This window comes from Heptranchias perlo, chromosome 2 (genome assembly GCF_035084215.1).
Source record: "Heptranchias perlo isolate sHepPer1 chromosome 2, sHepPer1.hap1, whole genome shotgun sequence".
Classification (NCBI taxonomy): Eukaryota; Metazoa; Chordata; class Chondrichthyes; order Hexanchiformes; family Hexanchidae; genus Heptranchias; species Heptranchias perlo.
Genome location: NC_090326.1, coordinates 138,154,491 through 138,442,848, shown reverse-complemented (window position 1 = coordinate 138,442,848; position 288,358 = coordinate 138,154,491). Strand labels below are relative to the sequence as shown.

General features: G+C 43.3%; 1 protein-coding gene and 1 long non-coding RNA gene across 5 annotated transcripts; one reads left to right on the top strand and one right to left on the bottom strand.

Moving 5' to 3' along the window:
* Window positions 1-83,175: 83,175 nt before the first annotated feature.
* Window positions 83,176-122,892, bottom strand: LOC137344552 (uncharacterized). 2 transcript variants are annotated; one of them, XR_010968388.1, is made up of 3 exons: window positions 122,543-122,892; window positions 120,943-121,077; window positions 83,176-83,662 (listed from the first exon to the last, which is right to left on the bottom strand). It is a non-coding gene; the product is annotated as an uncharacterized lncRNA (long non-coding RNA). The 2 variants fall into 2 exon arrangements; XR_010968385.1 differs by having other exon boundaries at window positions 120,948-121,077.
* On the top strand, window positions 119,195-284,933 carry nrp1a (neuropilin 1a). 3 transcript variants are annotated; one of them, XM_068007591.1, is made up of 18 exons: window positions 119,195-119,709; window positions 119,943-120,311; window positions 123,212-123,386; window positions 160,226-160,407; window positions 172,053-172,280; window positions 213,168-213,323; window positions 224,079-224,245; window positions 232,414-232,569; window positions 239,261-239,405; window positions 243,240-243,571; window positions 248,514-248,658; window positions 252,585-252,656; window positions 254,862-254,912; window positions 273,158-273,328; window positions 278,487-278,758; window positions 279,404-279,500; window positions 280,549-280,602; window positions 281,939-284,933. In XM_068007591.1, the coding sequence occupies exons 2-18, from the start codon at window positions 120,239-120,241 to the stop codon at window positions 282,214-282,216; spliced, it is 2,754 nt and encodes a 917-aa protein (XP_067863692.1). In that variant the 5' UTR covers window positions 119,195-119,709; window positions 119,943-120,238; the 3' UTR covers window positions 282,217-284,933. The 3 variants fall into 3 exon arrangements, with proteins under 3 accessions (XP_067863692.1, XP_067863677.1, XP_067863686.1); XM_068007576.1 differs by having other exon boundaries at window positions 252,585-252,677; XM_068007585.1 differs by having other exon boundaries at window positions 119,940-120,311; window positions 252,585-252,677.
* Window positions 284,934-288,358: the final 3,425 nt, after the last annotated feature.

The window sequence follows — 288,358 nt, the reverse complement described above, 5'->3', positions numbered from 1 at the left end:
TGGGTTCATTCTTTTTCCCCCCACCCCCCGCTTTGTGAAGAGTTCCAGCAAGATCTGCACTGCCTTTCACCCGCCTTGTGTCCAATTCTGGGCACCCGCACTTTAGGAAGGATGTGAAGGCCTTAGAGAGGGTGCAGAAAAGATTTATTGGAATGGTTCCAGGGTTGAGGGACTTCAGTTACGTGATAGACTGGAATGCTGGGGTTGTTCTCCTTAGAGCAGAGAAGGTTAAGGAGAGATTTGATAGAGGTGTTCAAAATCATGAAGGGGTTAGATAAAGTAAATAAAGAGAAACTGTTCCCATTGGCGGAAGGGTCGAGAACCAGAGGACACAGGTTTACGGTAATTGGCAAAAGAACCAAAGGCAACATGAGGAAAATCTTTTTTATGCAGCAAGTTGTTATGATCTGGAATGCGCTGCCTGAAAGGGTGGTGGAAGCAGATTCAATCATGGCTTTCAAAAAGGAATTGGATAAATACTTGAAGGGAAAAAAATTGCAAGGCTACGGGGAAGAGTGGAAGAATGCGACTAACTGGATTGCTCTTACAAAGAGCTGGCACGGGGCTTGATGTGCCAAATGGCCCCCTGCTGTGCTGTAACCATTCTATGATTCAATGCTGCTTTAACAGCCTTCTCAACTGCCACCTTGAAAGATTTGTGTATGTGCACCCCGAGGTCTCTCTGTTCCTGCGCCCCCTTTCAAATTGTACCATTTAGTTTATATTGCTTCTCCTCATTCTTCCTACCAAAATGCATCACTTCACACTTCTCGGTGTTAAATTTCATCTGCCATGCATCTGCCCATTTCACCAGTCTGTCTATGTCCTCCTGAAGCCTGTTACTATCCTCCACATTGTTTACCACCTTTCCGAGTTTTGTGTTACCTGCAAACTTTGAAATTATACCCTCCATACACAAGTCCAGGTCATTAATATATATTTAAAAAGAGCAGTGGTCCTAATATTGACCCCTGGGGAACACCACTGTATACTTCCCTCCAGTCTGAAAAACAACCATTCACTGCTACTCTCTGCTTTCTGTCCCTTAGCCAATTTTGTATCCACGCTGCCACAGTCCCTTTAATCCCATAGGCTTTAATTCTGCATACAAGTCTATTATGTGATATTTTATCAAATGCCTTTTGAAAGTCCATATACACAACATCAACTGCACTACCCTCATCAACTCTATCCGTTACTTCATCAAAGCACTCAATCAAGTTAGTCAAACACGATATTCCTTTAACAAATCCATGCTGACTTTCATTTATTAGCCCACACTTTTCCAAGTGCCAATTAATTTTGTCCCAGTTTATTGTCTCTAAAAGTTTCCCCACCACCGACGTTAGGCTGACTAGCCTGTAATTGCCGGGTTTATCCCTCTCCTTTTTTTTGAATGGGGTGTAGCATTTGCAATCCCCCAGTCCTCCAGTACTGTCCCCATATCAAAGGAGGATTGGAAGATTGTGGCCAGAGCCTCCGCAATTTCCACCTGTACTTCCCTCAGTAACCTAGGATGCTTCCAAGTGACTTTTCTACTTTGATTACTGCCAATCTTTCAAGTGCCTCTTCTTTATCTATTTTTATCCTATCCAATATCGCTACTACCTCCTCCTTTACTGCTAAAATGGCAGCATCCTCTTCTCGAGTGAAGACGGATGTGAAGTATTCATTTTGTACCTCAGCCATGACCTCTGCCTCCACAAGAAGATCTTTTTTGACCTAATCGGTCCCACCCTTCCTTTGACTACCCTTTCATTATTTATATGTTCTAGGTCAAAATCCTGGAACTGCCTCCCGAACAGCACTGTGGGAGTACCTTAGAATCATAGAATCATAGAAAATGTAAAGCACAGAAGGAGGCCATTCAGCCCATCGTGTCCGCGTCGGCCGAAAATGAGCCACCCAGCCTAATCCCACTTTCCAGCACTTGGTCCGTAGCCTTGTAGGTCATGGCACTTCAGGTGCACATCCAGGTACTTTTTAAATGAGTTGAGGGTTTCTTCCTTTACCACCCTTTCAGGCAGTGAGTTCCAGACAATTACCACCCTCTGGGTGAAAAAAAATTTCCACAGCTCCCCTCTAATCCTTCTACAAATCACTTTAAATCTATGCCCCCTGGTTATTGACCTCTCTGCTGAGGGAAATAGGTCCTCCATATCCATTCTATCTAGGCCCCTTGTAATTTTGTACACCTCAATTGAATCACCCCTCAGCCTCCTCTGTTCCAAAGAGAACAACCCCAGCTTATCCAATCTTTGCTCATAGCTAAAATTCTCCAGTCCTGGCAACATCCTCGTAAATCTCCTCTGTACCCTCTCTAGTGCAATTACATCCTTCCTGTAATGTGGTGACCAGAACTGTACACAGTACTCAAGCTGTGGCCTAACCAATGTTTTATACATGATGTGGAGATGCCGGTGATGGACTGGGGTGGACAAATGTAAGGAATCTTACAACACCAGGTTATAGTCCAACAATTTTATTTTAAAATCACAAGCTTTCGGAGATTATCTCCTTCGTCAGGTGAGTAGTGAATGAAAGGTTCTCATTCCAGCATAACCTCCCTGCTCTTATATTCTATTCATTGGCTAATAAAGTATTCCATATGCCTTCTTAACCATCTTATCTACCTGTCCTGCCATCTTCGGGGATCTGTGGACATGCACTCCATGGTCCCTCTGTTCCTCTACACTTTTCAGTATCCTCCCATTTATTGTGTACTCCCTTGCCTTATTTTCCCTCCCCAAATGCATTACATCACACTTCTCCGGATTGAATTCCATTTGCCACTTTTCTGCCCACCTGACCAGTCCATTGATATTTTCCTGCAGTCTACAGCTTTCCTCCTCACTATCAACCACACGGCTATTTTTTTGTATCATCTGCAAACTTCTTAACCATGCACCCTATATTTACGTCCAAATCATTAATATAGATCACAAAAAGCAAAGGACCTAGTACTGAGCCCTGTGGAACCCCACTGGAAACAGCCTTCCAGTCACAAAAACACCCATCGACCATTACCCTTTGCTTCCTGCCAATTTTGGATCCAACTTGCCACTTTCCCTTGGATCTCATGGGCTTGTACTTTTTTGACCAGTGTGCCATGTGGGACCTTTTCAAAAGCCTTGCTAAAAACCAAGTAAACTACATGAAATGCACTGCTCTCATCGACCCTCAAATTATTCAGACACGACTTTCCTTTAACAAATCCATGCTGACTGTCCTTGATTACGCCGTGCCTTTCTAAGTGATGGTTTATTCTGTCCCTCAGAATTGATTCCAGTAATTTTCCCACCACCAAGGTTAGACTGACCGGCCTGTAATTACTCGGTCTATCCCTCGCTCCTTTTTTAAACAATGGTACAACGTGAGCAGTCCTCCAATCCTCTGGCACCATGCCTGTATCCAGTGAGGATTGGAAAATGATGGTTAGAGCCTTTGTTATTTCCTCCCTTGCTTCTTTTAACAGCGTGGGGTACATTTTATCCCGCCCTGGTGATTTATTTACTTTCAAAGATGCTAATCCCCTTAATACTGCTTCTCTCACTATGTTTATCCCTTCCAATATTTCACACTCCTCCTCCTTAACTACAACGTCTGCATCATCCCTCTCTTTTGTGAAGACAGACGCAAAGTATTCATTAAGAACCATACCAACATCTTCCGTCTCCACACATTTGTTACCTTTTTGGTCTCTAATAGGCCCTACTCTTTCCTTAGTTATCCTCTTGCTCTTAATGTATTTATAAAACATCTTTGGATTTTCCTTGATTTCACTTGCCAATAATTTTTTCATGCCCTCTCTTCACTTTCCTAATTTCCTTTTTAATTTCACCCCTGCACTTTTTATACTCCTCTAGGCTTTCTGTAGTATTGAGTTCTCGGTGTTTGACATAAGCTTTCCTTCTCTGCCTTACCTTACCCTGTATGCTCTAGATTTGGCAGCCCCACCCTTTTTCTTTGTGGGAACATGTTTACTCTGAACCCCTTGACTCTCCCTGTTGAATGCCTCCCACGGCGCTGACACTGATTTACCTTCAAGTAGCTGTTTCCAGTCGAATCTTGCTCAATCACATCTCAGCTTAGTAAAATTGGCCTTTCCCCAATTGAGAACTTTAACTCCTGTTCTCTCTTTGTCCTTTTCCATAACTATGCTAAAACTAACTGAATTATGATCACTACCACCAAAATGCACTCCCACTGATACTCCTTCCACCTGCCCAGCCTCATTTCCTAAAACTAAATCCAGAACTGCCCCCTCTCTTGTTGGGCTTGCTATGTACTGGCTAAAAAAAGTTCTCCTGAATGCAATTGAAGAATTTTGTGCCCTCTATACCCTTCACAATGTTTGTGTTCCAGATAATATTAGGGTAATTGAAATCCCCTATTACTGCCCTATTGTTTTTGCACTTCTCATAAATTTGCCTACATATTTGCTCTTCTATCTCCCTCTGACTGTTTAGGGGTCTATAGCACACTCCTAGTAGTGTGACTGTCCCTTTTTTTTCCTAAGCTCAACCCATTTTTTAATTTGTTCATGGGATGTGGGCGTCGCTGGCGAGGCCAGCATTTATTGCCCATCCCTAATTGCCCTCGAGAAGGTGGTGGTGAGCCGCCTTCTTGAACCGCTGCAGTCCGTGTGGTGAAGGTTCTCCCACAATGCTGTTAGGAAGGGAGTTCCAGGATTTTGACCCAGCGACGATGAAGGAACGGCGATATATTTCCAAGTCGGGATGGTGTGTGACTTGGAGGGGAACGTACAGGCGTTGGTGTTCCCATGTGTCTGCTGCTTTTGTCCTTCTAGGTGGTAGAGGTCGCGGGTTTGCGAAGTGCTGTCGAAGAAGCCTTGATGAGTTGCTGCAGTGCCTCCTGTGGATGGTACACACTGCAGCCACTGTGCGCCGGTGGTGAAGGGAGTGAATGTTTAGGATGGTTGATGGGGTGCCAATCAAGCGGGCTGCTTTGTCCTGGATGGTGTCGAGCTTCTTGAGCGTTGTTGCAGCTGCACTCATCCAGGCAAGTGGAGAGTATTCCATCACACTCCTGACTTGTGCTTTGTAGATGGTGGAAAGGCTTTTGGAAGTCAGGAGGTGAGTCACTCGCCGCAAAATACCCAGCCTCTGACCTGTTCTTGTAGCCACAATATTTATATGGCTGGTCCAGTTAAGTTTCTGGTCAATGGTAACCCCCAGGATGTTGATGGTGGTGAATTTGGCGATGGTAATGCCGTTGAATGTCAAGGAGAGGTGGTTAGACTCTCTCTTGTTGGAGATGGTCATTGCCTGGCACTTGCATGGCGCGAATGTTACTTGCCACTTATCAGCCCAAGCCTGGATGTTGTCCAGGTCTTGCTGCATGCGGGCTCGGACTGCTTCATTATTTGAGGGGTTGCGAATGGAAATGAACACCATGAAATCATCAGCGAACATCCCCATTTCTGACCTTATGATGGAGGGAAGGTCATTGATGAAGCAGCTGAAGATGGTTGGGCCTAGGACACTGCCCTGAGGAACTCCTGCAGCAATGTCCTGGGGCTGAGATGATTGGCCTCCAACAACCACTACCATCTTCCTTTGTGCTAGGTATGACTCCAGCCACTGGAGAGTTTTCCCCCTGATTCCCATTCACTTCAATTTAACTCGGGCTCCTTGGTGCCACACTCGGTCAAATGCTGCCTTGATGTCAAGGGCAGTCACTCTCACCTCACCTCTGGAATTCAGCTCTTTTGTCCATGTTTGGACCAAGGCTGTAATGAGGTCTGGTCCTGGCGGAACCCAAACTGAGCATCGGTTATTGGTGAGTAAGTGCTGCTTGATAGCACTGTCGACGACACCTTCCATCACTTTGCTGATGATTGAGAGTGGACTGATGGGGCGGTAATTGGCCGGATTGGATTTGTCCTGCTTTTTGTGGACAGGACATACCTGGGCAATTTTCCACATTGTCGGGTAGATGCCAGTGTTGTAGCTGTACTGGAACAGCTTGGCTAGAGGCGCAGCTAGTTCTGGAGCACAAGTCTTCAGCACTACAGCCAGGATGTTGTCGGGGCCCATAGCCTTTGCTGTATCCAGTGCACTCAGCCGTTTCTTGATATCACGTGGAGTGAATCCAATTGGCTGAAGACTGGCTTCTGTGATGGTGGGGATATCAGGAGGAGTCCGAGATGGATCATCTACTTGGCACTTCTGGCTGAAGATGGTTGCAAACGCTTCAGCCTTGTCTTTTGCACTCATGTGCTGGACTTTGCCATTATTGAGGATGGGGATGTTTACAGATCCTCCTCCTCCCGTTAGTTGTTTAACTGTCCACCACCATTCATGACTGCAGAGCTTTGATCTGATCCGTTGGTTGTGGAATTGCTTAGCTCTGCTATAGCATGTTGCTTCCGCTGTTTAGCATTCATGTAGCCCTGAGTTGTAGCTTCACCAGGTTGGCACCTCATTTTTAGGTACGCCTGGTGCTGCTCCCGGCATGCTCTTCTACACTCCTCATTGAACTAGGGTTGATCCCCTGGCTTGTTGGTAATGGTAGAGTGAGGAATATGCCAGGCCATGAGGTTACAGATTGTGCTGGAATACAATTTTCTGCTGCTGATGGCCCACAGCACCTCATGGATGCCCAGCTTTGAGCTGCTAGATCTGTTCTGAATCTATCCCATTTAGCACGGTGGTAGTGCCACACAACACGTTGGATGGTATCCTCAGTGCCAAGACGGGACTTCGTCTCCATGAGGACTGTGCAGTGGTCACTCCTACCAATACTGTCATGGACAGATGCATTTGCGACAGGTAGATTGGTGAGGATGAGGTCAAGTAAGTTTTTCCCTCGTGTTGGTTCGCTCACCACCTGCCACAGGCCCAGTCTGGCAGCTATGTCCTTCAGGATTCGGCCAGCTTGGTCAGTAGTGGTGCTGCTGAGCCACTCTTGGTGATGGACACTGAAGTCCCCCACCCAGAGTACATTCTGTGCCCTTGCTACCCTCAGTGCTTCCTCCAAGTGGTGTTCAACATGGAGGAGGACTGATTCATCAGCTGAGGGAGGGCAGTAGGTGGTAATCACTAAGAGGTTTCCTTGCCCATGTTTGACCTGATGCCATGAGTTTTCATGGGATCCACAATCAAGGTTGAGGACTCCCAGGGCCACTCCCTCCTGACTGTATATCACTGTACCGCCACCTCTGGTCGGTCTGTCCTGCCGGTGGGACAGGACATACCCAGGGATGGTGATGGAAGAGTCTGGGATGTTGGCTGAAAGGTAGATTCTGTGAGTATGGCTTTGTCAGGCTGTTGCTTGACTAGTCTGTGCGACAGCTCTCCCAATTTTGGCACAAGTCCCCAGATGTTAGTGAGGAGGACTTTGCAGGGTCGACTGCGCTTGGTTTGCCTTTGTCGTGTCCGGTGCCTAGTGGTCCAATGCTAGGTTGTCCGTCCGGTTTTATTCTTATGATGACTTTTTTTAGTGAGATTTTACAACTGAGTGGCTTGCTAGGCCATTTCAAGGGCAATTAAGAATCAACCACATTGCTGTGGGTCTGGAGTCACATATCGGCCAGACCGGGTAAGGATGGCAGGTTTCCTTCCCTAAAGGACATTAGTGAACCAGATGGGTTTTTACGACATATGGCCTTATTTGATGTTCCTTCTAACATAGCATCCCTCCTCACAGCTGTAATTGTTTCTTTGACCAAAACTGCCACCCCCCTTCCTTTTTTAATCCCCTTCTCTATCTCGTCTGAAAACCCTGTAACCAGGAACGTTGAGCTGCCATTCTTGCCCCTCTTTAAGGCATGTTTCTGAAATAGCTAAGATATCGTACTGCCACGTGTCTTTCTGTGCCCTCAGCTCATTTGCCTTATTCACTATACTCCTTGCATTGAGGTAAATGTCTTTAAGCACTGCCAAACTCCCTCCCTTCACCACACGGACTGCAGTGGTTCAAGAAGGTGGCTCATCACCACCTTCACAATGGCAATTAGGGATGGGCAATAAATGATGGCCTTACCAGCGACACCCATATCCCATGAGTGAATTTAAAAAAATGCAATCCTCCCGGCCCAATTCTCCTCCCTATGAACCATCCATGTGGTGCCCTTGTCCTTCTAGGTGGTAGAGGTTGCGGGTTTTGGAGGTGCTGTCGAAGAAGCCTTGGCGAGTTGCTGCAGTGCATCCTGTGGATGGTACACACTGCAGCCACTGTGCACCAATGGTGAAGGGAGTGAATGTTTAGGGTGATGGATGGGGTGCCAATCAAGCAGGCTGCTTTGTCCTGGATGGTGTCGAGCTTCTTGAATGTTGTTGGAACTGCACTCATCCAGGCAAGTGTAGAGTATTCCATCACACTCCTGACTTGTGCCTTGTAGATGGCATACCTGTCATGCCCGATTTTGCATCCATTAACTTAAAAGTATTGAAAATTGGACAAGTGTGCAATCCTCCCTACCCAATTTCCCTGTATGGGATCCACCGTGCGTTGCTTTACACCCAAGAGGTAAAGTCCTTGGTGGATGTAAATGATCCCATGGCACTATTTTGAAGAACATCAAAGTAATGTTCTTTCATGAGAACTCCGCTCGCCGGTTTCATGTTCAACATTTATCCCTCAACCAACATCACTAAAACAGATTATCTGGTCATTGTCACATTGCTGTTTGTGGGAGCTTGCTGTGTGCAAATTGGCTGCTGTGTTTCCTACATTACAACCGGAACTACACTTCAAAAGTACTTAATTGGTTATGAAAGGCGCCATAGAAATGCAAGTTCTTTTCTTCCTAAAAGAGGAAGCCTATCCCAATTAGTCAAAAATTTTAATTTATTTCGGGAATATATTCAAGTCAAAAATGCTCTATCTGAAAACTGCCGAACTATCCATCAATAAAGTCTATGCAATTTTTACCTCACGCATTTCAAGAGACTTGCTCCCACTCATAAAGAATTAAAGTTTACCATGTTCAAAGCTCACTGGAATGGATTTTTATTTCTTATTTTAACAGATAATTTTCAAGATGTATTTTTCCCCATACAAGTGCAAAAAACAAGACTCAGAATAAAGTAAATTTGTTCCTTTGATTTTGCCCATCAATATTTCTTGCACTCATACATTACTTTCTAGAAATGGAAATAGTTCAATCTGCTGCAGCATAATTACCCAGTTTGCTTCAGAATGTGACAGACGACCTTGCATGTTTCAATCATTTTTTAAAAATAAAATTTGCATTCAAATGCAATTTTGGAACCAGCTTGGAAGAGAAACAAATGTTTCTTCCATTGTTACTTATTACAGTTTCAATTGTTTCAGAGCAGAACAGTTTACAGAAGGTAGCAGTTGTTGCCAAAATGTTATTTGCCTTTAGCTTTGTAAGGCTGTGAATGCTCATTATCTCTCCCCGCCAAAAAAAATTAGATTGTTTTTGTCTGATGCATACTGATGACACAGCCTGGTACTCGGTACATATGCCATTTGTACCCCCATCAGGAAATAACAAAAAGGTGCTAACACACTTGCCACCTGCAAATGCAGCCTCTGTCATTTTAACAATTAAACATGATCCAGAGGGCTCGCTTTGCATAATTTGATTAGTTCCAGGCGAGGCCCTGATAAACTCCCTTCTGACCCACTTCCTTTTGCGTCTTGCAGCACCCACTCATGCTTCCGCTCCCCTGGTACAAGTCTGCTAATCTGCAAATTTGTAAAGTTAATTATTGTAAAAAAGGATTTTTTAAAAATGCAATGTCAATGGGTGCTTTTAACTCAGGCATTGCTGTGCTGACATTTCAGAACAAACGTTACTTATTAAAAGTTTGGTTCTTCACACTGGCAAATGTCTCCATCTCAATATTGTGCAGTATTCCAGTCCTTTAAAATATATGTTTCATTTTCTCCCTATTTGGGCCTCCCACTGATATGGTCACACTTCTCTTTTAGCATAGTGGACCAAATTATCTGCATCACAAGTTTCATTTGGCTTGTGCTGAAAGAAATACATGGGGCTCGATTTTACAATGGTGGCGGGTTGGCAGCGGTGGGAGGGGTGAAAGTGCGAGTGGCAAACCCGCATGAACAAAACTTACCGTTTCTGACGCGATCGCATGTTGATTGATGATGATTAACGTCCTCTCCGGGTTTCGCGCCCGGCAGCTATTCTAATTGACAGGCTGGCTGCTGTCAGGAGCTGCAACACGAGGCGGCGGGGGTGCGAGAAAGAGAGAGAGCGAGACACCGTCCGACACTGGAATGGAAGACCGGGGTGGGGGTGGGGGGGAGAGGGGAAGATCGGTGGGGGGGGGAAGAGGGGAAGATTGGGGGGACATCGAGGGGACATGGGGGTTGAAGAGGGGGACATGGGGGTGAAGAGGGAGACACCGGGGGGAGATTGGGGGGGTGAAGAGGGGGACATCTGCGGGAGATCTGGGGGGTGAAGAGGGGGACATCAGAGCGGGAGACATCGGACATTGGAGCAGGGTGCAAAGGTAGGTTCATTTAGTGTTTTCACTTCCTTCCATGGTTTTTTATTTAAGTTATTTAGTTTCTTGTTCCCTGATCCGGTTTCACCAGGCGTGAATCAGAAGTGGTGGGCAAGCCATCCAGGTAAGTTAAAAATCTTTCTAACTACTTAATCTGTCACAGGTAAAGCGCCTTCAGTACCTCAATGAGGTACATTTGGCTCTTTAACTGTCATCCCGCCTGCTTTAATTGCCGGCGGGACTTCCGTTTTTGTGCTGCCCGCGCACACACAGGTGGGTCCCTGGGAAATTCGGAAGTTGGCAGGTCGGAGCCGGCTTCCGATACCGAACGGGATTTCCACGATTTTTGGAGCCCCCAGCCCCCAATGCACCCGCAATTGCCTCCTAAAATCACTTCCATCGTGTTTTTGTGACTGGAAGGCTGTTTCCAGTGGAGTTCCACAGGGTTCAGTACTAGGTCCCCTGCTTTTTGTGGTATGTATTAATGATTTAGACCTAAATGTAAGGGGCATGATTTGGCCGTGTGGTTGATAGTGAGGAGGAAAGCTGCAGACTGCAGGAAGATATCAATGGACTGGTCAGGTGGGCAGAAAAGTGGCAAATGGAATTCAATCTGGAGAAGTGTGAGATAATGCATTTGGGGAGGGCAAACAAGGCAAGGGAGTACAGAATGAATGGGAGGATACTGAGAGGTGTAGAGGAAGAGAGGGACTTTGGAGTGCACGTCCACAGATCACTGAAGGTAGCAGGACGGGTGGAGAAGGTGGTTAAGACAGCATACGGGATACTTTCCTTTATTAGCCGAGGCATAGAATATAAGGGCAGGGAGGTTATGCTAGAACTGTATAAAACACTCGTTAGGCCACAGCTTGAGTACTTCGTACAATTCTGGTCACCACATTACAGGAAGGATGTGATGACTGGAGAATGTTAGCTGTGAGGAAAGATGGGATAGGCTGGGGTTGTTTTCATTGAAACAGAGGAGGATGGGGATGTTCATGAAGCCTCCTCCTCTCATTAGTTGCTTAATTGTCCATCACCATTCACGATTGGGTGTGGCAGGACTGCAGAGCTTTGACAGTGAGACAGTACATACCCAAGGATGGTGATGGAGGGGTCTGGGACATTGGCTCATATGTATGATTCTGTGAGTGTGACTATGTCAGGCTGTTGCTTGACTAGTCTGTGGGACAGCTCTCCCAACTTTGACACCTGTCCCCAGATGTTAGTGAGGAGGAACTAGCAGGGTTGGCTGGGATCATCGTGACTTTGCCGTGTCCTGATTCGTCCGTTCGATTTTGTTCTTGTTATTCTTTGTAGCATTTTGGTACCATTGAGTGGCTTGCACTATTGAGGTCATTTAAGAGACAACTACTGAGGGCAGTTAAGAGACAACCACTTTGGTGTGGGACTGGAGTCACATAGAGGTAAGTTTACATTTGTGAACCAGTTGGGTTTTAACAACAATCTGGCAGCTTCATGGTCACTTTTACTGATGCCAGGTTTTTATTTCCAGATTTTTAAATGCCATTGGGATTTAAACATATATTCTCTAGATTACTAGTTCAGGCTTCTAGATTACTAGTCCAGTAACATAACCACTGCACTATCTGTAGCCGTTGATGGAGAAGAAACAAAAAGTTATGGTAAATGGATGTTACTGGGATTGGAGAAGGGTTTGAAGTGGTGTACCCCAGGAATCAATACTGGGTCCACTTTTGTTCTAAGTATATATAGATAGTTTGGATATAGGTTTGGAGAGCACGATCTCAAAGTTTGCTGATGGCACAAATGTAGGAGGTTTGGCAAACAGTGAAAGGCTTCAGGGTAACACAAGTTAGCGGAATGGGCAGACGGGTAGCAAATGCAATTTAATGTGGGTAAGTGTGAGGTAATAGATTTTGGGAGGAAAAGTAATGAATGGGAGTATATACTTAACAGAAAGACACTGAAAGGTGTGGATGAACAGAGACCTAAAATATATAATTCCTTGAAAGTGCGAGTGCAGGCAGATAAAGCCACAAAAAAGGCCAACAGCGTTTTGATTTTTATGAATAGAGTACAAAAGTAAAGATAAATTTGTACAAAACTTTTGTTAGGCCACAATTAGAGCACTGTGTCTAGTTTTGGGTGCCTCAATATAGAAAGGACATTAAAGCCATGAAAAGTGCACAGCGTAGGTTCACTAGAATGATGTCATGGAAGGGGAGTTATATAGTTATGAAAGTCACTTGATATACTGGAACTATTTCCACTGGAGCTAAGAGGAGACTTAATAGAGATTTTAAATTAAAAAGGTTTTCAATAGAGTGACTCGGATAATTTCTTCTGGCTGAGGAATCAGTGATGAAGGGTCATCAATTTAAAATTCTCACAAAGCGAATGAGAAAGGCTCAGAGAAATTTCTTTACTCAGAGGGGTGTTGGAGCATGAATGCCTTGCCACAAGGAGTGGTTGAGGCAGAGACCATTGCATCTTTTAACGGAAAATCAGATAAATATTTGAAACAGAGAAATATACCGGGCAATGCGGAGACAGCAGGGAAGTGGGATTAGTTTTGAATCGCTCTGGCATTGATCCAACACAGACACGGTGGACTGAATGGCCTCCCTCTATGCTGTAAAGTTCTATGGTTAAATATTAAACTGTAGAAAGCAAAACAAAAGGACACAGTAGCTCAAGGGAAAGACTGTTACTTCTGTGGTGGTAAGAGTGAGTGTCCAGCTAAAGGAAAATTGTGTTACTTTTGTAGAAAAATGAAACCGGTTCCATATTACTAACAATGTATGATGCAGAATCTGGGAACTGAGGTAAAACCTCAAGCACAGAGCAGTGAAAAAAGGACAAAATTCACTGAATCTAAACTATATCAAAAGACATAGCTGTTAGAGGAGGAGAAATATTTGTTCCATGTAAAAGGCATAACCAAAGTACAGGTGAACTTGATGTCAATTAAGGACACATTAACAGTGTTACAGATTGAACACATACATGTGAAAGAAGTGGCTGACTCTGCCCTAGATATATCATTGATGTCTACAGCGTCAATAGAATTGAGCGGAATGTTCGTTCGAAGCTGAGGCTACAGAAAAGCTGAGTGCAGCTGTTTCCCACGTGGTTCTAAAACACCTCTGCCAGAGCTCACTAAGTTCAGAGCAACAATCAAAGGAGAAATGAAAGTCACAACTGGCAAGGTGTGCATTGAGAAGGGCAATGCTGGGTCTCTCCTAAGCCTACAGTTAGCAGAAGAACTTCAGCTGCTGAGTATAAATGGTGCCATAAATAAAGTGAACGAAGCAGCATTGTCAATGAAGTATGCAGGGAATTCCAAAACATCTTCACAGTCATCCATAAGGAAAAGGGCAAGCAAATCCATGCAGCTTATTGCGTAGTGGCATTGGAGATTGTGTCGAATGGATGATGCTTCTCTCAGCCTCCTCCAGAGGCCCCCACCATCACAGATGCCAGTCTTCAGCCAATTCGATTCACACTACATGACACCAAGAAATGGTTGAATGCACTGGGCACATCAAAGGCTTTAGGCCTCAACAACATCCAGGCTGTGGTGCTGAAGACCTGTGCTCCAGAACTTGCCGCACCTCTAGCCAAGCTGTTCCAGTACTGTTACAACACTGACATCTACCCGACAATGTGGAAAATTGCCCTGTCCACAAAAAAGATTAATCCAACCTGGCCAATTACTGTCCTATCAGCCTACTCTCAATCATCAGCAAAGCGATGGAAGGTGTCATCAACAATGTGATGAAGCAACACTTACTCACCAATAACCTGCTTGCCAATGCTCAATTTGGGTTACACCAGGACCACTTAGCTCCAGATTTCATTACAGCCTTGGTCCAACCACGCACACAAGAGCTGAATTCCAGAGGTGAGGTGAGAGTGATTGCCCTTGACATCAAGGCAGCATTTGACCGAGTGTGGCACCAAGGAGCCCTAGTAAAACCGAAGTCAATGGGGATCAGGGAGAAAACTCTCCAGTGGCTGGAGTTATACCAGAACAAAGGAAGATGGTAGTGGTTGTTGGAGACCAATCATCTCAGCCCCAGGACATCACTGCAGGAGTTCCTCAGGACAGTGTCCTAGGCCCAAATATATTCAGCTGCTTCATTAATGACCTTCCCTCCATCATAAGGTCAGAAGTGGGACTGTTCGCTGATGATTGTAGTGTTCAGCTCCATTCACAATCCCTTAGATAATGAAGCAGTCCATGCCCGCTTGCAGCAAGATCTGGACAACATCCAGGCTTGGGCTGATATTTGGCAAGTAACATTCGTGCTACGCAAGTGTCAGGCAATGACCATCTCCAACAAGAGAGAGTCTAACCACCTTCCCTTGACATTCAATGGCATTACCATCATGGAACCCCCACCATCAACATCCTGGGGGTTACCATTGACCAGAAACTCAACTAGACCAGCCATATAAATGCTGTGACTACTACAGCAGGTCAGAGGCTGGGTATTCTGTGGTGAATGGCTCATCTCCCGACTCCCCAAAGTCTCTTCTCCACCTACTAGGCACAAGTCAGGCGTGTGATGCAATACTCTCCACTTGCCTGGATGAGTGCAGCTGCAACAATGCTCAAGAAGCTCAATACCATCCAGATCAAAGTAGTTTACTTGATCTGCACCCCATCCACTGGCTTAAACATCCACTCCCTCCACCATCGGCGTACCATGGCTATAGTGTGTGCTATCTACAGGTTGCACTGTAGCAACTTGCCAAAGCGTCTTTAGCAGCACCTCCCCAACCCATGACCTCCACCACCTAGAAGGACCAGTGCAGCAGGTGCAATACCATCATCTCCAAGTTCCCTTCCAAGTCACACATCATTCTGACATGGACATGTATTGCAGTTCCCTTATTGTCGCTGGGTCAAAATCCTGGAACTCCCAACCTAACCGCATTGTGGGAGCACCTTCACCACACGGTCTGCAGTGGTTCAAGAAGAAGACTCACCACTGGCTTCTCAAGAACAACTAAGGATGAGCAATAAATGCTGGCTTTGCCATCGATGCCTAGATCCCAGGAATAAATAAAAAAGAGATTCATGTTCCCATTCAGAAAGAAAATCAAGAAAAACCTAAGAGCTCATAGAAATAATATAATTAAAGATGCAAATGGTGTATCTGGGGTATCGTTAATAGTAACTGCACCAAGAAGTACTGATGATGTCTGATTGAGTGTAGTGCTGTACTAATTGCATGGGTTGCAAGGAAGCTTTGAATGTCTGTAAATTAAGAGGACCTTGCAAAACTTATCAATGTTCCTAAAATCAATGAAAACATTAAAAAATTCACTGATGAACTTCACGGGTTGCCCTGACTTCTTGGACTCTGTGCAACTCATGTAGCCTGCGTAAGATGGAACCGTAATTATCTGTGAACAAGTATGCTGCAAACAAAGCAATTGAAAATGAGCAACATGACTTGCCAAAGTTTGGTGCAATTGTTGCAGCACCAAATGGATTGTGTGTATATATCAGAAATCAGGATGCCACCAAGTTGAAATGAGCCCAGAAATGTGTTGTATCACACTATTCTCCATCTACACTGGCCTTAAATGATTCAAAAATTGAAGTTTGAGATCTTGTCTGTGGCCAGAATATTCCAGAATGTTATCTAACGAGCAATAGATGGCAAATGGGGGATCTGGACCACATCTGATATCTTGGTACATGTATCTAACCATATACCCTGGAACATAATATGCGATTAAAGAGCCCAAAGAAAAAACTGGAAGAAAAGGTTCTCGCTGTTAATAGCAAAAAAAAGTAAATTCAGTGAGCAGAAACCTGCTTATTTTGACTTGATGCATGGAGAGCAGTTGAAATGAGAAACCTACGGTTCATGCTTTACGTCTCACCTCATCATTATCATGGAACCACTATAAGAACTAATGTGAAAGAAGCAAAATTGCAGTGGGAAGACAAGCATGACAAAACCTTATAGCAGATGAGAGATTCACTTTCTAGTGATCCTGTCATGTCATATTTTAATACTGAGAAAACCACAGAATTTTGGATGGATGCAAATCCTGTTAGTCTGGGCCAATGTCAATCCAGATTGATAAAGTCAGGAACAGAAGAATCGACAGTTATGCTCAAACCTGTGCGGATGGATAAGAAACTGTCTGAAGGGTAGAAAACAATACTTGATAGAGCTTAGGGTGGGAGGAAGTACTGAGTAGGATGCCCCAGGATTAGTGTTGGGACCACTACTATTTCTAATTTACATCAATGCCTTGATTTCAGAAGCTCAATGAAAATTGGTCAAATTTGCAGATGATACCAAAATAGGAAGGGCAATTAATTCCGAGGAAGCAGCTCAGGAATAGCAGAATGAGTTGGATAAGGTGTGGAAGAACAATGGCAGATAATATTTAATGCAGACAAGTGTACAGTACTGCACATAGGAAGGAACAATCTTCCCCATGCACCAAATCAAAATAAGCAGGTTTCTGCTTACTGAATTTACACTTTATGTGATTAAGTGTGAGATCTCTTTCTTCCAGTCTTTTCTTCAGGGTCCTTAATTGCATATTGTGTTCCATGGTGTATGATTAGGTGCAAGTACAGTCCCCACTATTTATAGCAGGCGCGTTGGCGCTAACGCGATTTGACTATACGTGTTGAACGATTTATCTCCTCCATCTGCAACAATCATGGACTCCCAAATAGACTAGTGGAGACAAAAGCCTTGGTATCATTAAAGAAACAATTAGATGTTGCAATTGCAAGGGGGACAGTGGGGGCGGGGGGCGCGGATGGACTTTAGATTCTTTCAGGTTGGAGGAATAAGATGGGCTGAATGGTCTTCCCCATCCATAATTATCTTGTGATTTGTGCATAAGTGGCTTTTTGAAATTGCAATCAGGCAACATGACTGTATAATGCAAGAGAATAAAATAAGGCAGGTTGAAGGTCACAACACATAGAAACATAGAAAATAGTAGCAAGAGTAAGCCATTCGGCCCTTCGGCCCTGCTCTGCCATTCAAAATGATCAGGGCTGATCGTCTAACTCAGTACCCTGTTCCCGCTTTTTCCCCATAATCCTTGATCCCTTTAGCATTAAGAAATATATCTATCTCCTTCTTGAATACATCTAATGACTTGGCCTCCACTGCCTTCTGTGGTAGAGAATTCTACAGGTTCACCACCCTTTGAGTGAAGAAATTTCTCCTCATCTCTGTTCTAAATGGCGTACCCCGTATCCTGAGACTGTGGCCCCTGGTTCTGGACTCCCCAGCCATTGGGAACATCCTCCCTGCATCTAGTCTGTCTAGTCCTGTTAGAATTTTATATGTTTCGATGAGATCACCTCTCATTCTTCTAAACTCGAGTGAATATAGGCCGAGTCGACCCAATCTCTCCTCATACATCAGTCCTGCTATCCCAGGAATCAGTCTGGTAAACCTTTGTTGCACTCCCTCCATGGCAAGGACATCCTTCCTCAGATAAGGAGACCAAAATTGCACACAATACTCCAGATGTGGTCTCACCAAGGCCCTGTATAACTGCAGTAAGACATCCCTGCTCCTGTACTCAAATCTTCTTGCAATGAATGCCAACATACCATTCGCCTTCTAACTGCTTGCTGCACCTGAATGCTCGCTTTCAGCGACTGGTGTACAAGGACACCCAGGTCTCGTTGCACCTCCCCTTTTCCCAACCTATCACCATTCAGATAATAATCTGCCTTTCTGTTTTTACAGCCAAAGTGGATAACCTCACATTTATCCACATTATACTGCATCTGCCATGTTCTTGTGGACTCACCCAACTTGTCTAAGCCACATTGGAGCCTCTTTGGATCCTCCTCACAGCTCACATTCCACCCCAACTTTGTGTCGTCTGCAAACTTGGAAATGTTACATTTAGTTCCCTCATCCAAATCATTGATATATATTGTGAATAGCTGGGGCCCAAGCACTGATCCCTGCGGTACCCCACTAGTCACTGCCTGCCACCCGGAAAAAGACCCGTTTATTCCTACCCCCTGTTTCCTGTCTGTCAAACAATTCTCAATCCATGCCAGTATATTCCCCCAATCCCATGTGCTTTAATTTTGCATACTAACCTCTTTTGTGGGACCTTATCAAAAGCCTTCTGAAAATCCAAATACACCACATCCACTGGTTCTCCCCTATCTATTCTACTAGTTACATCCTCAAAAAACTCCAGTAGATTTGTTAAGCATGATTTCCCTTTCATAAACCCATGCTGACTTTGTCCAATCCTGTTAATGCCTTCCAAGTGTTCTGTTATCACATCTTTTATAATAGACTCCAGCATTTTCCCCACTGCTGATGTTAGGTTCCCTGTTTTTTCTCTCCCTCCTTTTTTTAATAGTGGGGTTACATTTGCCACCCTCCAATTTGTAGGAACTGTTCCAGAGTCTATCGAATTTTGGAAGGTGATCACCAATGCATCCACTATTTCCAGGGTAACTTCCTTTAGTACTCTGGTATGCAGATTATCAGGCCCTGGGGATTTGTCAGCCTTTAGCCCCATTAATTTCCCAGCACTATTTTTTTACTAATACTGGCTTCCTTCAGTGCCTCCCTCTCACTAGACCCTTGGTTCCCTAACATTTCTGGCAGGTTATTTGTGTCCTCCTTTGTGAAGACAGAACCAAAGTATGTGTTTAATTGTTCTGCTATTTCTTTGTCCCCATTATAATTTCCCCCATTTCTGACTGTAAGGAACCACATTTGTCTTCAACAATCAACTCAGACTCTACTGGAAACTGTTCTTCAAAATTGTCTGAAGAGTTAAAGAAAGAAAGACCCTTATATAGCACCTCATTACAGCCTCAAGTGTATCAATAGTCATTATACACTATGTGACTGCAAAGGCTCTCGTACTTGATGAAATCAGACAAGAAACAAAGATACTGTTACAAGCTGTGATACAATATGATACAATATCACTGTACAGATAAATGGTACAAGATGAAACAGACACACAAATTACCATGGAATGAAAGTGAACATATCTAGTGACTAATGGTGAGTTGCTCTCAGAATTCTCATCCCTTAAACATTGCAAAATTGCACATTTTAGGGTATGGTGGCCACCAAAATTATGAAGACAAAAAAAATTGTAATTAACAAGAAAGCTGAGCATGCTCGGACTTCCTACTTGGCTTGCAAATAGCATGTGCTGGACTTTAATTTGGTTTGTTGTTTACAGCTACAGTCCATGTTTGGTAGTTAACTTTTATCATTTTTGTGCACTTATCTTTTCAAGGACAGGAGGGATTGCTGTGTTTGTGCCACAGACTCCATTCCCTAGCTGATTCTATTCCCCTCCACTGAGTCAGGCTGAACCACACTGTTTGCAAGCTCGGTGTAGCCATTTGACCTTGAGCTGAGCTTCCAACCCCATATCCTCTCCCTCTTCAAGACTGCCTACTTCCACCTCCATATTATCCCTGCCTCAGCCCATCTGCTGCTGAAACCCTCATTCAAGCTTTTGTTACCTCCAGACTCGACTATTCCAAAACTGTTTTGGCTGGCCCCCCATCTTCCACCCTCCATAAACTTGAGCTCATCCAAAACTCTGCTGCCTGTATTCTAACTGGCACCAAATCCCATGCACCCACCACCATGGTGTTCACTGATCTATATTGGCTCCCGGTCTACCAACGCCTCCATTTTAAAATTCTCGTGTTCTTCATGTTCAAATCCCTCCATGGCCTTGCACCTCCCTATCTCTGTAACCTCCTTCAGTTCTACAACCCTCTGAGAACTCTGCTTTCCACCAATTATGGCCTCTTTTGATCCCCGACTTCCTTCACCCCACTTTGGCGGCCGTGCCTTCAGCTGTCTAAGCCCTAAGCTGTGGAATTCCCTCCCTAAACCTCTACATCTCTCCGTCTCTCTCTCTCCTCCTTAAAAGCCACCTCTTTGACCAAGCCTGTCCTAATGCTCCTTCTTTGGCTCGGTGTCAATTTTCTTGTCTGATTACATGCCTGTAAAGCACGTTGGGATGTTTTACTAGGTAAAAGGTGCTATATAAATGCAAGTTGATGTTGTTGTAAGACTACATTATGCAATTGCATATACATCCAATAGAGGGAAATGGTCATGGAGTTAATTCTGTCATTCTTGGGTAAATCTTGGATAAGAGGTATCGGGTCAGCAAATTTGAAAATTGCTGCTGAAATGAAGATTAAAACATTGAACTTGTAAAAAGGCACGGTTTCTCTTCAAGTTTATTGAGAACCGAGTTTCATACTCAGAATTCCTAAAAGCCGAGTGACTCATGCTCCAGTCATACTTCAGTAAACAGGGCAGTATTTGGGGCCTTTCTGAGAGTGTGCAATTAGACATCAATTGTTGAACTGTTCCCTTGCACTGCTCTTGAATCATAGAGAGCAGAAGTCCATGCACACGCAGAGCTCTGCTCACCGGCCTGCAACAGTTGTTGAAATTTCTAATGTCAGAAAAGAGCCGATGGGAGAGGCTAACGTTATCATTCCTAACATTAGAAATTTAAAGGCAGTTATGGTTACTTTTTAGACCTTATGTTTTAAGGTGAAAAGTTGGCTCAGTGCTAGCTACAACACTGGCAAGCACTCAGCTCTTCAGTTGGTTTCATTACTAAGGCTTAACGACCAGTCACTGACAAATCATCTGTTTACGGTTGGTGTATTGCATGAGGTAGCTCACACCCACAGAAAGGACAAGAGGTGATTCCGTGCTCTGGCACTTTTGGTGGGGATCAGCGCTCACAGGAAGTGCATCTCAGGAAATTGCAGGTGTGTAGCCCATGGTTTTCTGCCCATTAAGGATTAATGGATGGAAAACTACTGGCTGCACACGTGTAATTTTCTGCAATGTGCTCCCTGCTAGGACTAGATTGTGGAAGCACTCCTATCTAGTATAACAAGCATTAGTTTGCTTCTGCGGGCCTGGAATCGGGTCCCTGCCTTTTTAGCTGCAGTGTGATGTGTGCATTGAGAGCTAGAAGAGGGAAAAATTAAGAAAATATGAAGATACACTTTTTAATAGAATTAATTAAGGAATTGCACAGATGCAGGCATAGATTATTTAATTGATGAATTTCTAAGAGGAATTAATGGGTGATGTATGGCAGCAATTGAGATCTTAAAGAGGATGTTTTCCTCTGCAAAGTATTGTTTTGAGGGTGTGGTGGAGGCAGTGGAGATCGGAGATACTGAAGCAGGGTGCAGGGATACTGCTTTGACCCTGCTCAACTCCCAAGGTGCTGTGGAGTCACTCCTGGGAAATGGAAGGGGAAGAGAGAGGTCGGGATATTCCTGCCAAGTTACTTCTGGGGCTCTCCCAGCAGCTGGCCAGAGGGAATTGGTAAAGCTTTGGGAGCGTAAGAGCTAAAACACAATAGGACAAAACCGAGAATCATGCAGCTCTAATAAAGGATAAACGTCCTCAACAAACAAAAAGGAAAGAAATCTTTTTATTTTGAGCTTGTGGTGAAATATTCTAACTCAGTGTATTAATACAATGAAATTAATACTTGGAAGTAATTTTAACTTTCGGTGATGGCGTAAGCTGGCGATAGTGGATCAGCCGCCCATATTTTACACCATCACCTGAATTGAAAATCAAGTGGGGTGTATAATGGGCGGGACGATCTGAAAGCGGCCATGTTATGCCATTGTCAAACGTTATAATTACTCCCCTTGTAATCAAATCTCTGTTTAACCTTGAAATGAGACAATTCTTTCCTCACCTGATGTCCTCCCTCCCACCACCTCTGCCACTCCCGCCCCCTCCCCACACACACACTTTTCAACAAGGGGTGGGAGTCACTGGATAGTGAATAGCTATAGGAACTCTGGCTGATTCCTTTTTCCTCCTCTCCAGCCTCGAATTTAAAATTCGCATCCTTGTTTTCAAATCCCTCCATGGGCTCGTCCCTCCCTATCTCTGTAACCTCCTCCAGCCCTACAACCCTCTGGGATCGCTGCACTCCTCCAATTCTGGCCTCTTGCGCATCCCCAATTTTAATCGCTCCAGCATTGGCGGCCGTGCCTTCAGCTGCCTCGGTTCTGAGCTCTGGAATTCCCTCCCTAATCCTCTCCGCCTCTCTACCACTCTCTCCTCCTTTAAGACGGTCCTTAAAACCTACCTGTTTGACCGAGCTTTTGGTCACCTGTTCTAATATCTCCTTATGTGGCTCAGTGTCAAATCTTGTTTGATAACAATCCTGTGAAGCGCCTTGGGACGTTTTACTATGTTAAAGGCGCTATATAAATGCAAGTTGTTGTAGTAGTAGTAGTAGTAGTAGTAGTAGTCGTCTCAGGTATTGATTCCCCCAGTGTCATTGTTCCCATTACCATTCCATGTGAGATTAGTTATCTGCGCGGACCTGAAATCACATCTGGGGAGCTCTGTGTGAGTGGTTTTAAAGATATAAAAAAAATCTGAATTTGCCATGAAGGAAAATGATGGAAATGTGAAGTTATCTGAATCTGATATTTGCTAAAAACACAGTTCAGTCTTGACTGGATTTTTGGATTTAGCCATGCATACTCATCTGCACTGTATTGTACGACCTTGCTGCTACTCATTAAAAAGGCTGTTTGATGTTGGCAGTGATATTAGGTTAACCTCACTATATATTCTTGCTAAACTGGGAATATCACCCAGGGAAGGTTAAAAAGACTCCTTTCATATGAGAAGCCTAAAGAGGTGTTTCACAAAAGATCTTTCTCTCTCTCTGTTCCTTTTCCTTTCAGACCATGTTTACATGAGCAGACAATTTGAGGAAAAACCTTATTTTCTAACCTCATTGAAGGATTGCTGCTCTCAGACTACTTCATAGAGTAGCTTGACAATGTGACCGACTGGAGCACAGTTTTTAAACGAGGTCCTTTAACATGAGGTTGAATGCTTTTTACCTCATGACAGTCTTTACATTCTGTTCTTGAAATGATTTTTCTTGTGCGGTGAGAGAGTCACATTTTCAGTTGTAATCCGTTTCACAGTCTCAGGGTGTATATAATTCAGTGATTCAAACAGCAGATTGCACATATTTTGATATTTTCTTTACTTTTTAAAATTTCTATTAATAGAAAATAAAAGCTTCCCTGACAACTCAGTTGATAAATGTACTCAGTGTGGGACTGAGTTATGCAGACCCCCTGGTTTACTTACTGGTCTGTGCTGAATTAGCTGATCTCAGCCTTGCATGGGTAGAGTTGCTATAATTGGCCTCAGTGCCCCAGGTTCGGGAGGGGGAGAAAAATCACCTACAATTCCTGTTGGAAAGTACATGTATCATAGTAGGTACAGCACAGGAGGAAGCCATTTGGCCCATCGTGCCTGTGCTGGCTCTTTGAAAGAGCTATCCAATTAATCCCATTCCCGTGTTTATGGATGTTGTGTGAGTATAGGGTCAGGTTCAGTTCTGATGCCCCCGTAGTTGAATAGCCTGCCAATACTCATTGCCAATGTGTACCATGAAAAATGGACGCTTGGCCAAGGTGACACAGGGCAGTTGGTGGCTTGGAGCAATGTGAGTTAGCCTTTGCAGCAAAGAAGGAATGACAATTGGAAGTGAAAAAGAAAATATATGACTGCAAATTGCCGAGAATCACACATTCCATTATTATCAGTCAGATATTCAGCAGTAGTAACGATTGGGTGCTCTCGATGATTTATCTGAATTGCTAGGCACCTGCCCCACAATTATATATGTATCCAAGATAATTTACTTTATAGCAGATAAGTCGGATCTGTGGTTATTTAGTAACCACATGTGTTAATCCCATCCCACTCTCTGAAACGAACAGATGTATTGCCACACTCGGCTAAACAAAATCAGATAAACCATATTGTGAAGAATTATGACTTGTATTTATTGACCATTAATAGCCTGTGGAAGATAAGGAAATGGATTTTAACGTTATGGATTCCACAAATCCAAATCCATGTGTGCTCATCCAGACAATAGCTATCACTGTCTAGGAGCTATGAGCTGTCAAGGATCTGCCTGGGATCTCAGCCAGCTCCTCTGTCCTGTACTCTCCAAGCTCTGCACGCTCCAAAAGACACAGCAAAAGTAAACCTTGCTGCTTGGAATGTGAACCATGTACCATTAGCCCCTTCCACGTTCAATAGAGTGGGTGCATAAAACAACTGCGCCAACAAAACCTGTGGCTTTGCACTTTAAAACATTCACCATACGCTTTCTGTTGTTTGTGCAGTATGCATTCACTGCACATACTGACAGTAACAATAGAAGGGTTTCTTAAACAAGGACTGCAGCAGACAAAACACCAAGGGGTGGCGATTCCTCTGCGTGCTATTTTTAGCGCCAAATTCCTGTATAGGCCTTCTTAAATAAAAGCGCAGATGGGAGTTCAAAGCAAAGGTGTCAGCCAGTGTACTAAACATGGCGCACAGTCCCCAGGTGCCATCTTTAGTAGTGAGTGAGTTAAAGGTTTATGGTTTCTTAAATGCCTCTTGACAGCTATTTTAAAGGGAACCAAAACCTAAGTGCTGAAGCCATCTCTTTCATCGCATGACTCACTCTTATTACTTCATTCTGATTGTTTGGCTGCTATTTCTTATTTCACTTTTGGCAACAGAACGTTATTGTGTTCATTTACGTCTTTTGGGCTTCCAGGCCATCTGCTTCCGGCTAAGAATTATGGCTAAATAATGCCACACAAAACTCATGGATCCTGCATCAAGCACATCCCCAGGACATCATTCTCGTTTAAGTAATAAAACCGATCTTGTGGGGAAGCCGAGCGCTTCAACTCATTTATGCACCACAGAGGCCTGGGAGTACGTCTTCTTAACTGGGAAGTGGTGCCTGGTGTGTAGTATAACAGGGGCTAAAGAAAGGGAGGCACACCATGCAAAAACTGGGGAACTGAAAATGAATGATGTTACAAAATGTGATTTACCAGGAACTAGAGTTTCTCAATGACATTATTTAAGTCGAATTTGTAATGGGAAAAAAGGTCTTGTGACCACCAGGAAGACTTGAATAAGTGAACACAACATGCACTGATCACAGGAATACGAAAGAACATAGTAACAATCACAGTAATTAAATGGAGGGAAAAGTGAATAATATAATGAAAGCAGTGACTTCGCCGCTGGGAATTGTCTTCCTATTAATGGGCGTACTGTTAAACGAGAGCAATTAAAAATCTTTTATTGCTTTCGCCATTACCACACACATTCAGCTGGAATACATTTTAACTCCGCCCCTGCCTAGGGCAGACTACAACACAATTGTGTGCATACGTGATACAGCCTGAGTGATCTTCAACAGAACAGGCTCAGCCTCATCCCAGTGATCAGGAACTGTTCTGTGGCTGTCATCAATCCCTGTCACTGACACTTTTAACAGTAGATGTTACATCTAATGATATCAAGAGAAAATCGGCACTGCAATTCTTATGTTCCTTGTCTGTCTACAGCTGAGACTTAAAAGAAATGAAATGAATTTATCTATAATGAGGAGATTTGGAGAAGTATAAGATCAGCAAATTGGAAATGTTCCCACTTAATTTATTGAGTCTGACAGGACATTTTTGGAATGCTTAATTAGCTTTTCTCATTTGTTCTCAGGATGTGGGTAACGCTGGCACGGCTACATGTATTGACCATCTCTACTTGCCCTGAGAAGGTGGTGATGGGCTGAGCAATTGTTTCTACTGAGTGGCTTGCTGTGCCAACTTCAGAGGGCATTAAGAGACAACCTTGTGCTGTGATACTAGAGTCAAGTGTAGGCCAGACTGAAATCAATGGGATGAAAATCAGGCAGATTCTACAACGGGCAGACGATCCGCTCCACCAGATTAACGCTAGGGTTGACAACTCTGATTGGAGGTATTCTTGGAGGCTTATTCACATGACTCTCTGTTCCAACCTCCCTGCCCAATGAAACAGCCCTTTTCCCCCCTTATCCAACATTATTATAACTAAGAAACAAAAGTGTTCCACAAAGATAAGAAAAACACAAATTTTGTTTGTGCCCCTGTGATATTTCTCCTGGGTTGCTCGCAGCAGTATCCAGGATGTAATCTTTAATTTGTGGAGATTCCAGAACGATCATGGAGGGTAGGTAACCTTAATTATCACCCAGGCAGTGAAGGTCAAAATTACCGCTCTCTCCCCCCACCCCCACCGTCTCATGTGCTCTGACATTGTATGTGAATTTGGCATATATTTCCTTGTGTATAGAAGATTGAGGGGTGACCTGATCGAGGTGTCTGAATGTTAAAAGGACTCGATAGGATAGATACAGAGAAACTATTTCCTCTTTATCAAGGACGAGGGGCCGTAATCTTAAAATTAGAGCTAGGCCATTCAAGAGTGAACTCAGCGAGCACTTTTTCACACAAAGGGTAGTAGAAATCTGGAACTCTCACCCCCAAAAGGCTGTGTTTGCCAGGACAATTAGAGCTTTCAAGACTGAGATCGACAGATTTTTGTTAGGTAAATATATCAAGGGATATGGAGCTAAGGCGGGTAAATGCAGTTGAGGTACAGATCAGCCATGATCTAATGGAATAGCGCATCAGGCTCGAGGGGCTGAATGGCCTAGTCCTGTTCCTAATTTTCATTAAATATTCTGTTTACTTTCCCTATACACTTGCTCACCACTGATGGACTAAGGAGTTGGGGGAGGAACAAATAGCTCCTCTTTGAAAAATGCTCTGCAGTCAATGGCTCTGACTCTGACAATGGGCAGCAAACCCCATCTTGCCAATCTGTATGATATTTATTAAGGAGCTCTCTAGCCCTTGATCTTCTCTGTTTACATTAGTGCAGTCCACCAGGCTCACTGGATGCTTTTCCTGCACTACCGGCTTGTGATTATTGGCAAGTTCATTTTTACTTGATATTTGAATGAGTTCAGAAATTGTATTAAATTATTAATATTAAAGCTGTATTAAATTATTTATTCAATTGCAACTGTCTGTTGTGTGTACGCTAGATTCACAAAATGGATCAGCATTAATGTGAAATATTATTGATTGCACAAAATATAAGTACAGGATGAAATGTAAGTTTATGCTGTCCATAAGGAATTCACCCAGACTTAAATCTAACTTTGTGTCAGTGAAAGAATAAATATGATATAAAGCTTAGCATAAGATTTTAATGAATTGTGATGTGTTACCTGTCCAAAATGACCAGTCTATAACCTGAAGTAATACCCGTAGGAAATAATGCAGTCAAAGCACTGAGGTACTGTTTATAGCCTCCTTTCATGAGATTGTAAGGATGCACCATGTATTGTCTACATAACTAGGGATACCACTAGTAACCTAACACATTTATATTTTGAGGTTTATTCAGCTTAAAATTTTCTAGAATATTTTTGATTCATTTTGTGCTCATTAAGGTGAGGACTGTTATTGCTGGAAAATGGAACAATTTCCCAATTCAGACACTGACTGTCAGGTACAACGTGGTTAAAGGCAGAATAACATTTCTTCCACTCTGTCCCAACCCCACGTGGCAGTACTGTGACATTTCCATTGCCCACATCAGCTGTCCTGTGGCCCCTCTGAGTAAGATTGCCAATTTAGTGTCAGTTATTGATGGGTTTGTGCCCTGGGCTTTGCCCATTACATACTGATTTGACCTTGCACAAACTCGGTTCATACGGTGAGTGTGTCCAGTCCGCTTCTCTTATCTGGACCACTGAGCTCTGCCGTTCCATCCCTTCCATCTTCCATCGGTAGTAACAGCTGATCGACTGTTTTGTTTTTATTCGTTCATGGGACGTGGGTGTCGATGGCAAGGCCGGCATTTATTGCCCATCCCTAATTGCCCTTGAGAAGGTGGTGGTGAGCCGCCTTCTTGAACTGCTGCAGTCCCTGTGGTGAAGGTTCTCCCACAGTGCTGTTAGGAAGGGAGTTCCAGGATTTTGAACCAGCGACAATGAAGGAACGGCGATATATTTCCAAGTCGGGATGGTGTGTGGCTTGGAGGGGAACGTGCAGGTGGTGTTGTTCCCATGTGCCTGCTACTCTTGTCCTTCTAGGTGGTAGAGGTCGCGGGTTTGGGAGGTGCTGTCGAAGAAGCCTTGGCGAGTTGCTGCAGTGCATCCTGTGGATGGTAGACACTGCAGCCACTGTGTGTCGGTGGTGAAGGGAGTGAATGTTTAGGGTGGTGGATGGGGTGTCAATCAAGCAGGCTGCTTTGTCCTGGATGGTGTCGAGCTTCTTGAATGTTGTTGGAGCTGCACTCATCCAGGCAAGTGGAGAGTATTCCATCACACTCCTGACTTGTGCCTTGTAGATGGTGGAAAGGCTTTGGGAGTCAGGAGGTGAGTCACTCACCGCAGAATACCCAGCCTCTGACCTGCTCTTGTTAAGTTTCTGGTCAATGGTGACCCCCAGGATGTTGACGGTGGGGGATTCGGCGATGGTAATGCCGTTGAATGTCAAGGGGAGGTGGTTAGACTCTCTCTTGTTGGATTTGGTCATTGCCTGGCACTTGTCTGGCGCAAATGTTACTTGCCACTTATGAGCCCAAGCCTGGATGTTGTCCAGGTCTTGCTGCATGCGGGCTCGGACTAATTCATTATCTGAGGGGTTGCGAATGGAACTGATCACTGTGCAATCATCAGCGAACATCCCCATTTCTGACCTTATGATGGAGGGAAGGTCATTGATGAAGCAGCAGAAGATGGTTGGGCCTAGGACACTGCCTTGAGGAACTCCTGCAGCAATGCCCTGGGGCTGAGATGATTGGCCTCCACAACCTCTATCATCTTCCATTGTGCTAGGTATGACTCCAGCCACTGGAGAGTTTTTCCCTTGATTCCCATTGACTCCAATTTTAATAGGGCTCCTTGATGCCACACTCGGTCAAATGCTGCCTTGATGTCAAGGGCAGTCACTCTCACCTCACCTCTGGAATTCAGCTCTTTTGTCCATGTTTGGACAAAGGCTGTAATGAGGTCTGGAGCCGAGTGGTCCTGGCGGAACCCAAACTGAGCATCGGTGAGCAGGTTATTGATAGCACTGTCGACGACACCTTCCATCAATTTGCTGGTGATTGAGAGTAGACTGATGGGGCGGTAATTGGCCGGATTGGATTTGTCCTGCTTTTTGTGGACAGGACATACCTGGGCAATTTTCCACATTGTCGGGTAGATGCCAGTGTTGTAGCTGTACTGGAACAGCTTGGCTAGAGTTGACGGGAATTTAAAAAACAAATCACAGACAGCACTACAGGCTTTGTCAGCAGGAATGCATTGTATTGACATGGTCCCACGCTCCGAACGTTTGGACAACCTTCACACAGGACCAATACAGCCAGCAGCGCAAGCGACCTTCACCTCCTGAAACTTGGCTGAACTTGAATAGGAAAGATTTGTGACCAACCTACAGTACTACCCAGTTCTGGTGCTTTCTTTTGCTTGTGAAGGGGCAGGGGAGGAAGGGGTGCAGTCCAATATATCTATTGGGATTAGAGTAGGCAACTACAGTTGAAGAGCTAGCACCAGCAGATAGACAATGGGCTTAATGGCCTCCTTCTGCCTGTATTTTCTATGATTCTACATCTGAGGTATATTAGGTGCAGTCTCGGCTCAGTGGTCGCAATCTCATCTCTAAATTAGAAGGTTGTGGGTTCAATCCATACTTCAGAGACTTGAGCAACTAATGATGCATTACTGAGGGAGTGGTGCACTGTCAGAGGTGCTGTCTTTTTGATGACACATTGAACTGAGGTGCCATCTGCCCTCTCAGGTGGATCCCATCGAAGACTAGTGAGGGAGTTCTCCTGTTGTCCTGGTCAACATTTATCCCTCAACCAACATCACCAAAACAGATTATCTGGTCGTTATCACAATGCTGTTAGTAGGATATTGCTGCATGCAAGTTGACTGCCATGTTTCCCACATACCATCAATGATTGCACTTCAGAAGTACTTCATTGGCTTTGGGATATCCAGTAATCATGAAAGGTGCCATATAAATGCAGGTTCTTTCTTCCGTAGTATATTTTTATTGTGGTGAAGTATATTACATACAGCAGAAACATTCATTTTACACGTTCCCTTTCCTAATTATTTTTTCTGAAGTGATTAAGATGATGTGGGAGCCAGGGACTAAATAGTTAACTGGAGAGTTGATACTTTCTTTTAAAGTTGTATTTTTTTTTATTCGTTCATGGGAGGTGGGCCTCGCTGGTGAGGCCAGCATTTATTGCCCATCCCTAATTGCCCTTGAGAAGGTGGTGGTGAACCGCTGCAGTCCCTGTGGTGAAGGTTCTCCCACAGCGCTGTTAGGAAGGGAGTTCCAGGATTTTGACCCAGCGATGATGAAGGAACGGCGATATATTTCCAAGTCGGGATGGTGTGTGACTTGGAGGTGAACGTGCAGTTGGTGTTGTTCCCATGTGCCTGCTGCTCTTGTCCTTCTAGGTGGTAGAGGTCGCGGGTTTGGGAGGTGCTGTTGAAGAAGCCTTGGCGAGTTGCTGCAGTGCATCCTGTGGATGGTACACACTGCAGCCACAGTGCGCTGGTGGTGAAAGGAGTGAATGTTTAGGGTGGTGGATGGCGTGCCAATCAAGCGGGCTGCTTTGTCCTGAATGGTGTCGAGCTTCTGAAGTGTTGTTGGAGCTGCACTCATCCAGGCAAGTGGAGAGTATTCCATCACACTCCTGACTTGTGCCTTGTAGATGGTGGAAAGGCTTTGGGAGTCAGGAGGTGAGTCACTCACTGCAGAATACCCAGCCTCTGACCTGCTCTTGTAGCCACAGTATTTATATGGCTGGTCCAGTTAAGTTTCTGGTCAATGGTGACCCCCAGGATGTTGATGGTGGGGGAGTCGGCGATGGTAATGCCGTTGAATGTCAAGGGAGCCTGACATTAATAATGACTGACTGTATTGATTTCAATTGTGTTTTGTATGATATTAGTTACTTGAAATTGGGGTAAATTAATAGTTAATATCTAATCTAATGCTGCACTTTTCTAGTTGAATGATTTTCAAACTTTTCTGTTCCCCCTTACTCCTCCCAATAAAACATAAGAAAATTCAGAATGAGAAGAGACCATTCAGCCTGTCAAACTAGTTCATCAAGAGTTCATGCATGACTATTCCATTTTGGACCTCCTTCCCACACCAACTACTTTAGGGAACAAGAACCTCCTTCCCTGATATCCCCCAAAGCAAATCTAGCAGGTGTTGTTGGACAAAACTCAATTTGCCTCTCAACAGATATCAATCAAGCTCTTTTATTTAAAAGAGCCAATTGACCCTGAATCTGTTTGTTCAAGATATCTGCTATCTTGTGTGAATAAAAGTCTTTAATCTTGCTCAAGGCTTATGAATTTTATTTAATAACACCATCCAACTGCTTCTTAAATGTCTCTGAGGTTTGTGCTTCCTCTACCCCAGCCGATAGTTCATGCCGAGTATTATTCACTCTTTGTGTGAAGAACGTCCTGACATTACTCCTTAGTTTGCCTTAAACCTTTTTGAGACTGTATGCCCCTGGTTTTACGTCATGCTATTCTCCATAGTACCCTGGATTTGTCTATTCCATATCATTTAATTATCTATTGTATCTCAAAAAAGTCCCCTCCCATTTTCCACTTTTCAAGGTTGAAGGACTCAAGTGTTAGTCTTTCCTCATCATTCAGTTCGGTGACACTAGCCTCAAGGTTCTTTGTATCATCTCCGGGGCTTCAGTATTTGTCCTGTATCTTGCTACTTAAAACTGAACATAGTACTTAAAGTACAGTTTGGCGAGAGCTCTGACTTATACTCTGCTAACTTGGCAATATAGCTCAGCATTTTATTTGCTTTTCTGATTGCCACTTCACATTGAATGGACTTGTTAAGTACTCTTTTAACTTCACCCTTGGCTAGATCAACATAATTCATAAAGCATGTATGTCACCCATTCTTTCTTCCATTGTGTTCTATGTTACACTTATTTATGTTCATTTGCCAACATTCTGCCCATCGACAGATTTTTATTTAGCTCATTTTGTAGTTCCTTGGTTGCCTCATTCCCCTCTACTCCCCATCAGTTCAGTGCTATCTGTGTCAGTGGCCAGTTGGTATTGAGTTTTCAAATCTTTCCTTCTTTCTTTCTCTTTCTTCCTACTTTCTTTCTACCTACTTTCTTTCTTTCGTTCTTTCTTTCACTTTCTCATCCATATCCAGGTTTTAGCTTGAATTCCCACTGGTTTAAGCCGATGTAACAGTCCTTTTTGTCAAAGGCTTTCTGTAAATTTAAGTACAGTACAATACAACATAAGGGTTTCCACTTGCTCAAAAATGAATTTTGACTAAAGTTGTTAGTAAAAATAACATGGAATGATTATATCTATGTTATTTTTCTCAGACTAATGACAGTGTTAAAGGCTTGTCTGCTCTCTAGCACATCTGTGGTTTTAAAAAAAACTACAATCCACGTATTCACTTATTTTCTTTTGTGCACTGACACTTCATGACAACTTTTATGGGAGCATCCTTCAGACAGTACAACTGAGACTATCATTGCTTTATAATAACAAATATACATATTAATTACAGAACTAAAGAAAAACACAGCATCTAATTTCCAGTTTTATATTTTATATACATGTTTACAATAAACCATACCTTACCTAGATCAGTTTTGATACAGTTCTGAAACATATCCAGGAGGTGTATTAAAAGGTGAGAATATTATGCAGTTGTGCATTTGACACTGAAAAACATTTTTCTTCTGCCTTCACCCTACCAGGAGGTATCAAAACCTGAATGGCTTTGGTGCTGCAAGCTACATTGCTGAAAGATCTGCACTTTAACAAAAGTTTAGTATTTGGTTCTCACATGACAACACCAAGTTGGACAGTTCTGGATTAATGACTGTATCCTTGCTAATGTCACTTTTTAGTACCTAGGAATGCTTCAGGCTCTTAAATGAAGTGCTGTGAGGTGCCCTGTGGTCTGGAATATTTTAAACCAGCAGCAGGTTTATAACTTTTAGTTTCACATAAAACACGCATCATAATATATGAATCTACAGTGATGTTTTTTTTAATATTTCATAGGTTTTCAAAATTGGGTCCTAGGGAGTGTGTAAGGAGATCCCCAATGCCATCATAATGCTGTCTATCTATTATCAGATTTCTGAATTTTTCTGTATTTTCTGACTTGCTAGAATCTTATGTTTCTTGCTGTATACTAGTAAGTGTTTTCTGCAATGATGGGGGTCACAGAGATGTTTAAAAGCCACTTTTGTAGTCAATGAAAAAAGTAAATTCATACAAGTGGAAAGCATAGCATGACTTTGAAATACAAATGCTGTCCCCGCCCGTGAGAAAATTTGGGTGACACTCACTGTCTTGTATTCGTAAAAATAATATACATTTTCCATAATAGGTAACAACTACAGTATTAGGACAACAAATACACCAGTTTTAATAACAGGCTTACTCCTACTAAATATACATTGCCAGCAAAACTGAGTATACAGGTAGAAAGGTCATCATGGAGGCGAATAGCATAGATGCCTTTAAGGAGAAGCTATGTAAGTACATGAGGGAGAAAGGAATAAAAGGATATGCTGATAGGGTTAGATGAAGTCGGGTGGGAGGAAGGGCGTGTGGAGCATAAACACCGGCATGGACCAGTGAATGGCCTATAAATGCTTTGTAATTCGATGTAATCATTAAATTAATGTTATTGTATAAACACAGTCGGGTTTGTAGAAATTGATTCTGGTGTTCCTCTGGATCACTGTTGTCTAATAGAAATCTCTGCCTAGACACAGGTATGGCTACAGCGACACAGTTTAGCCACATGCAATAATTTTAGTAGAAAACACTTTACACACAATACAGGAAAATGTACTTCACGTGTATATTTACTTAATAAACATCTACCACCATTCAGTGTAAAACTTTGAGGTCTTTGTCACCAAAATTTGGAATTCTGCCATGAATCTATCAGACAACACATCTTAGTGCAGTTTTGGGGTTTTTGTCCAGCAGTTGAGGGCATTACTTTGACTTCATCAGCGTGATTGCTGAGAATGTTGACTCACAAACACACAGCTTTAACATAGAAAGATGTCGCAAGGCACTTCACAGGATTGTAGTCAGACAAGAAAGAGGGAGATAGTAGGTTGGGTGACGAATAGCTTGGTCAAAGAGATGGGTTTGAAGGAGGTTCTTCAAGGAGGTGGAGAGTAGAGAGTTTTAGGGAGCGCATTTCACAATGTGTAGCCTAGATGGCTGAAGTCACAGCCACCTTTGCTGGAGCGAAGAGGCAATGCACAAGAGGCAAAATTGGAGGAACGCAGAGTTCTGGGAGGGTTGTAGGGCTGGAGGAGGCTACAGAGATAGGGAAGGGCGAGGCCATGAAGTGATTTAAACACAAGAATGAGAATTGTAAATTTGAGGCATTCGGGGACTGGAAGCCAATGTAGGTCAGCGAGCGCAGGGGTGATAGTTGAATGGAATAGGATATGGCAGCTTCGGTTGAGCTAAAGCTTATGGAGGGTGGTGGATGGGAGACTGATCAGGAGAGGAATAGTTGACTCTGGAGGTGACAAAAGCATAGAGTGGGTTTCTGCAGTAGGTGGGCTGAGGCAAGGGCGGAGACAGGCGATATTATGGGGGTGGAAGCAGGCGGTCTTTGTGATGGAGAGGAACTGTGTTCAGAAGCTCATTTTGGGGTCAAATAGGAGGCCGAGGGTGTAATCGGTCTGGCTTTAGCCCAACATGCTGGCCAGGGAAGGGGATGGAATCGGTGGTGAGGATATGGATTTTGTGGCAGGGGGAGGCAGAAGACGATGGCTGAAGTCTTCCCAATGTTTATTTGGATGAAATGGCAGCTCACCCAAGACTGAATGTTGGACATGCAGTCTGACAACAGAGTGGCAGTGGAGGGTTTGAGAGAATTAGTGGGGATGTAGAGCTGGGTATTGTCAGCATGGATGTGGAACCCGACCTCGGAATACTGCACAAAGTTCTGGTCTCCATACTACAAAGAGAATATTGAAGCACAGGAGAAAATGCAGAAAAGATTTACAAGGATGTTACCAGAATTGAGAGGTTGCAACTATCAGGAAAGATTAAGCAGGCTGGAGCTTTTGTCTCTGGAAAAGAGAGGACTAAAAGGTCTTTAAAATTAGGAAGGGGTTCGATAGGGTGGATATGGAGAAATTGTTTCCACTTGTGGGTGAGTCCAGAACAAGGGGGCATAAATATAAGATAGCCACTAACAGATCAAATAAAGAATTTAGGAATGATTTCTTTACGCCAAGAGTGGTGAGAATATGGAACTCGCTGCCACATGGAGTAGTTGAAACAGATAATATTGACTCATTTAAATGGAAGTTTGATACACACGAGAGAGAAGGGAATAGAGGGATATGGGGGCAGGGTGGGACGAGGTAATTAGAGTGGAAGGAGGCTCTTGTGGAGTATAAACACCGCTATAGACCAGTTGGGCCGAATGGCCTGTTTCTGTGCTATAGCTTCTTTGAAATTCTATGTAATGTAAGGTGTCACCATTCACTATTCACCATCCACCTTAGTTATTTGTCTTTCTGGTGAGGCTGAAGCTTTTAATATATTGGTCCTCCACGTTTTGCAGCTAAATGAGTCAGGATCTACAGGCCCTACTTTCTCCTCTTATGGTGAATCACCCTTTCCTCCACATTCTCCTTTTTTCACATCGTTCACCTGACGAAGGAGGAAGCCTCCGAAAGCTTGTGAATTTAAAATAAAATTGCTGGACTATAACTTGGTGTTGTAAAATTGTTTACAATTGTCAACCCCAGTCCATCACCGGCATCTCCACATCATGTCATCCTCTGATAGATACAGTTCTGCTACACTGTCCATCCACTTTCCTCCTATGGCGCTATTCCACCCTGGCCTCAGTCTTCTACATTAACCAAACATAACACGTTACTTCAGGTGATTAGCACTGCAAATGCTCTAAAACTGAGGTTAAACTTACATCAGAAAATATGATTTGGTGTGAACCATACATAGACACATTTTTACACTCAGTCTGCTATTTTCTGGATGGCTCTAAGTCACCATGAAAATTACTGACACTTGGAAAGTAGCCCTACTGTTTCCTGAGGAGACATATGTTGTATAATAAATTATGTTAAACTAGATACTTCCTTGTATTTCAACCATCCATGGAAAACTGAGCAGAGCCTAGTTTCATGTGTGAGGGGATGATCCCTTTCAGTACTGAGCTGCCCTTGCAATTTGCACAATATATGTATATTTTCAATCATGTAGCGTTGCAGAAATTATCAGTAAATTAGTAATGTTATAAGAATTAAAATATTTCCAATTTTACAGCCTGCAAATGAAATTTAAAAATCTTATCATATTTTAACTCACAGCCAGAATAATAAATAAAGATTACTACATTTCAAATTCTTCACTACATTTTAACTAAATGTCATAACTGGTTACTGTGAAGTGCTGAACAGGGAACAACTCAGCATTATTATGAAACAGAAAGAGGAAAGTTTAAAAAAAAATGACAACAGAGAGTTATTAAAACACTTAGGCCTAGAAATTTGGATGGGCCATTTTTGGATATGCGGGGGAGGGGGAAGGGCATGGGGGAGGGGGGAGGGTCAGAGCGGCCCTCAAGTATGTGGGTCTGGGGGTTTGGGTCTGGGATCAGAGCCGGGGGTGGGATTGGGGCCAGAGATTGAAGCTGGGGATCGGGACCAGGGGTCGGATCGGGTCTGGGGGTCGGAGTCTGGTGTGGGGAACGGCGACAAGCTTTAGTTTATTGTGGGGTCAGGAGGAGTACTCCTGCTCCAAATTCAGGTAAGTAAATGTGAAAAGCTTACCTTGTAGGTGATCTCAAGGTTTGGTTTTGCTAAACATGGCCAGCACTGGCTGCCTCAGGGGCAAACCAATCTTGAAGCGGGGGCCTTGTCAGGTGTTAGGCTCCTTATTTGCATATGCAAAGAGTCTAATGCCTGCCTCAGGAAAGGGTTAAAGAACACCTATTTCTTTTCCTTTCCCAATATGGTGGGCGTCGCACATCTGGACGGAAATGTGTGTGCACTTCCTGCCCACCATATTGGGGGTTTAGTAGGCCAGTTAGCGCCTGGATTTATAAGTGGTCCACAGGTTGTCATTGAGGCAGAGACCATTACATCATTTGAATCAAAATTGGATAGGTATTTGAAAAGGAGAACTATAAAGGTGTACAAAATTATGAGGGGCACAGATAGGATGGATACTAAGGAGCTTTTTCCCTTCGTTGAGGGTACTATAACAAGGGGACATAGATTCAAGGTAAAAGGCGGGAGGTTTAGAGGGGATTTGAGAAAGAACTTTTTCACCCAGAGGGTGGTTGGAGTCTAGAACTCACTGCCTGAAAGGGTTGTGGAGGCAGGAACCCTCACAACATTCAAGAAGCATTTGGATGAGCACTTGAAATGCCATAGCATACAAGGCTACGGACCAAATGCTGGAATATGGGATTAGAGTAGACAGGGCTGATGGCCGGCGCGGACACGATGGGCCGAAGGGCCTCTATCCGTGCTGTATAACTCTATGACTCTATAAAAGGATGCAGAGAAAGGACTTAGAGCCTCCTCCTGCGCTTTATTTTCTATAATTCTATTGACTAGCCCTCCAATTTTTCCTCTCCCGATTCTTTTAAGAAGGCACCTGGCCTCTGATCATCACCTCTCCCTGTTGGCCTCATAGAAAAAACAAGAGCTCATCATGTGGAGAATTGTGGGCACAGAACAGTGATCTGCTACAGTACTCCATGCCATAGTGTGTTAATAAATCATTGTACTGTGCTGCTGGACTGCTTTCAATTGCTTCTTCGTAATACTAATGTCTTGGTAACACACATTCAACAGCCACAAAATTTCAGGAGTATCAAAGGGCCTTGTGAAAAGCTCCAAGGTTTAACAGGCAGCTCTCTGATACTGCTTTCAGACAGGAATGCTAGTTTTTTCTTTGAAGAGGCTCAGAAACTGAAATTAAGGATGATTGTGTACAGCAATAGGATCTTGTTATAACTCAGAGCGGAGTTGCGATACTGTTATTCAGGAAATCTCTTGACAATTACCAACACCTCCTCATACACTGACTCAGTGGGGAGGATTAAAGGTGCCACCGTCAAGATTAATCATAACTTGATCAATGCAGAATCACCAGATCAGTTTTCTGTCAGTGTCTAGAAACTCCATGGATTACAGGCTGGGATTTTAATCTGATAATCATAGATAGAATCATAGAAACATACAACACAGAAGGAGGCCATTGGGCCCATCGTGCCTGTGCCGGCTCTCTGAAAGAGCTACCAATTAGTCACACTCCCCTGCTCTTTCCCCATAGCCTGATCTCCTTTCAAAGGAAGGAGATGAAATAGGTGAAATGAAGCACCATCTTTGGTGCACCTCTGACACAATTTCTGATACGGAGTAAATGAAGCATAATACTCTAGCTGAGGTCCAACCAGTGGTTTATAAAGATCCAGTTCATTCATTTATAATGGATCTAAATGTAGGCAGTTCAGCTAATAGTCTCGACATTAACATAAACAAATATCAACATATAAACACATCATTGTCAAAATTTGCAGAAGATGGGTTTGGCAAACAGTAGCAAATGGTAAGCATGATAGTAGCAGACTTCAGGAGGACATAGACAGACTGGTGAAATGGGCAGACAGATAGCAGAGAAGTGTAAGGTGATGCATTTTGGGAGGAAGAATGAGGAGAGGCAATATAAACTAAATGGTACAATTTTAAAGAGGGTGCAGGAATAGAGAGACCTGGATGCACATACACAAATCTTTGATGGTAGCAGTGCAAGTTGATCAAGTCTTTAAAAAGCATATGGGATCCTGGGCTTTATTAATAGAGGCATAGAGTACAAAAGCAAGGAAGTTATGCTGAACCTTTATAAATCACTGATTAGGCCTCAGCTGGAGTATTGTGTCCAATTTTGGGCACCACACTTTAGGAAGGATGGTTCAGAAGATATTTACTTGAATGATACCAGGGATGAGGGACTTCAGTTATGTGGAGAGACTAAAGAAGCTGGAATTTTTCTCCTTAGAGCAGTGAAGGTTAAGGGGAGATTTAATAGAAGTGTTCAAAATTATGATGGGGCTTTGATTGAGTAAATCAGAAGAAATTGTTTCCACTGGTGGGTGGGTCGGTAACCAGAAGACACAGATTTAAGACAATTGGCAAAAGAACAGAGGGGAGATGAAAACATTTTTTACGTTGCGAGTTGTTATGATCTGAAATGCACCGCCTGAAAGGATGGTGGAAGCAGATTAAACAGTATCTTTCAAAAGGGAATTTGATGTATACTTGAATTGGAAAATTTTTCAGGGCCATTGGGAAAGAGCAAGTGAGTGGGACTAGTTGGATAGCTCTTTCAAAGAGCTAGCATGGGCATGATGGGCCAATTGGCCTCCTTCTGTACTGTAAGATTCTATAAATCTATGATTTTATAAGTTGAACCTATTCAAAAATAATCTTCTTCCACTCACTATCACTCTTATTTGTTTTATAGTTCTAAACTATAAGTCTTGTATTGATAAAGAAGAGGTACTTGAAAGGCTAGCTGGACTTAAAGTCGATAAGTCACCCAGTCCGGATGGGATGCATCCTAGGTTGCTGAGGGAAGTAAGGGTGGAAATTGTGGAGGTACTGGCCATAATCTTCCAAACATCCGTAGATACTGGGGTGGTGCCAGAGGACTGGAGAATTGCAAATGTTACACCCTTGTTCAAAAGAGGTTGTAAGGATAAACCCAACAACTATTGGCCAGTCAGTTTAATCTCGGTGGTGGGGAAACTTTTAGAAACGATAATCCGGGATAGAATTAACAGTCACTTCGACGAGGCTGGATTGATTAGGGAAAGCCAGTACAGATTTGTTAAAGGCAAATCGTGTTTAACTAACCTGATGGAGTTTTTTGATGAGGTAACAGAAAGGGTAGATGAGGGCAATGTAGTTGATGTGGTGTGTATGGACTTTCAAAAGGCATTTGATAAAGTGCTGCACGGTAGGCTTATCATCAAGATTGCAGCCCATGGAATAAAGGGGGCAGTAGCAAAATGGATAAAGAATTGGCTAGAGGACAGGAAACAGAGAGTAGCGATGAACGATTGGTTTTCGGACTGGAGGGAGGTGTACAGTGGTGTTCCCCAGTGGTCAGTGCTGGGACCACTGCTTTTCTTGATATATATTAATGACTTGGACTTGGGTGTACAGGGCATTATTTCAAAATTTGCAGATGACACAAAACTTGGAAGGGTAGTGAACAGTGAGGAGGAGATTGATAGACTTCAAGAGGATTTAGACAGGCTGGTGGCATGGGCGGACACGTGGCAGATGAAATTTAACGCAGAGAAATGCGAAGTGATACATTTCTGTAGGAAGAACGAGGAGAGGCAATAATAACTAAAGGGCACAATTCTAAAAGGGGTACAGGAACAGAGAGATCTGGGGGTCTATGTGCACAAATCGTTGAAGGTGGCAGGGCAGGTTGAGATAGCAGTTAAAAAAGCATACGGGATCCTGGGCTTTATAAATCGAGGCATAGAGTACAAAAGTATGGAAGTCCTGATGAACTTTTATAAAACACTGGTTCAGCCACAACTGGAGTATGGTGTCCAGTTCTGGGCACCGCACTTTAGGAAAGATGTGAAGGCCTTAGAGAGGGTGCAGAAGTGATTTACAAGAATGGTTCCAGGGATGAGGGACTTAAGTTATGTGGATAGACTGGAGAAGCTGCGGTTGTTCTCCTTGGAACAGAGACGGTTGCAAGGAGATTTGATAGAGGTATTCAAAATCATGAAGGGTCTAGACAGAGTAGATAGAGAGAAACTGTTCCCATTGGCGGAAGGGTCAAGGACCAGAGGACATAGATTTAAGGTGATTGGCAAAAGAACCAAAGGTGACATGAGGAAAAACCTTTTTACACAGCGAGTGGTTAGGATCTGGAATGCACTGCCCGAGGGGGTGGTGGAGGCAGATTCAATCATGGCCTTCAAAACGGAACTGGATAAGTTTTTTTTTATTCGTTCACAGGATGTGGGCGTCGCTGGCAAGGCCGACATTTATTGCCCATCCCTAATTGCCCTCGAGAAGGTGGTGGTGAGCCGCCTTCTTGAACCGCTGCAGTCCGTGTGGTGACGGTTCTCCCACAGTGCTGTTAGGAAGGGAGTTCCAGGATTTTGACCCAGCGACAATGAAGGAACGGCGATATATTTCCAAGTCGGGATGGTGTGTGACTTGGAGGGGAACGTGCAGGTGGTATTGTTCCCATGCGCCTGCTGCCCTTGTCCTTCTAGGTGGTAGAGGTCGCGGGTTTGGGAGGTGCTGTCGAAGAAGCCTTGGCGAGTTGCTGCAGTGCATCCTGTGGATGGTGCACACTGCAGCCACAGTGCGCCGGTGGTGAAGGGAGTGAATGTTTAGGGTGGTGGATGGGGTGCCAATCAAGCGGGCTGCTTTATCTTGGATGGTGTCGAGCTTCTTGAGTGTTGTTGGAGCTGCACTCATCCAGGCAAGTGGAGAGTATTCCATCACACTCCTGGCTTGTGCCTTGTAGATGGTGGAAAGGCTTTGGGGAGTCAGGAGGTGAGTCACTCGCCGCAGAATACCCAGCCTCTGACCTGCTCTCGTAGCCACAGTATTTATATGGCTGGTCCAGTTAAGTTTCTGGTCAATGGTGACCCCCAGGATGTTGATGGTGGGGGATTCGGCGATGGTAATGCCGTTGAATGTCAAGGGGAGGTGGTCATTGCCTGGCACTTATCTGGCGCGAATGTTACTTGCCACTTATGAGCCCAAGCCTGGATGTTGTCCAGGTCTTGCTGCATGCAGGCTCGGACTGCTTCATTATCTGAGGGGTTGCAAATGGAACTGAACACTGTCATCAGCGAACATCCCCATTTCTGACCTTATGATGGAGGGAAGGTCATTGATGAAGCAGCTGAAGATGGTTGGGCCTAGGACACTGCCCTGAGGAACTCCTGCAGCAATGCCCTGGGGCTGAGATGATTGGCCTCCAACAACCACTACCATCTTCCTTTGTGCTGGATATGACTCCAGCTACTGGAGAGTTTTCCCCCTGATTCCCATTGACTTCAATTTTACTAGGGCTCCTTGGTGCCACACTCGGTCAAATGCTGCCTTGATGTCAAGGGCAGTCGCTCTCACCTCACCTCTGGAATTCAGCTCTTTTGTCCATGTTTGGACAAAGGCTGTAATGAGGTCTGGAGCCCAGTGGTCCTGGCGGAACCCAAACTGAGCATCGGTGAGCAGGTTATTGGTGAGTAAGTGCCGCTTGATAGCACTGTCGACGACACCTTCCATCACTTTGCTGATGATTGAGAGTAGACTGATGGGGCGGTAATTGGCCGGATTGGATTTGTCCTGCTTTCTGTGGACAGGACATACCTGGGCAATTTTCCACATTGTCGGGTAGATGCCAGTGTTGTAGCTGTACTGGAACAGCTTGGCTAGAGGCACAGCTAGTTCTGGAGCACAAGTCTTCAGCACTACAGCTGGGATGTTGTCGGGGCCCATAGCCTTTGCTGTATCCAGTGCACTCAGCCGTTTCTTGATATCACGTGGAGTGAATCGAATTGGCCGAAGACTGGCTTCCGTGATGGTGGGGATATCGGGAGGAGGCTGAGATGGATCATCCACTCGGCACTTCTGGCTGAAAATGGTTGCAAACGCTTCAGCCTTGTCTTTTGCACTCATGTGCTGGACTCCGCCATCATTGAGAATGGGGATGTTTGCAGAGCCTCCTCCTCCCGTTAGTTGTTTAATTATCCACCACCATTCACGACTGGATGTGGCAGGACTGCAGAGCTTTGATCTGATCTGTTGGTTGTGGAATCGCTTAGCTCTGTCTATAGCATGTTGCTTCCGCTGTTTAGCATGCATGTAGTCCTGAGTTGTAGCTTCACCAGGTTGGCACCTCATTTTTAGGTACTGCTCCTGGCATGCTCTTCTACACTCCTCATTGAACCAGGGTTGATCCCCTGGCTTGTTGGTAATGGTAGAGTGAGGAATATGCCGGGCCATGAGGTTACAGATTGTGGTGGAATACAATTCTGCTGCTGCTGATGGCCCACAGCGCCTCATGGATGCCCAGTTTTGAGCTGCGAGATCTGTTCTGAATCTATCCCATTTAGCACGGTGGTAGTGCCACACGACATGTTGGATGGTGTCCTCAGTGCGAAGACGGGACTTCATCTCCACGAGGACTGTGTGGTGGTCACTCCTACCAATACTGTCATGGACAGATGCATTTGCGACAGGTAGATTGGTGAGGACGAGGTCAAGTAGGTTTTTCCCTCGTGTTGGTTCGCTCACCACCTGCCGCAGGCCCAGTCGAGCAGCTATGTCCTTCAGGACTCGGGCCAGCTCGGTCAGTAGTGGTGCTACCGAGCCACCCTTGGTGATGGACATTGAAGTCTCCCACCCAGAGTACATTTTGTGCCCTTGCTACCCTCAGTGCTTCCTCCAAGTGGAGTTCAACATGGAGGAGGACTGATTCATCAGCTGAGGGAGGACGGTTGGTGGTAACCAGCAGGAGGTTTCCTTGCCCATGTTTGACCTGATGCCATGAGATTTCATGGGGTCCAGAGTCAATGTTGAGGACTCCCAGGGCCACTCCCTCCTGACTGTATATCACTGTACCGCCACCTCTGGTGGGTCTGTCCTGCCGGTGGGACAGGACATACCCAGGGATGGTGATGGAAGAGTCTGGGACGTTGGCTGAAAGATATGATTCTGTGAGTATGGCTATGTCAGGCTGTTGCTTGACTAGTCTGTGGGACAGCTCTCCCAATTTTGGCACAAGTCCCCAGATGTTAGTAAGGAGGACCTTGCAGGGTCGACTGGGCTTGGTGTTTTGCCGTTGTCGTGTCCGGTGCCTAGTGGTCCGATGCCGGGTGGTCCGTCCGGTTTTATTCTTATTATGACTTTTCGTAGCGAGATTTTACAACTGAGTGGCTTGCTAGGCCATTTCAGAGGGCAATTAAGAATCAACCACATTGCTGTGGGTCTTTTTTTTTCTTTTTTTATTCATTCACGGGATGTGGGCGTCGCTGGCAAGGCCGGCATTTATTGCCCATCCCTAATTGCCCTCGAGAAGGTGGTGGTGAGCCGCCTTCTTGAACCGCTGCAGTCCGTGTGGTGACGGTTCTCCCACAATGCTGTTAGGAAGGGAGTTCCAGGATTTTGACCCAGCGACAATGAAGGAACGGCGATATATTTCCAAGTCGGGATGGTGTGTGACTTGGAGGGGAACGTGCAGGTGGTGTTGTTCCCATGCGCCTGCTGCCCTTGTCCTTCTAGGTGGTAGAGGTCGCGGGTTTGGGAGGTGCTGTCGAAGAAGCCTTGGCGAGTTGCTGCAGTGCATCCTGTGGATGGTGCACACTGCAGCCACAGTGCACCGGTGGTGAAGGGAGTGAATGTTTAGGGTGGTGGATGGAGTGCCAATCAAGCGGGCTGCTTTGTCCTGAATGGTGTTGAGCTTCTTGAGTGTTGTTGGAGCTGCACTCATCCAGGCAAGTGGAGAGTATTCCATCACACTCCTGACTTGTGCCTTGTAGATGGTGGAAAGGCTTTGGGAGTCAGGAGGTGAGTCACTCGCTGCAGAATACCCAGCCTCTGACCTGCTCTTGTAGCCACAGTATTTATATGGCTGGTCCAGTTCAGTTTCTGGTCAATGGTGACCCCCAGGATGTTGATGGTGGGGGATTCGGCGATGGTAATGCCGTTGAATGTCAAGGGGAGGTGGTTAGACTCTCTCTTGTTGGAGATGGTCATTGCCTGGCACTTATCTGGCGCGAATGTTACTTGCCACTTATGAGCCCAAGCCTGGATGTTGTCCAGGTCTTGCTGCATGCAGGCTCGGACTGCTTCATTATCTGAGGGGTTGCGAATGGAACTGAACACTGTGCAGTCATCAGCGAACATCTCCATTTCTGACCTTATGATGGAGGGAAGGTCATTGATGAAGCAGCTGAAGATGGTTGGGCCAAGGACACTGCCCTGAGGAACTCCTGCAGCAATGCCCTGGGGCTGAGATGACTGGCCTCCAACAACCACTACCATCTTCCTTTGTGCCAGGTATGACTCCAGCCACTGGAGAGTTTTCCCCCTGATTCCCATTGACTTCAATTTTACTAGGGCTCCTTGGTGCCACACTCGGTCAAATGCTGCCTTGATGTCAAGGGCAGTCACTCTCACCTCACCTCTGGAATTCAGCTCTTTTGTCCATGTTTGGACCAAGGCTTTAATGAGGTTTGGAGCCGAGTGGTCCTGGCGGAACCCAAACTGAGCATCGGTGAGCAGGTTATTGGTGAGTAAGTGCCGCTTGATAGCACTGTCGACGACACCTTCCATCACTTTGCTGATGATTGAGAGTAGACTGATGGGGCGGTAATTGGCCGGATTGGATTTGTCCTGCTTTTTGTGGACAGGACATACCTGGGCAATTTTCCACATTGTCGGGTGGATGCTAGTGTTGTAGCTGTACTGGAACAGCTTGGCTAGAGGCGCAGCTAGTTCTGGAGCACAAGTCTTCAGCACTACAGCTGGGATGTTGTCGGGGCCCATAGCCTTTGCTGTATCCAGTGCACTCAGCCGTTTCTTGATATCACGTGCAGTGAATCGAATTGGCCGAAGACTGGCTTCCGTGATGGTGGGGATATCGGGAGGAGGCTGAGATGGATCATCCACTCGGCACTTCTGGCTGAAGATGGTTGCAAACGCTTCAGCCTTGTCTTTTGCACTCACGTGCTGGACTCCGCCATCATTGAGAATGGGGATGTTTGCAGAGCCTCCTCCTCCCGTTAGTTGTTTAATTGTCCACCACCATTCACGACTGGATGTGGCAGGACTGCAGAGCTTTGATCTGATCCGTTGGTTGTGGAATCGCTTAGCTCTGTCTATAGCATGTTGCTTCCGCTGTTTAGCATGCATGTAGTCCTGAGTTGTAGCTTCACCAGGTTGGCACCTCATTTTTAGGTACGCCTGGTGCTGCTCCTGGCATGCTCTTCTACACTCCTCATTGAACCAGGGTTGATCCCCTGGCTTGTTGGTAATTGTAGAGTGAGGAATATGCCGGGCCATGAGGTTACAGATTGTGGTGGAATACAATTCTGCTGCTGCTGATGGCCCACAGCGCCTCATGGATGCCCAGTTTTGAGCTGCGAGATCTGTTCTGAATCTATCCCATTTAGCACGGTGGTAGTGCCACACAACACGTTGGATGGTGTTCTCAGTGCGAAGACGGGATTTCATCTCCACGAGGACTGTGCGGTGGTCACTCCTACCAATACTGTCATGGACAGATGCATTTGCGACAGGGAGATTGGTGAGGACGAGGTCAAGTAAGTTTTTCCCTCGTGTTGGTTCGCTCACCACCTGCCGCAGGCCCAGTCGAGCAGCTATGTCCTTCAGGACTCGGCCAGCTCGGTCAGTAGTGGTGCTACCGAGCCACTCTTGGTGATGGACATTGAAGTCCCCCACCCAGAGTACATTTTGTGCCCTTGCTACCCTCAGTGCTTCCTCCAAGTGGTGTTTAACATGGAGGAGGACTGATTCATCAGCTGAGGTTAGGACGGTAGGTGGTAATCAGCAGGAAGTTTCCTTGCCCATGTTTGACCTGATGCCATGAGATTTCATGGGGTCCATAGTCAATGTTGAGGACTCCCAGGGCCACTCCCTCCTGACTGTATATCACTGTACCGCCACCTCTGGTGGGTCTGTCCTGCCGGTGGGACAGGATATACCCAGGGATGGTGATGGAAGAGTCTGGGACGTTGGCTGAAAGATATGATTCTGTGAGTATGGCTATGTCAGGCTGTTGCTTGACTCGTCTGTGGGACAGCTCTCCCAATTTTGGCACAAGTCCCCAGATGTTCGTAAGGAGGACCTTGCAGGGTCGACTGGGCTTGGTGTTTTGCCGTTGTCGTGTCCGGTGCCTCGTGGTCCGATGCCGGGTGGTCCGTCCGGTTTTATTCTTATTATGACTTTTCGTAGCGAGATTTTACAACTGAGTGGCTTGCTCGGCCATTTCAGAGGGCAATTAAGAATCAACGACATTGCTGTGGGTCTGGAGTCACATATAGGCCAGACCGGGTAAGGGCGGCAGGCTTCCTTCCCTAAAGGACATTAGTGAACCAGATGGGTTTTTACGACAATCCGGTAGTTTCATGGCCATCATTACTGATACTAATATTTTAATTCCAGATTTTTATTTAATTAATTGAATTTAATTAAAATTTGCCAGCTGCCATGGCGGGATTTGAACTCATGACTCTGGATTTTAGTCCAGGCCTCTGGATTACTAGCCAAGTAACATAACCACTGTGCTACCGTACCCGTATTTGAAAGGGGGAGTGGGACTCGCTGGATTGCTCTTGCACAGAGCCGGCGCGGACTGGGTGGGCCGAATGGCCTCCTTCTGTGCTGTAAGCATTCTATGAATCTATGATTCTATGATTCCTGCAGCCACATGAAGTGGTAAGGATATAGAAGAGTAAATTTGCAGGGAAATTACAGAGAGTTGCAATAACTATAGAGTAGTGATAATGGGGGACTTCAATTATCCTGATAGAGACTGGGATAGTAATAGTGTAAAAGGCAAAGAGGGGGAGGAATTTCTGAAATGTGTGCAGGAGAACTTTCTTGACCAGTCTGTTTCAGGCCGAACGAGGAAGGAGGCATTATTGGATCTGGTTCTGGGGAATGAGGTGGGTCAAGTGGAGCAAGTTTCAGTGGGAGATCATTTAGGGAACAGTGATCATAGTATCATAAGTTTTAGATTAGTTATGGAAAAGGACAAGGAGCAATCTAGAGTAAAAATACTTAATTGGAGGAGGGCCAATTTTAATGGGTTGAGAATGGATCTGGCTCGGGTAAATTGGAATCAAAGATTTGCAGGCAAAACTGTAATTGAATAATGGGTGCCCTTTAAATAGGAGATGGTTCAGGTACGGTCTAGGCACATTCCCACGAGGGGGAAAGGTAGGGCAACTAAAGCCAGAGCTCCCTGGATGATGAAAGAGATAGAGAATAAGATGAAGCAGAAAAAGGAGACATATGACTGATGTCAGGTTGTTAATACAAGTGAGAACCAGACTGAATATAGAAAGTACAGAGGAGAAGTGAAAAAGGAAATGAGGGGCAAAGAGAGAGTGAGAATAAATTGGCGGTTAACCAAAAAGGGAACCCAAAAGTCTTCTAATGGCATATAAATAGTAAACGGGTAGTAAGAGGAGGAGCAGGACCGATTAGGGACCATAACGGAGATCTACGCATGGAGGCAGAGGGCATGACTGAGGTACTAAATGAGTACTTTGCATCTGTCTTTACCAAGGAAGAAGATGCTGCCAATGTCACAGTAAAAGGGGAGGTAGTTGAGATACTGGATGGGCTAAAAATTGATAAAGAGGAGGCACTAGAAAGGCTGGCTGTACTTAAAGTAGATAAGTCAACCAGTCCGGATGGGATGCATCCTAGGTTGCTGAGGGAAGTAAAGGTGGAAATTGCGGAGATACTGGCCATAATCTTCCAATCCTTCTTAGATACGGGGATGGTGCCAGAGGACTGGAGAATTGCAAATGTTGCACCCTTGTCCAAAAAAGGGTGTTAGGATAAACCCGGCAACTACAGGCCAGTCGGTTTAACCTCGGTGGTGTGGAAGCTTTTAATAATGATAATCCAGGACAAAATTAATAGTCACTTGTTCAAGTGTGGATTAATAAAGGAAAGCCAGCAGGGATTTGTTAAAGGTAAATCATGTTTAATTAACTTGATTGAGTTTTTTGATGAGTAACAGAGAGGGTTGATGAGGGCAATGTGGTTGAAGTTGTGTATATGGACTTTCAAAAGGCATTTGATAAAGTGCCACATAATAGCCTTGTCAGCAAGATTGAAGCCCATGGAATAAAAGGGGCAGTGGCAGCATGGATACAAAATTGGCTAAGTGACAGGAAACAGAGAGTAGTAGTGAATGGTTGTTTTTCGGACAGGAGGGAGATATACAGTGGTGTTCCCCAGGGGTCAGTACAAGGACCACTGCTTTTTTTGTTTATATATCAATGACTTGGACTTGGGTGTACTGGGTACAATTTCAAAATTTGCAGATGACACAAAACTTGGAAGTGCAGTAAAAAATGAGGAGGATAGTGATGGACTTCAAGAGGACATAGACAGGCTGGTGGAATGGGCGGACACATGGCAGATGAAATTTAACGCAGAGAAGTGCGAAGTGATATATTTTGGCAGGAAGAACGAGGAGAAGCAATATAAACTAAATAATAAAATTCTAAAGGAGTACTGGAACGGAGAGATCTGGGAGTATGTGTACACAAATCTTTGAAGATGGCAGGACAGGCTGAGAAAGCAGTTAAAAAAGCATATGGGATCCTGGGCTTTATAAATAGAGACATAGGGCGTTACAGCGTTGGTCCAAACATGGATAAAAGAGCTGAATTCCAGAGGTGAGGTGAGAGTGACTGCCCTTGACATCGAGGCAGCATTTGACCGAGTGTAGCATCAAGGAGCCCTAGTAAAATTGAAGTCAATGGGAATCAGGGGGAAAACTCTCCAGTGGCTGGAGTCATACCTAGCACAAAGGAAGATGGTAGTGGTTGTTGGAGGCCAATCATCTCAGCCCCAGGACATTGCTGCAGGAGTTCCTCAGGGCAGTGTCCTAGGACCAACCATCTTCAGCTGCTTCATCAATGACCTTCCCTCCATCATAAGGTCAGAAATGGGGATGTTTGCTGATGACTGCACAGTGTTCAGTTCCATTCGCAACCCCTCAAATAATGAAGCAGTCCAAGCCCGCATGCAGCAAGACCTGGACAACATCCAGGCTTGGGCTCATAAGTGGCGAGTAACATTCGCGCCAGATAAGTGCCAGGCAATGACCATCTCCAACAAGAGAGAGTCTAACCACCTCCCCCTGACATTCAACGGCATTACCATCACCGAATCCCCCAACATCAACATCCTGGGGGTCACCATTGACCAGAAACTTAACTGGACCAGCCATATAAATACTGTGGCTACGAGAGCAGGTCAGAGGTTGGGTATTCTGTGGCGAGTGACTCACCTCCTGACTCCCCAAAGCCTTTCCACCATCTACAAGACACAAGTCAGGAGTGTGATGGAGTTCTCTCCACTTGCTTGGATGAGTGCAGCTCCAACAACACTCAAGAAGCTCGACACCATCCAAGATAAAGCAGCCCGCTTGATTGGCACCCCATCCACTACACTAAACATTCACTCCCTTCACCACCGGTGCACTGTGGCTGCAGTGTGTACCATCCACAGGATGCACTGCAGCAACTCGCCAAGGCTTCTTCGACAGCACCTCCTAAACCCGCGACCTCTACCACCTAGAAGGACAAGGGCAGCAGGCACATGGGAACAACACCACCTGCACGTTCCCCTCCAAGTCACACACCATCCCGACTTGGAAATATATCGCCGTTCCTTCATTGTCGCTGGGTCAAAATCCTGGAACTCCCTTCCTAACAGCACTGTGGGAGAACCGTCACTACACGGACTGCAGCGGTTCAAGAAGGCGGCTCACCACCACCTTCTCGAGGGCAATTAGGGATGGGCAATAAATGCTGGCCTCGCCAGCGACGCCCACATCCCATGAACGAATTAAAAAAAAGATGCGTCGCAGAGGGCACTACCCTCGCCACAGGGTCCACAGACCGAGGCTCAGCTTCCTGGACCTCTCTGAGCAGCAGTGAACACGGAGGCTCAGAGTCATTCGACATGTAGTCGTGGACATCTGCAGCCTCCTTCATGCTGAGCTGCTCCTGGCTGGCCCGAGCACCATCTTCTTACCTGTTGCTGTCAAAGTCACCACTGCCCTCAACAACTTCTCCTCCGCATCCTTCCAGGGTGCCACCGGGGACATCGCCGACGTCTCTCAGTCGTCTGCACAAAAGAGCCCTGCAAATACACCTACACCCACTCTGCAGTGACACAATGGATGGCATCAGTTGTGGGTCTTCATTGTGATCCTCAGGAAAGGGCATTATTGAACAAACCAGACAAGATTCGCAAAGACGTGGCAGTAGTGTTGCCAATATAATATGTAATGTGAGTTGGTCAGAAATTAAATATAAGTAAAAACCATGACAAACCCTCAAACACCCTTGTGCATCCCCTTCATGCTCACGACACGTTTGCCTTATGCTGCCTACAGCATATATGCATGCCCTGCGGCTGCAGCACAGGTAGTGGCAGGTTGAGTGAGGCTGACCATGAAACAGATGCATGAGAGGGTGAGTATGAGATGGAGCCATGAGATTGTATGAGGACTGGACTGAGTGGTAGTGGTGGGATGAGTACTGGCGAGGTGAGTAAATGCAGGTAAGATGAGGATGAGGTTTGAGTGGGTGTGAGGGGTGATGTGACAGAGTAGTGTTGGCAGTGCAGAAGGAGGTGTGGGGTGGGGGCAGTGATGTGGCAGACGGAGTGTAGGGGAATGAGTAAGTGTACTCACTTTGGCTGACCTACTTAGGTCATTGCAGCACCTCATGCACTGAATGCAGGTGGGCGATATGTTGGTGGTGCAGGTGACCTCCTCTGCCACGTCGAGCCAGGCCTTCTTGGTGGCAGAGGCAGGCTGCTTCCTGCCGCCCGCCGGGGGGAAGATCTCTGTCCTCCCCCTCCTCCTCACCCCATCCAATGATACCTGGAGTGAGGCATCATTAACCTGGGAGCAGCCTTCCCCATGGCTGCTCCATGCTGTAATTTTCCTATTTCTTGCAGCAACAGTCAGTGAAGGACTGCCCCTTTAAATAGAACTGCTCCAGCTGACAGACCTTACTGCACATGCGCAGTCCGCCCGACACGCAGCTCAGCAGCGGGGAACCCGGAAGACCAGGTAAGTGGATACAATTAGCCTGTGATCGCGCGCGGGGCAGACTGATTTCACCGGGCGTGTTACCCACGCGCCCAATCGCCGAACCCGCCGCCCTCCTAATATCGAGCCCATGGAGTACAAAAGCAAAGAGGTTATGTTGAACCTTTATAAAACACTGGTTCGGCCACAACTGGAGTATTGTGTCCAATTCTGGGCACCGCACTTTAGGAAGGATGTGAAGGTCTTAGAGAGGGTGCAGAAATTATTTACTGGAATGGTTCCAGGGATTCAGTTACTTGGATAGACTGGAGAATTTGGGGTTGTTCTCCTTCGAGCAGAGAAGATTGAGAGGGGATTTGATAGAAGTATTTAAAATCATGAAAGCTTTAGATAAAGTAAATAAAGAGAAACTTTTCCCATTGGCGGAAGGGTCGAAAACCAGAAGACACAGATTCAAGATGATTGGCAAAAGAACCAAAGGCGACGTGGGCAAAACCTTTTTTACGCAGCGAGTAGTTGCGTTGCCTGAAAGGGTGGTGGAAGCAGATTCAATTGTGGCTTTTAAAAAGGAATTGGATAAATATTTGAAGGGAAAAAATTTGCAGGGCTACGGGGAAAGAGCAGGGGGAATGGGACTAACTGGATTGCTCTTACAAAGAGCCAGCATGGGCTCGATGGGCTGAATGGCCTCCTTCTGTGCTGTAATCACTCTGTCATTCTATGATTCTATGGTAACTAATCTCTAAATCCCTAACAAAAAATGTTATAGATAACCAGATAAACTAAACTATGATAATAGAATATGCTCCATTTACTCCATATCAGAAACTGAGTCAGAGGTGCACCAAAAATGGTGCTTGAATTCACACTTTGAAAGGAGATAGAAGACTTCCTCAAACTGAACTCCATCACAGACATATTCCCTTTCTTGTTACAAGAGATTATTGAGGCTGAAGTAAATTACAGCCTTGGAAAAAGAGATTACCAGGTTGCAAGTTGAAAATAGATGGGCTCAGAACTACCTGTATATTCTGCTCATATGTTTTTAAGAGGTACTGGTTACCTCTTCATCTGATCATCTTTACACACAGGATGATCAATAGATGGAATGGATTACCAGGGTGGGTGGTTGAGGCCAATACATTGCAATCATTAAAGAAACAGCTAGATGCTGTAATGGAAAGATAGTAGAGTTAGTATTCTATAAAGATGAAATCAAATGGGCTGAAGGACCTTTTTCATTTAAAGTATTGTGATCCTTTGATCTGAATAACTTAATAACATTTTAACCAAACTTAATAAGTATTCTTTTCTCATCAGTCACTTAGAATGGCCCTGTTTCGATCTCTTCATATGGTTTATCTATCCAGTCGTAGCTAGAGAATCACCTGCAATGGCTTCTCTTTCCGCTCCCGCCCATTACCTCTGGAGTCCCCCAAGGATCTATCCGTGGCCCCCTCCTATTTCTCATCTACGTGCTGCCCCTCGGTGACATCATCTGAAAACACAGCGCCAGATTCCACAAGTAGCGGAACAGGCTCGAGGGGCCGTATGGCCTACTCCTGCTCCTATTTCTTATGTTTCTGATGACATCCTCTCCACCACCTCTCTCGACCCCTCCAATGTCTCTGATTTGTCATACTGCTTGTCCGACTGGATGAGCAAAAATTTCCTCCAACTAAATATTGGGAAGACCAGTCATTGGGCGCTAAATTAGGCTGTGTAGCGCCCATTGTTTGGGTGCTACACGGCCTCTCTGACATCCAAGATGGCACGTTTCCAGCGTGACGTGCGCCGGACGCCATCTTGGTTAGCGCATGCGCAAATACCAAAAGCTGGAAGCGTGTAAAGTAGGGAGGAAATGCGTGCAATCAGTGTGCAACGTTGATTTAAAGTGATAGACACCATTTTGGACCTTAACACTCAACTCAACGCACAGTCTTAACCCCGACCATCTGAACATGTCTTACAGTGCCTGAAGGACCCCCCCCCACCGACGCTATTTAAAGGGGACATGCAGGCGTTGCAGGTTAGTTGTTGGATTATTGTTTCTGGTTGCTGGAGGAGTAGGAAGTGTTTTTTGAAGTTCCCTGTTCTTACTGAGAGTTCCTAGACTACATTTGAGAGTGGTTTGCCAGGTACTGCCTTACAAGTTGGTAAGTTACAACTGTGGTTGAACAACATTCCTGCCAACCATGGGCGGTCTACTAGGGCTCCTGCTGGGCATTGAGCACGACTGAGAGCATGCAGAGAGGCCACGTACAGCAGGTCAAGCTGCTAGGAGATGGAGGAAGAGGAAGCGCAGGGCACTGAGCAGGAGGCCGTACCCAATTAGGGCCTTCCAGGACCAATTCTCTTACCTCAACATGACCGAGGAGGATTGCATCCGATGCCTGAGGTTCACCAAGGAAGCCGTGACCGAGATCTGTCAACTGGTGCAGCCACAACTGCAGCCTCAGAGCAGGGCGAGGACAGCATTACCTGTGGCTGTGAAGGTCACCGTGGCGCTGAATTTCTACGGCTCAGGAGCATTTCAGGGCTCTACTGGCGACGTGCAACATCTCGCAGTATGCAGTGCATTGCTGCATTAGGGAAGTCACAGACACACTGTACCAGATGAGGAACAGGTTCATCACCTTCCCTCTCCAAAGAGACAAGCAGAACAAGCGAGCATGGAGGTTCGCCCGCATTGCTGGCTTCCCCATGGTGCAGGGTGCCATGGACTGCACACATATTGCCCTGCTTGCCCCGCACATCAACTCAGCCATCTTCATCAACCGAAAGGGCGTCCACTCCCTCAACGTGCAGCTGGTGTGCGACCACACGCAGCGGATCATGGAGGTCGATGCCCGCTACCCTGGGAGCAGTCACGACATCTTCGTCATGCGGCAGTCCAACGTGCCAGCTATCTTTCACCCGACTCGGCAAGTCAAAGGCTGGCTACTGGGCGACAAGGGCTATCCCCTCACGCCGTGGCTCATGACACCAGTAAGGAATCCACGACACGAGCACAGCAGGCCTATAATGAGAGCCATGCTGCCAGAGGCAACATCATGGAGCACACCATAGTCCTCCTCAAACAAAGCTTCCGCTGCCTGGACCGGTCTGGAGGAGCCCATCAGTACTCCTCTGAGCGGGTGGACAGATTTATGGTGGTATGCTGCACAACCTCGCCATCATGAGGGACCAGCCTTTGCCACCAATGATTGCAGACGACCCTGAGACAGAGGTGGAGGAGGAGGAGGAGGAGGAAGAGGCTGAGGAGGAGCAGGAGGAGGGGGTGGAGCTGGAAGAGGAAGTGGAGGAAGACACAAGGGTGCAACAGGAACAACGCCTTACCTGCAAGGGCTCTGTGTGCTCGCCTGATCCGTGCCTGCTATCAATAATTTGAACTACATCCCCCAGCTCACCAACAGTCCTACACTCCCCACCTTTCCGCTCACACAAGACAATGAAATTTCCCTCCATCTGATTACACATTGGTGTCCCTCTCAGCTCATTCCATAAATAAAAACCACCACCAAATGCTAAATCAAAGTTTCATTTATCAATGAATAAATGAAATGATGCAAATGTAACAGAAGTATTCACCCAAGTGCATTCCCTTAGTGCCTTTTCTTCTTGTGCCTTTACCTATCCTAGTGCTCCTACGAGGTGCTTCCCCAGTGGCTGGAGCATGGGTGGTGGGAGGCTGCTGGCCTTCAATGGAGGAACGTGCAGATGGCATTGGAGGATGACCTCGAGCGGCTCTGGGCCGGGAGGGCCCGGCTTCAGACTGCACCATCGCAGCATGGGCTGCAGCAGTCTGGCCTGGCTGGCCGATAGGCAACAACAGGGGCAGTGGCGGAGTGGCAGGGGTGGGAGCCGGAAGGCTGTCGTCCTGAGAGAGGACAGCAGGTCCGACTGCCATGGCGCCACTGCCGCTCTCCCGGGGCGGTGCCCCAGCAATCTTGGTGATCAGCTGGAGAACGGATTACTGGAGTGCTGTGACTCCCTAGAAGCCCTGTTCCACAGTGGTTCCCAGAGCCACAATAGCAGCAGTCTGAGCTTCCAAGGAAGCTGTCAGTCCTTGGGTGGCGGATGTTTGTGCTGCAATGTAAGCTGTGACATCGGTCATCAGACGCTGCGTCATGGTGGGTTCCACAGGTGCGCTGATGGAGGTGACCACCCATTCCATGTTGGAAAGGATGGGCTCCAAGCTCTGCGCAAAGCCCTGTGCCAAGTTGGAGCTGGTCTCCACCATGCCCCTTCTCATTGTTCGCAGACTTTCTGGCAGGTTTTCCAATGCCTCAAGCATTTGGTGGTGTACGCCCATCAGCCGTCTTCTGTAGCCTGGCCCGTCGAAGTCCTCATCTGACTTCTCTGCAGCAGAACTAGTGAGCGACCTCGCCCTCCGGCGAGTTGGCTCCCGTGGTATCCGTTCCCCCTGCCCCGCCTCCTGCGCACTTGTGCTCGGTGTCTCACCACATGCAGATCCCTCCTCTAACCTAACCTCTAAAGGACACACAGTGTCAGTCTCTGAGCTGGTGGAAGCAAGTGTCAGATCGAGTGACGGTGTGGCTTCAGTGTCCTCCTCCTCCTCCTTGGATGGTGCCACCACCTGTTCTTGGGTATCTGCAATTACAAAGGGAAACAAGTTGACTTTTGGAGTGGGGAGAGGAGCAAGTAAGACATGCATGCTGACAGCATGTGCAGCACGTGGGTCAGAAAAGATTATAGTAGGAGGGAGATGTGGAAAAGGAGAAGGAGCATTAGATATACAGAGATCCCCTTCATCGGGACCTCCAGCACGGCATGTTGTGACAGCTGCAGCGACGGCCCGGCCAATGATCCTAAGCACTGTCTCCTCTAGGGCGGTGAGGACGTGTAAACGTGCCCGTCCACCCTCAGGTCCCTCCTGCTGCCGGCTTTTATGCGCCACCTTCTCCTGCAAGACAGAGAACTGTGTATCAGTGAGTCCCCTGCAAGGTGTGAGGGTGATATGCATGTCGTGGTCGAATAGCTGCCAGTTTGTGTGACATGTGTGTGGTGGTTGTGTGGCCTGCAAGTGTGGTACTATGTGCAGGTGAGATGCAGCACGTCGAGTGCAGCATTGTGTATGGATGGGCAGTGTTTGTTGGTGGGTGGGTGACGGGGAGTGTGATGCGTGGAGCAGTAGTGCAGTTGGAAGGATGTGCCACTTGACACTTGCATTCACTCACCTTGACCACTCGTGTCAAATCATTGAACTCCTTCCAGCACTGCACCCACGTGCGTGGTGCAATGCTCCTGGCATTTACTTGCTGCGCCACAGCCTGCCAATGCCAGCGGAGCTGCAGTCTGGAGGGTCTCCGGCCACCCTGTGGGTACATATTGGCTCTCCTTTCGTCCATGCCTTCTACCAGGGCCTCCTGTGCATCATTGGAGAAGCATGTAGCCCTCTCTCGTGCTGGCCCTGCTATTCTCGTGGCCATCTTTCCCTCCTGCAAGTAAGCTGTGTATCTGCCATTTGAAATGTGCACCTGCACCTTTAAGAGGTGCAGGCTGCTGATGATGTGCGCTGTGCACGCCCCATTTCCAACTTCCTCATTCTCCATGCAGCTTCTCAGCAGCGTGGGTTGCGCGGCTGCACTGAGATATCATGATAATTAGCAGGCCGCACGAAGTTGCCCGAAAACAACTCTTACAAATTTTTCCCCCATTGTCTTTGGTCACAGCCGCAAACTCCGTCCCCTAGCCACTGTCTGAGGCTGAACCAGACCGTTCGCAACCTTTGATCCTGAGATGAGCTTCCAACCACATATCCACTCCATCAACAAGACCGCCTACTTCCGCCTCCATAATATCGCCTATCTCCACCACTGCCTCAGCTCATCTGCTGCTGAAACCCTCATCCATGCCTTTGTTACCCCCAGACTGGACTATTCCAATGCTCTCCTGGCCGGCCTCCCATCTCTCACCCTCCATAAACTTGAGCGCATCCAAACTCTGCTGCCCGTATCCTAACTCACACCAAGTCCCGTTCACTCATCACCCCTGTGTTTGCCGACATACATTGGCTCCCGCTTTGGGAACGCCTTGATTTTAAAATTCTCATCCTTGTTTTCAAATCCGTCCATGGCCTCGCCCCTCCCCATCTCTGTAACCTCTTCCAGCCCTACAACCCTCCGAGATCGCTGCGCTCCTCCAATTCTGGCCTCTTGCACATCCTCAATTTTAATTGCTCCATCATTGATGGCCATGCCTTCAGCTGCCCAGGCCCTAAGCTCTGGAATTCCCTTCCTAAACCTTTCTGCCTCTGTACCTCTCTCCTCCATTAAGATGCTCCTAAAAACATTCCTCTTTGACTAAGCTCTTGGTCACCTGTCCTAATATCTCCTTATGTGGCTCCTGTGAAGCGCCTTGGAACGTTTTACTACGTTAAAGGGGCTATATAAATGCGAGTTTGTTGTTGTTGTCGTTGTCGTGTGCTGTACTGTGCTATTTATTGATGGGACGTGGGGTTCAATGCCCTGATAACTCTGCATGGTGAATTTACAATCTTGGCCAGCCAGTCAACAAAGGTAACAAATGGAGGCTGTATCTCTACAGAGGAAAGCTTGAAGTGTATCAACAAGAACTGCTTATGCACTCGTAGCAGCTGGTTACAAATCGGCAGAGGCAGAAACTTAATGATAGCAATTCCTGTAGGCGATATTAACAGCCAGGCTCTCAATGCATTTGCATGATCTTCCTCTGCAGTGGAGGTGTTAACCTTTTTAAAGTAAACGGTGTTAAATAGCCGACAGAGAAATGTTAAGCGAGAGCATTAAATGTAAGTGCCTTTAATGACATAGAAGGTGGGAGGAATATTTCTTTCTAAAGTTTCAATAAACTTCAACTAATTTTCATAAACATCCTCTTACCATCAGACAGCAGGCTCCTGTTGAAAAAATGGCCACACTCAGATCCTTATGTTCACATATCAAGAAGAATGAATCACCTCAATAAAAAACAGTTAGAAAATTCAACAATTCTAAAAACTGTAATAAAAAATGTGTTTCTGCTTGCAGTGATTTACTTTCATGTGTCTTCTTTTAAAGCCACAAATAAAAAGAAATCTTACATAAAGCATGGAAAAGACAAGCATGTTTGCCACTGCAAATATAGTGATCAGTAAGGTTGTGAAAGCGAGGACTTTTTTTGCTTTTCACTACCATTTTCATGTATACTTCCTTCTTGTGACGTTTTGAGTGCTTTTTCAATGATTTATACAACCTTCTCTGTCAGCACCTTTCAGGAGGGGAATTTTTATGAGCATTGCTGATGGTTTTAGTCGATGCTGGTGCAGAATTGCTTCTGCATCATCAAAGGATTAAGAAGATAAGACATGAATAAGAGCATATTAGAAATCCAATAGAATTTTTAAACTGTGCTACAAGAGTTTATTTCTAAAATAAAATCAAAACAAGGACACATGAAAAATATGGATCTCTTTAGTCCTTCACATCCTTCATTTACAACCTATGCAGCTAAGTGGTTTAATGATGACTGAGGACATCTAGGTAATGACTGGGATGGTTTGATGCACAGTGGGAGGTGGTCACCTCCCCCACACCCGTCACAGGTATAACAGGAAGCTGAGGGTTGCGGAAAATAAGCTTTGAGTGCAGTTCAATTTCTTGACAGCTCTTACACTGATATGTCCTTTCATGTACAAGAATTGAAAATCAATTTTTGGTTGCTGTGCTAATGTGGAGTAGGTGCGATTTGATTTAACTTGTATAAATAATAATTTCATTTTATATGTAACATATTATACATTAATATATTACAAAAGGGAGTTTGAAATTAATTAGCAAATTTATATATTGTATAAAGTTGTGCATATTCTGAAAGAAGTTAATGGGAACAGCACAATCTTACTGGCAGTTGCATGTACAGCCCACGCAAACTTCAGTGTAATGGATATGATCCCAACTTCTCTATTGTGTCACAGTCCTGCAATTGCTTCCCAGATATCTGCTAATCTATGAGTTTGAAAAGCACAGTAATTATTTTTTTGTCCCACTCAATGTACCGGCACAGAATATTCGATAGACAACACAAGACGCAGAAGTCTATTGAAATATGTTCTAATGAGAATTGACTGTAGAAGGAAAATCAGCACTAAAACCCAACTGAAATTATAAACATGGATTCAAAACTAATGTACGTTACTTCAGGGATGAGAAAACTCACAGAAATGTGTATTTTCCTTTTCATATCTAAAACAGATTTAAGCTCCAGTTAAATGGACGGATTTTCCAGCCAGTGGAATTAGTCCCACTGATACAGAATGGGATTATGTGAAGACCAGAAAAATTGGGTTGGGCTGCATTTCGCTAGATTCCCGCTCAATTTTCACTGTGCAAGATCTTCCAACCGGCCTTTTAGACCAGCATAAAATGTTCTTGCACATTCAATGCAAAGATACTGTAATATGGAGATTGATTTAAATTACTTTTTGTTTGATTTCATGGATTTCTCATGGGAAATGTGCTGTGCACTCAGCTTGCCCATAAAAAAATGGTTGATGAAGGCCAGTGATATTCTGGCTTTTCAGGAAATGAGTACTTAAAATTGAACTGCTTGATTCTTCATTCTTAAAATGGGCATAGGATTGAGTGTTATTCCTTGTTTGAATTTTTTTTAGAGGCAGAGAAGAACGAGCAGGGAGGGCTGGATGAACCCATTCCAGCCATGCCCCTGCTATTGGGCACTCTCTCACCTTGTCTACTGATCAAACCTCTGGGCAGCAGTGAGGTTTTGCGAAGTTTTGCTGTCTCAATCTGATCCCATAGCATGCTGAAGTTGGACAAGAAAGCCTGCTGCACACTAGAGCCTCTGTAGCAGGAGAATGAGAATTACATCAGACGCACTCCCACTTTGTGCAGAGGGCTCGGTAGCAGAAGCCCCTTAAGTGGCTGCATGCTCCACGATGGACTGCAGTATCAATGAGCAGGGCCAGTGGGATTACACAGATGTGAACAGTGAACTTTTCCATAGTCGCCCGGAAGACCCTGCAGGGGACTTTGGATGGACCCAAATGAGTGTCGATAATGATCACACTTAGCCACTAGCCTTCTTTCATGTGCAGACCCCATGAGGCCTGTTCTGACGCAAGCTTGCCCTCTGGCCAGCAAGCTCTTGGTCTTCCACTGCTGATGGCACATGCTCCTGCTTTCTGGTGCTCTGTAATTGAATTGGTGCTCCTTCCAAAAATGTTCTAAATTCCCTAGGGTGGATGTAGCTTTACTGGTACTTGTGACAGCTGGAGTAAATAATGTTGGATGTTGTGAGGTGCTGATTTCTTTTGTGCCACTGGCTGGTTCTTGAGGATTCATAGAGAAACAGAGAGGAACAAAGATTAGTATGTTGGACACAAAACACCCTTCCAAATAATATTTACAGGGCAACATACTGTGTGTCAAAGTGTTGTGCTTGAGTGTGTGCCTATGTAAGTAAGTAAGTAAGGGGAAGAAAGAATAACAGGATAAGGATAACACTGTCTCTGAGCTTGGAAGAGACCTCCAGCTTCACCCTCCATACTCCCTTTATGCTTCCTATACCCAGGATTTGGAGAGTGACCTCTTCAAAAGAATTTAAGGGCTTAATGTTTTGGGGCCTTACTCCTTTGCGGGTTTGCTCCTACATGTTATTTGCAGCCTTGTCCTGCAATTAAAGAAGTTGTGATGTTGGGAGTTTGAAGTCCACGGACATTGACAGCCAAGCACCTAAACCTGTGAGTGAGTAAATGAAAATGCTTTCTGGACATACCTTTGCAGATGTGAGCATGACAATAGTTTCAGTTTTAAGTTGCAGCTGGAAGGTGTGCCCTACTGTAGTATGGACATGTACGCAAAGCTATACGAGATCTGTAAGGTTGTCTGAGTGCTTTGCATGTGGCTTCCGTCAAGGTGTAGCAGGTTGAAAGCAAATTTGTCACATGTATATTTTGCCCATCTACTTGGTATAGCAAAAAAAGTAGCCTCACCTTGGCGGACATTCTGAGGTTGCCAACTTGTTCCTCATCTGTTCCCAGGTCCTCTGAATATTTGATGCCATATTTACCCTTTCTGCCACTTCCTCACACAAAGTCTGGATCAATCTCTGTGGAGAGGGTACCCCGCAGTTAACAACAAGGCAGTCAGCCTTTTGCCCACTTAATGAAGCCAAGGGTCTATTGCTGCATCAGTGAATAGTGGGGTTTTTGGCTGCTATTGCACCATTACTGCATTATAAAAAAATTGCCTTCTCTACGCTTCTTTCTGTTTCCAAACTCACATCTATTTAAGTTTGCATTGGTTGCAGTATAATTCCAGACCAGTGTAAAACTTCATTTTAAAAGATTAAGGAGAATGGACACTCTCACCCATGCTCTCCTAACACTAAAATTCAGTGGCCTGGGCAATGGAGCTTTGTGCATGCAACAAAGCACAGATAGAGCTCTTTTGAGGCTGGCCTTACTGCGACCTGAGTGGATGAGCAGCCACTAATACAACCCCGGTCTGCCAGCCACGTATCACAGTTTACGGACCAGTAGTTGCAATATAACTACAGCCATACTGTCATGCCAGTTTATAATATTGCAAGAGGGCTTGGATAAATACAAATAAATGACCTACTTTGTGGTACCTTTTTTGGTAGCTTTGCGACATACGTTCCTGACTGAGAGGATGGGTCGGGGAGCTGGGGGGGGCGGGAGGGTCTAATCACAAGCCTCTGCCAATGCTACTTTCTAACACCATCCTAGGAATTATATGGGAGAGGTCCATCTTAATATTTTCCCCCCTTATTTTTCCTCCTTTGCTGTAATTTAGCCTCTGCTTAGTTTCTCCTCCCTGACAATAGGCCTGAGATCAGGAATTTGTCGTATGAGGAATCAGACACCAATCTGCATCCAACCGTTGTGTGACACAGCTCATTGGAGCAGGAATGCACCAGGTCACTGCAACCAATAAGATAAAAACCGTGGCAGTATCAGCATTCTGGTTTAATTCAGATTCCAGTAAGAGGCACAGATTAAGCAGATTACTTTATTTGTCATCACTCATTTATGTTGTTTCTCCTGACATCCATAAGCTGATACACATACCATTATATTAGCAGGAAGATAAAAGAATTATACAATGCTTCAGTGTCTGCCTAGTTACCTGATAAAATTAATAAAACTGAATCAATTCATGTTTGTCTAACATATGAGACTACAGCATCCTGTTTCACATCATTCGGGAACAGTTTCGAGGGGAGAGGGCAGGAAGATGGGATTGTGGGGATAGTCCTTCAGAGTGCTGGCACAGGCGCAATGACCATCTGGCCTCCTTCTGTGCTGTAAAATTCTATGGAGCAGATTTTCCTGTTCCTAAGCCTGGGTGTATTGGACTGCCAGGGTGCAGTTTATTAAAGAACATTGGTTGCGGCAGATCGCAAGGGAACCTGCCCCATTTCCATTCACTAATTTAAATGGACAGAGAAGTGCGTGGGCTGCCTCCCTGCCTGATTTTCCCCTATTCGCTGCGCCTAGGTGATCCAATACACCCACGCTCAGGAGCAGGAAAATCTGCCCCTCTCATTCCAAGGGTCCACTTACTAGAAAACAAATAAACTAGTGAACAAAAAATGAAGGAGGGAGATGAAGCAAACAAATTGCCTGTCTAGGGATTGGTGCAAGGCATTTGCTCCTCTTCCACTGTAACGGCAGTTTTGACTTCATCAGCAACTTAGAAATAATATCTTGGTATCCATAGCAACACTATTATTATAATGATGATGGTGGAGTTGCTATAGATACTAAACATTCAGCATAGAGCTCACAAGTAAAGCCAGCTAATAACGAAATACACATAATTTCACCCAACTGTGTGCCTTTTGAAGCTCTGTATACATTCGCTACAGTTGTAAAGATTCAAAGCAGCACCAGTTTGAACTATGGCTTCCAATTATATGTTTTTCCTAATGCCACATATAGTTGCTTATGTTTATATCTTCACGCCAAGAAGTAAGGGGTTGTAGTATAACTCTACTGTGAACAACCTAGTCCTTACTCAGTCTCAATGAGCTCATTCACACTTCGACACACATCGTGTGATTCTCGATATCCATATTTTGCAGAGCCCTATGAGTTTCTAAACAAATTCGGCAGTTGTATAAAAGCTATAAAGGCTTTCCGAATATTTCAAGGTAGACAATGAAAGCATCTGGAGAGCATCTTAACTCTATTTAAGAATAATATAATAATAATAATAATAAGTAAATAGAAACATAGAAACATAGAAAATAGGAGCAAGAGTAGGCCATTCGGCCCTTCGGGCCTGCTCCGCCATTCAAAATGATCATGGTTGATCGTCTAACTCAGTATCCTGTTCCCACTTTTTCCCCATATCCCTTAATCCCTTTAGCATTAAGAAATATATCTATCTCCTTCTTGAATACATCTAATGACTTGGCCTCCATTGCCTTCTGTGGTAAAGAATTCCACAGGTTCACCACCCTCTGAGTGAAGAAATTTCTCCTCATCTCGGTTCTAAATGGCATTCCCCGTATCCTGAGACTGTGACCCCTGGTTCTGGACTCCCCAGCCATCGGGAACATCCTCCCTGCATCCAGTCTGTCTAGTCCTGTTAGAATTTTATATGTTTCGATGAGATCACCTCTCATTCTTCTAAACTCGAGTGAATATAGGCCTAGTCGACTCAATCTCTCCTCATACGTCAGTCCTGCCATCCCAGGAATCAGTCTGGTAAACCTTCGTTGCACTCCCTCCATGGCAAGGACATCCTTCCTCAGATAAGGAGACCAAAACTGCACACAATACTCCAGATGTGGTCTAACCAAAGCCCTGTATAACTGCAGTAAGACATCCCTGCTCCTGTACTCAAATCCTCTTGCAATGAAGGCCAACATACCATTCACCTTCCTAACTGCTTGCTGCACCTGAATGCTCGCTTTCAGCGACTGGTGTACAAGGACACCTAGATCTCGTTGCACCTCCCCTTTTCCCAATCTGTCACCATTCAGATAATAATCTGCCTTTATGTTTTTACAACCAAAGTGGATTACCTCACATTTATCCATGTTATACTGCATCTGCCCTGTTCTTGCCCACTCACCCAACTTGTCTAAATCACATTGAAGCCTCTTTGCATCCTCCTCACAACTCACATTCCACCCCAGCTTTGTGTCATCTGCAAACTTGGAAATGTTACATTTAGTTCCCTCATCCAAATCATTGATATATATTGTGAATAGCTGGGGCCCAAGCACTGATCCCTGTGGTATCCCACTAGTCACTGCCTGCCACCCGGAAAAAGACCCGTTTATTCCTACCCTCTGTTTCCTGTCTGTCAACCAATTCTCAATCCGTGCCAGTATATTCCCCCCAATCCCATGTGCTTTAATTTTGCACACTAACCTCTTGTGTGGGACCTTATCAAAAGCCTTCTGAAAATCCAAATACGCCACATCCACTTGACATCACTTAATGAATTAATTCTTTTGTACTGTAGCTATCCTCTATGAAATTGTATATCTTGTTAGCTAGCTCAGTTAGCTGTCTTGTATTCAAATGCAACAATAAGGTAAAACAGATTTAATCTGACAATATCCACAGTAACGATAAAGAGTGCCCAGATCTGTCTCTTTTCTTTTTGACCTGTTTGTTCTGGAGAAAGATATAATGATTAGGTACTAGGACCAGGTACTGCATATCTTAACATGTATGATCAAAATATAATCCACTGTGGTGTGATAGTCATAATAGGGATTAAAGCGCACAGTGTGTACACCAATCCCCAATCACAATAATGTATCTCTTTCACCATTGACCTTTTATGCTTGCTTGTCAATCAAACTTCCGAACAATCATTATCCATAATGCAGTGATTATTCATGGGTATCGCTATTGGAACTTGCAATGCAAGATGGAAGAGGTACTTCTATGTTATAATATAAATGTTGTATGTTACAAGTTATTTTTACATTGCATGGGACTAGTGGGGGAAATCCTGTTACCTTATATGTACAGTAACACAATTTCCCTCAGAACAATATGATCAGTTAGAGATTGGCCAACAGTTTTCCAGTATTTTGACAGGCACGATCAATCAAATGATTGCAAACAATATCAAGCTAATCTTATTGTAGATCCCTATGGAAACTAAACTAATTGACACAGTGACTGATAGCTTTGATCTGGATGTGAATATTCCTGCCTGCCAAAGGCACTCTGACCCCTTTAGCGGCATATTGTATTTTCTCAATACAACACTAAGTTCGCACTAGTGCTCAGTTATGTTTGAAGTTTCTTTATGTTATCATTTAATTGAATTCGTAACCCTTCCCTCCCCAAATGAGGCTAATCATTAATTACTATTGAAAATAATGGAGATTCCTGACTTTTCTAGTGAAAAAGGATGAAATAATTTTGTTAACACCTTTATTGAGCTACATCTGTATTAAGTGAAGTGTTTGTTCGTTAAGACAGTAATGCTCCTAACCAGAAACATATAGCTTCAATTTCTGCTGGGCTTATATTGACAGCCAGGGGTAGAAGTTGGCTTGTGTTGCGCCAATTTTTCAGCCTGTGGTCACTTGGTCCCACTGCTAAATTTATGGGGACTGTTTATTAGGGATTCTGGGCGGACCTCTAAAACAGGTGTTAGGTCCTTAAATATGTTAATGAGGGGCCTGACACCTGTTGAAGGACCCCTCGACAAAATTTGTTCCCAGTGAGCATTTAAAAAAACCATTCTGTGAAGCCAGGAGCAGCAGGAGTGCTACCTCCGACTCCACAGTCCTGGCGATCATCAGCCACCACACCCTCCCTTCCCAGCCGCCCGATCTGACTCCCCTCCCAGATCTTGTCCGTGGGCCACTGCTGGCAGTCCAAAATTGTTTATTTTCATGGGGCGAGCCGCCCATGGAGGCACGACAGGCTCGCACCGAAAAAGATGAGGCCTGAAGGCCAGTTTCAGGACATTCTCGGGCCTCTCCATTTGGGCGTGCGCTGCTCACGTGCCGAAATCGGGCCCAGACCAGCAATGGAGGTTTGGGGGGAAGGAGTGGTGGGATTGAGGAGGTTACAGAGAGAGAAAAGTGTTAGGCCATGAAAGGATTTAAATATGAGGATCAGAATTTTTTTCATCAGCCAATGCAGGTCAACAGGAACAGGGCAAGCAAGGCAGAAATTTAAAATAATCGCAAAAAGAAATCAAGGAGTGATTAGTTAACAATTCTTTACAGAGGGTGGTTAGTTATTAAATTTTCTGCCACAAGTCATGTTGAGTCCATAGATTTCTTTTAAAAGGGAATTAGATAATTACTTGACAAAGTGGAATATGAAAGTGTATGAAGAACAAGCAGGAGAGTGGGATTAAGTGGCTCATGTGGAGAAAAACACCAGTGCAGACTTAATGTGCTAAATGGCCTGTTTCTCTGCTGTAACCTTTTCTCATTCTATAATTCTCATTTCATATTTATGTTTTTATTCCTATTCTGTGCCATACATTTCTAAACTTGTTTTCACCTAGATAAGGCAATGTTTTAATCGTATGACTACAACCCTTATCTCTCTGCTACTGCACCTACAGATCAGCAAATTTCCTTGATATGAGAACGATTATCTCTCAGATCTCTTCAATGTACTACAAAGCTCAGGGAAATTGGACTTTGTCTCGTATGCCATGCCAACAATTGACCATAAGAACAGGCTCACTGATCACCATATCAATAGTGCCCCTCTTTCTGCCTATAGATGTAACAGTGATGTAAAATCTGGTGTAAAACCCATAGGTTTAAAGGATTTTTCTTGGTGGCTGTGTGCCAGAGTCTATAGAGTTCAACTGAATCATTTTGTCCATCTATCAGTCATCCACACACATCGAAAGCAAACAATCGATTTGTTATATTCACTACAAATACAATAAAACTTCCAGTAACTAAATTCAGGAAAATAGCCACACCTGTCATTTTGTGTCAAATTTACAGAAACAAATCGCCTCAAAAAATATTGAATATATGATGGAATCTCCAGCTGTTTCCAGTTATTGGTGTTCCAGTGTGTTGCTTGCATTTAGCAATTTAAGGCTGTCATTTTCATCGAGATAATAACGCTATTATTCAGCTGTTGATGCTCATTGCTATTTTTGCATCTTATAGTCATTTCAACAGCTGGCAATGCCTGCAGTAGAAATCTGTAAAGATCATCTGTGCCCTGTCAGTCTGCAATAATAATTCCATCAGAAGGAGAAATCGCTAGCAAGAGCATGAGGAAATTAGAATACTTACTTCACATCTTTATATTTCGGAGCTCAATTCCTGACATTGATTTACACTCCTGTCTACCACCCATAAATGGAATGAGTGGATGAATTTTACTCGTCCTTCGAGTCCCCCACCCCGGCCATGACCTTACGTACCATCTTGGCTCAGTTGGTAGCACTCTTGTATCTGAGTCAAAAAGTTGTGGGTTTGAGTCATCAGGACTTGAGTACCTAATCTTAACTGATACTCCATAGCAATATTGATGGAACCTGCATTGCTGAAAATGCTATCCTTCAGATGAAATATCAAGCTTTGGTCTTGGCTGCCTCTTTGAGTGGAGGCCTAGATTTTCCGATTGTAGCGATAATGGTATTCCATTTAAGATACTGTTGGCATTATGATTGGAAAATCTGTACCCCTATGTTACTATTCAAAGCAGACAATGGAGTCATTCTGCTGCCTCGGCCAACATTCGTCCCTCAAGCAACACCACCAACAAGCTGATTAGTTAGTGCTTTGTCTCATTACTGTCCGTGGGATCTTGCTAGCCCACCATGACCATCCTGTTTGCTTACCTAACTATGTAACTACACTTCAAAAATAATTAATTGTGTGACGCACTTTGAGATATTCTGATGACATGATAAAGCACAGGATAAATGCAAGTCTTTCTTCTTTTCTGGTATTTGGGGTGCTAAACTGCTGAGGAACATGCAATATTTAGGACTTGGATTAGGATCTTCATAGCATTGAGGATGTCCTTTCCGCATATCCCCCCCTACCCCATTCATGGCAGATGTTCCAAGTCATTGCTTCACATGTATCAGTGAAGATTTCAACTCTTTGGTGTTTCTAGCAAAATCATAAATATGTTCTTTCAGAATAACACAAGCAATTCTTATCCCAATATTGTTTAATGAAAATTTGGAGCAATACAGATAACTAAGTAGGAGCTGAATGACACTTAGGAAAAGATGATTGTATTTATTTAGGAATAGATGGTTGTATTTATTTAGGAATAGATGGTTGTATTTATTTAGGAATAGATGGTTGTCTTTATTTAGGAATAGATGATTGTATTTATTTAGGAATAGATGGTTGTATTTATTTAGGAATAGATGGTTGTATTTATTTAGGAATAGATGATTGTATTTATTTAGAAATAGATGGTTGTATTTATTTAGGAATAGATGATTGTATTTATTTAGGAATAGATGGTTGTATTTATTTAGGAATAGATGGTTGTATTTATTTAGGAATAGATGGTTGTATTTATTTAGGAATAGATGGTTGTCTTTATTTAGGAATAGATGGTTGTATTTATTTAGGAATAGATGGTTGTCTTTATTTAGGAATAGATGGTTGTATTTATTTAGGAATAGATGATTGTATTTATTTAGAAATAGATGGTTGTATTTATTTAGGAATAGATGGTTGTATTTATTTAGGAATAGATGGTTGTCTTTATTTAGGAATAGATGATTGTATTTATTTAGGAATAGATAGTTGTATTTATTTAGGAATAGATGGTTGTATTTATTTAGGAATAGATGATTGTATTTATTTAGGAATAGATGGTTGTATTTATTTAGGAATAGATGGTTGTCTTTATTTAGGAATAGATGGTTGTATTTATTTAGGAATAGATAGTTGCATTTATTTAGGAATAGATGGTTGTATTTATTTAGGAATAGATGATTGTATTTATTTAGGAATAGATGGTTGTATTTATTTAGGAATAGATGATTGTATTTATTTAGGAATAGATGGTTGTATTTATTTAGGAATAGATGGTTGTATTTATTTAGGAATAGATGATTGTATTTATTTAGGAATAGATGATTGTATTTATTTAGGAATAGATGGTTGTCTTTATTTAGGAATAGATGGTTGTATTTATTTAGGAATAGATGGTTGTATTTATTTAGGAATAGATGATTGTATTTATTTAGGAATAGATGATTGTATTTATTTAGGAATAGATGGTTGTCTTTATTTAGGAATAGATGGTTGTATTTATTTAGGAATAGATGGTTGTATTTATTTAGGAATAGATGGTTGTCTTTATTTAGGAATAGATGATTGTATTTATTTAGGAATAGATGGTTGTCTTTATTTAGGAATAGATGGTTGTATTTATTTAGGAATAGATGATTGTATTTATTTAGGAATAGATGGTTCTCTTTATTTAGGAATAGATGGTTGTATTTATTTAGGAATAGATGATTGTATTTATTTAGGAATAGATGGTTGTCTTTATTTAGGAATAGATGGTTGTCTTTATTTAGGAATAGATGATTGTATTTATTTAGGAATAGATGATTGTATTTATTTAGGAATAGATGGTTGTATTTATTTAGGAATAGATGGTTGTATTTATTTAGGAATAGATGGTTGTCTTTATTTAGGAATAGATGGTTGTATTTATTTAGGAATAGATGGTTGTATTTATTTAGGAATAGATGGTTACATTTTGCTTTGGCTCCACTGGTGACTCCTTTTTAAGTGTGAAATATCCTTTGTTATAATTTGTTTGGATCCTAACCTTACTTTCAGGTCCAAGGGTCTCTTCTGCCCCAAGGACAGATGCAAATAAACTTGACTGAATCAAGAAAAAGTAAAGTTTAGATGATCTTTTTTCCTTCTCACATCCACAAACCTGTTAAAACAAGATCATATGTGTGCAATCAAGGCTCCAACACCCACCTCACCTGTTGTAATGAGCAATTAAAGGAAATTTTGTGTCTGAAAGAACAGCGGCCGTCACCAGTAAGCTAATGTTCCAATCTGTTCTATGAGCTTTGGACAGTGAACTCAATCACTGAGCTGTATGCACAGGAGACTGAAGCCCCGATTTTAATGTCAGGCAGCAGGAGGCCACCGCTTGGGACCGAAGGAATGGTCACTGGCACTCAGATAACTTGCAGGGAGTGGTTCTCTGGAAGGATTCATGATTTGGGGGGGTGGGGGTGAGCCAGAGGCAGGGGAGGACTAAATGTTTTTTTTGAGGCCCGGAGGAGCACTCCTGCAAGATTGACCTGACAGGAAAGCCAGAACGGCTTCCCCGCTGAGGCCCATGGTTAAAATAGCAGTCGGGCCCCAATTACAACATCGGAGCCCACTTTGCATATTGAAAGAAAAGCAGGATGAAATCAAAGACTGGGGGAAGGGAGCAACACGTCGGCAGGTAAGCCCCTCAGGCGATTTTAACTGAGGTTTCCGCTGGGCAGGCACGGTTAAAATCGCCCCTTGACTGTCAGATATTTAGCAATCGTGATTAGCATCCCAAAGTTAATGGGAAGTTCATAGGCCAGTCACTGCTTTTTTGCAGGGAGCTGACAATGCCTAGGACTGAATCAAAGGAAACAGCCTACATGACATCAACTTCACTGAACACTTGGACAGCTCCCACGTGCAAACATTCATCCAGCCATGGCGGCCTGAATTAGTCATTCTGAAAGACAAGTATTCTGAGTTGGAAGTAGACTGAGCTCACTACCCCCTGTTGTCCAGCCCCAACCCCAACTCTGACCAAAAACCTTGGGTTACTTCCTACCAAGGTGCAAAACTGCTGCTATTTCAACATTTATCTGCAAATCTGCAAGATGGACAGGCCAATAACACAAATCAAGGAAGGTTCTTCAGCAAGATTGTTGTAAATTATGATGCGTTTCCTCCCTCAAGGTTGTTTGTCTGATCCTTGATGCCTCTGAGACTATGAAATTTGTGCAGAATTCCTGAAGTTAACAATCTAATCTATTATTTCCTCTCCAAACTTTTGCTCACTGATGCCAATCTATGCTGATTAGACATGAGCTTCACTTTAACCCATGATACTTCCATTGGACCATGCGTGTTGATAGACATGATGATATGGTCCTTTTCCCTTCTCATTCAGACACAGTTTTAAGGTCATATTTAGTAATCTTTGATAATTAATCTGTTTAGAATATCTCCTTTAACAGCTGCTTGAATACATTTGGTAATGCTAGAGTCAGAACAACAACAACTTGCATTTGTATAGTGCTTTTAACGTGCTAAAACGTCCCAAGATGCTTCACAGCAGCATTATCAGACAAAATTTAACACCGAACCATATAAGGAGATATTAGGACAGGTGACCAAAAGTTTGATCAAAGAGGTAGGTTTTAAGGAGCATCTTAAAGGAGGAGAGAGGGAGAGAGGCGGAAAGGCTTAAGGAGGGAATTTCAGAGCTTTGGCCCTAGACCGCTGAAGGCATGGTCACCAATGGAGGGGCAAATGAATTCGGAGTTGCACAAGAGGCCAGAATTGGAGGAATGCAGGGGGATAAATTAGATAGGGCCTGTTTTTGGGTGGGAGTAGCACGATCCGCTATTACCCTATGCCCAATGGTCCCTGTGCAGGCAGGACGAGATTTTTGTCAGGCCTGGGGACTTACCTGCAATCTGCGTTGGGAAACAGCGTTGAACAAGGATTCCATGCAATTCGCACTTTCCACCAGCAGGGGGAAGCTCCAATCTCTTAAAGGCAGGCTGTCTGTTAGAAATCTCTTAAAGTTAGCTGGTACCTGTTATTTGCTGAATATAACAGCCTGCTGTCTGCACTGAGTCTGAACGAAGATTCAGGTCCCATCCCTATTTTTAGATACTGATGAGTTATGTTAAAACATTGAATAAAGGTTGCGCACCACTAAATCCCACATCCTCCAATCTGCATGCCAGACCTCACCAATCTGTCGATCTGAGACTCCGTGCACCAGGGTTCTCTGCTGATGCACTAGAGGCCTTTGTGTAAGAGGTGGACAGAGGAGGGACATCCTATATTGGCGGGGGGATGGGGGGAGCAAGAGGCCCTCCAGACATACACCAAAAAGGTAGTGGGAGGCAGTAGGGAATGAAGTCAATGCCAGGCACACAGCATCATGAGCATGGATGCAGAATAGGAAGAAGTTCAATGCTTTGACATGAGTGGTCAAAATGAGTGAGGCCAACTGTCAAGTGACATGTCCTACCAACTGTACCATGCACTACACCCCCCATCACCCACATACCAACAAATTCTTTCCATCAGTGCTCAACCCTCTCACCCTTACACATTACCACCGTTGCAAGCTGCCCACCCACAACTCACAGGCCACACACACACTGGCAGCTATTCAACCATGATAGGCACATCACCCAGACACACATCCAGCTTTTTTGCAGGAGAAGCTGGCACATATCAGGAGGCAGCCCCTCGAACCTGTTCCACCATTCGATCAGACCAGGGTGGATCTGTGACCTAACTCCATATACCCGCCTTAGCCCCATAACCCTCAATACACTTGGTTCACAGAAATGTATCAATCTCAGATTTAACATTCACAATTGAGCTAGCATCAACTGCCGTTTGCAGAAGAGCGTTCCAAACTTCTCCCACCCTTTGCATGTAGAAGCATTTCCTAACCTCACTCCTGCACGTCCTGGCTCTAAATGTTAGGCTATGTCCCCGCGTCCTAGTATTCAAGTGTAGCAGACCTCCAAAAACAGTTACAAATGTGTCGGCAGCCAGAAGCAATAATCCAGCCACTAACCTGTAAATCCTGCATGGTCCCTTTAAATAGCGCTGGTGGAGGGTCCTCCAGGCACTCTAAAACACATTCAGATGGTCGGGGTTAAGACTGTGCATTGAGTTGAGCATTAAGTCCCAAAATGGTGTCTATCACTTTAAATCAGCGTTGCACACTGATTGAAGCCATTTTCTCCTTACTTTACATGATTCCAGTGTTTGTTATCTGCGCCTGCGCTAACTCCTATGCGAAAATGGCATCTGGCGCACGTCACGCAGGAAACGTGTGTGCGCGTCCAAGATGCCATCTTGGATGTCGAAGAGGCCGTGTAGTGCCGAAACAACGGGCGCTACACGGCCCAATTTAACGCCCGCAGAGTTCTCAAAGTGCTCTCAAAGAGGAGGTTACAGGGATAGGGAAGGGTGAGGCCACGGAGGGATTTGAGTTAAGGGGGAATTTTCTAACTTCACACTGCTGTTGAGTGCTTTGCCCACCAGAATCGCTGATCAGACAGTTGGGTGCGCTGTATGCGATTTTACAGTCACTAATTTAAATAGTTGGAAAATCATGTGTAATACATGCCTAAGTTATGTATTTCTGGTGGATGACACTCCCTGACAGAAGTGCTATGTCAGAAAATAACCTCTTTAAGGTTCAACGTCTTCTTTAATTCTTCATATTTCTTTGCTATGAAGTATCTTTGCTTATTAAGGTTTAACCAGGCAGTTACTTTTCCCTATTCTGTCTATCATCCTCCAGATTTTATTCTTTGCGCTATACCAGACACAACTGACAACAAGAAGAACCTTTAGGATCTCCCAGCTGAATTTTAAAGGTCTGTGGCACGTCTTGTGGCGAATACAGCTTCTGTATTAACCACTGATTTGGATTGGGGTCACACTACCTCTGCTTTCTCTTTCTGTTTCTATTTCTCTTCTCACTCTGTATCATCCGACTGCTTATCTTTTAACTTTACAATAGCTGCAGTTTAGTGCGTGTGCAGGTGTGATAGGAAACACATATAAGATTTGAAAAACTTGTACAAATTTTCCAGAAAAGAAGCCTGTACAAATTGGCCACTTGTACAGATTTCCAGTCAGGGCAACTCTTCGGGTCTCTTTTTTCTAGGTTAAATCTGAACCAACCGAATGCAGTGCAAATTGACCAGTTCTGACTGTTTCCCATTTCCATTGCTGTCATTTACTATTCTTTTCCTTTATTTAATATTCACTTTTTTTCTTGCAAAATTTCTTCACGTAAAGATGTTAAAAAGAGAACTTCTTCATAAAAACTAGGACAAATTGAATATCCAGGGACTGTGTGATAATTTATTCCATGCCTAAATGCTGTTTGGATTAAACTCTCAAAAAAATTGTTATGATTTAGATCTAAACCTGCTTTTCTGATGTACAAATATGGTACTGTTTTCCAGAAGGAAGCTTGAGGCATATTTTGGATCTAACCAAGGAATTCCTTCCTAATTGGAAGCTAAGGGCTGTATTAATGAATCTTGCTATGTGTGAAGCTGTTTTAATTCACTTACATTCAACTTCAAGCATATAAACATTTATTAATGCTGCCCTAGGAATGTGGGATATGCTCATTTATTTTATGTAGAATAAAGCCTTGAAGGACTACAGGAACATATGTAACGCCACAACAATAAATGTAGAAAAGTGAGTAATGCTTGGAAAAGTACCTCATAAACAAAATGTTAATGCAGTAAATTTTGGCAACAATGTTTTAAAAGCAGTTCAAATGTGATAAGAATAGAAAACAAGTGGAAATGTAATTTAAAATACTATATTTATAGTTTATAAATAAAGCTGATTCAGACCTCATGAATTTGTCACATGGAGTCGAGCAACATGGAGTGGAGGATCACAGATTCACCCGAGTTTGCGGTTTCAACATGGTGCTTGAAAGGAGTCTGGACATCACTGTGCAAAGGAGAAGTAAAATCAGAAAATGATTTGTCCCCAAGCTGCCCTGTTGTACACTTTTGTTACTGGCTAAAAATGCCAATGCTGGAGACCTGGGGCTCGATATTAGGAGGGAGGCAGGTTGGCAGCAGGGGGTCGGCTGGGCGCGTGGGTAACGCGCCCAGTGAATTCAGGGTGCTCTGCACAGGATCGCAACCTATTTGAAGGCACTTACCGTGGCTTCCGGGTTTCACAATGAAAAGCTGTGCAGCAGGCGGACTGCGGACCCGCATCATAGGCTGTCAGCTGGAGGAGCCCTATTTAAAGGGGCAGTCCTCCACTGACTGATGCTGCAACAAATAGCAAAAATTACAGCATGGAGCAGCCCAGGGGGAAGGCTGCTCCCAGGTTTAATGATGCTTCACTCCAGGTCTTACTGGATGGGGTGAGGAGGAGAGGGAGGACAGAGAACTTCTCCCCGGCGGACGGGAGGAAGTGGCCTGCCTCTGCCACCACGAAGGCCTGTCTTGAGGTGGCAGAGGCGGTCACCAGCACCACCAACATATCACGCACCTGCATACAGTGCTGGAGGCGCTGCAATGACCTAAGTAGGTCAGCCGAAGTGAGTACACTTACTCATTCCCCTACACTCCGTCTGCCACATCACCGCCCCCACCCCACATCTCCTTCTGCACTGCCAACACTACTCTATTACATCACTCCTCACACCCACTCAAAGCTCATCCTCATCTTACCAGCACTTACTCACCTCGCCAGTACTCATCCCACCACTACCACTCAACCCAATCCTCATACAATCTCATGTCTCTGTCTCATACTCACCCTCTGATGCATCTCTTTCACGTCAGCCTCACCCAACCTGCCACCATCTGTGCTGCAGCCACAGGGCATGCATCACATATGTGTAGTAGGAAGCGTAAGGCAAACGTGTCATGAGCATGAAGGGGATGCACAAGGGTGTTTGAGGGTTTGTCATGGTTTTTACTTATATTTGATTTCTGATCAACTCACATTACATATTATATTGGCACCACTATTGCCACGTCTTTGCAAATCTTGTCTGGTTTGTGCAATAATGCCCTTTCCTGAAGATCACCATGAAGACCCACAACTGATGCCACCCATTGTGTCACTGCAGAGTGGGTGTAGGTGTATTTGCAGGGCTCTTTTGTGCAGACGACTGAGAGATGTTGACGATATCCCCGGTGGCACCCTGGAAGGATGCGGAGGAGAAGTTGTTGAGGGCAGTGGTGACTTTGACAGCGACAGGTAAGAAGATGGTGCTCGGGCCAGCCGGGAGCAGCTCGGCATGAAGGAGGCTGCAGATGTCCACGACTACATGTCGAGTGACTCTGAGCCTCCGTGTTCACTGCTGCTCAGAGAGGTCCAGGAAGCTGAGCCTCGGTCTGTAGACCCTATGGCGAGGGTAGTGCCTTCTGCGATGCATCTCTCCCTGCGGTTGCCCTCCCTCCTGCTGTGCAGGTGGATGTGTCACAGCACTGTGTTGTGGAGCTCCACGTGTCAGAGGTGGACGGCGTGGCCGGCGCGGCTGGTGATGCTGTTCGTCTTCCAATGAGGTCATGACTATGGCGGCCCCCACCCGGAAGATGTAAGTTTGAGGGGGTCTGCAAGGTAGGTACATGTGTCTGGACACCAGGGTAAGTGTGCAAGTTGGTGAATTTTATTGTTAGGAGGAGGGTGGTGGAGGCCAAACTTTGTCCAAAATGACAGAGTGGCCTCCTGCAATGAGTGAGAGTCTCCCCCCACCCCCCCTACACCTGTCAAATGGACCTTTGCAGCTGCCACAGGCTGGTGGCTGCAACACGCCCATTTCAACTGGGAGTGTTTCCCCCAGTACAGAAAACACGCTCAGTTGAGATGAAAATCCCACCCCTCCTAAAATATCCTACAAATCAGGTCTGCAAACGACCTGAACATTAATTGCCTTAAGTGGGATCCCGCCGGCTTTAATTGCTGGCGGGAGTCCCACATGCGGGGGCTGTGCGTGCATCTAAGCGCGTCACTGGGGAACCCGGAAGTGGGCGGGTTGGAGCCGGGCTCCAAACCCGCCCCGGGAATCCCTGATTTTCGGAGCCCCCCCGCCACGAACCCACCCGCTCGGACGTCCAAAAATCGAGCCCCTGGAAGCACAATTGGTGTTTGGCCTGGTGAGACCAAAGCAAGAAAAGAGATAAATATTATGGCCCCAATTTTAACTCCCCTGCCTGGCTCAAACTGGGCAGGGTGTGCAGTTAAAATGAGGGCAGCGACATACCCCCTCTGATCCCACTGCCTTCCCGCCGCGTCCCATTGTTAACCTGCTGTTTTAAGCAGGCGAGTGGGACATCAGCAGGAAGGCAGTGTGGTCCTACTTAAATATGCAGATCGGGTCCTGATGATATAATGGAGGCCTTGGGCACGTAGGTCCCCAGCCGCGGCCTCCTGCCGCCAACTTCCTGCTAACACCTCTACCGGTCAGGTAGTGGATCTGGCTGGATTCGGGTGAGTCAACAAAAAAACTTAAGGAAAAGTGACTCAGCCATTAAAATCGGCTGGGCCTCTACATCCCCAGACTCACCTGGTGTGTCGCCCACGTCTGGGCTCGTGCGCACCATACTAACCCCTCCCCCCACCTTAAAATCAGGGCCATGAGCTTAAAGGGAGCAGATGAATCCTATCAAAATAAATAAATATACGATAAACAGTGGGACTGCTAATATACAGGTGCTTTTTGGGAGAAATATTCTCCAAAGTCATATTTGTAGAAGAAAGGAGAAATTCAGATATTTTAAGAATAAAAGGAAAGAATCAACTTAGGCATTAGAAGATGATATGTGGCTGAAGGGTTGCAAATGGAATTTTAGTTCAGGAGAAGCTCTCAGTGTCAATATCTTATCAGAAAGCAGAAGGTTTTTCTCCAGCTGATATGTGAGGTCCAGGACCGAGATGTGGGGTGCATTTGTGGAGAAAAAGGGAAAATGATTGCACGAAAGCAATACCAGCTCAAGTGCTAAATTTAAATCTGAGATAGATAGCTTTTTGGCAACCAAAGGTATTAAGGGATATGGGCCAAAGGCAGGTATATGAAGTTAGATCACAGATCAGCTATGATCTTATCAAATGGCGGAGCGTGCACGAGGGGCTGAATGGCCTACTCCTGTTCCTATGTTCCTATGTTCTGGTCTACATCAACCTGTCACCTAATACTCTGGAAGAACACCCTGGAGGGAAGTCATCCTTATGGTTGGCACTTTGCCAAAGCCCTTCATATGAGGAGCTGCATAAACAGTTGGTGATGAGTGGGCCTGATTCATGGTTTTGTACTTGAACATCTATAACATCGAGGTGGCTAGTGCACAAGATAAAGGTGCATGAGGAAGGCTATTCAGCCCATCTTAATTTGTCCACCCAGAAGGACTCTACATTCTCCTATTGCAGCAATTGTTTTCTTCTTCAATTATTTCAGGGTTTTTGCTTACGCTTCCCTAAAAGACCATTCCATGTATAGATCACTCATTGCATGAAAAGTAATTTGCTGGCATCAGTCATGAATTTGCCTTTTACCAGTTAAGCTTGTGTCCCCTTGTCCTACTCTTGCAATTTAGTTTAAAGTAATATTCAGAATGATACCGGGGCTTAAAGGGTTAAATTATGAGGGCCCAAAAAAGCTGTGGATGCTAGGACAACTGGAATATGAGGAAAGGTTGGAAAAGTTGGGCCTGTCTACACTGGAGTTTAGAAGAATGAGAGGTGATCTTATTGAAACATATAAGATCCTGAGGGGACTAGAAGGGGTAGATGCTGAGGAGATGTTTCCCCTTGTGGGAGAGACTAGAACTAGGGGCCACAGTTTAAAAATAAGGAGTGTTGATCTTGTAAAAATACATAAGAGACTAAACACTATAGAAAAAAATAAAACCAGACTAGAAAAATAGGAACAGGAGTAGGCCATTCAGCCCCTTGAGTCTGCTCTGCCATTCAATTAGACCATGGCTGATCTGTAGCTCAACTCCATTTACCTGCCTTTGCTCCATATCCTTTGAAACGCTAACCTAACAAAAATCTATCGCTCTCAGTCTTGAAAGTTCCTTGTTTCTCACACGGCTGTTGCCAACCTGCACCTAAGCCCTCTGGACTTAAGATTATAGGGTGTGTCCCTTTGGGGAGAGATTGTACACTCCATAGCAGGCAAAGAGAAACTCAATCTTTATGGATTTCTCAGTAGTTTGACTTGGAGACTCTTAGACATGGCAATCTATTTATGTTAGATACCCAGCTAATGAAAAAGAAATTAGAAGATGGAAATCAAAGCAATGCAGATGGGCTATCACCAGTCTGAGGAGCTCTAGAAAGTATCTCTGAGTTCTTTGACCAACCTTCCCCTTTGATGGTGCTCGTCAGTCCAGAGCAAAAAGTCAGCACGGACCTGTTACAGCACAGAAACCAAAAGGTGCAGACTTGTTTGGTGCTTAACGGGTTAAATTCACAGTACTGTTTCTAATTTAAATGATATAAAAGCGACTGTCAGGTGCTCAAAATCGAACTGGCCTAAAGATATTAATTGACCTCTCTTCTTTTGAAAAGTACATATTATAAAAAATTGTCATTTATTAAAGGTTATAGACAGTGAATGAATTTCTCATGCACAAAGCCTCAGGCAGCATGCATCTAGAATTAATATGAGTTCTGCAACCCTCAGTAATACAAGAGGTTTCAATGTACCATTCTTATTGATATTTCATTTGAGTTTGAATTAGGCTTGATCATTTTTACGTCATGTTAGTTAATTTAAAAACTCCACTGCAACATGTTTCTGTTGATTTTTTTGGGTTTCCATGAGACCCAGAACATTGCCATTATGCTTTGTGGGATTCAATGGAAAATTATTCCAAGTTCCAATTAATGACCATTGGTCTATTCAATAATTAGCTGTTATTACTCCCTAGTTTCATAAAGATGTATTGCTCTATAAAAGTACAGTAAATGAATTAACAATTTGAAATCTTCAAAGAAACACAGAAGTATATCAGCAGCCAATTAGTGCATAGCAAAGTCCGACAAACAGCAACAACCACCTACATTGATATAGCATCTTTAATGTAGGAAAATGTCGCCAGGCACTTCACAGAAGCATAATCAGAAAACAATGGCCACTGAGCCAAGGAAGGCGATGATTTTCCGTTCATTAAAATTAATGAAATTGGAGATTTATTACGGTACTTTATATAAGCTTTCTTTGGGTTATAACAGGATTATTTTGAGACAGTTTAGTTCTAATGTTACATTGCTCTATTTTGAGAAGTTATGTAAAAAGTTAAAGGTTGCAGATCACTGATATAAGAGTTTCCTTTTTCTTTGCAACCTCCATCGAAGAAAGAATGTGCCACTATGTAACTCTTATGGCAAGGCAGTCAGGTCTAGATAGTGTTTAAGATTCTGGCATCAACTGCAGTTGATCACAAAATCCCCCTGGCAAACCATATTGCCTGGGTCAAAGGGCATGCAGGGCCTTGTGGGTAAATTGGGATTTTCTTAATTTTTTCTCAACATCTGCACAATACACAAGCGGATTAATTCACTTTTTGACATTTATGACAGTTAGGTGGCTGGTCGGCTGCTTGAGAATTGTTAACTATTATTGTTTTAGGTGTGTCACGATCGGTTGTTATTTTTCGTCGTTCCTGTTGGATCGCATTCTCAGTGAATGCATGAATCAAGGCCGTGCTTCCCTGTGATTTTGTTCACAAGTCATTAATTGCGATGAAAAATGGGCATTACCGTTGGTTTTCACTGAAAGAACATCTTAGCCATATGAACATACGAATTAAGAGCAAGAGTAGGCCATTCGGCCCCTCGAGCCTGCTCTGCCATTTGATAAGATCATGGCTGATCTGATTGCGACCTCAACTCTACTTTCCCGCCTACCTACTATAACCTTTGACTCCCTTGTTAATCGGGAATCTATCCAACTCAGCCTTAAAAATATTCAGTGACCCTGCCTCCACCGCTCTCTGGGGAAGGGAGTTCCACAGATTCACCACCCTCTGAGAGAAAAAATTTCTCCTCACCTCCGTCTTAAATGGGTGAGCCCTTATTTTTAAACTGTGGCCCCTAGTTCTAGTCTCTCCCACAAGGGGAAACATCTCCTCAGCATCTACCCCTTCTAGTCCCCTCAGGATCTTATATGTTTCAATAAGATCACCTCTCATTCTTCTAAACTCCAGTGTAGACAGGCCCAACTTTTCCAACCTTTCCTCATAAGATAACCCCCTCATCCCAGGAATCAGTCGAGTGAACCTTATGCCAATTGTGGCCTGATGTAAGACTTGGATGACAGAGCAAGCTGGGCGATCTGAATGCCCTTGTCTCATTCCTATGGTCTTATGTTCTTAATTGAAGACCCTAATCACTTTGATGGAAGCAGCTCTGTATTTGAATGTGCGCAGCAAATCAGTTCTTGTGGAGTAGACCACTGAAGAGCAAATCAAGTTTGCATGTGGAGCATGCACACATGCTTAACAGCTGTAAATTATTATCCTCTTTACACAGCTGGTGATTCTTTGCACAGAGGGTGATCAACAGCTGGAATGGGCTGCCAGGAAGGAAGACTGAGGTCAGAACATTAGACTTATGTAATGGGAAGATGGTAGGGTTGGTATTCTGGGATGTGGTCTTTCTTCATCCAAACCTACCTGATAATGTGCTTATTGCTATGGGTGTTAGTCTGTCAGTGAAAGGTTCTTTATGTGATGAGGAGATGTGATTTTGAAAAAGTAGGAGTAAACACTAAAGGCTACATTTTGCGTTGTTTGCTCATTTTTGTGAGACCATGGTATAAAGTGGTGTACCTCCTTTTATTCTCTACATTTTTTGCTAAAATTAACAAATGGAGGAACATATCACCTGAAGTTTGTATGAAGCAGCAGAAAATAAAGAATTAATAAGAAATTCCCAGTTAGAAACAAATTCCTTTTTGGCCCTGTATATGATAATAATGCTTTACAGAAAGATATAAAAATTCCACGTTATCTTGTATCCCAGCCCACAATGATAATGCATCATTCCTCATCGGTAGGCTAATGTTAAATGATTTTATTTGTTCAAAGATAATGCGTATGAAATTCATAATAAAAGGATAGTTGCACTGAAGATGAAAAATCTAACAATGGTGTTTCACAGCCTTATAAATTGATGATCATTTAAACTGCAAGAAAGAAAAAGAAAAAAGAGAAGGGTCTTAGACTACTGTGTAGAATATGGGCACTGAAATGGCATGGAATAAAATCCATCAAATATTAATAATGTATTTCTCAGCAGGCAGTCCAGTGCTTCCTGATTTAACCATCCAGAAGTAATGTAGTCAGCAGCCAAATATCTTCTTAGCTTTTTGTTCAGTAAATTCCAGATACAATTTTACTTCACAGAATTCCGAAGGCATATAGCTTCATGTGTGAGAGTGCAGAATAACAGGAGAGGTGGTTACACAAGAGGTTCCGATATAAATGAAAATCTCAAACTCTTTACAAATTTCCACTTTGCTTTTTTTGCTTGTAGTGAAGCACCACCTATAAAAAAAAATGAAGAGCATGTTCATGGAAAGGATGATAATGTTTGCCTATAGGTGACAGTACAAATAGTTTGATTGTTTGCTAGGCATTTAACTGACATGTCCAGCAACAATCAAACACAGACTACATAACAGTCAAATCCTTCTACCTTATCCATGCTGTCTGTGGGTTCTGCTAACCATTCTTTCTTTTCTTGCCATTTAGAAAAATGGAACTATTCAATACTTATGTCTTCGAATGGTGCAGTTTTCACAGCTGTAACCCTTTGATGTGTGAACACCATAAGTTACATTTGGAAACGATTGAATTTATGGCAGCAGGTAGCACCGTAGGTGCCCAACACTGAGACTTTAGTCAGCAGCTTCCCAACACATTATGACACGCTGGAGTTCACAAATGTTGGCAAGTAGGATAGTGTGACACGCTGGAAGTGGATTTTTTGATCGATTCTGCCTTCAGTAATAAAGAGCTGATTGTGTTTTTTATTAACTGGAGTAATCATTGAACTATCAAATTAACTAGGCGTCAGCTGTGGCTCAGTTGGTAGCACTCTTGCCTTTGAGTCAGAAGATTGTGGATTGAAGTCCCGCTCAGATACTTGAGCACAAAATCTAGGCTGACACTTCAGTGCGGGGAGTGCTGCACTGTCAGAGGGGCTGTCTTTTGGTTGTGATGTTTTCCCCAGTACCCTGGCCAATATTTATCCCTCAACCAACATCACTAAAACGGATGATCTGGTCATTATCTCGTTGCTGTTTGTGGGACCTTATGTGAGCAAATTGGCTGCCGTGTTTCTCCACATTACAACAGTGACTACACTTCAAAAATACTTCATTGGCTGTAAGGTGCTTTGGGATGTCCTGAGGTCATGAAAGGCACTTCTTTTTTAGATTTGCCATCTGAGAGTGGGAGTGAGCATGTGTATGTGCGAAAAGGAACCCACTGGAGCAACAGCTTCATCCATTTCCTAACGAGTAACACCTCTGGGTCAGGGCAAGCTGAGGGACAAAGATAGGATGGATTTTAATGGCCTATCCTCAGTGCTGTTTAAAAACAGGACATAACATTGTCTTTCTAATTGAGCTATTTAATTAGAATTTTTCAAAGCATTTAACTTGCTTAAATTGGGTTCCCTAGCAGTCATATTGTGGATTTACTCTTCATTCTGATGTATGGCTTTTCCCAACGCAGTATTTATCAATAATATTTATATCTGGTTGAAATACAATATGATAAATGTCAATAAAGTTGTCATCATCAGTAGTTCTCTAAAGTAATAACTGCCCTTTATGATAAATTAGACTCCTTCTTAATACAAGGCAGTGATTTAAAAAAAAATACTAAGATAGATATAACCAACAGACACAGTCGTTTCTTTTCAACTGATATGCACTGGCTCAGTCAGAAATATCAACTAGCAAGGAAAGTGCACTCTTGTACCATCACAGTGAAGGTTTCTGCTTTGCAGGAAGGATTGGTCATTGTACAGTCTGTATTTAGACTTTATTGATAAATAATCCAAGGTTTCAGGGTTTTCACAAAACAAAGCAGCATACTTAGTACCTCAGTATAATTGAGCACTTAGCTCTGAACCAAAATGTCATGGGTTCAAGCCCTTTGACTGCCTGTCACTCAAGCTGTGTGTCTTGGTTAAGTGCATTTTATCAATTTGAAACCAGGCTGCTATGCGGCATACTGTGAGGAGAAGGAAGAACTGGCATTACTTTGTCTAAATCTAGCTTCCTTTTTGGCCTATTACCTAACAGCAGTGGCCATTAAACTGAATTTAATGGCATAGACACAACAAATCGGGAGAAAAATGTAACTTCTGCCTGTTCCGGTGGTTCAGACAGATCCCACAGCATGATTCAAAGAAGAGCCTGTCTCCCATTTTTGTTTATTCGTTCATGGCGTCGCTGGCGAGGCCAGCATTTATTGCCCATCCCTAATTGCCCTTGCGAAGGTGGTGGTGAGCCGCCTTCTTGAACCGCTGCAGTCCGTGTGGTGACGGTTCTCCCACAGTGCTGTTAGGAAGGGAGTTCCAGTATTTTGACCCAGCGACGATGAAGGAACGGGGATATATTTCCAAGTCGGGATGGTGTGTGACTTGGAGGGGAACGTGCAGGTGGTGTTGTTCCCATGTGCCTGCTGCCCTTGTCCTTCTAGGTGGTAGAGGTCGTGGTTGGGAGGTGCTGTCGAAGAAGCCTTGGCGAGTTGCTGCAGTGCATCCTGTGGATGGTACACACTGCAGCCACAGTGCGCCGATGGTGAAGGGAGTGAATGTTTAGGGTGGTGGATGGGGTGCCAATCAAGCGGACTGCTTTGTCCTGGCCACCATTCCACCCTCAATCAATAGCACCAAAAGCAGACTGATTGGTCATTCGTATCATTATTGTTTGTGGGATCTTGCTATGCTTAAATGGCTGCTGCAATTGCCTTCATAAGAACCATAACTGCACTTCAAAGTAATATATTGTAAGTAATGGACTTTGAAGTGTTTCAGAGAGATGTGATAAGGTGCTATATAAATGTGAAGCTTTCTCAAAATAAAAACAAAGCTGTGAATTTGTTGGCTTTAGTAGTGGTATCGAAGTGGTAAATGCTTGAACTCTGCAGTTAAGGTTTATTCTTAACTGATTTTTGTTATATTCTTAAAGACTTGCCCTTTTTTTGAAAAGGTAGTTCATTTTGATGCACATGGAACCTCCCAGCAATTTTTAGCCATTGGCATTTCAGAATCTAAAGATATATTATTAAAGTCTTTACACTCAACCTTCCTTGGCTCAGAAGTGGGTCAGTGGGTGAAAGACTGTACACTTCAACAAACAGGCTCCTTTATTTTTAAGACAGGGAACAGGAGAAAAGAACAGGAATGACTTTGCTTGGATGAGACTGTGCCTGAGGCACTGCTAAGTCAAAGACGCTTATGTGTGCATCCATAAATTCTGACTGCTGCTCTAATGGGACAAGTTCATTTACATGGCACGTGCCACAAAAAACCTCAGTTCACTATGGAACAGTCCTCAGAAATGCCACAACTGCTATGAAGAAGACATAGCTCCATATGCATTACAATAAATGAAAGCCTGTTCTCATTTTTATTTTCTTCCAGTTGTTCTCTTTAAGATCCCTTCACCACACACATTCCCAACCAAGAGACCAGACAAGACCCTTCTCCCAGACCACTGCTAATGATCTTCTTTGAGCAGTCACTTAGGGGTTCTATTTTCCTCATTAACAGAAAAAGGGTTAATAACCTGATTTCTGTTTATGTAGAACTTAATGCTTACCAATCAAAATGCTTGGATTTGCAAGCTTCAGCAAATTGTGGATTTGCAGGATATTAAAGGGGACATTCCACCTTCCAACGCCCGGCAGGAACGTGGCAGAGGTGGAGTTAAAATGGAGGTGGTGGACTTACAGCTACATTCCTGCTCTGCCACCATATTTCCCGGGGCCTTTGGCTGGGCAGTCGAAGCGCCTGCCTGGATCAGGCAGAGGCCTCATTATTCTAAGCAAATTGGGGACCTATGATGTCCATAGGGAGGATATCACTGCAACTCCCTTGCATCTGTGATATTCTCTACCTCGGCTATGCAAATGGCCCCATCCCTGCAATTTGGGATGGGCCCTACAGCAATTAGTGTGGGTAGATGCGGGTTCTGCTTCAATGCACTTATCCAGCAGAGTGGGACCGCAAGAATTTTTGGGACAACACGTTTTCTTATAGACCTGATGGCCTAGAAACTCTGCCATGCAACGCCCAATTTATTGGGCACTGAAGCCATATTGGTAAAGGCCAAAACATTAGTGTGCGGTGCCAATGCCTGCAAATAACGGGCCTAAAGCCTGTTTGAGGCCCCCACTGTAAGATTGGCTTGCCCTGAAGCAGTCGGTGCAGCTGCACTCAGGAAAACTAGATCTTCATGTGGCCTAACAGGCCGCCTGTTAGGCTGCAACCAACAAGGTAAGATTTTAAAATATATTTACCTGAATGTGGAGCCGGGAGGAGCAGGAGTGCTCCTCCCGACCCAGCGTTCAAAGAACACGTGCTGCTGCTGGCCACTGCTCCCACTCCCAATTGCCGCTGCTACCTCACCTCCCAATAGCCGCCACTGTCCCCCCCACCGCCACACCTACCCTGCCAACCCAATCGCCCCCCCCTCCCAATTGCCCCCCTTCCCGGTCACCCATCCTTCCCAGTCTCCTTTAAGCACTTACCTGAGGCGTTGCAGCATTCTGCTTCGCCGGCGAGCTGCCTGTTACTGCCTGCAGCTTGCCAGCTCGATGGTAATGAGCCCCAATATTGGGTGCACTTCAGGCCTCACCATTCAGACACAGGGACTGATCCCTGCCATTCCAGTGGGCGCGTCTGAATTTCTAGGCCTGTGTGGTTGACTACACAGTACCTCTTTGAAGGGTACAAATTAATTTAATATGTTAACTTTTTGATTGCAAAGTTAAGAGTCATTATACCATAAGATTAGAGATGGTTACGGGGAGATATGATAAATGTGTTCAAAATTATGAGAGGTTTTGATCTGTTAAATAGCAAAAATCTACTTTCACCTGTCAGTGACTCAGTAGCTAGTGGGCACAAATTTAAGATCATCACCAAAAGAATGAAGGGAGATATTAAGATAAATGTTTTTATACAGAGGATTATTAGGGCATGGAATGACCTACTAAAAATAGTGATGGAAACAGAATCCATAACAGCTTCTAAAAGGGAAGTAGATAAATATTTGGAAAAGAAAAACTTAATAAGGCCTGGAGAATGGCTGGAGAAATGAGACTAAGTAGATTGCTCTTTTAAAGAGACACCGAATGGCCTCCTTCTTTGCCGTTAAAATCGATGGTTCTTTAATTCTATAAGAATGCTTCCTGTTAACTATTTATGTGAGCCATCAATTGAATTTCCTAGATTGTACCTTGTTCGATTGTTCTATAAATGGTACATTCACCCTGTAATCTCATCAGGATGGGCTGTTGAGAATTACCTAAAGGGAAACTGCTATTCTCAAGATAACTGTTATTGAACTGCCAATTCTAACTTAGTTCTGTTTGTCTTGCCATGATGCATGGAATGAATTAAGCTCCGTAGTGTACGTTTATGTAATTCTTACAAAGATTATATTCTGTTTTCAATCAAGCGCAAGATTGGTTATTTCTTTCTGAGACATACTTCCTCTCAAATTCTATAAGAATAATTCAGGGGTCTTGTCTGACTTATTTGTTTGATTAACTCCTTGTTAACTTGTTCCCAGGATTAGTGCTCTATCGTACTGCTTGTATCTGTAAATAATTCTACTCATGAATAAATCTGTTAAATAGTTTAGCCTGTTACAAAAAATGTCCAGCATGAACTGCAACAGAGGATACTAAATTGGACCTGGTATGATACACATTTAAACAGTGAGTGAAACCAACTATATTGCCGTAGGGTACGGTAGCATATTGGTTATGTTACTGGACCAGTAGGCCTAGACTAATAATCCAGAATCATACGTTCAAATCCTGCCATGGCAGCTGGGGAATTTAAATTCAATTAATTAAATAAAAATTTGGAATAAAAAAAAGACTAGTATCAGTAATGGTGGCCATAAAACTACACGATTGTCATAAAAACCCATCTGGTTCATTAATGTCCTTTAGGGAAGGAAACCTGCCATCCTTACCCAGTCTGGCCAATATGTGACTCCAGACCCACAGCAATGTGGTTGATTCTTAATTGCCCTCTGAAATAGCAAGCCACTCAGTTGTAAAATCTCGCCATGAAAAGTCATAATAATAAGATTAAAACCTGACGGACCACCCGGCATCGGACCACTCGGCACCGGACACGACAACGGCAAACCAAGCCCAGTCGACCCTGCAAAGTCCTCCTCACTAACATCTGGGGACGTGTGCCAAAATTGAGAGAGCTGTCCCACAGATTAGTCAAGCAACAGCCTGACATAGCCATACTCACAGAATCACACCTGTCAGCCAACGTCCCAGACTCTTCCATCACCATCCCTGGATATGCCCTGTCCCACTGGCAGGACAGACCCACCAGAGGTGGCGGTACAGTGATATACAATCAGGAGGGAGTGGCCTTTGCAGTCCTCAGCATTGACTCCGGACTCCATGAAATCTCATGGCATCAGGTCAAACATGGGCAAGGAAACCTCCTGCTGATCACCACCTACCGCCCTCCCTCAGCTGATGAATCAGTCCTCCTCCATGTTGAACTCCACTTGGAGGAAGCACTGAGGGTAGCAAGGGCACAGAATGTACTCTGGGTGGGGGATTTCAATGTCCATCACCAAGAGTGGCTTGGTAGCACCACTACTGACCAAGCTGGCCGAGTCCTGAAGGACATAGCTGCCAGACTGGGCCTGCGGCAGGTGGTGAGCGAACCAACACGAAGGAAAAACCTACTTGACCTCATCCTCACCAATCTACCTGTCGCAAATGCATCTGTCCATGACAGTATTGGTAGGAGTGACCACTGCACAGTCCTCGTGGAGACGAAGTCCGGTCTTGGCACTGAGGATACCATCCAACGTGTTGTGTGGCACTACCACCGTGCTAAATGGGATAGATTCAGAACAGATCTAGCAGCTCAAAACTGGGCATCCATGAGATGCTGTGGGCCATCAGCAGCAGCAGAATTGTATTCCAGCACAATCTGTAACCTCATGGCCTGGCATATTCCTCACTCTACCATTACCAACAAGCCAGGGGATCAACCCTGGTTCAATGAGGAGTGTAGAAGAGCATGCTAGGAGCAGTACCTAAAAATGAGGTGCCAACCTGGTGAAGCTACAACTCAGGACTACATGCATGCTAAATAGCGGAAGCAACATGCTATAGACAGAGCTAAGCAATTCCACAAAAAACGGATCAGATCAAAGCTCTGCAGTCCTGCCACATCCAGTCGTGAATGGTGGTGGACAATTAAACAACAAACGGGAGGAGGAGGCTCTGTAAACATCCCCATCCTCAATGATGGCAGAGTCCAGCACGTGAGTGCAAAAGACAAGGCTGAAGCATTTGCAACCATCTTCAGCCAGAAGTGCCGAGTGGATGATCCATCTCGGCCTCCTCTCGATATCCCCACCATCGCAGAAGCCAGTCTTCAGCCAATTCGATTCACTCCACGTGATATCAAGAAATGGCTGAGTGCACTGGATATAGCAAAGGCTATGGGCCCCGACAACATCCCGGCTGTAGTGCTGAAGACTTGTGCTCCAGAACTAGCCACACCTCTAGCCAAGCTGTTCCAGTACAGCTACAACACTGGCATCTACCCGACAACATGGAAAATTGCCCAGGTATGTCCTGTCCACAAAAAAAAGCAGGACAAATCCAATCCGGTCAATTACCACCCCATCAGTCTACTCTCAATCATCAGCATGGAAGGTGTCGTCGACAGTGTTATCAAGCGGCACTTACCAATAACCTGCTGACCGATGCTCAGTTTGCGTTCCGCCAGGACCACTCGGCTCCAGACCTCACTACAGCCTTGGTCCAAACATGGACAAAAGAGCTGAATTCCAGAGGTGAGGTGAGGTGAGATTAACTGCCCTTGACATCAAGGCAGCATTTGACGGAGTGTGGCACCAAGGAGCCCTAGTAAAATTGAAGTCAATGGGAATCAGGGGGAAAACTCTCCAGTAGCTGGAGTCGTACCTAGCACAAAGGAAGATGGTAGTGGATGTTGGAGGCCAATCATCTCAGCCTCAGGACATTGCTGCAGGAGTTCCTCAGGGCAGTGTCCTAGGCCCAACCATCTTCTGCTGCTTCATCAATGACCTTCCCTCCATCATAAGGTCAGAAATGGGGATGTTCGCTGATGATTGCACAGTGTTCAGTTCCATTTGCAACCCCTCAGATAATGAAACTGTCCGTGCCCGCGTGCAGCAAGACCTGGACAACATCCAGGCTTGGGCTGATAAGTGGCAAGTAACATTCGCGCCAGACAAGTGCCAGGCAATGACCATCTCCAACAAGAGAGAATCTAACCACCTCCCCTTGATATTCAACGGCATTACCATTGCCGAATCCCCCACCATCAACATCCTGGGGGTCACCATTGACCAGAAACTTAACTGGACCAGCCACATAAATACTGTGGCTACAAGAGCAGGTCAGAGGCTGGGTAGTGTGCGGCGAGTGACTCACCTCCTGACTCCCCAAAGCCTTTCCACCATCTACAAGGCACAAGTCAGGTGTGTGATGGAATACTCTCCACTTGCCTGGATGAGTGCAGCTCCAACAACACTCAAGAAGCTCAACACCATCCAGGACAAAGCAGCCCGCTTGATTGGCACCCCATCCACCACCCTAAACATTCACTCCCTCCACCACCGGCGCACCCTGGCCATCCTGACTTGGAAATATATTGCCGTCCCTTCATCGTCGCTGGGTCAAAATCCTGGAACTCCCTTCCTAACAGCACTGTGGGAGAACCTTCACCACATGGACTGCAGCAGTTCAAGAAGGCGGCTCACCACCACCTTCTCAAAGGAAATTATGGATGGGCAATAAATGCTGGCCTCGCCAGTGACGCCCACATCCCATGAACGAATAAAAAAAAATAGCACCACTGTATCATATCAGGTTTTTTTTCATACGATGGCTAACTAAAGCTAGCTGTTAGCATTTGAAGGATTTTATCAAATAATTAAAATTAAGCAAATGTAGGCCTGCTTTGGGCAGCAGTTGGGTCCTACCATTGAGCTCCACTCCTCTGTTCTGGAGAGGAGAAAAATCAGCAAATTTTTATCCACTCTTGATTGCTGGCTAGTGTTTCATATTGGGAAGTCCATGCCGATGGAGGAAAGGTGAAGGCAGGATCAGGCTTCACTGACCAATGGTCATAAGTCCTGAAACGTTAACCCTACCTTTCTCTCTCCACGGATGCCGCCTGACCTACTGAGTGTTTCCCGCACTTTCTGCTTTTGTTTCAGATTTCCAGCATCCGCAGTATTTTGCTTTTTGTCTGGCTTGATTGAGATGCACTCATGGTTAAATAGCCGCTAACACTTACTGCCTAAGAGGCGAGATGCTACCACTGAGCCAAGATGGGAAGATGATCCAAACGTAAAATGAATGGTGGACCTACCTTGTATTTTTGTACCATTTGCTGATTCCTTTCTATGACACACCTTCTATACCAAAATTGGCCCTGCCCCAACAGAGACGTTTAGCCCAGGTCAAACCTGACTGTTTTCCTGGAAGACATGCCATGCCTTATTTAAAACTGATCCTTGCCTGGTTTCTTGATCTCCCATGTAAGTTCTCCCTGTTCTGCTGAAATCTTGCAAAGGCTTCAATTACAATCATACTTTTTAGTGAATTAGCAAACAATTTAGTTATTTTAAGTTGCAAGTAAACATTTTGTACTGTTAGAGGAAAGAAAATCACAAAATAAATTTTTAAAAAGTGATGAAAATTTGTTCACTAAAATGGCAATCAAAATAAATAATCAAAACAATATTTAATACAGTAAACCTAGATTTTTTTTTTAAAATGGCTAAAATGCCACTGATCCTTTAAGATACTGACCATACATAGGGCTTCCCTTACACTTGCATGCAATCTCACCCTGGGCAGACAAAGAAATCATGCTGAGCTTCAATTTAAATGCATTCATGTGTTTAGTTGAAGCTGCAACTTATTTTTGTCACAATCGCTTTAAGCCAGTCAAATGCCCTGCTGGAAAATTGCACTCAGCACTAAAGTGGTGCAGATTGAGTTATGTGGATCTGTGGATTTCCCAGTCCTCCAGCACCTGTTCAGTTCCTGCTGTAGTCACCATAGCAACCAGAAGATATCCGAATGTGCCCTGGTCAAAACTGAACCTTTCCATGACAAGCACTCCAAAGTAAATTTTAGGATTTAGCACTCCCAAAGCAGAGCTTCACACTGGGAGCACAATTGTTAAAAATCTATCCAAATATAGCAACACAAGCTAAATCACATAGGGTTTTAATACATTATTAGAAAATGATAAAACCCATGCGTTCTCGTTTAGTTCTATTAAACTGATTGGAAGTATATAAAATGGTAAACAGTATAGAATATGGGTAAAAATCTAAGCTGGCGAAATGCAAATCTAGGACTGGTGTAAGGAAGTTCCTCTTCACAAAAGAATGATCGACATGTGAATGGACCTCCGGGTAGGGTAGTAGAGGCAAAACCTGTGCAATCATTTAAGAAGCAGTTGGATGCTCGGATTAGCTGTCTTGTAATTCCATGAACTCTGTTCAGGCTGGCTTGGTCATTTTGGGTGAAGATTGGTCACGAGTACGCACCTGAGGTGATTTTGGGAAGGTCCACTCTTAGTGTGGAGCCTTGCTTGATGGGAGCGTGGTTTGGAGGTAGAGCTATAACACTATAGAGCTTAACATACAACCTGCACACTCATCTAGCACTGCTCCATGCTGAGAGTGGAGCCTCACTTAAATAACCCCATTATTGTTTAGCATTGGGTTTTATCACATTGGTTTAATCACTGATAGAGTTTATCGGGCCTGTTCTTGCTTAGTATTTAGCGGAATGATAACAAAAGTGTTTTTTCTTCCATTCCCTAACTTGATAAATATACTGGCAGCAGAGCAGGGTCGTTGCCTGTAGAATCTGAATCACTGTTACATTCCCCAAAGGAAAAATGTGGTCAGAAAAAAATCAAACTCTTGGTATACTCCTTTTATAAAAACCCCAAATAACGCACAGCTGATCCATCCCATTTTGATTCTTCATGCCCTGACCCAGAACACATGGGAAGTGTTGTATACAATTTCCTTCTTCCGAGATCTATCCATGATGCCAGTGTAAAGATACTGCTGGACCACCCCAGTGATACCACATTCCCACGCATACTAACTCCTTGATATCAGGTTATGCTTGTCTACTAGAATCCAGTAATTCAGATTGTCCAGGTAACTAATAATTGATGAAAGAATCCATATCCTCAAGTGTTATGCTCCAATGTGTCCACATTTAGGAATGATATAAAACTTGATTTAAAAAATAGTTGCAAATCAGCTTTAAATTCACCCACAATCCGTTTTGATACCGCAGACACCCTCGTGTTTATTAAGCAACTTAAAGGATAAGGTTTGATGCAGTACAAATCAAAAATTCTAGTCATGTCACCAACCCTGTAGGTACAGCAACAACTAGTTGCTCAGGAATCCTCTGCTTCCCCTGTAGCTGATCCTTTTATTTGGAGGCCCGACGGGTTTTCCACAGCAGTTCAAAAATTATTAGCTCTGTCTGTGTTTTCAGAGGTCAAGGTGACATCTGCCCATATTCAGCATTACATATTCTTCTTCTATCAAAAACATTTAAAGGCACATATTTTAGAAGGATATTTCCTCTACTGCATTTCCGGAACAGCTGGCTTATCTAGCTTAAAATTCATTTGCTATGGCAGTTGTTGCTGCTGTACCAAATTATACATTCACTTAATCATTTATTTGATGCCTGAAGGTAAATGCAGAAACGGTAAAGGATGAAGGATACTAAGTAATGATCAGGGGCGGGCATGCATTTCCTGAGTGTCCCTGTGAAAGGTTCCATAACTTTGTATTATCAGCGTCCTACTTTTTCTGTGAGAATCCCGTGCCTTTACATGGAAGCCAGTCTGCCCCGGTAATGATTCAGGATGGTCAAGCTTGACTGCAGTATTAGCTACCTATGTCATTACACTTACCATTTCAGAAAAGGCACCATGTAGAAGTGTAACAATACTGGTAGTATTCAAATGCAAATTAGATAGATTTCTTACAGAAAAATAATATTTTGAGTAATTTGAGACATCATATATGTGTAGCAGACTTGGGAGGAACAGGTGACAATGGACCATTGGTTCCCAAAGCTTTCCGTCACTGGGGGTTTTCTTCACCTCATGACTGGGTCTGTTGTCGACCAATTGATAGAGATTGATTGCTATGATGTGCCAACAACTCCATTGTCGCATTATAATGTGACTACCAGGATGGCAGATGGTGGACCTTTATCATCTAGCAATTCCTATGTTCTTATGATGTGACTTTGTATTCATAGCGAGGCACAGGAAGTTCCTTGAGTGTTGCCGCTGACCTGGAGATGTTTGTATGATTGAGAGCTACATGTAGTTATTTGAAATGACTGAGTACTAAACAGCACACATTTTGAAACTCTAACGTTTTATCTAGTTTGTAACCATCTGAACTTAATAACAACTGCTACAATAACATTTGGGAAACCCCTTAATGGGTTTCAAGAAGGAACTAAACAGGTTCTTGTCAACAAAAGAGATTCAGGGTTATTAGAAATGCACCATGGGAAGACTGTGCCTAGGTGGGCTGGAAGGACTGAAGGTCTTCTCCTGCCTGAAACTGTTACTATGTTGCTATGATAATGTTTCCAATCTCTACTCTTGGGGGTCAATTTTCGGATGGCCGAGCAGGTGCGGTCGTGGCGGGGGGGGGGGCTCCTAAAATTGGGGATTCCCGGAGCGGGTCCGGAGCCCGGCTCCAACCCACCCACTTCTGGATTCCCCAATGATCAGTCCGCGCGCAGCCCCCGCATGCAGGACTCCCACCGGCAATCAAAGCCGGCGGGATCTCACTTAAGATCATTATCTGGGTACTTGAAGTCGTTTACAGACCTCATTAGTTGGAGATTTTAGGAGGATTCAGATTTTGGATGACCCAGAGTGTGTTTCCCATGCTGGGGGAAACACTCTCTGTTTAAACAGACGTGTTGCAGCCAGCAGCCAGTGGCAGCTGCAGAGGTCCATTTAACAGGTGTGGGGTAAACCCTCATTCATTGCAGCAGGGCACTCTGTCACCTCAGACAAAGTTTTGCCTGCCACACTCCAAAATATTAAATCATATCCTAAACTCTGCTGTCCAAACATATTTACCTACTTTGTGGACCCCCTCGCACTCACACCGTCAGAATGTGGGGGGGGTCCATTGCTGCATTCATCACTCCATTGGAGGACGAGCAACATCACCAGCCTCGCCAGGCCTGCCGTCCACCTCCGCCTCATGGAGCTACACAACACAGTGCTGCGCAACAGGCACCTGCACAAAGTAGTCGTACAACTACACATACACCCACTGTAGGGTGACTCAATGGGTGGCATCAAGGCTGTTCATGGAGAACCTCATGAAAGGGCATTATTGCACAAGCCCAGTCAAGAATGGCCAAGACGTGACAGTAGTGGTGACAATATAATATGTAATGTGAGTTGATCAGAAATCAAATATAAGTAAAAACCATGACAAACCGTCAAACACCCTTGTGCATCCCCTTCATGCTCACGACACGTTTGCCTTACGCTTCCTACTACACGTAAATGATGCATGCCCTGCGGCTGCAGCACAGGTAGTGGCAGGTGGGATGAGGCTGACCGTGAAAGAGATGCATGAGAGGGTGAGTATGAGATAGAGCCATGAGATTGTATGAGGATTGGGTTGAGTGGTGGTGGTGGGATGAGTACTGGCGAGGTGAGTAAGTGCAGGTAAGATGAGGATGAGCTTTGAGTGGGTGTGAGGAGTGATGTAATAGAATAGTGTTGGCAGTGCAGATGGAGATGTGGGGTGGGGGCGGTAATGTGGCAGACGGAGTGTAGGGGAATGAGTAAGTGCACTCACTTCGGCTGACCTGCTTAGGTCATTGAAGCGCCTCCCGCACTGTATGCAGGTGCGTGATATGTTGGTGGTGCTGGTGACCACATCTGCCACCTCGAGCCAGGCCTTCAGGGAGAAGATTTCTGTCCTCCCCCTCTTCCTCACCCCATCCAGTAGGATCTGGAGTGAGGCATCATTAAACCTGGGAGCAGCCTTCCCCCTGGGCTGCTCCATGCTGTAATTTTCGCTCCTTTCTGCCGCATCAGTCAGTGGAGGACTGCCCCTTTAAATAGGGCTCCTCCAGCTGACAGCCTATGATGCAGGTGCGCAGTCCGCCCGCTGCGCAGCTTTCCAGCGCGAAACCGGGAAGCCAAGGTAAGTGGCTTCAATTTACTTATGATCGCGTGGGAAACCCACCGATTTCACTGGGCGGGTTACCCACGCACCCAGTCGACCGCCCGCTGGCAACCCGCCTCCCTCCTAATATCGTATCAGAATTTATCTTCCCCCTTTTTATTCGGAATACAATAAAATACCTATTACAAAGGTGAACAATAATGTAGAGTTTGCACCTCTGGTTTAGGGTTTCAAAGATCTTACAGTGGGCCCATTCCTGTGACAAGCTGGTGCACTATTTCTATTTTTTCTCCGATTGTCTCTCCCTTTCTTTTCTGAATGCTGGAATACAGTTTCATGACAGCCCTTAAATATCGAGCCTAAATGGCTATTCTTCTTGTGTGAGCTTAGTGAATGATGGCAGGCTATTCAACCAAGGAAGGCAAACAGCCAAACCCTATGCAGTCAGCCATAGCTCAATGGTAGCACTTCTAATCGTAATGCCAATGGTATCCCAGTCATTTTAAATGGGTTACCATTGGCGATACAATTGGAAAATTCAGGCCAGGATCTTTAACATCCACTCAAAGAGGCAGCCTGAATCTAAGTTTAATATTTCATCTGAAGGATAGCATTTTCAGCAATGCAGCTACTGCTATGGTGTCAACCGTGGCTCAGTAGTAGCACTCTTGCCTCTGAATCAAGAAGGTTGTAAGTTCAAGTCCCAATCCAGAGACTTGAACACAAAATCTAGACTTGCACTTCAGTGCAGTACTGAGGGAGCGCTGCGCTGTCAGAGGTGCTGTCTTTCAGATGAGACAATAAACTGATGACCTGTCTGCCCTCTAAGGTGGACGTAAAAGATCCCATGACATTATTTGAAGAAGAGCAGGGGAGGTGACCTGGCCAATATTTATCCCTCAACCAACATCACTAAAACAGATGATCTGGTTATTTATGGGAACTTGGTGTGCACAAATTGGCTGCTCTACAATAGTGACTACACTTCAAATGTACTTCATTGGCTGTAAAGCACTTTTGAGGTCATGAAAGGCTCTATATAAATGCAAGTTTTTTTTTGTTTTACATATATGACAGCAGTGGTCATAACTGATTGCCTCTCCCTTCTCCACCCTAGCCAAGGAGCACCATGGGCAACTCTTATCCTAACTGCTGCTTCAGTTGAGATCAGCTAACTCAAGGGGGCAAGGGATTGAACTTAAAAGTCCTCCTAGACAACACAGCCCATTGCTACATCAGTCCATGTATATGACCGCCCATTTTGCCTCCCTGCTGAAGTTGAATTTTACCCCCAGGGTGTTTGCACCACGTTATTGACAACTAGGAAGAAGTTGCCAGAAGACAATGCACACCTGGGTGGTCCAAGAAAAAGCTAGAGCTGGGTTCAAACCAATTGTCTGGCCATGTTTCAGTTGCAAGTTTAGAAATAACAAATGATAAAAACAGCTACAGTTAGACGTCCAAACTGGGCTTTTGTTTTTATTGTGCACTGTGACTGCCAAGCCCAGTGTTTTTTCCCAGGCAGTGTTAATGCTGTTAGTGTAGCCTCAGACAATGTTCACTGGCTCTCAACAAGCTTTACAGCATCCACTTATTGTTCAGTTTGGCCACTCTGTTTTGATTTTTGATTTTGAAAAACAATGTTAAAAAAAGAGCAAGAAGAAACGCGAGGGAAAACAAATGAAGGAAAAGGAAATGAAAAAGAAATGAATGCAAAAGAACAAAATACAAACAAAAATAAACAGAAAGATAGATGAGAAAGACAATAATATTAAACAAGATGTAAGATTACAAAGGAGAATGAGTGGGTACCATGGTGTGTAGTGTATTTAAGTTCCAACAAACTGTGCATGAAGTGGTCGGTTGTGAATTCACAGCATTCCCAAAACAGAGGGACTAAAGATCAGAGAAGCAGTTACTCATGCCACTTATTGCCTCTCGGACACCATTGCCAGAGACCTTGAAGCAATCTCCTGTTTCTAAACTGGAGAGAGTGTGTTACTTGAGGGGAAAATAAGGAAACTAGTCATTATCATCACCATTCTTATTGTGCCCTTGAGGTGCATAAGGCAGTAACCAATCGACGCCATCCAATTATGTCTTCAGCTGGTAGCTACAGCTGCATCTGGTGTTGTGTTGCACAGAGTTCCTCTTGGTTGGCCTCTATCTCTTTTCCCTCATGGCTTCCATTTCCATATTTGCTTAGGGATCCATGTGTCAGGCATTCTCAGAATGTGACTAATGTAGGTCCATCTTCTATAGTCAGTATAACCAGTTATAGTGAGTGTATGTATCCATCCTGTCTCAAGTACACTTTCATTCTTCACTCTGTTAAACCATCTGATGTTAAAGAGCTAATGTAGGCTTACACCGGAAGCTGTTGAGTTCTTTTGGATGGCTTTGTTGGACTGTCACATTTCTGATCCAAATAGGAGCACAGCCAGCACATTGCTCTTAAAAAGTCTCAACTTTGTTTTTATTTCCAATCACATGTCCAGATTGAGTGAAGTGTTTGAAAAGCTCCACCAGCTTTTCCAATGCGAGTTTTGACATCACACTTGCAGTCTTCATCACCTTGCACCACATTTCCTAAGTAGGCGAAGGAATGCACAGTTTGCATTCATTCACCTTCCAGGTGTATTCTTCATCAGACTCAATATTAAATTTCATAACTTGGGCTTTGAACCGTTGATGTATAACCCAACTTTTCTGGCTGAGAGATTGTTTGTCTTTCTTTGCATGTCTTCTATATTTTTATTAATGAGGCAGATGTTGTCTACAAAGTGGGGGTAATTTTAACTCTCAAGAACGGGTGGGTTGGGCGGGGTGGGCAGTAAAAGTAGTTGATTTTTTTGGAATGGGACTGCATCCTGGCTCCAACGTGCCCACTTCCAAGTTTAACCCAGGCGCGTTTGGATGTGCGCATGCAACAGGAACCCAGAAGCCCTGTCCCCACTAAAGCCAGCGAGCCGATACTTAAAGGGCAATGTACTCCATAGTGATAGTTGAGGCACTTAATTTTTTGTGTATTAGAAATGTCAAACAAATTTAACTTTATCTGTTCGGGTTTCCCATTGTTTCCGATTCATGTCAGGTGAAAGTAGACGGGAAGGGCCGGATCCCTGAGGTGAGTGGATTTATTGTACTGCTTATGGGCCTAGAGGAGCAAGAGTGCTTCATCCAGGCCCGACAAGCTCACCTGGTGCGTCAGGACTCCCGCGATCGGCCGACTCACCCCCCACCAATGCTGGACCCCCCCCCAATGCTGGCCCCCCCCCCTCCGATGCTGGGCCCCCTCCCCCAGTGCTGGGCCCCCTCTCCCAGTGCTGGACCCCCTCCCCCAATGCTGGACGCCCCCCCGATGCTGACCCCCCCCCCCCCCCAAAGCTGGACCCCCTGATGCTGGAACCCCCAATCTTCTCCAAGACCCACCCAATGTCGTCCATGTTCCCCCATCTTCCCCACCCCTCCAATTTCTTCCACGGCCCACGATCTCTCCCTCCCTCCCACCTCTCCTATTCGCAACTCCTTTCCCTTCTGACAGGCAGCCAGCCTGTCAATTTGGCTGCCTGGGGCGTGGGAAACCTGGAATCACAAATACTTACCTTCAATTGAGTTGTGATTGCAGATTGCGATGCACTCATTTGGTTTCCGGGTTCCCCATGTGAATATCTGCTGACGCACTAGGTTCCCGGCTCCAAGCTAAAATCATGTGGTCTCCAAGTTCTCCTCTGGTTTATGTGATGCCTGATTTGACACCAAAAAGCATAGGGGACAAGGTGCAGCCTTGTCTGACACCAGTTGTCTAACCAGTCGCATAGCCGATTGACTGTTCTCACTGTTCACCGTGATCTTGATGATGCTAATGACATCCCAAGGTAACCCATACACTTCGAAAATCTACCATTATGAATTTCTGTCGACACTATCAAATTACTTCTGAAAGTCAATGGAATTTACCACCTCCGGTAACTGCCATCCTTTGATATGCTCAATGATATTACGAAGAGTTAAGATCTGGGCAATGCAAGATCTGTTCTGGTGAAAGCCAGCGCGCTCTTCTCAAAGTTTCCCATCAATGCTGCCCTAGCCTTCACCACACGGACTGCAACGGTTCAAGAAGGCGGCTCACCACCACCTTCTCAAGGGCAATTAGGGATGGGCAATAAATGCTGGCCTTGCCAGCGACGTCCACACCCCATGAACGAATAAAAAAAAAGTTCTGTTGAGGATATAGGTACAGAAGAGTTTGCCAGTCACACTGAGTACTATAATACCATGCCAGTTGTTACAATCACTTTTGTTCCTCTTCTTGGGAAGCTTGAAAATGGTTCCTTTTGTCCAAACTATTGGTGTTACTTCTTTTTCCAGCATTAAACTAAAGATTTGTAGAATAGCAATCAAATTTTCACCTCCACTTTCTTTGAGTAATTGCACACAAATTTGATCCTCTCCGGCTGACTTCTTGTTCTTTAGGTTTGCTATGGCAGATCTCAGCTCTTGCATGGTAATTTCACCACAATTGACATCCAGTTCAGCCATCTTCTGCGCTCAGAATGCTGGCGGTATTTAAATGAGGCCTGGGAGTTAAAATAGTCCGAGCTTCATTTCTAGAACAGCGGGTGAGTTTCCAGCTCACCTCGCTCCCCGTCCGCCCAGAGTTAAAATCAGGGCAGTGATTCAGGTTTGTGTGCCTGATCTGCCAAGTTGACATACCATCTTATATTCTGACCTTAATCTTAGTCTTAGCCAGGCTTTCTTTGATTTTGCAAATGGTTACATTGCCTTTATCTACATCTGTGACACTTGGCAGAACACTTGTCAGACTGTGATGATCTTTCAGGTGATCTTTCTCTTTAGGCTTTATTCCAATCCAGAGATGAAGGCCTGTGTTTCAGATGATTCGCTTAACTAAACAAATGAACCAGTCCCATTGATCTCATTTCTATTTTAACAGATGTGCGCACTGGAATTTTAATAGAGTTTATACTACCATGCAGTTTTACCTTAAACTTTTGGTCATATTTTAAGTCTGAATACCGAATCTGCTATCCGTTTGTTTCTAATTATCTGGCGTTAAACTTTGTAGTCCTGGAATATAAAATGAAGAACTTTCATCACATCAAGCTAAACAGATGCTACTTAAATTTAAACTTTAGCCATCAAAAGAAGTCAAATTCATATGCATCTTGTGAACTGTGTGTGTTTTCCAGCATTCACACTCATTGGCTGCCTGGTTAAATTTCACTTACAGTTCTAAGTTTGAGTTAAAATAGTGGGAAAATGAGCTATAAGTAGGCATTTGTAAGAATTTCAAAACTCTAACAGCTACACTCATTAGAGCACATTCATAGAGTCATGGAATGATACAGCACAGAAGGAGCCCATTTGGCCCATCGTCCCTGTGTCAGGTTAATTGATACCATTATTAATCTAGGTTGCTTCAGTTTTAGCTTTGTTATGTCAATTCAGTTCTCTTGCACTGGTAGGCTCAGTGACTCATCCAAGTCATCCTTTGATGTCAATATTCAATGTTTAAAGAAAAAAAAATAAAACCTGCTGGAAAAAATGAAAAGGATGTTGAAGTTGACCCCAATTTTTTAAAACTTACTGACTTTTAAAACAAGCCCTGATGATGAAGTTCCTGCCATACCGTGGACAACTGCATGCATGTTGCTATAAACAATACAAAATTAACTTCATATAATTTTGAATCAATTTCCCCCTTTCTAGAGACACAGCTTAATCTTATTTTTCTGCTAATTTCTCTTTCTCTCCAGTCTACCTTGTTTTCCTTTTCGACCATTTCATAGCTATATCATCCATCAAATTTAGAACTATAAGTGGAATGTGTGAATGCTGGAAAACACACACAGTTCACAAGATCCATATGAATTTGACTTCCTTTTGATGGCTAAAGTTTAAATTTAAGTAGCATCTGTCTGGCCTGGTGTGATGAAAGTTCTTCATTTTATATTGCTATTTGTTTTTAGACTTATCGATATCCCACTGGGCCTGTTAGAAAGGAAAACACAAATTTATGGTATAGTATATTGAAGACTATTCTTATTTTTCTTGCTAATTTCTCTTTCTCTCCAGTTTACTTTTTTTTCTCCTTTTCTGCCATTTCAGTTATATCACCCATCTCTATAAGTGTGACTGGATGCCTGTTGGTGATCATTTTACTTTCTCATAAGATAATTCTTATAATGAATTATGAATGAATACAGAAACAATTAGTGCTTTCATGAAGCCATTAATTCATGTGGTACATTTTTCTTTAAAATATTAAGAGGATTATTTATCTCTGGGCTTAGTACTGATTGATTGGTCTAATTAGGCACCTAACAGAGATGGTGAATGATTTTGTAACTTCATCACATACTTTATATAATCACTTCAGATATTAGCCAGGTTAAGATTATTGCTAAGACACACAATAGATGTGGATTTACCTTTGGCAAGATGTGTGTTTGTAGTTTAGTAATGTCTGAAATGTAAATGAGCTCTCTCATTAGACTGTCTCACTTTCTCCAGCACTCTTTTAATATATATATATATATATATATGTCTAAATAAGTCATTATGCCTCCCCCCACCCCTCATCTAACTATGAAAGTTTTATACTTGGCTCCATTAAGTGGCTCAAAAGAGATTACTTCAAACAGTCTCATCTATTCTCAGTTCAACTAAAGAGCCTGGAAGAACAGAGGGAGGAACAGAATAGACAAATCAAAGACAAGTGACTATAGGTTATTAGTTACAGTCTTCAATACACTATACCATAAATTTGTGTTTTCCTTCCTAACAGGCCCAGTGGGGTATAGACAAATCTAAAAACAAATAGCAATATAAAATTAAGAACTTTCATCACACCAGGCCAGACAGATGCTACTTAAATTTAGACTTTACCATCAAAAGAAATCAAATTCATATGGATCTTGTGAACTGTGTGTGTTTTCCAGCATTTACACACATTGCTGCCTGATTAAATTCCACTTATAGTTCTAAATTTGATGGATGATATAGCTATGAAATGGTCGAAAAGGAAAATAATGTAAACTGGAGAGAAAGAGAAATAAACAGAAAAATAAAAATAAGCTGTATGTGTTTAGAAAGGGATAAAGATGACACAATGTACTCCATAGCTATATGAGTGTACCTGTTAAAATCTTGAAATTCATTGTATTAGCTTACAAATGCTTAACATATTTATTTGTAGATCCTTTCCTTACTATTTTAAGGGAAGTATTAATTAATTTATTAAAATAACAGACAAAGAAATTATATCCAAACATGTTATGTATCGGAATGTTAATATTTGCACAGGTCAGTGAGTATCAGAGTAAATTCACTGGTTTCATGTTCCCAGTGGGGAGTCTTGCTTGAAGAGAGCATAGGTCAGAGATAGGGCTACAAGCCTGTACTCCTGATTCTCGGAGCTGCTGTCCTATTTGAATGTGGCTCCCAAGATCGGTGATTACCCTATTGGCTTTTGAAGCCAACCTCCTGATCATTTTTATGGGAGCCTGTTTTAATGTGTGATAATAAGGTGCATTTTTTCAGTGTAATCTTGCAGTCCATTTGCTTAATCTCACTATTTCGCATGGTAATCTAGAAATGCTTACTATCCCAGTGACTCCAGTTTCCCATCTGAATTTGGGAGCAAAATTTCCTGTGGTACTAGAAGAGTTAATTTTTCCAAATATATATCAGTCAGACAATCGTATTCATCTCTTTAAGCAGTACTGTTTTATATAGCTATAAATATAGAACAGCATTTTTTTTTATTCGTTCATGGGGTGTGGGCGTCGCTGGCGAGGCCAGTATTTATTGCCCATCCCTAATTGCCCTTGAGAAGGTGGTGGTGATATCCAAACAGATAACTTTTTGTAATAGAACATACCCCTTGTAAGGGTACACTGTTGTTAAGTGTATAAGAAATGTGGAAAATCAGTTATACACGTAACAGAAAAGCATGGTAAGGACCAACTGAGAGAGATAATGCAGTGACTGAATGATAAGAGTAAATTTCTTGTATGTGGAAAAGAAAACTCAATAAAAGTGAGACTGAGAAAGAGGACAAGAGAATTATAATTAAGATGGATATACAGCGCACAGCCTAAAGCCTGAAATAAACGATAGACAGCTCGGTATTACAGCTCTTCTGTTGAATAAATAAGTATTGTGGCTCCATTTAGCCAGTGTAATTTAGAAGAGCAATGTAGGTACAGTGATTGCTTTTATACATATGTTACTACTGCTCTGTTATCACTGCTGGGGAATTCAATCAAGTATTTTGGCACTCAGTATGACATTATAGTTTAGAAATTATTGTAGGTGATATTAATGGATGAATGCTTAATGTGTTTGTCAGACAACCCTCTGCTATTTTAATGCAGGTGTTAATACATTTATTTTAAATAGGATTACATTTTGACTAAAATTGTGACAGAAGAATGCATCAAGCGTTCGACTGCTAATAATTTCGAGGCTCGTCTTTTATTGCAATCCAAAAACTCCAGCATTTTCTGTTTTTATTTTAATTAGTGGTACTTTGGTTGAAAATTGTGCTTCAGTGAACAAAAGAGGTTAAACCAATTTGCTTTCTTCAAAAATTCATGCAATGATAAATGATGCACTAAAATGTAAAGTTACAGCACATTTTTATAAATTTACTAGACGTCAATAAAAGAGCATAAATTAAAATATCCTAATAGAAATAATCATTAAACGTATTATTGTGTCCTCTATTCAGGACAGAACATCAAGAAATTTATTACTTGTGTCAATAAAATCAAAATTGGCTGGCAGAAGCATCGGCTACTATTTAAGAGACAAAGGCCTAAATGTTAAATATGAGGTGGGACCTCAGTGGGGGAGGGTCAATAAGTGGGTGGGAAACCTGGAAAAAGATTTCTTGCGTGGCCCCGAGCGATCGTGTCTCAACTGAAGCCACTTAACTGAACTTCCAGCTTTCGCATCCTCAAGCTGCGCAGCGGGCAGACTGCGCACCCACATGACGCATTTAAAGTCCACTATTTAAAGGGCCACTCCAACAATGCATTTTGAAGGAGAAAGGAGACAAAAATGAGCAAATAATGTCCCAGAGCCAAGCTAGCATCCAAGTTCTCAGACGCCACCCTGGAGACATCACTGGACACTGTGAGAAACAGGAAGGAGGTCCCAGATCCACCAGACAGGAGGAAGAAACCTAGTTCTGTCACAAAGAAGGCGTGGCTGGAGGTGTTAGACCAGGTAAACAGTAGGAGCACGATGTCCCGGTCATGGCTGCAATGCAAGAAGAGATTTAATGACCTAACCAGATCAGGAAAAGTCAGTACAGTTACTGATTCACCTGCATTCCGTGATGAACATTCCCCCCCTGTCCCCCTTCACACTGCCCTGCAAAGCCTATTCCATCGCATCATTCCTCACACCGCCTTAAGGCTCAGTGTCAAGTTGCCTTCACTTTCAGTGCACTTCTTCATCCCCCCCCCCGATTTGTGAACCCACCTCTCCCACTCAACCCAATCCTGATGCAATGTGATCAATCTGTCTGATACTCAACCTCTGATGCATCTGCTTCATTGTCATCCTGACCCAAAGCAATGCATCCATCGGGTGACTGCATCACCCTCACTCACTCACATGTCTATACTTTCTCCCCTTGTAGGAGAAGAGAGCGTAAAATGCAAGGGAGAGGGCGAGGACTGGAGGAGGACCTCCACAAATAGTGACCCTCACAGAGATGGAGGAGGAGGAGGCCTTGGAGATAAGTCATGTGATGGAGTGCCTGGCCGTCGGGGATGCCGAGACTGACACCCCGCAAACATCTGGTTGCAGAACTTTAACATCCCTCACACACTATATGGATTGATGCTATCAATGATTGACCTGTAGCACACCTCAGCATGCTCATCGCAACATTACATCTGCGATGATTCTTAATATTGCTGTATGTTCTCTTCCAGGGGGCGTCACGGACTGAAGAAGTGGACAAGGGTGATTCCTCAGAGGAGCTCCCTGCCTTAGAGGGCGCAACTTCACATCATAGTGAGCCATCCACCAGCGCAGATACTCACACCTCTGTGGGTCCTAATAGACAGGTGGTTGGGTTGTCACCTGGTGAGTCACCACACACAAGTGAGCACGAGCAGACACTGGTGGCAGGGGCAGTGGTGGAGAGTCCGCGTCGGAGGGCACACTCCTCTCCAAGCTCTGCTCAGCTTGACAAAGATGCTGAACCCCAGGGGCCATCCTTGAAAAGGAGAATGATAGAGGTACAGACGTACCTTTGCGAGGCACTGGAAGACTTGCTCCACATCGATTTCTCAGAGGTGTCATGAGCCACGTAGGGGCAGGAGGTATCCCATGTCTCCACATTGACGCAGAGACTGGAGGAGTCCACCTCCAGCATTAGTTGCCTGGTGGTGCAGCTGAGTGTGGGAATGCCTGCGATGGAGAGAAGGCTTGCCTCCATTGAGCTTCAAGCACAGCTCACAAATGAGTCCATTCAGGCCCTGGCAACGGCCGTGCGGACTCAGGGTGAACAACATTCTGCCGTCTTAAACAGAAACAGATATTAGCACTGGCCTTACAAGGCATCACACATGTCCTTCAAACTGTTGTCCAGCAGAGTGGCAGGAGTGATGTGGTCTTGGCACAGGAGAGGGATGTTGGCGAAAGGGGACATGGAAGTGGGGACACCACTCAAAGTGCTCCCATGTCTCATCCGTTGCCCCGCGCCCCCTCAACCAGTACCCGCAATGCTGCCTCCTCTCCAGATGGCCGAGTCTGCCCCTGCACAGGTGCAGATGGAGCATTCCTTGGCGGGGCCCTCACAAGCTCCAAAACCCAGAGGTTGTAGGCCGAAAGCATCTAAGCAATCCAGGCATGAATCTGAGCAACCTGCCATTACCTCTGCTGCAGCCACAGGAGATGCACCACGTAGAAGCTGTAGGAAGAGTAAGTGGAAGGTTTTGTAATCACCAAGGGTATGCACAAGGGTGGCTGTCAGACTGTCATGTTTTTCATTTATATTTGGTTTTTGTTAAATTCACATTAAATGTCTCACCACCACTGTGACATCTTGTCCATTCTTGAGTCCCTTTTGTGAAAACTCCTTTTCATGTTCTTCATCATGAACGGCGAGACTTGATGCCACCCACTGGGTGCATTTAGAATGGGTGTATGTGTAGTTGTAGGACTGTTTTGTGCAACCTTGGGGGTGGGGGTGGGGGTGGGGGGGGGTGGGTAGTGTGGTGGTGTTGGTAGTCATTTCAGGTGGTCTGAGTACCTATAGTCACTTTGCAGATCTCCCTATGAGAATCTATCAAATATGAGTGACTCCCTGGGATGATGAGCAGCCAGGTGAGACGCTGCTCTGCCGATGATTCGCCCATTGCCGTCGTCCTCCTCCTCCTCATCTTCTTCTTCAATGTTGATAGCAGATTCGGCTGCTTCTTGAGTGCATGGGATCTCATCCACCGGTAATCCTCTCTGTTGAACATGTTGTGTAGGACACAACACACGACAATTATTCTACGCACCCTCGCCAGTGAGTACTGTAGGGCTCCCCCAGATCGATCCAGCCACCTGAAGCACATCTTCAGCATTCCTATGGCTTGTTCAATGACAGACCTGGTGGTGATATGATTGTCGTTGTACCGTTGCTATGCTGGTGGGGTTTCTCAGAGGTGTAATGAGGGACTTCTGCAGGGGGTATCCCTTGTCTCCAAGGAGCCAGCCCTTAAGTCTGTTTTTTGTGTGGAAGAGGCCCGGGATGTTGGATTTGTGCAGAATGAAGGAATCATGGCAGCTGCCAGGGAATTTGGCACACACCTGCAGAAACCTCTTCTGCTGGTTGCAAACCAACTGCACATTGATGGAGTGATATCCCTTTTGGTTGATGAATATTCCTGGCTTGTGTGGAGGTGCTCGGATTGCTATGAGTGTGCAATCAATTGCGCCCTGTACCCATGGGAAGCCAGCCAGAGTGTGGAAACCCACTGCCCTCTCACTCGGGCTGATGTCATCGATGGGAAAGTTGGTGTAGAGGGATGCCCTGCAAAACAAGCCAACTGTGACCTGTTGTATAAACTTATGGGCAGATGAATGAAAGATCCTGGTGATGTCACTGGTGATGCCCTGGAAGGATCCGGAGGCGAAGAAATTGAGAGCACTGGTGAGCACAGGCAATGCGTGGCCACCAGGCCCATTCGGGAGCAGCTCTGCATGAAGGAGCCTGCAGATGTCTGCGACCATATGGTGACACACTCCGAGCCTTCGTAGGCATTGCTCCTCAGTGAGGTCCAGGATCCTCAAACTCTGCCTGTAGACCCTTGCACAAGGGTAGTGCCTCCTGCGACGTCGGCCCCTCCATTGGTCCCCTCTCTGCACACTTTGTTGTGGAGCTGCAACTCCCAGATCTGCATGCCGTGCCTGCCGCAGATGCTGATGTGCCTCCTCCTCAGATGTACTGCTGAATACATCCATTGCGCCCTCCATCCTGATGGTGTCAGTTTGAGGGGGTCCAAAATGTAGGTAAATATGTGTGAACACAAGAATTCTGAGTGTGAACAAAGAAATCACAGTCTAAACACAAAGAACTCCCAGCCAAAGGTTTGTCAGAGAGAACTGATTGCCCTGCTGCAAAATCTCACCTTTTAATCACGTGTCAACCATTAGTTTAAATGTCCAAATGGCTGCTGGGTGCAACTCGCCTCCGTTTCCATGACGTGTTTCAGAGGCCACGGGAGACACATCGTTTGTCTGCCTCAATCCACAAAAATTTAATTGAGTTAACTACCTGAACGATCTTAATTGCCCCTTTAAATGTCATCTCACTGGGGGACTTCCACGTTTCTGGATGCGTCTGGGTGAAACGCGTTTTTTCAGTGGGTTGGAGCCGGGATTCATTTCCACTCCAAACTATTGCAATTTTTACTGCCCCTCTGCCCCCAACCCACCCGTTCTTCCGGGCTAAAATTTAGGCCAAAAGCTCTTTTTGAAATTGCTGCTTGGTGCTTCGTTTGCGTCAGATCAATCTTTAATATATGTGCAGCAGAGACTGATAGATTCAATTCATGATCCAAATGGGGAATGTTGTCTTATGTTAATTAATGGTACCACTCTTATAAATTCTGCATGCCTAATCAGCTTTTCCTTTTGATCAAAAGTATGACAAGCTTTGAAATTTCTCTATCTCAGTCTTGCTTTCTTTTTCAATCAGCAAAAAGTAGTCTTTATCACCATCCCCCATACAGTCCATACTATCTGCATAATTTTCATACAAAAGGATAGAGTAAGGATGTGAGGAAAGAAAGAAGAATGCTCCATGTGAGGAAAGGTAGTGGGCAGGAATATAATATTAAAGTAAACGAACAAGAGAAAACTACAAGCAGATGTGGTGAGAGGCTAATTGTCTATCAAAATCATTACATTATAATGGGGTGAAATGATCTGAAAAATTTTTACTGGAAGTTTTATGCTTTATTAAATCTTATAGTGTGAACAATAAACCTATTCATGCCTTTTAACAAAAATGGAATTGCGATGTTTTGTTCAAAGGAGAATTTCTTTCATTTAATGCGTCATGTATAGAGGGGTTGGCATCAGCTTGAATCAGTATAAGCTAAACTGCATATTATCTGCCAGGATTTTTATTGATGGTTGCCTAGATTCATTTCAGGCACCAGTGATATCAGATTAACAGCCAGATGCATGAACTGAGTTTTCTTTTCTTGCCAAAAAAAGACAAGAGATTCACATTAGGTATATGAGCCTGATGTCAATCTTGGGCTTTGCAGCTTTTTACAACTTTGAGATCAAGAGGTTTACCCCAGACTCTGAAGGCAGTAAATAACTCAGCACTGGTTATTTTTGATTATGGACTGTAAATCCAATTACAAATTATATGGGGCCATAAGTACATAAGAAAGCACAGATTGAGAAATGGCCTTTTGGCCCTATAGAAACATCGGCCTTATCATGGACTCTACGCTACTTATTTAATATCCTGCAGGAAAGTTCTGGAAAATCTCTTCTTGATCCCCAAGGAGAATCAAAAAAAAAACCTCCAGATTTTCTATCCATTCCCACATCTCTGCTATTAAACCCTAGTTGCTAGTTGCTTTCCACAGATGACGTGTTCTTGGCCACAGCAAAATATATATATATTTAAAAGGCAGCACAGAAACAATCATGCTCCATGGAGTATTTGATTATCTCTGTCTACACTTATCCACATAACCTTCCACCCCATTCCCGACATGAGCATAAGAATAAGCAAAATAAAAAGTCAACAGTGATTTTGCTACTTTGGCATTTACGGGACTTAACTTCGAATCTGCTACGAATGGACACTTTTCTTAATGGATTTACTGCAAAAACAAATTACAAATCTTTTAATGAACAACATGCAAAAAGCATTATCCCTAGGAAAGTCAACATGGACAAGAGTTAAAAGAAAGTGTTTAACTCTTATCTGCATTGATTCTGCACTAAGAGCATATAGTATTTTGATTGTTGTGTGGGAATTGCTGGCTTACCCAAAGTAATGAGTATGCAATCGATTGTAATTGGAGGTGGGTCACATGCACATTGATTTTCCAAGTTGAAGGTAAACAGCTATTGCCAAAAGGTGGCCGTAATGGTCATTCACTTTTGTCAATTGTGCTTGATTGTTTTCTGATCACATATATTCCCAGTGTTTCCAACATTGAATATTCACTGGACAGGATCATTACCAAATTATTCTTCATGAATATTAGTTGTAGAATTCTTGCAAAAAGTGAGACGTGAAAGAAACAGGATGTGATTTTATATTTTTGTGATGACACTAAACTGTGTTTGTGATACCAGTGAAGTTTCTCACCACCACAATTGAAAAAGCAATTTCATGAATGAACGTAACACCTGCACTAAGATTTCGCATTCATCAGTCTAGCAAGGGGCTCGTCTCCAAATATTTTTTGGCAGCTCTATTCTTATAGCATCTATCAATTCATTTTATTATTTTGGCAGTCATCAGTGATCATTTCTGATGCCATTACTGTTTTGTTGACATCGTCAAATGCCTTATACCATCAAGCTCATTCTTATTTGCTCCGACAGATATTCTTCTAAGAAGGAATGTTTCCCCTCATGGGCATTTCCCCATTGTAAAGAGTCTAAAAATACACTACAATATACAAGGTACTGTGAGAACGAGTTCTGCATTTACCTGTACTGGTAGTTGAACATTCCTCCCCAGTGGTATAATGGCTTTGGCTTAGAAATACTCTGAAAGTCCCACTTTGCATTTATTTGAACAATTATATGATATTAAGGAATTTCAGTTCAATGCAGCAAAATACAATGAGAATCATTTTAACCGAACCCACTCGGTGGGAAACTGACGGGATCAGATCAGCTACCCAATGAAACCAATGGAGAGTAAAATCAGGCAGGCTGTAAAAACGGACAGCCAATCTGATACCGTCAGTTTCCAGCCGGGCGGGTTAGCTTAAAATTACCCACAATGTCTATACTCTGTGTAAAGAGGGACAATTAACTTACAACTAGTGAAGGCAAACTACCTTTACACATCAGGCTGGTTATATTTTTGTTTTGTAGTAAATGTTACATTTTTTTTCCCAGCTCTGAATTGAGTTATGAATATGCATAGTTACAGGGGCTCTAAAAGGGAGAGTTCACAATGAATGAGGCAGTTAAATAAATTTTAAATACTGTTAAGTATAATGGATGTGACTTAATCAGAGCCTGTGCATATTGGGATAAATGAGTGCTCTTCTCACAGCACTTGTGATAGGTCGTCTCACAAACCGGCTGGATATCACCAAAAGTGATACTATTTTTATTAATGATATTACCACCTATGGAGTGGCTAACTCCCTCTGAATCACTAAAGCAGCTATGGACAGAATTAGGTAAGGTTGCAAAAATGGTGTGTTATCTTCAGTGCTGAGAAGACCAAGTCAGTAACCCTGCTGAGAAAGACTGGCCATGCTATTAGCACCCATCTCTAATCTATAGAGGTTGTAAAATCTTTTCAGTTGTACACATACTGCCTCTTGGCTTAAAACATCTGGTCTATGCTGGGTGAACAAATGGTGAAGATGGCTGGCAAACCAGTGAATGCTCAGTGATGATTTGGCCTCCTTTTCACCATTAGTAATTTATTTATTTAGCGTATGCAAACCATTAGTAATGTGAGTATCCTACAAAGCTTATATCATCCAGTAATGCAACACTGAAACTTGTTTGTCAGACTGCAACATAAAATGCTCCTAGATTCTGTTCAAATCAAACCCACGCAGGCCGAAGAGTTTGAGGTTTGCCCACTTCCTGCCTCTACAACATCCAAGGGGGATGATTGTCATCCGCCATGAGCTTATTACTTGAATAGCATCGCAAAAGTTCCTGGTTCTTAAGCCAGACCTACATTTTTAACCTTTTTAATGTAAGGAACACAAGGGCTGCTTCACTGCACCTCAAGATTTTACATCAATCCAACATTTCGACAATGATACCAGTAGTAAAACTTTACACACCTCTTATCCTGCCTGTAGCATTTTCTCAACACCTTGATCTCTATCCACAGAATTTTAAATGCTGAGTTAACCATTACTTGCTAAACTAAGGTTGTTGGAACATAATATTAGACAATAGAAAATCTATGATTTACCTACTGGACCTCAATACAATTTCTTGAAGTCTTTCTGTACTTCCAGCAAACAACAGGATCAATTTTCCTGCATCTTCTTATGCCACCAGTATATAGTAATCCTTACTACTCTAACTGCCGGATATAATCATAGCAATTTTTTTATTGTCAGACTATTGGATAAGAAAGAACTATACTGTGACATTTAACTGGATATGCCTTGGAAGAAAAGCCTTAGACAAAAGTGTTCAGAAGACATTTCTAATCACAAATTAACTGAGCTAACCTGACAGAATATAATAAGAAAAATCAAGGCTAATTGCACCCAGTTAAAGAACAAGTTCACATTACTATTTCAATTTAAATGATAATGGCTATTGCTGTAATGTAAAAATAAAAGCAGGAGGAATCATTGATGGAAATGTGATCATGTTACAGAAGAGAAAAAAATATATTGACAGTTCATAGGCTTCCAGTGATCGTTCATTGAATGTTAAGTAATTGGCAGAAATTTAATTTGACACTTCCAGTGAAATTGTCAAGGAAGTCAAATTAAATTTGCCACCATCTCCTGCTACATGGCAACCATCACCCGTCACCGCTTCCTCTAGGCAAGGGCAGAAAATCAGTTTTTTTTTCATTGGTAGCCACATTACTTGTCAACTATAGTAGCTTGTTCCAAATTCTGAACTTCAAGTGCTATTAAACAAGTTCATTCAGTTCTACTTGTTCTCACTCTGCAACCGACTCACAAACCACCTTAATAATCTTCACATAGTGGAAGTGTCAGTACATCAGCAAGTTTTTAAGTAAAGTAACATTGATTTCCACATGGTGTGCAGATGGCATATTTCTGGACATTTAAACTATTTGAAGATCATTGTTCTTTATGACTTTTTATAGTAATGATTTCCTTATGGTTAAAAGTTGGGTGCCAGCTTTTAAAACTCATGTATGCAACAGATAACTGGAAAGTGGAAATACATTTATTTATTTGCTAATTATTTATTTATTTGTCAGAGGTTGGGTATTCTGCTGCAAATGGCTCATCTCCTGACTCCCCAAAGCCTCTCTACCACCTACAAGGCACAAGACAGGGTATGTGATGGAATAATCTCCACTTACCTGGATGAGTGCAGCTCCAACAACACTGAAGATGCTCAATCGGCACTCTCTCCACTGAGTTAAACAGCCACTCCCTCCACCATCGGCGTACCATGGCTGCAGTGTGTATTATCTACAGGATGCACTGCAGCAAGTTACCAAGGCTTCTTCAGCAGCATCTCCCACACTCTCAACCTCCACCACCCAGGAGGACAAGGGCAGCAGGTGCATGGGAACACCATCACCTCCAAGTTCTCCTCCAAGTCACACACCATCCTGACTTGGACATATATTGCCGTTCCTTCATTGTTGCTGGGTCAAAATCCTGGAACTCCCTACCTAACAGCATTACTTATCAACACGGACTGCAGCGGTTTGAGAAGAAGGCCCACCACCACCTTTTCAAGGGTAACTAGGGATGGGCAATAAATGCCGGCCTTGCACGCAACGCCCACAATATAAAAAAAAGATTTCCTCCACTGCTCGTCTCTTGAATGTATTGACTTTGAAGTGCAGTTTCACAAGCACTGATTACATCCTGGTACCTCAACCAAGTACCCATTCTTCCTATATTGAGTAGATTGGGACTCTACTCATTGGAGTTCAGAAGAATGAGAGGCGATCTTATTGAAACATATAAGATTGTGAAGGGGCTTGATCGGGTGGATGCGGTAAGGATGTTCCCAAGGATGGGTGAAACTAGAACTAGGGGGCATAATCTTAGAATAAGGGGCTGCTCTTTCAAAACTGAGATGAGGAGAAACTTCTTCACTCAGAGGGTGGTAGGTCTGTGGAATTTGCTGCCCCAGGAAGTTGTGGAAGCTACATCATTAAATAAATTTAAGACAGAAATAGACAGTTTCCTAGAAGTAAAGGGAATTAGGGGTTACGGGGAGCGAGCAGGAAATTGGACATGAATTTAGATTTGAGGTTAGGATCAGATCAGCCATGATCTTATTGAATGGCGGAGCAGGCTCGAGGGGCCGATTGGCCTACTCCTGCTCCTATTTCTTATGTTCTTATATAAGCCTAGACAGTGAATGTCATTAGATGTAACCTCCACAGGGCATCACAACCAAACTAGATCCTGTCCTCATCTGATGTGCATGCATACACTTTCCAGCAAAGATCATTGGATAGTGATAGGAAAAGGAGACCCTGGTTGATTTTCCCCTACCTGACACAGGCGCACTGAGGCCAACTGTAGCATTCCCTCCTGCTACCATGACTGACAGCAACGAATTCAGATTTCGGCCAGGAATCGAACCTGGGACCTTCTGGTCTAGTGTGGCTCAGTAGCACTCGCAGGAAATGTATTCACCTACTGAGCCTTTGGATGAGCGAGAGGAAATTTATTTCAACACAATGCTGTGATATCAAGATTGAGGTGACACTGAATCATTTGAATTCCACGATTGCGTCACAACTTTCTAATAGCCATCTGTTATTTTACATAATACTGTATGCTGCAGAGTGCTGGAAAGGCCTGAAAGAAATTAGGGAGAAATTTCAAAGACTTTTTAAACAAATGTGTTGGGCAAATTTTGACGGTCTGATGACAAGAAGTGACTGAGAAGATGAACGAAGAAGTAGACAAACTTCCATGAGAGATAAAGTGAGATTCTGTCAATGGCAATTCTATAGTCATGTACTGCGAATAAATGACAAGACGTCTACCTAAATAAGTCTCGTTCCGGAAATCGTGGGAAATTCATAGTCCAAGAGATATATGGTGCAGAACAATTTTGTAAAATGTGAACAATTATAATCTCAACTAAGATGAAATACCAAGAAAAGCCCAAGATAGAAAAGATGTGATCGTCATTACTGCCTTCGGGATGGTCTAATGTTCATGAAGGGTTAAGTAAGTATATATAGGGTGTCTTTAAGTACTAAAACAGTTCTCATTTTTTGGGTTTATTTTACACGTCTTCACTACAAGCCTCGCCTGCTGGAAATTCATATCAGAATTATCCATTATTTTCCAACTATTAAAATGGGCAAAACTCTCCGCTGGTAAAGCGGTCTCATAAAATCACCCGCACCGTGGTTTTCCTTCGAGCATGGAATCCTCCATTATGATTTGAAAATCATGTAAACAAGAAGGAGGATGTGACAGGTCCCCATTAGCTCAGTTACTTTATCGGGAGAGTAGCCGAGTTATAGAGGACAGGAAATTACCAAGTGCGATTCTCAGCCTGGGCTGAGTTTGTTGATCTCACTGCAATTGGTGGTAGAGCAACACGGTTGGCCACAGAGCACCTGGATCAGGAAGAGGTGACTTGGCCAGGGTTCCTTTTTCTGATCACTATTTAGCATTTCCTGCTGGAAATGAGCGAGTATATGTCAGGGATGGACAAAATCAGATATCAGCCATATTACCCCCCCCCTCCTCCCCAATACTCAAATAGCCTGCTGACACTCACAGCCAAGGCTTACACAATAAGAACTTCTATTTATGTAGTACTTTTAACACAGCATATGTCAGAACATGTGGAAGAGAACCCGATACTGAGCAGTATTGTGAGGAGCCACAATATTTACTGTAAGACACGTACATGTCTGTGTATATTATACAGACTGTCTTATCCTGCCATGGTGCACCTCCTATAGGCTGGTACTGAAAGTTCTGGCGGGGTTTACATGTCCTGGAGAATGTTATATAGCTGTTTGGTCCCTCTGTTTGATCCCTCACAAATTAACGCGGTTATGTGGGGGCAAAAATCCTTGAATAAGGAAGGGGGCAAATTTTGGGGGTAGTGCAATAGTTTGCCATCACTTTACAGTAACATTTTAACGCTATTTTTCTAACAGGGTGTGGCGAGTATTACCCTGAGTTGATCAGGATGAAAGTGTGTGGAGGGGAGGGGACTGGCCCTTGTTGCTGCGATCGATTCCTTGGAGCACAATTCAAGTGGTGTAAATGCAATATCTATCCGTTATTCTCAAACCCCCTCCCCAACCACAAGATGGGATGTTTCGCTTTCCTTCCGCGCTCCTTGACTCAGAGGCTGGCTGCGAACTGGTGAAACACATCCACCCGACCCAGTGCTAATGCCAGACTGCCTTGGGACTCCAAGACAGCATCTTCTGGCTGGAAGTCAAGCACTCAGCTGCTTCGGAGATTTTGCTGTTAAAGTCCGTATTTCTGGACCTGTTTCCATGTGCACAGTAATACTGTGTATGTGTGTGTCAAGTGTGTACAGTAATACCGTGTATGTGATGTGTGCACTATAATATCCTGTGTGTGAAGTGTGTACAGTTATACCGTGTATGTGAAGTGTGCACAATAATATCCTGTGTGTCAAGTGTGTACAGTTATACCGTGTATGTGAAGTGTGCACAATAATATCCTGTGTGTCAAGTGTGTACAGTTATACCGTGTATGTGAAGTGTGCACAGTAATACCGTGTATGTGAAGTGTGCACAGTTATACCGTGTATGTGGTGTGCACAGTTATACCGTGTATGTGGTGTGCACAGTAATACCGTGTATATGAAGTGTGCACAGTAATACCGTGTATGTGAAGTGTGCACAGTAATACCGTGTATATGAAGTGTGCACAGTAACACTTTGTGTGTGAAGCGTACACAAGAAACACTAATAGTATTCTGTACAAGTTCATTCTTACAGCTATATATAACAGGGAATTGGAAGTCGTGCTTCCAAATCTGTTGGCAGTCCTCCCTCTACTTACTGGTTAATCTAAGGAAGCGGCCAGGGTGTGACGTGCCTTTGTTTTTTTTCGCCGAGCTATTTTCCTCTGCAAACTGCTGATAACCCGGACCAGTTGCACGGCTCACGGAGGCTGTGTGTGTGGGAGGGGGACCCTGCCGGCGCCTTGCTGATCAGCCGCTGAACTCTTTTTTTAAAAAAGAGTTGCTTGGTTGCCGGAGCCTGGGCGTTTCTTTCCCGTTTAGTGTGCTGGATGGCTCGCTGGCTGGCTGGGCTTTAACAGAAATGCTGCTGGGGGAACCAAAGCGGCTGACTTCACTTTTTTTTACAACTGAGTCGGATGGCGAGAGACGCAGGAGCGTTTTGAGTGACTTGCGCCGTCATCACTTGAAGCGATTCCCCACCTCTCTCTCCCTCTCCCCCTCTCTCTCTCATCCTGTGTACACTTCCAGACCTGCTCCATTATTCTGAAAGAGTTACGCCAATCTTCCTTCCCCTCTGAGAATACACTTAATAGGGAGCCTCAGCCACCCAGAGTCAATTAATATCCATTTCTGAGTGCAGGACTGGAGACTGGAGAGCGACTAAGATCATAGTGCAAGAGTGCGATCATCCCTACTGAGGTTATTTAAATACTTAGCTTACCTTTACCGGGGCTAATCGCCCTGTGTTGTATAATTTATACTTTTTTTATATATGTGGACGTGAGCAGAATGTTGTTTTGCCTCCTCGAACTTACAGACTGTTTAGATTTCATGCTTTGCTAGTGGATTTGACTCGCTTTTTTTTTATCTCTTAAATATATTTAATGGAAATCTCCTGACTGCCCTTTTCTTCTTCTTTTCTCTCCCAGCAGAGAATCGTTGTGTTTTGCCGCTGTGTGATCGGCTGTTGTCTGTGAGGAGTCACTCTGTGTGTGAGTGGAGCCTCTGGAAAGCTTTTATTGGCTCGGGACTTTTAGGAAATGGCAACGCCAGACATTGGAACAGGAACAGTGTATCCGCAAGCGGCGAGAGGAAATCGGAGCTAAATGTTTAGGATGCAGGTCGCTCAGATACCCAAAAGTAACGAATTCCGCTAAGTCTGGGACTCCCTCTTATTTTTTCCCTTCTCCTCACTCTGCTCGCTGTATCCCCTAGAATCTCCAGTGCCATGAGGAAGCACCGGGTCTATCTACTGCACCTTCTGGCCGTGGTCGTCGGACTGTCCAGGGCGCATAGGAATGGTGAGTAACGCCCATGCCTAAAGAGCCGCTTCTACCGAATAGACGCGGGTGCAATGTTAGTAAGTGCGGCTCCCTCCCCAGGACACCTCAGACCGGCGACCTGAGCCATCAGATCACACGTTACTGGGAAGCAGCGAATTAACACGAACACATCTCTCCAGGGCTCACGGGACAGAGTAAACGTTGTTAGAAATCAGGTCAATCTCGGAGATGGTTCGTGCTGAACTGTATATTAGTCTTATTTAATTTTACAATGACAGGGATAACAGAGGATTGACACACGCGGTTGTGTGGGATTTCTGTAAGGCGCTCACACAGACATACGGAGTGAGAGTGAAGTGGGAGAGTGGTGTCATTTATAAACAGTGAAGTTTGTCACTGATACACGCACTATAACCTTAGCAATCTGAGCTTCGCAGGACTGCTGAGAGCAGAGTCTAAACACTCAGTAACGACGCAATTCACCTACAAGTGTTTCGTTGTAATAGGGGAATAAGCCGGGAAACCCGACCTCAGAAATGTGTGATTTGCGTAAAGAGTACAGGAGCAGTGTCGGATGAAGGTCGCATTGTATTGCGGAGACTATAGTCAAATCTCCCATGGGCGATTACATTGCATTTTGCCCCAGTACCTTACTGTATATTTTAGAATGGGCCAGCGTTTCGCTCTTGCTGGGACGCTGATCTACGTCAAGTTGGCCAGGGCTGAAGTTTCAACAGTTTACAGTTGCACCGCTCGGTGAATCGTTTCCTTTGCCGCGAGTTGCCTGGAACGGACAAAGCGGCTCTTTTAAACTTAAGCTGAGCGAATGTCCATCTCGATAACAATTAAACTATTTGTAAATGTATCCAAGACTGGCCAAACAAGAACTCTACAAACACAGATCCGGGGGCTCGGTTCTGTTCAAGTACCAAGTTATAGTCCAGCAATTTTATTTTAAATTCACAAGCTTTCGGAGATTTTCTCCTTCCTCAGGCAAATGTTTGCCTGAGGAAGGAGAAAATCTCCGAAAGCTTGTGAATTTAAAATAAAATTGCTGGACTATAACTTGGTGTTGTAAAATTGTTTACAATTGTCAACCCCAGTCCATCACCGGCATCTCCACATCATGCCTGTTCAAGTACCACAGAGTCTACAAAAAAGCTCTTCAGAATGCATTATGCCCGAGTCTGGGGCGATGTTACAACGGGGAGGGAGAGATCAGTATCACAACACTCAGCTGTTCGTGTGCGGTGCCTCTTTTAATTTGAAGAATAGCCCATCGTGTATCTGAGGGGAGACAGCAGTGATCTGTGTATGAAGACATGCTGGCTCCCGCTTATCTCCACAGTACCCCAGACATATTAGGCCAGATCATAAACCTGTTTTTAAAGACGTGCCGCCTAACATATTAACCTTGCCTCGGACGCCAAAAAGCGAACAGAGCCCTCTATCTCAGACTGACTTCATTCATTAACCTCGGCCACGACTAATGGGCCCCACCATTAGGAGTTGCCTAGCCCCTTGACTGTGGGTCGGTTTGAGATTGTACAGAGCCGACTCTTCTCCGCTGCTATCGGAGTTGTCTGGTGTTGATAAATACTATTGACAGCCCCAAATCTCAGCTGTCATTTACCCCCCATCCCTCCATAAAAGGACGGGAAAGTACAATAATCTGAGGGGAAAGAGACCTAACTAAGGGACTTAAAACTAGAGAGATAAATAATACAGACAGGGCGTAAAATAACGAACGGGGGCTAAAACAGAATAGGTGTAATTGTAAAATATAAAAGTTCTAAAAAGTTTTATAGCAAAATATTCCACCGTGCATTAATCGCATGGCCCTTCCTAAATATAAAGATCGAGTCCCGAGAGAATGAGAAGTATGGGATAGAAATTGTTTAGATTTACAGATGGGAACTCGGTAATAAAAATCAAAATGTATCGGGAATGGAGACGTGGAATATTAATTGGCAAAATGAAGTTTTGCATTAGGTAGTGGATTAGAACCGCACAAGTTAGAACAGTTAATGACGGTCGTAATGTCGAACCCATACTTCTCATTCATCTTAACAATCGCAGCTACAACAGTGTTACTCATGGACTTTCGGTGCATTTTCCAAGAGCAAAGAGCACCTCGAAAAGTTGAAGTCTGACCAGCTTCTCCCTTAACTCTGCGCTTCATGCATGAATAATTCCACTTAACTTATCACGGACCCATTAGTCTATTACTTTAGCCTCGGTGAATTTACCTTTGTTATCGGAGACAAGTGAGCATGACCTGGCGTCCCATTTTAAACTATCGATTGTGTAGGGGGCTGGAGAGAATTCGGGAATAGTGAAACAAGGCGACCAGCCTGACCTGGTGCGGTCCAGCGCTCGGGAAAAAAAAAACAAGGTTCAAAGAAAGCCGCTTTCTTATTGCGATCTGAATCTACTCAAACCAATCATAGACCGAAATACTCGAAACATGTTAAAGTCGCGTAAGAAAGCTACTGTGTGAATTTACAGATCTTTTCTGTCGCACTGGATGAGGCGCAATGTTAAAATCTTCAGTTCTCAGAATCCGCTCCCCCACCGCTCTTGCTCTGGTCACTGACGCTCCTCTATAACGAGCGAGTACAGACTTAAGACAATTAGGTTTCTGAATCACACCACAGTCTATTACAAGCAGGAATGTGTCATCCTCACTGTATATCAAAAATGGATATGTGTTCAATTTAGAAAACGAAAGAACCGCACCCCTGTGTTTGAATCAAATGTGTGTGCTGATTTTCAAATCTGACCAAGTATTTTATAGAATAGAGTATGATTGGAGAACTTGTAACCATGCGCAAAGCAGCTTTATCCTTACTGAGAATAAGGGATGCAATAATAACATCCATTAGTTTGGTTTGAATATATGTGCTTTTCTTTTGTAGATCGATGTGGGGAGACTGTACAAATCACGATTCCTGGGTACCTGAGCTCTCCTGGCTATCCAAACTCTTACTACCCCCGGGAGAGCTGCGCCTGGGTGATCCAAGCGCCCGAAAGTTACCAGCGAATAATGATCAATTTCAACCCTCACTTTGATCTGGAGGACAGAGACTGCAAGTAAGTCAGATAGATTCGAATTTATGTACAGTGACCCCTAGTGGTAACAAGATATTTACCGGAACTTGCTGAGAGGGAGAGAAACGACAAACCCTCCTTTTCTGTAATAAAAGGTCAAGATTCTACTTTTCAGTAAAAATGTACGCTTTGCAAATATTACCATTCACGGCACTTGCTACAAAATGTCAGATACTTTCTCGTTTTATCTGACGTATTTATCTGAGTTTCAATTAGTTACAATCACTCGGGTATCACTGAGGATCGTTACCATTATAAAATGGTTATTCCTTTATGGCTGAAAGCAACCATACGATCAGGCAAAAATGATTTCCCAAGGAGGCAATAGGAGTGAAAATTGTGCCACTGTAATTGGTGTGTTTGTGACTCATAACAAGAACACGATTTTGGTTAAGCCTCATAGGACAATTAATCATCATAAGTGTTACAAACATATATCAGTTATTACTAATATCTATGTAGTATGAAGCACGTAACTGTTCCTACTTTGTCAATAAGCTGCTGTTAGCTGTTCAGCTACTTGGAATTTAACATAAACAATAATAATCTTCCACTTTCATCTAACTTATTACAAAACATAGGGACAATGTGTTTCAGAGATAATGTAATTTGTATAGACCACCTTCTGCATAAATGTTGGAGTCAATTTTCCAGTAGTTTATATTAATAATTCTACTGCTACACATTATTCAGAAGGAATGTATATCTAAATGTGTTGCATTGAGAATAACTGGTGTCTGAAGAAGTTTTCAAACCTTGACCGGTACAGTTGCCATGCATGTAACATATATTGTGTTCAGTAGCACAGGCTAGGGATCTGGTGAGTTGTGACAGACTATGTTTTGTACAGTACCTTAGCAAAGGTTCTAAATAGCATTTTGACAGTTCATGCTTTTAAGTTTGAATGTTGTTTAATAAATTTGTAATGTGTTTGATACTTGTGGAAAAAATGTTTTATAATGGACCACTTCAGAAGCTGACAACCCACACATCAGTGTGTCAGTTTTAGCTGTCACTTGCCACATAAATGACTGCTGTCTGAGATGTTTTGAGTCTTGTCATTTTGCTATTCATGCTTTATTTAGCTCCTTTGATGCAGTAATTTTTTTGGTAAAATCTACATGGTTACTTGGCCCAAGCCTCACTGCTTTTACTGGTAGAGTGAATTGTGTGAATTCCTGCTGTATTTCAAAATATACTTCACTTAAATACTTGAGTTTTCTCCATCCATGATAACAATTTAAAATGAGCCTTAAAGATTAAAGTTATGAATTTAATATTGCCGAAACAGATATTTCCTGCAAAATTTGTTCTGGTTGCATTTTAAAAAAATTCCTAAGAATGGAATAGCTAGATAAAGCTGGGTATCTGACTGTGAAATTCTAATTCATAGCAATAAGATTTTACACCACTATTCCTTCTGTGTCTTTTGAGGGAGAGTACCCCTGTCAGAACAATGCTTTCCAATTTAGCTGAGAAGCCTTTAAGAAAATTTGGTTCAATTGATTTTCTTGCTTTTGATGGTATGTATTACTTATGTTGCTGATAGAAACAATTATATATTTTTCATGGTGATCAGTCATAAAATGTACTGGACTGTCAGAAGGCAAATCAGAAAATTATTACTGCAGTGCCATTCATACTGTGCATTGTCCAAAGGAACTTATTGAAAGGAGGCTCTGAACATAGAATATTAAAGTGGTATGTTTGGATGATGAATGTGTACCTGATGGTAGAGCAAGCTGTAAAGGGTGAATGGTCCAACACTTCCACTTTCTTATATGTTCTTAATGCCTTCTAAAATATGTTTACTGCCATATAATCTTCTATGTATCTACATACTCTTCCTCCTCCCTGAATCCTCACTGTTTTGAAATTAAGTCTTATTGTACAGTCTCCTACTCTTATTCTTTTACAGGTCTTGAAAACCGTGAAATGCTTACCCTCCCCCTTGCCCCCCAGTCTTTCCTCATGCGACAGTCCTCAGGCTTTCAAAACCTAAGCTTGCCATCATCTAATCACTACCTCCTGATTTACCTCATCTTCCCTTTTACTCTTTTTAGTGTTAGTAATATCCTGCAGGACTTGGCTGTTCACTTTGGTTTCCCAATTAAAAAGAGCGTAGATTTTAATATGAGCATAGGAGGATTGCTGGGTAGTCAAACCCACATGGTGTTTCTTTGTTTCGCTGAATTTGGGAAAGAAAATTTCTTGCATGCTTATACATGGAAAATGTCCTGTGCAAAGTAAAATGAAAAGCTCAAAAAGTACAACAACTCTGTAACAGGTGCTGGAAAATACACAGAGGGTTTGTTATATATTTTATTCGCAGTTGATATCAAAATTTGAAAAAGTTTATGGGATAAACATTATTTTGTGGGAGTGGTTTATCTGATCAGAAAATAATTTTTAAAAGTACAGTCATTGGAACACTAGCAGGTAAATTGGGTATCGTTACATTTTATTTTTTTGTCAAACATTGCCTGACAGCGTGGGGAAATATATTATCACAGTTAAGAGTCTCCAAACCAAACTGTTGGGCCTGATATGGTGTGAACATTCTCCCACTGTAAGGAATAATTCACTAAGTGCAAAAAGCTAAGGCACTAGTTGGCACAAGCCAGGGCTTAGGGACCCCCAAGTGTGTGGAAGGTACTGTTGAGTCTAGCCAGCTGAAATCGCACAGCTTATCAGTACAAAGCACTGATAAGCTTCCTGTTGCTTATCTAGCTAGAACCACCCAACCCATTAGGGCATTTATTTGCCTGCAGGGTTATCTGGACCTAAGTGGGAACAATCCTACCCCCCAGGGGCAGGTCTACCTCTCCAGATGCCACTAATGATGCAAGCTGGCTGGTCAATCATCAACAGTGCCCTGGAGTATTGTAGATCTTTGTGACTCAACTATCTGGTTTCTGTCATTGAGCATTGACTCAGTTTCAAAATTCCATTGTGAGGTAGAAACCAGCTTGATGCTAAAACGACCCTTAATCTCCCCAAGAAGGACAGTTTCTATTTGGTCATAAAACTTCTAACAAGGCAGGTTTGACCCTTTGCTAGGTAGACAGTAGTAATTCCTCATCAGCAGCAGAACTCTCCATTAAAGCATGGGTTCATTGGTACATTCCTTCTGACCACAGCATGAACACTCAATATACCATATGGTTCAAGATGTTGAGATCCAGCTGCAATTGCTTGCTTTTCTGCAACCCAAACATGGAAGATACTGAACCCTTAATATTTTACTATGCTTTCTAAAACCCAACCTCCGGATAATATCTCTCAGTAGCTATTATTGCCAAACCTCAGGTTTCTTCATTAGCGATACAACAAACAACTGCCTTCAGCATCGTGGAAGGTCCTCTCTAGGACAGCTTGCCAACCACTTTAATGTTTTGGATATACCAAGCTTACTCAACACTGGCTGTTAATGCACGTGTTCTTATAAGGGGCTTTTGCAATGAGATATGTCCATTTTGTGGCTGACTCCCCATCCAAGATACTGAGTGACAGGTCAGTATTGGCCAGAGCCCTCCCTCATTAAATCCCCTTTTTGCCACAAATCCATTTCATAGCTTGGTCCTGGAACTTGTGCATGGAATGAAGGAAGCCCCTCCATTACTTGCTTTGGAGTTATGAACCACAAAGGTTTGGGACTCCCGCTATGTACATATGAAGATATATATGTTTGTTTAATCAGAAATGAAGAAAGAAAGAGAACTGAAAGAACTTGCATTTATGTAGCGACTTCTGTGACCTCAGAATGCCCCAAAGTATTTCACAGTCAATTAATTATTTTTCAAGTATAATGACCCTTGTTATGTAGGAAAAGGATGCAGTCAATTTCCGCACAGGAAGGTCCCACAGTCAACAATGAGTTAAATAATGGGTTAATTGGTTTTTGGTGGTGTTGGTTGATGTTGTTTGATGCAGCCAGGACAGTAAATTGAGCAGAAGTTTTTATTCAGCCATTTGGAAAAGCTTTAGTGAAAGGCATCACTCAGAGAAACATAAAAAAGGCCCTGACAAACAGATGTTTTAACAAGAAGTCTAATCGTTCTTAAATTAACTTATTACTTGTGGCACAAAAATAAATGAGAGGATTATGATGAAGTTAGTCAAAAAGTGTTTTGTACTTGTAAGTTCATCTGGACTGAGATAACCCTGAACCATTTTGATGTCACTGTTTTTCATTGCTGCTGAAACTGCTTTGATTCAGTGTCAGCCATGGATTCCTCTTGTAATGTTAATTCATGCCCACAGAATGTAATGAAATGTGCTACAGACATTCGACTAATTTTCCAGTTTTTGCAGCAGGAGCTAGAATGTAATGTGTGTTTTCAAATGTAGCTTGCTTTTAATGCAAATTACCAGGCACTTTGTTCTAAACTCAATGACTTAGCCTATAGTCAGTTATAAAAGCCAGTGGTTTACCTGCATTATTGATACTGTTCAGAGCTCCACTGCAGTGTAGAACCTTTGTAATATTCCAGTTATTTGGCATTTTGGAAGTTGGATCACATCCCAAGCTCTGTTCTAATCAACCAAATTAAAACCTCCAATCAGGGTATACTTATAGAATCATAGAATCATAGAATGATACAGCACAGAAAAAGGCCATCCTGCCCATCGTGCCTGTGCTGGCTCTTTGAAAGAGCTATCCAATTAGTCCAACTCCCCTGCTCTTTCCCCATAGCCCTGTAAATTTTTCCACTTCAAGTATTTACCCAATTCCCTTTTGAAAGTTATTATTGAATCTGCTTCCACCACCCTTTCAGGCAGTGCATTCCATATCATAACTATTCATTGCGTAAAAAATTTCTTCCTCATATCGCGTCTGGTTCTTTTGCCAATTACCGTAAATCTGTGTCCTCTGGTTACCGACCCTTCTGCCATTGGAAACAGTTTCTCCTTATTTACTCTATCAAAACCCTTCATGATTTTGAACACCTCTCTCAAATCTCCCCTTAACCTTCTCTGCTCGAAGGAATCTTTCATCCCTGGTACCATTCTAGTAAGTCTCCTTTGCATCCTCCTTAAGGCCTTGGCACCCTTCCTAAAGTGTGGTGCCCAGAATTGGCCACAATACTCCAGCTGGGGCCTAACCAGTGTTTCATAATGGTTTAGCATAGCGTAGCAGAAGAAATACCTGGGATAATTTATGTGTTCCCAATTGGTGCTGGTATAGACAAACTTTACCTTGGAGGCTGGTTTCAGACCAGTGCCAATTCGGACGTGTGCTGGTATAATCTTTTGCCAAGCCCAAGGCCAAATCCCCTGCTCCCTGTTGCAACTGTTGAATCTTTTAGTTCCACCAGTTGCACCCCTTCCAGTGCTGCGTTCTGTGGTCCGGTGTTCTGGCCTCCATCCGCTGTTATTGCTGCTTAGATTTAAATAAAACTCTTCATTTTTAAGAATTATTTGCGCATGTAATTCATGCTGTAGAGGTGACTAGTGAGAGCACATAGCATAACTCTATTAAACCAGCCCTCACACATTTGAATTTCTGAGCAAGACTAGACCACATGGGACCAAACCACATGACTTATACTTAACCTGCCAATTTATAGCAGACTTCCCTTGACTTTGACGTGCATCTATCATAAATATTGTGATTTCCACTAGCTCAGGACAAGGTAGCTGTGGAGACCTAGATGCACTGTTACAATTAGGATCAAATGTCTTCATTCGGGGAGCGATAAAGTTAAAAAAATGTCAAGACAAAAATTCATGGCAGAACTCAATCCACATGTAGGGAATAGGTAAAAAGGTCAAAGCAATTGAATGAATTCTTTCCAAATTTATATTGAGACAGTGAAGACTCACTTCAGCGAGTGAAGTTGATCATTTAAAGTGAACTCTTATTTGTTCAAAAGAAACAGTATCTATTTTTAACTAAGTAAGGAAAATGGTTATTAATTTTAACATCCTTTTTACTAATTTCTATTTTTTTTTGGATTATTTTTGTTTAGTCAGAAAGTTACTGGGGAACCAGTTCAGTGGAGCAATAAAGCTAAATTCACATCAATAGGGTCGTGACGCAGAAGGATTGGGTACTTAGGTTCAATGTTTTTCTTCTACTTCTTAAACGTTTTTTAAGTCACATATTTTCTGCTGACCTCCACATAGTGGCTAAGGTAAGTAGAAGAAATACCATTGTGCAGGGGCATGGCCTAGCAACAGGAGGGCAGAAGTAGTCAGGAAGGAGATTGCTATATCTGTAGGCACATTTGGATCAGGAGTGAGGCCAGTCAAATTCCCCAAATTCCCAGAGGGGAAAGAAAAAAATAGATAAAAGGAACAAAGAAGCAGATGCTGATCCATACTGCGAGAGTTAGGAGAGGTGACCGAAAGTCTGATTGAAAAGATGAGTTTTGAAAAGGTTTTTAGAGACACAGAAAGAATTGGAGAGACAGTGGGGTATGGGAGGAAGTTCCTGAGAGTAAGGCCGAGGTATCCTGAAGGTTCTGCCACCAACATTGGGTCAAAGAGAGGAGATGCACTAAAGACCAGAATTGGAGGGCTGAAGGGTATGCGTTGGGTTCTAAGGCTGATGGAAGTCGCATTGATACAGTGGGGTGAAGCCATGGATAATTTGAAGGCAAGGCTGAAGACTTTAAATTTAACGTAAAGAGCAAAATCGTAGAATCATGGGAAGGTTACAGCACGGAAGGAGGCCATTCGGTCCATCGAATCCGTGCCGGCTCTATGCAAGAGCAATCCAGCTAGTCCCACTCCCCCGCCCTACCCCCGTAGCCCTACAAATTTTTTCTTTTCAAGTACTTATCCAGTTCCCTTTTGAAAGCCACGATTGAATCTGCCTCCACTGTTCCCTCAGGCAGTGCATTCCAAATCCTAACCACTCGCTGCGTGATGCAAAATGCTGCAGATACTTGAACTATGAAATGAAAGCAGAAAATGCTAGTAACACACAGTAGGTCAGTCAGCCTCTGTGGAGAGAACAGACGAGTTAACTGACATGCTGTGTATTTCCAGCATTTTCAGTTTTTGTTTTAAATTTATTGTGTTGGGAGACAGGGAGCCAATGTAGTTTAGCAAGGGTGGGAGTGATGGCTGAGCAGGACTTAGTGCGGGACATGATACAGGTTGCTGAGCTTCGAACAAGTTGGAGTTTATAGAGAATGAAGGATGGGAGGTTAGAAAGGATGGCATTGGAGAAATTGAGTCGAGTGTGGATAAAGGTTTCAGTGGCAGTGGGAGTGAGGTAAGGGCAGGCGTGGGTTATATTACAGAGGTGTAAGTAAGTGGTCCTGGTGATGAATAGGATGTAGGGTTTCAAGCTCAGCTCTGGGTAAAACAGAATGCTAAAGTTTTGCATTGTTTGGTTCAACCTGAGCAGGTGGCTGGGAGTGGAATGGAGTCAATTTGAAGGGAACGGAGTTTATGGCGGGGGCCAAAAATAATGGCTTCAAAATTCCCGATGTTCAGTTGGAAAATTTTGTTTGGCTCATCCATAACTTGATGTCAGAAAGGTAGCCTGACAGTGCAGAGGTGGTTGTGGGTCTAGGGAAGTGGCAGAGAGTTAAAGAGCTGATCTGACTCTGGAGTGGAGCATTGGGAGACCTTCTTGAAGAGATTGCATCACACCGTTGAGGCTTAACTGCACTCTCAAAACATTTAAAACTGATCAGCCATGAGCGTTGCTTTGTGCATGTAAGCATATATGTGCATTGCTCTCTCATGGTGATGGGAATGGGATTCATTTGCAGCCTTCAGTATAAACTGGTTCTGCTACTTACGAGCAATTCTTGGCAGTTACCAACAAGTAGCATAATATAGACTCAACCTCAAAGTACAAACAGAGCTATTGAATTTAATATTCCAAACTGACATTGGATTCAGCACAGTTACCATGCAAATCCAATGTGCATTTAGAATACTGCATGGGGTAATAGAGTCATTAACCTGGAGTGCTTCACTCTCAACTGATTATGTAAATTCAGCTCCTTACACAGTCAGGTTCAGCAGTTCCTCTATGTCAGTTCTTTCAACAATGTCATTAATACTCAGCATTTTTATAACAAAAATATAAAAACAGTTGTACTTTACAAATGATATACACCTGGTAATTATGCCATTGAATGCTAACATATGAATGTTTAATGTGTTGGTCTCTTTCTGCTATTTTGGCAGAGGTGTTGACCTGTTTAAGGTAAAGAGGTTAACACCGCCACTAAAATAAAGGAGAATTTCAGACAATTGTATTAGAGTCTGTATGTTTGAATCCCATGCGATGATTCAGGGCCATAATTTCTTCTTATTCTAAAGATGGTTTAATTTTATTTTTGTTTAAATACTATTGTTTTGTTTCCCAAAATACTCAAAGATAATGGTTTGTTACTTACATAATTCTTGCAAGTAAAAATGTCACTATATCAATATACACATAAGAATGTCAATTGATTTAAAAAAAAACTTCAATAGATGTGTTACTGTCTGATACCTCAGACCAAAAGTTAATATATTAACTACAAAGATTTACTAAGGACTGGGTTCTTCTAGCAAACACTAACCCAGGCTTTATAGGCTTTGCTAATTGGGTGTGACATTGGATTTAGTCATAAATCACATGAAAGTGCTACAGTTAGCATTCTGTAAGGTTTGCCGGGGATGTTGGCCTCTTGAAAGTAAACTGACGCATGACTGCACATCTTTCAAGGGAATCGTCCCCGTTCACCTGAAGTTAACAATTTATAGATGCTACTAAAGAATTTGACTCTGTTTCTTCTTGAACCAAATTGGCCAAAACAGGGTTGAAGCTCAGGACTGAACTTGTGGACGTTGGAGGTTCAATAGGTTAGGAAGGAATTGCACCATGTTAGTTCTGTTGAATAAATCATAGAGAAGGCAACCTTGACCTTATGCAAACAAATGGTTTAACCGAATGCACTCACAAATAATTTTTTCTTAAGGTAATGTCACTGATAGGCCTAATTCCTATAAGAAAAACTGAATTTAATTTAAAGCCAGATCATTTAGAAAGAATAAAATCAAAGATTAGGCTGCTAATATAGTTTTGTTAGTTACAACTTCCTCTTCACATGCATATGCAAGCACACACACATATTCTTCTTTCTTTTCCCTAACCACAGTTGTCCAGATCCAAGAATCCTTTCTTCACCTCTCACATGAGTGCCCCCTCCATTGTCTCAAATCATAGATCCACCCTTGTGCATACAACATGATTTCCAATGCTGAAACTACATTGTGGTTCAGTTGACATAAAATGTGCTTAGCAAAGATGAGGTAGTTTAACTGTTGATCTTTTGGTTAATGTGGAGATGCAACTTTGAATGACTCAGTTAAGCATTTGTACAACATGTTTGAAAGGTTAAATTGAGCAGCTGGCACTGCTGGTAATGAAATCCATGACCACATCCATCGGACGAGTCTACAATTTACTATCCAATACACTACTGGGCTAACATTTATTTTTAATTCTTTCCTACTTAAAAGTTGTCCGAAATTGCTTGAGTTGCCAGTGAGATTGATAGAAATTACTTTTAACTAGATTATGTGGTCAAAGTATAATTTGGACTAATGCATTAATAAATCATTCTAGGGTCAATTTAACTATGCACAATAAGCCAGTGATATGCTTCTTGAGATCAAAGGATCTAATTTATGTGAAATATGGGGAAGTAGCAGTAAAACAGAATCCTGAAAAGGAAAGCTGTGTCAAGGCGGATACTTCCAAAGAAACTTTGGTCCCACATAACAAAGCACTACAGAGCAGAGAAAATGACAAAGATAGTATTGAGAAGGATAATAAATAACATAATTTTCTTTGGACATTATGGCATTTCCAGCCCTAAGGGTGTCATTACTGCTTATCAGGTCAATAATAAACACTTCAGCACCGGTAATGGCTGTAATGTCCTCCAAAAATGAAGTTAGAGATCTTCCAGAGAGACGGCACAATGGGGTGGAGATGCCAGACTTCAAGTTGCCGAAAACTACATAAATCTTGCAAGAGTACAAAACATTTATAATTTACAAAGCTTCTCAGGCACTCCATTTGAGAATGGGCTAGCTAACTGGTTCTTAGCTGGCAAATCCTCTGGCTTTTGAACCAACACCCTCTTTTGCTTTCCAGTTGTCGAACAACTGCTGTTGTCAAAATATTAAGTACACTACCAGCAGACATCTGCACTGCTAGCTATACATGCACACCATCCTTTATAGTGCGTTTGAGATTTCGCTAGCAGTAGCGAAGAGGACACCTTCACAAAAAAATTTATGATGATGCTACATACATACTCCCTTACGTTGAAGAATCTGGCAGTATAGGAGAAAAAGGTCAATCAACTGGAGAAAAAGGCGGATGTTCTGGAAATAGCACCTAGTACACTCGGTAACCCAACAATGCCACAAAGCTGCCATTTCCTACTGCTACTCCATTTTAAGGAAACAGCCGGGAATTTGCTAGGAGCTGCTTATGTTTCGCTGCCATAACTTTGCTGGAAGTGCGGCAGGAATGCCGATTCACTTCCAGCTAAATCACGGCGGTGGAGCAGCAGCCGCTCTGAGGAAATTCCTGGTATGGATGTGTTTTTTGAGCATGGCCTCTGTGACCTCCTATATGCAACTTGCCATTGCTGGCTTACTAATTCCTGCAGAGTTCTGGAAGGTGATTGGAAAAGTTAGTGGTATAGAAGTTAATGGCTGCTGTCAGTCTCATGGCTACTGGTAGAGCAGTGCCAATTACACATTGAGTATGCAATTTCTGGCATAGCTCAGGGAGAAATTTCAGACTTATGAAAGAGGCAGATTGATACTTATCTGGTACATCGTTATTGTTTATACATAGAATCTTACAGCACAGTACTACTGTCTTCTCCAGTTTTTCAATTGTTGCATTTTGAAAACTGCTTTCAAAGTAATCAATACCGTGCCAGCAAACATTTCAACAAACCGGAATGTTTCTTGTGAAAGCAGACACCAAACTATCCAATTCAAAAGTACCTCCTGTATCAGTGCTGGGATTTGGCTAATTTTCAAGCTGCCTCAGCCTTTAATTATCAGTTTAATTGGCTCTTAATGACATTGATGGTAATCATTATTGCAAACTATCAACCTGCACTGCAAAATGCAAACAGCTGGTAATTCTACCCAAACACTATCACACATAAGAAAATCCAGCTCTGAACACTTCCAAGTTTTCATGTACTAACCATTCCTCTGATTACATGATTTCATTTTCTATCAAAGTACTCTGGTGAAAAACTGCAAACAATGATGGAAAATAAAAAGAGTATTTTCAACTGTAGAGAAAAGGAAAAGAATATTCTGCCTTTTAAACATTTTTTTAAGGAAAGGAGTAGATAGAAGTAGAAAGAGAAAAGTATATGAAGTTCATGAACTTGTTTTGAGAATCACAAAAAAGTGACAATCAGCAGTGTCATATCCTGCAGCAGGTGTGTGCTGAAAAGGGGTCAAACAGAGAGAAAGATGCATCTGATGTGCCTAATTTATTTTTTACTAGTTTTTAAGAGACACTTCAAGTAGCTTTATTTACAAGTGCTAGGCACTTGAGATTGACAACAAATTATCTTTTAACGTAATAAAATGTCCCAAGACGCTTCACAGGAGTGTAATCGGACAAAAATTGGCACCGAGCCAAAGAAGGAGATATTAGGAAAGGTGATAAAAAAGATTTTTCAAAGAGGTGGGGTTTAAGGAGGAGGGCGAGGTGGTAAGGCAGAGAGGTTTAGGGAGGGAATTCCAGGACTTAGTGCCTAGACAGCTGAAGGCACGGCCGCCAATGGTGAGGCGAAGGAAGTGGGGGATGTACAAGAGGCCAATGTTGGAGAAATGCAGAGTTGATGGAGGGTGTAGGGCTGAAGGAGGTTACAGAGATAGGGAGGAGTGAGGCCTTGGAAGGATTTGAACACAAGGATGAGAATTTTAAAATCGAGGCGTTTGTGAACAGGGAGCCAGTGTAGGCCAACGAGCACAGGGTCTATCTATTGATAATTACGCATTACTATACTGCTATTGCTTCTGTGTTTTTCTCTAATTTGTCAACATAGATTTGTTCTTCTATCTCCATTCTAATGTTCATCAGTCTATAATAAACTGCTAACAGAGTAGCAGTTCACTTTTTCATTAACTCTAACCAAATGCATTCACATTTTTCACTATCCCTTATATCATCCTTACATTCTTGTGTTGTAATTAGGGATGGGCAATAAAAGCTGGCCTTGCCAGCGACGCCCACGTCCCATGAATGAATAAAAAAAATGGGATATGTGGTTAATACTATCACCCCTCTTTTATTTCCTACTCTATTCCTCCTAAATACTTTGTAACCCAGTCCTGTCCGAGCCTATTAATTCTATTACCATATCTCCCATAGCAATTTATGCCCCTAGTTCACCAATTGTATTCAGAATATACTTTGTGCATTTACGTACATACAACTCAAACTACCTCTGGCTGTTTGGCAATCTAACTCGTTTTAATCCCTCATTTGTCCATTATCAATTTCCTATCTTTCTCTTTTATCTTTCTTAGATTCCTTGCCGCTTTTGCTTTCCTTTTTCATCTTGTTTTTTTAATCCCACCCATCACGATAGTTTAAACTCTACAGTAACATTTAATCTCCTTGTGTTTTATATTTTAAAGCCTGGAAATGTTTATCTCTGATATTATCAAGCCAGCACTTAACACATTTGTATGACGTTCCTCTGTCTGCTACTTTTAACCACTTTATTTTAAACAGGTTAATGCCTTAGTAAAACTCATAGATGAAATTTCATACAAATGCATGAAGTCTTTGGACATTATTATTACAAGCAGTAATTTCTAGACTGTTGTCTGGTAATCGAACTAACTAACTCAGCAAAAAGCAAAATACTGCGGATGCTGGAAATCTGAAATAAAAACAGAAAATGCTGGAGAAGCTCAGCAAGTGAGGCAGCATCTGTGGAGAAAGAAAGAGAGTTAACGTTTCAGGTCGAAGACCTTTCATCAGAACTGGAAGACGTTAAAGAGTTAAAGTTTTTGAGCAAGTACAGAGCCAGGGAAAGGGGTGGGGGAGGGAGGAAAGAACAAAAGGGAAGGTCTATGATAGGGTAGAGGGCACGAGTGATTAAATGACAAAAGGGATGATGGTGCAAGGCAAGGAGGGTGGTAATGGGACAGGTTAAGAAACAAAAGATTGATCAGGAGTAGCTGTAAATAGCAGCAGCAGAACCATTACCAGCACTAGCTGACCGAAAAAAATGGGAGCAGTGGTTATGATCTGAAGTTACTGAAATCATTGTTGAGCCCGGAAGGTTGTTTCCCTGGCTCTGTACTTGCTTAAAAACTTTAACTCTTTTAACGTCTTTCAGTTCTGATGAAAGGTCTTCGACCTGAAACGTTAACTCCGTTTCTTTCTCCACAGATGATGCCTGACTTGCTGAGCTTCTTCAGCATTTTCTGATTTTATTTTATATAACTAACTAAGTAAGCAGCTTTGACAATAGCCTACTGCTTTGGCATTTAAACTTACAGATAACATTTTGCAAGTTAAAAAATCAATTGCATAAAAGAGAAAAAAATGGCCCCAAAACTCTACAAACTTACTGGCAGATTTGGGGAGCATTCAAGGTGGGTGGACGTTTGATGTGCAGGAAATTGGGGTGGGATCCAGATGTGCCCAATATGCCTTCCCGTTCAAGCTGACATCGGGAATTCCTGTGGGGGGAGGGACAGGCACTTGTTGCATCCACGGCCTTACAGCCTGGCATCATTAATGGAGGTGGGATTGGTGAAGTGGTATCACCTGCCGGAATTCCTGCTCGTCCCACCTTTGGTGCCCCCCAACATACTGTATGACTGGAAGAGGCAGAAGTGGGGTCCACAAGAGTATCCCAGGCTGGTTTCGTGGCCTGAAATACTAACGGAAAACAGATTTTTCCAGGGGGAACTTGGCCTCTGTGGGAAAAAGGCCAATTTCCAATTTTAACCACAATCTTCAGCTGGACTTGCCAGCTTGCTGCCGAGCAGCTGGCTACTGGCACATATCCATGACGCCCAACGTCCACCTTGTGGGCGCCCCAGCTGTGCTGGTAAATTTGGCGGCCACTAAAAGTATGCAAATTGCCTCACCCCGGGAAATCTGATGGGATCAAGCATTGTTGTCTCAGGGATGTTGGAAGTCCCGCTCACCATTATTATGGTGGCAGAGCAGGATCGTGGGTTTCTGGGACCAATGGATTTTGTGCTTATAGCAATGATACTGTCATTGATTCTTCTAAAACTCTGAACCAACAGAACCACTTTTGCTTTTATCCCACAAAGTACACTAGAAAAATCATGAATGCTGTTACCAAAATATAAAAAGTAATGATGCTATGCAGATGGATGACATCTCAGTTATGCAGCACGTAAAGGATCACAAATGTCCAAACTGGGCACCCTTAGGATATAATAAAACTGAACGTTGGTGCAGCATTGATACTTTACCACATTTAGAAAATGATACTTATAAAGCATGGTAAAAATATCTCGGGGCAGAACAGTATCACTGCACTGATTACTTGTTCTTCAAATTCATTATTGGAGTCATTTGGCTGCTATCCACAATGGGGTATATTGTCATCTGTTAAAGATTTTTAGTGAAAAAGTAGACATGAGAATAAAGCAGTGTTTCCCCACGTTATTCTCATGTCTACTCTTTCACTAAAATAGTGAGCAAAGGAGATATTGTGTAGGTGTTCCAATTCGTGACGTTCACTTTTGAACACTTAATGCATACATACTACATTCCTGTGTGTGCTACTTTTATGCTGGCATTAACCCATTTATTTTAATTTCAACAGGTTGATGCCTGAGCAAAAATAACACACAGGCATGTAGTGTGAGTGCATTAAACATTCATTTGTGAAATTTGTCATTCAGATAATGAAGCAGCCCGTGCCCGTATGCAACAAGACCTGGACAACATCCAGGCTTGGGCTGATAAGTGGCAAGTCACATTCGTGCCAGACAAGTGCCAGGCAATGACCATCTCCAACAAGAGAGAGTCTAACCACCTCCCCTTGATATTCAACGGCATTACCATCGCCAAATCCCCCACCATCAACATCCTGGGGGTCATCATTGACCAGAAACTTAACTGGACCAGCCACATAAATATTGTGGCTACAAGAGCAGGTCAGAGGCTGGGTATTCTGCAGCGAGTGACTCACCTCCTGACTCCTCAAAGCCTTTCCACCATCTACAAGGCACAAGCCAGGAGTGGGATGGAATACTCTCCACTTGCCTGGATGAGTGCAGCTCCAACAACACTCAAGAAACTCGACATCATCCTGGACAAAGCTTGATTGGCACCCCATCCACCACCCTAAACATTCACTACCTTCACCACCAGCGCACCATGGCTGCAGTGTGTACCATCCACAGGATGCACTGCAGCAACTCGCCAAGGCTTCTTCGACAGCACCCCCTAAACCCGCGACCTCTACCACCTAGAAGGACAAGGGCAGTAGGCACATGGGAACAACACCACCTGCACATTCCCCTCCATGTCACACACCATCCCGACTTGGAAATTTATCGCCGTTCCTTCATCGTCGCTGGGCAAAATCCTGGAACTCCTTTCCTAACAGCACTGTGGGAGAACCTTCACCACACGGACTGCAGCGGTTCAAGAAGGTGGCTCACCACCACCTTCTTAAGGGCAATTAGGGATGGGCAATAAATGCTGGCCTCGCCAGCGACGTCCACATCCCATAAACGAATATAAAAAAAAATTCAGAAGTTCAACCTTATGCCTCAATAAAATTTCAATGATTTGAAACTAGAACTTGGCATTGAAATTAGTATTTGAACCTAGAATTGACCGTGTATACAGCTGATCACCTAAGTCATTGAGCTACACTAGCTTTTTTGAGCTCTGTGTGCTAAAAACATAGATGGGACTATGGGAATGTTACCCGTGGAATGCAGCTGATCAGGGTGAATAGTGTAGGCTGTAATGCTGGAGTTTTTGCTCTATTATCTTTGGTGGTATAATGAATTTCGCAGTGTCCTCTTCCTGGAGGCGTTACCTGTATCTGTCCATCTCCCTCAGGGCATTAAGATGGAGAGTTTATTACAGTGCAAGTTTGTGCATAGTCTGTTGGAAGGAATAGGCTCCCTGACTGACTTTTTCTCATTTCTGTTCTTATGTTCTCATGCATTGGCAGAAAATAACATCTCTCAGCATTTTGGTCCAACATAGCGATTTCAGCATTTCTCAGAGCATACTGGGAGATATTCTTAATACTCTGCTGGCTTTTTTTTTACTGCTTTTAATGAATGTGGATAAAGAGTCTTGGTCTTTGTGAAACACTGATGCTTGCTGTGCACATCCTGATTCTGCTGTGCCCTGGAAGTCTTTAATTTCTGTTTGGAGATAAATATCTACGGTTTCACATTGTGTGTAAGCTGGTCTGTATTTTATTTGTTGCTTTCCAGTTGATTTTTTACATAAACTAAATAAATAACTTGGAGAAGTTGGAGTTTTTGTAGGGTGGGGCTTGGGTGGCCAATGAGGAGAATATTATAGAAGTTGAGCTGGAAGAGATAAAGGTGTTATTGAGCATTTCAGGGGCAGTAGGGTTGAGGTTTATATTCCTCCGTGGCCTTGTCCCTTCTTCTCTGCACATCTTATAACACTACAACCAATCCTCCACCCCCCCCCCCCCCACCCCCATCATCCATTCTGTTCTTCCCATTCAGGTGTCTTGTTCATCCCCCTTTACCTTTGTCTTACCATTGGCAGCTGTACCTTCAGCTGCCCAAACCCCGTGTTCTGGAATACCAAGCCTGAACGCCTCCATTTCTGCAGCTCCCTCTTCTCTTTTAAAACCCAGCTCTTTGACCAAGCTTTTGGACACTCCTCCTAACATCTTCTTTGGCACGGCACCCATTTTTTTCCTTACACCACTCTGAAGTGCCTTGGGACATTTTTCTGTAATAGAGGTATTCAAAATTATGAGAGATTTTGATAGAGCAAGTAGGGAGAAACTGTTTCCTCTGGCAAGTGGGCCAGTAACGAGAGGTCACAGATTTGAAATAATTGGCAAAAGAACTAGAAGGGAAATGAGAAATGTTTTCACACAGAGGGTTGTTAAGATCTGGAACACACTACCAGAAAGGGTGGTGGAATCAGATTTCATAGGAACTTTCAAAAGGCAATTGGACATGTACTTGAGGAGGACTAATTTGCAGGGATATGGGGAAAAAGCTGGAGTATGGGACCAAATTGGACAGCTCTTTCAAAGAGCCGGCACAGGCACGACGGGCCAAATGGCCTCCTTCTGTGCTGTAAGATTTGATTCTATGATTCTATGAAATGTATAAGGGAGATGCATATCTATTGTATATATGTGTGATTTATAAATGCTTGTTGTTTTTGAGGTAGGGACAGAAATAAACCCTAATATTCGGTGATTTGGAGCAGGTCAGTGTGAGAACTTGCAGTTTCAATAATGACTGGGGATGTTAGGTAGAATTAATAATTGGTTCAAAAAGACTGGAATATAATCACTGGAATGTAATAAGACAATGAAGCAAAAAATCCTTAACTATTGTTTATAATACTCAAGTAGCATAGAATGCATCGGAGAGCGGGAATTTAGGGACTGTGCATGTTGGTTTGAGAAGGGGGTGAGTAGCAGAATAATTGAGCATTTCAGAGTCATTTTCCAGGGGCTACCTCTGGCTGTTTGTTGAACTTTTATGTTTGAGATTGTCATTTATGTAATAGTTCCATTTCTTCCATTCAGAGAAACATCTATGAAGAATTATCACTCTCCTCTAAGCTACTCATCGTGGGCATGCGATCCATTGTTATATTTGACTTTCTATGGGAATCAATCTTGCATCAAGACGAAGCAGCTGGTTTTTACCAAGTGATAATTGCAGCATTATTATACTGTTTCTTATTTAATTGCTCCTATTTATATTGCTGATGATGGCAGCTTGGAATTGCTAACGGTGTTGTATTACCTGATGTTAATCTTCAGTCTCCACCATCAGCAATAATTAAATAAAGCACTGCTGAATGGGAATACTTTTATTACCTCATTTGTATTTAATATTTATTTCATTTGTAACATGTCCCCCACCCCACTTCATTTCTCTCTCCTCCTCCCAAGTTAAGTTTCTGTCTTGCACTATTGAGTTTTTTTTTGAGAGAAATGATGGGTAAGTTTAGTACAGGAACAATTTTCAAAGACCCTGTTAAGACCGGTCCAGTTGGGGAAGTGACCTTTGAATAATAATATTGCAAAAGGTTGTTCTGTTATGAGCAGATGTGAATTGTCCAACTTCTTAGGTGCTCACAGGAAAAATAGATCTTGAAAAAGAATTGCATTTGGAAAGTGATTTTGTTTTATCCACAGCTAACTTGGTTTAGCTGGTATCAATGTATGAGAAAATAATTAAATGGCGATTATGGAGCAGTACCTTTACAGTACCATTAATGCTATGGTTACAATTTATCTTACAGCTGGGCTTAGCTTTCAGATGGGAGTGCATTTTACTTTGAGGATTTTCCAATTTTTTTGTCTCCATAGAGGCCTGTCGAGCCCTTTGTGTTGTTTCGCCATGGGATTTTAACTGTAGCACGACTGGAATATTTGTCTGGCTTCACAGTAAAATCCAAAAATCTGATCAGCTACCAATTCAACAGTTGCTTATTGTTCTAGCTGATCAGCAACATTGCTACTGTTCTACGGTGACATACGAGAAATAAGTTCCAATAAGGACTCTGACAGCCTTTGACTCCTTGGGTTGCCTTTATGGATTAGACCACATCAATTAAAGAAATTTTCCCTACTCTTTGTATTCCCGTCAGCACCTGGGTCCCCCATTGACTTTTCATTTGAATGCCGTTGTGCAGGTTTAAAAACTATTAGCAGCAATGCCTGACCTTCACCCTGCGGGGCAGGACACCCTGTGGAGGCGAATAACAGAAAAAATCGCAAAGAATAAGATCAAAAAGGTAATAAAATGTCAAGTGACTGGGCCACATTTAAATTATTAAGTGAAGCTTTCTGTCGCTGTTTGAACAATGGCACGGCAGGCCAGTAAATGCTACTTCTCTTCCTGTTGTCTTTCATGTTTTTTTTTAGTTATGTGGTGATATTTACAGCAATTCAGGTACTTTCTAATAATAGTCTTGTTTCAATCACGACACATTCACATTTCAGTCTCTACAGGAGGTACTCAGTGAGAAGTCATAGAATATGGAATTTAGTTCACATGTGAGTGAAAGCCACACAATTCTGACTTGTGTAGTTCCTGCTCACCATTTCATATATTCTTCTATCAACGGCTTGCAATTAGGTACTCAGGACATAGCCAGTGGTTTTTAACACAAGGAGTTAAAACCAAGTGCAGTATTCAGGTCAGGCAGGTTTAGAGGACGAGGGCATAATTGGACCAAGGTGGAGAGAGGAGAAAGGGAAGGTGGAAGGAAAGAAAAGAAAGACTTGAATTTATATAGCGCCTTTCACAATCTCAGGACGACCCAAAGTGCTTTATGGCCAATGAAGTATTTTTTTGAAGTGTAGTCACTCTTGTAATGTAGGAAACGCGGCAGCCAATTTGTGCACAGCAAGCTCCCACAAACAGCAATGAGATAATGACCAGATAATCTGATTTAGTGATGTTGGTTGAGGGACAAATGTTGGCCAGGAACAGAATTCCCCTGCTCTTCAAAATAGTGCCATGGGATCTTTTACGTCTACCTGAGAGGGCAGACGGGGCCTTGGTTTAACTTCTCATCCGAAAGACGGCACCTCTGACAGTGCAGCACTCCCTCAGTATTGCACTGGAGTATGAGCCTGGATTTTGTGCTCAAGTCCCTGATCAAGTCACCCCATCTGGCATTTTAGTTAAAAATTATGGGCAGGTATAGGTCCAACACACATGTGTTTTGACAACTTGCTGTGAAGTTAGTTTAAAGTTCTAACTCTTGATGTTTTAGCACTCGTCAACATTATAAGATAAATAAATGAATCCAGTCCTGGAAGGTGGCCTTGACACTAATCTCTGATAACAGGGGTACTCATGTTTCAGTTCCTTTCCAAACCTACTGACTTTAAGATAAATTTATATTTACAGTAGCAATGAGTGACAGAGACAGATACTATTTTGGAGGATTGGCTGAGTTCTGTGCACCAGGTGGAGTTGGAAAACTCTTCTAGTTCCTCTATTTGAATAAATTGCTAAAATAGGAGACCTCAGTACAACAAAAAATATTCAGTGGTCTCTATCTCCAACACAAGGGATAGAAGTATATATAATAACAGTGTTAACCTGTTACTTTTTGCACAAAATAGAAATATTACACAAGTACAATCGTCAAATTATTGAATTATGAAGGCAGGTTGGAGAAATTTAAGCTTTTTATACTTGCATTGAGGTGTGGCTGGAAGGAAACTTTGTAAAGGTATTAAATGAAATAGAATAGGTAAATTTGGGGCAATTATTCAAGTAAAGCCAAGGCAGTAGAACAGGAGGTACAAGTTAAAACTAATGAATGGTCAACTTAGGACTGATGTCAGGAAGAACTTGTTCAGTGATCAACATTTGGAGTTGTCCTTAGGTAGGGAAAAGGTGGCTGAAACCCTGGGTACAGTCATGATGACACATGCCAACCCAGAAAAATAACAAAAGCTGACCAATGGCTTCAAAAAGCTGACCCCCTCCAAAAAAAACCTTAAAATCACCCTGAATATAAGGCTATAGTTTTCAAAACAACTTTCATTACATTGAAAGCACAGTGTGGCATAGGCTTGTAACTCAAATTAAGGTATCCCAACATTCCTTAACTTGTATTGGAGGAAATAAAACCACAAGTATGTGAATGTCAGAAGGGGATAGGAGTGTTCAAGTCACAAGAATTATTTTCTAGGATCGTTCAGGGGCATGCTCCCCCAGAATACTTTGCATTTTACATTAAAAAGTGTACACTCTGGTTAATTTTAAACACTGTTTTAATTCACAATTAATAGATTTTTAATCTAAAAAATAATAGGAAAAGTAAATGACATTTGGTTTTTCAACAGACTAATCAGACCATCACCTCTCCCAAAATCTATCACAGCAACGATACTCCACTCCCTCTTGAGGTGAGGTTATACACTTGCGAAGGTCTGGGGAGTTGGGACTTACCCTTGAGAGTGATCTAAGATACCAGATCTGAAATAATCCAGGATAAGAAGCTTGAAAAAGACCCAAAACATCCATGCCACAGATGGCACAGCTCTGCCTCTGGCTTTCTGCCAACACTGACCTCAGAACACAGTTAGTTCCCCATGGTCATTGCCCAGGTGGGTGTGCCAAGGCCTGCAGAAATATTTGGTGGCATTTTAACAAGTGTAGGCAATCATACCGTGCTAGTTGCTGATCACCCTTGCATGCCTTTTTATGCAGTGCCACTGAAAGCATGGCGTGGGATGTGTTCGCCTGTCTTAGTGGTCCCTTTGGGTCGGGAAGCTGAAGAAAATCCACTTACTACTCTCTGCTCAGAATAAAATACAATCATTTTCAGCAATTACAAAGTTTATTCAGAAAATATTTTATAAGGTATATATCAAATTATATAAATAAGGGGGTGTGTGAAGTTGAGGTAGCTAACTTTCACTCTCTCACCTTCCTTCCCTACTGGTGAGAAAGCTCTTTAGTCAAGACTAAGATTGGGAGTTCATTGTGCATTCATTTCAATGGATCTGTAGCCTACTGCTTCCGGCATTTTGTATTAGTACACTGCACTTTATGACTTTGGCCTATTGTACCTATATTTTGATTTTTATTGTGGTATCTTGGTGGAAAGTGAAGAAGTGTTCTCCATAGCAACTCAGCAGGATCTGATATCAAACATGCCTGTATACAACTGGGCTATAAACGTTATATTAAGCAGGATTAGTCATCAGGGATGAATGAAGTAGCTGCAAGTTATTGTTTCCAACTTTCTATTAACTTGAAGGGAAACTGCATCATCATTTTATAATTGCAGACAGTCTGTAAGTGCACTTTCCATTATGGTTAGTTTTGGCCTCTTAATAAGCTAAGCTGCTGGAACCAGGAATTGTGCACAGTCACCCCACTGTTACACACAGGATAATAGATGGCTGGCAGTGAGTTACAAGACAGTAATTCAATCAAGCAGTTCCGATGACATCATAAACCACGAGAGCAAAGCTCAAGCAATTTTATGAAGGTCAGCAAAAAGGCGGAGATTGAATTACAGCCTTAAACATACCAGAAGCTACTTGTTATCAAATATAACATATACTGAATGGATTTTAGTAATTAAACTTTTTGTTGGTGTTTTTATATGGGGCTACAATTAGTCGGTGTAGAAATCACTCCATTTTTCATTTAAGGCATTGAACAACATTCACGTACCAGGCATACAGCAATTCTGATTCATTTCTTCATCTTTAACTCTAATCTGTAAATTTTCTATTCTACTTTTTAAAAAACTTTTTTGTTCTCGAGCAATGGGTATGCTGAGGATGGTTTCTGGTTGAGGCAGCATGACATAACTGAAAAGACAATAAAGCTGATAATCTGGGACTGGAAGTATATGGTATCACAAGACAGTTACGAAAGTATTCAAAGGTTATTTTGCAATGGGGTCGTGAGTTATCAAATAAATGATTCAGTATGTATTACATTATTTAGTTAAACAGTTTGATATTCACATGACATTCTACATAAAAAAGTTTTTGGTAAACATCTGTCAGTGAGGGTACTGGATCAAGATTTGGCATTGGGTGCCTATAGGGATTAATACCAGATGCGCAATGCTGCAGACAAGTCTGTTTGACGTTAGTTTAAGGTCACTGGTCACTGAAACCTGTGCAGTCTGTTAAGTAACATATTTGTTCTATATCTACTAAGTAAGGAGGGTCCAGAGAATGGGGCCGAGACAATGGAAGACTCTGCTACCGATGGTAGAGTGAAGGGTAGGAGGGGGTGGAGACCACACGGAAGGCCAGAGTCAGAGGATTAAGAGGTGCAGGGAGGAGATATAAGGCTGAATTGAAGGCAGTTGCAGTGATAATGTGGGGTAAAGGCCATGCAGGGATTTGAAGATGATGACAAGGAGTTTAAATTGGGGTACAGGGAGTCAGTGCAGGTCAGCAAAGATTGGACGATGAGAAAGTAAGAATTAGGCGCAGGATCAGATACAGGTGGCTGCATTTTGGACCAGTTGGTGGTGGACAAACAGGTGGCTAAGAGGAAAAAAAGGACCATGAATATTCCCACTCTCAGCCACAGTGGAGCCCAGTAAGTGAGTGCACGAGACAAGGCTGAAGTATTTGCAAGTGTTTTCAGCCAAAAGTGCCGAACGGATGATCCTACAAACATACCGGTGTCCAGTCAATTTAGTCAACACCACATTGGACACAGCAAAGGCTATGGGACCTGACAACATCCCATTGGTAATGCTGAAGATCTGTGCATCAGAGTTAGCTGCTCCCCTCGCCAAGCTATTCCAGTGCAACTATGACACTGGCATCTCCACGATAATGTGGAAAATTGCCCCCAAGTATATCCTATCCACAAAAAACAGGATAAATCTAACCCGACAAATTACCGTCTCATTAACCTCCTCCCAGTCATCAGTAAAATGATGGAAAGAGGCATCAAAAGTGCCATCAAGCGACACCTACTCACCAATAACCCGCTCACTGACATTCAGTTTGGGTTCTGCCAGAACTAGCCAGCTCCAGACCTCATCATATCTTTGATCCAGATATGGATACAAGAGCTGAACAGCAGAGAAATGGTGAGAGTAGCTGCCCTTGACATCACTAGAGGATTCTACCGAGTATGGCACCAAGGAATCGTGGCAAACCTAAAGTACTTGATACGATAGTTAAGGTTTTACACGACGCCTAATTATACTCTCCATTGACTTTAATGTTTCTGGAGAGTGGGGGGATGGGAGGTCAGAAAGTAGGCTATTGGAATAGTTGAGTCCAGAGGTGACAAAAACATGGGACCAAATCTTACTGGAAAGATAATGGCATGTTAACAACACATACCGTTATTAATGCGCATATCAACCAGTGGTTTCAGGAGATTAAGAGATTTGTCGTGAGTTGTGAACTTCCAGAACTTGCTTGTCGATTTATGCTCCGCCGTTTGCTTTGCACAAACAACATCTCGCCCTTAGCTTCCCCGTTATTTTTAAGAACTTGCTGGATATGCACATTAATTGCCCATTAAACTTGCCGCAGAAAGTTAGGGCTGGAACTTAACAACATAAGTACCATTGTAATGATGTGATAAATATTATTGCAATGCCAATCAACCTCTCTGGCCCAGAAAGGGAACAATTTAAACTGTTCAACCTCATTCCTGCAAGTTGTAAATTGTTGTTAGAGATTTTAAAAATGTCAAATTTTTAATTTTTTATTGTTTTTTTACTTTTCCTTGCTGTCTCTTTTTTCTACTTCTTAATCCAATCTTTCTTTCCCTCTCTTTATTTCTCTTTCTGAACTGATTTGACTCTAATTCACCCTCCTTCTCTTTCGTTCCTCGGTTTCTTTCTCAATCTTTAAATCTCATTGGTTAAGGAGATACAATGTTAGTCCCATCATTCACTAAGGTCCCAGATGTCCCGTTGCCTTAGCCTTGCCATTATAAGCTTGCACTTCCAGCAAGTTACAGCCCAAACAAATTTCCAAGTGAAGGGTGAAGGAAAAAGTCTAACTAACGGCATATGCCACGAGATGCCCCATTCCAGCGAGATCTGGGCCATGGATAAGGCTTTTAATGGTAGAGAGACTGAGGTGTGGGACAGGGAGGGGAGGCAGTTTTTCCCAGGTGGAAAGAGGCAGCCTTGATGATCGGAAGGATGTGGGGTGTGAAGCTCAGCCAAGTTCTCGCTTTTAGATATCGCTGATGTTGTATGCTATGCTGCTCAATGGTAGGCTACAGAACACATTGCATTTGCTGCATGACAGTGCTCAATTTGTAAAATCAGCAACTATATCCAGAACAGCTTCTATTATCTCCTGAGACAAGTGCTTTGTTCACTAGGTACCGCTCATGAAGTAACCTCTGTTTCATCATTGGTCCTGTGAGGTCAGATTCATGGAGTGACTCAACAGGATCCGTATCCTTATTAAACCTCTACTCACACAATAGCCAGGTCTTCTTATCAGTCACTTTACCTCTTCCTCATCCATGATCAGTTCCCTCCTCAAATTCATATATTTGTGTATAATACTGGTCTAGTGTTTGCTTCAAGTGGTATGACTGATGCAAAGTGTTGTAGTGATGGTATCATTACTGAAGAAGCAGATTCAATCTTTTGGACTTCTGACCTTTCTGCAAAAAAGAAAAAAACAGCATAGAACGCACACATGGACATTGTTATTACAAATTATTGCAATGGCAACAGCAGAGCATAAGCATTGTTTTTAAACAGATGAAAATCAGAATCTTTGGCACAGTGTGAACGTATGTGATTATCTGTGTGCATGCAGGGAGTATTGTAGTCTTCATAAACTTCAGTATTCCCAGGCCCTGCACAGCTTCCCAGCCTACGGTCTCCATTTATGTAAGAGGTTTCAGATACCACATACCACAATCAGTTCTTTGCCATTGGCACCTGTTGAAAGCCATCTTCTTCAGTGAAGAAAAGAACAGGATGTATTGCTTAAGAGAACATTTTGCATGGAGAAGGGATGCAGCAGCGTATATCTTGCTAGAAAAGCAGAGTATTTTAAGATTTCAGGTCTTTATACACATAAAGAATATTCATGTAACATATTTATCTGCTGTCTCTTCATGTATGTGCCTTATGCAACCTATTGTAATATTCTGAAATATCCTCATTACCTGTCCTTCCATTTTCAGCATGTTAGTGGATAAAATTGGGTTTACGATAGTCCTTTGTAAACGTATTCAGGCAAACATGCTGACACTCGCAATCTCCTTGGTTAGCCATTCGAAGCATTGTGAGACAATTGACATTCAGTCCGTATGTAGCCCTTGTAAGAGAACTGACAGTCATCTTCATTGCTTAGTCTGTCATGGCTGTTGAACCAGTTGTTTGTATGGAGCCTGCCTTTCAGAACTGTAGACGGCATCAATGCATTTCCTTGACACTATCAAGAATCACATGAAGGGACCCCTCAGTGAAATGGGCCTTTCTGCATCTGATTCCTTCTACCAGCACTCCCTATGTGTGCACTCCTTAGCTGGACTGATGCACTTATTTGTCCATTACGATAATTAACAAGTCATTTGGTGCCATTATTTCAGACACATCCTGAGCAGCTACTCACTTTTGCATTGGTTGTAATGCATGCAACCTCCAACAATGCACTAGGGGTAACCTTGTACATTCCTGCAAGTGCACCAAAAAATGAGAGGAAAAAAATGAACTCTCATTAATCAACATATAGTCAGTGGACTGAGTAAATTGAACCTCTGTGGAATCATTATCAAACAAAATAATATAGTTTTGTTCATGATCTTTGACTTTTGCAGGATATGAACTTATATATGTTGTACTTGAGAATGATAGATTTTTAAATAACTATTATAGTAATGGAATAGCATTTTTTTAGAAAGCAAATTTATTGCTTTATTGAATTAAGACATACTATTCACAATCATGTTGCTTTTAACTCCTTTGTAAATATTGCTGAGCAATTTCTCCATGACTGGTATTATTATGCAATTTATAAAATAATACTAGAAGAGGTAATGTCGTTTTTTTTTTGCATTATATATTATTACCAATCTTCCTGCCTACTTGTCCTTCACACCTCTCCTACTGAGAAAGCATTCAAGCAGCCTGCTCCCAGGCTAATGTCATCAATGCCCCTGTAGTTAGCTACCAGAATGCATTATTCAGGTAGATTTCTCCCTTCTGATTCCTAACTCCTCCCCCCACCCTCCCATTTTTGATGGCTGGAGAGATACCACAGGCTCCACCAGACAGGTCAGAAACTGAGCTGAACGGAGATCACATCTATGTTCCTTTCACTTTGTGACATTGGGCTATAAATTGGGCTGTGTAGTACCTGTTTTGTAGGCGCTACGCAGCCTCCTAAGGACTCAAAATGGTGTCTAGCAAGACGTGCGCGGACACCATCATGGTAACGGCATTTGCGCATGCACAGATAACGAACGTCGGCAGCGTGTAAAGTAAGGAGAATATGCTTTATATCAGTGTGCAACGCTGGTTTAAAGAAACAGATACGATTTTGGAAGTCAACGCTCCAGCCAATGCACAGCTGAACAGGTCGTAGATGGCCTGGAGGACCCCTCACCAACGCTATTTAAAGAGATCTCGCAGGTGTTGAAGATTAGTTGCTGGATTATTGCTTCTGGCTGTTGGTACAATTGGACATGTTTGTTGAAGCTTCTTATACTTGGAGAAAGTTGCAATATTATATAGAGAGTGGTCTGGCAGGTCCTGCATTACTGTTGGTGGCATTTACAACTGTGTGCCGAACAAGGTTTCTGCCAACCATGGGTGGCCTGTTAGGCCTCCCGCTGAGCATTGAACTGCATGTGATGAGACACTGGGCACAAGTGCGCAGGAGCCGGGGTGGGGGGAACAGATAATGGAGGGCGAGGTCGCACAGTGGTTCTGCTGTCAAGGAGTCAGGTGATGACTTTGATGGGCCAGACTACAGAAGAAGGCTGACGGGTGTACACCATCAAATGGTTGGTGCACTGGGAAGCCTGTCAGAAAGCCCTGGGCTGGGAGGGCCCAGCTTCAGACTGCACCATCTCGGCATGGGCTGCAGCAGTCTGGACTGGCTGGCTGACAGGCAACAGCAGGGGCACTGGCAGAGTGGCAAGGGTGGGAGCAGGAATGCTGTCATTCTGAGAGAGGACAGCAGGTTCGTCTTCCATGGTGCCACTGCCACTCTCCCGGAGAGGCGCCTCAGCAGCCTCGGTGATCTGCTAGAGAACAGATTGCTGGTGTGCTGTGACACCCTGGAAGCCCTGTTCCACAGTGGTACCCACAGTCACGATAGCAGCAGTCTAAGCCTGGAACGCAGCAGTCTGAGCTTCTGGGAGCATGCACAGAGACCACGTCAAGCTGTGACGAGAGGGAGGAGGAGGTGCAGAGCACAGAGCAGAAGGCCATATTCAATGAGGGCCTTCAGGGACCAATTCTCTTACCGCAACATGAGCAAAGATCACCCGACGGCTGCGGTTCACGAAAGAGGTAGCAGAGCAAGGATAGCATTGCCTATGGCTGTGAAGGTAACTGTGGTGCTGAACTTTTACAGGTCTGGATCCTTTCAGGCCACTGCTGGTGATATGTGCAACATCTCGCAGTTTGCAGTGCACTGCTGCATAAGGGAGGTCACTGAGGTACTGTATGAGCTGCGCAACAGATTCATAATGTTCCTGCTTGACAGAGAGAAGCAGAACGAGTGAGCACGAGGGTTTGTTCGCATTGCAGGCTTTCTCATGGTGCAGGGAGCCATTGCCTGCACGCATAAAGCCATGCGTGTTCCACATCTTAACTCGGCCATATTCATGAACAGAAAGAGGTCCCACCCCCTCAATGTGCAGCTGGTGTGCGGCCACATGCAGCGCATCATGCAGGTCAATGTCCACTACCCTGGCAGCAGGCATGACGCCTTCATTATGCGGCAGTCCAACATCCCACCTATCTTTCAACCGGCTCAGCAAGTCAAAGGCTGGCTACTGGACGACAAGGGCTATCCCCTCATGAGGTGGCTCATGACTCCGGTCAGGAATGCACGCACATGTGCAGAGCAGGCGTACAATGAGAGCCATGCGGCCACACAAACCGTCATCGAGGACACCGTAGGAGTCCTAAAGCAACGCTTCCGCTGCCTGGACCATTCTGGAGAAGCCCATATTACTCAGCTGAGTGGGTGTCAAGATTCGTCGTTGCTGCGTGCTGCACATCCTCGCCATTATGAGGGAACAGCCCTCGCCACGCATATCAGGCAGGACCCTGAGCCAGAGGAAGAGGAGGAAGAGGAGGAAGAGGTGGAGGATGAGGAGGAAGTGGAGGAAGAGGCAAGGAAGCAACAAGGTGCACAGGCCCTGTCTGCCCCTTTGCGTGCTTACCTTATTAATGCACGATATCAGTAACCTCAACGACACCTCCCAAGTCACCAACAGACCTACGCTCTCCACCTGTCCTCTCCCACATGACCATCAAATCGTCGTCCTTGTGATTACACATTGCTTCCCCCCCTCGGCTCAATGCAGAAATAAAAACCACCACCAACTGTGACTTCAAATTCAAATTTATAAACTTACACATGAAATCATGTATATCACATTACACTATTCACCCTCGTTCATTCCCTTAGTGCCTTTCGTTTGTGTGCCTTTTCCTTTCCTGGTGCTCCTATGAGGTGCATCCCCAGTGACTGGAGCATGGGTGGTGGAAGGCTGCTGGCCTTTAATGGAGGAGTGTGCAGATGGCTGTGGAGGACGACCTCAAGCAGCCCTGGGCTGGGAGGGCCCGGCTTCAGACTGCACCATCTCGGCATGGGCTGCAGCAGTCTGGCCTGGCTGGCTGACAGGCAACAGCAAGGGCACCGGCAGAATGGCAGGGGTGAGAGCAGGAATGCTGTCATCCTGAGAGAGGACAGCAGGTTCGTCTTCCATGGTGCCACTGCCACTCTCCCGGGGAGGCGCCTCAGCAGCCTTGGTGATCTGCTAGAGAACAGATTGCTGGATTGCTGTGACACCCTGGAAGCCCTGTTCCACAGTTGTACCCACAGTCACGATAGCAGCAGTCAAAGCCTGGATCGGAGCAATCTGAGCTTCCAAAGCAGCTGTCTGAGCTCCAAATGAAGCATTTGATGGCATCTGTTTGTGCTGCAATGGAAGCCGAGACATCGGTCATGGATGCTGCATCATGGTGGGTTCCACAGATATGCTGATGGAGGTGACCACCCATTACGTGGGAAAGGATGGGCTTCAAGCTCTGTGCAAAGCCCTGTGCCAAGTTGGAGCTGGACTCCTCCGTGCCCCTTGACATTGTGCGCAGGCTTTCAGACAGGCTTTCCAGTGCACCAACCATTTGGTGGTGTACACCCGTCAGCGTTCTTCTATAGTCTGGCCCATCAAAGTCATCATCTGACTCCTTGACAGCAGAACCACTGTGCGACCTCGCCCTCCATTATCTGCTCCCCCCGCCCCGGCTCCTGCGCACTTGTGCCCAGTGTCTCATCACGTGCAGATCCCTCCGCTAACCTAACCCCTAAAGTCCATGCAGTGTCAGTATCTGAGTTGGTGGATGTGAGGATCAGATCAAGTGATGGTGCAGTTTCATTGGCCCCGATTTTCAAAGGAAATTGCGGGTGTGTTGGGGGCGGGGGCGGCCATGAAAATTGGGGAAATCCCGAGTGGGTGAGGAAGCTGGCTCCAACCTACCGACTTCTGGGATTCCTACAGACGCGCCTGTGTGTACGTGCGCTGAAGTCCCGCCGGCAATTAAAACCGTCAGGATGATAGTTAAAGAACCAAATTGAGGTACTTAAAGTACTTTATTTCTGTCACAGTAGATAGTTAAAATGATTTTAAACTTACCTGGGCGGCTTTCCCACAGCTTCCGATTCATGCCAGGCATGAAGGGCCGGATCAGTCAAAAATAAACAAAATAAATTGAATAAAAACCATTGCACAAAGTTAAAAAATCAAAATAAACCTACCTTTCCATCTTGCTCCGATGTCCGATGTCTCTCTCTCCGATGTCCCCCTCTCCCCCCAATGTCTCCCTCTCCGATGTCCCCCTCCCCCCTGATGTCCCTCTCCGATCTTCCCCCTCTTGCCCCTGATCTCCCCCTCTCCCTCCGATCTTCCCCCTCTTGCCCCCGATCTCCCCCTCTCCTTCCGATCTTTCCCCTCTCGCCCCCGATCTTCCCGCTCTCCCCCCTCCTATCTACCCCCTCTCCCCCTCCCGATCTTCAGCGCCCTCCTCTCTCTGTTCCAACACCGGATGACGTCGCTCTCTCTCCCTTTTTCTGCCCCCCCGCCCGGCGTTGCAGCTCCTGTCGGCAGCCAGGCTGTCAATCAGGGGCTGCCATGGACAAAACCTGGAAACAACTTTAATCACCATCAATTACATCGCCATGGCGTTGGAAAAGGTACGTTTTTTTAATTCAGGTTTGCCACGCGCACCTTCACCCCCCCGCTGCCAACCTGCCACCATCTCAAAATTGAGCCCATTGTCACTGTCTTCCACCTCCTTCACCTCAGACAGTGCCGGCTCCAGTTCTTGGGTATCTGCAATGACAAAGGGAGAGGTGTGGAGCGGGGAGAGGAGCAATTAAGACGTGAGTGCTGACACCATCTGCAGCACATGAGTCAGAAAAGATTGTGGGATGAGGGAGAAGTGGGAAGCCAGAAGGTGGATTTGGTGTGCAGAGACCCTCATCGTCAGGACCTCCAGCGCCGCCAGTGGCCACGGCCGCATTGACGGTCCACCCAATCATCCGCAGCACGGTCTTCTCTGTGGGGGTGAGGACATGTAGGGGTGTCTGTCCTCCGTCCGTTCTTTCCTATTGCCGACTGTTATGCGCCACCTTCTCCTGCAAGACAGAGGGTAGTGTGTCAGTGAGTACCCTGCAAGATGTTTGGGAGATGTGCCTGTCATGGTTGAATAGCTTCCAGTGTGTATGACCTGTGAGTTGTGGGTGTGTGGCTTGCAAGAGCGGTACTGTGTGAGGGTAAGATGCAGCATCCGAAGTGTAGCTTTGCTTATAGATGGGCAGCGTTTCTTGGTGGATGGGTGAGGGGGGTTGCTGTGCGTAGAGCAATGGTGCAGTTGGTAGGATGTGCCACTTGAGACTCACCTTGACCACTCATGTCAAATCATTGAACTTTTTCCTACACTGCATCCACGTGCATGGTGCAGTGCTCCTGGCATTCACCTCCAGGGCCACTTCCTCCAACTGCCTCCGCAACTGGTGTCTGGAGGGTCTCCTGCCACCCTACGGGTACAGGATGGCCCTCCGTGTGTCCATCTCCTCCACCAAGGCCTCCTGTGCATCACCGGAGAACCTCGGTGTACGCTCTCTTGCAGGTCCAGCCATTCCACTTGTCTTCCTCCACCGATTACCTTGACCTGCACCTCCCCTTTATGCGGTGCAGGTTGCTTTTAGGTAGTGCTGGCCACGCCCCATATCGAGCCCTCTGCTGGTGCGTGCAGCCACTCAATGGTACGGGTAGCGCTGGCTGCACTCAGGAATCAGGTAAATGACCAAGCAGCACAAATCTCATGTGCTGCCTGCATCGCACCGACCGGGCGTGGATTAATCGCACACGGCGACCCCCGCGCCCGGATTCAGGGGTTATTGAATTTAGCTCCCATTGAGTGTGAGAGTTCTAATCCTCAGTGACACCATCCCACTGTGAAGGTGTACATTGTAAATCCAGTTGATGTATTGAAGAACTGGTGTGACTTAACTTGTATTGTTGGCAATAGGATTACCATTACCACCGCCAACACTTTTCCAATTAAAAATAGATTAGAAATTGTTTAAAAGACTGCAAGATTGTAATGTAAGCATGGGGAGGGGTTTCTGAGATGACAGCTTAAGTGGTTTATAGTCACAAAGCTTTGGGATCGCACGACAGTCTAAAAATTCTCACGGTAGCAGCTTTGTATAAACATTCTTCCAGTTTCTCCATATCTCTTATAGCTGTCAAAATTTGATATGCTGCTGACTATCATCTGCTTTTGCCAATGAAATTTTGTGCTTTGTGTTTGTATCTTTGGCTTCTGCTACACCTACCTCCACTGCCACAGTTCTGCAGCATATCTCCCTTTGCCACTACCAATTACTGTCATTTTCAGCTGGTATCTCATGCTTCTGTTGAGTTTTCTTTTGCTTGTCCTCATCTCCAGCTGTTGCTATTGAGTTTCCTCTGCACGTCCAACATCATGTGACAGGAAGTGTCTGTTTATTTACAGTATTCGAATTAAATGACTGTCTTGCGAAACAATCCTGGGACAGTTTAACCAAAAAGTAAAATATGTTTTGTTCAAAATTTTCTTGATCATATAACATATTATTTACAGAAAATATGTTCTAAGGTTGTGATACAGTTGAGTGGTTGCAGATGATTGTGAGAGTGCAGCTTGTGAGGTCTGAACCCTGAGGTTGTGTTCTAGGCTTGTGGCAAACTATCAGCGATCTGTCATTTTATATAACACACTAAATCCTCACGACAGCATTCTCTGATATACCATAACAGACTCCCCTCTATTACAGGAAACCACACCAAGCACTCTACAGCTCAGTCCTTACACTCCCTGCTATAACATGTCTTTTGTGTGATCTCTAAACATGGCACGGTATAAATGATCTGCTGCTTTTAGAATTCTGATCTTTTTTTGACGTTTTGTTTGGTTATGCTCAACTTTTTTTTTTATTCGTTCACGGGATGTGGGCGTCGCTGGCAAGGCCGGCATTTATTGCCCATCCCTAATTGCCCTCAAGAAGGCGGTGGTGAGCCGCCTTCTTGAACCGCTGCAGTCCGTGTGGTGACGGTTCTCCCACAGTGCTGTTAGGAAGGAAGTTCCAGGATTTTGACCCAGCGACAATGAAGGAACGGCGATATATTTCCAAGTCGGGATGGTGTGTGACTTGGAGGGGAACGTGCAGGTGGTGTTGTTCCCATGCGCCTGCTGCTCTTGTCCTTCTAGGTGGTAGAGGTCGCGGGTTTGGGAGCTGCTGTCGAAGAAGCCTTGGCGAGTTGCTGCAGTGCATCCTGTGGATGGTGCACACTGCAGCCACAGTGCGCCGGTGGTGAAGGGAGTGAATGTTTAGGGTGGTGGATGGGGTGCCAATCAAGCGGGCTGCTTTATCTTGGATGGTGTCGAGCTTCTTGAGTGTTGTTGGAGCTGCACTCATCCAGGCAAGTGGAGAGTATTCCATCACACTCCTGACTTGTGCCTTGTAGATGGTGGAAAGGCTTTGGGGAGTCAGGAGGTGAGTCACTCGCCGCAGAATACCCAGCCTCTGACCTGCTCTCGTAGCCACAGTATTTATATGGCTGGTCCAGTTAAGTTTCTGGTCAATGGTGACCCCCAGGATGTTGATGGTGGTATACTGTGTTAGTTAACTGCAGCACTGTTCCATGCAGCTCACATCTGATTTTCCGTGTTATATTTCTGTTTTCATACTTCAAGGTTACTGACAAGACACTTGTAGAGATCTAAAGATGTTCCTCCATTTTTCTGAGGTCACCTTTACTTGTGCGCAACTCTGCCGAGCCCACTACTGTGCTGGTGACTTTTTAAATAGTTAGTGATGTTCTAAGGTACCGGGGAGTGACGAAGCAAATCAGATCAGATAGCATCACGTGACAGTCACAAGGGTGCTACTTATCTATTTTTTCTAGTGCGATATCAGATGTTTCACTCTTGTTTATGTATTGCAGTTCGTTCTGTCAATACACAGCAGTAATTGCTCAGAGCTGTTCGTATGTGACTGGAAAACATCAGCTTGATGTTTACACTTTGTTACTACCAAGCTGCAAAAGCCACGATTTCCTCGATGTATAGCATAGGGCTGAATGTGTAAGGTTTAGCTCCCGGCAAAGAGCCGCGCCACCAGCAGTGCATATCAGGAATTTGGGCAGTGCCTCATAATTTTCTTTCCATGAACAGAACAAACGTTCCCAAATACCACAAATGCACTCCCAGCAGGCGAGGCTGCATTCCAGCAGTGCAATCTCGTAAGCTGGCTTATACAATTCATCGTAAAAATAATATTTCCCTTTCTTACGTACACGCACATACACACACGCACACACACATGCACACATACATACCCACACATAGAGACACACAAACATACGCACACAAATACATACGCACACACACGATGAGTTTGGCTTATTTTAAAGTAGCTGCTTATTGATTTGTGTGGACTATATTTGAAAACATTGATTTGTAGGACTAGAATAGCAACACATGAGGCCGTCACAGTATAAGTGTAATAGCTGGTCAGATTTGGTCTTGTAAAATAGAGGGTAGTGAATCTTTGGAATTTTCTACCCCAGGGAGCTGTAGATGCTTAGTTGTTGAGTATATTCAAGACTGACATCGATGGATATTTGGACACTAAGGGAATCAAAGGATATGGAGATAGGGCGGGAAAGTGGAGTTGAGGTAGAAGATCAGCCACGATCTTATTGAATGATGGAGCAGGCTCGAGGGGCCATATGGCCTACTCCTGCTCCTATTTCTTATGTTCTTATGTTCTTTTAATTATTTAATTTTCCATTAACATTGACAAACTGGGTATAGAAATGTCCACAGTAACACTTCTGCCCCATCGTCACTGCTGAGCTGACAGGTGGGAATTTAGTAGTAACACAGAAAAAAGAAAGATTTATTAGCACCTTATTACATCTCTCAGAAAGTGCCTTACAATGAATTACTTTGAAATGCAGTGACTGTTGTTGTGTAGACAATGTAGCAGCTATTACAATAACAACAACTTATATTTATATCGTACCATTAACATACAAAAATGTCCCAAGGTGCTTCACGGACGTTGACAAAATTGACACCAACCCAAAGAAGGAGACATTGGGAGGGGTGACTAAAAGCTTGGTCAAAAAGATAGGTTTTAAGGAGGGTCTTTAAGGAGGAGAGAGTGATGGAGAGATGGAGAGGTTTGGGGATTCCAGAGCTTAGAGCCTAAACAACTGAAGGCACGGCCGCCAATAGTGGAACAAAGGGAGTGGGGGATGCACAAGAGCCCAGAGTTAGAGGAACGCAGAGTTTTCATAAGGATGTCAGACTGGAGGAAGTTACAGAGATAGGGAGGGGTAAGGCCATGAAGGGATTTGGACACAAGGTTGAGAATTTTATATTTAAGGAGCTGGGTGACCAAGAGCCAATGTAGGTCAGAGAGCACAGGGGTGATGGGTGAGTGGAACTTGGCGTGGATTAGAATGCAGGCAGCAGAATTTTGGATGAACTGCAGTATATGGAGGGTGGAGGATGGGAGGCCGGCCTGGAGAGCATTGAAATAGTTGAGTCTGGAGGTAACAAAGGCATGGTTGAGCATTTCGGCAGCAGATGGTCTCAGGCGGGGCGGAGACGTCCAATATTTTGGATGGCCTGAATAGATGGTCTCAGTCAATGACAAAGAAATCATAAGTTAATTTTGTCACTGTGAGCTCTCCCTCTAACTCAGTGGGCAAATGCAATTTTTCATGCAATACTGAACTATACAGACCAGGTTCCTGGTCTGTACTGAGATAGCCAATCTCAGCCAGCAGAAGGTGGGGGCATTACACTTATCCTCAGTGTCCCTGGACTAGGGAAGGGAAAAATTGTTCAAGGTCCCTGCTCCAGATTAGTGTCTAGTGATATGACTCACCATCCTGTTGATATTGCCTAAACTGGCACAGCCCGAAACTCAGACCTTCCTGGCCTGTATGACTCAGTATCACAACATGAGCTGCATTTTTCCTGTTAGAAGGTGTGTTCATATGGATGCCAGATGAGGATAGGATTGGACTCAACTTTGATGCCTCCCATGCTTAATGTCCGAGCTCAAATTTGTAAAGGACTTGACTTTTGAAGAATAGCTGGAAGGCTGTGCATTTGGCCTTCAGTAGGATGAATTGAGGGGTAAGGGAAGAAGAAAAAAAATGGAGTTACCTTTCAGTTTCTGTTGCAATTTTGGTTTGTGGTAATTCAGGTATCCACATATCAGACGTATAGAACAAAAAGGAAAGGGAATAAAGGTTATTGAACACGTCAATAGTAGAATTGTTCTCATTGAATTCCCTGTATTTACCCTCAGGTACGATTATGTGGAGGTACGAGATGGTGGAGATGAGAAAACAGCACTACTAGGCAAGTTCTGTGGGAAGATTGCACCTTCTCCGCAGATCTCCACAGGACCACTGCTGTTTGTAAAGTTTGTGTCTGATTATGAAACACATGGAGCTGGCTTCTCTATCCGCTATGAAGTTTTCAAAACAGGTTGGTTGCACTGACTTGGTTGCAGTATTCCCATTGGTTTTACAACAATTGGGCTGAAAGATTCACAGTGATCTCAAAATTAGTATCATCTATATATTATTAAAAATCTTAGGGTGCACACTTACTGCCTGCAAAGCAGTTACTTCCGATTGAACTACAATAAGTCCAACTCCAAATGAGTAAGTTTTGACAGGCCTTCCATTTGCACTAATAAATGTTAAATTGAAATGTAAATGGATTTGTAAAGGACTTGACTTTTCAGTTGTTTGGCTCATCCTCAGTTTGTTCAAACAGTAGAGTGATATGCCTTGATGCCAAAGCAAATGTGAGATGAAAACGCTGTTAGTAGGTCCTGTACAAGGACATTAGGCCCATAGCCTTTTCTCATTCACATAACATCTGTGACTGATCAAAAGTGCCAGAGGAATTTTTATGGGCACTCATGCAGCTTTCACCTCTTGGCACAGTTCCTTCTTCAGTTTTCACATTCACCTTGGCAGGCCTCAAGACACTGTCACCATTTCCGATAGACAGGAGCTCATTCTGGTAACTAATAATGTTAAAAATAATTCTTTACAAATGCATGCAATTCTAGTAAAACAAGTACAATTTTAACAAATTGGTACCATACTTTAGTCTTCTTAACATTGTAATTGGTCTGTCTGAGGTTACAATTAGAACTTACATTGGGAGTGATTTTAAACCCCAAAAATGGGTGGGTTGGGGAGGGGTGGGAGTTGAAAATAGTTGTTTTTTGGGCCACGACCGCAACCCGGCTTTATTTCCGGGTTTAACGTCGGCGCATAAAAGTACAGGCTTCCCACTGGGAATGCAGAGTCCAAATATTTTGCGGTTGCGACCCAAAAAAACAACAATTTTCAACTCCCACCCACCCCCAACCCACCCGTTTTTGGGGTTTAAAATCACCCACATTAAGTTCAACATAGGTTACCTCTTGTGGTATTATGAACCTGGCTTTAAATGCATATACAAACAGTGAAGCTGAAAACAAAGCCAGAAAGATCACATTGGCATTATTCGCAGAATTACTAAGGAAATAGTAACAATGATGCACCCACAGGAGTATGACCTTCTTCCTTTTCTATCTTTGCATATTGCTATAGAATTAGTTCAAAGGTACATAGACTGTATTTGAAAGCTAGTGAAATATGTACCAACACAACAAACTCTTCTTAATTTCCTAGTAAACATCTATGAGCAGTACATGCCAGTTAATCACTATCCAGTAGATGCCAGTATTTGTTTAAAGGAACCTGTGATTAGGCATTAATTCATTCCATCTATATAAGGTTTTATAGGAAATATTTAGGATAGCTGGGAACTTTCAGAATTGCACCATATTCTAGTGCATTGTACAGTAAGAACGAGTGAAATGACTCCCAATCTTTCTACATTAATTTTCTAAAGCACCAAGCCCTTTCTACCTAGTCAATTTCTGTGCCTTGCATGTGCGCTGAGACCTTGTCCTTCTGAACCTCAAGGTGAGCGAAATACAGAAATTCTCAGGTCTTCTTCCTATATAGAGCCAGAAGATACTATTTTCAGTACAAGTCTTGTCCAGTGAGGGCAGAATCCAACCCACTATTCAATTAACTCTAACCCCCAAAAACAATAGTCTGATTTCTGTTTGCAGGTCATTCACCCTGTGGTTTTGTGTCCTGGAGTTTCTCATAAACAGATGTATAGTTGGCATGGTCTCTGATAAAACTTTGCTGCACTTGCTGCTATACAATAGTTTCAGTCTTAATGAGTTCAACAGGACAATTATACTGCTCGCATAAAACCCCTGCTGTCAGAGATGGGATAATGACTTTAATTCCAGGACATTTATAGAACAAGTTTCTGAGAATAGGGTTTAGTACAGATATTTTTTAATGGTTTGCTTAATAGGATCGTTTAGATAAAAGCACTGTTTTGGTTACCAGGAGGTTCCCCCATTAGAGGCCTGCACTGTACTGCTTGTAAAAGTTCATTGAAAACGATGATGTAAAAACCAATTCCAGCTATTTTTACTGCCTTATATAAGTTATGTTGGAATGCTAGAACTGAACATGTGAGGGTAGGAGGTGACCTCCTAGTAATAGTGCTTCTCTTGTACTTTTTCTTTGCCCTGGTTGAGAAGCCTCGAGTTTGTTTGCTATCCCTTTATGACTCAACGGTCAATAGAGGATGATGCCAGGATTGCAAATACTTCTTAGAGAAAAAGCTTAGAGTCAAAATTTGATTGTGAGGAAATCATCAATATTGATGAGGATTCAATCTTCTTCAATATTCTGCCTGAGAGTCCAAACATGGGCATTTGTGAAAATCAGTCTGGTGTCCACAATCCATTTTGAATTGTGGTCTATTGATTGGAGAGGGACAAACCAGTTTTTCAGGCCCTCTACCCTCTCCTCAATAAACTCCTAAGGAGTGCATGGAGGCACAAAGAAAGAAGACACTTGCATTTATGTAGCACCTTATCATGACCTCAGAACATTGCAAGGCACTTTACATCCAATGAATTATTTTTAAAGTGCAGACATTAGTGTTATATAGGCAAATGTGACAGCCAATGTACACAGTCACATCCCATAAACAGCAAATGAGATAAATATACATGGTGGTATTGGTTGAAAGAGGAACATTGGCCAGGGCACTGAGAAAACTGCTTGCTCTTCTTTGAGTCATGCCATTGGATCTTTTATTTCCACTTGAACAGGCAGATGGAGCCTCAGTTTAATGTCTCATCTAAAAGAAGGCGCTTCTGACAATGCATCAACCCTTCAGTGTAGCAGTGAAGTGTCAGCCTAAATGATGTATTCAATTTCGTATTAGGGATTTTTATTATAAAGCTATTAGAATCATAGAAAGATCATAGCATGGAAGGAGGCCATTCGGCCCTTTGAGTCCACGCCATTTACCAACCTTTCCACCAGACTGCAGGGATTGTACAGCTGTGTATCTATCACACAGTCATGTTAGTTCCCAATAACCCATCAGAATCTGAGAAATTACTGCAAAACACAGCTACAAGCCCACACCTCTTGCTCACCCTTACCGCTAAACAACCAAGGATCAAATATAGCCCTCCTGGAATTCAACGTCCACATGTAGATTACTGGCTGTCAGATACTTTTATATCATTCCATCACGTTCCACTATTACAGAACAGGAATAAATAACAAAGTATAGAAAACAAAAATACACAAACATTTTGTGCCTTTGTGAACAACAACTGGCCTTTTTAAAGGGACTGGCTAACCAAGACCTAAAACTTGGACATTCAAAAATAAATCCAAAATTAAGCAATTCAGGGCCTTTCAGATTTTCAATTAGTTACAGATTTCACAGCTAGTCATCAGGGACACTTGAACTACAAACCTTCTGGTCAGTGACGAGGATCAGATTATCTTTCTTATAAGTATTTGCTTTTGTTTATTTGCTGTTGATTTATTATATGCGGTAAACCAGCAGTGTAAATGCAGCATTTGGATCTAGAACCAGCTCCTCTCATGCTTACAGAATATGTGACTCTGACACATGGAGGAGAAAGACAGTTGATGCACCCTGCAAGGGTTTGTAGATAGTAACACATCAAAATTATAAGCAACAGCCATTTCCTCATAGTATTTACTTACTAAGCAGAAATAGAATTTTATCTCCTCTTTATTGGTGGGGGCAGGGATGGAATTGCTTCCAAAGATGAATTATGTAAAATTTCTTTATCTATGTATTATCAAAATTGCAATTTCCCGTCATCTGTCAATATTCCATATGAAGATTTCCACATTAGCTGTGTCCACATACCTGTCTTGTCACATTTTCAATAGGGTTTTCCCATTAAAGTGATAGCCTGTGACGCTGCAGTTTCTTGTGCCCTCCCCCTTCCTGCCCTTCAACTTGCCTTCCTCTCATACTCGTCCCCCTCTCCTTTCTGCCCCTTCCCATCCCATCTTCCAACTCCTCCCTCTACCTCCTATTCCTTTCCTCATCTCCCCCCCCCCCAATCCTATCTTCTCCCAACACCCGCCACCACTCTCCTCCTGCTTTTCCCCTCTCTCCCTCCTACCCCGCTCAAGCTAAGGATTGCGCTCAGTCTTGACTCCTCATGCACAACACCATGGAGGATCATCCAGTACAGGCAAACAAAGGAGGAATCTCATAATGGAGTTGGAAAGAAAATGCATAAAAAATTAAGAATTGGATATAGAAAGGCCTTGGTCTGGGAGAATTGCAGGTTAGCTCAGATTCTTCCATTTAAATAACTTAGTTCAGCTTTAATTATTAAAGCCGACATTTGGCAGTTATACTTTGCTGTTTTTTTTCCCCCCTAATTTCCTCCCCTCATCTGAAGGTCCATGCTGGAGCATGGTTCCATTGGTACTGAGTGCCCTGAGACATCTCATCCACGTGGCTATTCTTCATGTATGAAGGACATGAGCATCAGCACTGAGCCCAATCCTGTTTTCCCCAATGTCTAAATATGCTCTTTTCAGCAGGGGGTCACCAAAAGAAGAGCAATTTATATAGTATTTATATAGCGCCTTTCACGACCACAGGACGTCCAGAAGCACTTTTCAGCCAATGAAGTACATTTGAAATGAAGTCACTGTTGTAATGTAAGAACCGTGCCAGCCAATTTGCATACAGCAAGGTCCCACAAACAGCAATGAGATAAATGACCAGATAATCTGTTTTAGTGATTGAGGGATAAATATTGGCCAGGACACCAGGAAGGATGCCTTTGCTTTTCTTCGAAATAGTGCCATGGGATTTTTACATCCACCTGAGAGGGCAGACGGGGCCTCAGTTTAACGTCTCATCAAAAAGACGGCACCTCTGACAGTGCAGCATTCCCTCAATACTGCACTGCAGTTTCAGCCTAGATTAGGGAATCCCTTGAGCACCTAATCTAGACTGAAACTCCAGTGCAGTATTGAGGGAATGCTGCACTAAGGAAATCAAGGGAATCCGTTGATTCTCTTAGAGTCCAACTGAGATCAATAGATTTTTGGCCTCTAAGGGAATCAAGGGACATGGGGATCGGGCAGGAAAGCAGAGTTGAGGTCGAAGATCAGCCATGATCTTATTGAATGGTGGAGCAGGCTTGAGGGGCCAAATGGCCTACTCCTGCTCCTATTTCTTATGTTCTTATGTTCTCAAGTCTCTGGAGTGGGTTTTAAACCCACAACCTTCTGACTCAGAGGCCAGAGTGCTACCACTGAGCCACAGCTAACACTATGAAGAGATGACTAGATAGTGATCAAGAGTGGGAATCTTGCTGATTTTTTGCCTCTCCCTTGTCCAGGACCACTGAGCACCATTGTAATTCCCTACTGCCACACCAGCTGAAATCAGCTAGCTCAGCACAGACCAGGAATTAAACCTGGGACCTCCCTGGTCTAACAATCTCTGGTGCTGTTTTGTTTTCCTAAGGCTTAACAGCTTTGATATTACTTCTCACATGCTTAACCAAGAATTCCTCAGCATTTTTAACATTTTTAAATGAACGAATGGAGTATTCCTTTCTTGACCGATCTCCTCTGCTAAAAGCTAACCATGCAAAAAACCTTTTAATTTTCATATTCCTTCCCCTTAGTTATCTATTGATTGGACTGTCAATCATACATGACTGCTCCCCTCCCTTTCCTACATACACACAGACACAACTATACCAACTCACTCAAATCAAAATACTTTATGTGCATGTGAAAATTACATAACGACAAGGGCTATTTCCTAATGACTGTGATGATCATTATTAAATGACCTATGCACAGCGAGCAGGGCGAGAAATGGCAGCCTGCAGCTGAATGCCATTCCATTTAAAGGGGCTATGGGTTAAGTGTAAAGGAGGGCAGACACATTTTGCAAGTCACAGTGATTGTACACGCGGTTAGCATCTAGACAAAAGCTCTTTGTATCAGGGTATTATAGTTCAAAGTGCAAGATTGACGATCAAGTTTTTGAAGGCTAAATGAAAAAATGGTACCCCTTAAGGGTGCTAAAAGTTAATCCTGGTCTTAATTTGATTTTTATGTCACCTGGAGATATGATTAGCATTGCAGTAATAACAATGCAGAGAGAGTGTACTGTCAATTAATATTACACGTCAAGATTCATTTAGTCAGAGTGCAAGTTGAAAGTTTAATATTAATTCAATAATAATACAAGCTTTCTCTGAGTATTGTCAATTAGAACAAGTCATATTTGTTCTCTATGCAGCAAATCTTGATAATTTCTTCCTAGTTATTTAAAATTACTGCTCAATAGTTCTGAATGCAATTTACTTGCTTTGACAATTATACTACATACTTTGAAAATCTGTCAAAGTGTACAGTTATGTCACTTTACATACATAATCTTTATCAATATACATCATCTACACATAGATAATCTAAGCATACACCCTCACCTGTACATACATACCTTATTTTATATACCTAACTAGTGCCACTATACATTATATATAAAAACATAACCGATACATACATTTCTCACTTTACATACACAAATGTACATCACCTTTACCTACCATACAGCTACATACATAACCTATACATTCACTGCCTATACATACCTGTACCAACATACATCACCTATACATACATTCTCGATGAAAAATCACCCATGAATTCATCACCTATGTGCACATTAACATATGCAATTCTGCTGGGAAATCTTGTACAGAAACCAACAACAACATGTCTTATGTCTCCAAAATTTTACGCAGGTCATGTGTTAAAATGCTATTTCCAAATGGCTCTTGTAATGCTGTAGATATACTACATGCAGATTGTGTGGCAGCCCCTTTTACAGCAGGATTAAATAATCTTCCATTTGTGTCCATAGCCTTGGAATTGCAATAGAACTTTCCTGAAGTTTTGTAAGAAGTGATTGAGGTGGCACTTCCCTCTTCTGCTTTTCAGTGTTTTTAAAGCAGAAGCTGGTGCATTATTGAACAACAGTATTACAACATAGATTGTAAAACTGTGGCAAATGGAATTCAATGTAGACAAATGTGAGGTCATCCACTTTGGATCAAAAAAGGATAGAACAGGGTACTTTCTAAATGGTAAAAAGTTAAAAACAGTGGATGTCCAAAGGGACTTAGGGGTTCAGGTACATAGATCATTGAAGTGTCATGAACAGGTGCAGAAAATAATCAATAAGGCTAATGGAATGCTGGCCTTTATATCTAGAGGACTAGAGTACAAGGGGGCAGAAGTTATGCTGCAGCTATACAAAACCCTGGTTAGACCGCACCTGGAGTACTGTGAGCAGTTCTGGGCACCGCACCTTCGGAAGGACATACTGGCTTTGGAGGGAGTGCAGCGTAGCTTTACTAGAATGATACCCGGACTTCAAGGGTTAAGTTACGATGAGAGATTACACAAATTGGGGTTGTATTTCTGGAGTTTAGAAGGTTAAGGGGTGATCTGATCGAAGTTTATAAGATATTAAGGGGAACGGATAAGGTGGATAGAGAGAAACTATTTCCGCTGGTTGGGGATTCTAGGAGTAGGGGGCACAGTCTAAAAATTAGAGCCAGATCTTTCAGGAGTGAGATTAGAAAACATTTCTACACACAAAGGGTGGTAGAAATTTGGAACTCTCTTCCGCAAATAGCAATTGATACTAGCTCAATTGCTGAATTTAAATGTGAGATAGATAGCTTTTTGGCAACCAAAGGTATTAAGGGATATGGGCCAAAGGCGGGTATATGGAGTTAGATCACAGATCAGCCATGATCTTATCAAATGTCGGAGCAAGCACGAGGGGCTGAATGGCCTACTCCTGTTCCTATGTTCCTATGTTCCAATGACCTGCCTCCTCAACTAATAGGCCAACAATTTGATTTGAGGGTGAGACCCCTTTTGTTTACTTCTGTTCTCCTGTCTGGAGTCTCTATTTACCATGCACCATGCCTGAACAAAAGGAGAGGTGAGCAGGTACCAGGGCTGCTCCTGGGCCCCTGCTATTGTTGAGGCAGTTTTACCTTTAAGGTCCGGGGTGGGGGGGCGGGGATCAGGTACAAGGCAAGTGAGTTACATGCACTGCTCATCTCTGTTTATACTGTCAGCTCAATTCACTTAGCAGAGCACAAGAAAAGTTCGAAACAAAAACAGAAAATGCTGGAAAGCCTCAGGTCAGGCAACATCTGTGAGAGAACGGACGAGTTAACATTCGGGTGTAGACCCTCATTCAAAGCAGAAAGAGTTTGTTGTTCCAATGGAAGATCAGATGCTCCCCGAAATTGCGCCATCAGCTGTTTCGTTTTATTTGTTCTCGGGATGTAGATGATGCTGTCACGGTTGCATTAATTGCACATCCCTAGTTGCCCTGAGAAGGTTGTGGACTTTCTCCTTCAACCACTGCAGTCCTTATGGTGATAGTATTCCCACAATGGTGTAGATAGGGAATTCCAAGATATTGACTCACCAGCAAAGATGGAACGACATTATCCATCCAATTCAGGATGGTTTGTGACCTAGAGAGGAACTTGGAGGTGATGATGTTCCCATGACATTGTTGCTTGTCTTTCTTGGTGGTAGAAGTTACAATGGAGGGGACGTTGAAATAACCTTGGTGAGTCAATGTAGTGCACCCTGTAGATCATATGCGGCCACCATGCACCGGGGAGGGAGGGGGTGGATACTGAATCTATTGGTATCGGGACTGCCCTGTCCTGGATAGTGTTAAGCTTCTTGAGTGTTGTTGTGGTTGCACCCATTCGGCCAGTGGTATCACACCCACGAAGCGCCGATAGCACATGATCTGCATGTCGGCAGTAGATAGTCATTCCAGTGAGGTTAAAGCGCATCTGCGGTGTTCCCAGCTGCTAAGAGATTTGCAAGACTGCCCTACACTGATCATTCTTCTGATTTTCCCTTTTGTGCTGTAAGAAAGCACTAGGGCCTCCCCTCGGTGCCTCCTCACAATAGCACAACTGACATCGGTGATCAGGATGTGGAGCGTTGCGGGAGCACACCCTATATCCTATCCTTCTGTGTCACAGCGCGTCAGGGCTCCCATGACCTGTGCCGCCCAGCACAAAACTGATTTTCTTCAGGTTTTAAATTTTTCCCATGTTGATGGATGCTTTGTTGATAATGTAATTTATTCACCCACAGAATAAATTACATGTCCCGATGTTCACAGGATCGGAACATGATAATTAACTCCAACAAGAATGAAAAATGATAACCAACTGCATTTAATTATCACGTTATGTTTGGCATTGCGCGACGCATCCAAAACATGTTTAAAAACAAATCTCAACCCCCCTGATAGTGCATCTGGCAAATAAGCTGTCCAATGTGGAACTGAGCCATCCTGACCAGGAGGTCCCAGGTTCAATCCCAGCCCTTTAATTAGCCTCAGTGCCCCTGGGCGGGAATTCAGGAAGAGCTCCCTCCCTATTCCTAATTGCTATCCAGTGACTTCAACTGTGAAAGTACGCATGTGAGACTTTCTCCAAAGAGCCGGCACATTGCACAATGGGCCAAATGGCTTCCTTCTGTGCTGTATCATTTTATGATTCTATGATCAGGTGAAAACAGAATCACCTCCAGCTGTGATGTCCCTCATGCCCAAGAAGCCTGTTGACACTCACTTTTTAGTGAGACTTGGGTGAGGTGTCAGAAGTCGGTTAGCGCTTCTGGAACTGTGCCCAGCAAGAGTCAACGTTTTCAGGAGAGAAGGGAAGAAAAGCAAGAGAAACTGGAAAAGCACTTGTAAATCTATAGAATGTCAACACTGCACCATGGCCATTCCTTGGTTAATGTGAAAGGCCAGCATTAGTTGGGATTGCTAGCTTATACATTCGCAACAGTATTTCGACACCATATTGCTGCTGCTGCTGCTGGACGTTATTCCTGAAATGAAAATGGCTGATGTATTTCTCTGGAACTTCTTTTTTATAAAACCTCCATTTCAAGCTTCAGAGACTTAATGATTCTTTGAGCTATTTCTGAGAAAAGTGATAAGGCTTTATATAAATGTGAGTCTTTTTCTTTTCAGTGCTGCTTAGAATAAGTGAAAAATAAATACATGCATGTGTGCAAAACTTGCACTAACTACAGCTATTTATCATTTCATTTTCATTACAACACTTTATAGCAACACCTGTGTCAACACTATTCGACCTGGATCCCAATGGCAGGCACATGCTGTATGCATTAACTCTTATACCCTGTGTGTCAGTGCATGATAGGTCGCATCTGGTGTGCAAGCAGAATCACTCCCTGTGGAAACATACACCAGGACTCCCTCAGCTCGTAGAGACTTGTGTATCCCACTGGTGTTAGTAAAATACTGCCATTCTCACATAAAACCTTCTTTAAAGTTTATATTAACAACAGGAAAGGTGCAATTACTGTTTCTCCAGTGGGCAGCTGAAATTCCTAAACCACGCACATACCAATTCCTTACACTGTGCAGTATCAGGAATGCCATTATATTTAGTGCTGGAAGTCACATAAAGCCAAGCTGTTAAACCTTGAGAATCAGGCTTTTATGTCAAAGGCCACAATTATTGTTAAGCAAGAAGGCTGCATTGGTCTCTATTTGATCATAACGTACTCCAATTAATGTTAGGTTGGCACAAATACCAGTTGTGGATTATTGCACTTACCCCACGTACTTACACTTGGCCATTGCTGGCAGTGATAGCATGACCTGACTCACCTATTTTCATCTGCACTTCCCACTTATTAAGTGCTGCAAGTCATCGTTTGCTGCCTGTTTTCCAGCAGGGTTGTTAGTGTTTACATGTGGCAACATTTATGTGAATGAAAGCCATTGGTAGGAATGTCGATGATATTTAAGACTGTAACAGTGCAACATATGAGGCAAAGAAATAATTGCAAAGACGCACAAGAGAAACACAGCGTACGTGTATCAAGTAATCATAGGTTTTGGAATGAAAGCCAATTTCAATTGACCTACATATTTACTACAACTGATGTTACTCCCATAATTGCTCACAGGGCTGGAAATCCATGGCCCTTCCAGAGCATTCCCATTGTATGGCCGGTGGGACTACAGTGAAAGGGCTGAAAATTTGGCTAGGACTTGGCAATGTCAGCTCGTGGACTTCCATGGAAGTTTCTGCAGGGCCTCATTTGGGGCAGAGCCTTGAGGTAGAGAGTCCAAACTGCTCGTTCCTTTTCTAAATTTAGGCGTTGCCCAGACTTTACTTGCTTTGACTGATGTACATCCCATATTTGCTTTGGTGATGCTTTTGGTGGAGAGAGTGGGGTTTTGTCATAGCGGGGAATATATCTCCTTGCCAAGATCAACATAAATTGTGGTAGTGTACTCGTTTTTGGAGGGGTGGGAGGGCGGGGTGCAGAACGTGGGTCCTCATTTCATGGGTTAATCCCAACAGGCAAGAGAGCTGGACAGAGGAGATTATGGGGTAGAAATCTGTCTTGGATGGTAACGCAAAACAGATGGTATCACATCAGCTGCCTGTTATATGCCTTGCCCGATATTCAGCTCCATTCATTTCAATGGGACTGAATAGTGAACTTGGCGTATAACAGGCCTGCCATACCACCCGTTTTACGCTATGGCCCAAGATGATTTTCTACCCCTCTATGCTTTATTGATTATTAATCCATTGTTCTGTATTTCAGGGCCAGAATGTTCCAAAAATTTTACTGCACAAAGTGCAGAGATACGATCGCCTGGATTTCCTGACAAATATCCAAATAATTTGGAATGCACCTACATGATCTTTGCACCAGCGATGGCAGAGATCCTTCTGGAGTTTGAAAGCTTTGACCTGGAAGCAGATAGTAATCCGCGGGAGGGAATGTTATGTCGCTTTGACAGACTGGAAGTCTGGGATGGTTTTCCAGGAGGTAAGAAGAGAACAGTAAATTTTCCCTGAAATGTTGTGTTTTATAGCAGTTTTTATTTGCAAAGCAGTTCAAGCCACATGTTTAACAATGCACCAAGATTAACCATTAAACTGAAGTCAAGTAATTAATTTCCATTATATACTGCAAGTTATCATTATAAAGTTGTTCTTAAGGAGATTAGCATGCAGGATATTAAACTGAATGTTACAGAGTTCATTCATAATCTGCTAGAACATCTGGACTGGAACACTTACTACATTTTTAAAGTTATCACTTTAATCCAACAAATATTTTTAAACAAAAACTTGTAGTTAGTTATTATTGTGCTGGATCTTTGGGTACTGTCTGGAACTAATATAATGCTGCAGAATTTTTTTAACGGTGGTTGAATTGAATGGAAATTTTGAATAGTAACAAAAATTATCTGTAGTTAAAATCAACTGTACTTTTAATCATAATGCAGTAAACCCATTGCCTCTCAATTATTCATACTGTATTTTGATATCAAGAAACCAAGTGAGAAGCCAAGGCCCTTAGCACAGACATCAGCAGGGTTGCAACAACAACGACTACCATTTATATAGCCCCTTTAACATAGTAAAATGCCCCAAGGTGCTTCACAGGAGCGTAATCAAACAAAAATTGACACCGAGCCAAAGAAGGAGACATTAGGACAGGTGACCAAACTCTTGGTCAAAGAGGTAGGTTTTAAGTCGAGTCTCAAAGTAGGAGAGCGAGGTGGAGAGGCAAAGAGGTTTGGGGAGGGAATTCCAGATCTTAGGGCCTAGACAGCTGAAGGCACGGCCGCTAGTGATAGGGCGAAGGAAGTGGGGGTTGCACAAGAGACCAGAGTTGGAGGAATGTAGGGCAATGGGAAAGAGGTGAATCAGGTAGTAATGATTCAGTTTGGTTTTAAAGCATGCAGATTCTAGGAGGGGAAAGCTGAGGGGGTAAGTAGTTTCGTAGCTTCGAGGTTCTGGGAAAGTGTTAAAGTATGAGACTGCGGGGGTGAATTTCTGTGGAGAATCTCCCACTCATCTGCCATAGCTTTGGAAGCCACGGTTCTTCGGCCAAAGTTATGTTGGGGAAGCAGGAGATCCCCAGCGAAACTTTACCCCCCGTGTGTGGTGGGTCTTAATTTCCACACAGTGAGAATGTAGAATGGGGGAAAGGCTTTTAGGACGGCAATTTGAGGTTTGGAGGCATTAATCTTGGGAGCATTGATAAAGTAGAGAGTTTTGAGATGATATTATGAGGTGCAGACAGCTTATTAATTTTAAAATAATAGCTCTTTTTTGGATCTCTGGTGCAATGATTTAGTGTCTATGTATTACAGAAACTACAGCAAGGAATTCTACTTATTGCTCCTGTGCTGCTGCTAACTCTTCACCTGAAGCTATCTACTTTAATCCCATTTCCCTGTCCTTTCCCCATATCCTTCATGCTTCCTTTTCAAGAATGTATTCAATTACCTTTTAAATGATGTTAGAATCTCTGCCTCAATAGCCACTCGTTCATGTTCTAATAATCCTCCGTGTGAAATAATTGCTTCTAACTTTCCTCTTTGTTCATCTAGTGGAAACCTTTGTTACCAGTTCACCAACCAGTGGGAACAATTTTCAACTGTTTATCCACTCAACACCTTTCATTACTTTGAACATCTTCCCCCTAACCTTCTTGGTTCAAGAGAAGAAAGCTACAATATTTCAAGACTTTTTCATAACTGTAACCTCTCATTCCTGGTATCATTCTAGTAAATCTTCACTGTACTTTTTCCATGGCTCCAATATCCTTGCTATAATGGAATGCCCAGAACTGCACACAATAAGTGAATGTGGCCTAACCACATTCAACATCACTTCCTTGCTTTTATATTTAACGCTCCTATGTATTAAATCCAGAATCCCATTATGCCTTTTTATGACATTTCTTCCTGCACTCTTATTTTTAAAAATCTATGCTCCTGCACCCCTAAATTTTTCTGTTACTCCACTTTGTTAAGTATCTTGCCATTTAGGGTATACCTACTTTCACTATCCTTTGTCCCAAAATGTATTACTGCACATCTCTTTGCATTGACCTGCACCTGCCACCTATCTAGGTCCTCCTGCAGTCTCTTGCTTTCTTCCTCACAGTTTTCCATACCCCTTAATTTGGTATTATCAGTAAACTTTGATATCCTTCTTGTTGTACTTATGACCAAATCATTTATATAAATGAAAAACAAAAGCGGTTCCCAGCACAAATCCCTGGGGCAGACCACTGCTCGCATGTTGTCAATCCGAGAAACATTCAGTCCCCCCTACTTTCTGCTTTCTATTCCGCAACCATAGTACGTGGCAATCATTTGACATTACTATCTAATAAAGAGCGGTAAGTTTGGCAGGCAGCAAAGGAAATGAAGGTCAGAATATCATTATTCTGGGATGCCAATCAGATATATTTTTCCAGAACCTATTTCGTGGACATTTCCATGATTACCACAATTGCAATAAACATATGGTCCATTGTAGGAGAAAAGCAATGAATCAAACACTTTTGTAAAATTACCTTTCTAAAAATAACTGAAATAATTTATTTTGCTTATGCCAATTATTTGTAGTTATTAAATTATGAAGATATTGTATCTTTATCTGAAAGTGCCAGAATCTGCAGCAATTGGCAGCAAACGAATCTATTTCTCATATGAGTTCAAAATATTACATTAGAAATCTTTCAAACATGTGCCCATACTTTGGCATGATAATTAGCCTCCAAATTGAGCTGAATAAGTAATTTAAACTGCAATACAAGGCAGTGTTTGATAACATTAGACCTGGCCGTCTACTCAATTACCACTCACTTGACTTGTCTGTGGAATGGAATCAAAGGCAGTCTGACCATAACTGGGACACCACCCAAGTCAAATGTTTCCCATCAGCTGGCACTAGGACTTTCAAACCAGTTTGTTACGCAGCCCTGCTCAAACCTTGTGCCTGATTTTAAGGCCAAGGACAGTTGGTTGTGAGAAAAATTGCTATTTAGTTTTATTTGCAGAGTCAGTCAGATTTCACATTTTAATAATTGTCTGAACCCAAAATAAATTATTTTACGGTTATTCTCAGAAAGGTAATTTTACAAAAGTGTTTGATTCACCTCTTATCTCCTACAGTGTGTCACGTGTTTATTGAAAGGCTGGTAATCCTGGAAATATATTAAGGAAACATTACCTGATTGGCATTCCTAAACACAGCTATTTTGACCTTCATTTTCTTTACTGTCTCTTATATTACACATCCTGGCACCACAACAGACTGATTGGTCTCAGACCTCAACCCTTATCTGTCCCTTATCTCATTGAAACATATAAGATTCTGAGGGGGCTTTACCAGATAGATGCTGAGAGGTTGTTTCCCCTGGTTGGAGAGTCTAGGACTAGGGGGCACAGTCTCAGGATAATGGGTCGGCCATTCAAGACTGAGATGAGGAGGAGTTTCTTCACTCAGAGGATTGTGAATCTTTGGAATTCTCTACCCCGGAGGGCTGTGGATGCTCAGTCTTTGAGAATATTTAAGGGTGAAATCGATAGATTTTTGGATTCTAAGGGAATCAAGAAATGTGGGCATCAGGCGGGAAAGTGGAGTTGAGGTCGAAGATCAGCCATGATCTTATGGAATGGCGGAGCAGGCTCGAGGGGCCATAAGAAATAGGAGCAGGAGTAGGCCTTATGTTCTTATGTCTCCCAAGGTATCCTATCATTTTTGCATTGATGCGCACCCACACTGTTTTGCATCAGTGCGAAGCTAGCAGTATAACTGGTCCCAAAGTAAACATTCTTGATTAACAACATTATAGTGTTACATTTACCAAGAGCTGAGAGTGTATTAGAAAGGCAGGGAGGTAGAGAAAGGGAAAGTGTTAATGAATGGTTACTTGGAGCAGCTGGTCACATGATGCATCCATTGTAAAGGCTGCTTATTCACATTACTCCTCACAGCATTGAAGCCTGATTACATTTTCACATAAGAAAACTACACTTATCGTACATACTAACAGCTGGTTTAGATCATAGATTTACACATGTGTAACACAATCTCAGCATCTAAATGACTTTTTAAACTGCTTGAGCGATTGTTTTCACAGTTTATGAGGTAACCCAAACTCCTCAGTAGAGCTACATCCACAGCCTTGTTAATACATTCCAGCCAGCAATTACATAAAGCGTAGAAAAATATGTCTTTTGTCATATTTGGATTTACTGTTGCAATGAAAATCATTTTAGGAAATGAGAATGTCCCGTGTTTCTGAAGAAATCAGTGTGGAAGACAGTAGAGAAAATTTTAAAATAACCTGTCTGAAAGCAAGCATCTGTGAGACACAAATGTTTCTGTGCATCTGAGATCGTAGAGGAAGGCAATCAGTCGACGATGAATAATGTAGGATGTAAGGTAGAATGGATATTCTGTAGTTCTTCTCATTTACTTTTGGAGCCAGGGAAAACCTTTGCAGAGTCTTTTCTCAGGAGATGAAATGGATTGGCTAGAATCCACGATAGAACACATTGTGCATGGTCTGTGAAGGGTTGACAAGTTGAACGGCCCTTTCTCTTTCTATGTTTTATGTTGTTTTTAGTTCCATCAAACGGATTACATTAATTCTATTATATTCTTTGTTGTTCCATCACTATGATTTAATGTTCTATTGCTGGGGAGGAGTTGGGAACGCTGATAACGAATGACATCACCAATTCTTAAGTGATTTGACCCCAGGAACATTCCTGGAGCTGTCCAGTCACAGTGAAATTGCTCCCCAAGAACTAGCAGAGAAAGAAAGGAGACACGCAGAATAAAGAAAGAGAAATGAGATATAGAAACAGAAGGATGCAGAGACAGAAAGGAAATAGGAAAACAGAGAGGAACGAGACTCACACATAATGGAAACAAGCAGAGAGAAATGAAATGGAGGAAAGCAGTGGGCACAGACACAATGAATAACTGAAGGCACGCAGAGAGGAAAGAAAATAGAGAAAGAAAATAAAGAAACATAGAAGGGCAAAGTAAGGAGACAGAAAGAGAAATAAAAGAAAGAAATGAGAGATGAGTGTCTCTTTCGTTCACATACAAAACATTTGTTGCCCTCTAAAAAGGTTATCAGATACCTTATCAACCATCTCAATTTGTTTTCTGTTTTGGTACCACTTTCTCATCAGCAAAGTTGTTTTGAGTGCACATCGATTTGAATGGGACAATAACTTAGGAGTTTGGCTCTATTCTGAGTCCAGAATGTACTAAAACCAAGCAGTCCATTGGATTTTTTGAACTTTTGAAACTTTGTCCAGAATCTTTTTAATGTTAAGAGAAAGTGAACATTCCTGTCTGTGCTCTTTCACCACCTGGGAATTGAGTTCTGTGCGTGTCCAAGCATGCATGTGTGGAGGTCCTTTGTGACTGGATCAGTGCGACCTGCAGAAAGGTGCACTCAGTATTATAACTCTGTTCTACCAACTACGCATCACAATCCATAGTATAACGCCAATCTTAGAAACAAATTAATTTCCTACCTGCACCATCTCTACACAAATCCATTCAGTGTCCAAACCTGTGAACACCAATATTTCTGGGGAGGCATGGACGGAATGGCGGCGACTGGCAGCGGCCGGGAAACCAGGAAATATGGGAAACGTGGAGGTCCTGCCGAATTTAACGGCAGAACCTCTTTTGAATTTTTTTTCTCCATTTCCCACCTGGCAGCCAGCCATGTTGAGAGGCGGCTGGCTGTCGGGTGCGAAGGCTTGCAGCAGAAGGCTGCAGCCAGGGACTAGAGAGGAAGGGGAGAGGAGAGATCGTGGGGTGGGGTGTCGGCAGATTGAGGGGAGGGGGTCTGGAGATCGCGGGGAAGGGGTCGGCCAATTGCCGGGGGGGCGGGGCGGGGCGGAAGAACGGATCACAGGGCGGTCGGCTTGGAGATCGTGAGGTAGGTGGGTGGGGGCACCCGGAGATCATGGTGAGGGGTTGGCCGATCATAGGGAGGGAGAGATCATGACAGGTTAGCTCGAGGGGCTGGGTGGGGGAAGCACTCCTGCTCCTCCTGGCCCAAAAACAGTGCTGGGAAAGCACTTATCGGCTGGATCCAGCAGTTCTCACCTCCCTTTAGCTGCTAGGTTTCCCCGAATCCAGGAAAACCAGGCCCACAGCCGTTAACTCCAAATAGATGCTAGAATCTGAGGCACGCAGCCTCATTAATATATTCTAATTACTGACCCACCTCTCCGGAGCAGGTTACTCACTCATCACCCAACCCCGCCCTGGTTAAACTGGAAGTAGGTGTGTTTGCGGCAGGTTGGGGTTGGGTTTCTCATTGTTAAGAATTGAACCCCCCCCCCATCTCCGCCCCTCTCCCGCCTGTCCTGGGGGGTTAAAATTCCACCCCCTCTCCCGTTATTTCATAAACTAAGTAGCTATAGTCATGAAAATTAAATGGTTTTACAAAAGCAGTATACATACTTCACAAGAAACCTGTCCTGATGCAGCTCACCGATCGGGGCCTTCAGCTGGCTCTGATGCTGAGCTGGCCCGCAGGTAGCTCCTGTGGGTGCGGTGCGGGGTGGTGGGGTGGGGGGTTGGGGCGAGGCAAACCAGAGTGGGGTGAGCCTGGGCCAGCAGCAACCTGCAGCGTTAGTGTTCTTCTCCTGGCTCTACAGAAGTGTCAAAAAGTTACTGACCTTTCTGTCTCCATTAGTCGTTTTAAGGGCCACTGGTTAGGCTGCTGTAGAGCGGGAAAAACTGAGCAAACTCCCCCAGTTGGTGACGAATTTCGAGCAGGGTCCAGAAACACGCTGTGGGACCCTGATTTGCATATTTGAGGTGCCCAACGCCTGTTTTGGCAGCGATTTGGCAACGGGCGCACTTCCGGGGGAGATCGGCCGCGAGAGATTGTGACCCAAAATTATCCACGCCCCTCCCCTCCCCCTGCTAATGTTTATGCCAAAAATGGGCATGGCGAGGACCAATTTCTCCCCCTTGGATACTACTGTACTAGTGTTCACCTCCAGTTAGCATTTCAATCTTACTGGCTTAATATAGTCCCCTTTTCCATTCGATAACCTGTGTATAACTGAAATGCAAGAGGAAAATAGATAAATCGTTGCCCAATTGTGGGCTCAAATCAGCTCATCTGTTAACGTACTTGCATTTATTTAATTTAATCTGAGTGAAGGAGACTCAATCCCTCGAATGTTGGCTAAATTCACTAGTCCTGCACTCTCAGCAGGGAGTCTCCCCCGAAGGGAGTGCAGCTTGGAGAATTGGTGCGACAGCATTGCAATTCTAACTATGAACTATGATCCCTTTCAGCATGGCTGCCCACGAGCAAGAACAGTACAGAATTTGCCCGGGTGTTCCCACTGTCGATATAGAGTTTTCTGTTTTCATTAAAATGAAGGAAAAAAGAAATTCTAACTCTTAAAGTCCTTCTCAAATACCTTTCAAACTGGCTGTGCTAAAGATTGCTGCGAAATTATATTTTAAAACAGTAACTTAAAATGTCAGTGAACGCAGAGAAGACTCAGAGACAATCAGAGCCAAAGTTGCTGAAATAATTTTTTTAAATTGTCAACTTTAATAAAGCTGATTTTTTCAAAGCCTTCTGATTATTCTATAACTGTTTATAATGTTCCAAACCCCACACTCAGTGCTGTTTGAAACCTTGATCACAACCAGACTCATTAGTCCTAATTTGCCACCGCTTTAAATCAGCAGCGGTGGCATCAAATCAGTGCAGGGGGTGCAGAAAAAAGGATGGCAATTCACATCACCAATCAGTCCCCATTATACACCGCCTGACTGCATGTGGTCAGGTGTAGAAATTCCATAACATGGTCACAACAAGGCCAATTTTAATATGATAACAAGCAACATAAGTATCTGCTCATGGCAGCATGCGTCCCTAGGCGTGGTATGTCGGAAAGTCTTCCGAATGTCTATTGAGAATGCACAGCCAAGAATGTCAAAGATGTAAAGGGAGTGCAGACTCCTCTAATAGCTACACTTTCCACTTCGACACACCCTGAATTTGAAGTGGAAAACTGTATTATTTTAGAAGGAATGCTCCAAAAAGTCATTTGTTTTTGGATATTGAAACTTTCCTGGGGGCTATTTAGCATGCGGTTTGCACCTATTTCTTTGCATTTTGTTTTAAAATGCTAGAATGTGATTCCCCCGTGGGAATCCCACTGTAATTATGTTTCCTAGAGGAAGAAGACGAGGAGTGAAGGAGGAATGCCCAAGGGGTACATTTGCTGCACCCTCAAATCTCCAAGCTTCATATATAGACAATGATATCTCAATTAGTCTGAGCAACAGTGCATCACGAGGCCGTGCTTCAGTAGGGAGACTGTGACTGAGTTGTGTGACGTGGTCCAACCATGCTCCACCATAAGCACTGCACTGCCAGTGAAGGTCACCACTGACCTCTACACATTGGGATCCTTTGAAGTACTCACAGGGAACATCACCTATCTACCAGTCTTCCTTCCATAGGTGCACAATAAATCCTTCAATGTCTCCAATGTATAAACTGTTATCAGTCCCATGGCACACGCTATCTTGTATTGGCTGCATCTCAACTCCCATTTAACCCCTTCCTTTCTTATGAATCATTGTGTGAGACAACATTAAGAACATCTTTGGACACAGAACTTGGGTTGATAAGTGGCAAGTAACATTTGTGCCACACAAGTGCCAGGCAATGATCATCTCCAACAAGAGAAAGTGTAACCACCTCCCTTTGACGTTCAATGGCATTACCATCACCAAATCCCCTACCATCAACATCCTGGGAGTCACCATTGACCAGAAACTTAACTGGACCAGCCACATAAATACTGAGGCTACAACAGCAGAAGCTAGGTATTCTGAGGAAAGTGACTCACCTCCTGACTCCCCCAAAGCCTTTCCACCATCTACAAGGCACAAGTCATGAGTGAGATGGAATACTCTCCACTTGCCTGGATAAGTGCAGCTCCAACAACACTTAAGAGGCTCGACACCATCCAGGACAAAGCACCCCATCCACCACCTTAAACATTCACTCCCTCCACACTGGCACACCGTGGCTGCAGTGTGTACCATCTACAGGATGCACTGCAGCAAATCGCCAACACTTCTTCGACAGCACCTCCCAAGCCTGCGACCTCTACCACCTAGAAGGACAAGGGCAGCAGGCACATGGGAACACCACCACCTGCACGTTCCCCTCCAAGTCTTGCACCACCCTGACTTGGAAATATATCGCTGTTCCTTCATCGTCACTGGGTCAAAATCCTGGAACTCCCTTCCTAACAGCACTGTGGGAGAACCTTCACCACCACCTTCTCAAGCACAATTGGAGATGGGCGATAAATGCTGGGCTTGCCAGCGACGTCCACATATAATCATAGAAAGGTTACAGCATGGAAGGAGGCTCTATGCAAGAACAATCCAGCTAGTCCCACTCGCCCGCCCTTTCCCCGTAGCCCTGCAAATTTTTTCCTTTCAAGCACTTATCCAGTTCCCTTTTGAAGGCCATGATTGAATCTGCCTCCACCACCCCCTCGGGCAATGCATTCCAGATCCTAACCATTCTCATGAATGAATATTAAAAAAGACTACTTAGGTGGTACCAAATATTTATTCCCTGTATGACTGTTTTGTGTGTGTGAACCGACTGCCGTGCATCATTTTACTTCCCTTTTCTGAAAATATAATAATTCATGTGCCTTCGAACCTAATCTGCCATTCCGCCTCCGTACTTCCCGCAGTAGCCGAAGTCAGTGGCGTGACTGTTGTTTGAGTGCCAGTTGAAGATCCTTGGGGCTGACGTGGCCTGCTGCATCCTTGAGCTGGATCTTGAGATGCCCTAGCTACTGGCCGCACTGCGTCCACAGCTGCCAGGGATGTCTGATACTGCCCGTTTGTTGGCACGTGTGCAATAATGAAGAGGATTGCTGAGTGGTTCTGGGTGTGAGGCAGTAACCTCATCTGTACAAGCTCCAGCCATGGCCTTACTGCTGGGCCCAATATCGCCGTGCCCACTAATTTACATGACAGCCGACCTGATAGCTCTGATGAGTTATGTGAAGCCCTTGGCCGTGCTTCTTTTGATTCGATGTGATAGCATCTGAAAATCAGAGCAGGGAGCCGGTTGTATAATGGAGACCAAGGCTTATGTCTGTGGGGTCTCCACTGCAGTGTCCCTGGAGTTGCCACACACTCCAGGGTGGACTGCATTGCACTGAACGCATCCAATATTCTTGTACAGGTGCGGCCTGTGGACTCTTCAAAATGCTCTTCAGCTGTTCCAGGCTGATTGCCAAATTGTCCACCAACTGTATCATGCTTCTGTGCTCAGAAAGCGTTTTTCTTTTAAAGCCAGCCCAGTAAGGCCTGTATCCCTTAGCTCCTTAGAATGACTCAAGCTGGCCCTATGGATGGCAGGGTTCCTGCTTCTCCTCTACCTCCATCACCTCCTACTCACCTGTGCTTTGTGACGAACCCAATGCTGTCACTGTCAATAGACAAGTCCCCTGGGTTGGATGTTTCTAAGCTGGTGCTTGGGACTTCCATGCCAGTGGGCTGGTAAAAATACTCTTGTTGTACACCTAGAGAAAGTGAATAAGAAGAGATACTACAACAGCTGAATCAAATGCAAAATGAGCTCCATTAGAATTTGAAACATCTTCTTGTGCTTGAGCGCATGTGTTGGTGGCAGTGAGTGGGTGAGTGAATAGACAGAATGAAAAAACCCTGTTGGGTTCAACACATTTAATTATGAAACACAACTTTGGGATGAAGAGGGCCCCTCAGCCGATTTGATCGCATCCTTCCAGGATACCAGCCCTGGGCATGCCATCTTCCCATTGCAGCATTGAAAATGTTTCTTAAATAAGTCCTGATATCAGTCTCTACCATCCAACAGTAGATTTCACCAATATATTCAGAACGATTACCATCTCAACAGGTGGGGGATAAAATCATTATACAAAGCTCAGAACAAAGAATTAAGCAGCAGGATGATTGAGATGGGTTGAATGACTTGCTCTTTTTTTTTAACTTGGCTCCGTTCTTTAAAGGTTTCATGTATTTGTTAATAAAAACTTCCCATCTTTTCACAGATGCACCAGTTACACAGCTAGTCACAATTTGTGGCAGTTGCTGAAGTTTCTGCAAACGTTAATTCAATACAAAACGAAAGCAGTGTCACTGAGTATAGATTATATGGTCTGTATGGTTTAAAACCACATGAAAGCTACAAAATGCAATAAAAATGGATCAACACAAGACAAGCCATTAAAAGACGCTAACCTACATCATTCGCTATAATCAATTATGATCAGGCTGGCAGTTTCTTCCGTATCTGAGAAAGCCTAATGTTGCAGTAATTTAGACTCCATTTTAAAATCAGGAGCAACGGTCATAATCTTTTGTGCTATTGTCTTCTAATGTCACTCAGTGAAGACGAGAGCCCCTGAAGTGAGCTATTTCTGGCACTAGATCATACCGTAAGATGTGGAATGAAGCTGCTTTGCTGTATCGAAGTGCATTGGTAATTGCTTCATATTCCAGTCCAGTTGCTTAAGAGGTTTGTTTTCTTTTTTAAAACTGTCTCCAATTGTATATGATAAACAAGTTAAAAATGTAATTCCTTAATAACACTTGCGTACATGATATCTTGATGGTTTGCCTTGTATTGTGGTATGTACATACCTAATGTACAGCTCCATTACTCTGTGGCAAAGGAGATATCTAAATATTTACCTGATACCTATGGTGACTATAGTGAATTGTTTTATTTTAATACAAGGGAGTTACATTTTAGCAAATCATGACTGGACTATTTAGGTGTAACAAAATCAGTAGTACAAGTTGTGAGAGCACATTGAATGCCTGGGCATCACTGCAAATAATTTAGTCTTTCGGCTTGGAACAGTGTAACAACCTACTTGAAATAGGAATATTTCATGATATTCAAAAAGAGAGCCAAAAATCACTGGAGCTGATCACCATTGCCCCGTGTGTCTGTGTGTCAGCACATACTCTGAATAAGGAGCAAGTTTCCAGATCAGCGCTACTGGTCTGCTACTGATTGTTGCTGTGGAAATTCTCATTGGAGGTTGAAATTCCTTTTTCTAACAAAAAATGAAAGAATGTCTCTCTTTTTTCTCTTTAATTAATGACTCACCGATGAAGTACAGAGCGGGTATCACAAAGAGAGTGGATCGTGAACCGAGTGAGAACTTGAGAATTTGGTGAGAGTGGGACTCTGGTAAAGTAGTGGGTGAATTGAAATTAAAATTTAGTTTAAAATTTTAAAAGAAACTGCAAGTTAGTTAACAGTTAACAGAAACTGCAAGTCAGTGGCAGTTAATAGTTAGCATTCAATCAGCTGTAAGTGATTGCCTGAATAGAGGGTAATTACTGTGAGCTGAAAGGTGATTGAGCAGTTTTAACTGCTGTGCTCATGAAGTGTGTAAAGAAGGTGGTTATCTGCTTAAGCACAGAGTGGGCATCGCAAAGCAAGTGGATCGTGAACCGAGTGGGAATTTGATGCAGAGGGGGAAGGAGGTGCTAAACTTTTTAAAAATGTGGAAATAAAACACAAAAAAGACTCAAAAGTAATTATCTACCAATAAATATGGACTAAGATATAGCAGAGCAGGTTGTCTGTCTAGACTGCAGTATGTGGGAGATTGTGGACATCGAGAATGTCCCGAGCGAATACATCTGCAGTAGATGTCTCCGCCTCGAATCTCTCCAGCTCAGAGCCATTGAGCTGGAGTGCGAGTTGGAGACACTCCAACACACGAGGGAGGGGAGGAGTATCTGAACAGTTTGCTCCAGACCTTGATCACACCTCGTAGAGAGGTACAGGATCAGAATGGGGTTGGTGTGACCGATAGTGTACAGAGTAAGGGGAACCCAGGTGAGATAGAGAATGAGGAACCGCAGAAACTGATCCTATCCAACAAGTGCAATGTACTCTATAAGGATAAAGACTGTCAGATGGACAGCCAAGATGCTGACCGTGGCATCCTGGAGCAGGAGGTTGTCCAAAGGGAGGAGGATGAGACGAAGCGTGATGCGGTAGTTGTAGGGGATTCAATAATTAGGGGGACAAATAACATACTTTGTAAGAAGAATCAAGAGTCCCACATGGTATGTTGCCCACCTGGTACCAGGATGAGGGACATCATGAACATTCATTGGCAGAAGGGTCAAGAACCAGAGGACATAGATTTACGGTGATTGGCAAAAGAACCAAAGGTGACATGAGGAAAAATGTTTTTACACAGCGAGTGGTTAGGATGTGGAATGCACTGCCTGAGGGGGTGGTGGAGGCAGATTCAATCATGGCCTTCAAAAGGGAACTGGATAAGTACTTGAAAGGAAAAAATTGGCAGGGCTACAGGGAAAGGGCGGGAGAGTGGGACAAGCTGGATTGCTCTTGCATGAGCTGGTGTGGGCTCGATGGGCCAAATGATTTCCTTCCGTGCTGTAACCTTTCTATGATTCTATGATTTCTATGATCTCGAACTGGCTTGAAAGGAATTTGGAGAGGGAGGGGGAGGAGCTAGTTGTTGTAGTCTATGTTGGAACTAACAATGTAGAAAGAGTAGGCAAGAGGTCCTGTTCAGAGAGTACCAGGACCTAGGAGCGAAATTAAAAAACAGGTCCTCAAGGATTATAATCTCTGGATTATTACCCGAGTCGCATGCAAATTGGCGTCGGGATAAGCAGACTAGGGAGGTGAACACGTGGCTGAAGGAATGGTATGGGAAAGAGGGGTTCCATTTCATGGGACAATGGCACCAGTACTGGGACAGGAGGGAGCTGTACCGTTGGGACCAGGGGTCTTAGCAGAAAGCATAAATAGGGCGATCCCAAGGACTTTAAACTAATAAATTGGGGGGGGGGGGGGTGGAGGGCTCAGGTGGAAAAAGTGGTATAAATAATAATTCTAAAACAAACGAAAATGAAGAGAGTAGAGTGACAGTCAGAAATTATGCTTTAAGCACTATAAGTAAAGGGAAAACTAAAAGATGTAAAGTAACTAAATTAGGAGAGAGAAATAAGAAATGTGAGAGAAAAACAATATTAGAGCAGAAGGACAGGTTAGGGTGTATGGCCCAAATAAGCGTTCTTTATATAAACGCACAGAATATAAGGAACAAATTGAACGAATTGCAGGTGCAAATTAGAGGGTACTACATAGTAGTCATTATTGAGACATGGTTGCAAGACGGTCAGGACTGGGAACTGAATATACCAGGTTATAAGGTCTACAGGAAGGATAGGGAAACTGGTAGAAGGGGAGGAATAACCTTAGTGATTAAGGATGAAATTACTTCAATGATAAGAGAGGATATAACGAGAGGTAAGCAGGCAGTGGAGACTTTATGGGTAGAATTAAGAAATAGAAAAGGATTTAAGACTGTAGTGGGAGTTGTGTATAGGCTCCTTGGTAGTAGCTGTGAAGTGGCACAATGTATAAATGCAGAGATTAGACAAGCATGAAGCAAAGGCAGCGGGGTTTTAATGGAGGATTTTAACTTTCATGTTGATTGGGATAAGCAGACAAACTCATTGTTAGAAAGGTAGCGAATTTCTTAAGTGTGTTCAGGACAGCTTTCTGCAACAATATGTCCTAGAACCAACAAGGGGGCAGGCCATATTAGATTTAATAATGAATAATGAACCAGATTTAGCTAACAGCCTTATGGTGCGTGAACATTTATCTAATAGCGATCGTAATATGATCGAGTTCAATGTTGTGTTTGAAAGGGAGAAACCTGTATCAGCTACTAAGATTCTAAATTTAGGTAAGGTGGACTTCAGTGGGATGAGATAGAGGCTGTCTACAGTAAACTGGGCAAATCTGTAAATGGGTAAAACAAAAGAAGATCAGTGAGAGGTGTTCAAAATGAATTTAACGTGATACAGAACCAGTTTATCCTAAGAGGCAAGAGCTCTACTTGCCAAAAAAAAAGCCATGGATGACAAAAGAGGTACGGGACAAAATAAAACTAAAAGAAAAAGCATACAAAAATGCAAAAAAAAGCACAGATCCTGGCCACTGGGAGAGAAACAAAGAACAGCAAAGGGTGACAAAACAGATAGAGCTACAAAAAAGGAAGTATGAAAAGAAATTTGCAAGGGATATCAAGAGCAACACAAAAAAATTTTACAATTATATTAGGAAAAAGAGGGTGGTCAAGAGCAATGTGGGCCCCTTAAAAACTGATAATGGTGATGTTGTAAATGAAAATAAGGAAATGGCGGACATGTTAAATAATTACTTTGCATCAGTATTTACAGTAGATGAAGAGGATAGTATGCCGGACACACCAAGGAAACAAATTTTGAATCAGGGATTCAAATACTTGCCTTGGAGGCGATATGACGAAGGTTCACTAGATTAATTCCTGGGATGAGAGGGTTGTCCTACGAGGAGAGGTTGAGTAGAATGGGACTATATTCTCTGGAGTTTAGAAGAATAAGAGATGATTTCATTGAAACATATAAGATTATGAGGGGGCTTGACAGGGTAGATGCTGGGAGATTGTTTCCCCTGGCTAGAGAGTCTAGAACTAGGGGCGGGATTAAGGAGTTGGCCATTCAAGAATGAGATGAGGAGGAATTTCTTCACGCAGAGGGTTGTGAATCTTTGGAATTCTCTACCCCAGAGGGCTGTGGATGCTCAGTCATTGAATGTATTCAAGGCTGAGATGATAGATTTTTGGACTCTAGGGGAATCAAGGGATATGGGGATTGGGCAGGAAAGTGGAGTTGAGGTCGAAGATCAGCCATGATCTTGTGGTATGGCGGAGCAGGCTCGAGTGGCCGTATGGGCTACTCCTGCTCCTATTTCTTATGTTCTTATGATCTAGGGACGGGGACTCACCATAACTAACGTAAGCAAATTAACAATAATGAAGAAAATAATAGCACTAAAGGGTAGCAAATCCCCAGGACCAGATGGTTTCCATCCCAAGATTTTAAAGGAAGTAAGTGAGAACATTGCAGATGCTCTAACTATAATCTTCCAAAGTTCTCTCAATTCAGAAACCGTTCCTTTAGATTAGAAAATTGCATGTGTCACTCTGCTATTTAAGAAAGGTGAGAGAGGGAAACCAGAGAATTATAGACCAGTTAGCCATCTGCTGTCGGGAAATTAACTAGAGTCTATAATTAAGGATAGAGTGACTGAACATCTTGAAAATTTGCAGTTGATCAGAGAGAGCCAGCATGGATTTGTAAAGGATAGATCATGCCTGACGAACCTGATTGAATTTTCTGAAGAGGTGACTAAAGTAGTGGACAGGGGAAGGTCTATGTATGTTGTTTTTATGGACTTCCAGAAGGCATTCGATAAAGTCCCTCATAAGAGACTGTTAGCTAAAGTTGAAGCTCATGGAATTGAGGGCAAATTATTGACCTGATTAGGAAATTGGCTGAGCAGCAGGAGACAGAGAGTAGGGATAATGGGCAGGTACTCAAATTGGCAGGATGTGACTAGTTGTGTCCTACAGGGATCTGTGTCGGGGCCTCAACTATTCACTGTATTTATTAACAACTTAGATGACGGGATAGAGATCCACATATCCAAGTTTGCTGATGACACAAAGATAGGCAGCATTGTAAGCAGTGTAGATGGAAACATAAAATTACAGAGAGATATTAATAAATTAAGTGAATGGGCAAAACTCTGGCAAATGGATTTCAATGTAGGCAAGTGTGAGGTCATCCACTTTGGGCCTAAACAGGAGAGATCAGAGTACTTTCTAAATGGTGAAAAGCTTGTAACAGTGAAGGTCCAATGAGACTGAGGGGTCCGTGTACATTGATCATTAAAATGTCACGGACAGGTACAGAAAATAATCAAAAAGGCTAATAGAATGCTGGCCTTTATATCTGGAGAACTAGAATACAAGGGGGTAGAAGTTATGCTGCAGCTATACAAAGCCCTGGTTAGACCACACCTGGAGTACTGTGTTCAGTTCTGGGCACCGCACCTTAGGAAGGATATATTGGCCTTGGAGTGAGTGCAGTGTAGATTTACCAGAATGATACCTGGAATCCAAGGGTTAAATTAAGAGGAGAGATTACACAAACTAGGGTTGTATTCCGTGGAATTTAGAAGATTAAGGGGTGATCTGATTGAAGATTTCAAGATATTAAGGGGAACTGATAGTTTCTCTTTATCTACCCTATTTCCGCAAGTTGGGGAATCTAGGACTAGGGGACATAGCCTAAAAATTAGAGCCAGGACTTTCAGGAGTCCAGTTAGGAAATGCTTCTACACGCAAAGGGTGGTAGAAGTTTGGAACTCTCTTCCGCAAACAGCAGTTGATGCTAGCTCAATTGTGAATTTTAAATCTGAGACTGATAGATTTTTGTTAACCAAAGGTATTAAGGGATATGGGGCTAAGGCGGGTATATGGAGTTAGGTCACAGATCAGCCATGATCTCATTGAATGGCAGAACAGGCTCAAGGGGCTGAATGGCCTACTCCTGATCCTATAAATCGCATTCTCACAAATTGCACGTTTCATGCGTTTGCTTTCATTGATTGTGGAGAAAAGCAAGAATTCTACCGGTTTCTTTTTTTAACAAGAGGAATTTCAGGCCTCCAGGTTAGAATACAGAGCTGTAACCGGGGAACTGATTGGCAAACATCTGTGCTCCGAATCGGCAATTTCATATCATTCATGAATATTCTATCAGGATTTTTCAATTTGGATCACGTGAGGTCCCTCACTCCACATTATAACGTATGAAATAATGTCTGAAATCACTCACTCTAGTTGCCACCGAGTCAATGGGACAAAAGACTATGCCCATGGCTCCTGCCTTTAAAATGGAGTCTAAATTTACAGCAGCAGTAGGTTTTATGGGATGCACAGGAGGTTGTCAGTTTGACCACAATTGATTATTGCAAGTGAGGTAGGTTAGTGTCTTCTAATGGCTTGTCCCTGTTAATGTATTCTTATTGTATTTTATTGCTTTTCATTTGCCTTTAACCCACGCAGACCTGGTAGTCTGTACTTTGTATAATTAATTAATTTTAAAATAAATGGCAAAGGAGTTTCATGCGAATGCATTAACTAATGTTGCAGAGCATGTTTTCAATCCATTATAGTCCATATTCAGGGCTGTAGGTAGGACAGCTGGTTCAACTAATTCACTTATCTGAACATATTGTTCGCTCCTATGTATAAAGAGGCTGCGTAACACATGTGACCTTTTAGCTGCACTTCATTTGGAGCAAAACTAATTACTTTTCAGTGATTTTAGTCTTACACAATTAGGCCTCAATATTTTGGGAAACATCCCTCCCCTGCATTTACACCCACCTCTCCTCAAGGCACTAATGCTTACTGGGGTACAACTCCATATGCCCCAGGCACCCTCCAGGATCCACGCCAAGTGACTATTTTGTCCATAGAACGGACTGGACGAGCAGATGCTCACACCTCTTCCAGGCCTCGAATTCTTTGAACCAAGTATAATTTGATCAGTGCTTAGAACAAAACTTCTGTATCTTGACTAATTTAAGGTCAAACCTGGTGTGGGCCTGTAACCAATTTTCCACCAGGTGTCCATTTTCAAGTTGGGCACGAGAAGGTAGCTTCCAACCTTAACTCTGGTTAGTTTAAAACAGTGTAAAAGACTGACGTTTTCCCTGTTTGGTGCAGGAGAAAGAGTCGTTTTTTTATCACATTATTTTATAAACTGTTGGCCTGGCCTTGTGCTGTATTGCAAAATGTTGCCTTTTCTCTGTTCAAGAATTATACATAGCATCATTAATATACAAAGAAGTGCAAATTTAAAATTATAAATTAGAAGCAAACATGATACAATAAGTTAGAACATAGACTGAAGCTTACACCACTGCATCCCAAACATTGGAACTGAGTGGGCAGAGGGGACTTTAGCTAACATGAACAGTCAACAATTGAGTGAGTATCACTTGATTATATCAAACAATGACAAAGCCGTGGCTGCTTGAACTTATTTTGATCTATGCCCCATCTCTGTCTTCACTTTAACCTATGTTTCCTGGACTACTCAAAATAGATAACTTGCTTTAAGAAAGGATGAGATCCTAATAATTCCAGTAGTCAAGTGTCACTTCTCATTTCAACAGCCTTTAAATCATTTTTCAAAAAATATGTAACTTTGACATGCCCAAGGACAACATTCAACAACAAAATATTACTAAACAGTACAGTGTGCGGTAACACTTTATTTTTGCACAGCTCAGGTTTATTTATCGCAAAAAACTTGCAGTAATGGCATGACATTGTTTGCCCTTTCTGTCTCAGACAAAAAAACATTCCTTTCTTTGAAAACTGATGAGGGGGAAGGGATGGTTGTTTTTGTGAAAGCAGGATTTTAATTTCTGATAAAACTGTTTGTGATTTTAAAGTTATTTGGATGACCTTACTTAAAAGGATGCAAAGTCCTTTTATTTTGCAGGTTGCCTGCCAAAACCTCTAAGACAGATCCTGTTTTCAAGCGCCAAATGCATTTTTGACATGCCTTTTAAGTACATGCATAATAAACATGTTCAGCGTTCTTTGATATTCTTTGTAATGAACGTATGTAGGGAGATGATATCGCCATGTACCACGGTCAAGTAACAAGACGCTGTCAGACATGTGACATTGTTTTCCTGCAAGTTGAAAAAGATTACAATAAAAACCTTGTTTTAGTTATCAGCAAAAATGCTCCCAGTGAAAATACTTGGTCCATCTAGCATTGGCTTATTTGGCCGAGACACAAAAGTTTAGTAAAATTGAAATGAAAGCAGCTGTTGGAGCTGTACCTCGACACTGGCTGCAGCTGCTGTGAAAGCTCTCAAAACATCAATTAACTTTAATTAAGAAAAAAACGTTGGTGAGGATTAAAAGTAGTTTCGGGATGAAATGAAAAGTTTAATAACAAATGTTGGACAAATAAAGCAAATCATTCACTTGCTCCTATTTCAACTGATCGCCATTTGGCAGTTATGTAAATTTTCTAAAGTGGCTGCAGGCAAATGTCCAACAGGCAGGCAAGCAAGATTTGTCTTTGTAACTCATACATCCAATCACGCATCAATTCCAACTTTGCACCAATGCAAAGTACAAAAAGATTAACTTTGTGACCGGTTTATTTAAAACTCAATTTATGGCATTACTCCATCCCAAAAAGTTAATGTGTATATTTTGGATACCAAGGCAGCAATACTGGAAAATTAATATAGGAACAGGGTGGAAGATAATTGTTAGCAGGTCAAGGACAACTCCGTTAAACAAGGGTTGGTATTAGTTGATGTATGCTGTAACTGAATATTTTGACATTTTTAGATTTTAGCTTACTGGCTGAAAGGAGGAGAGATTTCCTCCAATTTCTACTGAGGTGCCTCTCAGCATTGCAGAATCTACCGCTCAATGTCTGCATCCAGGTGAATTTTTGGACGGATAAATTGATCCTCCTCCTCTCAGAAGCTCTGTCCCTACCCTGGGGCATCCTCTCCGTGTGGCAGTGTTTCACTGCATGGAGATCTGGATATAAGAATGAAGAACAAAGAGGTACATAAGGCAAGAAGAAAGTGAAGTAAAGGAAAAAGAAAGGAAGAACATAGAATACAAAAGGGGATTCGGAAGATAGGGAGGAAATAAAGGAAAAATTAAGCAAAGTCAGAGGAAAAAGGTGCATTTATATAACACCTTTCATTTGCTAATGAGCTCCTAAAGTATTTCGTAGCAAATTAATTACTTGTGAAGTGTAGTCACTGTTGACCTGTCGACAAACATGCAGTTAGCAAGGTCCCAAAAATAGCAAATGAGACAAATGGCCGCTTTGATGGCAAGGGTTGAGGGATAAATGGTGGGCAGGACAACCCCTCTGCTTATGAGTCATGAGATGTTTTACATCTACCTGATCAGACAGACGGGGGCCTCAATTTACTCATCTGAAAAATGGCACCTCCAGCAATGCAGCAGTCACCCAGTAGGAACATAGGAACAGGAGTAGGCCATTCAGCCCCTCGAGACTGTTCCGCCATTCACTGAGATCACAGCAGATCATGGCTGACCTGTATCCTAACTCCATCCACCCGCCTTAGCTCTATATCCCTTAATACCCTTGGCTAGCAAAAATCTATTGATCGCCAATTTAAAATTAGTAATTGAGCTAGCCTCTACTGCTTTTTGTGAGAGAGAGTTCCACATTTCTACCACCCTTTATCTGAAGAAGTGTTTCCTAACTTCTCTCTTGAATGGCATGGGTCTGATTTTAAGGTTATGTCACCTCGTCCCAGACTCCCCCACCAGCGGTAAAAGTTTCTCTCTATCTACCCTATCAATTCCTTTCAAAATCCCAAAAATCTCAATCAAATTACCCCTAAACCTTCTACATTCCAAGGAATACAAGCCTAGTTTATTTAATCTCTCTTCATAACTTAACCCTTGGAACCCTGGTAACATTCTGGTGAATCTGCACTGTACTCCTTCCATGGCCAATATATCCTTTCTAAGATGCGGTGCCCAGAACTATACACAGTACTCCAGATGTGGTCTAACCAGGGCTTTGTATAGCTGCAGCAAAACTTCCTCCCCTTCATATTCTAGCCCTCTAGATATAAAGTCTAACATTTCATTAGCCTTTTAATTATTGTTTGTACCTGACCACTACATTTTAATGATCTGTGTACATCCTCTAAATCTCTTTGGACCCCCACTGTTCCTAGCTTTTCATATTTAAAAAATACTCGGATCTATTCTTTTTTGGTCCAAAATGGATGACCTCACACTTAACTGCGTTGAAATCTATCTGCCACAGTTTTGCTCACTCACTTAACCTATCAATGTCTCTTTGTAATTTTATGCTCCCGTCTACACTACTTACTATGCCGCCAATCTTTGTGTCAAATCAGCAAACTTGGATATATGGCTCTCCATTGTGTTATCTAAGTTATTAATAAATATAGTGAATAGTTGAGGCCCCAGCACAGATCTTTGTGGGACACCACTATTCACTTCCTTCCAATTCGAGTATATACCCATTATCTCTACTCTCTGTCTTCTACCACCTAACCAATCTCCTAACCAGGTCAATAATTTGCTTTCAATTCCATGAGCTTAGATTGTAGCTACTGCACTGAAGTGTTTGCACTCCAGTCCTAGAGTGCAGTTTTAATCCACAAACTTCTGAATTAGAAGCAAGATGTGCTGCCACTGCGCCAAGCTGACACTCTATTACTTCCAGGTGTTTTTCTAAGTCTCCTTGTGTTAGTGCAATTCCAGTCATTGTATATTTATGTGGTGTCCCACATTTTTCAACTTATGTCTAATACTTTACATTTGTCAGTGTTAAATTTCGTTAGCCACATGTCGGTCCAATTACATGATCTATGGATCCATTAGCCTAACCTTAACAATTGAACATTAATGGAACCAGTAATCTGAACAAAATAGAAAAGTGCCTGATGAAAATATCCTAATAGGACAGTTAACATGTCTTTAGAAGGAGTAGATTTTACCTGACCAACCTCAGAGACATTTTTTGAGGACGTGACATCCCAACTTGTCAGAGGGAAGTCATTTGATATTCTGTACCTTAACTTCTGATAAATTATTGCATGGGAGATTACTTTACAAACTAAGCTCAGTGGGTATCAAGGGTAGGACACAGACATGAATTCATAACTGGGTAATGGGAAGGAAGTAGAGGTGCCCAAGGCCCATGCTGGATCCCCTCCTTTATGGTATATATAAATGATTTGTAATCACAGTCTCGATGCAAAGTAATTAATTTCACAAGCAGCACACTAGGGGGAGGGGGAGGGGGAGGGGGGAGGGGCACAGAGGAGCCAACTAAGAATTTACAAGAGAAGCTTGAAGGATTTGAACTTAGGTCGACCAGTGATGAATGAAGTTTAATATGGATAATGTAATGTACTACATGTTGGAAGTAAAAATAGGCCAATTAATTTGCTTTAAGTGGTAGTGGTTGAGGGAGTAATATTAACTAGGATGGTGGGAAAACCTCATGCGCTTCTTTGAAAAGTGCCATGGCGTGTTTGACGTTCACCCGAACCAATTAGTTTAACATCTCACTCACAAAACAGGGGGGGAATTTAAACTCATAAATGCTAATCAGGGTCTGTTCCTGGTGGGAAGTGGACCAGCGACTTTTTAAATGAGGCCCTGGAGTTAAAATAGCCCAAGCCTGAAATTTAGGCCAGGGAGTACCTCTCGCTCACCTGAAACCCACTCGGGGTTAAAATCAACCCAACAGAATATAAACTGGCCATAAGAAACATATTATAGTAATAGATATAAGGGTAAATTCACTGATTCTGTGCTCTCAATGGGGTGCCATGGTGGAAGGGGGTGTTTGTGCAGATTCTTCATTTAAGTGCAGCTCTCTAATGGGCATATGAGATCAGATACTCTATAGATACCATTTTGACAACATGTTGTTGTAATGCTTCAGATAGACTCCAGGAAGTTCCTCAGGATTCTCCTGATCGGCCTCTGTAATTTCGGTGGATTAGTAGAAACCCCAGATAGATGCACAAACTGAGATTCCGCCGATGTTACGATGGCTGATCAGGAGAAACCCCACAGGGAATTTCCTGGCATCAGTCTCTTAGTGCCATGGACTATAACAAGCTTTAATTATTCCCCTCCTGCTGTAGGACTTTACCAAGGCGAGTAATTTTAAAACCAGCTTCTCCGAAAGTGATGTTAACCACTTACTGTAGGATGTCTCCCATAGAATGCTGTCTCTGAGTGTGGTATATGCACAGTGCTCAATGGCACAGCACAGAAGATCATTAAAAATCTATTCATGTAGTTGGAATGAAAAGACTTCAGAAGTTCTAACAAGGTTAAGTACCATGCAAGTCTTTCAAGGTTAAACGGTGCTGTTTTTCAACAGACTTGAAGATTAGCCAAATGTACAGTGGAGAGGCTTTTATTATTAGAGACATGCAAAGAATCAGGGGCTACATTCTATAACTCATCAGCAATCATTTCTTCATTATAATTACACTTTCCAGTGATTAATAATTACTGTTTTTCCTTGTGATATGAGAGCTGATTGAGGAGATAAAATACATCACGTCTCCTTGTTCAGGTTTCTTGTCCATGTTCCTCTTTCAAACTTAAGCTTTCTTATGCTTGGCTGGGACAAGTTCATTTAATAATTCCCATAACTAAAATATAATCTTACATTGTGAAAAACTGAGGTGAATTCTTTTACATTTTTTTCCTCATAATCGTTTTTTTACTTCAGTTGTCAGCTGGATGTCAAACATGTGTGGATATATTTAAGATATCAAGTCAAGTCATTGAAGTCAGTGGAAAGGAAAATTAGATAGCCTGTGTAGTGGGCATCCTCTCTGCTATCACCTGTGTTACATCATTGCTGAAAGTTAAAATGACCCCCATTTTCTGTGAACGGAAGTACCACAACTCTTTCAGAAATACCTGGACCAGACAACTCCAAGTCTACCCCTTAAGATTCTATTCAAAGCATCACTGTGCTGGAGACATCCTTCCTTTGACAACCTGCCCTCACTTTTCTTTTGAGAGAGATATGCTCATTGAGTCTCCCATCTACCCTGGTGCAGGTCTTGGAGCTAGACTGCATATCCTGGATAAACTTCTAGTTTCGCATGTACCCCAAAAGCTTTAAGTTTATTCATGAGAGCTGGGTGCAGTTACAGGGTGAAAACCATATGGAAACCAATAAAGGCGATGCAAGTGGGCTCCCCCCGAGCCCTAACCAACCTGCAGTCTTGTAGAAATCCATAGCCTGCTCCATGCACTCAGAATGAGGCAGTTCTTTTCTGATTACATGCAGCCAATGCTGTGATGATCTAAGGAACCAATGTAACAGCTACTGATATAAGCTAGATTCATTGGGATCACCCTTCTTGTGACTGGAAATCACAATTGTACTCTTGAATACTGAGGGTTCCATACGCCAAACTAGATATTATTCCCCATCCTCTTTCAATAAAATAATTTTAAAGATTATTGGGTCATGGTGGTATTATGATTATTTTCCATTCAGTTATGCCTTGTAACAAAAATCTTAGGGTTATATTTTCCTCCACTTGTTGAATTTAGCAGAGAATACCACTTTATACTCATGTACTTCTTTGCTAAAATTAAAGAATGAAGGAAAATAAACCGAAAACTGATGGAAAGGGAGGGGTTCTCCACTCTCAGGTTAGGCTGTTACAGGATATGAATAGATTATTAATAATAAACACAAGTGAGTTAATGAAAAAAACTTTTAAAATTATACCCTAAAATTTCCGCAGACCATCGTGAGGGGACAGAAGCTGAGCTGGGCTGGGACCTCATTACTATAATAGGATGGGTAATTCAGAGAAAGTGGTCTCTGTGTGACCTGTCTCTGATATCTTCATGTTACTGTTTCTCTCAGTCTCGCCACTTCTGCCACCTACAGGAGTAAAAGGTACTGCAGGTATTTACAATGAATTATTCATGGAACATGTCCCTCATTTTAAAAAAAAATTTCTTCATGGGATGTGGGCGTCGCCAGCGAGGCCAGCATTTATTGCCCATCCCTAATTGCCCTTGAGAAGGTGGTGGTGAGCCGCCTTCTTGAACTGCTGCAGTCCATGTGGTGAATGTTTTCCCACAGTGTTGTTGGGCAGAGAGTTCCAGGATTTTGACCCAGCGACGATGAAGGAACAGCTATATATTTCCAAGTCGGGATGGTGTGTGACTTGGAGGGGAACGTGCAGGTGGTGGTGTTCCCATGTGCCTGCTGCCCTTGTCCTTCTATGATGTGGAGGTGCCGGTGATGGACTGGGGTTGACAAATGCAAAGAATCTTACAACACCAGATTATAGTCCAACAATTTTATTTGAAAATCACAAGCTTTCGGAGGCTTTCTCCTTCGTCAGGTGAATGTGGGAATCCTTGAACGTTTTGCATTTATATTCAGAGCACAATACCTGGTGATTACAGATAATCTTTCCAACTGCCCGTTGTCAAGGCAATCAAAGTGTTCAGACAGAGAGGTGTTACCTACAGGACCACCGAATATACAAACGGCCAGAACACAAAACAGAGAGAGAGAGGGAGAAACATCCGAAAGGAAGAGAAAGACAGAAAATGACCAGCTGTATTAAAAACAGATAACTTTTATTCGCTGGTGGGGTTACGTGGAGCGTGACATGAACCCAAGATCCCAGTTGAGGCCGTCCTCATGGGTGCGGAACTTGGCTATCAATTTCTGCTCGACGATTTTGCGTTGTCGTGTGTCTCGAAGGCCGCCTTGGAGAACGCTTGCCCGAAGATCGGTGGCTGAATGTCCTTGACTGCTGAAGTGTTCCCCGACTGGGAGGGAACCCTCCTGTCTGGCAATTGTTGCGCGGTGTCCGTTCATCCGTTGTCGCAGTGTCTGCATGGTCTCGCCAATGTACCATGCTCCGGAGCATCCTTTCCTGCAACGTATGAGGTAGACAACGTTGGCCGAGTCACAGGAGTATGAACCATGTACCTGGTGGGTGGTGTCCTCTCGTGTGATGTTGGTATCTGTGTCGATGATCTGGCATGTCTTGCAGAGGTTGCCGTGGCAGGGTTGTGTGGTGTTGTGGAAGCTGTTCTCCTGAAAGCTGGGTAATTTGCTGCGAACGATGGTCTGTTTGAGGTTGGGTGGCTGTTTGAAGGCGAGTAGTGGAGGCGTGGGGATGGCCTTAGCGAGGTGTTCGCCATCATCGATGACATGTTGAAGGCTGTGGAGAACATGGCGTAGTTTCTCCGCTCCGGGGAAGTACTGGACGACAAAGGGTACTCTGTTGGTTGCGTCCCGTGTTAGTCTTCTGAGGAGGTCTATGCGATTTTTCGCTGTGGCCCGTCGGAACTGTCGATCGACGAGTCGAGCATCATATCCCGTTCTTACGAGGGTGTCTTTCAGCGTCTGTAGGTGTCCATCGCGTTCCTCCTCGTCTGAGCAGATCCTGTGTATTCGTAGGGCCTGTCCATAGGGGATGGCCTCTTTGACGTGGTTAGGGTGGAAGCTGGAAAAGTGGAGCATCGTGAGGTTGTCCGTGGGCTTGCGGTAGAGTGAGGTGCTGAGGTGCCCGTCTTTGATGGAGATTCGTGTGTCCAAGAAAGAAACCGATTCTGAGGAGTAGTCCATGGTGAGCTTGATGGTGGGATGGAACTTGTTGATGTTATCGTGTAGTCTCTTTAGTGATTCCTCGCCGTGGGTCCACAAAGGAGGAGCCATCGTCATTCATAACAGAACAGACTATTGCAACTAAGCATACCGATAACTGGACAACCAGGAACACTACAGACGGTTACCCGCAGATCCGACCAAAGAACACACTCACTAGCTCAACAAACTGATCAAGACCTTCGACCCAGACCTTCAAAGCGTCCTACGCACTCTCATCCCACGTACTCCCCGCGTGGGAGACTTCTACTGCCTCCCAAAGATACACAAAGCCAACACACCCGGACGACCTATCGTATCAGGCAATGGAACCCTGTGTGAGAACCTCTCTGGATACGTCGAGGGCATCCTGAAACCCATCGTGCAGGGAACCCCCAGCTTCTGTCACGACACTACAGACTTCCTACAAAAACTCAGTACCCACGGACCAGTTGAACCAGGAACACTGCTCACCACGATGGACATCTCGGCACTCTACAGAAGTATCCCCCACGATGACAGCATCACTGCAACAGCATCAGTACTCAACACCAACAACAGCCAATCTCCAGACGCCATCCTACAACTCATTCGCTTCATCCTGGATCACAATGTCATCACCTTCGATAACCAGTTCTTTACCCAAACACACGGAACAGCCATGGGGACCAAATTCGCACCCCAATACGCCAACATTTTCATGCACAAGTTCGAGCAGGACTTCTTCACTGCACAGGACCTCCAACCAATGCTATACACCAGATACATCGACGAAATTTTCTTTCTATGGACCCACGGCGAAGAATCACTGAAGAGACTACACGATAACATCAACAAGTTCCATCCCACCATCAAGCTCACCATGGACTACTCCTCGGAATCAGTTTCTTTCTTGGACACACGAATCTCCATCAAAGACGGGCACCTCAGCACCTCACTCTACCGCAAGCCCACGGACAATCTCACAATGCTCCACTTTTCCAGCTCCCACCCTAACCACGTCAAAGAGGCCATCCCCGATGGACAGGCCCTGCGAATACACAGGATCTGCTCAGACGAGGAGGAATGCGATGGACACCTACAGACGCTGAAAGACGCCCTCGTGAGAACGGGATATGACGCTCGAGTCGTCGATCGACAGTTCCGACGGGCCACAGCAAAAAATCGCCTAGACCTCCTCAGAAGACTAACACGGAACGCAACCAACAGAGTACCCTTCGTCGTCCAGTACGTCCCCGGAGCGGAGAAACTACGCCATGTTCTCCGCAGCCTTCAACATGTCATCGATGACGACGAACACCTTGCTAAGGCCATCCCCACATCTCCACTACTCGCCTTCAAACAGCCACCCAACCTCAAACAGACCATCGTTCGCAGCAAATTACCCAGCTTTCAGGAGAACAGCGTCCACGGCACCACACAACCCTGCCACGGCAACCTCTGCAAGACATGCCAGATCATCGACACAGATACCAACATCACACGAGAGGACACCACCCACCAGGTACATGGTTCATACTCCTGTGACTCGGTCAACGTTGTCTACCTCATACGTTGCAGGAAAGGATGCCCCGGAGCATGGTACATTGGCGAGACCATGCAGACACTGCGACAACGGATGAACGGACACCGCGCAACAATCGCCAGACAGGAGGGTTCCCTCCCAGTCGGGGAGCACTTCAGCAGTCAAGGACATTTAGCCACCGATCTTCGGGCAAGCGTTCTCCAAGGCGGCCTTCGAGACACACGACAACGCAAAATCGTCGAGCAGAAATTGATAGCCAAGTTCCGCACCCATGAGGACGGCCTCAACCGGGATCTTGGGTTCATGTCACGCTACACGTAACCCCACCAGCGAATAAAAGTTATCTGTTTTTAATACAACGGGTCATTCTCTCTCTTTCTCTTCCTTTCGGTTGTTTCTCCCTCTCTCTCTCTGTTTTGTGTTCTGGCTGTTTGTATATTCGGTGCTCCTGTAGGTAACACCTATCTGTCTGAACACTTTGATTGCCTTGACAACGGGCAGTTGGAAAGATTATCTGTAATCACCAGGTATTGTTCTCTGAATATAAATGCGAAACGTTCAAGGATTCCCACATTCACCTGACGAAGGAGAAAGCCTCCGAAAGCTTGTGATTTTCAAATAAAATTGTTGGACTATAACCTGGTGTTGTAAGATTCTTTACACTTGTCCTTCTAGGTGGTAGAAGTCATGGATTTGGGAATGCTGTCGAAGAAGCCTTGGCGAGTTGCTGCAGTGCATCCTGTGGATGGTACACACTGCAGCCACGGTGTGCCGGTGGTGAAGGGAGTGAATGTTTAGGGTGGTGGATGGGGTGCCTACGAAGCAGGCTGCTTTGTCCTGGATGGTATCGAGCTTCTTGAGTGTTGATGGAGCTGCACTCATCCAGGCAAGTGGAGAGTATTCCATCACACTCCTGACTTGTGCCTTGTAGATGGTGGAAAGGCTTTGGGGAGTCAGGAGGTGAGTCTCTCACCGCAGAATACCCAGCCTCTGACCTGCTCTTGTAGCCACAGTATTTATGTGGCTGGTCCAGTTCAGTTTCTGGTCAATGGTGACCCCCAGGATGTTGATGATGAGGGATTCGGCGATGGTAATGCTGTTGAATGTCAAGGGGAGGTGGTTGGACTCTCTCTTGTTGGAGATGGTCATTGCCTGGCACTTTTCTGGTACGAATGTTACTTGCCACTTATGAGCCCAAGCCTGGATGTTGTCCAGGTCTTGCTGCATGCGGGCTCGGACTGCTTCATTATTTGAGGGGTTGCAAATGGAACTGAACACTGTGCAGTCATCAGCGAACACCCCCATTTCTGACCTTATGATGGAGGGAAGGTCATTGATGAAGCAGCTGAAGATGGTTGGGCCTAGGACACTGCCCTGAGGAACTCCTGCAGCAATGTCCTGGGGCTGAGATGATTGGCCTCAAACAACCACTACCACGTTCCTTTGTGCTAGGTATGACTCCAGCCACTGGAGAGTTTTCCCCCTGATTCCCATTGACTTCAATTTTATGAGGGCTCCTTGGTGCCACACTTGGTCAAATGCTGCCTTGATGTCAGGCGCAGTCACTCTCACCTCACCTCTGGAATTCAGCTCTTTTCTCCATGTTTGGACCAAGGCTGTAATGAGGTCTGGAGCCGAGTGGCCCTGGCGGAACCCAAACTGAGCATCGGTGAGCAGGTTATTGGTGAGTAAGTGCCGCTTGATAGCACTGTCGACGACACCTTCCATCACTTTGCTGATGATTGAGAGTAGACTGATGGGACGATAATTGGCCGGATTGGATTTGTCCTGCTTTTTATGGATTGGAGATACCTGGGCAATTTTCCACATTGTCGGGTAGATGCTAGTGTTGTAGCTGTACTGGAACAGTTTGGCTAGAGGTGCGGCTAGTTCTGGAGCACAAATCTTCAGCACTACAGCCGAGATGTTATCGGGGCCCATAGCCTTTGCTGTATCCAGTGCACTCAGCCGTTTCTTGATATCACGTGGAGTGAATCGAATTGGCTGAAGACTGGCTTCTGTGATGGTGGGGATATCGGGAGGAGGCCGAGATGGATCATCCACTCAGCACTTCTGGCTGAAGATGATTGCAAATGCTTCAGCCTTGTCTTTTGCACTCACGTGCTGGACTCCGCCATCATTGAGGATGGGGATGTATACAGAGCCTCCTCCTCCCGTTAGTTGTTTAATTGTCCACCACCATTCACGACTGGATGTGGCAGGACTGCAGAGCTTTGATCTGATCCGTTGATTGTGGAATCGCTTAGCTCTGTCTATAGCATGTTGCTTCCACTGTTTAGCATGCATGTAGTCCTGATTTGTAGCTTCACCAGGTTGGCACCTAATTTTTCGGTATGCCAGTTGCTGCCCCTGGCTTGTTGGTAATGGTAGAGTGAGGAATATGCCGGGCCATGAGGTTACAGATTGTTCTGGAATGCAATTCTGCTGCTGCTGATGGCCCACAGCGCCTCATGGATGTCCAGTTTTGAGCTGCTAGATCTGTTCTGAATTTATCCCATTTAGCAGGGTGATAGTGCCACACAACATGTACCAAATTTAACATATAACTAGTTAATGCCCCATTGCGTTGCACATTGGAGTCAAGACTAAGTCCAGTATTCAGGTCAAGCAGGTTAGAGTGCTGGGATAACTGGACCCAGGTAAGGGAGGAGACCGGAGGGGAGAGAGGAGAGCATGGGACGGAGGTGGGGAGGTGGATGGAGATAGGGAGTCAGGCAGGAGGGATTGGTGGTGGAGATGGAGCAACAGAAGACAATGAAGGGATGCATGACACTAGGCAGGGCCATTCCATCCCAGTGATAGGAGGAGGGAGAGATGGAGACAAGGGAAAAAGAGGGGAAAGGGTAGTGGACCAGGAGGAGAGGGGGCAAGGACTGGATGGCACTGGGTCAGGGCCAATTTTCTTCTCAGCTGGAGGGGGGGGGGGGGGCGTCTGCACTGCGCCAGAGCTCTATTCCATTTCCGTGGGGCGGAGGAGAGCATTTTTCTTCTTTTGTGGCAGAAAGGAATGTTTCAGAGGTTTTCGGTTCAGAGTGGGGGATGGTGCTGAGTTATTTCTGGGTGTGGGGCTGGAAGAGGCACGTATTGTTTCTCATTGGGCAGGGGGTGAGTTACTTCACACGGGAGGGCCAGGAAAAGGCATAAATTTGTTCTAAAGTGGGTGGGGAGGGCAGCCTCAGATGCAAACTTGGCATTTCCCCTCCCCAATTGAGGACAAAGGCTTGATCCCCCTCTTCCCCCTCCCCATGTATAAATCATTCCTATTAGAATAAATACATAGAATTACATCAAATTTACAGCACCGAAACAGACTATTTGGCTCAACTGGTATGTGCCGGTGTTTATGCTACACACGAGCCTCCTCCCATCCTACTTCATCTAACACTATCGGCATGACCTTCTATTCCTTTCTCCCTCATGTATTCATCTAACTTCCCCTTAAATGCATCTATGCTATTCGCCTCAACTATCCCTTGTGGTTGGGAGTTCCACTTTCTAACCACTCTCTGGGTAAAGAAGTTTTTTCTGAATTACTTATTGGATTTATATTTATGACCCCTAGTTTTGGACTCCCCACAAATGGAAACATTTTCTCTACATCTGGCCTATCGCACCCCTTCGGAATTTTAAAGATCTCTCTTAGATCACCAGCCTGATCAATCTTTCCTGACAGTTGTAACCTTTCAGTTCTGATATCATCCTTGTAAATCTTTTTTGCGCCTTCTCCAATAGGGGATATAGGGCTATTATTTTCAGAATCACAGTAAGAAAACTGATGGGTGGTTAGGAAGGGTAGGCTAGATAGACCATTGGTCTTCTCCCGCTCAAAACATTGCAATGTTACTATAATTTTAGTGGTTTAAGCCCCTTTCCCATTCAGAAACATTCCTGTTAATATTGCTCATTCCATGCATGTTCTAGGGTATGTACTTTTATGTGAAAGGAGGAGGTTTTTCGCAGTATATGAGCCATGGCCTGCAAAACCCTAAGATTTGACAAGGTTCAAAAAGCAGCATTAGTAGTAAATGTGTTTCAGATTGGGCAGGATGGGAACCCTGTGAAAAAGTAATTGCAAAAGAGCTATAAAAAAAAATGTTGGCAACAATTTCTGAATAAAATCTTAAGTCAACTTACCAGACCTAGAGGAAAATTTTTCATAGAAACCATAACTAACATTTGGTATTTGTGCATTGATTTATTTAGAAAATATAAGCAAATAAGCAATGAATTCCACATTTCTAAAATTTCCAGTGACTGGATTTTCCTTTTACTTGAACAGGTAATTGTAAAGTATGAAACGTCCAGTTAAATACTCAGAATCCCCACTGACATGCATTATCTTCATAGTATCATAGTATGGTGCAGCACAGGAGGAGGCCATTCAGCCCATCGTGCCTGTGCCGACTCTTTGAAAGAGCCATCCAATTAGTCCCACTCCTCTGCTCTTTCCCTCTAGCCCTGCTAATTTTCCCCCTTCAAGTATTTATCTAATTCTCTTATGAAAGTTATTATTGAACCTCTTTCAGGCAGTGCATTCCAGATCATAACTCACTGTGGAAAAAAAAATGTCCTCATGCCGCCTCTGTTTCTTTTGCTAATCACCAGTCCTCTGGTAACCGACCCTTCTGTTGCTGGAAACAGTTTCTCCTTATTTACTCTATCAATACCACTCATGATTTTGAACACCTCGATCAAATTTTTTCCCTTCAAGTATTTATCCAATTCCTTTTTGAAAACCACGATTGAATCTGCTTCCACCACCCATTCAGGCAGCGCATTCCAGATCATAACTAATTGCTGTGTAAAATAGTTTTTCCTTTGGTTCTTTTGCCAATCACCTTATATCTGTGTCCTCTTGTTCTCAGCCCTTCTGCCAATGGGAACAGTTTCTTTTTAATATACTTTATCTAAACCCTTCATGATTTTGAACACCTATATCAAATCTCCTCTTAACCTTCTCTGCTCTAAGGAGAACAACCCCAGCTTCTCCAGTCTCTCCACATAACTGAAGTCCCTCATCCTTGGTACCATTCTAGTAAATCTCTTCAGCACCCACTCTAAGGCCTTGACATCCTTCCTAAAGCATGGTGCCTAGAATTGAAAACAATACTCCAGCTGAGGCCTAACCAATGTTTTATAAAGGTTTAGCATAACTTCCTTGCTTTTGTACTCTACGCCTCTGTTAATAAAGACCAGGATCACATATGCTTTTTTAACAGCCTTCTCAACTTGTTCTGCCACCTTCAAAGATTTGTGTACGTACACCCCCAGGTCTCTCTGTTCCTGCACGCCCTTTAAAATTGTATGGTTCAGTTCATATTGCCTCTCCTCATTCTGCCTACCAAAATGTATTACTTCACATTTCCTGCGTTAAATTTAATCTGCCACGTATCTGCACATTTCACCAGTCTGTCTACGTCCTCCACGTTGTTTACTACATTTCTGAGTTTTGTATCATAGAATGGTTACAGCACGGAAGGAGGCCATTCTGTCCATCGAGTCCGTGCCGGCTCTCTGCAAGAGCAATCCAGCTAGTCCCACTATCCCGCCCTATCCCCGTGGCCCTGCAAATTGTTTCCTTTAAGTACTTATCTCTCTTTTGAAAGCCATGATTGAATCAGCCTTCACCACCCTTTCAGGCAGTGCATCCCAGATCACAACCACTTGCTGTGTAAAAAGGTTTTTCCTCATGTCGCCTTTGGTTCTTTTGTCAATCACCTTAAATCTATGTCCTCTGGTTCTTGACCCTTCCGCCAATGGAAACAGTTTCTCTCCATCTATTCTGTCCAGACCCTTCATGATTTTGAATACCTCTATCAAATCTCCTCTCAATCTTCTCTGCTCTAAGGAGAACAACCCCAGCTTCTCCAGTCTAGGCACGTAACTGAAGTCCCTCATCCCTGGAATCACTCTAGTATATCTCTTCTGCACCCTCTCTATGGCCTTCACATCCTTCCTAAAGTGCAGTGCCAGAACTGGACACAATACTCCAGTTGTGGCCGAACCAGTGTTTTATAAAAGTTCATCATAATCTCTTTGCTTTTGTACTCTGTCTCTATTTATCAAGTCCAGGATCACGTATGCTTTTTTAACTGCTTTCTCAATCTACCCTGTCACCTTCAATGATTTGTGCACATATACCCACGGATCTCTCTGTTACCGCACCCCTTTTAGAATTGTACCCTTTAGTTTGTATTGCCTCTCCTCGTTCTTCCTACCGAAATGTATCACTTCACACTTTTCTGCGTTGAATATCATCTGCCACGTGTCCGCCCATTCCATCAGCCTGTCTGTGTCCTCTTGAAGTCTATCACTATCCTCTTTACTACCTTTCCAAGTTTTGTGTCATCTGCAAATTTTGAAATATACCTGAAGGGGATGAGAATGGAACTAGGGAAAATAAACTGGAAAAACTTACTGATAAACAAAGAAATAGAACAACAGTGGGAAATATTTAAAATGGTGATCAATAGAGTTCAGGAGAAATATATCCCACTAAAAAGCAAGAACAAACTAGCCAGTAATGACACACCATGGATAAATCTGCACAGTGTAAAGTGGGATTGGAATAAACATTCTTGTTGCCTCTTCTTTCTGTATTTTTTTCTCCAGATCACAGCTTCCTGGGTAATAAAAGTATAGATGCATCTTTTATGGGCCACTCCTGGTCCAGAACACTCTCTGGGATTTACATCATTATATATGTCTAATTGTGCTGACACTTATTGCAGGGGATAGCTTCCTCGGCAATACTTTCAAATCCACATCTTTTATAGTAATTTATAGTTCTTGGAACTGGTTTATGGGACCCCTGAGGAGTGCCTGAGACACATGAGCCTAGAGCCACAGTGGTGTCTTGGATTGACACCATGCACTGTCTGACAGTGGGTTAAGGCTGTCACTTCTAATTGCATTCTCTTAACTTGATAATACAGGGCATATTATTCAACACCTTTAGGAATTAAAACCAGATCTGCTGTGGGCCCTAGAGCTCTAGGCATACTGACAATAGATGGATCACAGGGCTAGATAGACAATCTGCAGTAAGGCCATTATAGCCCTGAGCTAAAGTGTTCCCCCCTCCCCATTTCCTCCCAGCTCTCCTGAAGGCAGTGGTTCCATAAGTCCCTTGTCTTTGTCTGATACCCTACCTAAGTAGCCATTCTTTGTGTGTAAACCTCGAATGTCACCATGACGGGCAGCATAACCTAGACCAACCCACCTGAATTCCACACATGATCGCATTCCAGTAGGGGTTATCAAATAGCCATCAGGAGGGGAACCCTGGAAGGTTTTGTCCTCCCCTAGCTCATTGCTATTAATGATGTGGAGATGCCGGTGATGGACTGGGGTTGACAATTGTAAACAATTTTACAACACCAAGTTATAGTCCAGCAATTTTATTTTAAATTCACAAGCTTTCGGAGGCTTCCTCCTTCCTCAGGTGAGCGTTGTTGGAAATGTTCACCTGAGGAAGAAGGAAGCCTCCGAAAGCTTGTGAATTTAAAATAAAATTGCTGGACTATAACTTGGTGTTGTAAAATTGTTTACCATTGCTATTAAGGTCAATTGAACACTTCAAAGTCTAGCGGAAACTCCCGGTCGTGACCCATCGGTCATTACCCAGTATATCCTGGTCCCAGTAGATCTCTGGGCCCTTTCTGTTGCACTCCTGCTGGAGTTGTGCTGGGAGTGCACCAGAAGGGTCAAGAGATATTGCTCCCACAGTGTTTCTCCTGTCTTTAAGGAACATCAACCAATCTCTTCTGAGATTTTCAAACGGTTTCTTTGCTTCTCTAAGATTTGAAAACAGTCCCTCTCATTGGATTTTTCATCAACCGGCAGTTTTATCCAGAACCATTCTCTTTTATATCCCTGAAAACAGTACTTCCTGGAATTAAGAATAAACAGCCATTCAAATTCATAAAGGAACTGTCAGTGGAATACAAACTGAGCCAAGCACAAAATCTGTACATATGAGAATTGTGTGTTAGCCTTCCTCTGTAGACTCTTATGACGGAAACTATAAAGATAAACTTATCAATATTGTGCCAGGATAGGTTTGGTGCAAGATTGTGCCTATAGTTGGCAGTTAAATTCTCTCTGCATAATACCCGAGTTTTAAAGGGGCAGCCACCAAACCAAAACTTAGACATTTCGATCATCTCTCGGTCTCCTCTTCTGACTCTTCAACATTGGCTCTAAATCCATACCTATATTCCCTTGCATCTATTTGTTTCACCCCCTCTGTAAATTACCTTGGAATGCTTTTTATGTTAAAGGCATTTGTTGAAACAGTTTGGTAATTTGCAATTGTGCAACAATTAATGGGTTTCTACAGGATTATGGGATTGTTATCTTCTCACACAAAGCTAGGGATGTTACAATATATTGATGCATTGCGATATTTCAATATAATTGCATATCCTTAGTTGTGTGTGAGAATATAATGTTTGAAGAGAAATTAAACAGAAACATATGGTATAAAATCACTAAATGATGCAAATAAGCTGATAATAAGAAACATCCCAATCAACAAAACCTAAGAACTGCAAGATAAGCAGAGTTATTTCAAGATGGAAACAAACCTGATGATGATGGTAATATCCCCAGCCCTGTGCACACACAGGGCTCGATTTTAAACGTAAATTGCGGGTACGTTGGGGGCGGGGGACTGCGAAAATTGCAGAAATGCAGAGCGGGTTCAGAAGCCGGCTCCAGCCCGCCGACTTCCGAGTTCCCCACAGACGCACCTGTGTGCCGGTGGGCCACCCGATTCCAGAAGTCCCGCCAGCAATTAAAGCTGGCGGGACGATAGTTAAAGAACCAAGTGTACCTCATTGAGGTACTTACGGTACTTTACTTGTGACATATTAGGTAGTTAGAACGATTTTTAACTTACCTGGGTGGCTTTCCCACGGCTTCTGATTCACGCCTGGTGAAACCAGGCATAAAGGGCCGGATCAGGCAAAAAGAAATGAAATAAAGTAAATAACAAACCATTGCACAAAGTTAAAACACAAAATCAACCTACCTTTCCACCCTGCTCCGATGTCTGATGTCTCCCTCTCCGATGTCCCTCTCAGCCCCCGATGTCTCTCTCTCTGATCTCCCCCTCTTCCCCCACCGACGTCCCCCCAATCTCCCCCTCTTCCCCCCACAATGTTCCCCCGATTTTCCCCTCTCCCCCCGTTACCCCCCCCGATCTTCTCCTCTCCCCTCCCCCGATCTTCTCCTCTCCCCTCCCCCACGTGCTTCCATTCCAGTGCTGGATGATGTCTCGCTCTCTCTCTCCCCCACCCCTCCCCCCCGCCCCGGCGTTGCAGCTCCTGCACGAAACCCGGAAAGAACTTTAATCACCATCAATTACGTTGTGATCGCGCCGGAAACGGTGAGTTTTTTTAAAATTCGGGTTTGCCACGCGCACCTTCACTCCCCTGCTGCCAAACCGCCACCATTTCAAAATTGAGCCCACAGTCTTTCAATAAAGGTCGCAGACAGTCATTGCTACAGATTGCCTGAAGAAATCTTGTCAAATGTAGCCCAAGAGTGTAATAGAACCAAATAGTTACGACTTATATTCTGCTGGCAGTGTTGTAGGATTTCCCTGAAGGTTCCTGCAATAACCTCAAATGTACACTAATGCCTGGAGTAGCTGGTTACTGGCTAGTCTCGCAGTTCTCCTGACAGTGTTATTCTGGTGTTGTTTTCAGAAATGCTACTTTTCACAGGCTGTGTTTGGAATTTTAATTTAATATGAGCTCTGATGATGAAAACAAGATGACATTCATTACAAACATGCAGAATCCCCACTGCTGATCATTATTTGATTTGATCTAGCCCTTGCTGTATCGTGTAGGATGTCTTATGAGTGCAACTGTGCATCTGTAGTCCTAGGAGAAGAGAAACGATGCTGAGTTTTTTGAGAACATATCAATCTCATTGAAATAATCAAGTCTGTGAGTTGGTAAATAATAAGCTGGTTAACTAACAAGGGGGTCATTTTGACTTTGTGCGATAGTGTAAAATGGGTGATAGCGAATTGGCAGCCCGTTTTACATCTCTCCCGATCTAAATAAAAATCGGGAGAGGTGTAAAATGGGCTGTGAACTCACTATCACCCATTTTACACTATCGCACAAAGTCAAAATTACCCCCCCCCGCCCACCCACCCCGAGTTTTTTAATGGGTGATGTTAACCCTTTCGAAATAAATGGGCTAATGACGCCATCAAAGCGATCAAACAGCAATTTCTATGCTTCATTGTTTCTGCTGTGACATTTACCATCTGCTTTAAATGCACATGAGCCACTTTAGGACAACAACATGTGCACAATCTTAAACATTACCATCATTACACCATTTCTCATCGTTGTTCTGCTTTCCTTCAGGATTTCAACATGCTATAAGAAATTAGCAAAAATAAATGAACTCGCCTTTTTGGGTTTGCTAATCCCAAAACTCAAGCAAGAAATTACAGCGACTTTCTCTTAAATTGAGTGTTACCGGGGAATCTTTAATCTAAACCTTTTTTACTGGAGGATTAGAATTTAAAGAGACTGTGAAGTATTTTAATAAACTTTCAGGCAGCGCTTTTCAAGCAGAACAGTACATGACCAGAACTATCAGTGTTTGTTTTTCTACAGCCCTGAATCTCTAAGGCAGCTTTGCTCTTTGGAGCTTTTCTTTGGCAGTCTTCAGCACACAGCTCTGATGCGACATAGCTTCTCTTGGGTCTTAAGAGTTACCCGCACCATGTGTACTGATTTTTGCCCATTCCAATGAGCTTATAATCTTGCAGGCCAGGAAGAATCCTCCAAAAGTCCATAAGCCTTTAGGTACCTTCTTTATAGCAGACAAAACAAAAGAGTAATTTAGTCACTTTTGTGTCCACACTGCTTCCCTGGAAAATCACAAGATGGAAAAACGTCATCCACAAAAGCACTGCAATGTGGTTTACATGTCAGCCTCTAGAGATCAAAGTTTCCAGGTTTTCTCATTTCTAATTCCTGACACATTCTTGTGTCACAATGTGTCCCTTTGTAATGCTGGAAGAAGTTCTGGAAATAAGTGGTCATTTCTGGGTTATTTAGTGATTTATTTTTCCTACGAACTATTTTCTTCCTCCCAGCACTATTCCTCAATTTAAAAAAAAATTTCCCCTCCTCTTTCAATTCCTCTGGATCATGCACCATTTCCTGCCCATGACGGTGGGCAGGTGATCTGCTCTCAGTCTTCTGCCAGTGTCACTATGGACCCGTCTCCTGGTGCGTGGGTTAGAGAGGCCCCAGTTGATCTACTGTTTAATTTTGGTTCTTTCTCTGGGTTGGGGGGGGATGTGCCTTACCTCAACTCAGAAACTTCCCACTGATGACCAAGGAGGTTGTTGTCTGGAGTAATCTTCCACATAAACTCACACCCTGCTATGCCATTGATATACCAATACACTACCCCATCCCTAGTCACAGGTCTAGCCTGTCACTTTCAATGTGTAAAGATCAAGAGGGTTAATTTGCTTGGAGCTTCTTCCGCTCCACCGTTGTAATTTCGGCAGAAACCCCTTTCACACGTGGCAGAGCCGCGAGCAAATTCCCGGCGTAAGACTCTTCCTTCGCTAAATCGTTATTTCCCAGGTCTTCAAAACTGTGCAACTCCTTGCTTTTCTCAGCCTGCTTCCCCTCCTACAGTCTTCTCTGTTAAAAGATAAGCTTGGCATCAGCGAACAAATACTCCCTCTTACTCTTTTCAACCTTGCTGGTGCTGTGTTAATGGGCCTTGGCTTACACTCAAAGTTTGTCAATTAAAAACAAGGTTCTGAAGCTTATTTTCACACCTATTAAGACTATTTTGGACAGTTCAATTATTCATCCTAGATAATGACAACATTATACTACAGGAGAAAGTTGTTCCATTAAGAGTAAGAAAATTAAACATGCTTCAAGAAAGATTGTTAACGATACAAATGCAAATCGTTATTGAATGTGCTCCTGCTGCAACACCCCTCTCCCACCCTCCCCCCTCCCCCCCCCCCCCCCCACCGCCTCCCACCCACCATGCTACAAGAAAAACTCGCTGGTATAATTTAGAATCTGAATCCTGATTTATTCATGCATTTTTATCTCTCTGTTTCAGTTGGTCTTCATATAGGACGCTTCTGTGGGCAGGTCGCTCCTGAACGTATTCAGTCACTCACGGGCATTCTGTCTTTAACGCTGCACACGGATACTGCAATCGCTAGGGATGGCTTCTTCGCAAACTATTCCATTGTCCAAAAGAATTTATCAGAAAGTGAGTAGAAATTGCTCTATTGACATAAACTGTTTTGGGTGGACTTGTTTGTTCAAAGTCTGAAGGCGACACTGCATTGACAGGCTGAGTAGAATTAACATGGAGAAAGTGCTACTGTAATAGAATCATAGAATCATAGAAGTTTACAACACGGAAACAGGCCCTTCGGCCCAACATGTCCATGTCGCCCAGTTTATACCACTAAGCTAGTCCCAATTTCCTGCACTTGGCCCATATCCCTCTATACCCATCTTACCCATGTAACTGTCCAAATGCTTTTTAAAAGACAAAATTGTACCCGCCTCTACTACTGCCTCTGGCAGCTCGTTCCAGACACTCACCACCCTTTGAGTGAAAAAATTGCCCCATCTGGACCCTTTTGTATCTCTCCCCTCTCACCTTAAATCTATGCCCCCTCGTTATAGTCTCCCCTACCTTTGGGAAAAGATTTTGACTATCTACCTTATCTATGCCCCTCATTATTTTATAGACTTCTATAAGATCACCCCTAAACCTCCTACTCTCCAGGGAAAAAAGTCTCAGTCTATCCAACCTCTCCCTATAAGTCAAACCATCAAGTCCCGGTAGCATCCTAGTAAATCTTTTCTGCACTCTTTCTAGTTTAATAATATCCTTTCTATAATAAGGTGACCAGAACTGTACACAGTATTCCAAGTGTGGCCTTACTAATGTCTTGTACAACTTCAACAAGACATCCCAACTCCTGTATTCAATGTTCTAACCAATGAAACCAAGCATGCTGAATGCCTTCTTCACCACCCTATCCACCTGTGACTCCACTTTCAAGGAGCTATGAACCTGTACTCCTAGATCTCTTTGTTCCATAACTCTCCCCAACGCCCTACCATTAACGGAGTAGGTCCTGGCCTGATTCTGGAAAATGTACATATAGACACCCATGTTCAACAGCATTCCTTACAGACCAAACTAAACAGTATGTTGTCAGCAACACAGATGGCAAGTTAAAATAAGATTCTCAACAACAACAATTCTGCTCAACAACTACAATTTGCATTTATATAGTTCCTTTAACATAAGAACATAAGAAATAGGAGCAGGAGTAGGCCACATAGCCCCTCGAGCCTGCTCCACCATTCATTCAGATTGTGGCTGATCTTCGACCTCAACTCCCGATCCCCATATTCCTGCCCTGTACAATTGTAGTAAGACTTCCTTACTCTTGTACTCCAACCCCCTTGCAATAAAGGCCAACATTCCATTCGCTTTCTTAATTTCCTGCTGTTCCTGCATGCTAACTTTTTGTGTTTCTTGTACAAGGACACCCAAATCTCTCCGAACACCAACATTTAAAAGTTTCTCACCATTTAAAAAATATTCTGTTTTTCTATTCTTCCTATAACCTCACATTTCCCCACATTCTACTCCATCTGCCCGATCCCCATATTCCTTGATTCGCCTAGATTCCAGAAATCTGTCTATCTCAGCCTTAAATATATTCAATGACTCAGCATCCATAGCCCTCTGGGGTAGAGTATTCCAAAGATTCACAACCCACTGAGTGAAGAAATTCCTCCTCATCGCAGTCTGAAATAGCTGACCACTTATCCTGTAATTATGCTCCCTAGTTCTAGACTCTTCAGCCATGGGAAATAACCTCTCAGCATCTCCCCTGTCAAGCCCTCTTATAATCTTATATATTTCAATTAGATCACTGCTCGTTCATCTAAACTCCAGAGAGTATAGGCCCATTCTACTCAACCTCTCTTCATAGGACAACGCTCTCATCCCAGGAATTAATCTAGTGAACCTTTGTTGCACCGCGTCTGAAGGCAAGTATATCCTTCCTTTAGATAAGGAGACCAAAACTGTATACGGTACTCCAGGTGAGGTCTCACCAAAGCCCTGTACAATTGTAGTAAGACTTCCTTACTCTTGTACTCCAACCCCCTTGCAATAAAGGCCAACATTCCATTCGCTTTCTTAATTTCCTGCTGTTCCTGCATGCTAACTTTTTGTGTTTCTTGTATAAGGACACCCAAATCTCTCTCAACACCAACATTTAAAAGTTTCTCACCATTTAAAAAATATTCTGTTTTTCTATTCTTCATATAACCTCACATTTCCCCACATTCTACTCCATCTGCCACCTTCTTGCCCACTCACTTAACCTGTCTAAATCTCTTTGCAGACTCTTTGGGCCCGATGTTAGCAGGGCTGCGGGTTCTCGGCGGGGGGGCCACACGCCCGGTGAAATTAGTCAGCTTCCCGCGCGATTGTAGCATCCAATCCACTAATTGGATCCACTTACCTTCTCCTCCGGGTTCCCCACTGCTGATCTGCGCGTCGGGCGGGCTGCGCATGTGCAGTAAGATCTGTCAGCTGGAGGAGCCCTATTTAAAGGGGCAGTCCTCCACTGACAGATGCTGCAACAAACAGAAAAAATCACAGCATGGAGCAGCCCAGGGGGAAGGCTGCTCCCAGTTTAATGATGCCTCACTCCATTAGATGGGGTGAGGAGGAGAGGGAGGACAGAGATCTTCCCCCCGGCGGGCTGGAGGGAGCGGCCTGCCTCTGCCACCAGGAAGGCCTGGCTCGAGGTGGCAGAGGAGGTCACCTGCACCACCAACATATCGCCCACCTGAATACAGTGCAGGAGGCGCTCCAATGACCTCAGTAGGTCAGCCAAAGTGAGTACACTTACTCATTCCCCCACACTCCGTCTGCCACATGACCGCCCCCAACCCACATCTCCTTCTGCACTGCAAACACTACTCTGTCACATCACCCCTCATACCCACTCAAACCTCATCCTCATTGTACCTGCACCTACTCACCTCGCCAGTACTCATCCCGCCACTACCACTCAACCCAATCCTCATACAATCTCATGGCTCTATCTCGTACTCACCCTCTCATGCATCTCTTTCACGGCCAGCCTCACTCAACCTGCCACTACCTGTGCTGCAGCCACAGGGCATGCATCACATATGTGCAGTAGGAAGCGTAAGGCAAACGTGTCGTGAGCATGAAGGGGATGCACAAGGGTGTTTGAGGGTTTGTCATGGTTGTTACTTATATTGAATTTCTGACCAACTCACATTACATATTATATTGGCACCACTACTGCCATGTCTTCGCGAATCTTGTCTGGTCTGTGCAATAATGCCCTTTCCTGAGGATCACGATGAAGACCCACGACTGATGCCACCCAGTGTGTCACTGCAGAGTGGGTGTAGGTGTATTTGCAGGGCTCTTTTGTGCAGACGGCTGAGAGACGTCGGCGATGTCCCCGGTTGCACCCTGGAAGGATGCGGAGAAGAAGTTGTTGAGGGCAGTGGTGACTTTGACAGAGATAGGTAAGAAGATGGTGCTCGGGCCAGCCAGGAGCAGCATGGCATGAAGGAGGCTGCAGATGTCCACGACTACATGTCGAGTGACTCTGAGCCTCCGTGTACACTGCTGCTTAGAGAGGTCCAGGAAGCTGAGCCTCGGTCTGTAGACCCTGTGGCGAGGGTAGTGCCCTCTGCGACGCATCTCTCTCTGCGGTTGCCCTCCCTCCTGCTGTGCAGGTGGATGTGTCACAGCACTCTGTTGTGGAGCTCCACGTGTCAGAGGTGGACGGCGTGGATGGCGAGGCTGGTGATGCTGTTCGCCCTCCGAGGAGGTCATGACTGCAGCTATGACGGCCCCCATCCGGAAGATGTACATCTGAGGGGGTCCGCAAGGTAGGTACATGTGTCTGGACACCGGGGTAAGTGTGCAGGTTGGTGACTTTGATTGTCAGGAGGAGGGTGGTGGAGGCCAAACTTTGTCCCAAGTGACAGAGTGGCCTCCTGCAATGAGTGAGGGTCTCCCCCCCCCCCCGACCTGTCAAATGGACCTTTGCAGCTGCCACAGGTTGATGGCTGCAACAGGTCCATTTGAACTGGGAGTGTTTCCCCCAGTGTGGGAAACAGTCCCAGGTTGCTCTAAAATCCCACCCCTCCTCACATAATCCCTTAATCAGGTCAGTTAATGACCTGAACAAGCCAACTAAATACTTTCAAGTGGCATCCCGCTGGCTTTAATTGCCTGCGGGATTCCCACCAGCGGGGGCTGCGCGCGCACGCCGGCGGGTCAGCGGGGAACCCGGAAGTGCGCGGGTTCGAGGCGGGCTCCGGTCCCGCTATGGGATTTCACGATTTTCGGGGCCCCCCCGCCAGGAACGCACCTGATAGCGGGTGCTAAAATGCTGCCCTTTGTGTCCTTCTCACAGCTTACTTTCCCACCTAACTTTGTATCGTCAGCAAACTTGGATACATTACACTCGGTTCCTTCATCTAAATCATTAATATAGATTGTAAATAGCTGATACCCAAGCACTGATCCTTGCGGCACCCCATTAGTTGCAACCTGCCAGCCTGAAAATGACCTGTTTATCCCTACTCTCTGTTTTCTGTCTGTTAACCAATCCTCTATCCATGCTAATATGTTACCCCCAACCCCATGAGCCCTTACCTTGTGTAACAACCTTTTATGTGGCACCTTATCAAATGCCTATTGAAAATCCAAATATACGACATCTATTGGTTCCCCTTTATCTACCCTACTAGTTACATCCTCAAAAAACTAATACATTTGTCAAACGTGATTTCCCTTTCATAAAACCATGTTGACTCTGCCTAATCGTATTATGATTTTCTAATTACCCTGTTACCACTTCCTTAATAATGGATTCCAGCATTTTCCCGATGACTGATATCAGGCTAACTGGCCTGTCGTTCCCTGTTTTCTCTCTCCCTCATTTCTTGAATAGCGGGGTCACATTTGCTACCTTCCAATCAGCTGGGACCGTTCCAGAATCTAGGGAATTTTGGAGATCATAACCAATGTATCCATTATATCTACAGCCACCTCTTTTAGAACCCTCGGATGTGGGCCATCAGGACCAGGGGATTTAACAGCTAATGTAGTAAAACGTCCCAAGACGCTTCACAGGAGCGTAATCAGACAAAAATTGACATCGAGCCAATTAAGGAGATATTGGGACAGGTGACCAAAAGCTTGGTCAAAGAGGCAGGTTTTGAGGAGGGTCTTAAAAGAGGAGAGAGAGGTAGAGAGGCGGTGAGGTTTAGGGAGGGTTCAATACAAAGGGGGCGATTTTAATCCTACCTGCCCAGTGGAAACCAGCTGGATAGGCAGTTAAAATCCTCCGCGTTAGTTGCCTGTCCAGGAGCTGCCAGAATCCCGATGTCTGCGATTTTAACCTAGTCTCCTGAGCAGGCGGCAAGGAAGGCTCAAAGCCAGCGGGATCCTTCTTTAGATATGCAATTTTAACTCAGGCCTGAGTGGGGAGGCTGCAGTAACTTTCCTGCCAAGCTAACTCGGAACAGAAGAAGATCAGCCCCAGAAGCTGATAAAAGCTAAGTGTTTTTCTTTCCTTTGGGGCCAGGAGGAGCTGTGCGATTTTTCTTTTGTATTTCCCAACCAACCTTCTGTCCAAAACAGGCGGGAAGTTGGCCAGCGGATTTAAATGAGGCCCGGCCATTAAAATACCCGGGCTTTATTCTGCTGCAGAAAGGCGGGAAATGAATTTGCCAGCACAATTTCCCAACGGAAACCTGCTTGCAGTTAAAATCCAGGTCAAAATGTTTCAACATACAAACAACGTACGAATATGATGGACAGAAAAAGGGCCACCGGTCCATCTAGCCTGTCCAATATAGTTGTGGTGCCTAGACCATCACAACAAATACACTCCCCACCTGCCCAGAGTCATGTAATCTCCTGGGAGAAGTGAAAAACCAAATGAAAACTCAGGCCAATTAGGGGGAAAAGATCTGAAAATTTCCTCTCCGACGCCTTTAGGTGATCAAAACTAGTCCAGGAGATCACATCGAGCCTGATTTATATTATGAGGTCATCTCCATCCCAACCAGAAACGGGTCCAGCTGTCTCTTAAAGGAATAGAGTGAATTGATGTTCACCATACGAACTGGCAACCTGTTCCACAGATCCACTATTCTCTTGGAAAAGAATCGCCTACTATACAACCTAGTTCTGCCCTTACATAAGTTGTAAACCTGGCCCCTGGTCCTCCCTAACATATTCAGTAGGAATAATTGATACACATAAACACAATCTAGTCCCTTCATTATTTTATAAACATCGATCAAAAATGAATTGGCCAGAAAATAGTTGTCCTGATGCCTCCAGCTCTGATGGCAATCCACCAAAAACTCTTACACCAATTTGCACAAATTACACAAGAATGGAAAGGTGCTGATTTGAATCCATTTTTGATTTATAGTCTGTATTAAGTTAACTGATCTCAGCCGTGGTATCAGAAGAGGGAAAAAAAAATAGCCGTAATCAGGCTAGAGGATGGGAAAGAAGCGCAGTCAGGACTCTTGCTCCTGATTGTTACTCAGTGAACTTTGCAGGAAAGCGCATGAACTTGAGGTGAATGCAAGATCAGGCTTGACTATGGTGCCTCCTGTCATAGCTTAATACTGCACTCACTAACCAGTTGCTGAATAGGCAGTCAGGGCCTCAGTGTAATGTCTCATCTGAAAGACACCACCTTTGGCAAAGTAGCATTGCCTTGGTATAGGGCCTTGGGGTGTTTTACCACATTAAAAGCACTATATAATTACAAGCTGTTGTTATTATACTGTAGTATGCAACAAGAGTCGTGGTTTATTTGAGCAGTACTGTAACTGTCCGTCGTTCCTGCCTTTGACATGTTGCTCTCCATCTGATGTCCCAGGGGAGAATTGACAAAAAAATCTCTTAATGGAGACCAGATTCAGCTGAGACTGGGATTCTAAGTAGATTTTTCAGGAAAAACATATGAAGTTTCAGATTTCTGACAGCGTTAATTATGATCTTTATTGAACAAAAATTATAGTGAAAGCTTTTAACACTGTCAACCAGGACTTACGGCTTCTTTTCTGACCGCCAGCGACATAGTGGATCATGTCGAGGTGACAGGAATGGTGCAAATTGTATAAGCAGTCGTTTCAGCTGTGCAGGTCCAAACGTCTTGACAAGCCAGCTCTTTGAAATTACGTACAGTTAAGCATGACAGTTTAAATATGTACCTGGGGCTGTGTCATTCTCAATATTGTTAGAAGGTTTATATTACAACACCATGTGGAGGATTTTAACATTTATCCTTTAATTCTTTCCGTTTGATTTCTTTGGGGCTCCTCCGATCAGAACAAAGAAGATTGCTGGTTATTCTACGACATGTGGCTACCGTGCACTGTGAACGCCATCTGTTTCTGTCATTTTACCGTTCACCATAAAACTCTTTTTCGTTTCAGCGGAGAGAAAGGCTCAGGAAGAATTTTTTGACAGTTGCCAATAAAATCAGAAAGGAATGTTTCTGTGGAACTATAACATTAACAGTCAAAAGATTGGAAGACGAAAAACCTGCATTACTGCTGGCAATATCGTGTGTGCCTAATTTACTTTTTAAAGCCGCAATATCCCTTTTCCGAGGAGATGCTGTCAGTTCCAGAGATATTCTCACAAATCTCAATATTCACAATATTCTCAGTAATCTCTGTGAGGAAAGATAAATTTGAGATACGCACGAAGAAAGGAATGATTTCTCCTTTTATAATACTTAAGAAGTCAACATCTGGGTCTTATTTGATATTTCAGAGGAAAATATTACCATACTTCTAAAAGGATTAAACAGCATTTAAAAGAAAAATACCTAATGGCTCAGTCGGTAAATACACCGTAGAACTGATCCAGAAGGCTTTGAGTTTAGTGTCCAGTATTTTTATTCGTTCATGGGACGTGGGCGTCGCTGGCGAGGCCAGCATTTATTGCCCATCCCTAATTGTCCTTGAGAAGATGGTGGTGAGCCGCCTTCTTGAACCGCTGCAGTCCGTGTGGTGAAGGTTCTCCCACATTGCTGTTAGGAAGGGAGTTCCAGGATTTTGACCCAGCCACAATGAAGGAACGGCGATATATTTCCAAGTCGGGATGGTGTGTGACTTGGAGGGGAACGTGCAGGTGGTGTTGTTCCCATGTGCCTGCTGCTGTTGTCCTTCTAGGTGGTAGAGGTCACGGGTTTGGGAGGTGCTGTCGAAGAAGCCTTGGTGAGTTGCTGCAGTGCATCCTGTGGATGGTACACACTGCAGCCACTGTGCGCCGGTGGTGAAGGGAGTGAATGTTTAGGATGGTGGATGGGGTGCCAATCAAGCGGTCTGCTTTGTCTTGGATGGTGTCGAGCTTCTTGAGTGTTGTTGGAGCTGCACTCATCCAAGCAAGTGGAGAGTATTCCATCACACTCCTGACTTGTGCCTTATAGATGGTGGAAAGGCTTTGGGGAGTCAGGTGAGTCACTCGCCGCAGAATACCCAGCCTCTGACCTGCTCTTGTAGCCACAGTATTTATATGGCTGGTCCAGTTAAGTTTCCGGTCAATGGTGACCCCCAGGATGTTGATGGTGGGGGATTCGGCGATGGTAATGCCGTTGAATGTCAAGGGGAGGTGGTTAGACTCTCTCTTGTTGGAGATGGTAATTGCCTGGCACGAAAATTGCTTGCCACTTATGAGCCCAAGCCTGGATGTTGTCCAGGTCTTGCTGCATGCAGGCTCGCGCTGTTTCATTATCTGAGGGGTTGCGAATGGAACTGAACACTGTGCAATCATCAGCGAACATCCCCATTTCTGACCTTATGATGTAGGGAAGGTCATTGATGAAGCAGCTGAAGATGGTTGGGCCTAGGACACTGCCCTGAGGAACTCCTGCAGCAATGTCCTGGGGCTGAGATGATTGGCCTCCAACACCCACTACCATCTTCCTTTGTGCTAGGTATGACTCCAGCCACTGGAAAGTTTTCTCCCTGATTCCCATTGACTTCAGTTTTACTAGGGCTCCTTGGTGCCACACTCGGTCAAAGGCTGCCTTGATGTCAGGGGCAGTCACTCTCACCTCACCTCTGGAATTCAACTCTTTTTTCCATGTTTGGACCAAGGCTGTAATGAGGTCTGGAGCCGAGTGGTCCTGGCGCAACCCAAACTGAGCATCAGTGAGCAGGTTATTGGCGAGTAAGTGCCGCTTGATAGCACTGTCGACGACACCTTCCATCACTTTGCTGATGATTGAGAGTGGACTGATGGGGCAGTAATTGGCCGGATTGGATTTGTCCTGCTTTTTGCGGACAGGACATACCTGGGCAATTTTCCACATTGTCGGGTAGATGCCAGTGTTGTAGCTGTACTGGAACAGCTTGGCTCGAGGCTCAGCTAGTTCTGGAGCAAAAGTCTTCAGCACGACAGCAGGGATGTTGTCGGGGCCCATAGCCTTTGCTGTTTCCGGTGCACTCAGCCATTTCTTGATATCGCATAGAATGAATCGATTTGGCTGAAGACTGGCTTCTGTGATGGTGGAGACATCGGGAGGAGGCCGAGATGGATCATCCACTCAGCACTTCTGGCTGAAGATGTGCGTAAACGAGGTTTCCTCTGCACATCCAGTGAAGTAACGGAGTATGTGTTGACTGATCTCAGTTGGGTCAGTAGTAGTTGTGCTACAATTGGCTTCTATGTCCCTGAGCTAGGGAAGGGAAAGTCATTCATGGTTCTTGCTCTTGATCGCTATCCAGCACAACAACAACAACAACAATGGGCTTTTAGATAGCACCTTTAACGTAGTAAAACGTCCCAAGGCGCATCACAGGAGCATAATCAGACAAAAAAAATTGACACCGAGCCAAAGAAGGAGACATTAGAACTGGTGACCAAAAGCTTGGTCAAAGAGGTAGGTTTTAAGGAGGATCTTAAAGGAGGAGAGGACGGTGGAGATGTGGAGAGGTTTAAGGAGGGAATTCCAGAGCTTAAGGCCTAGACGACTGAAGGCACGGCTACCAACGGTGGGGCGAAGGAAGTGGGGGATGCACAGGATGTCAGAGTTGGAGGAATGCACAGTTCTTGGTGGGTTGTAAGGCTGGAGGTGGTTACAGAGATAGGGATGATCGAGGTCAAAGAGGCATTTGAACACGAGGATGAGAATTTTAAAATTGAGTCATTACTGGACCAGGAGAGAATGTAGGTCAGCAAGCACAGGGGTGATGGGTGAACGGGAATTGGTGCAAGTTAGGATAATGACAGAAGAGTTTTGGATGAGCTTAAGTTTATGGGGGTTTCAAGAGGTTGAGGCCAGCCAGGAGAGCACTTCCCTGCTGGAACGTGTAGTTGGGGATGTTGAATGCGAACCTGTTCAAGCTCAGCTCTAAAGCTCCCCACAAACAATCAACCAAGACACATTGGTCAGGAAGTTCCATGGAGCTGCTCCCACTCGGCCTCCGTTACTTCACCGGATGTGCGGAGGAAACCTCGTTTACGCGCATCAACGAGGTTACCGATATGCTTCTGGTGAAGCAACGGCATCGGAGCGAGAGCAGCTCCAAGGGCTTTCCCAACCATTATCTAGGCGCGCAGATGAAGAATGGCCACGGGCAAGGTGCCAGAGGACAGTTCATATCTGCACTCCTGTGAGAATCAGTGCAATGAAGAAAGGAGCAGAGAAAACTGAGGGGGAAAAATTATAAACGGAATTCAAAACACACTTTAGAATTTTTACAGCAAATTTGAATTTAATAATGTAAAAAAGGAAACAATCAGTCTCAGAGATAGAATCATACAGAACAGAAGGAGGCCATTCGCCCCATCATGCCTGTGCCGGCTCTTTGGAAGAGCTATCCACTTAGTTCCACTATTAAGATGTGATGAAATATTTTATATTATTGTGTTTTCTTGTTTTTTTTCCAGAGATTCACTGTAATGAATCACTTGGCATGGAATCGGGCAAGATTCACGCAGATCAAATTTTGAGTTCCAGCAATTATAATTTATACTGGTCCTCAGAAAGATCGAGACTAAATTACCATGAAAACGCATGGACACCGGCAGAGGACTCCAGCAAAGAATGGATACAGGTAAACACAATGATGAGATTTCACTTCGCTCAGAATGTCATTCGTAAAATAAGGTCATTTTCCCTGCTGTTATTCGAGAAGGCTTGCAGCTGAGGAGAATTTCCAGCTTTGAACTACAGAGTAAAATGCGTTTCTTTAATCTGAACATCAAACAAATCTTCTGAGCTGGTAATTTCCTACTATCACAGTCACAAAACTGGGGCCAATGGAAAATTCCTTGTGCAGTTTCCTCCCTAGTAGATGTACTGACAGAATGCAATATGCCTGCATGCTGTTATCAATTCCATTTTTTTTGTCTGTTTTAATTGGGCAAATTTTTTGTTCATCGCATTGAGGAATGTCAGTGCTGGGACATGGGTGATCTAAAGTCAGCATCAAGCACTCCCAGATCAGGTACTGGTGACACTGATACAAAATAAAACTATCTCTACTCTGCCCGTACAATGTGACGTTTTATCACTTTCCACATCAGCTCCGGGGAAGAGTTGCTCTGTCCGCTCGCTATCTGTAGTGACATCGTAAACGTATCAAAAGAGAATGTGTTTACGGTTCCATCACATAATGGGGGTCATTTTGACTTTGTGCGATAGTGAAAAAACAGATGATAGTGAATCGGCAGCCTGTTTTACAACTCTCCTGATTTTTATTTTCATTGACTTCAATTCTGTCATTTTACCATTTAACATAGGGAAAATTTTTGAACCTTTAATTAATTATGAAATTACCATGTTTCTAGAAAATGAGAAAATAGTTAGAAATAGCCTGCGTGAATTTCAAAAATGATGATCGTGCTTGGCAAACCTCAAAGAATTTTTTGAGGAGGTAATAGACATGGTAGATGGGGGAAATGCAGTGATTGTAGTGTACGTGGACTTTAGGAAAGCTTTTGAAAAGGAAATTATTAGAGAAGATTAAGGGGTATGGAATTAGAGGGAGAATAGCAAATGGGATTAAAAATTGGTTGGAAGGGAAAAGATAGCCAGAAGCAGGCTGTTCCCAGGATTAGTGGCTGAGGCAGAAATTATGTTTACATTCAAAATTAGATTGGAGAGGTGGATGAAGGAAAAGTGGATGAAGGAATATGGGAACAGGTCGGGTAAATGTAATTAAGATTATTTGCGCTTGTGGAGGGTAAATGCCGTCACAGACTGGTTGGGCCGAATGGCCTGTTTCTGTGTTGTAATTTCTATTTATTTCTATGAAGTGAAAATGAATGTGAAGTGCAAAATTATGTTGGTCATGGAGTAACAGTGATTTGAAAAAGGGGCTGTTGACCTAATGGATTATTTGATTGCATGTTATACCAACTCTCGTATATACATTTACACGCACAATCTGTACAGAAAGAGAGAGACAAAGGCCCCAATATTTATGCTAGATCGGCAGGCTGGCCGGCTGCTCTCACCTTCATTTCGCTGCTGGGTTTGTTGTTAAATTTAAATCAAGCTCCCAACTGCAATGTGGAAGCCTGATTTAAATATGATAATGAAGTGTCCCGCCTCTCCATGACACAACCCGCCGCCGTAAAAATGGCGGCAGGCACATACGCGGCTGGTTGGGGACGTGTTCCCCGATTTTAAAATTTTAAATCCTCTCCCGCCCGTCGTGTGGGGGTTTAATATCAAGGCCAAAGTACCCTTTGCTAAGCTACTTTCGAGTGACCCATTGCAATAAACAGCAGCAGCAATGAACTTGAGGCCTGAGGTGACGCTGACAAGTTTTATTGCCTAGATCTGAATGTGATTATAAATACAAGACAAGCCACAGTTAGAGGAGGAAAGACTAAAAGTTAGGGGGTTTTTTTGTAAATTGTGCTGTGAAGAATAATCCCAAAGATAAAAGGACATAACATGATATTTTTCTGCCTTTGGAAAAGAACAGACATTATTTCCACCGGGAATTTTCTGTCTGAAAATTCTTAAATTTGACCGAGACAGGCAAACGTGCCCCTGGGAAGTGTGTGGGTGTCAGTATCGGCACTATTCAAAAATCAGCTACTTCACAGTACAGCGAGGGTGAAGTTACGCAGGGGTTCTCCCGATCATCCGACAGAACTTTGACGCTTAGCCACAGAAACCCCGGAAAAATGCGCTAATGCAGTTTTCCTAGGGTTTCCACGGCTTTTCTGCGGACGATCGGGAGGCCCCCTGTGGAAAATCACCCCCAAAGTCTTTAAGCACGGTCAGCCTTCTTTATAGGTAGACACGGTGGCACTGTGGATGGTGGTGATGTCATCACATCACTGATCGTACCCTGCCCTCAGTTGTACCTTAATATTCATTAAAATTATATATATTTTTAACAATTCACATTATCTGATGCCTCATGAGCTGATTGTCATGCCCAATGTGGCGGTGCGGCAGTGAGGTTTCAGACTATTGCTGGGGAATGCAGCCTGTTCCAAATCTACCCACTCGGATGACAGCAGTCCTTTAAATCATTTTGCAACAGCTCTGGCATCAGAAACAGTATAATTATCTAAAATAGTGTCTCCGTGCATAGGTTAGCCATTTTTTAAACTGAGCCAAGTAATTTTACAGGGAAAGTTAAATGTCTTTTTATTTATTCATATCTCAAAGAACAAAGACTCTTAATAGCTCTAATCTCACAGCCAGGCCTAATCCCCAGAACCAATCAGCTGTCAGGGTAAGAGGTCCCACATCTGTTTTTAGTTTAAGGTCTAATTCTGCTTTTTGTATTGACTTTATAATTTAAAGCACCATTATTATTAATCCTATACTGGAGGCCCAAGGAAGGGTAGTCCTGAAATTCATTATTGAATTATTCTATATTGATTCTGATTGAAGGCCATTCTTGACATGCCAGAGGATTATCATTTCTTTAGGGTCACAGTCTCAGGATATGGGGTAGGACATTTAGGACTGAGATGAGGAGAAATTTCTTCACTCAGAAGGCTGTGGAGGCCAAGTCACTGAATATATTTAAGATGGAGATAGATAGATTTCTAGACACAGAAGGCATCAAGGGGTATGGGGAGAGCGCGGGAATATGATATTGAGATAGAGGATCAGCCATGATCATACCGAATGGCGGTGCAGGCTGGAAGGACAGAATGGCCTACTCCTGCTCCTATTTTCTATGTTTTTATTTTTACTGTCGGCTATTTATGCAGCATTTTGGAAACTGAGTTTTTAATTTGTTATGTCCTTTCCCACAACTAATTTGTTCAATGTGTGCGGTTGTGGAACTGCATTTTTCCAGCTACACCAATGCTATTTAAAGGGATACCATCTTTGGAAAAAATGTTTGCCTACTCTTTTTAAAATTTGTTTACAAACGCACATGTAATGACAGATTACATCAAAATATGCCATTATGCCACTTGTGTGTTTTTTAAAAATTAATTTGCGGGATGTGAGCGTTGCTGGCAAGGCCGGCATTTATTGCCCATCTCTAGTTGCCCTTGAGAAGATGGTGATGGTGAGTCGCCTTCTTGAACCGCTGTAGCCCGTTTGGCGAAGGTGCTCCAACAATGTTGTTAGGTAGGGAGTTCCAGGATTTTGACCCAGCGACAATGTAACGTCATCATGAGACATCTCTTTTGACTCTTCTCCCTGCCCAGCCACACACCTCTTCATCAATACAGTGCCCTTTTAGTATAAGTAGGCAATAAACATGAAACACTGCATCCAATATACTCCCTTTCATCTGAAGAAACCTGAAAGAGACCACCTCCCTTTTATCAGCCTGTCAGTGTTATATTTTTGAAGAAAAAATATCTCTGAATGGGTGCAACAAATGTAATTCCCTACTTCAAATAGTTTTTAGAAATCTATCGATGCTGTGTAGCTTCAAAGAAGTAGGCAGTTGTTGCTCGATGAAGGATACTGATTGTGCATTGATCAGAAGGAACATGGCCTTTTACACTAATAATGGTGTCGGTAGCATTATGAGATCATTGCAGAAGGAATCTAGACCAAGGAGTTTAAAATCTTGCGAGATTTTCACCAACTTAGTTTTCAATTTCAATGCCTACCTGGATCCTACATGTTTTTATATTTGGCCAAAATGTGTTGTAATCTAAAATTAAATTTAAATGTTAAAAAAACACGTACCTTTCCTTGGCTGAAGAATTCTGAGCGGGACAGGCCCAGCACATGCTCCATTCATAGTAAACTCATTTTACAGAGGGGTCCTTCAACGGATGTTAGGCCCCTAATTAACATACGCCAGGGGCCGAACAACAGTTTTAGGCGGCCGCCCGGAAGGCCTGCAAAGCTGCCTACATCAACATGCCAGCACTTGCAACGCAGGCGCTGATCGGGTGTGCCCCAAAATTGGTCATTCTTGCGTTTGTTTTCTTCCCAGGAAAACAGGCACAAAACTTTCTACCCCAAAAGTGTTTAAAATCCTCTATTTTTAAGCTTCCATTACAAACCAATTCACGGTAAAACGAAATGTTCTTCAAACCGGAAATTCACAGAACAACTGCTACCTTCTTTGGCTAAAGTTATTGATATGTCTTCAAACATCAATGACAAGCTTATGATAAGCAAACGAGAAAGACTAATGTTCGAGTTTGATATCTGATAGCTTCCAAATCTAGGCTGCGCAAAAGGGATGTCGTATCTTTAAGGACTGTAAGATGAACTAAGTCCTGTGCAGGAATTTGATACGACTGGAAAGCTTTCCAGAGAGCAGGATGCTGGAAGCTTGAGGAAATCCCAAGTTGATTTATTCTGACATCCAGATGAATCTTGTTTCACTACACCAGTGGAAGTTTGGATGAAATAGATTTTCCTAGTCATCCCTTTCCCTACATAGCCAAAGCATATCGCAGCATTTCATATTTCACAAGCAATTTACTCCTACGCCTATTCTGGTGGGTGTTTGTGAATTTAATCCTTTAAGGACCACTTTTTGAGAGTCAGACTTCCTTCTATTTCTCTTTTTCTCTCTCTTGGGTCACCACACATTGTTTCTCACTGAGTAAAGACAGGTGATCTTTTCCCTGCCCTTCACCAATGCTGTTTTCAGATTGCTTGCTTGGAAATGCACAAGAACAGCCTGTGACGGTGCGCTCTCTGATTTTTCTTCTTTTGTAACAAGATGCCTGGCCTCCAGTCAAAGGCTTTTCCCATCCTCACAGATGATGGTGCCAATCCAGAGTATGGAGGATCGCAGATATGAACCCAGGTTCTAACATTCTGCCATTGAGTACGCTGGCACATTTTGGTTTGCATTTTCACTGTTTCAAAAAAAGCAATAGTAACAGTAATTTTTCTTCTTCGTGGCTCAGTAATATAGAGTTTAAATTGTTTGTTCACATCACAGTGATTCAAGTTTCAGCAGTGAGATGGCCCAGTAGGCTGTTCTAATCCCAGCCCAGAGGAGCTTGAGGTCGACTCCAAGCCTCAACGTTTAACTTTATCTGGCTTCCTTTAGCTTCAGTTGAACCGTTAGATGGAGTACTACACAGCTATCTGGGGAGGACTTCCTTAGTTGAAGGAATTGGGTGGAAACGAGGGAAACATAAATAATTTTTTTAAATCTTGCTGGTTAATAATAGGCTTTCTAATCATGTAGTCATAGAATCGTACAGCACAGAAGGAGGTCATTCGGCCTGTGCCAGCTCTTTGAAAGAACTATCCAATTAGTTCTACTCCCCTGCTCTTTCCCCATAGCCCTGCAAATGTTTCATTTTCAAGTATATAACCAATTGCCTTTTGAAAGTTATTATTGAATCTGCTGCCACCACCCTTTCAGGCAGTGAATTCCAGAACATAACAACTCGCTGCGTAAAAAAAATTCTCGGCATTTTCCCTTTTTTTTGCCATAACTGGTGCATTGCCTTGAAAGGCAATTTAGCAAGTTGTAGAAGATTGTAACAATGTGGTAGCAATCAAATGATTATATTTCAGCAGCTGGCACTTCTGCCGCTGAATTCAATATCCACCACCAGGGTACTGTAGCTGCGATACCTACAATCTACAGGATACACTGTAGCAAGTCGCTAAGATTACTTCCACAGCACTTCCCAATCCCGAGACCTCTACCACTGAGAACAACAAGAGAAGCAGGCATATGGGAACACCATCATCTCCAAGTCACACACTATCCTGACTTGAGCATATAGTGCCAATCCTTCATTGTTGCTGGGTCACAATCCTGGAATTCCCTATCTAACACAAGCATGGCAGCACCATTGGCACAAGGACTAGCAACAGTTCAAGGAGAAGGCCCATCACCTCCTTCTCAGGGTAACTAGGGATGGGCAATAAAGTGCAGCTTTGCCAGCCTCACCCACAGCCCAAGAACAAAATAAAAAAGTACTTTTTGAAAGTTAAGGCAGAGATTTAAAGGCCATGTTGTAAATACTGCACCTGCTGCATGAACAAAGTTGCCATGGCTTCCAAAATGGCAGTGCAGCATTGGAGTTTTCAAGCCAGGCAAAGGTTGTCAGACCCCCTGCTGAGGTGATAACACCCCTTTAACACTTTAATCCATTCACCGGATGTGTGACAAATCTTGTCCCTTATTATCTTGGCCACTAAGTGGAGCAGCCATGAAGACAAATTGCCCTATGCTAAATGCAACTCCTATTAGTTGCATTTTGGAATGGCAAAAAGGGGTCAGAAGTTAAAGAGGAGTCTATGACCTATTCAGCCACCCGCCCAGCTAAAAAAATAATGCATTCGTGTATGTGGCTGTGGTGGTTAAGAGTTAAGAACATGGAATAAGTGATTCAGACAATGCTAAAAGAGGTACGATGATTTCATTCTCTCATTTGAAATTCCCCATTTTAATTTTCAGACATATTCTTGAACAGTTGAAAGCTCTAAAAATCAAACTTGCATGATGCATCAGGCAAAGAAAATTCAGCACACAAACAGGAATTCTTCCAAAAATTCAAAAAATAAATGGAGTCCAGCTCATATTTGAGTGACTATATAAAAGCTAACTGCTGTGAGGCACCACTACATAAAACATCTTTAGTTCAGTACCTACTGTGTCAAGGTGATGGATTATCCACTTGGCCAAACCACAAATATCTTTATTAGCTCCTATTACATTGCACTTACAATTCAGTTCCCCTGCATTACAAAAGTTTGTGTTCAAAGAAAATGATGCATCTTCAGGGTTTGTTGACTGAGCTGCGTTCTCTTATACAGTTGGGTTAGTTAACATTATGTTACATCTTGAACCCTGCAAAGGAAAGGAATCAGTAGCATTTATGTTTCATTTCCCTTGTATGTGAATTCAAATCATGACCAGATGTGTGACTCACACATCTCAGCCAGAAGCAAGACTCCCACTAAACTCCTTCTCTCGGCAAATTTGAGGAGAATTTGAGGAGACAGTGAATAAAAAGAAATAAAAACAGAACAATACACTTTCATCAACATGTAGGTGCAACATGGCATGTACCTGCATTATAATACAAAAGTCACATTGTGTTTAATGTTTCCCATTCCGTTGTTGTGCCCTCCCCATGGCCACATTCTTCTATATTGCTCTTCCCTTATCTTAAGGGGAGCTGATTAGGAGCAGGTTTTGTTATTATGGATCTTCTTTTCTCAGCTGCTAAAAGGTGACTTTTAATATAAAAGAGACAGATGTGAAGCTAGATTATTCCAGTGGTGGGATATCTGTCCAACCTTTTGGAATGTGCCTTTCATTTTGAGTTCATGAACTGCTTCAGCTTTAGTTGAACCAGACAGCTGAGCCTAGCTCCAGCTAAAAATCTTGAGTGACCTTCTTACATAAATAATCTGGGTAGATTTCATCTACGGCACATTGATGTCAGTTAAAAAAAAAGGTCATGGAGCCCTCACATAACTGACAATTAAACTAACAGTGAATTCATGAATAAATAAATCAGGGTTTCTAGTGAATGAATAGTTTAGTTACAGAAGCACATACTGAACATAAACACATAAACATTGTACAGTACCTCACTCTATATTCAGCCAGGTGATTGCACAAAACCATACCAAACATACACGAGTAAAAAATATAAACTCTTATTTCTGCACCAGCAGACAGTTTTGTTTTAATATTTAAAACTTCACTTGACTGCTTGGAAACATTAATAAGAGTTGGTGCTGTATTAATATTTTTTCCTTACTAGATGACCAGTGCTATTGTGTGATGTAACAAGTTATAATAATCTCTAACAAGCTCTGGATGGTTTTGAAATGCTGCAGGTGGACCTGGGGTTTCTGCAGCACATTTCTGCAATAGCAACGCAAGGTGCTGTCTCCAAAGAAACTCAGCGGATGTATTTCATCAAAACCTACAAAGTGGATGTGAGTTCCAATGGGGAGGACTGGATAACTGTGAAGGAAAGGAATAAGCAAAAGGTATGCTGTTGAAACAAAAAAACTTTTACTTTAAACGTGTCGAAAAAGTTCTCTCTTGGAAAATAAATGCGCGATAAAAAAGTTGCAATTCAACCTGTTGATTGTTCCTTGAAACCCTAACTTTAAAAGACAAAATTCGTCTTTCATCCATGTCTGTGAAGGTAGCATGAACTGCTGCTCCTTAACATCCTGAAGTAAAGCATCCTTCATGGTTGGAAAAGTTGCTGTAAGATAAATCTGACCAACTGAAGCTAGAATCCTCCAGATCCCCACACTGGAAAGGTTCATATATTGGATCCAAACAAGAAGAAAAAATAAGCTAAATGTGCGATTTTTCGGTTAATGGTATATGAATAAGTAACTTGTGTGAAGCAAGTGGATTAGCCCTCCCACCACCCCTCCTCCTGACAACTCAGGCCTAACATTCTGAGCACAACAATTAGCCATGAAGAGTGATTTGTATTTTTTACAACCAATAATGGTTGAATGCTTTTACACTATAAATTTTGAAATATAAGATATCTGGAAATGTATTCTGCACAAATTGCCCCAAAAATTGAAAACCCAATATGTAATCTCAGAAAATGACCTTCCACTTAATAGGAAGGAGAAGCTCACCCTTCTCTAATGTTAGTTTTCACTTACTTTCTTCAATAGGCTATCAGTATGGTCAGTAATATCAATGGGGGACATACCTCAGGTGTCTGTCACTTTAAGTCTTTGTCTAGCTGGAATCACATGGTGCCCTCTTCCCATAATCTGCAATGGTCACCCCCACCCCCACCCCCTCCCCCCCACAAAATCATCCTTAAATGTTATTTTCCTCCACTCGTCAGGATCAGCCACATTTATACTTCTTGCACGAACAAGAAAGAAAACATTTGTCTGTGAGACAACATCACATATCACATAGATTTTCAGCCCGTAAGGTAGTCAATAATTATACACAAGTGAGTTTCAAGTTCAACTCTGAATTTTATTCAGAGATCTTAACTCACAGTCAGTCCTGACTTCAAATCAGCGTCGACTGCCAGAAAGTCTTTTCTATTGCTGACAGACTTAATTAGTCTCTTTCATCAGATCATGAATTTACATTGTGTGGATTTTGCCAATATTTTCAGAAAAGGTCAATTAGAGAAAGGGCTCAGGAAGCTGATTAAGTCTAGAATAACAGAAGAGACCCTGTCCTTTTGTGATTAAGTACAAGAAACACACTAAGTTCTCCTCCAATTCTCTTGTGCATCCCTGATTTTCATCACTCAACCATTGGCGGCTGTGCCTTCAGCTGCCTAGGCCCTAAGCACTGGATTTCCCTCCTTAAACCTCTCCGCCCATCTCTCCTCCTTTAGGATGCTCCTTAAACCCACCTCTGTGGCCAAACATTCGGTCACTTGTCCTAATATCTCCTTATGTGGCTTGGTGTCAAATTTTGTTTGATTATGCTCCTGTGAAGCACTTTGGGACGTTTTACTACGTTAAAGGTGCTATATAAATGCAAGTTGTTTATGTTGTAAGTTGTCACTAGATGATAAAGCCAGTCAGTAAACATTGGGAAGGTAAGACAATAGATCCAAGATTCGTTACCTCACGATTCACGTCAGTGTCATTATCAAAGATCATAATGTTTGTAATAATCTAAGCACCACAGAGAAGAAGTGTGCACTTGATCTGAAATGAAGCCTCTTAACCAACCACTACTACATCGGGAAAGTGTTAGTTGGTTGGCTACTGAACTCCTCCTTGGTCAAGTGCAGTCATTAATGCCAAGCCTATGCAGCTGCACTAGGAAAACTACAGCAGGACATTCCTTTATCATCAAATGAAAGAGCCTGGAATTATTGGGATCTGGACAGTTCTCTTAAGACAGAATGGAGAAACATAATTCTGATTCTGTGTCCTTTTGGTCTTCTGTACTAGCAGACATGAGGCCATTTTTTTTCACGATCAAAGAACTAGCAAGCCAGTTTATCAAGGCATGGAGACCAGTCCAAACAAGGCCAATTTTTTAGTGGTGGTACATTGGCCTTTTAGATCTCTGAATGCCCACAGCACCAGTTGATTTGAAATCCAGCCTTTGGAGACCAAGCATGACATGGAAGAAAAAAGGCATGGGGCTGAGAATGGGGTCCAGATGTCTGGCAATCAAGGAAGAATTTAACAAGTTTGAACACGTATTTTGACAAGACCTGTGGAGCTACAATTTCTTATTCTCTGGAGATAAGAATACAATATGTCCAGATTTTACACTTAATGGTTTAAATTGTCAATATCTTGTTACCCTGATAATTTTTTTCTTACAAATGTGTATGTAGGGACATTACTTCATTGGTGGGCCATGGAAGGGTGTTATTATTAAGATTGGAAATCAGCCATTTTGGACTACAGCAAAGAACACTCAATCAATTTAACTAACAGGAGTTATTCACTCTTCCTTACTACAAGAGTCCATCAGATTTCTAAGTATGAGAACATAAAATCATTAACAAGGAACGTTTGCTGAAGAACGGCACCTTGATTTAAAACTGATCACATCTCTACAATATATACCTGGAAATGACTGTTGCTAATATTAGTCCATGGGTACTTAATGCATTCACATGACCTCCCTTTGTCTGCTGTTTTAACAGAGGCATTAACGCATTTAAAAGAATCCGAGGCTCGAATCTGAATAGTTAAACAGCTTATTTTCTAATCCTTTTGGTTAAACAAACTCATGCCACCAGTAAACCCTTAACTTAAATGTAATCAAATGAAAGGTAATCTCAACTGAAATCTTATATGCAGTAATGATTAAATTATTACCAAAATTTATCTTAAAACAGTTTAAGAGGTCTTGTTGCATACTCGAGAGTTAAAAGCTTTCATGTGAAACTCAAAATCACTTTATTGTGTGAGAAGAGTCAATGGGACTGTTTAATCAATTTGAATTATTTTCAAACACATCAATATTAAATGGAAATTGTTTTAAATAATCCCTGGGTGTAGCAGTCTGCTGTAAAGTACAAGTGCCATCCTCTTTATGTGAAATTCATGCTGCCTGCTTTGGAATATGGAAATGTTGGTGTTGGTTGAGGGAGGTGTATGACCAGGACACCAGGAGAATTCCCTGCTCCTCTTTGGATAGTACCTTAGTGCCTTGGGATCTTCCTCATCCACCTGAACAGGTGGATAGAGCTTTATTTCAACATCGCATCCAAAGACAGCACCTCCAACAATGCATTACTCCCTTAGCACTGTACTGAAATGTCAGCCTGGGTTACGGGCTCAAGTCTGGAGTTGGGCTTAAACTCACAACCTTCATACTCAACTTGCAACCAATTGAGTAAAGCTGACATTATAAGCCAACTGACATGATTATAATTAATCATTTCTTTTTCAAAAATAGTCTGAATGAACTCTCTCTATTCACTCTGTGGTAAATTTTTGTCTTCAGTGCATAGGCAGTAATCTGGTGGAGTGAATCTCCTGCCCATTTTGGAACCCATCCAATTTACATTCCATTAAAATCAAGACCAGCATTTATTGCCCACCCCTAGTTGCCCGGAAAAGGTAGTGGTGGGGAGCTTGCTAGGCCACTTAAGAGTCAACCGTGTTGGCGTGGGACTGGAGACCCATGTAGGCCAGACCAGGTAAGGATGGCAGGTTTCAGTCCCTAAAGGATGTTAGTGAACTAGTTGGGTTTGTATGACAGTCTAACAGCTTCATGGTCACTTTTACTGATACCAAATTTTTATTTCCAGATTTCTTTTCAAGCTGAATTCAAATTCTCAAACTGCCATATTGGGATTGGAACTCAAATTCTCTGGTTTATTAGTCCATACCTCTGGATTGACTAGTCCAGTAACATAACCACTACACTACCGCACCCCAATATTTGAGACTCCCTATAATTCTGCATAATAAGGTCCAATACATTGAAAGATTTTTTTCCATATTCATTGAGGAGCAAATTCATAGCAGTTGGATACAGTCTCAATTTGATGGGTCTGTGGTTGGCAGCAAAACAATGTACTCCCTTGGGTTATTCACTTAGTAAATTCTTTTCCACTTTGACGTTTCTGAAATGTTCGATCTTTTTGAGGTTGCTTGAGATTGGGAAGATCAATTTTATTTTTTTCTTCCTGTTGTTATGCGGCCTATAAGCATTATCAGCAAATGACTCAAATTAATTTGTTTCCCATCCAAAATTTTGCACTGAAAATCAGGTCCCAGGATGCATGTGCATTATGCGATGACATCATTGTGCACGTTATGTGCATGTGTCATCACGCATTGTGTATGATGCGCGCTCATCTCAGGATCCACTGGGATCAGGGAAAACAGTGGTTTCTGCAGGTGAGAAATGGGCAGGAATTGTTTTTTACTGATCAGCCAACCCATCGAAATCTAGGAATTTATCAGCAAAAATTGGTAAAATCTGATTGTAAAGACCTCTATATATGCCTTATTTATGCTCTAGGTCAAGCACCAGTCCTCCCACCCTCCCTATCACCCATGGCTCAGAAAAATTATGATCTATTCGAGCTCCATTTCAAATGACCTAATTATATCTATTTTTATATTATAGTAAATTTTAACTACTTCATCCATTGGAGTGTTGCCTTATCAAGAAAAGGCAAATGATTAGCTGGTCGTTCTGTTCTAATTTATAACAAAAAGACTGCTAACATGATTGCTGCCATTTTATTGAACTAGCACTGCACCTCACTACTCCAGTATCATTTACAGCTGTCCATAGAAGTAAAAGTAAACCGTTGGAGTTTCTTGCACGTCTCCGCAGGAACACAATTAAGTATAAATAGAGATCTTTATCCAGCTTGGGATTTGAGTTCCGCCACAGCTGATAAAGCTTCAAGATAGTGGACAATATATCCTGAAGTAATCACACTTCAACAACACACTAAAGACATGAAAAATGTTGAGAATCCTCAGTGCTGATTGTACAAAGAAACCATTTTAGTCCTAAACACCGTTCTCCCCTCTGGAGACTAAAATTTAAATCAAGTCTTGGTGGTGACTGATAAAGATCTAATTTCTTACCTCTGACTGCTAAATATCTCAAACAAAAAAATGTTAGCCTAAGGGTAAACTTCAATAGGTCTTAGTCCACAGTGCAAAATTGCTGTTTGAGCTGAGATACATTGAATGAAAAATTGAGATTATCAAAGCATTGTATGGTGCATTGAAGCGCATTCTTCTTAGGCCTGGTTTGAGGCTTTAGATCATCAGAGCAATACTGGAAGTATCTATAATAACCACAGAACCCCACAGAATAGACACAGCAAAAATTAGTACTGGCACCAAGTTAAAATAAAAACATTCTCTAAATTTTTCCTTTCCTGAGTTTTATCTCCTTTTCTTTCCTCCTCTCCTAAGTACAGTGACTTATGCTTCAGAACATTTCATCGAATTTACAGCACAGAAACAGGCCATTCGGCCTAACCAGTCTATGCCCTTGTTTCTGCTCCAGATGAGTCTCCTCCAACTCGATTTACTTCATCTCACCCTATCAACATATCAACAACTCTTGTTTGATAACGTTTGACAACTCTCTGGTAGTTCGTCTACATGTTCCACATGCCGGTCTATCCATTGTGTGTACCTGGATGTTGGATGAGAACAGGATTGGCTTGGATGTGATGACTCACATAATCAGTAGCCCGTCAACACAATGGGATGGATTTTCAACTTGCCGCCTGGGCGTAAAACTGGCCTTATGGATCGGCCGCCCGCTTTAGAAACTGCTCAATTTTCATTGGTTCCAACGGAAATGTAAGTCAGATGGTTTCTAAAGTGGGCAGTCGATCCGTAAGGCCAGTTTTACGCCTGGCCGGCAGGTAGGTTAATCATCTACCCCAGTCTGTTGATCATGTGAGACATCACAGCCAAACCCAATCCTGTTCTCATCCAGTATCCAAGTACACACACTTCCCAGCATGGATAACTGAATAGCAGTTAGGACTGGAAATCCCAGGTGAATTTCCCCTTTGTAGCCTGGAGATGAGGGTAATTGTTGCGTGCCCACTGCTGCCCCAGCTAAGTTCACTTAACTCAACGTAGAAGAGATATCTGGAACTTTCCTTTTACTCAATGAGCCACCCATCTCCTCAGTTCTCTAACTTTATTAGTGCCCATTTTATCAACTGTAGAATTAGACAGTAATTATTAATGTCATTTTTTTTAAACATGACTAATTACAAAACTTACTTTGTGCTAAGTAAGTAAGTTATTACTTACTTTGCATTATGTGTGGGTAAATGCATTGCATTGTGGGTGCTGAGCTGTACTTGCGAAGACAGTCCCAGATTCCATCCCTGCCCTGTGATGAGTTATCTGATGTCAGCCAAGGCGTGGAATGGGCACTGCAATTTGGCCTTAATGTTTTGGTGCAGAGATGGGCAAAGACAGCTAGGATTCCTGCTCCTCATTACTAACTAGTGATCCCTACTGGAAAGTGTGGATGTTGATTGTGAGAACAGGCTTGACCTTGGCTGAGATGTTCCTCCAGCGTCAGGCGCCTTACCCCAGAGGGTTGTTGCCACTCAAAGCACTGCCAGTGCCCTTGGGACTATAACCTGACATGAGTGATTGTGGAGCAGAGCGAAGCAAATTCGAAAATTAAGTAACTTGCCTTATGTGTACTCTTGTGGTTTGGTCCTAAACTAATTGTGGTCTTTTTTAATGTTTGCAGATATTTCAAGGTAACAGCAATCCCAGTGATATAGTTATAAGGCAGTTTCCTCAGACAATCCTGACACGATATGTTCGCATAAGACCACAGACATGGGAGAACGGTGTTGCACTTCGGTTCGAACTATACGGATGCAAGATCACAGGTAAGGAATTAGCTTGTGTAGAAGCTAACTGTTAAAAATGGTTTGTTCACTCAGATAAACCACAGGTTCTACTTGCAAAGAGTTAACTGTTTTCTGCAATTATCTAGTCAGTTGAATTATGGTCAGTTGAATATCTGCTACGGGGAAAAAACGTTCACCGTGTTTAAGAGTCTCTGAAACAAACTACAGAGAAATCTACAAGCGTAGAATTTTTGTTTGCCTAATACAGAGTTCACACTCTCACCCCATTTGGACCAATCCCAGAGAGTTTAGGTATAGGTTGGCAGAGCCAAGGCTCATGGTCCTCCAAGTATGTATGGGGTACGCTGGAGTTTAACAAGTTAAAAAGTATTCAGCTTACCACACAGTGCACTGGTAAGCTTCCCACTGTCCAGCTAAGACCAGCTACTTGTTAGAGCATTGGCCTGTAGGCTTATCTGGAGCTGAGTAGAAAGAATCCAAGTCCACAAGGATGATACCAGAACTGAGAGGATATAACCATCAGAAAAGGCTGAACAGGCTAGGGGTCTTTCCTCTAGAAAAGAGAAGGCTGAGGGGTAACCTGATAGAGGTCTTTAAGATAATGATAGGGTTTGATAGGGTGGACAGAGAGAAAATGTTGCCACTTGTGGAGGAGTCCAAAACTAGAGGCCATCAATATAAGATAGTCACTAATAAATCCAATAGGGAATTCAGGAGAAATTTCTTTACCCAAAGAATGGTAAGAATGTGGAATGTGCTATCACAGGGAGTAGATGAGGCAAATAGCATTGATGCATTTAAGAGGAAGCTAGATAAGCACACAAGGGAGAAAGGAATAGAAGGATATGCTGATAGGGGTGGATGAAATAAGGAGAGAGAAGGCTTGTGTGGAGCATAAATGCCAGCATAGATCAATTGGGTCGAATGGCCTGTTTCTGTACTGTAGTCTCAATGTGAGTCCTCAATTATATTGCAGAATATTTTCAGAACAGCGCTACTTTACTATTTTCTTGCGTTTGTGGAAGTTGTAACGCTTCTGTAAATGTCTAATTGTAGACGACAATCTCATCCAGTGAGTCCATTGAGGGGACTTTTAATGTTTTGAAAATTGATTCCTAGAATAATTTGTGAGATCTGAACTGTCGGATAACTTTGTAACTGAAACAGAACTGCTTTATTGCGCTGATCCACTCTGTGTATATGATTAGAAAAATGAAAATTTCCACTGAACTGGATGATTCAGCTGGTTATCCCACTGCACTTTCATCTCTAGGTCAGCATTGGCTCATTGGTAGCACTCTTGCCTCTGGACCAGCAGATTGTTTGTTCAAACCCCGCTCCAGAGACTTGAACACATAATCGTGGCTGCAACTTCAGTGCAGTACTGAGGGGGTGCTGCACTGTCCGAGGTGCTATGTTTCAGATGAGATGTTAAATTGAGGTCTTTGCCCTCTCAGGTAAATAAAAGATCCTATTTGGAGAAGAGCAGGAGAGTTCTCCCAGTGTCCTGGTTCACATTTCTCCTCAACCAATATCACCATCGGGTCATTTGCTCATTGCTTGTTTGTAGGACATTGTTGTAAATTCGCTGACACGTGTTCCTACATTACAACAGTAACTACACTTCAAAATACTTCATTGGCTGTAAGACACTTTGGAAAATCCTGAGTTTGTTAAAAATGCCATATAAATGCAAGTTCTTTCTTTCTTAGGTTCCAGGTTCGAATCCAGCCCAGGCTGATGGGGTAAAAATCTCCTCTGTCTGCCAGCTGTAAATGTGCCTCATGTCTTATACATGCCAGCATAGCAAATTTGCAAAATGTGTCAGCTTCAAAAAACTTGACACAACCCCCAAAAAAGCTGACAACTCAAAAAAACTATCTAGAATGCAAAAAGAACTCTCAATATAAACCTGAGACCATTATATGCACATGAGCACGTGGAGATATGCGCATGCGCACAAAAAGGCTCTTTGGCATTCTGGGGTGACACTCTCGAGGCAGTAAAAACACTGGGAGTGAATTTTCGCAGGGGGTCTCTTGCTCATCAGCCATACGGCGGACAAGCAGGAGAACCCCCGTGGAAATTCACCCCCACTGACTTTCCTCAGCAGAAGCGAACCTGCAGACAATGCTAGCTGTCCACGTGAAATGCAGACGGTCAGCATCCTTCGTGTCCAGGCAGTCTCAAATCAATTCCTTGTGGGTGTGGGTCCATAGAATAAAACTGCTCACAATAAGGTGCAAATTGGAAATCTCAATCAGGTGCTAGGAAGATGACTGACGGGGACAACAGGCATGTTTGGATCTTGGGAATTAGCCATCGCATTATGGATCTGATAGCTGGCATTGGACCTCCTGCACAATGCTGGATTGGAAGTGTCCTTATTAAGGCTATGTACATCAGACAACGCATTCACACCATCAATTACCTGCAGCATATCTTTGAAGGCTTTTATTCGGAAGCCATATTTGACTTCTAGTTGTTCCTGAGGAAAACAGATATCAACCTGTTCTCCTGAAAAGAGGTACACGACAAGTAATAGGTGGTTGGCTGATGTTGGAAATATCCCCTCTGAGCAACGAAGAGGATACTGAGGCAAAAAAAAAATAATGTCACAGTGATCTTTAATGTACAAGTCAACCATCATTTTGGCATGTTCTAAGAAATCTCTTTTGCAAAGCCTTTCTGCCAGATGCCTTCCATTTTTGCCTTGGATTTGGTTTTTATTTGCTTAGTTTACTATTTTCTAAGTTATTCTTCAATTCAGGGATTTATGACTGCTGGCTAGCCAGTCAGAATCTTAAACTTTTACTCAGTCCTGTATTAATTACATCACTTTCTCCTTGTATGATAATCTCCTGCACTGGTGTGAAGGTTATGAGGAACACACTTCAGATTAGCAGCTCAGACTGGGCCACCAAGAGCCAATACTGAAGCATGGAACAAATACAGTGAAATGTAAAGGCCATTTTTACACTGTTCATCCTGAGACACTATCAACGGTCCTGTTCTCATTAGAGTCTGTTTGTGACCACCTCAATCAATCAGTATAACAGTTCATAGAGGGGGGGGATTATGTGAATTGTGATAGAATTATATATATATACAATTCATATAATCCCTTCCCTCTATGAACTGTTACATAATATATAATTATATATACACACAAAAGCTTAGATATAATTGATTCATAATGAACTATCATTTATATTGCAAAGCTCCAATGCGATTAATCATTTAAACAGCTCCAGATATAATGTAACTCTTCTCATAATGAAGCGTTGTCATGGAGAATGGCTGTACTCAAAATTTAATAAAGAGCACCTCAATCAGCAGTCAGAACTAAAGAAATGTGCCTTGAACCTGTTAATGTATGAGAAGAGAAGAAGCAGCAGATAGCATGGGGGTCTGATAGCAGGAGCAGCAGCCCAGGTGCTCCTCTCTCAGCCGTCTCAGTGGAGTCAGAGATCTTGGCCCATGCAGCAAACCAGAACTAAGGATGAGATGCCTTGAAAAAAGTCAAAATGACAGGAAATACCTGCCATGACTAATGCTTACCCACAACTGCATTATCACATTTGAGGCAAATCTTTAATATTTAGCCTTCAAGTAACTGGTTAGGAAGAAATACCATGCCACAGAATATGTACAGCTAGATATGCCATCCATGTATTTATCAATAGGGCTGCATGCTGCTTTAATTCAAGGCTGTTAATTTTTTTGTTACAATTTTTCATACTGCTCTATCACAACACTACTACTGATAGATTGTTTTTCCATATGTTATATATCTTTATAATAAAGTATTACCTCATTCCTCTCTAATGATCATTAACTTTTGTCCTGCAGATTACCCCTGCTCTGGAATGCTAGGAATGGTATCTGGACTCATCTCGGATAACCAGATCACGGCCTCATCCTCCATGGACCGTTACTGGGGTCCGGAACACGCTCGGCTTCTCACCAGTCGAGCAGGCTGGGCATTACAAGCAGTCCATCGACCTTATAATAATGAATGGATACAGATAGACCTGGGAATGGAGAAAGAGGTGCGGAGCCTGATCATTCAGGGTGCAAAGCAGAGGGAGAATAAAGTGTATATGCGGAAGTTCAAGCTTGGGTACAGCACAAATGGATCAGACTGGAAGATGGTAACGAATCCTGGCAGCTCTAAACCAAAGGCAAGTAGACTGTGATCACTACTTTATACATGGATATTTGTTTATGAAATGAAAGAAAGACACCAAGTTCAGCGTGTACCATCATGCTGTCACTAAAATAAATGTCTCAAGTGCTACAGTACAAAATACCTAAGCACATATGCAGCATCATGCTAAGAATCTTGTATCACATTTGTCAAGTTCCCAAGCATATAAAACGATGAACATTTCCACATTAAAAAAAATTAATGTTTTTTTTCTTCCCCAGTCAGAATATATTAGTCTCAATTTTCCCTGGAGCAGAACACTGCTACCATGCAAAGTCAGTATTTTGTCTTTGTGGATTACATTTAAAATGCAAAGATTCTCTTCAAGAAAGAGTATCTGGAGAATCTTTGTTTGGCAAGCAGGAAGACTCCAAATCATTTTCACTGTGGTAATATCGAGCATATAGTGCACAATGTTACACGTCAATACAATTTGCACTACTACATCACATGTTTAGGAACAAGTGGAAAAAGGTTTGCAAGACACTTTCATGTAAAGACAGAGCCCTTTGCAACAGGTCAAGGCAGCATTTGACGGAGTGTGGCACCGAGGAGCCCTAGTAAAATTGAAGTCAATGGGAATTGGGGGAAAACTCTCCAGTGGCTGAAGTCATACCTAGCACAAAGGAAGATGGTAGTGGTTGTTGGAGACCAAACATCTCAGCCCCAGGGCATTGCTGCAGGAGTTCCTCAGGGCAGTGTCCTAGGCCCAACCATCTTCAGCTGCTTCATCAATGATCATCCCTCCATCGTAAGGTCAGAAATGGGGATGTTCGCTGATAATTGCACAGTGTTCAGTTCCATTCGCAACCCCTCAGATAATGAAGCAGTCCGTCCCCGCATGCAGCAAGACCTGGACAACATCCAGGCTTGGGCTGATAAGTGGCAAGTAACATTCGCGCCAGACAAGTGCCGGGCAATGACCATCTCCAACAAGAGAGAGTCTAACCACCTTCCCTTGACATTCAACGGCATTACCATCGCCGAATCCCCCATCATCAACATCCTGGGGGTCACCATTGACCAGAAACTTAATTGGACCAGCCACATAAATACTGACTCCCCAAAGCCTTTCCACCATCTACAAGGCACAAGTCAGGAGGGTGATGGAATACTCTCCACTTGCCTGGATGAGTGCAACTCCAACAACACTCAAGAAGCTCAACACCATCCAGGACAAAGCAGCCCGCTTGATTGGCACCCCATCCACCACCCTAAACATTCACTCCCTTAACCATCGGCGCACCGTGACTGCAGTGTGTACCATCCATAGGATGCACTGCAGCAACTCGCCAGGGCTTCTTCGACAGCACCTCCCAAACCCATGACCTCTACCACCTAGAAGGACAAGGGCAGCAGGCGCATAGGAACAACACCTGCACGTTCCCCTCCAAGTCACACAACATCCCGACTTGGAAATATATCGCCGTCCCTTTATCGTTGCTGGGTCAAAATCCTGTAACTCCCTTCCTAACAGCACTGTGGGAGAACCTTCACCACACGGACTGCAGCGGTTCAAGAAGGCGGCTCACCACCACCTTCTCAAGGGCAATTAGGGATGGACAATAAATGCTGACCTTGCCAGCGACGCCCACACCCATGAACGAATAAAAAACAAAAAATATTTTAGGCAAATTTAATTTGGATCTCATCAGTGTGGAGTGGGTGCTGGAGTTGCTCAATAGGTAAACAGTCTGGTTTTCTGTTTTTTTATTCGTGTGGCCATTTTACAGTGTTACACAGCTTGACTGAGGACACCAGTTCAGGCAGTGATCAAAGCATCAGGCTTCTTGTGATGTATAACCAGCCCCATCTATATTGTGGTGCATATTGTAACAGAAAAAGAACCGGGCAAGTGGTTGCAAAATTGTTTCTGTCTGCTACAATGGCCCAAGCTCGGGTGACCTCCCATCCGGTTCTGAACTGAACAGTTCCAGTTAAGTGGTAGACCTCTGGTAATTTTCAGAATCTAAACTTGAAAGAAAAAAAATCTGGTTGACAATCACATCTGACAATAACGCTCCTTGAGTGCATCAGCAAGACTGGCCAGTCGGACAGCACTCCAGGACCTTCTGGCCAATGATAAGAAGGGAAGTAGGACAAATGTGTCTCAAACTGGATGGGAGGCTGACAGTTTCTGAATCCTTTTATCTTTCAACTGAAAAGAAAAAAAATCACCTTGGCATCAATTATCTGAGAATTAAATGTTTTAAAGAAAGAAAGTGGTCTTCTCATCTTAAATAAGCCTGAATTAAAGCAGTACTTTCAAATCATAGAATGGTTACAGCACAGAAAGAGGCCATTCAGCCCATCGAGCCCATGCCGGCTCTTTGTAAGAGCAATCCAGTTAGTCCCATACCCTCGCTCTTTCCCCGTAGCCCTGCAAATTTTTTCCCTTCAAGTATTTATCCAATTCCTTTTTGAAAACCACGATTGAATCTGCTTCCACCACCCTTTCAGGCAGCGCATTCCAGACCATAACTAATTGCTGCCTAAAAAAGTTTTTCCTTTGGTTCTTTTGCCAATCACCTTATATCTGTGTCCTCTTGTTCTCAGCCCTTCCGCCAATGGGAACAGTTTCTTTTTAATATACTTTATCTAAACCCTTCATGATTTTGAACACTTCTTTCAAATCTCCTCTTAACCTTCTCTGCTCTAAAGAGAACAACCCCAGCTTCTCCAGTCTATCCACATAACTGAAGTCCCTCATCCCTGGAATCATTCTAGTAAATCTTTTCTGCAACCTCTCTTAGGCCTTCAGATCCTTCCTAAAGTGCAGTGCCCAGAATTGGACACAATACTCCAGTTGTGGCCGAACCAGCATTTTATAAAGGTTCAAGATAACTTCCTTACTTTTGTACTCTGTGCCTCTATTTATAAAGTCCAGGATACCATACGCTTTTTTAACCACTTTCTCAACCTGTCCTGCCACCTTCAAAGATTTGTGCACATATACCCCCAGGTCTCTCTGTTCCTGCACCCCCTTTAGAATTGTACCATTTAGTTTATATTGCCTCTCCTTATCCTTCCTACTGAAATGTATCACCTTGTACTTCTCTGCGTTAAATTTATCTGCCACGTGTCCGCCCATTGCATCAGCCTGTCTATGTCCTCTTGAAGTCTATCACTATCCTCCTCACTGATTACTACACTTCCAAGTTTTCTGTCATCTGCAAATTTTGAAATTGTGCCCTGTACACCAAGTCCAGTCATTAATATATATCAAAAAAGCAGCGTCCCAGTACTAACCCCTGGGGAACACCACTGTATACCTTCCTCCAGACCGAAAAACAACCGTTCACCATTACTCTCTGTTTCCTGTCACTTTCGTATCCATGCTGCCATTGCCCCTTTTATTCCATGGGCTTCAATTTTGCTGACAAGCCTATTATGTGGCACTTTATCAAACGCCTTTTGAAAGTGCATATACACAACATCAACTGCATTACCCTAATCAACACCACGTGCACGTTCCCCTCCAAGTCACATACCATCCTGATTTGGAAATATATCGCCATTCCTTCATCGTCGCTGGGTCAAAATCCTGGAACTCCCTTCCTAACAGCACTGTGGGAGAACCGTCACCACACGGACTGCAGCGGTTCAAGAAGGCGGCTCACCACCACCTTCTCAAGGGCAATTAGGGATGGGCAATAAATGCTGGCCTCGCCAGCGACGCCCACATCCCATGAACGAATAAAAAAAAACCCTCTCTGTTACCTCATCAAAAAACTCAATCAAGTTAGTTAAACACAATTTGCCTTTAACAAATCCCTGTTGGCTTTCCTTTATTAATCCACACTTGTCCAAATCAATGAAAATAGGTTTATAAGTCCTACACTATCTGATATTGGACTTGGCAAATGATGGCCAACTGGTGCCTTTGGTGGCACTGCTTATATTATCACTGGGGCGTCAGCTAAAGCCATCTCTTTATAGGTGGGCCTCTGGAAACAGCAGCAATATCTCTTTAACTAATATATCCACCATTGAAATTAGGATTGCTAATGGCAATAGTGCCAGAAGGTAAAGACGGCTGTGATGCAGGTCTCAGTAACTGGCAATGGGAATGTCATGACCAATATTTTTTACCATAGGAGTGTTAATGGCTAGGAAATCCTGAGAAAACAACACCAAAAAGAACAGCACAAAAAAAGGGTTGCGAGGGGATGCATATAAGTTTCAATCAGAAATTTCACTAAACTATTGTTCATCTGGAAACGTAATTCAGTTTAAACCAAATTTATACCATTTTGTAAATACCTGCTGTGATTCCCTACAGGTGACTCAGTGATATGGAAGGACCTCATGTTTGAATTTTTGAAGCAGCTGATTAGATCACAGGAAGTTTCTATAAATAGAGGTAGAAATTGGTATGCTTTGCATCCATTTATTCGGTGTAAAACGGGCGCAAAGCATCCCAATTTAGCAGCCGGACTGCACTGGTTCCATTGCTAAATTGGTGGGGCCCTTTTTAAAACTTGAATTTTTAAAAGGAATCTTTGGCACTACACTTGTTGATTTACAGTTCTTGTTAAGAAATAACACAGGAAGAAAAATTGCCATTTGATGTACGGCTTTTCTAACCAGTGTCAGTACTCAGTTTACAGTTTGCTTATGAAACTATTCTTAGTGGAAAAATCCAACGTCTAATTGCATAAAGTCTACTGAATTACAACATATTCCAGGTGCCTACATCTATATAATATAATTCCAGAGTTGTATTCGAACAGTTAATTTTTGAAGTTTGGGAGCAATATTGTAATTACAAGTGCTGCAAAGTTATCAAAATGTAATCCAGGTTATAACTGCAGCTCATTATATTTTGGTTTGAAAAATGAGCATATTTTGTCTGTGGTGTGCGTTTCTGTTAATGGATTCAACTAAAGTCTGAGTATTTGTTCCATATTGTCTAGACATTTGAAGGAAATACCAACTATGATACGCCAGAAATTCGGAAATTTGAACCACTGTTAACAAAATACATTCGTGTCTACCCCGAGCGAGCATCACCGGCTGGGTTAGGACTACGTATGGAGCTGCTGGGCTGTGATATTGAAGGTACAGTGACTTTTAAAATGCTCTGTGGCTTCACTACATGGTGTATCCATCAACAGGAACAGTCCTTGGGGCAGGGGTGGAGGATTGAAACAAGATGAAACACTTGAAATCAAAAGTTCCACTCACTGTTAAATCTTCATTTACTTTTTTGTGTGTGTCAATAGGGGCTGAAGATTTGCAATCTATCTTCATCATTCACCAGTGCAGGTGTTCCTTTATAGTAATAAGAGAGCTTGCCTCGGGGACATATATGTCAGTAGATTTATTTTAATGGTTACAATTTTGTTGTATAGGCACCCATATAAACCATATAAATAGATTAGAGGATATTTGAAAACCAATGTCTGGCTTACACAGAACTTTTTTTTTCTTTTTTAATACTACAATAATTTACAACAGTGAAAGAAATATAGAATACGATCCAATTTGCACCAAAAGATGCACTTTATCAAATATTGACTCAAAAAATGTTTGTATATTGATAGTAAAACAAAACACTACCACCAGCTCCTTTGTGTGCTACCTCAAATATGGGACAAAATTGCACTTACTAGCATACAAAAATGTTAATGCATTTGTATGAAATTCCTGTGGACACTACTTTAACAAGGGTGTGTTAATCTGTTTAAAATAAATGGATTAACGTCTTCATTAAAATAGCATTTATATGCTAATATGGCTCAGTGTGATCTCACTCCATTAGACTGCACAATGCCAATGAGTTTAACCACAGAAGGGTCTTTACTCCAGTGACTCACAAACCTGGCGAATTGAACCCACGCTCCCAAAGATAACAAGAAAAATGCCCAAAACATATCAGTGTTTAACTTGTGTCCTTTGCTTCTTCACCCTATTATTGAATAACAAAAACAAATGATATAATTCTATTCATCCAATATTAGATGCTGAGATATGGAGACTTCCCCCCTCATTCTTCTTGTGATGATCCTGATTTTATGCCCCGTTATTACACTTGGCCAATCAGCAGAAACTATCTTCCACTATTTACTCTCAAAACCTTTCCTAATTCTGAAAATCTCTATTAGAACTCCTTTAACCTTCTCTTCATAACTGTAACCTTGCTTTGTAACTTTTTTGATAGTGTCAGCCTTGGTTTACTGGTAGTACTCTTGCCTGAGCCAGAAGGTTGCGGGTTCAAGTCCCACTCCAAAGGCTTGAGCACATAGCGCTGGGATAACACTTCAGTGCAGTACTGAGGGAGTGCTGCACTGTCAGAGGTGCCGTCTTTCGTAAAAGATCCCACGGCACTATTCAAAGAAGACCTGGGGAGTTCCTCCGGTATCCTGGCCAACCTTTATCCCTCAACCAACACCTAAAACAGATGATCTGGTCATTTATTTCATTGCTGTTTGTGGGAGCTTGCTGTGCGCAAATTGGCTGCTGCATTTCCTACATCACAACAGTGACTACACTTCAAAAGTTTGTTGTAAAGTGCTTTGGGATGTCATGAAAGGCGCTAAATAAATGCATGTTTTTCCTTTCTTTTTCTTTTTAACCTTTCATTCCTGGTATTATTCTAGTGAATCTTTGCTGCACCTTCATGTCTTTAATATCCTACCGAAATGGGGCACCCAGAACTATACACAATGCTCCGTATGTAATACTTAGTATATTGTATTTCATGGACTGTATAACTAAATCATGCGTGTTTTGCTGCGTATTCATTTTAAGTAAAAATAGAATTGCAAAACATATATAAACAAAATCCCCGATAGAGCAGACTGATCTGTAAGTGTTAAGTCAGTGCAAGACTGAGATTTGCAACCCACAAATGCCCAAATATTTTCCAGCATGTTTAAAATTTAGAATATATGATGCAGAGACAATATCAAATGTTTTTGGTGCCCTCCTGTGAAGGGGGCATTTGTAGTGATGTTTTTGTCCTGGTGGCATTGGGTTACCCCAGTGCCACTCTACTGGTCCAGTTTAAAATAGTCCACAAGTATCATGAAGTTTAAGAGTTGAACTCCCAATGCTAATCTAATCACCAAGTTCAATCAGTCGATCAATTAAAGTGTGCAAATTAGATCTATCGCTGGTAGTAATTGAACCAAAAAGGGAGAATTCAGATACTGTTATTCCAGCTGTAACACTTTCATGACTCACTAAAATGCAGTATGATTCTATTATAAAACAATAATGTAGGTCAGGTGCACAGCAGCTGAGCGTTCTGCATCTTTTCAATGAATATTTTAATAGACCGATGCAGCCACTTTGATTTATGGTTCAACACAATTACTCTTGATGCAGTTGTGTAGTTAAATCCACAGCTTTTCACCAATAGATTCCATATTTCAATTCCCACCTGGTATCAAAACACACTCCTACGTGAGCTGCATTCTTAGTACCTCTGCTCACTACACTGAGCTGGGCATCACTGGAATAATTGTGTAATCCAAGCCACTTGAGGATTCTTTTCTTTGGAGACCTACTCGAGTGAGACAGTGTCAGAGAGTTTTAGTTGCAACATGTTCCGTTGGGGAAAGTAGTGTGACTGTCATCCAGGCACAGTTCGTTGGGCTATTTAATGAGCACATTAACACCGGCAATTATGAAAACATTAAACAGTGAAATAACAGTATGATATCAGTACATTTGCTCTAACACTTTACCATATGGTTCATTCCACTAAAATCTTAAGAACGGTAAATCATGTTGACATATTTCTGATATTTCAGCAGGGAGGTACAATTTAACCCCCAACTATCAGAACTATCTGCTAGGCTGCACAGTCTATTATAATAATACATCGCTAAACAATGCAGCTTCTCAAGTGTGAAATGTTCTTCAGCTGTTTTCTTGTTACTAACCAATGACACCATAGTACAATTATATTTAGGGAAGTAACTAGCACCTCAATCCAAATGGCATTTAGAATTGAAAACAAATATACGTACAGCGTATTTACTGAAGGCTAGAGTTCAACCTGAATGACAACCCTCATTGAACTTATGATTAAAAATCATATGCAGGCTCCACTGACAGCTGAGAGAGTTTATCCAGTGAGTATTTGAACCGTGCAGACAAGAAGGTCCCAGGTTTGATCCCCAGTCCATGGTGAATTAGCTAATCTCACCCAGGGGGCAGTGAGGTGCTTCAATTAGAAAGAACTTGCATTTATATTGCACTTTTCACCACCTCAAAACATCCTAAAGCACTTTACAGCCAAATGGCTATCGTCACTGTTGTAATGTAGGAAATGCAGCAGCCAATTATGCACACCGCAAGATCCCACAAACAGCAATGTGAAAATGACCAGATAATCTGCTGTTTTTTTCAGTGGTGTTGGTTGAAGGATAAATATTGGCCCAGGTCTCCCCTGCTCTTCTTCAAAATAGTGCCATGGGATCTTTTACGTCCACCTGAGAGAGCAGACGGAGTCTCGGTTTAATGTCTCATCTGAAAGACAGCACCTCTGACAGTGCAGCACTTCCTCAGTACTGCACTGGAGTGTCAGCCTAGATTTTGTGTTCAAGTCTCTGGAGTAGGACATGAACCCACAACCTTCTGACTCAGAGGTGAGAGTGCTACCATTGAGCCACAGCTGACACCTTGGTTTCAGTGCCACTGCATTAGGAAGGAAACCAAGTTTCTTGCTGCTGATGTTCAGCAACCCTTGCTCAAAGTGGGCATTTGCAAAGAGTGGGTGAGGACAGGACTGGGCTCGGCTGGGACGCCCCACAGCTCCTAGTCAAATAGTCTGCCAGCACTCACCCTGAAGGCTCACACATGAATAATAGCAACCTAGGCAAAGTGAAAATGTAATCCTGTCCTCCAGAAAAGGAGAGGGGAGAAAAAGCAATGTGGTCTATGGTTTATAATTATGTTGGTCTATGCATAATGTGTGCTTTCAGAGATATATACTATTGTTACAAATTCTTAATACATTCATCTATCAATTACAGTTCCAACGTCCCCACCGACCTTGGATTCAGATGAGTGTGACGAAGATTTCGGAAACTGCCACAGTGGAACAGGTGATGGCTTCGACTTTACAGGTGCATAAATCATCCTCCTAACACCATAACTGTAACCTTCCTCATTCCCTTCCTGTGTGCTCTGCTGTTAATAAGACAAAAATCATTAAAACACATTGCCTCTCACCCAACTAATAAACAGCTTATCCTTACAAATCTGCAGTCATCAACACCTTCTTTCAAACTAATTGGGACTAAACCTTTAGTATTCATTCTCCCTTATTAGGAACTGTAGCACCACTTTGGAAGAATAAATAAACAAGCAGTAAACTGACAGTGAAGCATTTGGTGCAGGTTTACCATCAATGTGTGGACTGGATTAGTATTGCAGTCAGTGGAGACGAGCAGTTCTGAGTGAGCCCAAATTCACATTTGGAGCTTTGTCTTTTAGATCTCTGATCTGAATTTCCATGGTCAGACTCCTCTAGAGTGAAATCAGATGTGGGCGGGGGACACAAAACAGGCAGAATCGCATTTGCCTACTGTTATACGACACACCTGATATTCAGTTCTAATGAAGTAACTGGAACGGAATGTTAGCCAGAGCGTATAACAGGCGTCCTGCGCGATACCACCTGTTTTGCGTCCCCGCCCGTATCCAATTTCACCCCCCATAATGTCAAGTGCACTTCTAGCAAAGCTTCAGCTCCTTTAAAATCCACATTTTGTGTAACAACCCCCCACAAACTTGCACTTACCAGTAACGATATTGTCTGACATCTGCATTGTTCACTCAATTTGGATCAGTTTGGACCATGGAGCTTAATCCTGGCAAGATAGTTAGTTCTTTATTAATTTTCAAGTTTGTGCTTCCAGCCCACACCAGTGTCACATCCGTGAGACCTCCCTCTAATCTGCCTTTGTTAGTTGTCTCAAATTGCACCCTGTTTTCATGTCCCCCCCCCCCCACCAATATACAAAACGACAATCGCAGGTTCTGTGTGTTGGTATTTCTGTCAGGTACAGAGAGATTTTTATGAAAGGGTTAGGGTTTTTGGATAACAATCAGGAGTGGGAACCCTGGCTGATTTTTTTTCTTCTCCTTCATTTGGGGCTCTGTGTCTGCAACCTAGGCTATGGACACCTTTCATGTTGACAACCCCTTGCTTTTTTTTGCAGTTTCCCTGCTGTTGGGTAAAAATCTCTCCTCATCTGTGAAATGAAGACTGACAGAAACTTGGGTGGATTTAATTTTTTTTTTAGTGCTGTAATTTTGAAGGTATCACTTTGCTGGCGGGCATGTTGGTAATCTGGCAGCTGACAGCGGTACTGTATGGAAGCCAGAGCAAGTTATTGAAGCTGCTTATGGTGTTATTCCTGCAGCTATATGGAGAAATAATCTCCAGCCGACTAGAGAGCAATTCTATGTTCAATATATATTTCTTTTATGGGAATATTTTTTAACAAGTTACAGTTTTGCTTGAGAAGGGCCAGTACTTTAAAAATCTGGTGCCAATTCTTTCTAACTAAAGGCGTAGAAACATAGGGGTTATTTCAAAATTCATGAGCAGGATCATTGATGTTTCAACAAGATCACAGAGTCTCGGAGAAGCTGTTATTTTACACCATGTACAAATAACCCAGTGATATTTTTGCGACAAAATTACTTTTTAATAAGAATTATGTCATTGTTTTACACATACCTATTCAGAACATTGGAATGAGTTTTCCCTCCTACTTTGCACTAAAATAAACAGGAAAGCAAACAATTGGGTAGGTTTTTAAAGATTTTCGCTTTTTCCATTGGGCTCCTCTCCTAATTCGATGTGATAAATAATGTCTGTAAGAGTGCTAGAAAATGCAGTTTTAATCTCCAGAAGAACCCCCCCCCCATCACTGAATCCTTCCCCAGTCAATTACTCCCTTCCCCTGCCACTTACATTTATATTCCCTCTACTCAGTCAGTCTTTGTTTCTATGTATGGACCCAGTCCGTCACATTAGATGCAGATATTGAATCATCCACTAATAATAGAACTGGGACTGCGAGAGCTCAGAATTCATGTCCACAGTGATCCTTAACTTTTACTAACAGGACGATCCTCATCCCCTTTCTGCGCTGTGGTTATGTCATACAAGAATCAGATAGCATAGAGATGAACCAAAGATTGGTAGCTGAGCACTAGATGATGTGACACCAAGCCATGGACCCAACCCCCATATGTGTGCTCTTCAACTGATTTGTGATCTTATTCCTGTTTCGCAGGTGGCAACGCTGCTGTAGGAACAGAGGAACCAACGTTACCTGAATTACCAGGTATGGAGAATGTTTGGTCAAAGTTAATGTTCAGATAACAGGTGGGTTCTGGCATCCCCTTAGATAAGCATATTGGAAGGTTGGGGTTTTGAAGGACATGATAGCAAAGTGAGAAGGGCACAGCAGAAACGACAGTCCCCAAAAATGTCTCCCAGGACTGAGGGAAGGTTTATTAGATATTGCAAAATCTTAACATAACTGCTTAGAGATAAAATCCCCAGACCTTGGAGGGCGAATTTTCTTTGAGCTTCTCCCACTCCGCTGCCGTAACCTCAGCAGAAATTTGGCGGAAACCAGCTTTATATGCGTGAACGAGGTTTCCGCTGAACTTCAGCAGAGGTTACAATGGCGGAGTGGGAGAGGCTCTGGGAAAGTTCACCCCCTGCTATAAGTGTAGGGTCAACTCTCTCAGTTTTGGGCACTCAGTGTCAGCATCAAACACTGGCAGGGTAGACACGGTATGGGTCAAAGGCTGAGCAAAGTTCTCCTTGCTCTGCCGCAACAATGAGCCTTATTTAATTCCGATCTCAGGAAAGCAACCCCTGCAGGACTAGGTCAGTGGTTCCGATTCATAGATCTATTTATAGATATAGGAGGAGCAGAAGACCTGAAATGCCCTGGTGGTGAAATAGCGAGATTCATGTTACTATGGTTACGGACTCAACTGCTGTTGGATACTCAAACTTGCTAATAAAATATTATGTGACTTTCACTCGTCTTTAACCAGGTTTCTAGGAGGGAAATTATGGAAAACTAAATCTTCTCTCTCCTTACTCCATGGAAGCACATCCCCTGTTTGTCAAAGTGTAAAATGTCAGACTCCCTGGAAGCTGCCAATTGCCACATTTACATCCATGAGATATGTGGACTTTAAATCATGTTGGCTCAACCAAATGTGACTTACTTCAGTATAAATGGGTAATGCATTAAATTTAATCCTATGAATGATTCCATTTGGCACTGGTCTAGTTGATTTATCTGATGCCTACGTGTGTAAACATTTCTGAACATATCCAAAATCAGCGACCACCAAACAGTATAATGTTAATTTACCGTGTATCAAAGTAAAGCTATTTCCTATGGTAAGTCTGATTTATCTCTGAACGTAAGTGCGGTGAAAAAGCCTGTGGTCAGTTTGCCTCTGTGTCCGGCTGATGTGCTGAGCGTTGGTGAAGTGGGGAAGGTGAATGATAGAATAGAGAGAAATAAAAACAAAAAAATGCATTTTACAAAAGCTGGGATGAATAATGAAGCCACTGTGAGCTTAAATATTTCTGTCTATTTTGTACAGAATATAAAGCGGTTAAAGTGATCACACATCTTTTTGTGTGGAGTGAATTACTTTTCCAACTAACTCTTCAGAAATTCAGAATTTATTTCTGTGATTTTAATTAATTGAATATAAAAGGGACCGAAGTCAGTGCTCCATTAGCTGCCACCATATTGGCTTTGTATCGTGCTATCACTGATCATCAGCACAAAGCCACTGGCAACTCCGAAATAAACTTTGCTGGATTGGTGAAAACTACATAAGTCTTCCCAGCTACTGATGTTAGTGAATCTGTCAATTTGACTGCGGGGTAGCCGCCAGCTGTGTAAATCCAGTGCGGCAAAACCTGGGAGCACCAATGTGGCACGAAATCAATATAAAAGCAGCCACTGTCAATCTCACGTTTCCCTATATCAGGGTGACTCACCAATGTTTTCTTCAGGGCCTCTTACTTTCATGCTTTCTCTCTGTACTGCCAGGCTGTAAAGTGAGGCACAGAGACATAAGGATAGAAGTTACTACCATCGATGTTATTAAATGACTACTTAATGCACTCATATCAGATTCCTCTCTCCGCTGTGTTACCAGAGGTATTAGTCCAGTAACAGGTCTTCTGAGGGCCACAGTTGAGGGTGAGATGGACCGTAAGTTACTCCAGGGCCACACTGTGTGAGTACCACTGCCTAGATGAGCACGTATTTTTCTTTATCCTTTTAACGTTTAGGGCAGGCCGCTATCCTTCTTCTCCTCATCTTCCTCAGCCCATCTGTGGGTATTGTTTTTTAGGCAGGGGAAGGGAACCTGAATTAGATTTAATGTAAGGAATCTTACAACACCAGGTTATAGTCCAACAGTTTTATTTGAAAATCACAAGCTTTCGGAGGCTTTCTCCTTCGTCAGGTGAGCGAGTGTACCTGACGAAGGAGAAAGCCTCCGAAAGCTTGTGATTTTCAAATAAAACAGTTGGACTATAACCTGGTGTCGTAAGATTCCTTACATTTGTCAACCCCAGTCCATCACCGGCATCTCCACATCATAGATTTATTATAGTCAGTATCTTAACTGAGAACATATGATCTCTGTTTACAGCAACACTATGGGGGTCATTTCAACCTAACCCACCCAAGGGGAAACTGACAGGTTGAAATCGGCCGCCCGTTTTACATTCCGCCCGATTTTACTTTCCATTGAATCCATTGATTAAAAAAAAATCTAATCAGGGAGACTAACAAGATGGGCTGGAAGAAGAGATCAAAAAAGATCTAAAGACATTTAAGATAGAAAGGAGGGAGATAATTGATAAACTAATCAAACTTAGAGAGGATAAAACCCCTGGTCCGGATGGATTGTATCCGTACATATTGAAAGACGTTAGGGAAGAGATAGCAGAGGCACTATTACATATATATAAAAATACATTAGAAAAGGGAATAGCGCCAGAGGACTGGCGGAGAGCTAATGTGAATCTTATATTTAAAAAGGGAGATAGAACCATTCCAGGGATCTATAGACCAATTAGCTTAATGTCAGTGGTAGGAAAGATAATGGAATCCTTACTCAAAGATGTATTATAAAAACAGCTAGAAACTGAAAATATAATAAAGAATAGTCAGCATGGATTTCAAAAGGGAAGGTCCTTTAGACTCTTATTATCCAAGCAGTATGTGGCCCCCTTATTCTTCCTACCAAAATGTAATCCCTCTCACTTGTATATATTGAAATTCATTTGCCAATTGCACGCCCATTCTGCAAGTTTATTAATGTCTTCCTATATTTTGTCGCAGTCCTCCTCGGTATTAACTTGACCAACCTTATTTCATTCTTTGAAGAAGTAACAGAAAAGATAGGCAAGGGTAATGCAGTACATTTAATATATTTGGATTTTCAAAAGGCCTTCGATAAGGTACCACATAACAGACTCATGAATAAGGTCAGAGCATGTGGAGTCAGGGGACAAGTAGCAGAATGGATGGGAAGTGGTGTTCCATAAGGATTGGTGCTGGGACCACTCTTGTTCACCATATACATAAATGATTTGGACTCAGGAATCAGACGTACAATTTCAAAATTTGCGGTTGACACCAAATTGGGAAGTATAGTTAATATCGGAGGACTGCGACAAAATAAAGGAAAACATTAATAAACTTGCAGAATGGGCGTGTAATTGGCAAATGAATTTCAATATAGATAATTGTGAGGTATTACATTTTGGTAGGAAGAATAAGGGGGTCACATACTGCTTGGAAATTAAGGGCCCGATGTTAGCAGGGCTGCGGGTTCTCGGCGGGTGGGCTATCGGGCGCGTGGGTAACGCGCCCGGTGAAATTAGTGGGTTTCCCGCGCGATCGTAGCAGGCAAACCACTAATTGGATCCACTTACCTGCTCCTCCGGGTTCCCCGCTGCTGATCTGCGCGTCGGGCGGGCTGCGCATGCGCAGTAAGATCTGTCAGCTGGAGGCGCTCTATTTAAAGGGGCAGTCCTCCACTGACAGATGCTGCAACCAATAGCAAAGATGACTGCATGGAGCAGCCCAGGGGGAAGGCTGCTCCCACTTTAATGATGCCTCACCCCAGGTATCAATACATGGGGTGAGGAGGAGGGGGATGACAGAGATCTTCCACCAAGTGGGCGGGAGGAAGCGGCCCGCCTCTGCCACCAGGAAGGCCTGGCTCGAGGTGGCAGAGGGGGTCACCTGCACCACCAACATATCGCCCACCTGCACACAGTGCAGGAGGCGCTCCAATGACCTCAGTAGGTCAGCCACAGTGAGTACACGTAGTCTTTCCCCTACACTCCGTCTGCCACAGCACTGCCCCCACCCCACATCTCCTTCGGCACTGCCAACACTACTCTGTCACATCACCCCTCATACCCACTCAAACCTCATCCTCATCTTACCTGCACCTACTCACCTCGCCAGTACTCACCCCGCCACTACCACGCAACCCAATCCTCATACAATCTCATGGCTCTATCCCATACTCACCCTCTCATGCATCTCTCTCACGGCCAGCCTCACTCAACCTGCCACCACCTGTGCTGCAGCCACAGGGCATGCATCACATATGTGCAGTAGGCAGCGTAAGGCAAACGTGTCGTGAGCATGAAGGGGATGCACAAGGGTGTTTGAGGGTTGGTCATGGGTGTTACTTATATTGAATTTCAGAACAACTCACATCACACATTATATTGGCACCACTACTGCCATGTCTTCGCGAATCCTGTCTGGTTTGTGCAATAATGCCCGCTCCTGGGTATCACTATGGGGACCCACCACTGATGCCACCCATTGTGTCACTGCAGAGTGGGTGTAGGTGTATTTGCAGGGCTCTTCTGCGCAGACGACTGAGAGACATCGGCGATGACCCTGGTTGCACGCTGGAAGGATGCGGAGGAGAAGTTGTTGAGGGCAGTGGTGACTTTGACAGCGACAGGTAAGAAGATGGTGCTCGGGCCAGCTGGGAGCTCGGCATGAAGGAGGCTGCAGATGTCCACGACTACATGTCGAGTGACTCTGAGCCTCCGTGTGCACTGCTGCTCAGAGGGGTCCAGGAGGCTGAGCCTCGGTCTGTGGACCCTGTGGCGAGGGTGGTGCCCTCTGCGACGCATCTCTCTCTGCGGTAGCCCTCCCTCCTGCTGTACAGGTGGATGTGTCACAGCACTCTGTTGTGGAGCTCCATGTGTCAGTGGTGGATGGCGTGGCCGGCGAGGCTGGTGATGTTGTTCGCCCTCCGAGGAGGTCATGACTGCAGCTACTGCGGCCCCCATCCGCAAGATGTACATCTGAGGGGGTCCGCAAGGTAGGTACATGTCTCCGGACCCCGGGGTACGTATGCAGGTTGGTGCCTTTGACTGTCAGGAGGAGGGTGGTGGAGGCCAAACTTTGCCCCAAGTGACAGAGTGGCCTCCTGCAATGGGTGAGGGTCTCCCCCCCACCTTTCAAATGGACCTTTGCAGCTGCCACAGGCTGACGGCTGCAACACGTCCATTCGAGCTGGGAGTGTTTCCCCCAGTATGGGAAACAGTCCCAGCTCGAATGGACGTGTTCTGTGAACTCTATCAATCCCACATAATCCCTTAATCAGGTCAGTTAATGACCTGAAATACCTAAATAAATATTGTCAAGTGGCATCCCGCTGGCTTTAATTGCCTGCGGGATCCCCACCAGCGGGGGCTGCGCGCGCACGCCGGCGCGTCAGCGGGGAACCCGGAAGTGCACGGGTTCGGGGCGGGCTCCGGTACCGCGCCGGGATTCTCCGATTTTCGGAGCCCCCCCGCGGGCAACGCACCCGATAGCGGGTGCTAAAATAGAGCCCTAAGAGTCTAAATGGGGTAAAGGAGCAGAGAGATCTGGGGGTACAGATACAAAAATCACTAAAAGTAGCGACGCAGGTTAATAAGGCCATAAAAATAGCAAACCAAGCACTGGGGATCATTTCTCGAGGGAAGTTATGTTAAACTTGTATAAAACCTTGGTTCGGCCACACTTGGAGTACTGTGAACAGTTCTGGTCTCCATATTATAAAAAGGATATTGGAGAAGGTGCACAAAAGATCTAACTCTATCAATATACGTAAGTGTGAGGTATTACATTATGGTAGGAAGAATAAGGGGGCCACATACTGCCCCCATACATGTATGCTGATAGTTTTAGATGAATTAGGGAGGGAGGAGGCTTGTGTGGAGTATAAACACTGGCATGAACCTGTTGGGCCGAATGGCCTGTTTCTGTGCTGTACATTCTATTTAATTCTATGTAATTCTATTGCTGATCTATCAGTAAGCTTGCCATGACTACCATTTATTTTGTTATCTCAGTCAGCAGGGCTGAATTTGCTGAGTGCGTCACGTGTACTGCACTTATGACTGTCACAGAAAACTAAATACTGCAGAAAGCCGAGAGGAGTATAGAAAGTACAGGGATGACGTAAAAAAGGAAATAAGGAAAGCAAAGAGAGGGCATGAAAAGATATTAGCTAGTAAGATTAAGGAAAACCCAAAGATGTTTTATCAGCACATTAAGAACAAGAGGATAGCTAAGGAATAGGTGGGACCTATCAGGGATGATAAGGGTAACTTGTGTGTAGAAGCAGAGGATGTGGGTAGAGTTTTAAATGAATATTTTGTCTCCGTATTCACAAAGGAAAGGGATGATCCAGATGTAATAGTTAAAGAGGAGAGGTGTGAAATATTGGATAAGGTAAATATAACGAGAGATGAAGTACTAGAGGGACTGGAATCCTTGAAAGTTGATAAGTCACCAGGGCCGGATGGATTGTTTCCTAGGCTATTGAAGGAAGCCAGGGAGGAAATAACGGATGCTCTGAGGATCAGAATTACATAGATCCAATCCTCACTAGATACAGGGGAGGTACCGGAGGACTGGAAGACTGCAAACGTAGTACCATTGTTTAAAAAGGGTACGAGGGAAAGGCCGAACAATTATAGGCCGGTCAGTCTTACCTTGGTAGTGGGCAACCTATTAGAATCAATACTGAGAGATAGGATAAACTGTCACTTGGAAAGACATGGTTTAATCAGGAGTAGTCAGCATGGATATTTGTTCAGGGAAGGTCATGCCTTACAAATCTGATTGAATTCTTTGAGGAAGTGACAAGGAGGATTGATGAGGGTAGTGCATGGATTTTAGTAAGGCATTTGACAAGATCCCACATGGCAGACTGGTCAGAAAAGTAAAAGCCCATGGGATACAGGGAAATGTGGCGAATTGGATCCAAAATTGGCTCAGTAACAGGAAACACAGGGTAAAAGTCGATGGATGTCTTTGCGAATGGAAATCCGTTTCCAGTGGTATGCCACAGGGCTCAGTGTTGGGTCCCTTGCTGTTTGTGGTATATATTAATGATTTGGACTTGAATGTAGGGGGCATGATTGGCAAATTTGCAGATGACACAAAAATTGGCTGTGTAGTTGATAATGAAGAGGATAGCTGTAGACTCCAAGAAAATATCAATGGGTTGGTGGAGTGGGCGGAAAAGTGGCAAATGGAGTTCAACCCGGAGAAGTTTGAGGTAATGCACTTAGGGAGGGCAAACAGTAAAAGGGAATACGCAGTAAACGGGAATATATTGAGAGGGGTAGAGGAAGTGAGAGACCTTGGAGTGCATGTGCACAGGTCTCTGAAGGTGGCACTACAGGTAGATAAGGTTGTGAAGAAGGCATACGGAATGGTCTCCGTTATTAGCCGAGGTATAGAATACAAAATCAGGGATGTAATGATGGAACTGTATAAAATGCTGATAAGGCCACAGCTGGAGTATTGTGTGCAGTTCTGGTCACCACATTACAGGAAAGACGTAATTGCTCTGGAGAGACTTCAGAGAAGATTTACAAGAATGTTGCCAGGGCTTGAAAATTGCAGCTCCGAAAAGAGATTGGATAGGCTGGGATTGTTTTCCTTGGAGCAGAGGAGGCTGGGGGAGACTTGATTGAGGTGTACAAAATTATGAGGGGCCTAGATAGAGTAGACAGGAAGTACCTGTTTCCCCTAGCGGAGAGTTCAAGCACTAGAGGACATAGATTTAAGCTGATTGGCGGAAGGATTAGAGGAGACATGAGGAAAAACTTTTTTACCCAGAGTGTGGTGGGTGTATGGAATTCGCTGCCCGAATTGGTGGTAGAGGCAAGGACCCTCAACTCTTTTAAAAAGTACCTAGACCTGCACCTAAAATGCTGTAAGCTGCAGGGCTACAGACCGGGTGCTGGAAGGTGGGATTAGAATGGGCACCTGGTTGTTCTTCGAGCTGGCGCAGACACGATGAGCTGAATGGCCCCCTTTTGTGCTGTATCTCTTCTATGGTTCTATGGTTCTAACCTCCCTCTCAAACAGCTGGTATTTTTGGTTCCAAGAGCATGGTGTGGGCAGAAAACAGGAACAGCTATTTTGCTGTTTCTGCACTTTTTTCTGTCCACAAAATGGACAAATAAAATCTAATGCTCTGTAAGAGGAATGCTGGTCCAATGTAACAGGAAACTTTTCAAAAGAAAAGGCCCAACAGATTATACAGATTTTTAAGAAGTGGGAGGAGCGTGGTGATGGTTTTTAGAGAGGAAGCTCATGTACAAAAGAGACTGAGAAAAGATTGACAGGGAGTTGACCTCGTCAACTACCCGGCATGCTGGGTCCTTGGTAGAGAGAGAAGGGTACATTCTGATCTTGAGAGGGCTTTCATGGTCCTGACACACTTCAAGCACAGAACACCTGCTGGCTGGGCATTGTCCTGAAGAGCCGTTATCAGAAGGTTCCGGGGTCTTTAGATCATTTTGACGGGGGATCGTGCAAAAATGTATTACTCATCTGCATGTTCTTCAGCCTGCCCCTGGCACTGCTGCGGACCCACTAGTCCACGAGGGTCTGGTGAACAGGTCACTGCATCAAAGTTCTTCAGGCACCCCTCCACTGAGGTGTTAAATAAGTGTATCTGGAGGAAGAATGAGATGGGAGCCGGGTATGCCTCCTCCCATCTCGTTATAATGGTGAGTGTGTGCCTGCATCTGTCACATTGACAGGGAAAGCCCCAGGAAATTCCAGGGCAGCATAATGAGGGCAGAGATGTGATATAACAGATCTCCTCTCCATTTTCCTCTTCCCTGCCCCTGGGGAACGCCGATTCCCTGGATAGGATCTCTGATGCAGCGGTACATTGTTCCTATTATTTAAAGTAATTGGGACGGTAGCTCCTCGCACAAATAAAGGGGAAGGAATGTTCTTTTTTTTACAACTTATTGAAAGACAGAGGAGGAGATTCATGCTCGTCCTTATCTTTCACATCAGACTGGCAAGTTGGGTCAGCAGTAGTATAATCACCCATGGAGTCTTTCAGACAGATTGGGCTGATTAAAGAGCAGACTGAACGAATATCTCTGTTATTCATCAACACCAAAAACATCTGCAGCAGCTGCTGTTCAGTGATAGAAAACTGATCATCTCAGATGATCATTTTCAGCTGTTAAATCACAACGGCATTTTCTGAACCTTGTTTATAAATCATTGCAATATTCCATACCATTCCTGAACACCATCTGAGACTCGGGTCCCAGACAATGGAGTTAGCTAAAAGAACAATGGGGCCTCCGTTGCCATGGCTGTGAGATTCTCTTACCCAGTCACTTTCAGTAATGATGGCATCAAAACGGAGGATTTTATTTCTCCACAGTATGTTTGTCAATATTGCTGTTCCAAAGCAGCTGGAATGAAGAAATCCAAAAAAGATGTTTAAATGCTATCAACTTATTAAGAGTAATGTGTGCCATCAAGTTGGAGTGAGTTCAGCTCTCGGGTTGTAATCTGCTCTTAACCAGGCAGAACTCCATTAACTGACATTACAAACTGATGGCCTACAACATCCTGGCATAAGTGCCAGTGTGCACCCGGCCAGGGGTGGGGGCAAGTTCACATGGTCAGGGGGAGGGCCACAAGTGGCATTTTGAGAACGCGTCCAGGGCACTCCTCCCTCTGCCAGTTGAAGAGTCCGGAAACCCCGTCTGAAGCTTACTGGTCCAAGGTGGAGGGGGCGGGGGGGGTGGTGCCAGATACCCACACTTCCCATCACCACCTCCTTCTGGAAAGGGGACAAGATTTCCCCCAGTGGCCCCTCGTGTCAGGCGGCCGGCTATAATTTTTTTAAAAATCGCGCCCCTTATCTCAGAGGGGTCCAGGCCCCGACCCCAGCTTGGATCGCCAGGTAGTCCCCATTCAGAAAACTATTAAAGCATTCTTAAAAATAGATACAAAATATATATTAAAAATATTAAGAGATGATTTCCATTCCCAGTGATATTTCTTGTATTTTTTAAAACCACATACTGCTAGTGCATAGCTCACCATTAAATGTAGCACATGAATGCAAAATAAAGGACCTAGATACAGATCGTGCTACCTTCTGCTGTATACTGCTGGCTGTGTGTCTGCCTGCGTTTCCTTCCTGTGACATTTTAAGTGCGTTTTGAATGATTTACACAACCTCCTCTATCAGCACCTTTCATGGTGCGTGTTGCTCACGCTTCTAGCCCGCACGACACAATGCAGCCAGTAATTCAATCCGACTCAGTTCATTGTTGGGGCATTTTTTTTCGCAAAGGTCTGGTAAGGGTACCACAGGTGGCCGTGGTAAGAAAAGTAAACATTTACACAGTAATAGTAGAATGCTCGAAAGAATGCAGTTTACAATGAGCTGCTACCACTATCTGGCTTCCGAGTAGCACGTGTCACAAATTTTATCGCTGTGCTGTAACTCAATGTTGTCCCCTTTCTTGATCAGCATTGTAACTTAGTGAATGCTAAATGCAACCCGAGTCATTCATTGATACTGATGATACAAACTGACAGAACGCCCAGTTTTCTAATCTGTTCTTGTTCAGTATGGAAATGATAAAGGCCAGGCCCCCTTCTTATAAAGGTATTAAGCCCAGTTTTTCATTTTCCACTGTTTTTTTTTAAACAATGACAATTTTCATTTATATAGCGCCTTTAACGTAGTAAAATGTCCCAAGGTGCTTCACAGGAGCGATTTTCAAACAAAATTTGACACTGAGCCACATAAGGAGATGTTAGTACAGGTGACCAAAAATTTGATCAAAGAGGTAGGTTTTAAGGAGCGTCTTAAAGGAGGAGCGAGAGGTAGAGAGGCGGAGAGATTTAGAGAGGGAATTCCAGCGTTTAAGGCCTAGACAGCTGCAGGCATGGCCGCCAATGGTGGAGTGATTAAAATCGGGGATGCGCAAGAGGCAAGAATTGGAGGAACGCAGAGATCTCAGAGGTTGTAGGGCTGGAGGAGGTTACGGAGATAGGGATGGGGTGAGGCCATGGAGGGATTTAAAATCTGGAACTGGATTTACCGATTTAACAGTTCACTGTACTTTCTTTAAAATTATCGTCTAAAACAATGCTGTGAGACTTTTATCTAACCTGTAAATCTCTTCAGTTGTACTCCATTTACTTAAAGCTGTATGACACCACCATTTCATTTTCTTAGTCAGCCTCCTGCACTGAAAACTCATCATTAAAATCAGTAGGTGGTGTCTTCATGGAATTGTGTTCATCGACAGGATTGGTAACACTGTGGAGCTTACAGAGACTGTCACCATTTTGGGGGAAAGGGCCCAGAAAACCCATGTTTATTTTTCATCATGTCGTGCCAAAATGAAGCCATTATGTTTTATGGCACTGATTGGAATGTGTCTATAAACAATAGCTGTAAAACTTGCATAAACACGGTACGGGGTGCTAGTGTCCCTTTATACCGAGGGTCCATCTGACTCGATATTTTTCAAATAGTGGACATTGGCACTGAGACGATCGGATTAGATTTAGGTGATTTTGCAGGTTGTATGATTTGGTTTAGATGTTAAAATTCCATTTTTGACGACCAAGAATTTTAAAAAGGCCACTTAGCTCATCCTGCTCATTTCTGGACTGTTTTGTTTTTAAATCAAACACGTGGCACTTGCACTCTTGTAGGCTTTTAAGGGATATGGAGAAAAGTCGGGGAATTTTCGTAATTGTTATCAAACAGATAAAGAGCTGCTGTGGTTAGCAAAATGGCAGAGCAGGCTCGATGGGCCGAATAGCCTATTCCTGACCTTATTGGTGAACTCTGCCTCCTGTACCATGAAACTAACTTTCCTCCACACAATAAGGAGTGGAAGCAGAAGAAACCCAGTTAATAGGATGACAGGAGAATCAGAAATATGAGCAGCAGCGAAACTAAGGCCCGTTGTATAAAATGAATCTCCAATCTGCAGAATAAGAGCTTCCTAATTATGAAATAATCATCCCGCACTGTGACTTGGTTTTGCCAGCGCCAATGGCTAAATGTCACAGTTGATTTTTAAATCAATTACATTCTGGTATCTTGCACAACGCAGGACACTTGAGAGCTTTGGCAGTATGTGTAAGATGATGTATTTGCTTATCTTTAGAACAGTCGGTCAACCATGTGGCTGTGACTAGAATCACTGGCTCCAGCGTGACAGCACATAATTCCAATGCTAAACAAAATCAGCAGACATTACAACTGTATCTCGATAATAAATGGGTTGGAGGCTGATTTTCTTCCTTGAGTTAGGAGCTTTAGAATTAAGTAAAGCGGTGGGGTCATAAGGCTTCAGTCACCAAGAAGGCTGAGGTACGCAAAAGAGAGTGATCTTCTAAAAACAGCAGAAGAGACACAATAAACAAATCCCCATTGAACAGTACCTTATGTACTATACTCCAATCTCTAAGACAACACATGTTCTTTACCCCACTTCTAGCAGAGAAACCACATTGAATTGCATCTTTAAAATGTAAATTTTGAGTGGCCCCCACAGACAGTGCCAAAAAGCTGCTGTGCTGTATTGTGTCTTAAGGGATACAAATTTTTATATGACATGGGAGGCATCTTACATTATGTTATAACATTTAATTCAAAGTTCTATCAACAGATTCAATCAAGTTTAAAATGTCAAGTTCCTCTTGTTATTTGTAAAATTTAATAAATACAGTTGCTACATTTCCATTGCAAGTTTGGAGCCTAATAGGGAGCAGGATAAGGCTAGAGTATGGACTGGGCTGAGGGTTATACTTCTGATATTTTCATTGCTGCTGATGAAAATTCATTGAAAAGCTCGATGAAAGATACGTGCAGATCATAACACACATCAGTTGAGATTGCGCTGTGCACTATTAGTAATAAATGACTTTAAATAGGTTAATGTGTTTTCAGACAGAGCAATTTTATATGGACACGTTACTACGTTTGGTTCCATAGACGCACAGCACGATTTCAACCTCAGGCCTCTAGCCTTATCCTGCTCCCTATTAGGCTCCAAACTTGCAATGGAAATGTAGCAACTGTATTACATTTTACAAATAACAAGAGGAACGTGACATTTTAAACTTGATTGAATCTGTTGATAGAACTTTGAATTAAATGTTATAACATAAAGCATGATGCCTCCCATGTCATATAAAAATTTGTGTCCCTCAGTCCATCCCAAACCCTGGTTAAAGTGCAGCTTTGGAATGAAAAGCTTCATCAACTCCAGTAAACTAGTAAAAGTGAAAATGTACCTGAAAGCCAGTGAAGCCCAGCCCACCCAATCTCTTACAAATTGAGGCCAGGTCATTAAAAGGGCATCAGTGTGGCTTGGGAAGTTTCGGCTGTGTTCCTGGTGCAGCCCAATGCAACGTATGATTCCAGCTATCACATTGGGCGTTGAGAGAACTCATACCGCAGCATATGTGGTGTCTGCTGCAGAACGCCACTTTTGATGAGGGGTCTTTGAATTTTAAAGCAAATAAATTTTTGAGTGTAGGTACACTCCTGCCATCGTGCACTCCAGTCTACAAATCCGAGAAAATGATAACTAGGCTCCTTTAAAATGTTCTGAAACTGACTGCAAAATTAGAGACTCGGCCAATAACATCTTAATGCTAACTTCTGAAGAAAGGAAGGCATTTGCCAAAAATGCATGCAACAGATGACCCCATGTTGGCCATAAGTGACCTTTTTTTTGGGTATTTTCAAAGTGCCGCAATATGAACTGAGAATTTTGCTTCAAATGTTGGGTCAGGCCATGGTCAAAAGGCTTTGTGAGGATCAGAAAGCTGCTTGAACCAGCAAGTACAGACAACATCTGTTGATGATGGAAGGGCAGTGACTGGCTGGGCCACACTTTCTGAAGTGAAAATCTGAATAGCTGCAAGTCAATGTATCACAGCATTTAAGGGACTAATTTTCAAAGCTGTGAAATGTTCTGTAAGTTTTTTTTATCTTCGCTATTAGCTGCTGTAGTGCCAGAAGCAGCAATTGTGTGGTTACTGAGAATAAAGCACCACTCCGGGCTCTTTTCAAATCTCAATAAGCAAGACTCACTAGTAATGCAAAGTAGTCTGTCCCATATGTCTAGCTCCTTGTTTCACTTCAAGAAACAACTCTTTATTGAAATGTGCAAGTACAGCCTCGAGTCAATTCACATTCTTCTGGCAGGATATAGTGAAGCTAAGGCTGTGACCTGACTTCCAGCTCTCCACTGCCCCCAAGTGTACAGAAAATGAGCTGTGCTTTCCCCAAGGACATGGATGAGAGATCCTGCTTATTTGGACATTTAAACAAAATACATGCAATTCTCAGCACATTCGCAAAAAAAAAGTCTCATGCCTTCAATTAGTAGGTATTTTGAATATAAATTGCCCATTTTTCATGGCAATTTTCTTTAAGATGTTGATGACAGTTATAATTGAGAGTGTTGAAAATATTCTTTGTGCCACAGTATGTAAATCTAGAAATTATCATTTATGATACTAGTGAACATGCATTTAACAGGTTTGTATGACAATCCTCTGTCCTCTATTTAAGGCAGGCAGTCACATATTTTAAAAGGCTCTCCATGCCTCCGCTGAATAGCAGACATATGAATGTCATACGAACAAGCTCGGCATTTCTCAAATATCACAAATCATTTCTGCCTTACATTTTGGTTACAAGTTTAAATGGAAAATAGAATCATGAACACACAACTCAGTAAAGTTAATGAATTGATCAGTATGGGATGTTTCACGCAGTGTAAAATTGCTGGAGTCTTGCATGTTTTTCTGATTAGGTAAATGTCTGAGACACATAGCAACCCACCAGCTTGCGTATGAGTCTCCAAAACAAGCCAGTGAGAAATCTATACAGAATTTCTGTTTGCCTGATATGAAGTATTCACTCTCACCCCATAAGGCATAAGGTTTCAAACTGCGGTCTCTGGACCCTAGGGGTCCACGGTGGGATCTCAGGGGTCATGAGGTCACCAGATTTCTGCCTCTCTGTCATCAGATTTCTTTGTTTGTTGACTTACCAGCACAGTATACTAATAAAAACAACTTTTGCCGTGACTGCATTGTTGTCCTTTGGTAGCTAACAGTGTCTTTTGGAAGTTAGGCCGGGGCTTCTCGGGAGTGTGTCAATATTTTCAGGGGATCCCCCACACACAGCAAAGTTTGAAAAGCAAGTTGGAGGGACACTCCCTACTTGCCTAAGTCCAGAGAGTTTAGGAGCAGTTTGCCAATACAGGTTTAGGGATCCCCGATTGTGCAATGCTTACGTTTAACCAGCTAAAACACAGCGTACCAGTAAGTTTCCCACATCTTGTTTAGCAAGGACCACCCTACCCATTAGGACACTTCTTTACCGGGTTATCTGTAGCCGAGCAGGAAGAATCCCTGCCCCTAGTAGCAGGTCTAGCATTCCAGATGACTGCTGCAGAAGGTTGACTCCGTTCCAATCTTCCATTGGCAGATATGTCACCAAGGAGCCAACTCATCCCAAAGAGACTCTGCTTACATTTGGGAACGTGTCCAAAAGTTAGTGCTAGGACTGCCGCTAAAGTATATATTACCTGGAAATATCGCCAATCAAATATAAAATACTTAGAAACATCTGGAACATCTGGCTTTGGAATTGATTTTGATCCAGGCCAACCTTCATGTTATATTAATGGCACATTAAATATAATCTATTACTTGTTTAAGAGAAAAATCTACTAAAATACAGATGATATCAGAGATCCTTCATTTTGATTAGTTTGTAGTTGGAGGTAAATCGGTGCTAAATTGTTTTGCAGTTGGCAGCTCTCTGATGGAATTCATTTATTGCTTTTTAAGTTAAATATATCTCTTACGTTGCATAAATTTCCAGAAATGTCTTTTTAATTTGACCAGCAGCTTTCTGGGAAAGGGGTAATATTTCATTGAGTAAAATAAATGAATTATCTTGAGGTAAAGAAGGAGACAGTTTGACTGGTAGAGATATGAAGGGCGGGGGGAGGGTTAATTCCCTCTGCCCAGCAGAAACTGGAGCGGGTAGGGGACCTAAAATCAAAGCGGTAGACTTACCGCTGGTTTTCTGCCCCGTCACCACACACCCTGCCGTTGGTTTAATAGGCGGCTGAGGCGGGAGCCTCACGAATACATTTAAATTGAGATCCTATTACGTAGATAGGAGCCCAATGCCGTTTTACGGTCATACTGAGCGGAGCATTCACCGTGGATGCTCTGCTGGCCAAGAAGTGGAAGCCCTCAAGGATAGGTGAAAAAATTATTTTTGTGGGGTCACAAGTCGGCCTCTAAGTCTCTCATTTTTCTCAATCAGAGCTGCAGCTGTGAAGTCAATAGAAGCACAAACAGTGATTCGTAATCAATTCAACATCTTATATTAAAACGTCCAGTTCGCAGGCTTAATCTAATGTCAATAATGAATGTAAACAATCTTACAACACCAAGTTATAGTCCAACAATTTTATTTGAAAATCACAAGCTTTCGGAGGCTTCCTCCTTCGTCAGGTGACGAAGGAGGAAGCCTCCGAAAGCTTGTGATTTTCAAATAAAATTGTTGGACTATAACTTGGTGTTGTAAGATTGTTTACATTTGTCAACCCCAGTCCATCACCGGCATCTCCACATCATCGTCAATAATGAACTCAAACGTGTGCCAGGTGTCCAGGTGTTAACACATCTGCATCCTCCATGCTAAAGCAAGGCGATGGCACCTTCTTGTTCATTATTGACTCAGTAAATCTGTGTGCGTACATATTTATATATTTTTGTCATTCAATATGCATCAGTCCTAACACCAGCAGATTAAGAGCATTGGAGTAAGAATTCTTTGGGTCACTATGTGTTTACAATTTCATTAGAAATAGTCAACAGAGCAAATCTTCACATTCTCATTTATACCCTGATGAGAAGAATTCTTACAGAATCTTACAGAATGTGGTTATCATTTGAAAAGTCATACTGAACAGAGAAACCCTTCATCAACACGTTTACAACATTGCTACACATCATGACCAAAGCAATTCTCATCCCGGTCTTCCTGAGAGGGGCTGTTTTCCTGGTGGTCCCTTAGCAAATTGATTTAGATTTATGAGGCCATACTACAGGAAACTATCAAGCTATCCTTTCACTGTACTATCGACAGCTGTGAGAGACTACGAGAACTAGGGCTGTAATCACCAAAGGATTGAAGGTCAAGGGAGATCTAATCAAAGATTTGACAGGGTTTGAACATAAAAAGTGAAAGATTTTTTTCCACTGCTCAGTAAATCAGTAATGGGGGGACATAAATTAGGATTAGCACTAAAAGCATTAAGGGGGAGGTTAGTAGGTTTTTTTTTCACGCAAGTGGTTATTAGAATCTGGAATTAATTAACATCAGTGGCAGTTGAAACAAAGTCAATCACTACATTTAAGAGGGAATTAAATAAACAGTTGAAGAAGAGAAGCAGTTCCCTGGTCTCATTTCAGTTTTTAAAATTATGATGATGTGAGAATTTTGTTGATCGTAATATGTTTAATTTAAGTCTTTTTTTACTGAGCATACACAAAAAATATGAGGGTAATTGTGCTTTTTAAATGGGTGTGACTACATCATGAATTGAATTCAGACTCTTCTGGATGTGACATGATGCAGCATTTGGTTCAACCCCAGCATTTTCGAACAAGGCCTTCATGTACTCATTACTACGATTATCCTGTCCGTCTCCTCGATTGTAGTTATGGAGAGAAATAGTAAAAAATATCTCGCCCACAGCAATGAAATATGGTGCATCAATACAAGGAAAGAGCAAGTTAAAACTTTCAGGAGAAAATAACACTGCAGCAGGGAAAATCTATAATGTCGAATTTGTGCCGCAGATCTATTTGTGGTTGCCATAGTTACATTTGACACTAAAGATACACAGCCTCCATTCTGTAAGTTCGCAGAAATCTCACACATTCTTGATTGAGCTGTGTTTGCAAAATCAGATCGATGACTGCTAGGATCCCAGGGAGGCTGTGTATCATTCATTATAAACTCAATATCAAATAGCCCCAGTTCTCTTCACAGTGTCATTCAGATTTTGTTCCATGCATGTTGATGTTTTGAGCCGCAATAACTACCGACTTCCTTCAATTGCATGAACTATAAAGTCCTGTCTGTATTGCAGGTGGCTTCTTTCCCTTTGACGAGGTTCCCGGTTTCAACTGTAAGTTTGGGAGTTCTGCCCTGAAGAGTTTCTGTGACTGGCACCCTGACAAATCCGCAGACTTTTTGTGGAAAGTGCACTCGGGGAAAGGAGAATCCACTAATACGGGGCCGAGTGGAAATTACACGATGGGTAAGAAGTGCGGAGTAACGTTCTTTACATCATGATCCATTCAACACAATCGGCTCACTGCCGGAAAGCTCTCCCGGGATAATGTTCACAGTTGCTTAACCAGAACATCTGATTGAGTTTGTGCTTTTGTTCCGGGATCCTATCAGATATTTATGTTACCCTTGACTAATCAGGAATGAGCTTTACAATGGTCAGAATATGCTCTATTTTATAATCAAAATACTCATATTTGCAACATCTGAATCAAGACGACTGCAGCTTTCCAACTACCTCGTTGCTGCTGGGTGAATTTTCTATTTTTGTTTAATTCAGTATTGAACTGAAAAGATATTTATTTGGGGCTACCCCAGTGGTTCAACTGGTTAAGTAACTGGCTGATTCCTACCGATGAAGAATGTGTCAGGTTTAATCCTTGCTCTGTGCTGAGTTAGCTGATCTCACCTGGGAAAGTGGAACTGGCCCTCAGTGCCCCTGGTCCATGAGGGAAATCGCTGACCACTAGCCAGCAATGACTGCTGGAAGTGCAGGTATGAGTATGACACAGGGTGAGCTCAGATCAGGCACAGTTGGGATGCCCCCTTCCACCCCACCACAAGGTCGATTAGTCTACCAGCACTCACTGTCCAGGCTCACACATCAGGAATGGCCACTTGGGAAGAAGTTCCCGGAAGGCAATTGACACCCATGGGACCGTAACTCAGCAAGGTGCAACCTTCAGAGAGGAGGAGAGGGGAGAATACTAATGAGAAAAATAAACTTCAAAGTAACTGGTCAATCTCCTTCGGCATTGCGGGGGGGAGGGGGGGGGCGGGTAGAGAGGAGAGGGGATGGGGTTGGCGGAGAGGAGAGGGGAGGGAGTAAGGGGAGAGGAGAGCGGAGAGGAGAGGGGAGGGGGTTAGGTGAGAGGAGAGGGGAGGGGGTTAGGGGAGAGGAGAGGGGAGGGGGTTAGCGGAGAGGAGAGGGGAGGGGGTTAGCGGAGAGGAGAGGGGAGGTGGTTAGGTGAGAGGAGTGGAGGGAGTAAGGGGAGAGGGGAGGGGGTTAGGTGAGAGGAGAGGGGAGGGGGTTAGGGGAGAGGAGAGGGGAGGGGGTTAGGTGAGAGGAGCGGAGGGAGTAACAGGAGAGGAGAGGGGAGGGGGTTAGGTGAGAGGAGCGGAGGGGGTAAGGGGAGAGGAGAGGAGAGGGGAGGAGGTAAGGGGAGAGGAGAGGGGAGGGGGTTAGGTGAGAGGAGCGGAGGGAGTAACAGGAGAGGAGAGGGGAGGGGGTTAGGGGAGAGGAGTGGAGGGGGTTAGGGGAGAGGAGTGGGGAGGGGGTAAGGGTAGGGAGAGGGGAGGGGGTTAGGGGAGAGGGGAGGGAGTTAGGTGAGAGGAGTGGAGGGGGTAACGGGAGAGGAGAGGGGAGGGGGTTAGGTGAGAGGAGTGGAGGGGGTAAGGGGAGAGGAGAGGGGAGGGGGTAAGGGTAGGGAGAGGGGAGGGGGTTAGGGGAGAGGGGAGGGAGTTAGGTGAGAGGAGTGGAGGGGGTAAGGGGAGAGGAGAGGGGAGGGGGTAAGGGGAGAGGGGAGGGGAGGGGGTATGGTGAAAGGAAAGGAAGGGAGAACAGCCCATTGGTTTTAAAAATAAATAAATAACATTGGACCTGTTGTTCAAAAAATAAATAAATGGGATTGGGCCTGGGATTTTTAAACTAAATAAATGACATCAGGTCACAGAGTGTGAACGGGCTCCAGAAGTGTCCAAGCCGCCAGATACTGAGGAGGCTGCGAGAGCAGCAGCTGTGGGGCAGAGAGGGTAGCAATGGGTGGGGAATGGCCGAGCACTGGGGAGGAGGTGGGGTAGTGGGGGGAGTGGATTTGCAGAGCTGCAGGCTGAGAAGGGCTTAACAAGCACCAAATTTAAAAAGTTATTAAATACAAATATTAACTTTCGTGAACAGTTCAAAAGAAAATCAAAATGGCATCAGAGGACAAAGAGAAAGCTGAGCAAATTGTCTCTTCAGAGCCTCCTGGTGGCCAGAGCACGGAACTTCACTGTCACTGCCTGTCACATTAATGGGAAACTCCTATTAGCGTGACAGGGCATGAGTCACTAGGTGTGGACACAACTAACATGGAAATATCAACAGGGATTTTGGTGTCAGACTTTTAAATGGAAAGGTACGAGCCCATGGAATCCAGGGTGCCTTGGCACTTTGGATACAAAACTGGCTTAGTGGCAGAAGGCAGAGGGTGATGGTCGAAGGTTGTTTTTGTGACTGGAAGCCTGTGGCCAGTGGGGTACCACAGGGATCGGTGCTGGGTCCCTTGCTGTTTGTGGTCTACATTAATGACTTGGATATGAATGTAAAAGGTATGATCAGTAAGTTCGCTGATGATACAAAAATTGGTAGGGTGGTAAATAGCGAGGAGGATAGCCTCAGTCTGCAGGACGATATAGATGGGTTGGTCAGATGGGCGGAACAGTGGCAAATGGAATTTAACCCGGAAAAGTGCGAGGTGATGCACTTTGGAGGGACTAACAAGGCAAGGGAATACACAATGAATGGGAGGACCCTAGGCAAGACAGAGGGTCAGAGGGATCTTGGTGTGCAAGTTCACAGATCCCTGAAGGCAGCGGAACAGATAGATAAGGTGGTAAAGAAGGCATATGGGATACTTGCCTTTATTAGCCGAGGCATAGAATATAAGAGCAAGGAGGTTATGATGGAGCTGTATAAAACACTGGTTAGGCCACAGCTGGAGTACTGTGTGCAGTTCTGGTCGCCACACTACAGGAAGGATGTGATCGCTTTGGAGAGGGTGCAGAGGAGATTCACCAGGATGTTACCAGGGCTGGAGCGCTTCAGCTATGAAGAGAGACTGGGAAGATTGGGTTTGTTTTCCTTGGAGCAGAGGAGGCTGAGGGGGGACATGATTGAGGTGTACAAAATTATGAGGGGCACAGATAGGATGGATACTAAGGAGCTTTTTCCCTTCGTTGAGGGTTCTATAACAAGGGGACATAGATTCAAGGTAAAAGGCGGGAGGTTTAGAGGGGATTTGAGAAAGAACTTTTTCACCCAGAGGGTGGTTGGAGTCTGGAACTCACTGCCTGAAAGGGTTGTGGAGGCAGGAACCCTCACAACATTCAAGAAGCATTTGGATGAGCACTTGAAATGCCATAGCATACAAGGCTACGGACCAAATGCTGGAATATGGGATTAGAGTAGACAGGGCTTGATGGCCGGCGCGGACACGATGGGCCGAAGGGCCTCTATCCGTGCTGTATAACTCTATGTCTCTAACTCTATGATGACGGAACATTCCGATTTTAATAATATATTGACAATAATAAACAGTTGTTTAAATCTGCAATTTCTAATCTGGTTTCATCTGTCTGAGTCAACGTTCTGAGCTCAGATTTTACAGTGTCTGCTCGAGTCTCCCTCCTTTGTTTTAGACCTGCAAGGTTTCACAGGACGGAGCTTGGAGACGATGCTGTAAAATGTGAGGTGTGGCTCGCCAATCAGATATGTGCATCTATAATATCATGTGTTACTTAAAACTCATAAGAATCCTATGTGATAGTTTGATTTTTAGTAAGGGTAGCCTGCTTGACTAAAAGGACAGTCTGGGCCAACGTTTTGCTTTACTCTGCTGTAGAGCTGAGCTCTTGTTATAAAGATCATAACCCAATCTACAGATCTCTTCTTTCTTAGAAATTCAATCCTTTAAATAGTCGATACTGTAGTTCGTCAATGTACCAACAACAACTTGCATTTATATAATGCCTTTAATAGAATAAATGTCCCAGTGAGCATCCCAGAAGCGGAAACGAGTAATGATCAATAATAGGAGCAGAATTGGGTAGGTGGTCAAAGATGTGGTTGAGTTTTCAGAAGGTTTCAAAAGTGGGGAGAGAGGTAGCAAGGTAGAGGGGTAAGTGAGAGAGTTTCAGATTCTGGACCCAAGACGGCTGAAGACACAGCTCCTGATGGTGGAGCAGAGGGAGGGGAAAGGCACAGCAGGTCAGAGTTAGAAGAGCAAGAATGAGTTTTGGCACATAGGGCTGAAGGAGGCTGCACAGATAAGGGTGTGCTGAGGCCTTAGAGAGATTTGTGAATGAGAATCAGGATTTCAAAATCAATGCATTCAGGAAGTGGAAGTCAATGGAGGGAGGTGAGTACAGGTACGATAGGGGAGTGGGACTTAGTGCGGGATAGGATGTGGGCAATGGAGTGTTAAAGTTTATGTAAGGTGAAGCTCAGAAAGCCGATGAGGGAGGTGTTGGAAAAATCAAGCTTGGAGTTGATGAAGATGTGGATGAGTGTTTCGATGGTGATGGGGATGAAGTCAGGGCAGAGATGAAAATAGATGGTCTTGATGATGGATAGGATACAGGGTTTAAAGGTCAGCTCAGGATGAAACAGAACAGTAAGATTGTGCATTACAAGATTCATCCTGAGCAAGCAGCTCAGAAGGGAGATGGAATCAAGGACTTGGAAGGGAGATGGATCACTGTGCTACTGGATTGTTTGATGTAAGTTTTTTCCAGGGTTACAAAAATGGAAAATTCCTGATCTTGGCTGGGTTGTCTACAAAAGCACTGAACAGAGATTAAACATTTTCCCACAGTTAATGAGGAAAAATAGTTGTTGTTGTTGTGTTTGTAAGGTTAACTTGGACTATAGGCACAGAGGAAGGTTCAAAATTAGCAAGACTCAAGTGAGGTTAGTAATAGAGGATATATGGGAAGAACACCCAATGAAAAAGCTGAAAGTGCTGATTAACACCATTAAAAAGTTGTAAGATATCTGGTTGCGAGCAGCATTGAAGGTTCCAGAAATAGGTATAGACTGAGATGATCAAATACTCCATGGGTCACAATGGATCTATGCTGCTGAGACGGAGAAAGCGGGATTTTTCTGTGTGACAAGCAATGGACCAGTGTTGAATAGTGAACAGTTGGAGATAGATAAGTGATCTGGAGTTTTGAGGATCAGGGAGCATGTAGGACTTTCTGTCAACAGCTTAATTGGTTGGTATACAGTTATTGATAGGGTAGCTTATACATATAGGTGGAAGCAGTGGGATTGTTGGGCTAATGGCCATTTCTTGTTCTATGCTTTCTTATGCATTGTGACTGAAAGATATTTTGAAGGAATTCATATTTTTTGGTCCTTGCAGGAAAAGACCATTTTATTTATACTGAAATAATTGGACAAGAAGAAGGACAAGTTGCACGACTATGGAGCCCTTCATTGCTACCTGTTCATTATGGCCGTTGTCTGGTTTTTTGGTACCAAATCCGTGGAACTCATGGCAGCAGTTTAAACGTGATTGAGAGGAAGCCATCAGATGGTGTCATGACTGATGTCCTCTGGACCCTGAGTGGACCACAGGGCAACCATTGGCAAGAAGGTCGGGTGCTCCTCCCTCGATTATCGGTCATTTATCAGGTAATTTCAAGCATTTGTTAAAATGTTACACAATAACTTAAAGTGTATATACAATTTAAATATGTTTTAATCACGCAACCAAAGAGTCACTCAGTGCCGACCAGAGGTCAAAACTCGTTTTACGTTATTCTCACTGGAATAGACAAAATTGAGAGGGAATATGACCCAGGTTGAAAGCTGAAATGAAGATACCTAGAAGGTTATTTAATTTAAAATGCGATATAAGTGGAAAATTAACAAGGATTAGAAGAAATTGTTTTTTGCACAGCGTAATGGACATGTGGAATAAACTCCAAGCAAAGTCAATATTATGTTGATAACTTTAAAAATAGAAGTAAAGAAATATCTGACTAAGAATGTAGATTATTGGAAAAAGTATAGAAATAAGATAGTTAGAGTTGTTGGACCATTGGAACGCAACCAACCAGGCTTGAATAAAGTAGACTGGAATATTAAATTACTGTCCAGAAGCTCCTGGCTTGATTACCTTCCGGAATCAGGGTGAAATTATTCTGGAGTTTTTCCGTTATCAAGTACAACACAGTTTGAATTTGAACTTTTGATTTTAAAAGGGATCATCAGTTTGTGATAAAGTGACTATGATATATACTTTGCTCAGGTGGTTAAAAACTTCTATTTTCAAAGGTGGGCCTGGAAGTAATGGTCGGAAAAGGAAACCGGGGAGAAGTGGCAGTGCACGAAGTGGAGATAGTGAGCAATCGGAATGCAAATGAGTGCATGGGTAAGATTCTGCAAATTGTATTGCTCTGGTTTATACCCAGTGCAAGACCCTGCATCACTGGCGGAGCCCTGCTCTCAACGGGCAGTTTCTCGGCAAATCACAGGTGCCCAGCCTGCAATTTTCCATCCATTAATTGCAATAGACAGAAAATTTGGTGGGCAGTGCACCCACAGTTTTCCAATAAGCCACCCACTGCACGAGAGGGGCAGGAGTAGGGGCAGGGTCTCTCAATATTCCACCCTTAGTTAAATGTAACCTTGCACACTCTTTTATTGATCATTGGCAATAATCTTCAGTGCCATCTCCAGCCAACAGGAAGAAGAGTTTGACTTTGGTTGTCTTCTTCCCTGTTTACTCTAAAGTACTGTGGCATTCATGAATGTCTTGTATAGCAGTGCCCATCATACTCCCATTATTCTTCATTCGCATCACTACGTGAGAGAGACTCTTGCTGTCCGAAATGTAGGCAAAAGCATAACTTGATGCCTGACCTAATGGGGAAAAATACATACCAGAAATACTGCTTTGTACTCAATTCATGGGAGAATAGACTCCCAACAAAGCAGTTGAAGTTATTGATTAACCTCTTCGAAATATCTGGCTGGCATCAGGATTGAAAGGTTATGGGGATGAGTATATCCTGAGGTCTAATGCTCCGAAAGTGTGAGGTGGACGAATGTAAGTCTGGAGAACAGTAAGCGAGGTTTGAATAGTTTAGATGTGAGGATGAGTGAATCTTCCAGATGTTTTGTCTGATAATCTTTGTGGATCAGGGAGTGTTTATACAGGAGATTAAATGGGCAGAGTAGAGTCCATGGTAAAGTAAATTGTACATGGACTGCATAAAAATTAACATGCGAATCCTTTTCCGTCCCTAAATTAGCTGCTGAATCAGAAACTCCTGCTAATCGGGCCCTTTTAAATGCCATAATTGACACTGAAATGTAATTAAAGTTATTTACATGGTGGTTCTGCAGAGAGGTAATTCAGGATGTGAAGATTTCAGAAAACCTTGCTTTTGCTTACCAAGTGTTTTAACTTTCTATAGCTCCCAGGGATGCCTTTCCAGGTTTAGATGGCTCCATATCAATCTTTCCCACTGGTAAGTCCCTTTATCATTTGCTGTAGCAAATGAAACAGAACATTAACATATTTACTACCCAAAACCACAGGCAGTGCAAGATGAAGATCTCAACTGATGCTTAGAAAAAGGTGTTATATGTTCCTCAACACATGGCCAGTTAACATTTTTTTAGCTGGTCAGCTTTAACATTAGTTACAGGAAATTAATTCTGGAAAAACAAAGAGTAATACATCTTAGACCTATGGGCAAGTCAGTCAATGGGGGAGGGAAAAGCTGCATTAGGCCATGAAGAATCAATCGTGATGAGGAAGCAGAAGGAAAATCGAGGTCATTAGGGTTCATGGTAAATGTGTGCAACCCCTATCCCAGCATTTTCATCACGCACAGAGTTCCCAATCTCGGGTAGGCTGCTGGGGAGGCACCAATTAGAGCAATCCATGCTAGGGAGGAAGAGGAAATTCATGGTTGCCATGTGTAGTGGGCATTGTAAACAAACATGAGCAGATTTCCTCTGGTTTGCGTTTGTAAATGCTCTCCCTCTGAACATACCTGAACACACTGAAAAAGATAAAGAGCTGCCATGGTAAATGAAATGGTGGAGTAGACTCATTGGGTTTAATGGTCTTTTCCTGTTCCTATGGGCCGAATGGCCTCCTTCTGTGCTGTAATTCTATGATTCTATGATTTCACTGGAAATATTGAGCAGAGGAAATCTCATTTGTTTACAATATCACTTCATACAGTGACTGGAAGCAATAATCCTCACTGGTTTCAAATCCAGTTCGGAGTGATCGGTTGAAAATTTAACACGAGTGCTGGGTTGAAAGCCTGTCTGTGCTGGCTGTGAGGATCATGCAGGAAATGAGCTTTGGAGGTCTCAACTGAATGGGTGTGGGGCTACACTCAAAACTGACCTAATTTGGCTTTAATTTGAGTGGGAAATGAAAAGGGTTACAATGGTGCAGTAATGGGTATCTCGTCTGTGACTGGGGTTTAAGGCTCATTGCTGGAGCAGATGGAACTTTACTCTGCCTCCAACCTGTGCTGTACCTGACCCAGAAGTGATTAATAGTGACGTTGAATGCCTGAAATGGGCTCGTGTTCCATTTTCCAGCACTCTCATCCTTTACCTTTATCAACGGAAAAAAAACACCGCCCAAATAAAGTGAAATGTATTTCTGGTGAAATGTTGTACTTTAGTGTTCTCTGAAAATTTGACCATTTAATGCAGCATTATAGTCCTTCACTGTGCCAATTCAATATATATTTTTTATATGAATTGCTAATATAGAATCAAGTAAATAACCCAAAGACTAGGCTTTTAAAAGGTTATTAATATACTTTTTATTTTCAGCTGAGGACCCTGAGGATCCCACTGACAAAGCCTTCTATGAGAATCCTGGAAACGTACTGAAGACCCTTGACCCTATCCTTATTACCATCATAGCTATGAGTGCATTGGGAGTCATTCTGGGAGCTATCTGCGGCGTTGTCCTGTACTGTGCTTGTTGGCACAGTGCACTGGCTGACAGGAATCTCTCTGCTCTTGAGAGCTACAATTTTGAACTTGTGGATGGAGTGAAACTGAAAAAGGACAAACTTAGCTCACAGAACTCGTACTCTGAGGCATGAGAAAGAAGTACTCAGGGGGTTTAAAATGACTGCGGAAGAATGCCTGAAACTGTGGAATTCTTTGGGTTTTTTTGTAATTGTTTGTCTTAGGAAAGACAAGAAGAGCTCTGGATGATGGTGGTCTGTGACTGAGCCAAGCTTTTCTCAGGAGCAACTGTTAAAGCAATCAAACGGGATGCTATGTAAAAAAAAATGAATTATGTACAGTCTGCTTTTTAATTTTTAAATTAAAGTTTTAAATGAACAGATGCTGGTGTTGAGACCAAGTGAGATCATTTTACAAGTATTTATCATTTTCTGTAAAGAGTTATAAATTTGTATCATTCTATTTGTATAATGACTTAGCTTCATAAAATATGTTTCCAAAGGGCTTTAAATACCTATGTTTTTGTATATTAGTCCAGATTTTATACTTTGAGTATACAGTATTTTGATTTTCCCATTTTGAAAACAATTAGCATAAAGCCTCATTGGATACTGAGGGGGGGTCATGACCTTTATATCAAGGGTAAATAATATGATTTGTTAACATGCTACACAGGGCAACCGTCTGTACGCTGATAACATTGTGATTGGCTTCAGGCCAGTGGCCTGGATTAACAATTGCTTGCACTGAAATACGCGCTATGAAGTTGATTTTATTTTTTTCTTCTCCGTTAGACAGGTGTGCTGTAAGAAGTGTTAGAGACAGATTTGATTTGATTTTATCTATTATTTCTGTTTATGCAATATCAATTTAAACAAAAAACAAAGAAAAAAAATGTTTTTGTTATTGAAAAATGATTAAAGATATCTATAATTATATGGTTGACATGTTTCTTGTATGGTATTGTTTCACGTTTTGTATCGCTGTGAGAGTTTCTCTTCTGGATTTTTTTTCCTAAACTTTTTTAGGACATTATTGCTTGTGTAAATTGTTGCTTTAAAAATGAAGAGAAAAAAAGCCTTAACTCAAAATGTTTGTATTCTTGACACACAGAAAGCCTAGACAATTCACACTGTTGTGTTGTATCTTGTACTCAAATCTATGACTACTGCCTTCCAAAGATTCAATTAAATTTAATCTTTTCCTACAGTACTCTATTTGTGGTTTCTTATGGTGGGACCTCGGAGTACAGTCTACTCGTGAGCTGCAGTGTCCCATAATAACCTGTACTAACCATTAAGGCTGTGCTAGTCACCACACTTGCTGTACTAGCCTTGAGCAATTCCTCTTTATTCAGCAGTTCCTGTTTATTCAGCAGGGTCAGAGTTCATTATATGTGACAGTAGCACTGTGTCACACAACCAAAATAAGTGATTGATGGGAGATGTCTCTGTATCAATCGTCCATAAACAGCGAGGCAGTTATGCTCCCATAAATCAGTACTTAAATCTGTTAAATATTCTAATGCTCAATTGCTCAATGAATACTAAAGGATTATGAAAATACATTACAGTATTGTTTTTTAAACTAATAATTATGGAGCACTGCAGATTTAAATGAATAACAGTCAATTTGTCTTGTGTGATTGCAAATAGCATTCCTGTATCAGAAATTTAGGTCCAAGTAACGATCTATAATGAAATTCCTGGTGCATTACTGAGGAAAGTTTTTAACAGTATAAACCATTTTATACTGTTGGCTCACCCTATTAGGTGGAAGGCATGATTCAGATTGAGATGTATGGTGTAAATCAAAAACATTGATGTGGAGAAAAGGAAAAATTTATTGTTTACAACTGAAAGCAGTATTCAGATAGCATTCAGTGGGATTCGTAATACAGTCAAGGGACCATTAACGTTCCACCAGCCCTCTACTTATGTGGAACATAGTAGACTTGCTGTCCCAGGCGTCTGGCCCACCACTGATGGCTTACCTTGCTGATGAATGTTGAGAGAGTTGGGGTTCCGTCCTGTTCCCCCTCTCTCCCTCTCTTGCGGTCCAGTGAGTGAAAGCAAAGAAATGCGATTCAGAGGCAGGGCTACTCCAGCCTCCATATTGTATTCGAAAGGGTCCCTGTGGGAAAGTGCATGGCCTCCATCTTACAATTGCCTAGAGTGGTACAACTGAAACTGGGAGCTCAGCCTGTGGAGAATCGCTGGAACAGGCTTCTATCACATGACTGTGTGGTGTAAAAGTGGCCCTTGAGCAAGGCCCTGCTTGGGATGATGGCCCTCAGCAGAAAGTTAGTAAGTAACATTGAGTTAATGGGAAATACTACTATGAGAGTGGAAAGGCAATGGGTTTAAGGATTTCCATTGATTTTGCAGAAATCAGGCATCCAGTTATGTTTTCTTTTTAATAGCAACTTCAACACAATTGGATATATAATTGTGAACTAGAAAGCAATTAATTCAATGTCCCATGGATTGCAGGATAAATACAGTAAGTTAACTGATTGAAAATATAAAATTCTATATCTTAGTACTTGACGTTCCTACTATGATTTTAGAAGTGAAATTCCATGCTGTAAAAAAGAAAGATTGTAAATGGTGTCCACACAGTGTAACCCTTTCTTACTCAATTTTGGGCAAAAATGTCTGAGAAGCCTAAATGAAAATAGTGGAGATTCCTGAGAAAGTTTGGATGCCAAACAGTTAAAATCCACCTTTAAAGAAAAGTTGAGCATTTTTTCGTTCTTTGTAATTTTCATATTTGTTTGTATTTTATCACAGGAAGATATGCTATATGTGTATATTTCTATGCTGTGTATTAAACAGAAGGGTTTTCACAATGGCTTTCCTGCCTTTTATTTATTTCTGCTGCATTCCTGCAAATTTCACACAATTGATCTAGTAGTTAATTAAATTATGTACATTTCCTGGAATATTAAAGGTCATTGTTAGCTGATAAATTGTTGATTTACCAGATTGGCAAACAGCAAAGCACGATGTCGACTGGCAATGCAATGATGCCATTATATCATCAGTTGCCTCTGCTCGACCTTCCCTGCTTCAAAAACTAGTGGCATATTTTGAAGTTTTAGGCATTTTCGTCTAAATTTTCACGGCCACCAAGCAAAATGGCAGCTGGTTGTGTGTTTGCCGCCATTGAATTTGTGCAAGAGAAATTTGATAACACAAATGGCAGAAAAACAGCCTAATTACTCTGCACCCAAAATAAGCATTCATAACAAGATAGATGAACTAATGGCACAAATAGAGATAAATGGGTTTGATCTAGTGGCCATTACTGAGATGTGGTTGCAGGGTGACCAAGGTTGGGAACTAAATATTCCAGGGTACTTGATTTTAGAAAAGACAGACAAAATGGAAAAGGGAGGGGGGAGGGTAGCCCTGATAATAAAGGATGAGATAAAGACGGTAGTGAAAAAGGATCTTAGCTCAGAAAATCAGGATGTAGAATCAGTATGGGTGGAGCTAAGAAATAACAAGGGGCAGAAAACACTGATGGGAGTAGTTTACAGGCCCCCTAACAGTAGTTATAGTGTTGGACAGAGTATAAATCAGGAAATTAGAGGAGCATGTAACAAGGGTAACGCAATAATCATGAGGGACTTTAATCTTCATTTGGACTGGGCAAACCAAATTGGCAAAAGTAGTTTGGAGGACGAGTTCCTGGAATGCATCCGAGACAATTTTCTAGAAGAATATGTTGAGGAACCAACTAGGGAACAGGCTATTTTAGATCTAGTATTGTGTAATGAGACAGGATTAATTAGTAATCTTATAATAAAGGATCCTCTGGGGAAGTGTCATAGTGTGATAGAATTTCATGTTGAGTTTGAGAGTGATGTAGTTAAGTCCGAAACTAGGGTCTTAAATTTAAACAAAGCCAATTGTGTAGCTTTGAGGGGCGAGTTGGCTAAGGTAGATTGGGAAATTAGATTAAAAGATACGATGGTAGATAAGCAATGGCAAACATTTAATGAAATAATTCATAATTCTCAATGAATATACATACCTTTGAGGAATAAAAGCTCCTTGTACGTGAGCAGCAAAGGGGCAGAGGTAGGGATGAAGGTGGGTAATATTGCGGAGATGGAAGTGGGTGGTCTACAGTACTAACATTGAAGCATTTCATTTAAAAAGAAATTCCAGGTTTTGCTTCCTCTGCTCTACTCTGAAGCCCACTCCATGTATGGATCATTTTTTGTGGGAAGAACTTCCTGACATCAATCCTACATTTGACCTTCACTAGTTTGAACCTGTGTTCCCTTTTCCTAACTCTCACAACTTAATTTGAAGTAATGTCTCGGAATTTGCTCTGAGTGGTGAACAAACAGTGCCCGTGCTCATTAGATTTAAACTTACCCACAAAGCATCCATGGGCTTTAGTGTGGCAATTTCCTGTAATTGGAAACTGAAAAAAATGCAGCGTCATCTCTCGGGAATCAGTGAGCTGTGTGAGTGAGGAAGGATCGCTCTATCCCCTCAACTGATCAGATTGAAGCATCCAGATAGAGTCAGAACCAGAAAGTGCGAGCTACAACAGTAAATTCATTGTAAAATCAGTTAGAGAAAGCAAAATAAAGAGAGGGTAAGAAACAATGAATTAAAAGACATAGATAAGCAAGAGAGAAAGAAAAAGTAAAAAAATAAAAATTTAAAAATTTAAATATTTTTTCAATTAAATTCGGAAGGAATGAGACTACACATTTTTATAAGTTAATTTTCAATGATAGTGAAGTTGTTTGGCAGTCATTAATACTTACTCTGCTGTTAAAAGTTAGCTTAGACCTAAAAAACCGAGCGTACCTTTTTCTGTGTAGATTAGTTTGTTCCCGGCTGGGAAGTACAGCAACTTCACGCTGGTCCATTCGTTTCACTGGCAAGCTGTCCTTCCCATGCAGCTTTTGGAGGAGCAGGGCATCTGATAGAGCAACTTCCGGATTGCCGATTGGACTGCGCATATCCACTCGACGGAAGTTGCTCTTCCATTTGTCCTCAAACAATGGTGAGCGCTGTTCGGCTTTCCGTTATTATTGGAGCAAATTCCAGGCCAATATTACAGATTAGCCTCGTTCCATTTGTTTTTCTATCTTACTGATCTCGATAAGGTCACCTCTCAGTCACCTTCCTTCAAAGCTGTCTTTCCACATAAGTCAGACCTCTGGTGGTAGGAATCAGCCTCGTGGCTCTTCTCTACACTGCCTCCAATGCTTGATTGTCCCCCTTATGTCTCAAGAGGACCAATAATGTGCTCCTGTGTTGCAGTTATAGCAGTGCTGTTGCACAACAGGTGCTAGCTCACCATATTATCCGGGGCAGATGCCCAAGGCCTGCTGTGCTCCTGTTGCGCACAAGGTGAAATAATGTGATGATGAAGCACCTATGGCATTAAGGGATTACACCCAAGTCATACATGTCAGCTTGGCTCAGTTAGTAGCCTTCTTACTTCTGAGTCTAAAGGTTGTGGGTTCAAGCCTTATGGCATATGATCTAGGTTGACAATTGGGTGCAGAACTGAGGGAGTCCCATATTGCCGGAGGTTTGATCTTTTGTTTGGGATGGTGAACCTAGGTCCCATCTGGTGGTTCAGGTGGATGTAAAAAAAAACCCCATTGCAGCATTCGAAGAAGAGCAAGAAGTTTTCCTGGTGTTGGAGCCAGTATTTTTCCATAAAACAGCACCAGCAAAACGGAATATCTGGTCTTTCATTTCATTTACTGTTAGTGGGATCTTGGAGTGTGTAAATTGGTTTCAGCATTCGCCTACATAACAATAGTGACTCACTTCAAAACGTCATTAAATGGTTATGAAGCACTTTACCCATTCTGAGGATGTGATAAAGCGCACCTGAACATAAATTCATACTTTCTTCCATAAGCAAGCCTCATCAAGGTGTCAGATTTCATTCAACACATAACATCAAAATATGATATTTATGATAGTTTTGCTTTTTCTTTCCTTCAGCACGCAGTTGGAATGAGAGCAGCTCACCTCCACTTGATATTCAACGGCATTACCATCGCTGAATCCCCCACCATCAACATCCTGGGGGTCACCATTGATCAGAAACTTAACTGGACCAGCCACAAATACTGTAGCTACAAGAGCAGGTCAGAGGCTGGGTATTCTGCGGCGAGTGACTCACCTCCTGACTCCCCAAAGCCTTTCCACCATCTACAAGGCACAAGTCAGGAGTGTGATGGAATACTCTCCACTTGCCTGGATGAGTGCAGCTCCAACAACACTC

Coding starts and splice junctions, on each gene's coding strand:
- nrp1a (XM_068007576.1), top strand. CDS start 120,239: ATGAGGAAGCACCGGGTCTATCTACTGCACCTTCTGGCCGTGGTCGTC. Junction 232,570..239,260: donor AGGAAAGGAATAAGCAAAAG/GTATGCTGTTGA, acceptor TAATGTTTGCAG/ATATTTCAAGGTAACAGCAA. Junction 248,659..252,584: donor GCTGGGCTGTGATATTGAAG/GTACAGTGACTT, acceptor TATCAATTACAG/TTCCAACGTCCCCACCGACC.